The sequence below is a fragment of the Lynx canadensis genome, chromosome C2 (assembly GCF_007474595.2).
Source record: "Lynx canadensis isolate LIC74 chromosome C2, mLynCan4.pri.v2, whole genome shotgun sequence".
NCBI classification, from domain to species: domain Eukaryota; kingdom Metazoa; phylum Chordata; class Mammalia; order Carnivora; family Felidae; genus Lynx; species Lynx canadensis.
Genome location: NC_044311.2, coordinates 93,821,574 through 94,109,931, shown reverse-complemented (window position 1 = coordinate 94,109,931; position 288,358 = coordinate 93,821,574). Strand labels below are relative to the sequence as shown.

At 39.3% G+C, this 288,358-nt stretch overlaps 1 protein-coding gene across 3 annotated transcripts; it reads right to left on the bottom strand.

Moving 5' to 3' along the window:
- Nucleotides 1-127,708: 127,708 nt before the first annotated feature.
- On the bottom strand, nucleotides 127,709-256,361 carry IGSF11 (immunoglobulin superfamily member 11). 3 transcript variants are annotated; one of them, XM_030329937.1, is made up of 7 exons: nucleotides 256,289-256,361; nucleotides 153,279-153,442; nucleotides 151,662-151,869; nucleotides 148,813-148,968; nucleotides 133,832-133,954; nucleotides 132,855-133,005; nucleotides 127,709-131,005 (listed from the first exon to the last, which is right to left on the bottom strand). In XM_030329937.1, the coding sequence occupies exons 1-7, from the start codon at nucleotides 256,338-256,340 to the stop codon at nucleotides 130,576-130,578; spliced, it is 1,284 nt and encodes a 427-aa protein (XP_030185797.1). In that variant the 5' UTR covers nucleotides 256,341-256,361; the 3' UTR covers nucleotides 127,709-130,575. The 3 variants fall into 3 exon arrangements, with proteins under 3 accessions (XP_030185797.1, XP_030185798.1, XP_030185799.1); XM_030329938.1 differs by having other exon boundaries at nucleotides 132,855-132,921; XM_030329939.1 differs by lacking the exon at nucleotides 148,813-148,968.
- Between the last annotated feature and the right edge of the window lie 31,997 nt (nucleotides 256,362-288,358).

The window sequence follows — 288,358 nt, the reverse complement described above, 5'->3', positions numbered from 1 at the left end:
CTCTCTGTCTCTCAAAAATAAACATTAAAAAAAAAAAAAAGGCTCACAAAACAAACCCAATCCCACTGCTTGAGTAAGGTAGCATGGGTGAAAATAGAAAACCCTCAGTGATGTAAGCCACTGAGATTAGGGGTTGTTTGTTACTGCAATATAACCCAACCTATTCTCTGATTAATACAAGCCATATGGTATTGTATACAAGTATTGCACTGGGTTTAAAGAATCATTTTGGGGCAGCTGGCTGGCTCAGTTGGTAGAACATGTGACTCTGGATGTCAGGGTCATGAGTTCAAGCCCCACACAGGATGTATTAGGTTTACTTTAAAAAAACAAAACAAAACAAAACAAAATAAAATAAAACCATCTTCCACCACTTATTTGATTGGGGACTTTAGCCAAAATAGTTAACTTTCCTTGATCACAGCTACCTCATATGCAAAATGCGAATAAAGTTTGATTGTCTGAAGGTAGGAAAATACATATATACAGTAGCTCGGAAAAAGTGTGCTTGCAAGTGAAGTAGGTTCCAACAACTCCTCCAAAAAGAAGGAAATGAAGAGAGAAAGAAAGAAAGATGAGGAGAAGGAGGAAAGGAGGGAGAAAGATAAGTCTAAATTACTTTCCAGATCATACAGCTAACAGGTTCCTAGACTGAAATACCAACCCAAGCAGTTTCACTCCAAAACCAACTCCTCTTCTACTCTGCCAGGCTGATGAGGCCAGTGTGAATGAGCAGATGTTATTAATTTGAAGTCTCTTTTAGTTGGAAAGGGCTGACCCTAGTTCTAACCCTCATCTTTTATGACCATCCCTTCACTCGTCCTCAAACCCCCTTTCTTTCCACCTAGCTTCACTCATTCTTCACCCTTCCTAATCCCAGAAATCAGAGCAGGCGCCATGGCTTTGGCAAAAGAGCCAGAATGAGTAACACTATGAATTTTAACAGATGAAGGCAGATTTGACCATCCATGGAATGCCCCCTTCTCAGTTTGTATCTGAAAATTTTCCCTGTCTCCCAGAGGAAACAATCTATCATGCCTTCAGCTTATTACTTAACAAATTACTAAGTATTTGCCAGGGGCTTTCTCAGAGTCTACCACTGTGCTCACAGTTAGTTGCATGAACCAGGAATGGGAAGACATTAGCCAGCAAGGCTGATAATACTGGATGGGAAAACAGTGCACATGATGAAAACTTAGAAATGGAAAACAAAGCCCTAAGGATTTAAATACATAAAGAAAAGACTAAACTTAAAAAAATGAAAATTGTATATAAACTAAAACATCCTCATCTTAGGAAGAATTATTCCAAAGCACAGAAAGTCATTGGGAAAGAAAAACAGGCTGAAAGGGACGAGGGAGTGATAGGTAAGAATGAATGTTGGCGATAAATATAATAAGATATGAAATCTCAATGTACTATTCCAACAAAAAGGGCCATTGTTGTTTTGTTTTGTTTGATTACATAAGAAAAGGGACTGCATTCCAGAAAAAACAGATGATCATTTATCTTTAAAAAACCGATTAAACCTAGGATGCTACATACACACTGCATTTGTAGCAGCTTAGGAACTATTAATAAATAAGAGGATGAAAGCCGTTCTGACTAGGATGAGTTGAACAGCTAATGGGTAGGCAGGCAACTCAGAGTCAACTAACACTCAGTGCCCACTGTGGGCCCAGCTCTGTCTTGGGTCAAAGGTACAAAGAGTTTCCAATCCAGTTTGGTTTCAGTCCTGACTAGGACTGATCAAAGGAAAAGAGCATGCATCAACTTTGCTATTTTTACCCCTTGACAAAAGTGAAAAGCTTCCCAAGAAGCACAATCACATACATTTTTTCTAATTTACTTTTAATCTCAGGAGTTGGCTAACTCCAGCACACAAGCAGCATCTGTAATAGCGGCCTTCATCTCCACTGCCTCTGTCAAGAGGGCTGAGAAATATAAACCAAGTGATTAGAAAGAGAGCCCTTTACTGTTAGAATCAACAGTATGGTGTGTTTGGAAGGCAGCCTAACAGCACTTCCCTCAGTCTCTCTGCTGTGTTAGATTTGCTCTTTCAAATCAAAATGCTCCTCCACCAAGGCCCTGCCTCGTCTCCCTGAATGCTACAGGGAAAGGTAAAAAGTTTCATTATGCCTCTAACCAATAGCACAGTGCCATTTATAGTGGAAATTTTCCTCTTAGCCTTTACCCAAAGTGCAGCATGAGATATTAGCCATTACTATTCTCAATCTAAGACAATGAAGGGAGGTACCTGTCAGAGCCTAATGAAGTCTCCATACAAATAAGAGGATAGTGGTACCTCTGGGAATAAAAAGAGGGAGAAAAAACTTGCACAGATACAAGATGGAAAAGAAGTGGCTCCGTGTAGGACAAGTGGGAAAGACAGTCTAGGAAATCACCATGGATGACAACTGGACCAAGAAACAGCCACATGGCACTAGAGTTTAAACAGCTCTAGAGGACTAGGTCAGCTCTAAGCTTAACAATAAGTAAGAGTTAATGCAGCTAATATTTATTACACAGCACGTACTATTCATGTACTCTTTTGACCACAACCTGATTATCATCATTCCCATTTTAGAGATGAGGAAATGCAGCAGCGAGAGAGAGACAAGGTAGTGGAGGGTCACAGGGCCAGTACTTTGGCAGAAGTGAGATTTGAACCCAGGAAGTCTGAAGAGGAAGACTGTGGAGAAAATTACATCAAGTGGCTTATAGCATTTGGGAGCACAACATGGGGGCCAAAAAGTAGAGTCACAAAGATGAATGAAAGAAGTTTCTAAAGTAAGCATTACAAAGTTAATTTTAAGAAAGTCAGCTTATTTATGCTGGAAATAATTGGAGGTGTGCTCCCTGGAGGAGGAAGAGAAGGAAAAAGGAATGAGCTGCATTTTTATTCTCTGAAACCCTTGCATTCCAGCAATTTGCTTGAAACAGGCACATGGGTTTGGACACAATTGCTTGGGCAGTTAAATGAGTTGTTCCAACTGAAGGATTAACAATTCAAGATAGGCTTGTATTTATTTGCATATGTTTAGTGATTGTGAAAAAAAACAAATTCAGTTTTTCCTACACTGTTTTATGTTTTATAGCAAAAGTATGTATGGCAGGGAGGGGGAAAGGCTGGATATAATGTTGCAAAAATGAATAATGCCCCCAAAAAGAGAAGTCTAAATTGACGTACTTCTTGCTTTCATATTATTATCTTTCCTTTTTCTTAATGTATATCCACTTGCCCCCAGCCTGGATCAGAACCTCAACAGACATAGAAGAACTTACCATGTATCAGGTGTCATATAGGATGCTGAAGATGCATGATTCCTCCCCAAATAAGGCCACAGTCGACAGTAAAGGCAAATGTAGAAATAAGAGAAATATAAGGTAGAAATAATAAATTCCAAAGTGAGGGTAAGGAGAACTGACTGTATAAATTTAAAGGGTAGAAAGGCTATATGTGATTGAAGCATTCTGAAGAGATTTACGAGAGAAAACTGAAATTGGATTGAATCATAGGTAAGATTTTGAATGGGAAAAGGCACTCCAGGAAAGAGGGTTGGCATAAATGAAGGCTCAGTAGTGGAAAAAGACAATATATATTTGAGAAACACTAAGGGCCATAATTTGGCCAGAATATATACGATATACTTACATGGTAGAAGTGGCCGATACAGTTGAAAAAGTAAACTGAAGCCATATTGTAGAAGACCTTAAAATGTTAAGTTTTGACAGAGATAGCTATTAAGGTTCTCATGCAGAAAAGTGGCAAGGTCAGAGACAATATACTACAGAAAATCACTATGCTAGTGTAGTATGGAGACTGGATGAGGTAAGAAAGACACTTGGAGTAGGAACTGAGAAATCTTCACACCCAAGCTATGAGCTGCACCCTCCGCTACAACCACCATTTCAGAGGCCCGCTTTTGCCCATGGAAGGGATAAGACAAGAAACATGAATCAATCTGTCTGTCCCATGCTTGCAAGAAAAAAACAGGTCCATGTGAAGCACCATATGAAGATGGCTACCAGACTTCCAGCCTATGGGACAGTCTCTTCCATCTGTTCTTAAAATTGAAAGCTTCCTCCTCATCCTATAGTTACGTTCCTGGGATCAGAAAACCTCTTCAGAGTCTGCTTCTGACTCTCTGCTCTGTTTCACTACCTGATTGCTATCCAGTTTCCCCTCATTAAGTTTCTATCTCTGCCAACTGGTACTTTGTTTTGTTATAAACTGATACTTGGGTTGATCAGACTCCTAGACTCCTCATTCCAATGTTGCCCTGGAATTGGTGCTGCCAGATCTATCTTGGTTCCACACTCTGCAGTAAAGGGCCATTCCAGCCCCATCATTATCCAGGCTAGGATCTTAAACCTCTTAGGTCTGGAGCCCCATAGCCCACTTAGAGGAAAGATTAATGGACCATGTTACCTCAGAGAAGCACTCTCCAAGTGTCTCCGTTTCCCAGGCTCTCTGGAAAGAACTGAAATCATCGCAGAACTGAAATCATCCCAGTGACAATAGCCAGAGTCATGAGCTATAAAATACCAAACAAGAAGGGTCTTTGGAGGTCATCTAGACCTCCCTATCTTCCTCATTTTATCTAGAAAAAAAAGATATGTTAAGTGGCTTATTACTGGTCTTTTATTCTTAGTCTGAACTTCTTCTTCCACTTCTAAACCATTTTATGTTGAAAAATCTATAGCTGAATATGGTAATTTTTACAGAAATTTTTGACCAAATGGATTATTAATAAATATTAGCAACTAATCAAATTTACTATGATTACAATTGTATTCCACTTTTCATTCTTCATTTCACTGATTATTCAGTCACAGAAAGTGGCAACCAGAACTACCATCCCGACTCTCAATCCAGTAGGTGTTTGTTACCAATTAGAATGGATAAAGTGTTATATATATATATATATATATATATATATATATATATATATATATAAATTACATATGCAATCAAGACCACAGTAACTGCATAATTTTTATCCACATCTTATATCACTTTATTATATAACCCTGCATTGCTCACTAATTGTTTCATTCAATCATTTCGTCTTCCCAAATGGACTGAAATTCTTGGAGAGCAGGCACTAGATTGTCTTCTTGCATCCCTAGCTACCAGGCATGGTGCTAGACACAAGGCAGACGCCCAACAATTACCTAACGTGTTGGATGATTACAAAGAGGAGATGAATTTTTGCACCCTTTGTATTCAAATACATGATGTAGTATATCACCAGTGTTCTATTAGGAGGGTAAAATTATGAGCAAGTTTTTTACTCTTTTTTATTTTTTCAACGTTTTTTTTTTTTGTTTTTTTGTTTTTTTTTTTATTTTTGGGACAGAGAGAGACAGAGCATGAACGGGGGAGGGGCAGAAAGAGAGGGAGACACAGAATTGGAAACAGGCTCCAGCTCCGAGCCATCAGCCCAGAGCCCGACGCGGGGCTCGAACTCACGGACCGCGAGATCGTGACCTGGCTGAAGTCGGACGCTTAACCGACTGCGCCACCCAGGCGCCCCGTCTTTTTTAATGTTGATAATTTAGATATATTAATATTATGCTCTCAGTGAAGTAAATGAGAACTAATAGCCTCATCTACAACCAGCAATTAAGGAAACCTAGGGTGATTCCTTTATCTGCAGATGACAAACCAGCTACTGAGAAACAAAACCTAATCTTTTATTTAATACACATTACTTTGCTGAATTAAGCAAGGTGTCTTCCTTTTTATACTCCTTGCCATTCCTTACCTGTAACGAAACTGCAAGTGTAGAAGGAGTTCTTAATCTAGAATCTGGTATCTTGAACAAAGCATAAGTTGTTTTCCCTTTAATACTCACAAAATAGCAGCTTCAATGAGATTTCCCCAAAGTTGGGGAGAACATATGGAAGAAGTGTTCAATTTTGTAAAACCCATCATATGAATCAGGACACTGATGAGTAGTGGTCTGAACATCTTCATCCACTTCTAAACCATTGTATGTTGAAAAATCCTGTAGCTGAAGATAGTAACTTTTACAGAAATTTTGGAGCAAATGGATTATTAATAAATATTAGCCCTAATCATCATATTTACTACTAACACAATTGCATTGTTTTTCTACAAATTGCTCACAGGACACCTTGACGGTTAAATATAAAAAACAAATAAATGAACAAAAACATCCTAGCACCTCCGGCATTTGAAAGTAGATTTTTCTGGGCTGTAAAACCAGTGAGTTATTTGTCATGCAGCTTAATTCTGTCATAAAATGCTAATCAGCCTTTCTGTCACTTTGCTCTTGCCCCATATCTTTTTATGAGAACATTAACATGGTTATTACAGAACAGAGACTCTTATGGCTGCAAACATACTTACCATTTATGTATATTTTTGTCAAAAAAAAAAAAGCATTGCCACCCGAGAGCCCCCAACTCCCAATTAACCATAATCCTAGTTTCTGGTATGTAGGGTTTTAGCTAGCTATGCCATCTAGATGGTGGTATCAGGTAACCAGGCCAGGCTTAGCTTCCTCTTGTTCAGACCATCATGTGGAGGTCAAGCTGTGAGCCTTTCTTCCTATCTCACCATAGAGCAACTAAAGCATCCCCTGTAGAGTTGGTGAAACCCACACTGTACTTCTAGTGGTTCTTTTTTAACCACTGTACTTTTAGTGGTTCTTTTGTATTCCCTACAATGGAAATATGGACCCTGGAAGATAATTTCTCAAAGGGCTTCAGAGTTGGACTCTCTTCCCAGAAACTGAAGCAGTAAGAACCCCAGAAAGCCTCCTCTTACACATGTGCAATCAACATTCCAAAACAACTCACTAGTGAATGGCTCTAAGATTGGGTATTTCTTCCCAACACTGTGCCTTTACTAGAGCTGCCAGGCATCTCGGATCTCAGTAACTCGTCCTGAGTTACAGCAGCTAGTGTCCTGCAAAGACAGTTTATACCATAAAATACGTGCTTTGAACTTGTAAAGTTCTGAATTTGAATCTTGCCTCCATTACTTACTCTATCTGTAGCTCTTGTCAAATCACTTGTCTTTCTGAGCCTCTGGGTTGTTATCACTGCTGTTCATGAAGTTGTTGTAAAGATTAGAATAATGTCTAAAAACCCCTTGGTACAAAAAATGGCAACTATTACTGTTATCCTTATTACTACTGCTATTATTATTGGCTTTCCATCAGAGCCAAGGTGGGTGTTCAATTGCATTAACTGCATTCTAGTACAACACCTTTTGCCCTTCATCTAGATTTCTGAGCTCTCTTTATTTATCTATGATTTACCTCTCTTATTTTACATGTTTTAATTTAGGCTGCCTCAGGTTCTCACCAGAAGTAGAGTAGGCATTATACATAACTGTTTTCATTGACCTGTCCAAAAAGTAAAGCAAAGGGGGTCTCCAATATTCCTGATGGTTCAATCCCTGCTTTTATATTCTAACCAGAGAGTGTCAGGAAAATAAGTCTTTTGACTGTCTCCTTCTCCCCAGTTAGTCATGAGTCCAGCAAGCTGCATATAAATTCCACTTTGCATAACACCTGGACATGTGAATCAGTAATTCCCAAGTTTATTCATTAAACATGATAGCTCTAAACTTGGATGAAAATGGACAGAATGAAAAAGATTCACCAGCCATTCTTATGTTTAGTGACCTGCAAGCAAACTACCCTGGTGACTAAAAATATTTTTACTTTCTATCTGTATATCTTTGAAATTTTGCAGGCCCACCCTAAAGGGATGATGATGATGACGATGATGATAAACTAATATAGATGTGTTGGGAATTATCAGAATTGCCAAGCTCATCAGAGCAAGAGTCCACAACAGACAGGCCTGTCTCCTTTGTCATAATTCTCTTTTGCTGCCACCTGGGCCCTCATGGGAGCAGTTTAGGGGCATCATAGTGAGGAAAGCCTGAGAGGAATTGGAGAAACTCTGAGCTTCCCCTTGCAGGTGAGCACTCTGAGTGTTCCCTGTCTCTCCTGCTAGTGGCTGTGAGATGTCTAGGCAATCAGAAGTCAATTGTCATCAAGAAGAAAATTCCTGTCAAGAGTCACTTAAATTGTGTCATTCAGGAGGAAAAATCGATACCAACAATCTCACAGACACTACTGATTTAGAAGAGTCTCCTTCCCCATCTCCTCTTACTCACACTAAGTAGTTATGTTACTGAGCTCACATAGATGGTAAAAGAAAGCGGAAAATGCAGTCCCACCACTGAGCAAGTCATATCCTCACCCCAAAGCCTGCTGGCTCATCACTTATTCCCTGACACTCTCTCTAATCAGAAAGAGCAGCAAAGAAACACTTCAGCATGCAAGTCTAAATGAATTTTATAATTTTTTTAATTTAAGTCAACTCTCTTCTATCCTCTATTCCTATCTCACTCTCCAAATGCAAACTGAGTTCCCCTTCTTTGTCCGCTTTCTTTTCATGTATTAAGATGTATTAAGGGCTCACAAAAGGTGATGCCTTGCAGAAAGGAGCTGGTATTCTTGGAGAGCAGGCACTCCGTGTTCAGTAGAGAATAATAATAATAATAATAATAATAATAATAACAACACAGATGCAGGCTCCTTAGCACAGGAAGACTGGTAAGTATCTTAGTAAGCAGACCTAATCTGGGAGGAAGAGCTGTTAAACATGCTGCAAAGTCTGTTCTCATAAAGACCTCCTTCTTTTGTTTTTTGTTTTTGTTTTTGTTTTGTTTTGTTTTGTTTTTCCAATATATGAAGTTTATTGTCAAATTGGTTTCCATACAACACCCAGTGCTCATCCAAAAGATGCCCTCCTCAATACCCATCACCCACCCCCCTCTCCCTCCCACCCCCCATCAACCCTCAGTTTGTTCTCAGTTTTTAAGAGTCTCTTATGCTTTGGCTCTCTCCCACTCTAACCTCTTTTTTTTTTCCTTCCCCTCTCCCATGGGTTTCTGTTAAGTTCTCAGGATCCACATAAGAGTGAAAACATATGGTATCTGTCTTTCTCTGTATGGCTATTTCACTTAGCATCACACTCTCCAGTTCCATCCACGTTGCTACAAAGGGCCATATTTCGTTCTTTCTCATTGCAGTGTAGTACTCCATTGTGTATATAAACCACAATTTCTTTATCCATTCATTAGTTGATGGACATTTAGGCTCTTTCCATAATTTGGCTATTGTTGAGAGTGCTGCTATAAACATTGGTGTACAAGTGCCCCTATGCATCAGTACTCCTGTATCCCTGGGGCAAATTCCTAGCAGTGCTATTGCTGGGTCATAGGGTAGGTCTATTTTTAATTTTTTGAGGAACCTCCACACCGCTTTCCAGAGTGGCTGCACCAGTTTGCATTCCCACCAACAGTGCAAGAGGGTTCCCGTTTCTCTACATCCTCTCCAGCATCTATAGTCTCCTGATTTTGTCATTTTGGCCACTCTGACTGGCGTGAGGTGATATCTGAGTGTGGTTTTGATTTGTATTTCCCTGATGAGGAGCAACGTTGAGCATCTTTTCATGTGCCTGTTGGCCATCCGGATGTCTTCTTTAGAGAAGTGTCTATTCATGTTTTCTGCCCATTTCTTCACTGGGTTATTTATTTTTCGAGACCTCCTTCCTTTGTAGGTCAGTGTCTGCAGAACTTGCCCCTCCTCCAACCTTTTCACGGGAATAGAAGGTTGCGTTTTTGTTTTTAAGTTTTTTTTTTTTTTTTTTTTTTCAATGTTTATTTATTTTTGGGACAGAGAGAGACAGAGCATGAATGGGGGAGGGGCAGAGAGAGAAGGAGACACAGAATCGGAAACAGGCTCCAGGCTCTGAGCGATCAGCCCAGAGCCTGACGCGGGGCTCGAACTCCCGGACCGCGAGATCGTGACCTGGCTGAAGTCGGACGCTTAACGACTGCGCCACCCAGGCGCCCCTGTTTTTAAGTTTTTGATAGTAGCTCTACTGTCTGTGGACTAACTCTGAAAAGGTCCCAAATACATAATATATAATACCTTCCCCTTTACGTACGGAAGAAAAACAATCTGGAATGGTTGGCCATTCTGGTCAATTGTGGCACCCTGAATTCACATGAAAATGGGCAGAATGACGCAGGATTCAATAAAGGGAAATGATAATACATTTCATGGCTTGTAAAAGAAGCACCTAGAGTTTAGCTCAGTTCCTATTGAACTCACTGTCAACAGGCACAACAAACCAATGAAAAAATTTTCATACAAATTTTCATGGGAAAAATTCACTGACAAAATTTTTAAAAACAATTTTACCCAAGTCAAAGAAATCTGAGGCCATGGTGTCCTCTGGCTGGTTGCCCGACACTACACTAGGCTGGAGGAAGAAGAGATTGCAGGGCAACGGAGGAACGGGTAACCACTGAAGTCAGAATAAGACACTGAGTATCAACAGATATTGAACCTAAAAACATTATCTCTGTAAGCGATTTCAGAAATTATCGATCCAATCTCCTTCATTTTGCAGAAGAGGAAACTGGGTTCCAATTGCTTGAGATTTTGATCTGAGAATACCCACTTTAAGAGCAGAAATGTATAGTAGCAGATCAGAACTCAGGCAGCACGATCTCCATTCCAGGGCCTTCTCATTCTGTGGCACTCATATCAGAGGAACAGAGAAGCAGAAAAGGCAGGGAGGAAAGGAGAGATGGCTCACGATGCCTCGAGAGGCTGAGATCCACAATCAAATCCCTGTAATGCATGGTCAGCCAATGTCTTCTTTCCCAAGGGGAAATAGGACCAACCAGCACATGCCTATCCAGAAAGACGCTACCAGGAGCTACAAGTCAAAACAAGGACCCATATCAGCAAACAGAGCCTAGAAACTGAGCCTGAGCATCACTCTGTGCATGACTTTCTCTTATACTTACAGAAACGTCAGCAAATGGTATTTTCTTTACTGCATATCTTTATTAAACTAGTTGATTGTTTATTTTAATGGGTTTACTTATAAGACGGTTCTTAAATTTATTAGTCAATCATTTTGTTTTGACTTTTTGAATTTCTGAATTTATTTCTTAATTCCTTCTGTTTTACTTAGGAGTATTTACTAATTTCGTTCTTTCTGTAGTTTCACAGATGGCTAATGTTTGTCTTTTCGTTCTTTCCACTTTATCACTATGAATATTTAAAACCACACCTTTTTGGTAAGCTTAGTTTTAGTTATACTCCTCATGTTCTGATATGTAATGTCTTCATATTCTTCATTTTCTAGATATTTTCTGATTCCAGTCTTGATTTTACTTTTAACCTAAGAACAACTTAAGAAAGGGCTTAAGTGTACAAATGGTAGAAATATCTTGTTTTCTAGTTTAGTAATTAATCTTTCATGTTATTATATTGGATTCTGTGAATGTTGTCTATGGTTTTGAAAGTTTTTGGAATCCTTCTTTAGGACCTAACACAGGCGACTTCTGTAAATGTTCCACAGCACTTGTTAAGAAGGTACTTTCTGTTTTCAGAAAATGGTACACTATAGATTGATGTACTTATATTAGGTCTACCTTGTTAATTATGTTTTCTAGATCTTCTACATCTTTAATTACTTGTCTACTTAATTTGTCAATGGACTGGGGAAAAGTTATTAAAGTCTACTTGTACTAATGTGTTTTGGTCTGTTTCCCCTTGATAGTTTTTGCTCTATTTATTTGATGCTGTTATTTGATTGAATGACTATTAAAACTTCATTAAGAATAGTGCCTTCATGGGGCAACCTGGGTGGCTCAGTCAGTTGAGCATCCAACTTTGGCTCAGGTCATGATCTCATGGTTCCTGAGTTTGAGCCCCACATCAGGCCCGCTGCTGTCAGTGCGTAGGCCTCTTCAGATCTTCTGTTCCCACCTCTCTCTGCCCATCCCTCACTCTCTCTCTCTCTCAAAATAAATAATATTTTTTTTAAAATAGTGCCTTCATGACTTTAACATGTCCTATGCATGTTTACACTAACCTGAGGAGTTGAAGGCTGTTTCCATATAAATAAGACAAGGACAGTAGTTGGAAAATTGAGTAACATTAACAGAAAACTGAGCCCAAGTTAGTGCTGCCTGTATTATAAGCCATCCTCTAACTGGCTGGCCGAAGTGGCCTTCCCTTCCACTGAAACCTCTCTCATGGCTCTTAAAAGCCCTGCCTTATGATAGTTTAAGAGCAAGTTTAAAAACTTACTGTAAGGCTGAAAACTCCTTTATCTTCACAGTCCTCCTATATAGTACTTAGTACATTTCATTGCTTTGAATCTAACAGATGTTAAAAAGAACTGATTTGATTCATCAAATAATAGTTTCTATAGCCTGTAAACTATGTTCCCTCTCTACAGGGTTCTCCAGAGAAACAGAACCTATAGGAGATGATATAGATATAGATGGTTACAGGTTACTAGTTACTAGTATACAACTTACTACCCAAGAGAAGAGACTTATTATAAGGAATTGGCTCACACAATTACGTCAGCAAGCTGGAAACTTAGGAGAGTCAATGGTATAGTTCCAATCCAAATCTGAATTTGAAAGCAGATTATGTCCTAGCTCAAAGACAGGCAGAAAGAGCAAATTCTTTTCAGTCAGCCTTGTGTTCTATTCAGACCTTCAACAGATTGGATAAGGCTACATTGGGAAAGACAATCTCCTTTACTTAGTCTACCAATGGAAATATTAATTTTATCCAGAAACATCCTCACAGATATAACCACAATAATGTTTAACCAAATATCTGGGCACGATTTTATGTGTCAACTTGATACATAAAATTAACCATCATACTCCCTAATAATACCAATGAAAACCTAGGTTGATATTTTGTCTATTATGATACTAGATGCTATGACTACTTCCTTAACATCCCTCTTAATGCTTTATTCTCAAACACAGGAGAAAAGGGAAACTCAACCACATAGGTCTAGCTTCACTTTTGACTTGGAGTTCAAAAGCCTTGGAGAACTCATTTATGTGGTATGTATACCATCATGGTAGAGTGGAGACCCTGGTTCTTTCTGGACCTATCAACAATCTGAGCTTTTGAGAATCACAATTGACTGTAATTCTAGTGTTAGGTTCATAACAGTGCTTTTCTTAGATCTGGGCCTAATACCTCTTTACTCCCTTCCTCAGTTTTAAAGGACTTTTGGGCTTTTAAAATATTTGAAAATATCTTCGTAGAACTTGGATTAGTAAATTAAGCAATATCAGCCAAAGAATACACAGGAAGTCTACACTGAGGTCCGAGAAAATGCAGAATGCTATTCTCCAGAAGGGATGAAGGCAACAGTGTCCCTGTTCCCAAAGAGCTTATAAATTTGCCTCACAAATGACTAATTAGAAAATATGACAGAATGAAACAAATGCTAGCCTGAGGTACAAGGAATGTTTACAGAAGCCCCACAGAAGGACAACTCATTCTGCATGGAAGGAAGAGGGAAGGATTTAAGATGGATATAGTATAAAAACACTGACAGGAAAGAATAAAAGATAAGACTTTGCAGGTTGAAGGATGAATCTGAGCAAAGGCCTCAAATGTGAAGGTGTAAGGTACATGTAAATTATCTCTGGGATACAAGACACAGAGATATCTGGTGGGAAACAAAACTGGAAAGGCCATTTGAGGTGAGAACAAGGAGAGTACAGTCCAGTCCCTGAAGAGTCTGTAATTTCTTCTGTAGGGATTGAGGAGTTTATGAAAATTTTTGGGATAGGAAATAATATGAGTTGGTTATTCAGAGTCTCTATACGTGGTAGGAAGGAAAGTCTTGGGGTGGATAGGAAATGGAAGGGAAATAAGAGAGAAGAAATTAAGAACACTAATTAGAATGTGTGGTAGCTTTCTATGGTCATGAAACAAATTACCACAGCCTAACAGCTTGCATGGACACTCATTTATTATTTCAGTTTTTCTGGGTCAGGAGTCCAGATTCAGATGGGTCCTCTACATAGGGTCTAATTAATTAACCTATAAGCAAGGTGTCGTCAGGGATATGATATTATCTGAGGCTTGATGGGCGAAGGAGAATATGCTTCCAAGCTCGCCCAGGTTGTTGGCAGAATTCAGTTCTTTGTGATTATAGAGTTGAGGGCTTCAGTTTCTTGATGGCTGTTGCCTAGAGGCCATTTTCAGCCCCTGAGGATGCCTACAATTCTTTGACACATGTGGTTTCCCAACACAGCCAGCAGAGGAGAGAGACTCATCTATGTAATGTAATCACATACATCCTATCATGATTCTGTATTCTACTGGTTAGAGGAAGTCCCAAGTCCTGTCCACAAACAAGATGGATGCTTAGAAGCAAGAATCATGGGGACCGAAGGGTCTGTCTGCCAAATAATGCTACTGCAAGATTGTGGCCAACAGATGATGAGGACTGAAATTAGCCAGAGGCAATGTAAATTAATGATGACTAAGAGGAAGCATATGACTACAGAGTCTACGGGCAGAGTCTAGGACACAGGTCTAAGACATACAGAAGTTGCCCAACATGGACACACTGAAAAGATGAAGGTCAGTGGTTTATTGAGCTTAAGAATCCTGAGATGCTTGTTAAAGATGAAGATTCTCAGTAATCCTAAATTTTGATTCTATGAAGACCAAGGAATCTGTCTTTAAGTAAGCATTCTCACTGGCCTTGCATTTGAAAATGCCAATGTGTCTCTCTCTGCCCCTCCCCCGTTCATGCTCTGTCTCTCTCTGTCCCAAAAATCAATAAAAACGTTGAAAAAAAAATTTAAAAAAAAAAAAAGGGGGCACCTGGGTGGCACAGTCGGTTAAGCGTCCGACTTCAGCCAGGTCACGATCTCGGGGTCCGTGAGTTCGAGCCCTGCGTCAGGCTCTGGGCTGATGGCTCGGAGCCTGGAGCTTGTTTCCGATTCTGTGTCTCCCTCTCTCTCTGCCCCTCCCCCGTTCATGCTCTGTCTCTCTCTGTCCCAAAAATAAATAAAAACGTTGAAAAAAAAAATTTTTTAAAAAAAGAAAATGCCAATGTGCTGGAAAGATGGAAGAGAGAAGCTCATTTGAATTCAGTTCAACAAATATTCATTGATATGTGATAAGATACTGTAGAATCAAAGATGAAAACACAAATCTGCTTTGGGTAAATTCAAAGTCTAGTGGGAGAGACAGACACATGGCAGAACATTAAAAGGAAGAATAGAGCAATGTGGTAGCCCAGGAGGATCAATGAGCTCAGTTTTAGAGGGAAGGAAACAATGCCAAGTTTACCCATTAGAAAGGTTTCCTAAGAGTAAGAATAGCTAATATTTATTGGGCCCCTAATATCTATTAGTTTAGAAGAATTATCCCAACTTAACCCTTATAATAATCCCCATTAGGTAGGTACTATTATCTTTCCTTTTTATTGTTAAGTAAATGGAGACACAGGGAAGCTAAGTACAGTAATTTACACATGTCACTCAGCTAGTAAATGTGGGAACTTGATAAATACGAGTTCTTAATTACACTATACAACCTAAGGAGTGTCTTGGAAGGATCAGGAGAAATTTCCCAAGTAAATATGATAAAAGGGAGGGAACGAAGGAAATACAGATATGGCAAGTAAGGAAATTACACTATAAAAAAATTTTAAGAGCATTTTGAGTCTACTTGAAACTATTTAAGTTACTCTGTCAGCAAAATTTATAGATATTACATAACAAACGACTTTGTCAGGTATTGTTAGAAACTTAAAGAATGCTAAAGGATTACTGGAGACAAAGAAAGGAAAGAACTCTGATAGGAATGCTCAGTTTAAATCAAGTGTAGTTTTATTTTAACTAAGGAGACATTGTTACAGTTTGTTTCTCTTTAGTGGAAGAAGGACAAAATAGAAAATTGACCTGTAAAAACAATGACTGCTAAAAGGGCATCTTACCCCTTTGCTTTGATAAAGAAAAACAGCTAAAGGAAAGCCTATGGCAAAAAAAAAAAAAAAAAAAAAAAGCTTATTTTGTTAACTCCAAAAAAACACCAACCCTGACAGCCCAGAAAGGCCTCTTACTCTCTCTGGTAGTGAGGCCAGTGAGGCCACAGTCAAAGGTCATGTTCTGATCAATACCACAGCTAGAGAGAATATGCTGATCTATGTCTAAGATCTACAGTTTATTTAAAACTTGCTTCAAATTATATTTTCATGAAGGTGAGGAATAGGCAATCCATATATGTCCACATCTAGAAAGTTTTTAATATAGCATCATATTTTATATGCAGAATAATGACAAGTGAATTATAAACTTTAACCATTCTTGGGGCGCTTGGGTGGCTCAGTCGGTTGAGCGGCCGACTTCGGCTCAGGTCATGATCTCGTGGTCCGTGAGTTCGAGCCCCGCGTCAGGCTCTGTGCTAACAGCTCAGAGCCTGGAGCCTGTTTCAGAATCTGTGTCTCCCTCTCTCTGACCCTCCCCCATTCATGCTCTGTCTCTGTCTCAAAAATAAACGTAAAAAAATTTTTTTTAACTTAAACCATTCTCAACCAGCTGAGCTGGGAACTCTTGGTGTCTAGGTCAGTGTTCCAAGATCTTACATACATAGTGGCAGGTGCTGAAATCCCAAGTATAGCTTCCAGATAAAAATAACTAGTTTTTATAATAGTATATCTCAATATATCTGTGGTTATAGGCCACATATGGGATATGTGGCTCTGGTTCGTTTTTTCTTGTTTTTGTTTGTTTTTGACGTTCAGCCCTCTACAAGCCAGTATGTGGTCCTACTGCACATGATCAGTATGTTATCTTGAAGCGAATACAACTCACTATGGGTGTAACACACCTGAACTGGTTTCTAGACCCTGATATTCAGTAAGATGATGTCACTGATCATCTGCTTGGGTTTCACGGTAATGTCAAATTACTATAATATGTCTAAATGTTCTCAATTTCTATCCTTATCTCATCGTTTACATACTGGTCCTGCTCTGTGGATGTCTTTTTGGGAAGTACTATATAAGATGTGCCTTAACAGCCCAAATTATCTGCAGTGACCATCAATATGCCATGAGGTAAGACTAAAGGAGACCAATGAGTGGAGACAGAGCAAAGGTCCTCTGTAAGAGAGGAAATGATGGCTGAATCAATACTTTCTGTCAGCACAACCAAGCATAATGCCAGCTCTGTGAGAGGAAGGCCCCTCTCCCAGGCCTCCCTTAAGCAAACGCCGGTTCCAGCCTGCAGCAAACACATTCCAAGTGTCTGCAAACATAGGGACCATGACCAAAATCCATGAGGAACTCAAACATATGGGACATGATTTTAGGCTCACTGCCTTTTTCCCCAAGCTGGGCTGGCCTGCCCCCAAAAGGGAATCAGAAACTACTCAGCTGTAGTGATGGGTTTAAAAGTACCTCAGGAAAACCCTCCATCCTTCCCACCAAAGCTCTCTGAGGGCTTTAGAAGAAAACTATAAATTTAATCTTTAAAACAGTTTTTCCTACATTTTATCATTTCTGAAATTGGTATGCATATTAAAACCAATATGTATACTTAGTATAGCAGTGTTCCTTTTTTTGTCCCCCAATGTGTTTAAGTTTATATTTTACAGTTGATGACATTTTATTTATTTTTTTACTTTAAATTCATGTTAGTTACATATAGTGTAGTACATATTCAGAAGTAGAATTTCGTAATTCAATACTTACATATAACACCCAGTGCTCATCCCAGCAAGTGCCCTCCTTAATGCCTGTCACCCATTTAGCCCATCCCCTCATCCACCTCCCCTCTAGGAACCCTCAGTTTGTTCTTTATAGTTAAGAGTCTCTTATGGTTTGCCTCCCTCTCTGTTTTTATTTTCCCTTCCCTTCCCCTATGGTCATCTGCTTTGTTTCTGAAATTCCACATGAGTGAAATCATATGATACTTTTCTTTCTCTAATTGAGTTATTTCACTTAGCATAATAATTCTAGCTCCATCCACATTGTTGGAAATGGCAATATTTCATTCTTTTTGAGCACCAAGTAATATCCCATTGTGTGCATGTATGTATGTATGTATGCATATCTGTGTGTGTATGCACCTACATATACATATATACTACATATGCTTTATCCACTCATCAGCAGATGGAAATTTGGGCTCTTTCCATAATTCAGCCAATGCTATAAGCATTGGGGTATATGTGCCCTTTCGAATCAGAATTTTTGTATCTTTTGGATAAATACCTACTAGTGCAATTGCTAGGTCACAGGGTAGTTCTATTTTTAATTATTTTAGGAACCTCCATACTGGTTTCCAGAGTGGCTGCACCAGTCATTTTAGCCATTGTGACAGGTGTGAGATGGTATCTCATCATGGTTTTGATCTGTATTTCCCTAATGATGAATGATGCTGAGCATCTTTTCATGTGTCTGTTAGCCACTATTGCTAACATTTTAGAAATGGAGGAAATCAGATAAATAATTCCATTGTAAGTCAGAAGTTTATAATATTTTACTTCTCTCAGGCAGCCTAGTTTGGGGGAAGAACACATCAAGAAAATGGATGAGGGCACCAAGCTCATACAGCTAGGAAGTGCTGAAGGCAGCCAAGGTGCAAACAAATGTTGACTGCTGACTTCCTGATAAAACCACCTAATCAACTTGTTGATAAAGCAGAGTTGAAGTTCATTGCTTACTGCAGGAAGGAAGAATACACTCTTGACAGAGATTTACCTTCTAGGAAGGATATTTATGAGATTTGGGGTTCTGGTTTAAGGCAGGTATTTCAATGCAAGGGACTGATGTCATTGGGCCAACTTCCTGACATAGTTTAGGATTAGTTGAAACAGCAAGGAGAGGGTTCCAAGACAGTCTTACAGAGTAAACAGTGGTGGGAACCTGGGTGGCTCAGTCAGTTAAGCATCCAATTCTTGATTTCCACTCAGGTCATGATCTCATGGTTCCTGGGATTGGGCTCTGTACTGACAGCATGGAGCCTGCTTGGGATGCTCTCTCTCCCTCTCTCTCTCTCTCCCCCTCCCTGCTTGTGCTCTCCCTCTCAAAACAAATAAACATTTTTTTAAAAGAATAAACAGTGGTTGGGGCGCCTGGGTGGCGCAGTCGGTTAAGCGTCCGACTTCAGCCAGGTCACGATCTCGCGGTCCGTGAGTTCGAGCCCCGCGTCGGGCTCTGGGCTGATGGCTCAGATCCTGGAGCCTGTTTCCGATTCTGTGTCTCCCTCTCTCTCTGCCCCTCCCCCGTTCATGCTCTGTCTCTCTCTGTCCCAAAAATAAATAAACGTTGAAAAAAAAAAATTTAAAAAAAAAAAAAAAAAAAAAAAAAAAAAAAAAAAAAAGAATAAACAGTGGTTTGATGAGTCTGCTAAAGTAATGTATCGTCCTGATACATGGGGTTATCTACTCTAATGAGAGATTAGTTGAATAATCTTTTACTCAGATAAATGGATTTTCAGGAAGTTCCTTAACCAAATAATAATTATTTGTAACATTACATTCCTGAGCAAGAGATTCTTGGAATAAGGTTATTTTAATGCAGACCATGAGCTGTGTAGCTGCAGATGGTTTGTGTTCTCACCAGGTGGCTGCCATCTGGTATGGACTGAATTATGTCTCCCCCAAATCCTTATGTTGAAGCCCTAACCATCACTGTGAATGTATCTGGCAGTAAGGCCTTTAGGAGGTAATTAAGGTTAAATGAGGTCACATGGATGGGGTCCTAATCGGATAAGATTGGTGGCCTTATAAGAAAAGGAAAAGAAAGATATCTCGCTCTACCTTTCCCTCTCCCTCCCCCTGACTCCCCTCCCTCTCACTGTCCTGTCTCTCTTACCCCCTGTCCTTGACTCCCTCCCTTCCTCTTTCTCCATCACACAGACAGAAAGCAGCCATCTGCAAGCCAGGAAGACAAACCTCCCCCCACTATGCTGGCACCCTGATTTCTGACTTCTAGCCTCCAGAACTATGAGAACATAAAATTCTGTTGTTTAAGTGATACAGTCTATGGTAGTTTGTTATGGCTGCCCAAGCTAACACACCATCCATACTCAAACATTCATTTACACAGGCTCAGTCTCCCTTACTGAACGGCTACAAGAATTCAATGAAATCATGTATGTCAACATGCTTGGTTGTATGAATGTTAGCCGATAGCTCTGTTAATAGTAGTGGTCCCTGTGGTTCCTGACTCCTTAAAGGCTCACTATTTGGGCCAGAACTTAACAACACGGTTCGGTAAAGCAACTGAGCCTAAGCAGCTGAGGCAAGACTCACCTTGAGTCAATCAGAAAGGAAGCTTGGCAAAGGGACGGAAGAACAATTTGGCACCAGGAAAATCCACATTCTCGGCATTCCTGAGAAAGTGAACACCCAGCTGTGAATTTATTGACTCTCCCTTAAGAAGTTCTAATGGAATAAATTTTGCCTTCTTGGTGCCTGCTAATTAGACAATTATTTAACTCTGTTTCTTTTTTTAATGACTCTCTGCTGTTGTTTGAAGACTTCTGTCTATTATTTGTAATAAAAACCTCTGTCACATTTTTGCCTCATTATCTTTAACAAATAGTGCATTCCCCAGCCCCAAACCCTAGTTCCCTTGGTTCTCCCTCCCTCAGCCCCTCCCTGGTCTAGAGCTCCCAGAGTTTTAAAGACCAGCTGTTATCATTTTGTTGACTGAGAGATTTTTAGAAACTTCTATCACAGGCACAAGGCTCCATGGGGGGCTGTTGAATTAAATATCAGCTCTTCAACAGGAATTAGCTCAGAGAACAAAAGCAGCAGGAAAACAAGGGACAAATACAGGCAAGTGCTGCATTCCTCCCACCAGTGACTGGGAAACTGGCCTCCTCTCCCTTCCCTGGAACCCTTAGACTAGCCTTCCTAGGCCTGCTGCCACAACTGGCCATGGCAAGTCACATATATCTTCCTACGGCTGGAGACCAAGCCAAGCCCAACCCCGCCAATGATCACTCATTCTTTCACCAGAAGAGGAGTATGCTGACAGCAAATGATCATTTTCACTATCTCCTACAGTGATTCTGCCTCATTTAATCATCCCAAAGGTTTTTTTGAAGGTCTGCTGAACTGCTATTTCTTCAGAAGGGAGAAGTGAGGAAATAAGAAAGTCAAAGAATTCTTTGGTGAGCCCTACCATATGCCGTATCTGCCAGCCACGGAGATCCTACTTGCCTATCCTCTTATAGTAACACATAGAGGATAGTAGTATGGAGACTAGATCCCTGTAGCCAAAGTTCATGAGTAGGCTACCATGCAGGCTCCACATAGGACCCTTCATTCAGGATGGCCATACTTGGTTTAATGCTCTGCTATGTTAAGATTCTTAATTTTATCTTTCAACTTGTGTTTTGTAAATGGAACTGAATGGGATATGGATTTTTCTAACCTTTGCTTGACGCCCCCTTTGCAAATGGCACTTGTGATGCCCATAAGCACTGAATTCCAGTAGGCCCATGATGTGAGGGAGTTCAACAAGAGTCAAAGCAAGTACAACATAAGCATGTTAAGTCCATGAGTCAGCAAGTGAGAATGCTGGCAGCACCAAGAAACCACACTTTCCTTTCATATCAGAATTTGCTTTGAACACAGAAAGAAAGAAATAGCACTCTAAGAAACACAAACTACCAAGAAACCCTTTCATATCTTCTCTTACTCCCATCACGTCCCTGTGTTAGCCAGCCGGTTACGCTGAAAATACGGAGATAGAAGGAAAAGACAAGATAGGAGATAGGGCAACCATAATTCCTTTTTCTTCTTCCTTTTTCTTTCTTACTCATCAATAACTGGAAGGTAGAAAATGTTCTAGATCGTGAATGCCTCACAAAGTAAAATAACAACAGCTGAGTTAGGTTTGTGCAGGAGAATTCCAGTAAGGATGAAATGCGTATGCACTCGTAAGCAATGAAATATGAATTGTGTAATTTTGGTGATTCCACATACAAGTTAAATGCTTTTGTATTTGCATTTAAAAGTGACACTGTATAATTTAAAGATAAATCATGAATTTCATGCTAAGAATTTAAAATGCTAGTTTTTCTTTACTTAGTACTACATTAAATAACATACACCATGAAAGTGAGCCCACAGAAGCAAGGAAAAAACTTTACATTTCAGTACCTTTAAGAACTTTCTTCCTGCTTTTTACAATTTCTCTTAAAGTTTTATTTATTTATTTTGAGATAGAGAGAACACGCACATGAGCAGGGGAGGGGCAGAGAGAGAAGGAGAGAGAGAATCCCAAGCAGGCTCCACGATGTCAGCACACAAACCAACACGGGACTTGATTTCACACACTTGAGATCATGACCTGAGCTGAAATCAAGAGTCAGATGCTTAACCAACTGAGCCACCCAGGTGGCCCTCTACCTACTTTTTTAACAAAGGACCCACATTTTCACTGTGCACTGTCCTACAGTGTCCACCCCGCCTGCAGCATACATATGACCTGGAAAGTGGTTAGAGATGCAGAATCCCAGGCTCCTCAGATCTGCGTCTGAACACTCCCCACGTGTGCACATTAAAGTTTGAGAAACCCAGGATCAGAGAATCTGCTCAGTGATGCACCGGTGTCCAGTGGAGGAGCTGGAATCCAAACTCCAGCAGCCTGGCTCCAGAGTGAGGTGAGGAATGACTACATTCCACTGTGGGGCTATGAAGTCAGTGTCTGTTATCCCCCGCTTACAGGTGTCGAAACAGCCTAGAAAGGTTAATGGACTTAGCAAAGGTAGTAAGTTACCTACTAATAAGCAGTAAAACAGAAATTAACAGCAAATCTGTGTCATTCCAAATCTAAGCGGTTTTCATTTACACCAGTAGTTTGCAAATAAGTGTAAGCATCAGAAACAACTGGGGAGTTTTTCAAATGCATATCCCTGGACCCCACCCCAGACACACCAAATAAAAATTTCTTGGTTGAGGCTCCAAAGTCAGTATGTTTAAAACCAAATCTGCCTTCACAATAGCACTACCTGGAGAGGTTTTTTTAGAAATCCTACCAACGAGGCCATGCCACAGTTCAATTCAATCTGAATCTCTGAGGGTGCTGGCACTCAGTCATCAAAATTTCAAATCCATTGAGAACCACTGTTTTGAAAATAGTTCCAGGTGATCCTGATGTGCACCCAGGTTTGGGAAGCCTGTTCACCCCTGATTGTCTCCTGTTCACAAGACTTGTCGTTGGGTTCCTGGGCACAAAGATTAGGGAAAAGCTACTAATGAGCAAACAAAAAAAAAAAAAATGTGGGATTTCAGAAAATTAATTTTATTCCTAGAGCCAACCTAATCAACCAGCTCCATATGTGAACAAATGCAATTAGTACTCAGGATCACTGGTGTATATTTTGTTAATAAAACTCTAAAACTTACCAAAGAATCATTAGCAGCCAAAGCAAGAACTCTGTACTAAATATTTACATCTGTTTCTAAATCAACATTTTTATCTTCAGGTATAATGACATTCACCAGTCATTTTTCTGGTGTCCTGGTCAGATGCTCATATTAAAAGAGACGGGAGCCTTTACAACAAACTGTTGGCAGAGAATCTCAGAAGCTCTAGGTTAAAAGGTGCCTAGAGGTCAGGAATTCAAACCCTCATCCAAAACCTGACCCTGCGTACAGAACAGCATCTGGCCTGACACAAGTTTCTCAAAGCTTATCTGCATATGAGTCACCTGGGTACTTGCTTCAAATACAGCAACTTCTAAGCCTAGCTCAAACCTCCCATATTTCAACACCTGGGAATGTTGCCTTTTTAAAAACAAGTTTCCCACATGATTTGTATGCACATTAATGTTGAAAAACAGCTGTTCTGATAGTTCCATCAGATACTTCTATCCTAGTATCAGACACCGGCAAATCCACCAAGCCAAAGCCACCCTGGGGATGTTCTGGTTATTAACTAGCTACCTCTCCAACCTTGAACACCACGTGTATCTTCAAACCACTTCTCTTTTATTTACCGCGGAGTTAATGGAGATTGTTCTCATGTCCTAGAAGGTAAAATATGAGCCATGATAAGGGCCCTACACATTATATAACCAAATTTGCCCAATACAGGGTCACTTCCACATAAGTCAAATAGATCCAGCTGGCTTACTTAGTAAGCTTGCACTGGCACACAAAAGGTTCTTGGTATTGAACCAAAACCTACTCCCCTGACTACTGAACAAATGGTCCCATATCTGCCCTCAAGAGCTACCCAGAACAAATCTTCCCTCTTCCACAGAGTCTTGAAATACCTACAAATGTACACCACATCTCTCTCGAACATTTTGTTTTACAAGCTAAATCATCCCAAGTCCTTTAGTTTATTCTTTTTATTAAACTCCCTTAAAATTATGTTTGCATATGTCCTGACATCATATGTGAACAGAACTGTGTAATATCTCATTCTGTTTCTTGTTTTTTCATCAAATGTGAGGCTTTTAAGAACTATGTGTGTTGCTACATACACCTTTTAGTGTTTTTTTCTGACTCCGGTCTCTTCATAAACTCTCCCCACCTCTCAGCACCCTCAAGTCTTCCTGGTTTCCATTGTTCTACAGGTACTTCTCTTTATCCACCAACCCTTTAAATCAGGCACCCAGAACTGAACTTTATCTCACCTATTATAAACACACAGTCTCCTGCAGAATCTTTCTGAAGGGATGCATGATTCTAGATTCTCACAGCAGTCACTAGAGTCTTTAGCTGCAATGACAATACCTCATTTACCCTGGATGGTCATCTCCCTCCTTCTTAGGCAGAATAAGCCAATGACAAGGGAAATATTGTCTCCTAAAAAGACTAACTCTGCATTCTGTTTTCATGTGCTTTTTTGCTCACAGAAATGCATGTTATGTTGTTGGAAGAAACTCTGAACATTCAAAATAAACCTTAGAGATCATCCAGCATGAGGCTGCCTGAAGGACATGGTGGTAAACTCCAAACATTTTATGAAGGAGGAAACTGAGGTCCAGAGGTATTCAGCGACTTGCCCAGGAACACAGGCTAATTACAGCCCCAGAGCTGAGTCAGAAGCCCCAGGTGTCCCAATGCCCAGGCCAGCTTTTTCCAGCGCCCATGCGGGCCATGTTCCCTGCAGCACAGCAGGGGGCTGTGAGTTGGCGCCTACAGCTGCCTTTCCCTCCCCCTCCCTCCGATTCTCTGAAAGCAGAGCACACAGACCCAGTCTGTATCAGAGCTTCAGAGCTACAAAGCCTGCATTATTTAACACTGGCTTTAGCTATCTGGGATGGAGAATAAATAGCACTATAATAAAATCCATAAAATATACCAAATTGGATTTTTTTTCAGGGATGGCTCCAAGCACAAGTTGGTAATCAAAAGGTTTTCAGAGAGACTGGAAATAGTGTTTGCTGTGTTGAAATTTCCCAGAATCTTAAGAGCATCCCTGTTGCCCATAACCCACTAGCTGAATACTTGAGGCAGAGATGCATGTTACTCTAAGTCATGAGAAAGGAGGACATTTTCAAAAGGCCTGATAAAGAATGTTTTTCCTCAGGTCTTTAAGAGCCAACCTACCTTAGAGCATGAAGGTCCTTAGTCTTGTGGTTTCCTAATCCTCCCCAGGCAACAGCCCAAAGGGAAGAAGAGATGGTGGATGCCCTTGCCAGGAGGTGAGGAAGCTGTTGGCAACAGCGAGTGGTGATGATGTTTGCTATCCCCTGACGCATATTTGGGTTGGCAGAGCTACTAATAATGAAACCTCCTAATTGACCACAATTTGTGGTCTCTCTCAAACCTTAGGAGTCAGAAGAGCCCTGTGTCCCATCGGTGTGGTCAAGTGATGGGCAACAACAAGCACTGTGATTTTCATATTACTATAGTACTTTCCAGAGAAAACCTCCAGCTCAAGAAGGTTTCATGAGCATACCATATTACCCCTCTCCCAACCCAAGTTCCCAGTAAAATAACTAAAATGATATTGTTTGAAGAATGAAATCCTAACAGGGATAGCACATAAGAGAGCAATCAGAGAGGGTATCAGGAAGTTTGAGAAATTCCAGAATATAACCAGAGGTAAGGGATGAGGTAAGAGATGGTAAGAGATGTTATACCCAGGAAAAGCTGGAGACAAACCAAGCAACTTGGCGTCAACAAATGACAAAGGATAGGAATAGGCTCTGGAGGCATCAGATGAGCTAACTGGAGAACTCTTTTTAGATTAACTGAGTGCTAACTCCTTTCCCAGGTATACAAACCACAAATGGCAGAACCTCTGCCTGCTGGAATGAAGTTTTCAAACTACTCCCCAACACAAAAGGGCAAGTATCTGTAAGAGTCAATGTGTGGGTATTTGGGGCAGAGAGAAAAGGAAAATGGTTTCACACATTTCTGTACTCCACATCAGACCTTGAAGGAAAGGAGGAAGAGGAGGAGGAGAAGGAGAAAAAAGAAAAGGAGAATGGGAGGAGAAGGAAGAGAGAGCTCTCCAGAATGTCTTTCTCTGGAGAAAGCCCCTTCTAGCTTCAGCTGCTGTGGCAGCTACAGACCCCATGCCTGCTTCACCTCAACGTGCCTGCCCATGACCTACCCACTCACTGCCCTCCCATGAGAGGAGGTCCTGGTGACAGACACCAGCACAACTGTAAAGGTAACTATATCAGGAACACATCCTAATTAATCTAATTAACCAAACCCTTGTTCAAGTTTCTTAACGAGTACCCAGGACCCACTAGACATTTGAGTGAAACCTAGAGAGAATGAAGCTCCACCACAGTGACTAAACCAAATAATTGACTTGGTAAGAAACAGTTATAACAGGAAGCACTCGTGAACCTTAAAAAATCTAATCATCATGCTCTGAGATATGACTTCTCTATGTTGATCCAAAAGATGAAACAAAGGGATCAAGAAAGGGAAAACATGGTGGGAAAAGTTAAAGTGATATGGAGGACAACAGCCATTTAATAAAAAAAAAATCCCTAAGTATAAAACAGAGATAACGGATGTGAGCAAATAAAATATAATGAAACAAAAATCTCCCAAAGCTTGAGACAGTCAAGAATCTTCAGATTAAAAATTTCTGCCAAGTGCCAAGTAGGATTAGCAACACAGAATAATGAAATTTTAGAATTCCAAGGATAAAGAAAAAAAAATCCTAAAAGTTTGCAGAGAGTAAATAATCACTTATAAAAGAAAGATCAGACAGCATTTTCAGTGTTCTGTTAATCAACCACTTACATAACACATATTATATGCCAGGCCCTTTTCTGGGCACTTTAAAAAGAATAACTCACTGAGTGTGTTAAAGTATCACATTCCTTCTCATCAACAAGCCTGATTACTAGAACACAATCAAATAATATCTTCAAAGCTATAAGAAAAATTACTTTTAATCCCAGAATCCCATACATATTCAAACCATCAATCACATGTGGGGGCAAAATAAAGGCATTTTTTTTTAACATTTAGGAATCAAAAATTCACATGCCCCATGTGAAAAAAAAATACGCTAGAAGCTGTTCCAACAAATTAAAAAGAGATAAAAAGAGAGAGAGGGGACATAAGACATAAGAAGCTGTGGTAGCTGAATACGACCTAGAGAAAATGAAGAGAGTTAGAAAGAAATTAAACAATTATCCAGTGGACCCTGACGCTTAAGATACTCTCTTTGAGCATCGGTGATTTAGTGACACAGGTTGATAGTGCCTTCTCTGTGGCCAGGCACTAAACCCGGTGTGACAATAGAAAATCTATGCATAATCATAACCCTGCAAATGCTATTTAGGGGCTTAATTTTTGTAATAAACCTATAGTCAAAGCAAGAAAAAATGTCATTACAAAATAAAATGCAAATTCAAATGAAAAAATACTAATGTAATAAAAACTGAGGGGAGAAAAAGGGGAAAAGAGACTGGGAGAAAAAATAAGTGATATAATACCTCATCCTTCACGTCAGGGAATCAACAAATACAATCTAGCATTAATAAATCAAGAAAAGGAAGTATTAGTGATAATTTGAGGTTATAATAAGCATCACAACAACTAAAAATCAAACTTCAAAAAGGCAGTTACAAGGTGTTTACGGAAACTCTGTACTTTGTGCTCAATTTTTCTGTAAACCTAAAACTTCTCTTAAAAATAGCCTAAATAATCAAGAAAAAAAAGTAGTTACCTGTGTGGAGTAGGTTGGTGGTCTTTCTGCATGGTTTGAACATTTCCATTATGATTAATACGTTTAACCTCAGAGTAAGTATTAAATAACCCACTCAAGGGGCGCCTGGGTGGCTCAGTCGGTTAAGCATCCGACTTCGGCTCAGGTCATGATCTCGCGGTCCGTGAGTTCGAGCCCCGCATCAGGCTCTGTGCTGACAGCTCAGAGCCTGGAGCCTGCTTCACATTCTGTGTCTCCCTCTCTCTCTGACCCTCCCCCATTCATGCTGTCTCTCCCTGTCTCAAAAATAAATAAACGTTAAAAAAAAAAAATTTTAAATAACCTACTCAAACAGGATGGAGAGTTCTTGACAAGTATATTTGATCTATATCATGGTTATTTATATATTAAGCTTACCCCCATAAGCTCTTTGAAAGCTTATCTGTGTATTTCCTATAGTAATTAAGAGTACTTTTGTTCTTAAGTTCAATTAAAAAGGTTATTTGTAAAAAAAATAAATAAATCAATGCAAGTACTTAGGCACAATTATTGATGTTTCTTACCAATTTTTAACGTCCATCCATCACTTCATGTGTGCAATATCTAGTTGGAACAGATACTGGCTAGGAATCAAGGTCATCTTTGTGCCATCTGCTGCCTGTCTGGCCCTCCTTTGCCCATGGTTCCCTGGCTCTTGACTGCTTTCTTAAATTTGTAGCCCCGCCTGACAAAAGCTGCGTCCTTCCGCACATCTGACTTCCCACTGCTTGTTCTGAAGTATGATGGCTTTGCGTTGTCTGCTCTCCAAACAACCTTCCTTGCTACTAACAGACCAGCCATCCTACACTCCTCGTTCCCACAAACCTCAGAAGAATCTCAAAAGTACTTTCTGCCTTTCTTGGTTCTGGAGTCCTGTCACTGATGCCACGATCCCTTCCAAACCTGAGATGGAGCAAAGAACTGGAAATAAAAAGGTAGAGAGTTAGAAATGGGAAGAGTATTTTTCAAGAGTGATGTTATCAAGAATTTCTACCTCAGGTGGGGTGATGCCACCTCCTCACATCAGGCCAAGAGAAAAGAGCCTAAACTGAACCCCTCAGAGAGTTTAATGTGTTCTCTCTGCATTTTGGTGGGCACAGTTGTGGTGAATAACCCATGGCTGTTAAATCAAAAAGATAACTGAAGTTACGGCTGGTCTCTCATAACATGAGAACAAAGATTCTTAGCTGGAGGCAACCAGCACTCTCAGTATTTGTGAGGAAAACGCATGTATGAGTGTGCTCTGTGAGCCCGATGTCCGCTACTCCTGAGCCAGCAAGGAATTCTCACAGATCCTGAACAAGAGAGCCCCCTACCGGGGCAAGGGACCTCAGCCAAGAGAGGCTGGACAGGTGGACAGCTAGAGGTCAGGGGACAGAGTAGCATTGTAAGCTACAGCTGGAATACAAGTGCATTCAGATGTGTCAGGAAAACCTCAGGTGAAAGAACCCCTATGACGAAGGGGCAGGGAAGTGAATTGGGACATCACCAAAGAATCTATCAGGATGGCTAATGGAAAAGAGTCAGCTGCAAACCTTTGTCAACTTGAAAAAGCACTGATGCCAGCCCACAGCAATATTTATCAAATAGAAATTTTCTCCCCACCTGCAGTAGGCAGATTACTTAGACGGCTCCCATGATTCCTGGCCTCCACTATCCATACCTTTTTGTAATCCCCTTTCTTTGAGTGTAGGCATCACTGTACCTTGCTTCCAACAAAGAGAATATGGCAAAGACTTTTGTAAATGTGATTAAAGTTCCTAATCAGTTAACTTTAAGTTAATTAAAAGGGAGATCCTCCTGAGTTGACCTAATCTAATCAGGTGAGCCTTTAAGACTCTCTGTCCTACTGCCCTTGAAGAACAAGCCATATGAATTGTACAGGTGCAGTGAAATGAGTTCTTCCCATAACCACATGAGCTTGGAATAGCACCTCAAGTCTCAGGTAAGACAGCTAGATTGGGTCCACCCAGCCCAGCAGACAGCTAGACTGGGTCCACAGTGCAACTACAGCTAAGTGTCCTAGCCCAAGAGAAGAGAGTCATGGATACTGAGGGTTTCAAAGGGCCTAACTCCAGAGCAGACCTACAGTGTGACCGTTGGTCAGTAACAATGCACCATAGTATGAATGCAGACCCACTTCCTACTGCTGTAGCTGAAAAATCAGAGGAACTAGACAGCAATATCCATCAATCACTAAACCTAAATTTTAACTCTGAGAGGGTAGGGATCTTATCCTTCTGTTAACCACTGTATCCCCACACATAGAACAGTGCAGCATTTGGTTCATGTTCCATAAAGGCTCACCAAATGAACGAATGAGTGAGTAGTTAATTCCACCTAGCCCCATATTAGTTCCAAGATGGCAGTGAAAGTGTAGGGCTTTGCCTAACAAATGGGACACACCCTTAGCCCCATGCTCTCTCCTTTTGCCTCTCCCTTTCCGTCTGCCTTTTTCTTCTGCCTCAGTTTTGTTTGCCTCTATATCAATGGAGAGTCCCACACCTCTCTCTGCCCCTCATCTCTCTTGCTGACCTCTCTACTCCTACTCTCTGATTTCTTCTATCATTCCCTGTTATCTTTCTTCGTATTTTCTTTCTCCTTTGCGTACCCCTTCCTCCCACCACCTCACCACACATGCCCATCCATTTTCATCTGTCCCTCTCCCTATCACTTACCCAGCTATAATACTAGTTTGAAGTACATTTTATTTGTTATGTCTATTGATTAAAGTTTTATGTTCCCTGGTCTTAATTAACTTATTCATCCTGCTCCCATATATTGCTGTGGCATATTTCAAACAATAGATATATTGCTGATAAAGCTATTTGTAAATCAATGTTCTGTAAACTGAATCCTATTTCAAATGTACTGGAAGAATCTGTTAGATAAAGGAATCCTATGATGAAAAATTAAACAATTTCCAATAATGCATATTTTGTAAATCTCAAGTTTCAGGCAGTGGCCATGTAAAATGAACCCATCTTAATGCCACCTACCACCATCAATCTGCCCCAGCTTTGGTTGATTTCTTCAAGAAAGTTATTAGATCTCAAAAAAGTCTGTAGAAGGAACTAAGTAATTCCCATGGGAGGCTCTTCTTTATGAAAATGGAAGTGTTGGAAGATGAAAGATGAATGAGAACATGCTCAAAGTCTATAAACGTATAAAAGGGAAAAATATGAGGAGCATTCATTCATTATACATATGCATGTTTAGTTACTATGATATTCCAGGCACTCCGGTAGGTACTGAGGATAAGAACTTAATTAAGACATAGTGCTTGCCCTCAAGGACTCACAGTCTAATAGGGGACAGAAACACATAAATAAGTAATTTCAAAACAATGTATAAATATTATAAATAATTAGTAGCATGGACTTAAGAAAACAAAGGCTCAGCAGTGGCACCAAGTAGGGAAAGCTTCACAAGAGCAGAAACTGGGCCTGTTTTGTTTGCTGTTTTATCACCAGTGCCTAGCACGGAGCCCCACTTTGCTTAGATGCACAGTGAATATTTGTTGCTAAAATGCTGATCCACTCTGCTGTGGCGGGAATTGGAAGGGGCAAACCAATAAAGCCTTCAATGAGAAGATACAAGAACCAGACCTTCAAGGAGAATAAAGGCTCTGTAGTAAGACAAGGACGGAATCTGCACCATGGGTAGAAATAGCCTTGAGTTTAAGGTACAGAGCTAAGGGAGAGAACACTGCACATTCAAGAACTAAATTTCAAGCAAGCACCTGCCATTCACAAAGACTGTCTCATATTAACAGAGGAACGAGAAATTTAATTTCTTTTATGTGTAGTTCACTGTTTTTTTTCTCTTTATGACTTTCTTTTCTTACCAATGAGTTGTTTCCTGTCTCCCTTATGCCTCTTTGCCCTAATTGGTCCCTCAAGGGCCTCTCTAATTCTTCCAACTGCCAGCTCCCTCCCTTATATACTCCAAAGCAACTGTCTTATCACAACTGTTTGAGGTAGTTCCCTACCATTGAACGTTAGGGCAAAAATGTGCTACCCATTCTAAATATACACGTGGTTGCCCCTGTAGGACCAATTAGATATGGTATACTTACTATGTGGGTTTCCACAAGCAACAGAAACTTTCATCCAGAATTTTCCAAGACCATTTGTATTTCAAACACTCTCTCCTGTTCCCTAAACCTCCAAAGTCCCTGAAGTTTATATATTTCACCTCCTATCTATGTCTCCCAGTCTTATCACACAGCATGAAGCAGTACAAAATTCTCTTGTTAGACCACGTGTCACACAATTTTTATTTCAAAAAATCTGAAGACTAGATTCTTGGGTCTTGTCTCCTACTGTATATCCTAACATTTGCTACAACTTCCCTACTCCAAGGCTACTCTAAGAAGAAGAGCTACGGTGTTTATAAGGATTGTGAAGTATACTGGCTAAAAACTGAAGGTCATCAGCAATGCCCTCGGGAAGGGCAGCAGAGGTAAATAGAGGCATTTCTAAGGAGGTATACAGCACATGGGCTTTGCAGCCAAACAGGCCTAAATTCAAACCCCATCTCTACCACTTACTAATTATGTAACTGCATTCAGCTGGCCTCAGCCCATCTAAGTGTTCTTCCTCCTCCATCTAGAGATGAAACGGAGACAGGTCCTCTTCTAGCAGTTGGAATTTGTCGCCCAATAGTACCTACCACAGTAATAAAATAGGTGCCTTTGGCTTTTCCCACCCCAAGGGCTCTTTTTGCCAATAATCACGTGTGTTCCCATATCACCTTCATCTGGAAGCATGGCCCACACTCTAACCCGTGTCTCCTCTGATTAGTCTCCTATTGATTACTCTCCTTGCTCCAGGGTCTCCAAGCAATAATACCCTAAGGTGTAATTCTGACATGCACAGCCCCTGCAGCATGATCAGGAGTCCCTACCTGGGGTTCAACAGCTAGAGAGGGGCTCTTTGGAAACCTTAGATTTGCATTCTGGTTTCCCACCTTTCATGTCTCTTACCCGTCAGGATAACAACATTATGTAAGTTTGTCCTGCACAGATGTGCCCAGCCCAGGTGAGGAATGTACTCTTCTACAGCCACAGAACTGCAAGGGGAACTTTCCTAAATCACACAGACAGTGGACATGCCAGCAGCAGCCCTTCTCCCTACCAAGGAAATGCCCTCCAGACGGCTACCTACATACTACCCCTGTCACCTGCTCAGTCCCCCTTCTCTTTCCCTTGTTTGTCCTCCTCCACAATCCCCACTGTCCTTGTGCTTGTCTTCCTCTTCATTTAAACTTCTCTCCACTCTCCTTTCTTTCCTCTCACGTGTCTTGGTCATGTCATGGGAATATAAAGGCCATACATTTCACCTTGAGTTATACACCTCTTAATTCTGACTCCCAGTGACTTCAAAGCAGCCGTCTGAAGCCAAAGCACAGGAAGGACAGCACAGCAATGTGTGGGCAGTCACTTTTTAAGAGCTAAAATACACACCCAATTTACATGACTATTTGCATTTGTATATAAATTATACATCAATATGTATCCTCCCAAGACAGTGAGTTACTAAAATAATTTTGCTACTTTCAAACTTGTCATTGCTCAATTTTTCCTCTCTCCCCCTTGCAACAACACCCACACACATCCTTTCATTCCTTAGGAGACAGAGAGTGAAGAAAAAGAGAAGAAGGAAGAGAGAGAGAGAATAGGACAAGAATGAAGTAAAAAAGAAAATGGAACAAAAGAATGAATAAAGGTGAGATAAGGAAAATATCAACAAAATAACAAGCATTTTTGAGTTATCAAATAAAGAATACCACTATAATCAGTTTATAATGATGATTAAAACAATCTAATCCATGCCCAAAGACAAAAAAAATAAATAAATATAAAATCATATATATGCAACCTCTCTAAAATTTCCTGCTTCTTTCAAATAAAAATGTGTAGGGCTTAAATTCTACAGAAAGTTTCTTTAATAGGTTACTTTGGCACACATATATATAGAATTGCCTTTTAACAGTAAGTGAATGTCATAATATACTTCAACTACAAATATGCCCATATGATGTGGCATTGAAAAAGGATCGATCAAGACAAAGTGTATGGTAGACAATACTCGTCCTAAAAATTCATTTCACTGAGAATTTCTCTCCCTCACTCTTCCCATCCCACCCCAATTCAGGTCTCTAGGCAGCCATGTACTCACTGCAGGACTCCTACACTCCAGCCCAATCACCTATCTATTTCTCCTAGCTAACCTGACTGGGGGTTCAGAATGCTGGTAATTTGAGCTCTTCATTTGAACTCAGGAACTGAGCTTGCTCTTAGGAGATAGCTGACTTCAACTGGGCAGAAAGAAGCAGAACCAGCTGCAGTGAGAGAAATGGAAGGAGAAGGAGCTCTTGAGGTTTAAAATGTGGTTCTGCCTAGGTTCTGATGGGTTCCTAGCTCCAGGTTGTGGTCCCATTCTCTATCCTCGGGAACTCTGAGACACCTATGTGTCCTTATAATAAACTCCCTTTTCTGCTCCAACCAGTTTGGGTAAGTTTCCATTATTTGCACCAAAAGAACTCTAAGACTATTTAATCCAATTAACACAGAAGCATTTCTAATATAATTTTTCTAGTAATTTTTTAATGTATTTCAAGTGTTTTATGGCTTATAGGATATTTTTCTTTTTCTGTTAAATAAATTTGAACATTTTATGATGCAGTCAGTTTGTTTAAGAAAACTTTCTTCAACAGTGTTGTATTTTCAGCCATAAAAATATCAGATACTGTAGGGGTATGTATCACTCTGTGTTGCACAACAGATCATGACTTTGTGAATTACACATCTTGGAAAATAAAATACATTGAAGTTCAATGAAATTCTCACCCATGGGTCTCACTTCTTCATTTCTGCCGCCGAAATACCAATACCTCATTAAATGTGAACAAATATTGAAAATGTGCTAATTCAGTTAATAAATGCATAGAAGGAGCTAAGGCACAAATAATGAAAAAGTATCAAGAAGGAGGCAATAATAATAAAAAGGAATAAGTTTGATAAATTCTGCAGGGCAGGCTTGATAAGTAATTTATCACAGTAGGAAAGAAAGTGGAAAATGGCAGAACAGCAACAGAACCTAGAAGAGGAACCTGTGCAAGCCAGAACAGGGCCTGTTCTGTCAGCCATACTTGTGTGGAGCACTCAGAATTTAATATCAGAACCCCACTGTGTATTCTTTCTGTTGGTTAGGTAATTGTGGCCCAGAGCTAATGTATGATTAAATGCACATCCTTCTCAATGCACAATGTAGAATTGGTCATTCTCAACTAACCGTTTTATGTTTCAACAAAGAAATATACTGCAAGCTCATCCTAGTAACTTACATGATAATTCATGCAATATTTATCCTTAGCGTAGGCAAAGACTGAGAGCTACACATGAAAGACACAAGCCCTTCCTTTAGTAGATTTAGGTCTTAGCTGAGTCCTATATCCATGCCTTACTTTCTCCACTCACTGCTACCAATGTAACTAAAGTTGAATTGGAAAACACAGAATCATGATTATCGTTATTAATATTCAATATCTACTCTATGCCAAGGACTTTATTATGCTTTCTCTATATAACACACATCATTCTCTTTATAACTTTACAAAGTAGGTTCACTCTACCTATTTTACAGATAGGCAAATTGAGATTCTAAGAAATTAAGTAGTTTTGCCCCAATCACACAGTAAGTAGACAAGGGAGCCAGGACTGAGCCCCAGTCTCTCTTACTCCAGAGTCTATATATTTCTATTTCATCTGGACTCAACATAAACTCCACTAAACTCTCTGAAAAATGAAAAGAAAGGCATTCAATCTTAGTTGCTTATTCATTAATTTTTATTTTTTATTGAGTACCTACCATCATGTTACACAACTTCAGGGGATGCCACCCACAATGTATTCCACATAAATCTCTTTCCTGCCAGCACAACAATGTGACTGGTGCGCTGGAATTTCAAGACTTCCAGACTACGTCCTACCATTGGACATGGCATTCTAAATGTTAGCAACATAAGGAAGACAGTTTTCCATAAGGAAGAAGCTTATTATCCACTGCAGGGAGAAAGAAAATTCTCTTTAACCTGAAAACTCTTAAGAAAATAGAATAAAAACATAATAATGCCTGAGGAAATGTAAAAATACAGTGGACATTCCAGAGCAAGCATCCAATTTCCTAAAGGACTGCTTGAGGAGATTAATAAAGGAGCCCTTTAAATACCATGAGCAATTTGCTGACTGCACAGGTGGCCTGACATGGCCCACTGCTGCCAAACACATTCAAAGACACCACAAGAAAGCGAGACGAATGGGAAAAGGTTTTTGCATTTTTTAATCTTCTGTGTTGATTTATCTTCCTCTGTGCTATGAGTGGAAGCAAGTCATTCTCCCGCCTCCGCCCAGTTTCACCTCCTTCCCCATTTCAACACACACACACACAATTTAAATTTATAATTCATCTGTGCTCTTCATTCAGGTTTCAGTGACTCAATTTTAGGGAATGCAAATACATGTTCTCTTGCTACCTGCCGTAGTTCAATAATCACTTGTCAGTACACTGACTATAGATGAAATTAAAGGACATTTGAAAAGACCCATGTTTCTAAGAATAGACGTTAGAGAATATTAAAAAGTAATGAATCCATATTTGGACTCCAAGTAAACTTCCCTTCATGTTATTTCTTTGGCTCATGGATATCTGATAATGCACTATGCCTATAAAGTTAAACATATTAGGTCAGGGATCCAATTTTGATATTTTTTTCACATATCTAAACTGATCTACTGCTACAGTTCCATAAAAATATTAAATTGATGCTAATCACATATATATGTGAATACACACACACACACACACACACAAAGTCCTCCACCCAGAGATAAACTGCGTCTATTCTTCATTTCCCTCCTTCCAATAGTATCTAAGTTCTCACTGTTACCGAGGAAGGAAGATATTAATTTTTTGCTCTAGTAGTCAGAAGATTAGAAGCATTAAAACAGATGCACCACAGTCATGTTTATTTGAGATTTTTTTTTTATCTAAAGACCAAAAGGAAGCAAATCTAATTGACAGATACATGAAACAGGGCTGTATTCTCAAATAGATTATTTTCTTGCTGCTAAGTTTCCTCTCTTGATCTATCCAATACCTCATCTTTGCAAATATAGGGTTTGCTTTATAATGAATCTCAGGAAATCCTCCCTGTCACTCAGCCATCCAGGGAACAGTCCTCTATGGCATGGCACGTCCCTTCACAGGTGGCTATGCTTGCCGAGAAGACATCAGAGATTCCCCAGTGGGAAGAAAAACCACAAAACAGAAGGCTTTAAAGTCAAATAAAGATTTAAGTGTGAAAGGTTGTTTTAGTTAGGGGAGGAAGAAGATTGGGGAAGATATCCTAGAGAAGACAGAGACCAGCCCTGGAAAGTGACTGTCCTCTTCAATACAAAGTGGAATGCAGATAAGTGGTGCCTTACAGCAAACCAACCTGCCTGATCCTTAGAAATCTGATCTACATAAAATACAGATTCCTGGGTTCCACACCAAAATTGCTCAATCAAAACCTCTTGATACATTTTCAAAGTGCAACACATGACAGAGCTTATTCATGTTTGGAACCATGGCCTTATACAACACACCAATCCACATGTTTTGTCCTAGAAGAAGCCAGTCTCAGCATAGCTGACACAGATCCTGGGATGGGGACAAGTCACTGGAAGACCCTTGAGACCCTGTTTAAGGTAGGGAACTAAGGAGCAGGAGAATAACAGTTCTCAGTGAACAAACCCTAGGAGGAATGTGGCTATAATTCAGACATGAGTTCATAGCTCTGGAATTACCTATGTGGGAAAAACAGAAGTGGAAAGGAAAATACAGATGCAGAAGGAATTATACAGGAAAATTTAATGGAATGTGTTGCCTAGCTGAATACAAAGTGCATTCATATTCAAGCACAGGTTTGGATTTGTGTCCCATAGCCAGCATTTTCTCTTCATCTCCATAACTACTACCCCTGACCTTCTCTCCACTATTGCAATAGCCTCCAGACCAGTGGCCTTATGTCCATGTTTGCCCATTCCCTGCCAATCTATCCTATCCCCACAGACCACAATAATCTAAAAATACAAATGTGACTGTGTTATTCCCTTACTTAGTATGCTGTTAATAGTTCTTAGGATAAAGACTAAATCCTCAACACGGCCTCAAGGCCCTTCATAAACTGTCTCAGCTCATCCCTTGCCACTCTCCCTTCTATGTCATTTTCTATCTACACTGTTTTCTTTGTTGCTTTGACTTCCAGAGTTTCCTCCAACTGCCACACCCACTCCCAAAACCTTCAGGAATACTGGTTTTTATGCCTGGAATGTCCCCTTCCAGCCCTGACTCATGATCCAGGTCTTAAATCAAGCATCACTTCAGAGAAGACTTCCCTTCCTAGCCTAACTCAGGTCCCTCGTTCTACACTCTCATGGCTCCCTGCACTTTTCCTTTGTCACTCTTCCCATACATGTAGTAAGGTATATTTTTATGATTACATGATTAATGTCTAACTCTCTCACTGTGATGCTAACTCCAGTAAGGCAGGGACCATATGTTGTTTGTTTGGTTTTTTGTTGTTGTTTTAAATCTTTTAATGTTTATTTATTAATTTTGAGAGGGGAGGGGAGGGGGGGAGAGAGAAGGGGTGGGGAGAGAGAGAAGGAACAGGGAAGGGGCAGAAACAGAGAGGAAGAGAGAGAATCCCAAGCAGGCTCCATGCTGCCAGCACAGAGCCCAACATGGGGCTCAATCCTACAAACTGTGAAATCATGACCCAGAGCTGAAATCAAGAGTTGGATTCTTAACCAACTGAGCCACCCAGGCACACCCCAAGGACCATATGTTTTAGTCTATGACCAACCCAGCACCTTTAACAGTGTCTGAAATACAGTAGATACTTACATTTTCTAGAAAACAAAGCCAATATGCTTGGATGACTGGGGAAAATAGGAGAAACAGGGATACAAGAAAACAAAAAAATAAATAAAATTTTTGATTTCAAGTACTGCCTATAGTTGACAGCAGCAAATGCCAGTGGATTAATATAAAGATAATAATAAAATTATGACATTTGATTTTAGCAATGACATTGGATTTTAATAGGTAATTGATAATGTATATTGTCATCTAGGCATGAAAATAAAGACTTGGAAGATATAATAATTTAAGTGGTCTTTAAATCCTGAGAAATCCAAATGAAAAAGTGGACACAATATCAGAGAATGAAATACTAAGTCTCAAGGGAGGCCCATGGTTACAGGGTGAGAGGGCCAAGTGAGACAAACATGGATCAAAAGGACATGACCATCTAGAATGGTGCAGTGAAATGGAGAGCACTAGGGAGAGATTTTTTTTTTCAGATCTGAATTATCAATGAAGTCAAATGCTGCAGAAAAGATAAAAATGGTGAATATCAAACAGGCAACTGGCACTGGCACAAGTCTGCTCCTTGAAGAGCTGAGTAGTTGAAACTATCACGGAGGATGGGTAAGAGAAGTGGGCAGATGAGAAGAGTCTATCTTCAAACACCTCCCACATGTACATCTGTAAACATAACCCTAGCATCTTCACTAGGTCATCTGGTTCATACTGAAGAGATATTAAAGAAGGCACCAACAGTGAAGAAGCCTTGCCTAAATCTCCCCCAGATTAGAACCCAAATTGGTTAGAATCTGAACCAGTTATGTCATACATTCTCAATGAGTATTTAGTAATCCTGATGGTGATACTTCCATCCACTTTTATTTCAGCAGAGCAGAATATGTTGTGTTATAAATCTCTGTGAAACATTTCATTAAATGTGAATGCAAAAATTCAAATATATAGCAGCATTCCTTCTTGAGATGCTAATTGAGAAACGTAAAGAGTGGTTTGGGGCAAACACTGAAAATTTCAGTTGATGCAGGTTTTGACTGGACCAGAATAACCTGGAAACCCTAACGTATAAAAAAGATGAGTCAGACAAAGATCAGAGGTCACTCACTTAAGAGTTGCCATTAAATCATAAGGTAATATGCTCCACCACCTAGCTTAGATTACATTAATCATGTAATCACAAAAACTCCACAGGAAAAAAAGACAGCCAAAAAAAAAAAAAAAGAAAAAAAAAAAAAAAAAACCAGTTTGCATCCAGAAGACCACTAGAAAAGCTTCTTTCCTCCAGTATTGATTAGCAGATAGATGAAAATCTGGCTACAGGAAAGAGTTTCACAAAACAGTTGCTCCCTTTTAGGTCCAGTTCACTTGACAAATGTGCCCACCTCTGGGCAAGCCTAGCCATGGCCCTTGGGGACCAGTGACAGAGTGGTCCATTGTCAGAATGTTCACATGACCTTAAAGACCCATGACTAAGCCAGGGGAAAAGGTAGATAAGAGAGAGGGAAGTTAAACTCTTCCACCTCCTTGCTTTGATAGCATCAGCCTTGCCTTACCCTTACCCTCCTAGGCACCCAAGGGATAGATACGCTCATTACAAGTAGCCCTAGGTATATGAAGAAGCCCTAATGGTTTTAATGGTCTGTAACTTCATAATGAGCCAGCAGTGTATCATCTAGAAGTCCAAGGAAATAGATGGCAGTCTCTCACTCTCCTCAGTATATTCAGACCACATCTGACATCTGTAATGCAGCCCAGTAGCCAAATTTTATTAGAGATATAGATAACCTGAAGTAAGTTTAAACCTCAGTAGATGGCCTCAGCACAAGGCCTCAAAACAATGTCATCTGCAGACAAGTTCAAGGAATTGAGGATAATTCTGCTTACAGAAGAGTAAGATGGGGTGGAATATAGGATAGGAAGATGGGAGGATAACCATGCATTGTTTAGCTACACGTATGTCATTAGTTTTTCCATCTTCTCCACTAGATTGTGAGCATCATGAGTACAATGGCCATATTTTGTGTTGGGGACCCAGGGCAGGCCTGGGTCTATTATAGGTACTCAATAAATACTTGGTTATAAAGTGAATAAAAAAAATGATAACTGCCTTCAAATTTTGAAAGAACTACCATGTAGAAAGGTGAGATTTGTTCCTCGTGGCCCCAAATCACAGAATCAGGAATGACCAGTAGAAGGGTAAAAGGAGACAGCTTTAGGTCAATGTAACGAAGAATGTCCTATACAGCTCTTCTTCAGACATTCTTCCTTGGAGTAATCCTACAAAAACTAGGCAAGTTTGGGGCAGTGACAATGGTACAGAGGAGATTTAAGCATCAAGTAGGTTTACCTACACCATTGTTCTCAATCCTGGCAACACAGGAAATATCACTCAGGGCTCTATTTTTGTTTTTATTTTAATACAGATATGTAGGCACAATCCCCAGAAACTTGGTTTCAATTGGCCTAGGGGATCAGTATTTTAAGACACTCTCCAGATGGTTCTAATGTACAACTATAGCTGAGGATCACTAGATGAAACTTTAAGGTTCCTTCCAAACTTAAGATTCTGATTTTACACCTGAAAAAATGGGAGTTTCCATTCAAAATACTCCAATTTTGACTGACCGCCTATTTCATTAGATGCTCTCTAACACTGGTTAAAACTAAAGAACCATCTAAGGTAATGTTCCAAACAGAAGCATAAAAAACTGGAACAAGAGGAACAGAGCACATACCTTAATTTGTAGTTTACAAATTCTAAATAATTGAATTTTTACTTTATCAAAATCTTAGAAAGTCCAAAAATGCAAAGTCCTTCTCCTTAAGTTTCCTGATATGGAACCATCAGCAGCCGAATCACAAGTAGGTATGGATATAATCAAAAACCTCAGAATTCTCAAATCTCAAAATGCTGTTTGAGACCTTTCAGCCTGAGGACTGAAAATATCGAAAGTGAATGGGAGAGTACATATGGTTGTTAGAACACAAGTAGGTGACAATCAGATAATCTCATATGCTGCTTTTTTCTCCTGAACTATTTTGGTAAAAGTCTGCTCTTTGGTAAATGAATAATTCACTTATATTTCAAATGTATTTTAAATGTGTCACATTTGAAAGCAGGATAAGATATATTTAAATAATACGTTATCACTTTTTAATAGGTTGAGGGGTGGTTTGGGGTGTTTCTCTAGATAGAAGAAGCCAATCAGCTGCATGCCCAGAAAACAAAGAAGGGATGGGCACCGAACCCTCTCCTTCAATCCAGTAACTAGAGACAAATTCTACTCAATAGCTTGTATAGTTTCAGGTTTCCCTTTACATGCCTTCTGAGACTCTGACATTGCAGGCTAAGCCTGTTCAGTATTTAGTTGTCACTACCTGTGGCTCCCAGTGATTGAAGACTCAACTGATCTACATTTACATCCTTAGAAGAGATCATAATTTTGGAATAAACATATCATTAAAATACAAAGGTCATGAAAACACACAGACCAAACGGATTTAATTTCCAACAAAGGAAGTTGGAGGTGGAAAGGCACAATGCCATGTCCACAGTGAGAGCTGATAGATACTAGAATGCAATGACAGTGACAAAAGGTCAATTTTTCAAGCAGAGATTTTCCAGTGAAAGTCTCATGAGGCAGGAATGTAGCTAGACTATTGGAAGCCAGTGTGGTCACTGGCAACACATAGTGAGAATAAAGGAGATTATTAGGACTTAGAAACAGGTATGAAGAACCTTATAAGGAAGTTTTGTAAGGACTCTGGCTATTACTCTAAGCGGAATGTTCATCCATTCAAGGTTTGGAGCAGAAGAGTAACATAATCTGACTTTTTAAAGGATCACTCTGGCTGCTATGTTGGAACTCCACCACAGGGGGCCAAGGCAGAGAAGCAGGGAGATCATCAAGAAGGATATGGCAATAAACCAGGTGGCAGAGGATGGTACCTGGGACCAGGGTGATAGTTGGAGAGGTGATAAGATGTGGTCATATTCTGGATATTCAAGTACTTTGAAGATAAACCAATAAGCTACAATGATGTGTTGAAAGTAGAATATGAGATTAAAAAGATGAATTAAGATGACTTCAAGGGTTTGATAGCACACCACTGAAAGACAGGACTGCTCTTTACTAATAAAGAAGGACTAGGAAAACCATGTTGGGGAAGAACAGAAGTTCAGGAGACATATTAATTTTTCAACATACCTATTTCAAATTTAAGTGGAAAGCTGAATAAGCAATAACCATACATATTTCAAGTCCATGGATGGGTTTCAGGCCAGAGATAGAAATTTGAGAGTCTTTAGCAAACAGGCAGTATTTAAATTCATGAGTTTGGATGGGCATGAGTGTAGACACAATAGGGAAAACATCTTCAGGACTGAACCCTAGAGAACCCAAAATTTAGAGATCCAGAAAATCAGGATGCACAAACCAAAGGGACTAAGGTGGAGCAGCCTCCGAGCTATGAAGAAACCAGAATAGTAGGATATCCTGGAAACCAACGGAAGAAGCTGTTTCAGGTAAAAGAGGACAACCCAGCATGTCACGTGCTGTGATAATGCAATGAGAATCAGAGCTCAAAACTGTTTTTAGCAATGATGAGGGCATTGGTGGCCATTAGGAGAGTAGTTTGGTTGCAGCGGAGGAGGTAAAAAGCCTTAGTGGAGTGGATTCAAAACAGGAGAGAAAGTAGAAAGAGCAGGCACAGATAATCCAAGTAGCCATCACTGACTGACTACAGGAGATAATGAAGAACTAAACAGACATATTCCCTGATTTAAGCAATAGAATTCAGCACATAGGAAACAGGTCCAAATTCCTACTCTCAAAGGAAAGAAAGAGCTGTTTACCTCTTAGTAATAAGGTGAGACATTGTTTAACTTCTCATTTCATCAGCCTACCTGGCTTCTGAATCTCAAGCCACAGTGTTCCTGTTCAATTTGACAAACTCAGGTGGCAGGCTTGGATTTTAGCTCCAACCATTTCCATAGGCCATACTACAAATCCACACCCCAAATGCCTCAGGCCTCCACCCAATCAATAAATTGCAGTTAATGCCCTTAGGGAAAATGGTCTTTGATGAGACTCGTGTTAGCAGCCAATCCAAGCCCATTGACTTCCACATCTGGAAATAGGTGAGTAAGGAAAATGAGGCTGATGGCTTCAATTTAGTTCTCATTTATCAGCATCACAATAACTCAACTCAATGATATACAATTCAGGGTGATTGGATGAATTTGCTGAGTAGAGGTCTAAGATAGAAATAATAAAGAGGCTGAAGGTCAGGATCCAGGATTACTGGTAATTTTGAAGGACCAGGTTTAGAGTCAAGGAGCAAGAATAAAGGACACTGTATAAGATGCTCAGATGCCCAAACTCAGAAAAGCTACTGGGCTGAGGTAGCACAGTATCATTTGCCACTCCCCTATAACTTCTGACTTAAAAAATAATAATAATAATAATAATTTTTTTAAAAATATAACAACGGTGATTACAATAAACCTTACATTTCTAGAACTCAATCCTCTCCAAAATGTTTTATTGTCTGTTTTTTTCATGAGTCCCTTAGCAGGTAATAATAGTCTCCATTTCATAGATGGAAAAACTGAGCTTAGAGAGGGTGAAGTACACAGAACAGTAAATGCTGATGACCAGTAAAGATCATACTTTGCTTCAGTGAATAACCCACTCCCCTAATGAGGGAAAGAATTGGCTATTTGAGTTTAACCAATTGGAAGAGTATATGTAATGGGATGACAAATATTTTATCCGTTAACGCCAGAATTCTTCTTAAGGAGAAAATTAGGAAAACTTTAATAGTAGATCCTGGTTTGCCCAGCACAATCTCAATTTTTGCCCTTTGTTCTGGAGAAATTATTAATACTGCCAACTTTTGCTTTCAAAGGTATTCCAGTTCTTAGGATGTGGTCACCCTGTTAAGATATATATACCACATATAATATAAAATTACCTGAGACAAGACAGGTAGGGAGGGAAGCAGACTCCACCAGGAAGTAAGGATTAGCTAGAATGATGCAGCAAAGGGTTGGCTAAACTGTTCAGCATCTGACATGAACAGGAATGGAGAGAAGAGCCAGAAGAGAGAAGAGAAATGAGCAAAGTTAGCAGAAACTAGGCAAATGATGTGTGGTTGGGGAACTGTGTGGGATTAACAGCCAAATCCCCAACTGTAGGGTAACCTTAGGACTTTTAAGAACAAAGATAGCTGATCTGTAATTTGAAATTCTTTTCACTCCCAAAATGTAAAACTTTGTCCTGCCCTCCCTTCCCTTCACTTCAGTCAAGTCTATTATACATGTAAATCCTTTATGTAAGGTATTTTTTTTAATTGAAATTAAGGAAACTTGAGTTTCACAGCCAGAGCTAAGATACACAGAAAAGAACACATAAAGGAAAAGAGATGAAGCAAAAATGGAAATACAGAGAACTAGAAATTTAGAGCCAGAGGTGGCCAGGAACACATAAGCCCCCAGGAATTCTCAAAGTCCACAGGGCCAAGGACACAGCTTTGGGACAATGTCCAATTATTCCTACAGAGCATGAACACTGAGTTCACAAATGGGTTGCATAAACAGTGAATGCAGTAGGGACTGACAGTTGTTTGGTTAATTAGAAAAATCAGTTAAAATTCCTTAACCATTTTATTAAAATTTGAATCTATAAATATATATGTATTCACCAACATATTAACATAGTGCCAAGGCTCCATATTCTACCGTGAGTCTGCTGATTGGAGTTCTCTATTGTCTTTCTTGCACAAAGCACATCCATAATGCAGCATCTAATTTCTTTAGAGGAGACAAAGCAATCTAAATGCAGAATTCTCCTAGACTTCTATGATATTGTCCTAATCTCATGCAGATGTTTTGCCCATCCCTAATTTGATAACAATTCTTTTTAGCAATTTGTTTTATTAAATCTTTCCAAAGAAGCTTACCTTCCATAGAAACACTTTCTTTGCACATTAATGTCCTATCTACTTATGTAATATTTAATAAAATTATGTAATTATGATAACAAAAAGACAAATGGCATAAACAAGTTTGCAACAAATGCAGCCAAGTCTTGAGAAGTGGAGAAGTTATCTTTGGGAGCAGAAGTGGTTGGTGTATTAGAGAACACTTACTTTGCCATGACTTCAGACAATGTCCCATGTTTTACAGAGGAAAGAGAATGCTCTATTATTCTAAGGAACTTAGTAAAGAGAGGTCACTTTAAGAAGTTTCTATTGGGGGGGGCACCTGGGTGGCTCAGTTGGTTAAGTGACCAACTTCGATTCAGGTCATGACCTCACGGCTTGTGAGCTCAAGCCCCGTGTCAGGCTCTGTGCTGACAGCTCAGAGCCTGGAGCCTGCCTCGGATATTCTCTCTCTCTCTCTCTCTCTCTCTCTCTCTCTCTCTCTGCCTCCCTTGCTTGCTCTCTCTCTCTCTCAAAAATTAAACAATAAAAATATTTTTTAAAAAGTTTCTGTTAGGTTTTTATGTAATTTTCCTGAAGAGTTAAATATCTTGCCAATGCAAAGCACACTGAAACTATGGCCATGACCTGCTGTCCTCCAGTGGCTGCATCACTGTCAACGTCCAGACATTTATGTGGCACTACCACGATCTCCCTTTAGTGGGACAGATGTGACCCAGAGGCGAGAGGACCACTTCCCCTCATTGGAAAAAAATCATTCCCACTCCTAACCGAGTAATTGTATTATGTAGTGAGGTCTGACACAGGCTCAGTCTTCAGTGAAGCCCCTCAAAAGAAGCCAAGTTTACCAGGAGCCAGACAGAACAGCTCCAGGAGATTCTCAATGAGAAGTTGTAACATTTAGTGGTAATGACTAAACGCATGTATTCAGTGTAAATTAGAGGACTCTCTTCGGCTGGAAAGGGCAGAGAGTTAAATCTAAGGAAGCAGTCGGAGAAAGCAAATTTCCTCCTAATCAGAAAAGTACAATCATGGTGAAGTGGAGCAGGTAAATGGAGCTAGTGTGTATAATTAGGATCTTTTTTCCTTTTCCTACAAACTGCAAGAAAGGAAAGGTGGGCATCTGAGAAGGAAGTTAAAACTGCTAGACGAGAGGGGCACCTGGGTAGCTCAGTCAGTTAGGCGTCTGACTCTTGATAGCAGCAGAGGTCATGATTTCACAATCGTGAGATCAAGCCTCGCCTGGCGTCGGGCTCCACACTCAGTGTGGAGCCTGCTTGGGATTCTCTCTCCCTCCCTCTCAAAAAAAAAAAAAAACTGCTGGAAGAGAACTTCCTTGGTTAACTGAGGAGACAGGGTAAGCCTGATGATGGTCTTGGTAAGGAACTGAGGACTTCCGAAGCCTGAGGAAGTGTATGAATGTAAAGGGACTTCTGATGTCATTAATTCTAAAGTGATAGAATTTCTTCTTTAAAGTTATAGATTTTTTAAATGATATTAATGACTATACACAGTTAATAAGCAAAATCTCTAACTACACCTAGGTTTTGTGTTCCTTTAAATTTTACTCTACTTATATATTTTTCATTAATACAAGGTTTAATAAATATACCTCATGATAAATTTAGTACAAAATGCCGTTGTTTTTATAAGAAAGGCAAAATTGAGTAAAAGAAATGCACCATTATCTCTGGGACTCAACCTCACCCCACTGGGCCACCTGGAAACCCACACTTGAGGCAGTTTACTTAATGGGATATCTAGAACTGCAGGGGAACCAAACAGCAAACTGAAAACTATCAAGTACTGGCAACTGGCAGAAGATGGGGGATGGACAAAGTGACCAGCTAAGCTGGATATTTTATTTGTTTTTATAATTAAAAGACATAAAAAGAAGCAAAAAGATTTTTTTAAGTTTATTTATTTTGAGAAAGAGAGTGAGCAAGGGAGGGGCAGAGAGTGAAGGAGAGAGAGAGAATCCCAAGCAGGCTCTGGGCTGTCAGTGCAGAGTCCCCAGAAGGGCTCAAACTCATGAACCATGAGATCATGATGGGAGCTGAAATCAAGAGTCAGATGCTTAACCAACTGAGCCACCCAGGTTCCCCAAGAAGCAAAAAGATTAAATGGAAGTTGCTATTGGGAGCTGCAGGAACAAATACACAAATTTTGTTTTATCTGTTGCCAACACTGCTGAAGCAGACAGACTAGGTTCCAGCCTACCTCTTGTGTTTTGAAGTTGGGAGGCAGATATTAGTGGAGTCTCCACACTTCCCTTTTCTCTTGTTCTCCCCCAGCTCAAATTCATGGTGAGGAAGCCCAAGCTGAGGCCTCTGCGGGAAACCATGAACAGGAGCTCCTAATGATGGGAAACCTAATGACCTTTCAATGGGACGAGCAAAGCTAAGAGAGTTATGCAGATTATATTTGCAAAAGAAGAAGAAGAAACGACGTTCTAAACCAAAGCCAGAGCGACCAGGCTGGGCACATTTAAGCCGAGTGAAGAAAAAGCTGCACTCCGAGAGAAAAGACATTTATCATGCCCCTGCAGGCCTCCAGCGTGTCACAGCATCCATGGCAACCGTCAAACTTTAAGTGGGAGGAGACAACATTCACAGTGCACAGTGATGCTGCACAGGACACCTGTGTTAAACACCACGGTGGATACTTTTCTTAATTTGCATTTATGAAACAGTGTTAACCCACAGGAAAGAAAGTGTGGCTGAGTCCCCAATACCTAGGCTAACTCCAGCTGGAACAAAACATGTTGTCAGTCAAATTCAAATATGGCCACTGTAGCAAAAGAGCTTGGTTGTACATGTATTCCTAAGGCCCTAGGAATCACCTGGTTCAATCAAAGTAACCCAGATTCACCTTTAGAGCTTGAAGATTTCCATCCCATCCACTCTGGCAGTATTAATATCCATGAAAACTCTGGAACAATGGTTCTCAAAGTGTAATTCTCAGACCAGCAGCATCAACATCACCTATTAGAAATTCACATTCTCAAGCCCCACCTGAAACCTATTATTGGGAAAAATCCAGGGGTGAAGCCTGCAATGTCTTAACAAGCCTTCCAGGTGATTCTCATAACATGCTCAAGTTTGAGAACCACTGGTCTCTAACACTGGATCTCAAACTTGGCTTCAAGTTAGAAGCTCCCAGGAAACTTTAAGAAACAAAATGCTGATGCCTGGTTCTTGTATCCCCCCCCCCCACTTCCAGAAATTCTGCTTTAATTGTCGTCAGGTGCAGCCTAGGTATGCCCCAGGCGATTCCAATGCACAAGAAAGTTTGAAAAACACTAACACTCAGGAAATGAACACAAACAGACAACTTTTCATACCTGAGGCAAAAAGCACATACATAGTCAATAGGTATTCAGAGCCATCAATTGCAAAGAATAATAAGTAATCTACACTGATGGACTCAACAATGTTTTTCCTTGATCATATTTCAATAAAAAGAAAATAAGGGCGCCTGGGTAGCTTGGTTAAGCATCCAACTTCAGCTCAGGGCATGATCTCATGGTTCGTGAGTCCAAGCCCTGCATCCAGCTCTGTGTCGACAGCTGACAGCCTGGAACCTGCTTCGGATTCTGTGTCTTGCCCTCTCTCTGCCCCTCCCACACTCACACTCTGTCTCTCTCTCTCTCTCAAAAAATAAACATTAAAATTTTTTTAAAAGGAAAAAAAGAAAAGAAAAAGAAAAGAAAAGAAAAAAGGAAAAAAGAAAAAAGAAAAGAAAATCCCCCCAAAATCTTAGGTTTGATTTATTTAAATGTATATTTGAGATTTCCTGTTTTGTCCTTGCTGCCACGGAACTCAAAAGCTAGTTTTGTCCTTAGAAGTTTTATCTACCTCTTTTACTTTTTTTAAAGGTTCTATTTTCAAGTCATCTCTCCACCCAACATGGGGCTCGAACTCACAACCCCAAGATCAAGAGTCACATGCTCCACCAACTGAGCCAACCAGGCACCCCATCTACTCCTTTTAAAGTGCCTGACTCCTGATCCTTTATACATATTTGAAAGTCTTGTTGCTGTGCTTCTCACACTGGAATACATGTAACCCCAAAGGTGGCTCATATGTCTGGAAACTCCAATTTAATCAAAGTTAGGTTATTTTAAACGTCTTAATATAAATACAAACACAGATTTATTATGAATTGGAAGGCACAATTTGATCATTTTGGGTTCTTCCCCAAGCCTCCTGAGATCATAGTGCCCATTTAATCTCCGCTGCCCTTAGGACCACTTCACTGGGGAAATCTGAAAGGCACTGTATGTATAACCTTACTGAAAACTGCCCAAAATTATTTTGGAAGGGCATAACATAAACAAATAAATGAGGAAACCGCCCCTTGAGATCTTTTCTATGTATGTAAAACATTATTACCTCCAAACACTGTTTATTCTTTGGATTCCATCAGACACCAATATTCGATAAAGAGAAACAAGCTATTCCCATTTGATATGACTGACACATTATGGCAGACATCCAGAATACCTTTGAAATAATAATAGTTAATCCTTTAACTTTTTTTTTTTTTTTTTTTTTTAATGAGAATGGCATTCCAGGTGAGGACTCCTGTCGCCAGGAGGGCTGTGATGGGAGCAAGTCGGGACTTAGCAGTGGAGAAACAAGGGAAGGAGGCAGGAAGCAAAAAGGAGATAAGTTATTGAAATTGGAATTCAAGGCAGAAACTTGTAAAAACTTATAAGGAAAAAGGCTACGAAAATAGGGCATTCTCACTGTCTCCCAGAAGAATCAGAGAGAAGAGAGAGGCGAATGAATGACAAAACTCCAAATCAAGACTACAACCTCAAGGAGAAATTGTCAGCATTTTATATAGAATTCTTGTGCCATATTTATGCATTTATCACACCCAAAGGGTAAATCGCTTCGTCTTTCTACAATCCTCTAGGTGAAAAATAGAACTCTGTTCCTCAGAGCTTTTACAGAAAATGGCAATAAAATTCCCCATAGAGTTTGCCCTGTCTCCCAGCTTTTCCTTCTTCCTAACCAAGTCTGAGCTTTTAGAATTGGCACTTTGGGGTGTATTTCATATAACTTTTGCTTTAGGCACCCACACACTGTACTGCATTTTCAGGGCTTCTCACTCCTGCTATGCTCCATCCAGTACAGATGGCAGGCAGCACAGATAAGTGCAGCGTCCCTTGGGTTTGTCAATATTTTGGAGAAATGCAGCTCCTCTCTTTTTTGTCAGAAAAAAATTAAAATATCAAACTCCTAAGTACCCTTAGCACTAAATGTTCAAAGTAACAAAGTAAGTGTATCTATTTCCCAGAAAGTTGAGGACAGAAGCATCTCCCATTCCACAAGCACTGGATTTGGAGCCACAGCATACTAGAACCTTATTAGCAACCATCTAGTCCATACCCTGGCTCCGCCAATGAGGGAATCCGGACACGAAGACGAAGATGGCCTTTCGGGGAGACAAAGCCAATGAGACCAGAGTCCCAGTCTCCCAGCTGAGTTGAATTTTCCTCCCACTCTACCTTGCCACACCCCTGAGGGCTACTATCTAACAGTGAAGGAAGCAGAATGAAACCTAATGGGATGCAAATAAAGACCTGACACTTTATGTCAGGGGTGGAAAACTGATGTCCACACAGGAGGCAGCAAGCAGGCTTGCAGTAAGTCCCTGGTTTATAAGGAAGCAGTGGAGGCAAATCGCAACAACACAAACAGAGAGGTTGGGCAAGACTGCACAGGAAGCTCCAGAGGATGTCCTCAGAGTCTGGCCGAGGGCAGAGACCCTCTTGTTTCTCTCCTAGTTTGATGCTCCTGGGCTGGTACGAGGTACCCAGGGAGGTAGAAAGTACAACAGATAGTCTAGAAAACGGATTCTAACTTTTGGATCCTTATCTATAAAATAGGTTCATTACCCCTGCCCTGAAAAAAGTGAGACATGTGACCTTCTATGTAAATTATAAGGGAAGGTGAGAGGCACTATTACTTCTATCGTCACAATCTCTGCCGTCCCAGAGGCAAAAGCTCCTAGGCTTTTCAGGAATTTCTGACATACAGTCCTGAAATTTGAAGATGGAGAAACCATGTTGTGAAATGAGAATAAGCTTTGGAAACAGAGCTCAGTTTCCACAGCAAGTGGGCGGCCTTAGGCAAATTCCTTCATTTGTCCAAACCTGTTTCCTAACATGTATTAGCAAATTAGCAAACTGTAGTACTGAATGATAATAATAATAATAAGCAAACATGTTAATAAAGCTCTCCCTGAAAAGAAGTCAATTTCAAGGCCAACACAAAATCTTTCTAAATGTTCACTCACTCACCTAGTGTAAATCTAATTCCAGTTGGATATCCCTCTGTCCTGAAAAATTCTCCCTCTGTCCTTGATCGTCCAGGAGCAGAACACCAAACTTCAGTCACAGTTTAATGTTCAAATCAAGAAGAAAAATAAAATAATTAGAACAAAATGAAGAAGAGAGAGAAAGAAGATCTTGTCAAAACCATCAGTTTTGAAATCAACTAGCTAACCAGAGAATCAAATATTCTACATAATTTTGGAAAGTTCTTAATAATAACTGGAAATGACTGCCTTTAGTTGGCTTCTTTTTTATATATAAAAGACATTAAATCCTTCAGGAAGTGCAAGAAACTTACATATCTGGAAAACAGCAAAAGGTAGAGTGGGTAGAAATGACAGAAACCACAGTTACCCGATCTGGATCAAAAATATTAAACAAAGAAAAAATACTCATTATTCTGTCAGCTTTAAGACATTTTCAGCTTGCTCAAACTGGAACATGTCCCCCTGTGGTCTTGTAAAACTCACTGAATTGGAGTAAAGTAGTGTAAGCAGCAGCTTCATCTTCAAAGATGCCATGTAAAATATACATATTAACAAGCAGGGTTTTTCTTATTTTTATTCCTTCTCTGTTTCTCGGCTCTGTTCCAAGCATTGGCCATGATACCAACTAGGGTTCACATTTGCATGTACCCACCATCGCCCCCCAACCTTGAGGCCTCAGCCACGGCCTGAGAAGCCCTCCTGGGTTCCTCCAGCAGGCACTGAAATTCCTAAGCCAACAAATTTGATGTAAGTACTTACATCTCTTTCCTCTAAGACAATACCTAGTAAATAGTGCCCAGGTTAAACTACTTGTATTTGAAAAAGCAAATAAACCAAAAAGGCAAGTTTGTGGGTGTGTGTCCCAGTGCTTTGCTCTGTAAATGCCTCCTGAATAACCGATTAGACCAGGGATAAGCAGAGTCTTAGATCTGAAACAAGAGAAGATGTGTGAATTCAAACTCACAGTTCCAAATGCATCTTCAAAATTGGGAGTTCTGATATATCTTGCTATCTCCCTTTTGCAGAACATTGGGAGTTCCACAGACAAAATTAGGGATTAGTTTTCTCCTGACCCTATGCCATCCTTTGCAATGGGCAGGTGGATGGAGCCATGGAGCAGGACAACCGTGAACTGACAGAGAAGGTGATGATTTCATTGCTTTCTTCAGCAATTTGAGTTTTGACTTCCCTTTTCCTTCCCACCTAGGGGCCTTGAGGTATGTCTCTCTAAAGGTAGAGGAGCCATCCAGGAGAGTGTGACTGTTGTATTTAATTCTACACAATACAACTAAGAACACTTTTTGGAGACCCTCCTATAGGCCTAGAACATGCAAAACCCTCATCTCCAGCATCTACCACATGCCTCCTACATAGCAGACACTATGTAGATAAAGTTTGTTGAATGAATGAATACTATACCTAGATTATAAAACAGAAGTCAATGCCAGAATTTTCAATACAATTTCAAAAGTTAGGAAAAAAAGACAGGTTTTGATCCTATTGCCAAAAGAAATACAGTTCATGAGAGATGTAAAAATTACCTAAATAAATAAATAAATAAATAAGTCTAACATGATATGCAAAACAATGCCTGATGGGGAATAAAAAGGAGACATGATGAGAGAGGCAGGAAGGGCCAGACAACTGAAGGGAACCTGGGAAATGCCCCCAACCAACCCCCCAGAGTGAGGTAGGTGCTCCCTCAAGCTTCCAGAATTTGACCACAGAAGTACAGGCAGGTGGTGTGAGCGTCACAAGTAAAAACTGGGCACAGGCTACCAGCAGGCAGATAAGGGTCAGCCCTGGGAAAGTCCAGCCATGGCTGGAGACTGCCCCGTGCGTGGGGTCTAGGTTCACAGACACAACTCCGGAACTAAGTGCCCCACTATTCAGGCAGGAGCAGCAGCTCTTATCATACAGCTGCTGCAAGAAAGCTTGGTGTCCTTTAAATCTCCCTTGCCTAGAATCTCCCCAGTCTCAGTGGTGCTTAAAATGAGAAGGGAAGCTGAGCCCACAACAATACCAACGACAAACTCCAATGTGGTGCTCACCATGCTGGACACTGTGAGTACAGTCCCTCATTTAATACTCTCACCAACCTTATGAAGAAGGCACTACTGTTATCCTCTCCACTTTACAGATAAGGGAACTGAGGCACCGAGCACTTCAGTGCTTGTCCCAGGTCAGGCAGCTTGTAAGTGGCACAGCAGAGATCTGAACCTGGGCAGCCAGGCACCAAAATCCATGCTCTTAACACTGTATCTGCTGCTTAGTATGGCCCCTGGTTGTGAGACTCCCAGGGAGGTGGTCAGTGAGCTCAATGTTCTTTCTGAGCAGGAACAACAAAACCAATTACCCATGTGGAGATCCGCACTTCGAAATGTGCAGAATTAGAAAGCAGAGCACATAACCAAAGACTCATACACAGGATGGCAAGACCCTGTAAGAATAATTCAGCAAGGCAAAAGCCCCAAAGGGCCTGAGGCTTACTCACGCAGTGAATTAAAATTTACACACTATGACTCAGATGTGCAGAAATGGAGTTTAATTCCACATGCTCTTGAGCCCCCATTTCCATCTGCCTGCCCCTGCAAGGCTTCCAAGCAATCACCTGTGGCTTAACACAGTCTCTTTGGGGTGAATATTCAGTGTATTCAAGATATGCCCCTTTAAAGTCTACCCTCAGGGTGGGCTTACCAACTCCTCTAGCTCTGAAAAAGGGACTCTGGCTGAGGAGTTCTGTCCCACTTACTCCTGGGATGGGCCTCTTTGGCATGTGGCTATTTCCATTAAAACGGAATAAAATTAAATATTCGGTTCCTCAGTCACACTAGCCACATTTCAAGTGCTCCACGGCCACATGCAGCTAATGTCTACTGTAACTAGATGGTACAGACATAGATCATTTCCACCACAGGACAGTTTATTGGACAGCACTATATATATATATATATATATATATATATATATATATATATATGTTTTTATGTATATAAAACTATATATGTATATATGTATATATGTATATATATATGTCTTTATGTATGTTTACATATATGTTTATATATATAAACAACACACAGACGTATGTGTGTTTTCTCTATAGTTTACTTTCTTCAAAAACAAAATACACATACAGTAACATACATATATAACAAGAAATTCAAAAATCTAGTCAGAAGCTCCATGCTTTGTAGAACGAAGCTCTGTCAACAGGTGGCAGTGAGATCTCAAATAATTCATTTAACCTGAGCCTCAGTTTCTTTGTCAGTGAAATGGAGATAATAACATCAGTCCTACCATCTTCTCAAGTGGTTCTACAATCATGAGATAATGCATGTGGAAGTGCTTTCAAATTTTTAAAGACAACACTCAGATTTGGCTACTGTTATTCCTATTCTAATAAAGTGCTACACACTGAATCTTTTGTGTCCCACCAAAATTCATATATTGAAATCAAACCTCCAATCTGATGGTATTAGGAGGTGAGGCCTTTGGGAGGTGATTAGGTCATGGGAATGAAACCTTCCTGAATGGGATTAGTGCTCTTATAAAAGAGACACCATGTGGGGCGCCTGGGTGGCGCAGTCGGTTAAGCGTCCGACTTCAGCCAGGTCACGATCTCGTGGTCCGTGAGTTCGAGCCCCGCGTCGGGCTCTGGGCTGATGGCTCAGAGCCTGGAGCCTGTTTCCGATTCTGTGTCTCCCTCTCTCTCTGCCCCTCCCCCGTTCATGCTCTGTCTCTCTCTGTCCCAAAAATAAATAAACATTGAAAAAAAAAATTTTAAAAGAGACACCATGAAACTCCCTTCTGCCATGTGAGGACACAGCAAGAACACAGCCATCTATGAAGCTGGGAACAGACACCAAATCTACTGGCACCTTGATCTTGGACTTCCCAGCCTCCAGAACTGTGAGAAATAAATTTCTGTTATTTAAGCCACTACATCTATAGTATTCTGTTATAGCCGCACAAACTGACTAAGACAAATCATTACTTTATTTAAAAAAGAAAAAAACATGTAGCACAACCCAGGCTAATTATATCTCAGGTGCTAAGGGAATTTACATCTGTATCTCAGAGTTACTTACCCTATGTTAGCGAGATGAAATCCTGAAGAATAGACAATATATTAGAAGACTGCAGATGGAATAATTCTTGAGGTTTTAAAAGAAGGAAAAAGAATAGTTCCAGGAAACTGCAGACCAACACATTACTTACCAGTTCTTAGAAAATTTAGGACATACTTTGTAACCAAAGATTTTGAAATATTCTTCTTAGAATTGTTTACCAAGCCAAATAACTTTAGGGATATTGCAAACATAGTATGCCTTGATTTTAGCAAAATCTTTAATATTCCCCCAGTATGTCCCTGTGATTAAGATGGTGAAATGGATGTGATTTAGTACATCTGTGACTGTTTGAAAAACCACCCCCAGGTAGTGTTGATTCACAAAGAGGGATGTGGAGAATACTGTCCTTGGACCCATTCTGTTGCACCATTTCTAACAACGATGGGCGCTCTCAAAGGGAGTCTTTGCATATAACAACAACACGGAGCAATTCACCTAGACTTCAACAGAGAAGGCTTTGAAGGGGTACTCTCCAGAAGGGTGTGGCAGGCAAGTAACTTCAAGTCTTGGCAAGAACACACACACACACACACACACACACACACACACACGAGCGCGCGTGTGCGCACACTCACGCACACGTTATTACTGAACATTTTATTCTCTTTCCTTTTTTTAAGTTTATTTACTTATTTTTGAGAGAGACAGAGACAGTGCAAGTGAGGTAGAGACAGAGAGACAGGGAGTGAGAGAGAATCCCAAGCAGGCTCCGCACTGTCAGTGCAGAGCCTGATGTGAGAGTTGATCCCACAAACCACGAGAGCATGACCTAAGCTAAAACCAAGAGTCGATGCTTAACCAGCTGAGCCACCCAGGCCCCTGGCCACTGTATTCTGCTAAGCTAACCACAATCATGCAAAGACATATTATTAACCCAAGTTTAGAATTAAGGAAACAGAGCATCGGAGTGGTTACATTCATCAGTTAGGGCAGAAGAGACAGCCAACAGTACAGCTGAGATTCCAGCACTGATTTCCCTAACTCCCAAGCTTCCAGTCTTTCCTCTGCCTCACATGTGAATATATAGGTGATAACTGTCTCCACTCCCAACAATGTACAACCCCTTCTTTAACTTTTGTCTGCCCCCTCCTCTTTCTCTCTTTCCACCACCTTCCTTTTCTATGATCTTCCCTATGTTCTATGCCTATTCACATTGAGGCAGGTTTTATTACACTAAGCTTTGTAAGGAGAGGCCAGGGGCTGATCTCTGCTCTAGAAAATGATGTTCATGGTCTCCCAAAGGCAAAATTACTAGACATCCCAAACACAGTTGGGAGTGGCCCATATTTTACTGTTTGTTCCATTTTCAACTCCATTAGGACAAATAATTGTCCTATTTTAAACTAGAACTAGGGTGTCGGGGTGTATATATGTGTGTGAATGAGGTGGTGGGGGGGAGAGGAAGAGAATTTTATAGTTGAAAACTTCTAGGTCAATGATATTTTGTCCAATCAGCATCCCAAAACGATTACCTCTTTCACCCAACACACTCCTGCACCATCAGATACCTAATAACCTTCTATTTTTAATACTGACTTTTGGAACCCCAATATTATCATTCGCATCTTACATGTTCATTTTTACCTTCATAACAAACCTGTCTGATGGGAAGAAAAAATATTACCATTCCCATTTTAAGGAATCATCAAATTGGAGAATGTCAGTCATTACATTTATAAGGAATTATAATTCCAAGAAGTCCCCTGGCTTCCAGGCCAGCTCTCTCTAATCTCACAGGGCCCCCTGACAGCATTGCTAGGAAGAAAACTAGGTCTTCTGTCTTCTTATTCAGGTCTTTTTGCAAAAATGCAAATTCATATCCTAAGAGGGGTAGGGGCAGTTTAAAAGGAAATAATTTATTCTCCCTTTAAGTGAAAAGCAGAAAGAATTAGGAAAAGAAAAGGGATGAAACTTCCTAACATTTCAAATGCAATTATGATCCGCTTAATCATAGAGAAACAGTTATGTATAATCACAAAGAGTCAAGAATCTAAGAGCAGGGCCTATGGGGTATCCAGTCTAACCCCCCAGCCCATGCACAGACACTATGGCATCCTGGATGATGATGATGATGATAATTACTAAGGTTCAGTGAGCGCTCTCTAAGTCCCAAGCACTGTGCTTAGGAATTTTGACATGTTTTCTCTCATTTACTTAGTCTAAGAGGTAACTATTATCACCATCCCATTTCACAGATGAGAAAAAACTACATTATCATCCATCTTCAGTCTTCATAACAATCCCAAAGAGATTGTTGTTACTGCATTACCATTTTAGAGATGATAAACTGAGGCGCAGAAAGGTCAGATAACTTGCCAATGGGTCACACAGGTCTCCCAATGTACAACCCAAAACTCTTTCTACAGAGCAGTATCTCAGCAATACCGAAAATACCTCACACCCTCCTCCCATTTGACCATCCATCATAAAAATTTTAAATCAGAGCCTGACAGTAACACTCTGCAAAGAGGTCCAAGACTGGGCCTTCCTGTATCCCACGGGAGAAAGGCCAGCAATGGCCCCTGAGCAAAGCAAGAGTCAGTAATTCAAAGGGTAGACATGGATTTGTCACAAAAACAAACAACCTTCAAAAAAAAGAAAAGGAGTATACTTCATAAAAAGCGAATTTTTAAGAGAAACAGAGGATTGATGGCTTGAGAGAGGTAAAGTTATGGCAATGGGTTGTAAATCCTAATCATAAATTAAGGCTGAAACGAAGAGGATTTTGATTTAGTCCCTGAGTAAACTGTTTTACCGGATACACTAGCACCACCTTGTGGTGAAGAGAAGGAATTTATAAGGTTCTATCCGCTCTCTACTAATAAAAAATTCCTTTTCTATGGGGGTAAAACAATTTTGGATCTATACCACAAGCCTCCAGAACTTCGCTCACTAAGTGATGATAGCTATTTTTACCAAATATCCTGCTTTGAGGAAATCCGGTTTTATCCAGAGAGGACAAAATACAAAATGAGTCTAGTTCTGGTATCTTCAGTGCATATCACAATTATCTTTATGGGTGAATGCTGAAAACACAATGTTGAGATCATTCCTCACATTTGTGTGGCACTTTCACGCACATAATTTTTATTTTATTATCAAAACAACACTGTAAGTTAGGCAGACAATACATTTATCCCATTTTACAGATGAGGAAATTGAGGTTCATTTTTGTTACTGGTGAAATTAATTATGAAGTTATTTGTAACACTTGCAGAATAGCTAAGAAGTTAGTAAGACCGGGGGGTCTGGGTGGCTCAGTTGGTTAAGCATCCGACTTTGGCTTAGGTCATGATCTCACAGTTTGTGAGTTTGAGCCCCACATCAGGTTCTGTGCTGACAGCTTAGAGCCTGGAGCCTGCTTCAGATTCTGTGTCTCCCTCTCGCTCTGCCCCTCCCCTGCTTGCACTCTGTCTCTCTCTCCCTCAAAATAAATACAAATTAAAAAATTAAAAAAAAAAAAAGAAGTTAGTGAGGCCTTCACAGGAACTGAGGGTATTGTAAAGAAGATCATGCTTAAAAGGCCAAAGTAGGAGAGTCAACAGCCAGTCAAGTAAATGTCCCAGGGAGACACAATCCAAAGCAAATTCTAGGCTCTGAGCTGTCAGCACAGATCTCAGTGTGGGGCTCAAACTCACAAACTGTGAGATCATGACCTGAACTAAAGTCGGGACACTTAACCAACTGAGCCACCCAGGCTCAAATAACTTCTAAAGAGGTGATTTCTCTGCAAAGATGTACCTTCCACAAGTCTGAAAATAAATGCAATCATAGCAACAGATGCTGCCTCAGATAGGCAACCACAACTGACTCGACCACCAGGCAGCCCTATGCCACACCCATGTGTCCATCACTGAAGTCCTCCAGGGCCAACATGCTGACATAGAAGGCCACTTCTGCCCAGCTGAAATAAATACATCACCTTAACCAGGCCCATCCCCAACTTGTCTAAAGTTTGCTTGTTCTTCTTTGTCCATATAACATTAGAGAAATTATTTTCATCCTTCTTTCTGAGCCAAGTAACTTCATTTAGCGGAGAATAGTCCTGTATGCAATCTTCCTACTAGGACTGTGGCCCTATTCATAATGGGATGGCCTACATTTATCAATTTTTTGGACTATGCTTTTAGTGGAACTTGTGTCGGGGGTGGGGTGCTCATCTGCCCATCTCAGCAGGGGCTTACTTTATTTCTTATTTTTATGTGATGTTATGAGACATTTAGAGTCATATGTTCATTCAGCATTGATCTTATTGATCTCTAATGTCAATTCATCAAATCTATTAATATACTACAAAACGTGTGTACATTAATCTTTATCTGCATTTCTAATTATTTCTTATTGAATATTTTTTGACAAGAGAGGTGTAGAACTTAACAAAGTTATTCTACATTCCACTTGGAGAACTGTACCTTAAAAGAAGAATGAGGAACTCTCTCTTCAGGGTATTCTATAGTTATTTCCAGTATTTTTCCCGTTTTGTTGTTTGCCTTTTAATTTGATGCGGAGGGTATTTGATGTATATTGTAAGAATTGAAGAATTTTTGGCCATAGATCAGAACTCTTTTCTCCTTGGTTGGTCCCAAATTAATTAATAGATTCTTTTCTAATGGCAGTGAGTGAAAGGCCAAGATATCAATCAGACATTTTTTTTCAACACAGTCCCTTTATTTTCTACTCAAGATAACATTAAGAAATCATCAGATATCACTTCTCCTTGACCCATTTCAAGGCCTGAGCTAAGCTAGAGAAACACATACACACACATACACATACACACACACACACACACACACACACACACACACACACACGCCCCACATTCACTAGCTTTGGTGCAACCATAGTCAAGTTTCCAGAACATGACCTGGTCCCTCTATCTCTCCCTTGAGTGGTCACAGCTTCCTCTATTATAATCCAAACATTATCAACAGTACCGACTTCCCATCACAAGAGGCGGGCTTCCCATTCTTTAATAAGATATTACAAGGTAGCAAACATACAACATTTTACTGACATAGTACAATATAAAGCTAATGAACATTTTAAGCATTCATTCTCTCTTCCATTGTTATAACTCATATATATTTATATATTTAAGTCAAATCTATTTATCATATAGGACATATATTTATACGATAATGTAATATAAGTTATATAATACAAATGACTTAATTATATATAAATAATATAAATAATATTTATCATTTGCACACACACACACACACACAAATATATACAGATAAATCTCATGGGAATCACCTAGACCCCCACAATCCACAGATGAAGGCTGCATTTTCACTGGACAGGCTGAGAAACCTGTTGGCATGTGGTGACAGGTTTGCCTAAGGATCCTTGAGAATGCCAGGTCAAACAATATAAAAAACATTAAGAAATAAAATAAATCCAGGGGCGCCTGGGTGGCTCAGTTGCTTAAGCGTCCGACTTCAGCTCAGGTCATGATCTCACGGTCTGTGAGTTCGAGCCCTGCATTGGGCTCTGTGCTGACAACTCGGAGCCTGGAGCCTGCTTCAGATTCTGTGTCTCCCTCTCTCTCTGCCACTCCCCCCCCTCAAAAGTAAATAAATGTTAAAAAAAAATTAAGAAGAAAAAAACCTACTTACTGTCCTCTTCCATTGTGAAAACACTAAGACAACATGCACCAGAAGTCTTAAAGTTTTTATAGCTTTTGACCTAGTAATTTCAATTCTAGATAACTACCCTAAGGAAATAATCAGAAATGCAGGCAAATTCATGTGCAAATATGTTTATAATAGCATTATTTACTACAGTAATAAATGGAATCAATAAAAATGCCCAACAGTAGAGAGTGCTCAAATAAATTACAGGCCATCCAAATAAGCATATTGTGGACTGTTACACAGCCATTAAAAATTACATTCACAAGGAATTTTGAATGATATGGGAAAACACTGACAATGCACAAAGTGGGGGGGAGAAAGGATATAAAGCTATTTATATAGCACCTGAATTTTTTTAAGTGAGTTTGTCCACAGAGAAAAAACAAAAGCACCAAAACGTAAACAATGTGTAACATTATAAGTGGTTTTGATTTTGCTCTTTATAATACTTCTTTATTTTTTACCAAATTTTCCATAGTGAGCATGTATTATTTTAACAATTAGAGAACATATTTGTTGAAAGAACATTCCACAGCATGGTACTCAAGGCCTGGAAGGTCTCCACTCTATCTACTCCCTTCTGTCCCTGACTGCTTCCTTAAACACATCAGGCATGTCCACACCTCCCTGCTTTTCTTCTTCAAGTTCTTACTGCTTGGAAGTCCTTACAAGAATTGGAAAGTCAGTTCTTCTAATGTGACATTATCTGAAGACCCCAGTAAGAACTGGCTGTTCCCTCATCTTTGTTTTATATCCCCTTGAAACCTGGTGGTAGTATGCCATTTGCTAAATTAATTCTAGTCATTTATGTATCTATGCCCACTCCCCCACATACACACACCCTTGACTTTGAACTTTTCAAAGCCCCTATATCGTAGAAACCTTTACATTTCTAATACCTAGTGACGTGGACAACAAAGGCAAAAGGAAATTGTAGATAACATTAAATTTCCTTCTAACCTGTAGTCACTGGCAAATACTTGAGGCAGGCAGAATATGACACTCCTTCAGTAACTCCCAACTGTCTTAATGCTTTGCTGGAGGGAAAAACCACCTTGGCTTGACAATAGCAAGGTCTCCAGGATCCTGTGAGTCTTTTTTAACATATGAAAATCCTTTTGGAAACTTCTTTTGTCTTTACCTCCCCCAGCTCCAAAATACAGAACCAACTGCTCCTCACAATCCCAGGACAGCTCTTTCTGCCCAGGGGTCCTGTTCCCATGCTGTAATAAAACACCTTTTTGCACCAAAGACATCTCAAGAAATCTTTCTTGGCCATCTGCTCTGAACCCCAACGCTTCAAACCACATCACCTAGTACCGTTCCTGGCATGCCATAGATATTAAATACATGGATAAATGGATGATAAATGGAAGACTGAGTGAATGGATGAATGCAAACCTAGAGGTTTCCAAAGGGCGAAAAATCTAGAAACTAAGTTGCCTCCGAGGTGCTTCTTGTATTTGCACGTGCACACACTGCAGATGACACACAGGAAGCGCCACATCGAACACCGCAAAGACAAGCTGAACTATAATTAGCTTATAATAGAACTGAAATTTTTCTAGTTGAAACAACAAATCTGTTATTCTGCTTTACAGTAAATGGCTTCCTACAAAGGATACCCACATGCTATTTTATTATTAAAAACCATTCCAATAAAAGATATGCTGAAAATTATTGCAATTTCTACTAATTAAAAACTAATTAAGTCATTTGCTGAATAATACATGTACTCTACTTGCATTATCTATGAACATGCTCTTCACTTACAAATATTTGTCTCCATTTCATTGAAGTAATTAAACTGCTTCGAGTATGGTTATTTTTACAAGCATTTTATAGCCAGCTCTCAATTTTCCATACCAATGGAGAAGCATAATTGAAATATTTAAAACTGAATACAAGATAATACAGAACCTCCCTGCAGTTCCTCTCCTCCTCCAGTTTAACAAACAACAAAAACAACCAACTTGAGTTTAGCTCTGCTCCCTTCTCTGACTCCCACTCTAGTAGCCTGAACAGATGATAACTGCACACAAACGGTACGACTGTATTTATGCACATGTATGTCACCTCCTTCCCTCCCCCACCTCTCAATGCTCTCATTTTAATGTGTGTTAGGGCAAAACGGAGGGAAAAGTGAGCTTACTTTACAGGGAAGAGGGACCATCTCCAATCAATGACAAAATTAATTGCTCTATCTCTCCGACCACACAGCCCATGCTTTGTCCCTGGCAATTAGGACAATTCCTTAAGTTCCTACAGGAAAAAAAAGATGCTGCAGAAAGCAAAAACTTTTTACACTAAAAATTATAATGGAGATTCTGAGTGAAGGTGTCAGTGTGTGCATGACAGTGTAACTGGCTGCAGCTTTGTTCGCTATTTTGAAGTAAGGGGAATACGTGGAGGAAACTTCCTTTGCAGAATGGGAGGGAGCATAATTATAAAGGGGCAGAGAGTAAATATAAGTTGGATGCATCTAATTACACACATTGAGAAACGTGACAAGAATACATATATTGGAAACAGTTGACAATCCATTTTCCATAACAGGCACTTGTCGGGGATAAACAGAATAGAGCTCTTCTAACTCCCTAATGCCAGTTTTGACCTAATGCAAAAGCTGAGTGTGGGAGGAGAGGAATGGTACTGCACCTGGAGAGCACCACCCAGGGAGGCAGGAGTCCTGTGGAAGGGACAGCCCAGCCATGAGCAGACTGGAGGAAGGAGGAAGGGCATCAGAGTGCAGAATGGCTGGAAAGGATTGGCTCCAAGGGCTTGACAGCTGCAGTAATGCTACAAAATAGATGACAGGTAGATGATGAAAATGACTGGTAGGTAGGCAGGTAAGTAGACAGACAGATGGTTGCATGGACAGATACACAAACAGAAAGAACGAACCATATTTGGTACCCACACCTAGCATATAGGAACTTAATAATTGTACTAAAAACTCTGGAGGTCCTCATACACAATATTTGGTTCCTAAGGCTAAAGACACAACACAGGTTGTGTGGTAGGAGGCAGGGGGGAGGGAGCTTTTATTGTTGTTTTGTTTGTTAATTTTTTTTTTTCAACGTTTATTTATTTTTGGGACAGAGAGAGACAGAGCATGAACGGGGGAGGGGCAGAGAGAGAGGGAGACACACAGAATCGGAAACAGGCTCCAGGCTCTGAGCCATCAGCCCAGAGCCTGACGCGGGGCTCGAACTCACGGACCGCGAGATCGTGACCTGGCTGAAGTCGGACGCTTAACCGACTGCACCACCCAGGCGCCCCTGTTTGTTAATTTTTTTAATGTTTATTTATTTTGAGAGAGAGAGAGAGAGAGAGAGAGAGAGGAAACAGCGTGAGTGAGGGAGGGGCAAAGAGAGAGGGAGTCACAGAATCCAAAGCAAGCTCTAGGCTCCACACTGTCAGCACAGAGCCAAACGCGGGACTCAAACTCATCAACTATGACACCATGACCTGAGCCAAAGTCAGACACTTAACCAACTGAGCCACCCAGGCGCCCCTGTTTCCTTCTAATACAGGCCTCAGAGGTGGTCTCTAAAATGTGTTCAGAAGGCTTAAAGCAGAATTTCATTCAGACCTCGTGTGTTATGGGACATCTCCTTTATTCTGGACTTTCCCCTGTTTTAAATTTTATTGGATTTTAATCGGAGACCATCTGATGAAATGTTCTGAACCTAGATTAGAATGGAGCATGTACTACAGCTGAATGAGAGGGAGGACAGTGGAATCACATAATGGAATATAAAACAGATTTTAAAAGCAATAAAACTGTAGCAGGCAGGGGGTCTCCTCAGGGGCAGGGAGAAGCAGGGATCATGCAGGAACACATTACTACCCAGAGAAAGAGAACTGAATAAGTTCTTCTCCAGGCCAAGGATGGGCCCTCAGCCAGAGCCACTCACCTTGGGCCAGGATGTGCCCAGTCCTGCCCAGGGCACAGAAGAAAGGAGAGGCCAAGTCTGAGCTGGTTTATGTGGAAAACTGAATAAAGTTTTAAAAAAAGAAGAACCAAAGCCCCAAAGGACCTGAGGCAGGCCCCTGACTTCTCCAAAATCCATCATGAGAGACAAGTGAGGTCAGTTTTGCTATACCATCTACAGCAGGGCGTCTCTGAACCTTACATGCACCTGAAAACAGGGGATCTTAGTAAAATGCAGATTATGATTTAGAAGGTCCATGGTGAGCCTGAGAATCCACATTTCTAACCAGCTCCCAAGGATGCTGATGGTTTGTTCCACGGACTGCACTTTGAGTAGCATGGAGGTAAAGCAGTATTTTTCTCATCTGCATCAGCATCATTTAATGCGAAGTGAGAGCTCAGATGCCTGGACCCCACCCACAACCGCAGCCCTAGGGATGGCAACTAGTAATCTGCAGTGCATCAAGCTTCCCGGATGATCTTCTATGCCTACTCTTCTACATGACAAATTATCCATCATTTATTACATGGAGCTCTCTACACAAAACAATTATAAGACAGGAAGGTGAGCTACAAGCTGAAACGCAGAACTGAGGGTGATGTGAGGAGGTTGTGAGTGGCTCCCATTGAGGAGCAATGAGTCTGTGAACAGAAAACCATGCTGGAAACCCTCTCTGTGAAGCCCCAGTGTGTGCTTTAGGGCAGGCACACCTACCTAAGGGCTACGTCTCCCTGAACACATTTTTGTTTGTTTTTATTAGAGTTGACACACATGTTGCATTAGTTTCAGGTGTGCAACACAGTGATTTGACAACTCTGTACATTACTGAGCAGCTGTTTTTAAATAAACCCCCATTACAGCGCCCTACTAAATGGAATCTCTTCAGGGGCCATCTTGAACTCTGCACTTTCTCTCACAGCCGTCTGCCCGCTGTTTGCTGAGCCACTGAAACCCTTCCTGCTACCCAGCCCTTCCTCTCCACTTCCGCAGCTACTACATCCTAGTCCTCTGTCTTCTCTCACCTGGACCAGAGCAGGTCTCCGAGCTGGTGTTCCACCCGGACTACTGTCTTGCTCCTAATATTCATTCTCCATTCCACAGCTAGCCTAGAATTCCTTCGAAAGCCTCCCACTGCATTCAGAATAAATCTTCGCTGAAGCTTGAAATGTCCCACATGGTCTTACTGCTTCATCTCTCTTGAACCTCCTCTTCTCTCTCTGTGCTCCAGCTGCTCTGGCCACCTTTGTGTTTCTTAAATACATCAGCTCTTCCCCACCTCACAATCTATGCACATGCTCATTTTTTGCTGAACACGCTTTGCCAGACCTCACTAGACCCCAGTCTTCCATTAGGCCTAGGCATAAATATCACCTTCTCTGAGTGAACTTCCCTGCCCACCTCCCCTTAAGTAAATCCTTTCCGGCCCCTTGTCCCTTATAGCATGTACTATGACTGGCAATTGTTTCACTCATTTTATTCAGGTACTTTTCTCTTCCATTATGCCACTGCTTTTCAAAGTGTGGTGCCTGGAAAAACCACACCACATCACCTGAGAAATTCAGAAGGTTGGGCTCAGATTCTGTTTTAGCAAGGCATCCTTGTGAACTGGTGCATGCTGAAGTTTGGGAACCACAGCACTGGACTCTAACCACCATAGGAGTAAGACTAAATCTGTCTTGTCTGCCACTGTATGCCCAGCATCTGGAAATAGTGCATACAGTAAACATTTGGTAAAGTTTTTTTTTTTAATATAAAATTTATTGTCAAATTGGTTCCATACAACACCCAGTGCTCATCCCAAAAGGTGCCCTCCTCAATACCCATCACCCACCCTCCCCTCCTCCCATCCCCCATCAACCCTCAGTTTGTTCTCAGTTTTTAAGAGTGTCTTATGTTTTGGCTCCCTCCCTCTCTAAGGTAAAGTTTTTTTTGTTTTTTGTTTTTTTTAATGAGTAGATAAATAAGTCCTATAAGGCCAAACAATTTCCATGTCCCAGCCAGTAATCCCTTCTTGAGACATTAGTATGCTTGCAAAAGTGCTATTTGAAAGAGAAATCTTGTAAATTTTGTTTCCAATGAAGAAGTTCTAAGCTGGCTTCAGAGTAGCAAATGGATTTTAAGGAGCAAGACAAGAAGTTGGGATGCCAACTAGGAGACTGTTGCAGTGTCCCGCTGACAGATGATGATGGCAGGAACCAGGGTGATGGTAGGGGAAATGAAAAGGAGGTGATAAACTGAAGGATAGATCTCAAAGACTGAACCAACACAACCTGATGACTGGTCATAGATGACAGAGCATGAGGGAAAATGAGGGGCTGGGAAATGCATAAGAGGGATGTGGGGTAAAAATCGGGTTCACAAGTATACTGAGTTCCAAGGGAAAAATACAGGACAATAAGAGATAATAAGCAGACTGCTTTTGCCTAGTAATGGTCACACTGGGCCCTTTCCTTCCTCTTTAACCCCCTTTCAACCCTCCATCTCCCAGAAAGGACACATGCAAAAAACAGGGATTCTAATAAACCCAGAGGTGGAATGGGCACATTCGAAAGACCTCATTTAGTGGCCCCATAACCTCATTATGTGGCTGATAATGCTGCAGCCCATACAAGGAAGTGGCTTTTTGCTCAGGTCACATGGCTGCTGGTGGCCCTCAGGATCAAGCCCCAGTCCCCCTCCTCCCAGCCTACTGAGATACTTGATTCAGTGGGTGCTCTGTGGGATAAAAGGAAAAATTCCAGGGTCTAGCATGATTGGAAATGTTGCAAGCAACATTCTCTCCAGCGAGTTTTAATTCACGTATTAGGGCTGTGCAAAGTCTTCCGCTGGAGAAAGTTGTTTAATCAGCATGTCTCAAACATAGCTGACCACGAGTCCCTCTTCCCATGCAGTTTAATGACATCTGTTAGCATCTCAGACCATACTTACTAGGCATGAGCTACGGGAGAGACAGGGATAGATTAATCCCAATCCAAAGGTTACATCTGAATTGTTCATATACTCATAGAAGTCTTGGTGCCTTTGTTAGTGTTTATCCACATAAACCTTTTTAAATGGCTGTCCAAGCGCTAGCTGAGCTCACTTTGAAGGCATTTAGCTATCCCCAAGGGAAAAATAACAACAGATGCCCTGCTGGGTGATCCTCACTTTAGCTATTCCTTCACACGTGGGACATGGAGCTTCCCAGGCATGATCCCTGCATCTGAACTCCTGCACGCCCATCACCAGGAGATGACTGGTGAACAGAGGTGATCAGGCCTAGGAATGACCAACCACGGCTTGCCCATCAGGAAGAAGAGGGAAAGGCCAGTGCTTGTGAGTCCCTTACTTAGGGGTGATGGGGACTTGGGCAGGCAGGCCTTGAGGTGAAATTCAGGAACCTGGGAAAGGAGATCTCTTGGATTGTAATTAGGAGGGGTGCACAGGCATAAAGCCTCCCTAATGGGGAAGGGCCCTGGACAGGACATTGGGAACTTGACTGAGCTATAGCTGTGCTATCCAGCTGGGAGACAGGTAACAGCGGAGAAGAAGGCCGATGCTCTGGAATTCATACACACCAAAGTCCAAATGAGTAAGCTTCTCATGTTTTAGCTGCATGACATTGGACAAATGACTTAATTCTCTGAGTCTTGGTATCTGCATATATAAAAGAGACACAGTAATGTCTGCCTCCCAGAAGGCTGGGTGGTTTAAATCAGATAGTGAGTGTGAAAAACAGTGACAGATAACAGAAGTGCAACCAAATTATAGGTATGATTGTAATTACAGGTGTTTACTGAGCATTTACAATGTGCCAGGGCACTGGGTTAAGTCCCTCATAGACATTAGGTTGTCTATGTCTTCTAGGAGCTCTTTGAGGGAGATAATAGTACAGCCTCAATTTACAGCTGAAGAAACTAAAGCCCAGAAAAAACTAATTTGCTTGCCCAGAGGCACACAGACAGAAGGCAGTAAAGCCAACATCTGAACGCAGAAGTCAGTACAGAAGATCTTTCCCAGTCTACAGACACTCATGCAGAAAAGTGGGAGAGAGGCAGAGAGGGCACGTTAATAGGCAGCTAGCAAAACTCACTGGGAGGGTGGGCTATGAGCACTGTGACAGTGAACTGCCCCTCCTTGGGTCAGTGTTGACAAGCATAATCCTTTGATTCAATCTGCAGACTCTGCCTGAGACAGAGTAAGAACGAAAAAATCCTGTCAAGGGATCCAGTGGGGATGGCAGAAGAGCCAAGCTGGGGTAACAGTGGCCAGTGGGATGGATGCCAGCCAGCACCAGGGATGGCCGTGGTGTGCTCTGCTGATGTCCAGGATAAGAACCTCCCTCCAGACCCTCTGCCAGCCCTACCTTACAGGGACAGGGAGGCACAGTGCATGCAAGACCAGCAGTGGGAATTCTGGCCTCAGCCTCATCAGGAAGATGACTGGTCATGAAGCCCATCTAGCCTGGGTGGCACCAACAGCCCGTGGCAATCCAGAGCGCACAATAGCTTCCTAGTGGAAATTCAATCATGTGAAAGAGATGTCCCCAGTTAGAATCTCAATGGACAAACCCTGGCCAGCCATGAGGTAGTCTCTGAAGAAGTCAGGGGAGTTAGGGTCGTTAGAGGACGTGAGCTTCCAAGTATGGTAGGAAGAGATAGGAATTCAGTAGCGCGAGAGGAGGAAAGATTAGGGCCTGAGGTCCCTGGGTGGGGAAAACTCAGGGAAAAAAAACCCTGAGTTTTGGAAACAACGCTGGGAGTGGTCTGACCACAGCAACGCCCCTTCAGGCATTAAGGTTCCTCTTAACGGAATGTAACAGACCCCCACCTACCCCCCCTCAGGTTTCCCTTCTGGAATTTGACAAAAGACCTAAGTGTGGCCATAGACCACCTTCACACAATGGAAACAAGCCAATCAGGAATGGACACCCAGCACCTAGAACTGATCAAGCCAATAAGGGTAGAACCTAAGAACGAACAAGGGAGAAGGATAAGGGAAGGGCTGACCCAGAACCTTATAAAACAAGGACCCTTGCCTACAGTCCTCATGGCATTCACTTCAAATCTCCAGTCTCTATAAAGAGAGCTTTCCTTCTATTCTTCCTTCCTAATCTTATATTCTGATAAACTTTTGCCTGCTACTATTTTGTGTCCACCTCTTCATTCTTCAAAGCGGCAAGACAATGAATTCAGGGTATCATGGTAAAAACAAATCCTGCCACACAAGGAATGAGGTGGAAACAACCTTTACATCACCTGCCTGCACCTGGTCATAGCATGCAGTCCTGATTTTACTGAACCAATGCTCCAGTAAAGAACAGCCAATCCTTAAGGTTCCAGTATTCTGTGCCAGGACAGCTGGGAAAGGAGTTCCAGAAGAGCTTAATATGAACCCCAGAGATGAACTACAGTCTGGGATGAAGCCAAAGGGATGGGGTTGGGGGCTGTAAGTGGACTTGAGGGTATAGTGCAATCTCATCGGGGTCAGAAATACAGGATAGAATAGCTGATCTCATGAGCAAAATTACATGTTAGCCAATAACCTACAGAGCAGATCCTAAAACCAAGCAATTTTGGCTGAGAAGGACCAAAATCTATCTTACAGCCCTTGAAGAGGAAGGAAGCGGAGGAGAAGAAAAGAAGAACGGGAAGGGGAAGAAAGGATGATGGGAAAGTGGGAGGAAAGGAGACAGAGGAGGGAGGGAAGAGACAGGAGTTTCTAAATTAAGGTCAAATACTAGATGAAGAAATATTATATCCAAAGCCGGCCCACAGATGATAGGACAATTTTATTCTATTGCTTAGGATTTGAATAAAATCTATTGTTTTAAAACAATGCTGTCAGATTTGGGGGCAAGTCTGCTTCTTCATTGTAGCTTTAACGCTTGTAATAAAGGGGAAAAAAAAGAGTTAAAATTAAACATAAATGATTAAAAACCTCAAATTTCAAGTCAAATTTCATTAACTGATAAAGGTTCTACCAGGCGCTCTGGGCAAGGTCAGTGGAAGGGATGGTTTATTTGTAAGATTAAAGTCGTTTGTGAATAATTGAGGCCACATTAGTGGGAGAGGCTGTAGTCCTGAATGGCATTCCAAGGTCAAAAGACTGAAGAGCTAAGGAGCCCTTATCCAAAAACACCAAGTTAACCTTTCAGCCAGGGAAAATTCAAGCTACTGTGGCCTTGAACTTCCAATGACTGATAAACAAGAAACAGACAATATTAAATTGGTAATCTACCTGTTTATACATAGATTTATCTTTCCTTTGGCTAAGGAATTTGACCAGTGGAGTCTTGAATATTTTAAGGTGTTCTTTATAAGGTAATGTGTTATCTTGACAGTTATTAGCAACAAAGTCAAGAAGGTCTAAAACTGAAGACTTCTTCTATAATTTATTTCTACTCTGCTTACATCTAATAAAAGGTGTCTCTTGCAACAGTAAACAGAAACCAATCTGCATTTGCAGGTGCAAAAAAGATGCTTTCAAATATAGTATAGGCAGAGAATGACATAAGCTTGTTGGGGATCAGCATTACTCAATATTTTTTTTGGACCTAGGCAAGATACAAAATGATCTGTTTCTTCTCTTGGCTGAACAGATAGTGAATAGCAAAGTCCATGGGACATAAAACTAAGCCAATTAATACAGCGGTAGTTTGTTATTTTTGTTATTATTCGTAACACTGATACCATTATACAGGGCTTATTGGGTTCTACTATTTTCTCATAATTAAGGGGTCAGAGCCACTTTGGTTGAAGTGTGTGTTAGGGGCAGGATTGGGGCTGAGTGTCTTGTCCCTCCTTCCCTCACACCCCTCAGAGGTGGCCCTCGAGGGCTCAATGGGACACATAATTTGAATAACCCCCAGCCTGACATTAAATTGCCTGATTTATCCTCAATGTTCCTATTACAGATATTGCAGTAGCTACCCCAACCTCCATACCCCCTTCTCTTGGTAGCTGCCAAGATTTCCATTCTGGAATCCACACTCTATCTGCTGTAGCCCACACGCTTTGGCAGAAAGTCATGCCACACCTGGTTCTAGATGTGGGGCATATAGGAAAACAAGTATTATCCCAGCTCCAGACCTCAGCTTCTGGTTTAAAAGTAGGAATATGACACAACGTGGGCCAATGAGACTGTACACTGGAGTTTTCTAGGGTTCTGCAAGAAAGAAGCATCATCTCTCTTCCAAAAGATTTCCAGAGTATCCCCATATATACACACTCTAAATGTGGACAAGGAAACATATGGTTCTCCAGTTGTGATAGCAATGGGTATTTATTCTCAGGATGAAGCTGGCACCAGGAAAGACAAAAAAGGACAGAGATGAAAAGAGACATGATTCTTGATAACATCGTCGCTGAATCACACCAATCCTGAAGCCTATCTAATTCTAGACTTCCGATTACATAAGCTAATATAGTTTCTCTATTACATAAGCTGATTTGATTTGAATTTTCTGTTACTTACAGCTGATCTCACCCTAACTCACACGGTACTGTGAGGTGATTTAGTCAGGTGTTAGAAATAAGGATGCCAATGTTCTGAGATCTTATATGACACCGAGCTCACAGCTAATAGGTGATGAGACCAAGTTTCAAGTCCTCTGACTCTAAGTCCAATGTATTGTCACATAACATTTCTACAAGGTGGTTCCAGAAAGCCTCTTTTTCAGAGGCTTCCACTAAGTTTCAATGTAAATATTCTGACCTTATACAGTTACAAATTTGAGTGCTGGTTCAAACTATTTTTGTCTATTAAAGAGTAGCAGTGGTTTTTTGTTGTTGTTGTTGTTGTTGTTGTTGTTGTTGTTTTTTAATAGCAAGGAGCCACCACCACCCATTTGTAGACCTGGCAGTAAATCCATCAAACAGCTCTATTTATATCACCATCAACAATATCAGGCATAAGGACAGGCTGGCAAAAGTAAGTGTGGATGGCTACATACAATGTTCTTATTGGACATACATTAAAACAGAAGCCCTAGGTCAGTTATTTAACACCAATTAACAACACTGGTTAGGCAGTATGGAGTCATAAACAGAGTTTCTGCCTTCCAGGAATGTGTTATCTACTGGGGGAAGAGAGGATGGTGACCCTTACTCCCTCTGCTACTTCTTCCCCCAACTACACCCCTCTCCCACTGCCATGATGTGAGATTAATTCTATTCATGTGTGTGCTAAATAACTTGTGGGCGAGTTGAAAATCCTCCTATGGTCACAGAGGAAAGCACCCAGCTTAGTTTAAAAATCAATCAATTATATGAAAGCAGATCCAGGCGGGGGGCGGGGGGGGGGGACAGAGAAAGAAGAGTTAGAAAAAAGAAAAGTGATTTGTTCTCTAAAGGGATATCTTGGGTTACCAAAAAGTAAACACAAATAAACCAAAGACAGAAAAGGTCAAACTGCCTAGAGGTAAAACACATATCAATTATTTCAAATTAACATTATTTTTACTAAAATTAATCTCAGACTGGCAGGGAGGAATGGGAACTAGGCAGTTAGAGCCAAAGAAGGGCTTATGGTCTTCTTCCCACTTGGGATATTGACTTCTCACCTATCAACATTTCTGCATAATGAGAAGGTCAAGAATAGTACTTAGGAGTGTTAGTTTCAAGACAGACCTGGATCCAAGGCCCATTCCCAGTATTTACTAACCACTTGACTGTATGACTGAGTAAATTACTGAACCTATTTTAAACTATTTCCTCATTTACAAAATGGGTGGTTGTGAGGATTAAGTACGATTATAGATGTCAAGTGTTTAAGATACAGTGTTCAATAAAGTGAAGATACTATTATTAGCCATACGCCAATCATCCTTCAAAATTTTGCCCAGATTCCTAATTGTAGACCAGCCTTCCCTGGCTTCCCGTAAACCCTGATAATTTGACTTATGGCAGCTACTACAGCAGCATTGTCATAAGTCTCTCCTACACGTTCTGGCCACAGACTCCAGAGAGTTCTACAACATTAACTCTTCCTTTTCCAGGACTCCTTGGCTGGCTTTGCAGACTCTCAGTAGGGCCAAGGATCATGCCTCTACATCACTGCCTTGTTTCCTGGGTGCCTAGGCACTCTTGGCTTAGTCTCCCCCAGAAGAATGTAACTTCTGGTGCCCCAAACAGCATTATGGGGAAGAGGTGGCTCTCAATTAGAACCACTGTATAAGGTAGGATCCAAGTGATCTATTTTCACAGAAGGCCCAGAGAAGTGAGAAAGTAAGAACATTCATGCCTCTTCCTATTTTCTGCAAAGACTGTCTCAAGAGCTCCCATGTGGCATGGACTGAAAATCCACACTACAGTTCCAGATACAAACTCAGATAAGGTCTTACTTACATCAGTTGGAGCATTCAGGAGACCGAAAACACAGATGAAATTGGAATAGAAAGAATTTTAATATAAAGAATTATATAAAGTTATTAATCAGAAAGTTGAAAGTATAAAAGAACATTAAGGTATCATGGTTGCAGCAAGTGTAAGAAACAGCCATCATCCCTAGAACCAGAGGAACAAATGTAAGAGTTTGTAATTATTTAAACGCAGAAACAATGAAAAAAACCTACAGGAGGGTTATAGTCTTCAGAGAAGGGAGTGCCAGTAGACTGGGGCTCGGGGTAGGGAGGGGAGGGAGTACAATGAGACTGATTCTCCAAGTGTTGGAAAAACTGCAAATGAATTCAGTTGCTGCTATAGGAAAGAACTGCTGCTGTCAGAGTGAAGAAGCTTTACTGTGTGATACTCAAAGGAACAAAAAGCAGAGAGAAAGGAGTAAACCCCACCTTTTTCCTCTAGCCTTGCAGTCTCCCTCTTAGTGTCCCTTACTGGCAAATCCTAGCAGGAACCAGCTAACAAAGCATAAATGTGACAGACAACTATCACAAAGTAAAGTACAGAAGGGTATCTTTGGAGGTGAGAGACAACAGCTTAATGACTAGCACAAGGTTCCTATCCTCTCCTTTGACCAGAGATTTCCCACACTGGGAAATCACTGGAGCTTTCAGAATATACACTGTGTTTTTTTCTACTCAAAGGAACCCCAGGCCGTCAGTCCCAATAGTCCCTGAGCAAGGCAGGATTTCTCAAGGATATGAAAGGCTTAGAAAAACTCCTAAAAAGCTGCCCACACTGTATCTACCTCAGATGGGTCAAAACAGGACATTAAGTTGACCCCAAGGAGATATTTTGTATAAGACTAAGGTCATTCCTTATTTAATGACCACATTTTGCAGCCTACATCACTAGAATTCATTAATCAATGAGCACTAGGTAAAAGTCCATTTAATAAAACACTAGCAATATGAAATGTCCCAAACTCTTCACCATCCTCTAAGATGAATGTCTTCCTTTGCTCTCATGGGTAAATTAACATCTGACATGTATACACACATTTTCTTTCCATTTGTTTTGCTTAAAATCCTATTCCCATTTCCCTTACTATTTTTATGCAGAAGCAGCTTAGGTTTCTTACACTTCCACAAGAAGGGGCAGTCTAGAATAAAGGTAACTGGTACAAGTCTCCCCTCTCCTCCTAAATTCACATGATCTGTTGTTCCTACCCCCAGTTAACTGCTGGGGCTGATGGGCAGCTAAATGCCAGAGAGATGTTGGGCCCCAATTTGTGTCTAATGGGGACAGCGCATGGGAGCCTGAAACCACAAAGAGTTGGGGTAATGATTGGATACCTTGAAGGAGCTCCATCCCCATAGATTTTCACCCCCTAAGAGTAACGTAAAGATTGCCCTTTTGTCTGAGGTCTCACAAGTCCCCAGGAAGCTGAGATACGCTGAACTATGGAACTGAAGTTCCCCTGCCCTTCAGGCAACAAGAATGTATGAGGTGTGGGGAGAACGCAACTTTCTCCAGAGATCCCAGACTGCTGTTTCCACTTCACCACTCCATGAGGTAGAGATCATATTACCTTTTACTAGTATCAGGACTGCTGCTGCTTGGGATACCCCAGATGTAAGTCCCATTGTCACACAAAAGGAGAGAATAACACATCAAATGGTTCCAGAGAAGACAAGACCAAACAAAATGGGCACCTGGCAAAGTGGTGCTTCTTCCATAGCAGGAAGAGGACAACTGACCAAAAGTATATCAAAAGTACCTCATGAAATTCAAGTACAGCTCACTAGCACACACACAAAAAATCTTCTAGAACTGAAAACCTTAATTTTCAAACTATCCCAGTAAATTAATTGACACAGAAGTGGTAAACACTGAGACCCAAATTAGTGCCCTGGAACTGTTATTAGAAGAACCATCTAAAAGTATAGAAAAGTAAATTGTGAGGGAAAAGATCAAAGTCTTGGAGGCCAGATGGAGGAGAACTAAGATGTCAGTAATAGGAGTTCCAGAAATGACACCAATGGAATATTGTGACAAGAATAAGTAACATAACCAAATAATAAAAGAACTTTCTTGAGGTGTGGGAAAGTCCAAGTTTTCAGATTAAATGTGTACACGAAGTGTACCCTAAGCAAATTTGACTGAAAAAGATATACTCCTGATATAATATACACACCATGTTAAAACTCCTGAAGTCCAACAATAACAAAATAATTATGAGTTTCTAACAGAAACAATAATTTACTACAAAGTGGTAAAGAAATTTTTATTCATCATATTGAAAGCTAGAAGATTTTGGAGGACATCTTTCTTATGGAGACAAAACGAATGCAACCCAAGAATTCTATATCCAATTGTCAGGAGGAAAAAATTATTTGCATATACTTACGTCACCTGTATCTCATCAGATGGACTCTATCCAAGCAACTAATGAAACAGAACCAAGAATTCCATGTGTAACTAACTTAAAGGAGAGGAAACAGTGGTGAGCATCAAGCTTTGCAGTGTGTGTGTGTGTGTGTGTGTGTGTGTGTGTAAGAGAGAAAGAGAGAACTATAAATGAGCACTAAAAATTATGGGAATGAGTGATGTATTCACTAAATAAGAATTATTAAAATAGAAGGGATAAACTTCATTGAAAATTTTAACAATACTAAACTATTTCAGCAAAACTGAGAGGTTACAGATAGAGAAGAGAAAGAAGTCTTCCAAAAGTTTCATCTGGGTTGGGGCTGAGAGTTTTAGAAATGGGGAAAGTGAAAGTATTCTTAAAGTCTTATTTTATTGGAAGTAATCATCAGGAAAATAGAGAGAAGATACAGGGTCTTAATGGAGGACATAAATAGTAGAGAAATATGTATATGTGTGTGAGCAACAGAAAAATGAATAGGAAAAGTACAGATCTTCCAAATTAACTAGGAGGAAACAAATGAAATGAATATCAACTCTAACAAATCAGCAAAAACAATGAAAAGGAAGAGTACTCATTTGAATTATTTAAATATTTTTAGTATTCCATTTTATCTATTGGATTTTTGGCTATGTATCTTTTGCTCTGACCTGTTTTTAGTGGTTGCTATAGAGATGACAATATAAACATCTAACCTTACCTTCTCAATGTAATTATAGCTAATTTTGTTTCACTTCATATAAAAGGTAGAAGACTTGCAACCACGTATGTCCTTCCATTGACCTTTAATTGTTGTATGTATAGCTTCTTCATATATTGAAAATCCCGTAAGTTTTCGCTTTTTTCAGTCATACACTGAAAACCTTAAGAGAAAAAACCTTAAGAGAAAACCTTAAGAGAAAAAAACCTTAAGAGAAAAAATAATCTTTTCTGTTCACCCAGAGATTTGCATTTCCTGTTGCTCTCCCTTTATTCCTGAAGACCCTTTCATCCTGAACATTTTCGCTGGCATTTCTTAAGGAGCATTTCTTATTCCTGCTGCTGAATTCTCCTAGCTTTCCTTTACCTGAGAAAAATACATTTATTTGGCCATCATTCCTGATTGATATTTTCACTGGACATAGAATCTGGGGCTGATGGTTCATTTTTTTCAGCACTTAAAGTTCTTTTACTCTCTTCAGGCCTCCATGGTTTTTGATGAGAAATCCAGTGTCTTTCTAATCATTGCTTCCTTGGATGTAATGCGTCACTTTTCTCCAGTCACCTTGAAGACTTTATCTTTAGTTTCATCAGTATGACTCTGATGTAGCTAGATTCACCTTTCTTTGAGTGAGTCCTGTTTAAGATTCACTGAGTTTCTTAAATCTGTAAACTTATGGGTTTATTTTCCCCATGTTTGAGAAGTTTAGCCATTATTTCTTAAAATATGTTTTCTGCCTCAATATCTTTCTCGTCTTATTCTAGGATTGCCATGACACATATATTAGACTTTTTGATATTGTTCCACAGGTCTCTGAGGCTCTATTAACATTTTCAATCTTTCATTTCTTTGTTTCTCAGATGATATTATCTTCAAATTCACTGACTTTGTTCCTCTGTCTTCTCTACTATGCTACTGAGTTCATACAGTAAACTTTTCTATTTAGGATATTGTACTTTTTAGTTCTGAAATTTCCATTTGGCTCTTTTTCATAGTTTTTATTTCTCTGCAGGAAATTCTTATTTTTCCATTCAAGTATGCTATGCCTTGACCTCATGAAGCATAGTTAATAATATATGCTTAAAGATTCTGTCTGATAATTCCAACGTCTGGACAACTTCAGAGTTAGCATCTACTTATGGTCTTTTCCCTTGAGAACTGGTCACATTTTCCTGGTTCCTTACATGTCAAGTAATGGGATATTGAGAATATTATGTCATGCAGACTCTGGGTCCTATTATAATCTCTGTGTTGATGAGGATGCAGAACAATTGAAAATCTCGTATACTGCTGTCAGAATATAAAATCGTAACCACTTTGGAAAATAGTTTGTAGTGTCGTAGAGTTAAATATACACCTACCATAGAACCCAGCCATTTTACTCCTACATATTTACCCAAAAGAAATGAAAGTATATGTCCATACAAAGACTTCTACATGAATGCTCATAGAAGCTTTCTTCATAAACTCCAAAAACTGGAAACAACTCAAATATTAATCAACAGGTCACCGGATAAACAAATTGTGGCATATCCATGCAATGGAATATGAAAGAAACAAACTACTGCTATACACACAAAGTAGATGACTCTCAAAATCACTCTGCCATTTGAAAGAATGGCAAAAAAGAATATATCCTCTATGATTCCATTCATATAAAATTCTAAAAGATTCAAATTAATTTATATTACCAAAAGCAGAAGTGCTTTTCTAAAGCCACAGGTGAAAAGAGGGACAGATTACAAACAAACATGAGGAAATTTTGCAAGTGACCGGAATGCATGTTATATTGATTGAAGACATGATTTCACAAATGTATACATATATCAAGTATATCAAAAACTGATCAATAGTACATTTTAAGTATGTTCATTTAGGGTGCCTCAATTATATCTCAGTAAGCCATATAAATAAAAAGAAGACTAAACTGTGTAAATGAATACAAAACAAAGCAAAAGAGATGGAACAATATCAAGAGTGCCTGTCTTTGAACTGTGCACGACTGAATTCTCCCTTTAAAAGCCAAAAGACAATCAGTTTTGTCTAACAACAACAATAAAAAATTTAAGCTTACAAGAAATACTTAAAGTGATAATGAAAGGTTGAAAAAAAGAAACAGACAAAGAGATCTGGGAAAATATAAACAGAAGGAAAACTGAATGGAGCATTTTAAAAATCAGACAAGTTATAAAAACATCAGAGATGTCTTAGAAATATTGTGCAATAATAAGGACGCACTACTTATAAAGAAGATGCCACAGTCACCAAATAACACAGCAGATAAATATGTAATGCAAAAAGTACTGGAAATGCAAACAGAATTTAAGAAATAAATGAACCTAACAAACATACTAATAAGATTCAATATACTTCTTTCAAAAATAGGAGGACATAGCAGACAAACAATAAGCAAACACCTAGAGGAACTAATGCAATCAATAAACTGAATAATAGAAGCAATCAATGTATTAAACATGAAGAATCATATGGCTCCAAACAGAAAATACATATTTTTGTCTTATGTCCATGATACAATCACAAAAACATTAGTCCTGTATTTTGCTAAAATAAAAATATATTCAAGAAAATCATTTACAGACCACATTTTCTGTTCATGATAAATTAGAAACAAAACACACAAGCGGCTTATTGAAGGAACTGTCAGGACCTTTCTGAGACCGAAATACCACCTGACATTGATCCTGATACCGGCTAAACCTCAAGGAAGAAAATCTGGGATCAAATGCCATGCCCGCCACTGACTGTGTGACACTGGGAGGTTACACAACTGCACTAAGATTCCAACTCCTACAAATAGCAGTGATTCTACTCACCCTACATGTTTCAAAGTTGTTGCTCATGAAAAGGTTGTAAATTACCATCCAAATGTAGGCTTCCTGTGAGAAAATACGTCTACATAGCAATCAACTTTGAGGGAAAGAAGGAATTAGAAACATGTCTTTCTATATCAGGTTCTACCTTGTACATGTATGCAAAGATCTTTTTAAAGAAATCTAGAGAGGATACCCATACCTGGGTAGTAGAATCTATAGCAACTAACAATGATAACGTGTTACTAACTTACAACTAATGAGGAGGAAAAGTCCCTGAGACAGGAGCTACTTAAATATTTGATGACTAATAAATTAAATGTTAATTAAATACTCCAGCAATTTTCTTCCCTGACCAGCATATAATTAACATTTAATTTGTTATAAAATATTTAAAGTTATGAAATATCCTATAGCATCCTAAATGTCTCCATTGTCAAACCATCTTGGGACAATGTGTCAAGGGTATAAGAGGTTAGACTGGCATTTAAACCTCAGAAGACAGAACATAAAAAGTACCTTTTGTGACTTTCTCACATGAAGAAATTGAGAATGAAATAAGGATAATTTCATTTTCCAACTGAATTTAGCCAAAGAATTTATAACTAAGTGTTACTAGGAAAATGATGAAATAGGAATGAGGCACTCTTCCTAATCTAAAACTACAATGTATTTGCAACTACCTCAACAGTAAGTGGAAAACATGATTAAAAGTTGATTGGGGTGCGCCTGGGTGGCTCAGTCGGTTAAGTGTCCGACTCTTGATTTTGGCTCAGGTCATCATCTCACGGTTAGTGAGTATGAGCCTTGAGTCAGGCTCTACACTGACAGCGCTGAGCCTGCTTGGGATTCTCTCTCCTCCCCCTCTCTTTTTGCCCCTCCCCCACTCATGCATGCATTCTCTCTCTCTCTCCACATAAATAAATAAACTTTAAAAAAAAATGTTGGTTAGGAAGAAAGCACCATTCACTTTGGCCTCTTTGAACTTGAAATACATCTGGAAGAATGAGCATAAGGAAGAGGAAGACTGGAAAGAACACTTATCTAGTAAGACTAGGGGTGCCATAAAAGGGGTTCCTGTTCCCTTCCCCTTCCCTGACAAGGCTGTCTGGAAGTTTCAGACAAAAATGCATTTCCCCACTGTTTTGAAGCTGACCTTGGAAAGCACATGAGCCTAGGCTTACAGCAAGGAACACAGGGGCTAGAAGGGCAGAGAGTGCTGTGGCAAGACATCTAGCTAGTAAGGAGAAAGGAATTTGGGAATGAGCATCCACATTGTTAGTCTTCAAACCAAGACTACACAGATGAGTCACTGGACCAAGACAAACTTCTCTTGTGGATCATCAGTAGAGCTATACAATGAAACAGGCTAAGGCCAGTATCCTAAAAGAAGGCTCCCCTGACACACACCTATAACACTGAAGGGAACACATGGGCTCTGCTCCTAAAGATCATGACTTGGGGATGTAGCCCTTCATTACCCTTCTTGCATGCATGGTCTTCAGAAAAACTACAGTTCAGTGACTAACAGAGCAACATGTACTCTATCAGAAGTGAGGTTAAGTGTGTCACGTACACCAGACACTAGACTTTGGCCTTCACCAGGACTGACTGCAAGAGCTCCCCAAACTGTCTTAACTCTGTTCTAACAGACCTTGATGGTGGCCTACCCAAACTCTTACCTATCCACCCTCTTCTAGCTAGTTTAAAAAGAGAGTCTAGCTCCAATGCCAGCCCCCCAGCCTCAAGGAATACATTCTGCTCAGCACAAAAGATCCTACCCATGGAAGTCTCATTCTGCTTATCAGTGATTGAGGAATAAACAGGATCCGAGTTCTTGCCAAAGAGTTATGAGGAGAGGTCTACCAGAACCTCTCTATGAAGGAGTACCTGAAAGAGACAACTCTCATGACCTTGTTTGTAGCTGTGTCCGTATGCAACTGTGGGACAGCAACAGCCATCTCATCACCATGAGAGGTCAAGCCTGAGGAAAAAGCATCCTGCTGAGGACGGAGATCAGGAAGAATGAAAGAAGCTGGCCACTAGAAGACATTAGTGGGTGACTGAATTAATATAATGCCCCTCCTCTGGATTTCTCATACTGTGTCCTTACTGTGATAGCCTCTCTCCCAACACACAGCCTTCCTTTTATTGCTGTGTTCAATTGTCTCAACATCTCTGCCCTTTATAACTCATATCGATTCTCTGCTACCCAACTCACACACCCAAGGCTTCCACTAGGACAAACCCCAGCCTGCTCGCACTTTGCCCAGCTCAGTAGAACAAACATTAGCATGTGTTTAGTGCCAGCCTTTGTGCTAGTAGTAAAGTTAATACCAGTTCCATATAAATGTTTCTAAAGTCTATATTGCAATATGGTTGGTGCTCTCCCTCTCAGACAGCAGTCCTCCTGGGTCATCCAATAATTTTGAAGACATCCTATAATCCATAGTGTCTACATCAGGAACTGACTTTCTTTGTGCTCTCTATCTCTACTCCATCATCCACTCTAGCAAGCTACTTCACTCACCTCTCCCTGCAGGTCCAGAAGCAGTGACCTCAGGGAACAGGTGTGACCTCAGCAAGAAGCATCTATAAACATCAGGGACTGACGATGGCTTCAGCAAGCAGCCTGATTCTGCAGCTGTTCTTATAATCCTCAGTTTTCTTGTCTGCTTTTCTCTACCTCTCCAGCTTCTATAAAACTACAAGTCCTATCCCTTCCTGTGGAAGGTAGACCACCTGCACTGCTTTGCTTTCCAGGAAATTGTGGCCCCAGGTCTGGTATGCTGGCCTGGTTCCCTACCTCATTTGGGGCGTTGTTCTTACTCATGGCACTAGCCTCCATATCCCACCTTAATCACTGACTTGCCACACAAGAAGAGCTGCTGTCCATACCCCCATGTATCAGACTTAGCCAGAGCTCTAAGAAATACTAAAGAGAGGGAGGGAAATGCTTGCATAATATTGTGGAAGACAGTGCTCTGTGAATATATCCAGGGAAAAGTGATATATATCCAATATATCCACTGGGAAGGTGATAAAATAAATGCATTCATAGCTTTGATATACACAAAATTATAAAAGACTAGATTGTATAATGGTCAACAGAGTAAAACGCTGAGAAAAAAATGAGGTTTGGGAAACATGTGATTTATAATTCCAGAATTCATATTAACCAAGTCAGAATGGGGAGGGTCCTACATTAGAACTCATTTCGGAGGAGAAACTCTCATTTCTGTTACATTTAACGTGTCTACAGGTGACTCCATAGGAAAGCTGAGAACACTGCATAAGGCTCTCTGACATCAGCCAGCCACTCCATACGTGAATGGAGTATTACTGCTCTCATCCATCAACGATTACATGAACCTCACGTGAGGTTATGCAGCAACGTCAGGTTTAGTGATGGCTAAAACTTTGCTTACAATGTCAGATGTTTTCTTGGTGGAATAGCTTCCCACCATGCCATTTAACTCTCTGATGAGTCCACCACATTGATAAAGCTCTTCATATCCCCAGACTGGCAGGGAACATCAGCGTCACACCTAATTATCAACCTCAGAGAAAAGAGTCCATTAATGATCTGGGCTGAAACCAGGCCTGAATACTAATGAAAGGTGGCCTTCTAGGATATTAATTAGGGGTGACACTTTCAGGGCAAGCTTGACTTTTCTTCCTGGGATTCCAGTCGAGACCATGCATTGGATGTGAGCAAACTGTAGATTAGGAGAAGAAGAAACAATGGAGAATTTAAAAAAAAACAAAACAAAAAACAAAAAACAAAAAACAAAACAAAAAAAAAAAACAGGAAAAGAGATCATGAAAAGCAAATCAGGAAAGATTCGAAAATTTGACCCTAAAACCCAAAAGCCCAAAAACTCAGAAAGTAATTCAAATGCCTGTAACTCCAGTGTCAGCTGCCCTCTGCGATTTAATAAAACTGATTCCATCCTTTTTTCCAGTATTTGGTGGGTACTCTAATACTCTGCCCTAAGACATCTGAGGATCTCTAGGGTTTATGTTCTCAAAGTTTTTCTAAGTTTCTCAATTCACTGAATGTGACAGTTCACCTGTATTTCTAGCCTATGGTTCCACTGCCTCTCTCCCCAACATTCAAAATGTGATCTTGAAACCAGTGATATTGGTAACATCCAGATGCTTATTCGTAAGGCAGAATATTAGACCCTACCCTAGACCTACTGGATCAAAATCTGCAAGTTTACAAGATCCCCAGTGATCTGCATGTATATTAAAGTTTCAGAAACTCTGCCATATTCAATTTAGACAACACAGAGGCAGAACTCAGTGGCTCCATGATTTCCCCCAAAAGCATGGTGAGCAAACAGACGTTATTACAGATTTGGATCAATTGGAATTTGGGACAATTTGGAGCATGGAAGCAATACCTATAGCTTGTATTTGATTATTAGCTAATCTGTACTTAAATCTTCAACCACCTCGACCTGTTGCTTAACTACCTGCTCCCCTCAAATCTCATATTTCAATCCCCCTCATTTTATCATGGAGAGGAATTTAGTTCTCCACTCTAATCTAGCTCTATGCTCACTTTTGCACGCATTAAAAAAAAATCACTTATGTCCTTTGACAAAACAATGGGTATCTCCACCTTTGGTACCCCTAAAACCTGACAGAGACTTTAAAGTTTCATGCTTTTCAGGGGCGCCTGGGTGGCGCAGTCAGTTAAGCATCCGACTTCAGCCAGGTCACGATCTCGCGGTCCGTGAGTTCGAGCCCCGCGTCAGGCTCTGGGCTGATGGCTCAGAGCCTGGAGCCTGTTTCCGATTCTGTGTCTCCCTCTCTCTCTGCCCCCCCCGTTCATGCTCTGTCTCTCTCTGTCCCAAAATAAATAAACGTTGAAAAAAAAAAATTTAAAAAAAAATAAATAAATAAAGTTTCATGCTTTCCTTTCTTTCTCCCCTTCTGGCCTCCATGAATAGGAGGAAGTAGTACAGATGTAGATTTTTCCTCTGATATGAAATATGTCACCCTACCCACTTGAAAGGCAGAAATTGCTATAGACACTTTGGATTTTTGAAACATTTTTTTTTTCATCCTGCAGTGCTCAAACCTCAATTATTCATTGTAAAGCAAGATAAGAATAGCTTAGGTCATTCAAATCCACAGCGTGTAAACACCATATGTGAACCACTACTTTCAAGTGTTTTACCAGAATTACAGGCAAAGAATAAGAATTATTCTAAGTTCTAATCGGTTTCTCTTATTTGATCAGTTTCTTTTGTCAAGATCAGCTCCTACTGCAGACTCCAGAAAGGTGAGTGGTGACTTTGGCCAGAGCAACTGTTAACATCTTCACCTGGATCATCGGCTTTACTTGTAGGCCTTGAGGCAATGTATCGCTGGGATTGGCTATGGTCCCTAACAGGATTCTACTAAGGAATTCTTGGCTAAGGTAGGTGTTGTGTCCATCTTAAAATCTTATTTTTGGTGCCTTATGATCAGATGACCAGGAACATGGGGTGTCATCAGACTTACTGAGAGTAGGGAGAACGGAAAGAGACGCACCTGCCTTCATGTGAGGTAGAAAAGAGGATGTTTCAGACATGGAAGACTGGAAGCACAGGCTGGGTAGGTAGACTGTATGATTGATAAAACATCAGTTTAATTTGTTTTATAATGTAGATGGGCAGCAGCTATTGATTGAAATGGACTAATTTGTCAATCAATAAAGAGATGATAAAAATAGCCTAGAGTTCAATTGAGCGTGACAAACAACAAACATTTTTTAACACCTACTAGTGCCAGGCATTGTGCAAAGCCCTGGGAAAGCACAAATAATTGCAAAATAGTCCCTGCCTTCAAAGAGTACAGTCACATTCCAAAGTTAATTTGAATATAATATGGTAAATCCTAGAAGAGATAGAAGTACAGGGGTCCTATGTAAGCACAGAAGATTTCTTCACCTGTCTTGGGCAATTAAGAAAGGTTTCAGGAGGGGTCACCTGAGAAGAGATTTTCTATTCTAGTATGGTAGAGACTGATGTCCTAGTTTTATCACACCTTTCACCACAAATATGCTTATGTTAGGCTTTCAAACATAATTATCAACAAACTCTCCAGGACGGTTTATAATAGAATTGTTAAAAAACCACCAGGCTGCAACGCAAAGGTGGATATCTATGGGAACTTGACATTAGTTAATTTGTCATAAGACAATTTGGACAGTGATAACAAGACAACAGTTCAAGGTGGAAATTTACTGTCCAAACTAAGACACTTCTAAGAATGAAAGAGGGACACTAATAATAATTTCTAATGAATGTAAGACCTGAAACCATAAAACCATAAAACTTCTAGAAAAAAACATAGGTGGTAGGTACCCTGATATTGGTCCTGGCAATGATTTTTTTGATTTGACACCAAGAATAAAGGTAACAAAAGCAAAAATAAATAAGGGGTAACTACATTAAACCAAAAAGCTTCTGCACAGGAAAGGAAACCATCAATAATATGAAAATACAGTCTTTGGAATGGGAGAAAATAGATGCAAATCATATATCAGGTAAGGGATTAATATCCAGAAATATATAAAGAGCTCCCACAACTCAATAGTGAAAAAGAACCAAATAACTTGATTAAAAAATAGGCAGGGGCGCCTGGGTGGCGCAGTCGGTTAAGCGTCCGACTTCAGCCAGGTCACGATCTCGTGGTCCGTGAGTTTGAGCCCCGCGTCGGGCTCTGGGCTGATGGCTCAGAGCCTGGAGCCTGTTTCCGATTCTGTGTCTCCCTCTCTCTCTGCCCCTCCCCTGTTCATGCTCTGTCTCTCTCTGTCCCAAAAATAAATAAAACGTTGAAAAAAAAATTAAAAAATAGGCAGAGGAGCTGAACATTTTTCAAAAAAAGGACATAAAGATGGCCAATAGGTACATTAAAAGGTGATCAGCATCACTAATCATCAGGGAAATAAATATCAAAACCACAATGAGGGGCGTATGGGTGGCTCAGTCAGTTAAGCACCCAGCTTCGGCTCAGGTGATGAGCTCACAGTTCGTGAGTTCGAGCTCCACGCTGGGCTCTGTGCTGACAGCTCAGAGACTAGAGCCTGCTTCAGATTGTGTCTCCCTTTTTCTGCCCCTTCCCCCCTTGCACTCTGTCTCTTGCTCAAAAATAAATAAGCATTAAAAAAATTAATAAAAACTTTAAAAAAAACACAATGAGATATCACCTCACAACTGTTAGCCTGGAAATTATCAAAAAGACAAGAAACAAGTGTTGGCAAGGATGTTGAGAAAAGAGAATCCTTGAGCATTGTTGGTAGGAATGTAAATTGGTCCAGCCAGTATGGAAAAGAGTATGGAGGCTGCTCAAAAGATTAAAACAGAACTACCATACAATCCAGCGATTCCACTTCTGGGTATTTATCTCAAAAAAATCAAAACACTAACTTGAAAAGATATCTGCACCCCCATGTTCACTGCAGCATTATTTCCAATATCTGAGACATGGAAACAACCTGTGTTCATCGATGGATGGATAAAGATACACTGGTAAATATATATAATGGAACATTATTCAGCCATTAAAAGGAAGGAAATTCTGCCATTTGCAACAACATGGATGGACTTGTTGGCATTATGCTAAGTGAAATAAGTAAGACAGAAAGAAAAATATTGTATAATGTCACTGACACATGAAATCTAAAAACAAACTCATAAATGGAGAATAGATTAGTAGGGGTGGGCAAAATGGGTGAAAAGTAGTCTAAAGGTATAAACTTGTAGTTATTCAATAAGTAAGTCCTGGGAATGTAATATACAGCATGGTGACTATCATTTAAAATACTATTTTGTGTACCTGAAAATTGCCAAGAGAGAAGATCTTAAAAGTTCTCATCACAAGAAAAAGAATTTGTAACTATGTGTGCTGATGGATATTAACTAGATTTATATGCACAGATCCAATCATTAGGTTGTATACCTGAAATTAATTAATGTTACATATCAATTACATCTCAATAAAAAAATAATTCCTAGTATCACAATATAAACTGAGACTAATCTAGATAAACGGGTAATAGGGTCATTCTAGTGTGCAAGGGCACATTTCCAGTTATCTTATATTTTAGTCTATTCAGGATGCTATGACAAAAATACCATAGACTGAGTGGCTTGCAAACAATAGAAATTTATTTCTCATAGTTCTAGAGTCTGGGAAGTCTAAGATCAAGGTGCTGACAAGTGTCATGTCTGGTGAGAACCCATGTCCTGTTGATAGACAGTCATATTTTCATTGCAACCTCACATGGTAGAAGAGGCAAAGGAGCTCTCTGGGCTCTCTTTTACAAGGGCACTAATACCTTACATACACCTTTATAAAGGACCTAATCGCCTCCCAAAGGCCTCACCTCCAACTACCACCACTTTGAGGTTTAGGTTTCAATATATGGATTTTGGAGGAACACACACATTCAGCCTGGTAAATGGTAATTTGCCCTAGTACCATACTTTGTCATCACTATTGGTCTTCCTACATTTATTTCCTTCTGAAACTTGAGACTTTTGGCCTTGAAAATAGACAACTTCTTAATAGTAAGAGTAGAATCCCATCTGAATGGATTATTACTTAAAACGGGATGTGACAGAAAAGGGGCCAGGAGGACACTTGGGCCAGCTATAGGGAACAGACACTGAGGAGGTGACTCAGCTGCAAATGCCAATAGGGCTTCCTGGTCTATAGCATTCTCCAATCTCAGCCTGTGTAAATACTCACTTGTGGCTGGGGAGAGAGGAAGAGAAGGAGGACAAAGCTAAAACTGGAGGCTATCTTAACTGGTAGCAAAGACCACTGAGAGGATAGGTGAAACTCAGTAAGTCAGAGCACGGATACAGTACCTCAGTGGTCCACTGAAAGGTGTTAAAGTCAGTCACAGCCCTGAGTTCATTCAGGTTCTTCCTGGAAAGACCAAAACCACAAATCCAGTTAATGGTACTGAGGCACTAGAGAGACAGTGTTAAATACAATGCTGATTTGATTTTAAAATGTGTTACTTATAACAAGTCTTTTCAAATAATAGTGACAGTAACTAACATTCACCCACTGTGCAAAGTGCTTTGTATTCATCAAATCACTGTATTTTCACAAAAACCTTAAATGCTGGATACTGTTATAAATCTTCATTTTGCACCTGAGAAACTGAGGTACTGAGATAGGAGCTGTGAAGTCCTGGAGGATACGGGAAGCAGTGCATCCGCCATTTTTGCAGCCCTGCCTCATTAGAGGTAGATCTGAGCCATTCTTTAAATGCAATGTTGCTTACTTAAGAAACACATGAGGAAGAATTTGAGATTACCCTAGAATTTGAGATTACCCTAGAGAGTGTCTCAAGGGTTATAAAGAAAATTCTTTCAGAAATGGTGAGAATTTTAAAGGCCTGTTCATTAACATGGTGTTGAGCTTGGTGCATTATTCAAACTGCACACCTAATTAATACCACAGCACAATGCAGTTCACCTAGAACTAATGGATGAGGGAGGAAGCAAGCTGGCTCCTATTTCTCAGAGGTGTGGGAAGAAAGAGAAGTTGGGGGAAACTTTCTAATAGAAAATCAGCTCTTGTGAGAAAAGCTCACAGCTTCAGAGAAAACCATATTGCTGAGAACCAAGAGCAAATTCAGAGAGGGTCACTGGGCCCTGGGACCCTGAAAAGATATCTAACACCCAGTGACTCAGATTGTAATTTAGATAACCTGCTTCTGAAAAAAATCAGATTATTGTTAAAGCACATTCCAATAAACTAGAGTTCCTATTTGCCTCAGGATGAATGTTTTTAATTTTGAATGCTACTCTGAATTGTTTATCATGAAAATGTTTAATAATGTAATGTGGCTGCAATATAGGAATGCACCATAGAGAGGGGCAGAGGCTGAATAATTGCCTGGGAAAAGCCTCTCAGCTAAAACCCAGCAGGAGCACGCTAGCCAGTAAAGGAAACGCTGTAGTAGGAGAGTGGAAGAAAATAGCCAGAGGAAGACAAGAAGAATCAAAGACAGTGTCACACAGAGAAGAGGAACTGCAGTTCCTTTCTCTTTTAAGTCCCTTATAGAAGGCCATGTGATGTATGCAGTAGGTTTCTGTACTACCCAGGAGTCCAAACAACAACTAAAGATGTGCTTTTGGCAGTATAGTTGGAGGAAAGAGTAGGTTCCAGAAGGGACTTGGATGATACCCTTCACTGAGGCCCAGGAAACACCCCAAAATTTCAGTCACAGAGGAGATAAAGAACATCACACTGGCAAGACAAGATATTTGAGCTTCGATATGAAATTAATACTTATTTTGCGTTGTTTCCAAATTAAGTCTCTGATTAATTCTTTGACAAGAAATCTCCTTAATTCTTAGAATGCTGAAAGAGAAGAAAAAAGCAACATCCATAGTCAAGAAAATAAGTTTCATAAGAATTTTTTATAAAAAAAGGCTCTGAATCAAGTCACAACATATTCATGTTAAGTGATGTATTGGATATTTCCAGAAAATGTCCTAAGTGGGGCCTAGATTTCCTGGCACCACCATATAGGGGCTTTTCCACCTCACAAAGCTAAACAAAACTCATAGACTATAATCATTATTTATTAAAAAGGTGTGGCAGGGTCTCTATGTGCCCTTTCCAGAGACTGTATATCTGCAATGAGGAAGGAAAGCAGGCACATCTGCAGATTCTTGCTAAGAGCCATATTATATAAAAATTTCCTTTATTCTCTCCTTTGATATGTTGGTTTCTATAAATAAAATGGGAGAAGCTAAGCCTTCTGTAAGTCAAAGAAGACAAATAAAATTGTGACTGGATGTCATATTAGCCCACAGTTTCAGCCCAGGATAAGTAATAAAGGAGTCAGCATCCCTACACCGTTTTGTTAGAATAGTTGTACTTTTTCACCATGCTGCCTGGTAGAGGAGAAGGCAAGGCTAGGAATGGGGATGCTGTCTTTCTAAAAACCCTCTGGAAAGAACGTCTCAGCATGACAGTGAGAAACCATGTTGGCTCTCTATGGGAATTAAGCAGCTGCACTGTATGAATCTATAATTGCAGGGAAAGTGACAGCCTCATAGCCCACAAAGGGTATAAGCGTTAGAGGCAAAGTCACTATTAATCCCTCTGAGGTTTGCAGCAAAGGGTGTGCTGTCAGTAGCAACAACCCCAGGGGCTGCTGGCTTGAATTCTCAGGCCATGCCCACATGAACTGGAGGTCTTTGTACTCTATAGTGACTCTAGAGACTGGTGATGCTTATTTCTCTCATCCTATTCTGTGAAGAACTGAATCCTGCCTGAGCTGATAGTATACCCAAACACAAGGACTAGGCAAGGGCACAGCTGTGGCATGAAATTTAAGGTTAGGACCTAAACATACAGAGTGAGCTCAGGCCAGGATAGAGTCCCACAGAGTTGAGGGTCAACATAGTGACAAGCTCAGAGGCAAATGCAACAAAGTGCCAAAACTCAAAGGCAAAATGTGGTTGTTAAATGATTTAGAGAGTTGCTATAGAGATAAGAAACATATTTATAGTCAACCCCTGGATGAAGATTTCAGAATCCTACAAAATAAAGGAAATAGGATAAGTTTGCTGCGTATTAATCTACAAAATTTTCCTCCTGAACATCATGCCAAAGAATAAGGACTGAAAAAAAAAAAGGAAAAAAACATAATAACCATACTTTTTCTTCTGACCATGACAGTAACTTATACCAAACTAATATTCTCATAGTATACAACTGTAAAATTGGACAAATCTATGAGGGAAATGTTTTCAGATGTTGGACAATAAGCAGTATATAAAAGAAGAAAAGTAAATGAGATCAATCCTATGATCTCCCTGGCCTTCTGTATGAAAGAAATTGCTGGGCCACAATTCAAGGAGATAAGTTCATGCAGAGCATAATGGATTTATCACCTAAAGAGACAGAGATTGGAGATCAGGGCCTTTAGGGGATGGAATCTGTGAAGCCTTGTACTAAAGAAGAAAGAAGGTTCACAGAGAGATAGAGCAAGAAATCTGCATATAGATCTTAACATTTTGAACAAAGATTAAATTTCACATGGATGGAATCTGTAGATGAGGTAAAACAGCTAACAGCTACTGGTGCTAAGATCTGTGCATTGAGTGGAGACTACAGAGGTCATAGGTGTACACAAATACATGGGTGTTCCAACCAGGCAATGTGAAGAAACCTCACTAAACACTTCAAGAACTCAACTGAGACCTCAGAAAATTTCTAAAAATGAGTTGCCTTATTCTAGCCATAGAGGTAAAGCCTACTATAGGTCTATCCTAAGATATTTTAAAAATATGCCTGGAAATCATCAAACTGATCCTCCATTAAATTAATTGCCTGACAGAACAAACCCAACATCCTTAAGAAAAAGACAACAAAATCCACGGGTTTTTAATGCAGCATATACAATGTCTAGCACAACTATCAAAATTACCAGACACAAATGAACTTGGATGTAAAATTCTCAACAAGATACTAGCAAATGAAATCCAATAGCATATTAAAAGAATTATTCACCACAATCAAGTGGGATTTATTCCTGGGCTGCAGGGATGGTTTAGTATCTGCAAATCAATCACACAATACACCACATTAATAAAAGAAAGGATAATAAATATGATCCTTTCCACAGATGCAGAAAAAGTATTTGGCAAAACACAGCATCCTTTAATAAAACCCTCACAAAGGAGGGATAGAAGGAACATACTTCAACACCATAAAGGCCATGTACAAAAGACCGACAACTAATATCATCCTCAATGGGGAAAAACTGAGAGCCCTTCCCTACAATGAGGAGCAAGACAGAGATGTCCACTCCTACCACTGTTGTTCAACACAGCACTGGAAGTCCTAGCCTTAAAAAATCAGATAACAAAAAGAAATAAAAGACATTCAAAATGTCAAGGAAGAAGTCAAATTTCCACTCTTTGCAGGCTACGCAGAAAATCTAAAAGACTCCAACAAAACACTGTTAGAACTAATACATAAATTCAGCAAAGTCAGAGAATATAAAATCAACGTGCAGATATTTGTTGCTTTTCAACAAACAAAAGAGAAATCAAGGAATCAATCCCATTTACAACTGCACCAAAAACAGTAAGATACCTAAGAATAAACCTAACCAAAGAGGTAAGAGATATGTACTCTGAAAACTATAGAACACATATGAAAGAAATTGAAGAAGACACAAAGAAAAGGAAAAGCATTCCATGCTCATGGATCAGAAGAACAAACATTGTTAAAATGCCAATCCTACCCAAAGCAATCTACACATTTACTGCAATCCCTATCAAAATACCACCAGCATTTTTCACAGAGCTAAAACAATCCGAAAATTTGTATGGAACCACAAAAGACCCCAAGTAGCCAAAGCACTCTTGAAAAAGAAAAGCTTATAAATATTCATTAAAGATACTAAAGTACATATGAACAAATGAAAAGATACAGCACATACTTAAACAAGAACACACAATATCATAAAAAATGTTAATTCTGAGTTCATAAATTTATTGCACCCCTAACAAAAATATCAAGAGAATCATTTTCTACAGCCAGACATCTTAATTATAAAGTTAATTTGGAAGAAGAAAGAAGAAAAAAAACATTGAGAAAAATCCTGATAAAAGAAGAGCAAAGGAGAAGAGGCTACCCTATAAGATATTAAGGCATATTATAATCTTTTAAAATTAAAACAGTATAATATCAACCTATGAGTAGACAGAATAGAAAGTCAAGAAATATACCCAGGTGTATATGATAATTTGATATATGAAAAAATTGCATCTCAAATATAGAAAAAATGACTTTTTAATGCTAAGATAGAACTAGATACAACTAGATAACTAGATACAACTAGATAGTTGTAGTATCTTGGAAAACAAAATAAAATTGAATCCTTCTCACACTACCCACAAAGATAATTTCCAAATTGATTAGACAATTAAATATAAAAAGAAATCATATAAGAAAAATGGGTATATTCTTTTCAACTTGGAAAGAAGGAAAATCTTCTTACATGACTTAAGTTTCAGAAACAAAAAGATAAGGACTGCTCTATTTGACTATATAAAACATAAAGAAAAAAGAAAAAAACTTTTACATTAAAAAAATAAAAACTATCACTCATTTTCCCACCCCACCCGCCCCACTCCCATCAACCCTAAGTTTGCTCTCTGTATTTAAGAGTCTCCCCTCAGTTTGTTATCTGTTTCAGATTCTCTCTCTCTCTCTCTCTCTCTCCCTCTGCCCCTCCCCCTGCTCACACTCTCTTCCTTTCTCTCAAAAGTAAATAAACATTAAAAAAAATTTTTTTTTAAAGAGTCTCTTATGGTTTGCTTCCCTCTGTTTGTAACTATCTTTTTCCTTCCCTTTCCCCATGGTCTTCTGTTAAGTTTCTCAAGTTCCTCATATAAGTGAAAACATACAATATCTGATGGGCACTGAGGAGGGCACTTGTTGGGACGAGCACTGGGTGTTGCATGTAGGTGATGAATCATGGGCACCTACTCCTGAAGTGAAGACTCCACTATATACTGTATGCTAGCTGACTTGAGAATAAATTATATTTTTAAAAAGGGTGAAACAAAAAAGATAAAAACTGAATACTGGGTTAATGAAAATGATATCAAGAAAAATGTCACTGACACTGCCACATTTGCATCCAATGGGAAAGAGGAATTTTCATAATCACTGGTGGAGTCTAAAGTGGTATGACTTCTATGGTTGGCAATATTTATCAAAAATAAAAATGTACAACCTACAACTATGTGGTCAATTAATCTTTGACAAAGCAGGAAAGAATATCCAATGGGAAAAAGATAGTCTCTTTAATAAATGGTATTGGGAAAACTGGACAGCAACATGCAGAAGAATGAAACTGGACTACTTTCTTACACCATATACAAAAATAAATTCAAAATGGATGAAAGATCTAAATGTGAGACCTGAGATCATTAAAATCCTAAAGGAAAATCCAGGCAGTAACCTCTTTGACACTAGCCAAGGCACCTTCTTACTAGATGTGTCTCCTGAGGCAAGGGAAACAAAAGCAAAAATAAACTATTGGGACTTGATCAAAATAAAAAGCTTCTGTACAGTGAAGTTAACGATCAACAAATCTAAAAGGCAAATTATGGAATGGAAGAAGATATTTGCAAATGACATATCTGATAAAGAGTTAGAACTTAAAGAACTTATATATATATATATATATATATATGTTATATATATATAAAGATATATAGATAGATATAGATAGAAAGTATATAAATAACCTATAAAACTCAACACCCAAAAAATGAATAATCCAATTAAAAATTGGGCAGAAGACATGAGTAGACATTTTTCCAAAGAAGACACATGAAAAGATATTCAACATACCTCAGCGTCAGGGAAACGCAAATGAAAACTACTATGAGATACCACCTCACACCTGTCAAAATGGCTAAAATCAACATTATAGGAAACAACAGGTATTGGTGAGGATGTGGCGAAAACAACCCTTCTACAGTGTTGGTGGGAATACAAACTGGTGCAGCTACTCTGGCAAACAGTATGGAGGAACGTTCCTCCAAAAGTTAAAAACAGAAATACCCCACAATTCAGCAACTACACTGCTAGGTATTTACCCAAAGAATACAAAAATACTAATTCAAAGGGAGACACGCATCTCAATGTTTATACCAGCATTATCTACAACAGCCAAATTATGGAAACAGCCCAAGTGTCCATCAATTGATGAATGAATAAAGAAGATGTGGTATATATATAAATGAAATATAACTCACCCATAAAAAAGAATGAAACCTTGCCATTTGCAATAATGTGGATGGAGCTAGAGAGTATCATGCTAAGCGAAACAAGTCAGTCCAGAGAAAACAAATACCATATGATGTCACTCATATGTGAAATTTAAGAAACATAACAAATGGTCATAGGGGCAAGAGAGAGAGAGAGAGAGAGAGAGAGAGAGAGAGAGAAGGGGGGGTGGTAAACCAAGAAACACACTCTTAACTACAGAGAACTGGTGGTTACCAGAGAAGGGGATGGGTTAAAAAGTGATGGGGATTAAGGACTGCACTTGTTGTGATGAGCACTGGGTATTGTATGTAAGTGTTGAATCACTAAATTGTACACCTGAAACTAATATCACACTGTATGTTTACTTGGAATGAAATTAAAAAAACTTTTTTAAAAAATAAGAAAAACTAAAATACAATGAGCACACTTGGGAAAATGCAACTTATATCAAAAAAAAAAAAGATTACTTCCCATAAGTACCTACGGGCTATTTAAAAAAATTCGAGCAAAAAAGATCAATAACCCAATAAAATAAAGAGCAACAGACACCAACCAATAAATTCACAGATAAGGAAATGTATCAAGGGATATGAAAAGATGCTTACCTCCCTCCTAATAGGAGAAACACAAGGTTAAAACAACATTGAATATACTATTTGCACCTATTTGACAGCAAAACCCATGAGTCTAATCATGACCCTTTGATGAGGCTACGGGAAAACATTTTTCTTTTTTTTATTATTTTTTAATGTTTATTTATTCTTGAGAGAAAGAGAGACAGAGCGCAAGGGAGGGTTAGGAGAGAGAGAGCAGAACACAGAATCTGAAGCAGACTCCAGCTCTGAGCTGTCAGGACAGAGCCTGACGCAGGGCTCGAACTCACAAGCAGTGAGATCATGACCTGAGCCGAAGTCGGACGCCCAACCGACTGAGCCACCCAGGCGCCCCCATTTTTCTTAATCTTAGTTAGCAAGTAGGCAAAATTACAACCTCTAGTAAAATTACATTTGCATTTATCCAACCTACATTCTTTAACTTTAGTTAGTGATATCCTGAATTCTATTTTTATGTGGAAACACTTTAGAGACTCCTTTTTAATTAGGGACCATTGGATTGTTCCATCATCCCGGATTTGCTAGGTAGATGTGATAGAATCTTGGTATTTAACTTGTCTTTTGATACACAGAACAATGGAGAGGAACACTTAGAACTCTGTTCGGTATAAACATCAAACACAAAGCAGAATCAGACCTGTACATATAGAGAACTGATGATTGCCACAGGGGGGGGGGATGAGCAAAATCAATGAAGGGGGAGTATAGATGCAGTTTCCAGTTATGGCATAAGTAAGTCATGGGAATGAAAGGTATGGCACAGGGAATACAGTCAACAATATTGTAATAGCATTGCATGGTGACAGATGGTAGCTATACTTGTGAGCATAACAAACAGAGAACTGAATCACTATATTGTGCACCTGAAGATAATGTAACATTGTGTATCAACTATACTCAAATTTTAAAAAAAAAATTTTTTTCTTAAGAACTCTGTTCAGAAACTCATGCCCTGAAAGGGTTTTCAAATGCCAATTGATCAGGGATATATGCTTGAGCTTATCAAGGGCCAAGATCCCAAAGAAAAGCATCAAAACAAATACCTTGAATTTTCAAGACCCTCCCATCGCTCCTACTAACTATGCAGTATAGCTTATTCTGGGGGTGGCAAGAGTTTCAGAGGGGAGAAGATTATAAAAATTATTTTATATCAGGGGCAACAAACTATGGCCTGTGGGCCAAATCTAGCCAGCAGCCGGCCCTCTGTTTTTGTAAAAAGAGTTTTATTAGAATGCAGCCCTGCTCATTCATTTCTGTATCATATGTGGTGGCTTTTATGCTACAATGGCCCAGTTGAGTGGTTGCAATCAAAACTGGCCCACAAAGCCTAAAACATTTACTATATGGCCCTTTATAGAAAAAGTGTGCCAACCTCTGCCCTAAAGTAAAAAAGGATTTGAACTTTGCAAAATTCTGAGACAGTTTACTTTTGTGAGCAAGTACCAGAAGCACTGCGTCCATGTTACCTCAGAGTTGGATCTCTGAGGTTGCTGTGGTCACGAATTAAAAGCAGAGCCGTGTGACCTGCAGCATCCCAGAAAGCAAGTGTCTCACAAGCACTGGCCACCATTCAGAGACCCAACCCTGGCTTCTACTCTCCTAAAAAGTTGTGGCACATAGAGTAGGATCCTGGGGAATTTCAACCTTGGATCTCTGAACACGGCAATAGTTATCTCACTGACCCCTACAATTAATTAGAATAAACCTTGCAAAGAATTACCCTTCTCTCTAAAGTATTGGGCTTCCAGGGGCACCTGGGTGGCTCAGTCAGTTAAGCATCTGACTTCAGCTCAGGTCATGATCTCACAGTTCATGGGTTCGAGCCCCGTGTCGGCCTCTGGGGTGACAGCTCAGAGCCCAGAGCCTGCTTTGGACTCTGTGTCTGCCTCTCTCTGCCCTGGTTTTCTCTCTCTCTCTCTCTCTCTCTCTCTCTCTCTCTCAAAAATAAAGAAACATTAAAAAAAATTTAAATAATAAAATATGGGGCTTCCAACTCTATGCCAGAAAGAGTAAATAACAAGAAGTACAATAACAAATATAAATATGGGACTTGGGGAATGTGAGAACTCAGAGAAGTAGGTGACCCAGGATGAGGGAGCTGGAGCTTTTTTTTCTGAGCTCACTGATTAAGGCAGAAAGGTCTTATTTACTTATTTTCTCCATGTCACACCTTCCTCTGACACACATTCACACCCCTCCCCGCTCCCACCCCAGGCACCAAGGATTTCCTCCATTTTTTTTCACACAAATCTTTAAACACTGGTCTTTTCTACACGCTGGCCTAGCTTTCCAATGGTTTTCTATCCCCTGGACACAAAGCCCTCACAGAAGAAATGTCCTCCTTTGGTCCTTCTGCTGCTAAACACGCTTTGCTTACATTCTAGCTCATGAGTCTGCACCTGAGGGAGGGAAGAGATGATGAGTTACTTTGCCAGGAAGTGCATGGGCGCTTGTGCCCACTGATGTGCTACACCCCTAAAGACTTCCCGCTGCCTCTTTTCCTATCCTGGCCTCTGCTAAAGGGGCTCTGTATACCCACTACAGGCAGTTGCTGCTCTGGAGATACCGACCACTGTGAAATTGGCCCAGCTTGCTAAATGGCTTAAGCAAGACCTTCAAGGTATTTAAACTTAAATGGCAATTTGATTTTCATTAGTACTCAGCCCTTTTGTTGTCTCTCTTTTACCAACTGCAAAAAGGCCCAGCTCTTCTGCATATGAGCTTCTAGTCACTTCCTGCTTCTCTCTTCTAATAACCCTAACTGATGTGTAAACACGCTGATTATGATTCTATTCCATTACATTCTTCGCTGGCTTAAAGAGAGGCCGGTCACCGGGGGCACTTGGAACTATACTTCTCAAAGTGCATCTGCATATGAGGACACAGCAGGAGGAGCGCTTCCGCTGGCTTTCTGCCAGCTCCACTACAACGGACAGTGCATGCAAAGGAACCCCGGATCCGCACACCAGATCCCAGCCCTTGGTTCAAAGCTGTCCATCTCCGGGGCAGGAGCCAAGAGTCACACTTGTGACTAGGAGTCCGCATCTGTGACCGGGAACACAGCGTTTAGCATTAAGGTCTTTAACAGTAATAAACCAGAAGGCAGATAATAAGGGTTTTCCACTACAGGAGGCACCCACAGGCTTCTTAGTATACCTGGAGCTCATCTGTATGTGGGGTTCTCGCTCTCTCTTTCACTCCTCTCGACCAGTCCTCCCATGTCCATCAGCCCATGTCACCTGCTGTCTCCCTCCGTACCAGTTTCCTTATGTCTCCAACGTGTCACAAGCCTGAGGAAGGTGTGGGCAATTTAAAAAAGGAAACAAAGCACCTGCCAGTGAAAACACTAGAACCCAGTTCTGCCGGAACACATCGCTTTTCCTGACAGAGTTCTTGAGTGGGTCATCATAAGTTCACTTTTATGGCCGCAGAGCTAACTTCATCTCTGATCCCCTCAGAGCTACTGTTTCCCTCCTATCTCTGTTACGTGGCAGATGGCAGATGACAAGAGGAACTGCTCAGCACGAATGCAGGCAAGTCTCGTCCCCCTGGACATTTCTCCCCACCCCATCATTGTCACATTGCCAAGACCCTCCACCCCTGGTGCCTCACTCCCCTTTCCCACACCTACCACACTGCTGAGGTGGGAGAGAGCTTTCTCACCTCAGATATCCCAACATTCCAACTTGATCCTTGTTATTGACTGAACTGTGTCACTACTGTGTCACTGTAGTCAAAAATGGGGCTTCTAGGGGCGCCTGGGTGGCTCAGTCGGTTAAGCGTCCGACTTCAGCTCAGGTCATGATCTCATGGTCCGTGAGTTCAAGCCCCGCGTCGGGCTCTGTGCTGACGGCTCAGAGCCTGGAGCCTGTTTCAGATTCTGTGTCTCCCTCTCTCTCTGACCCTCCCCCATTCATGCTCTGTCTCTCTCTGTCTAAAAAATAAATAAACGTTAAAAAAAAATTTTTTTAAATGGGGCTTCTAGGAGATAACTTCATTTAAATGAGGTCATAAGAGTGGGTCCTAATTCGTTAAGACTGGTGTCCCTAAAAGAAGAGGAAGTGATATCAGAACTTTCTCTCCCTCTGCCAGGTGAGGACAGTGAGAAGGCAGCTGTTTACAAGCAGGAAAAGAAGTCTTAGAAGAACGAACCACGCTGGCACTTTGATCTTGGACTTCTGGTCTCCAAAACTGTGATAAAAGCAATTTCTGTTGTTTAAGACACCTCATTATGTTACAACCCCTTCCACAGGAAGTTGAGAGGTGCCCCCACTTGAGGCTAAGTCTCAGGCATTATAGAGAAACATCCAATGTTATACCTGAAAATTCTCCACCCCACCCTGCCCACCCAACCTTGTCCAGAGTCTTAGCTGTTAGTTCCCTGATGCCTCCTACCTATTCTCCCCAGAAGACCCATGTAATCACCACCCCAGAGGGTGCCTGTCCTTGATCTGACCTGCTAGGAATCCTTCTTGAGAAGACAGCTTAGGAATCTGAAGAACCCTCATTCCACAGTGATTACTTTTCTCATTTAAAGGTCTCTTTCCCCATGTGTCTCCGTGTTTCTCAATCTTTCCTTATCTCTTCATTTTTAAAATACCCATTTATTATTCTCTCCTTGCCTCATGCCTGAGGTCTGTCTTTATCTCTTATTCCTAAACATTCCTTTTTCTGCCCCTTTCCTTTCTTCCACCTTTAATACTGAGGTACACTTTTTAAATTATTTTTAACTCCATGAATAAGGTTTGTTCTCCAATATTAATTTGACAAAATAAATGGGTCTACTGCCATATGCCTCTTCTTGCATAAAAATAAGCAAATGAAACAAAATCAGTATAACTTCTCTAATCCTCGACTATTCACTTTTATCGGATGCACAACTAATCACCATTTGTTGGTACCATAGGTGTCAGTTCAACCAAGCAGATCATTTAACCTGAGCAATTACAGTGTCAGGAGTCAGAGGAGGGGGCCAGTGGCTTTCTACCGGAGAAAGGTAGGGCCAGAGTGCAGCAACTGTTTGTTTCTGTCATCTGGGAAGAGCCATGACAGGCCAAGAGCATGGAGAACGACAACTCAATCAGTTTTCATATCTATGAACTGAGTTTGCACCCAACGAGAGGATCTTAAAAATCCATCCCGGCTCAAAAGTCTGTTTTGTTGAAAATCAAGAAGGAGGGGAGGTCGCTGAGATTAAGAATGACTTCAAATCTTTGATACGCAACCAGAAGGACCTGGCGATTTCATTACAAACATGTTGACTTTGTGATAGGGACTGGCCAAAAAGAAATGTCTAACTGACATTTGTAAACTTGTGCCTAGTGCTCAGAAAAGAAACAGGAAAAGGACGTTATTGGGAAATCAAAGAACCACACACGGAGGGCTTAATGTCTTATGGTCTCCATCCTGATGATTTATGCAAAACTCTGCTTGGTGCTCCTGTGTATTCCCAACCCCCCAAGCTGGGATCTAATATGTGCCTATCCTAACTCTTTCATTTGCAAGTGACAATTCAAATTAGACTCATTAAAAAAGGGAAGTTACTGGCTACTGTACCTGAACAGTGAACAGAAATATAATGTGAGATACATACATATTTAAAAATTGTTCATAGATACATTTAAAAAGTTAAAAGATCTTGGTGCAATCAATTTTAATAATACATTTAATTAATCCAATATATCCAAAATCAATCTACTTTCAACATGTAATCAGAATGTCAAAACCATCAATGAGACATCTTTCTTTCTTTTTTTACACACTAAATCTTCAAACTCTGATGTATATTTTACATTTCCAGGACATTTCAGTTTAGACTAGCCATATTTCAACTGCCCAAGAGTCACACAGGCTAGTAGCTACTATATTAGACAACACAGGCTGGAGCTACACCTTCATGTATGACTGTATCTAGAAACTCAAATAGAGTGGTTTGAGCTCTCTCAGTTTTGCTTTTATTTGCATATTGAGCTCATCCTCTCTAAAAAGAGAGATACCTTCATTTGGCTGGGCAAGATGGCTCACAAGTTAGCTCAATTTATATCGTACTTGTCGGTCAAAGTCACAGAGAAAAAGATACCATTCTGATAGCTTTGATCGGTCCAGCTGATATAATATATTCATCCATGAGCCAATCACTGAGGCCAGAGAAATGCAGCCAACTCCAACCTAAACTGTCCTCAACAGTCTGACAAACAAAGCTCTGATTGCCCAAGTCTGGTGGCATGCTCCCCTCTGGACCTAGGGATACAGTGAAGGAGCTGGTGTTCCCCACGTGAACCACACAGAATCAAGGAAGATGGGCCCCCAAAGGAAGGGATGTAGCACAAATCACATATATCCATATATCACATATCTATATATATGCTTGTGGACTTAAGCCACCCTAGACCCTGCACTCGGTGCCAAGGCAAGGGGATTTAGGAAGGTGGGTATTAAAAGCTGATTTGGGGGTACCTGGGTGGCTCAGCTGGTTAAGCATCTGACTCTTGATATCAGCTCATGTCATGATCCCAGGGTAGTAGAATGGATCCCTGCAAGAGCCTCTGAGCTGGGGGCAGAGAATCCCAGCTTGGGATTCTCTCTCTCCCTTTCTCTCTGCCCCTCCCCTACTTGTGCTCTCATGCAAGCTCTCTCTCAAAATAAATAAATGTTCTCTTAGAAAAAGGTAATTTGACTACCCATTCCTCTTCTTTGGCTCAGGCCACAATCATTGCGTCAGGGAGCTAAATTCCTACTGGATTCCCACTCCTGATCTGCAGCTCTTTTTAACCAGTTTTTCCATGCCCATGGCTAGATCTCTCCCATGCTAACCTGTGTGGGATTTTTCAAAGAACCTAACCAACCCAGTTCTTCTATTCAGCCTGGGACCTCGGACTTAATTTTGACTGCTTGCCTGTCCTTTCTTCCTTGCCAACTGGTACCCTAGTCCGGAGCTTACATCTGTTCTGATGCTCAGGACCAGTACTCTCAGGGTCAGCTTTTCCATCCAAACCTCACTGCCCCTGAGAGGCAACTTCAGTCCTCATGGCTCTCTCCTGACCACTGAACTCCAACAACAACAGCAATTAAAATAATAATCAGGATAGACTTTATGGTGTGGAGAATAACAGCACAGATTCTGAAGCCGAACTAAAGCTGGGATTCAAATCCCAGCTCTGTGCCTTAGTGGCTCTGTGATGCTGAACAAGTTATTTAACCTTGCAATGCATCTATTTCCTCATCTTCAACATGCAGAAAAAAACGGACCTATTCACCAAGCTTGTGTTGTAAATTAGATATATAAATATATGTGAAATGCTTAGAAAAGTCTTCATGACCATGTATCACGGAGGGTTGCATCAGGGAACAAGAACCACTATGACTGACATGGAATAAGGGTTTTATCATAGGGATTAGACCCTACACGATTGTGGGGGAAAATGGGTAAGTAAAAGTGAGCAAGGGGAAAGATGGAGGATCAGAGGAAATTTTCTAATCAGGAGCCACAAAGGGTTGCTGATAAAGAAGACTATTGCCGAGGATGTAGTCTCTGCATCTGCTGGTGGCCTGAAGTGCCAGGTCAGAAGAGCAGGCAGCTGGGGAAGAAACTCTGGACCAAAGCAAGGGAAACGATCCCATTGACTCTCACCACATTTAACCCACATACTACTGGTGACCCTGTAAAGGGGGTGGCCCTCCTCGAAGCTGCACAAATGCCTTACCCGAACTTGGAGATCTGGTGGGAGCAGGAGGAGCCCCGGGCCCAGGCGCTGCTCCACTCCGATAACGTCAAAGCAGAAGAGCCACGACAGCGCCCCGCCACTGACCCCGCGACCGCAGTCTGGCACCAACTTTCGCGGCTCTTGGGCCGCTGGGTCACGTGCAACTTGCAAATCTCGCGTGAATCTCCCCCGTGGCCTACCCCAACCCAGAGCCGCGCCAGGAGGGATTCCAGGAGGTAACCTACCACATTAGCTAAGGTATGTAAAACCGTAAAGGGTTAGCTAGTGTTGTTACTACTGCTACCAATACTGTGCATGGGTCTTGTATTATTTATTTCCTGCATTACACTCGGCGAGTGTAAGGTCCCTGAGGATGTGTTAGCATAACCACTTTACACAGTTTGCAAGAGTTGTCGCCTTGTTATTTAAACCACATAACAGTCCACCTGACCCACAGAAAGTTTCCAGAGCTAATAGGTTGCAGGGGACAACTCTGCCAACTGCAGGTCGCCTGATTCCAAGTCCAGGATACCCCGCTACGCCCCATTGCGTGTTACGCCACATGGTGGCAGCACAGTGTGGGCGCTCAACGATATGTATTAACTCGCTTGTAATTTCCATGTGTACATCAGTTAAACAAGAATGCGGTATTCTGTGAGACGGTGAATCTGGTTTTCATGGGAGGTTTTCCAGATCAGTGTCCACACTGGCCGGTCGCGTCTAATACGCCTGCGGAAACCCAAATGTTGAATTTTTAAGAGATGCACTTCCTACAATTTGCAGCAGGTGTCACCCTAGAGCTACTGAACAATCAATTCCTGATCTCTAAAAGCATCAAGAACCAGTGTAATGCACATCACGTAATGCAGGATAGGGCCTACATTTTAACCTGGGCAAAACAATACAAAACAAAAAGAAGAAAGAAAAACTATTGCACCATTTCATGTTACATTGTTACATTTTTAGCAGAGTATCTCTTCCCACCCTACTCCACTTAACTATCAATCAGGAAGTGTCTTTAGGACAACAGCTATGTGCTAAGTGCTGGGGAATAGCAGAATGTCAAAGTCGATTTTTCAAAAGCAGTTCTTGTTCTGTTATGTTTTGGTGTCCCCAAGTCCTTATATTTATCACTCAGAGTTGGGGTCCTCTCTCTGCAATGTTATCGCTAAGAGCACACAGTCCTCTCCCTGCCTTCTTTGCTCTTTTGCAGAATCAAGTCATGATGAACTTGGCTGTCCTTAGGTCTGAACAAACCCTTTTAGGCCCTCATAATATCATGGAAGATAATAACTTTATATTGATTTTAATCCTTTTACTTTTCAAAGTATTTTTCATATCTGGAATCTCACTGAAGTTTATAACTACCTGGTGCAGTGAGTAGGCAGATGGTATCGTATTCATTTTAGAAAAGTAGAACTAGGCTGAAGAGTCTAAGTCAGTTGGTCAAGTTTCCACAGCTGGTCAGCCAAGTATACTATCTCTCAAATCCAAGTCCAGAACACACTCTGCTCTCGTTGTAGAGGAACCAGAGTCTTATTTATGTACATATTAGTATAACTTATGTACGTTCCATCATAGGTAGATTTTTGACTGAAAGAAGAATCACCTTCAAAGATCCCAATAGCCATAAAACCATAATCTCCAGTTTATCTAAACTCTAAAATGATAAAGGATGGAATTTTCTGGTTAATAGGGAGTGCCACACATATCTATAATTTGATACTGCTGGGTGGTTTTCCTAATCCTGATTTATGCTACAATTTGTGGAATGTAAGTCTCTTTGAGGGATGGATAAACTTCATTTTGTTTACTGCTGCATCGCCAGCACCTAGAAGAATCCCTGGCACAGAGTACATGCTTAATAAATATTTGTTGACAAAAAAAAATGATGATGAATGAAACCTTGGAAAAAGCAAAAGGGGAAGGGACATAAGTTAAAATGTGTACACTATGCCTTTTAGGTTTCCTCAGTCACTTAATGTATGGAGGTAAATATCTTCCATTTTATATCTTAGTCTGTTCAATAAACAGAACTACAAAACATGAAAATGAGACTTTTAGCAGTAGGCAATACTGCCTTTTCTCTGAACTCTAGCATTCATAAGTACTATATTCAAATATCAAAGTTGTTCCCTAGCATTCATAAGTACTATATTCAAATATCAAAGTTGTTCATGATCCTTCTCCAAATCAGAATCTTGTATCCCAGATCAAAGCTGTCACCCTGCAAAGGTATTGATTTACAAGTTTTGTCCAACACAAATGGCTTCCAGAGTTTTTGAGAAGGATGTAGTATGGTTAAAAAAAAAAAAAAAAAAAAAAGCTTCTCAATGGCCCTACACTTGGATTGTATTCCATGCCATCATCAAATTGTTCCAGAATGACAGCCAAACCCAGGCCATAAAGAGGTTTAAACCAGTCCATTGGGCCCATGGGACAACTCAGGTAGGTTGTCCAATAATTTCTCCATTTAGAAGCAAGAGAGTTCCATGACATCTGCCTGGCAGATTAGGGTATTCCTATTATCAAGAACTCTCCTCAACCAAACTCGGTCTACATTTCTGTTACTATTTATAAGTTATCTAACCATAAACCCCCAAGCCATCTTATTGTGTGTAAGAGGCATCTCTCAAAGTAGGATCCTCTTTTCTATCCCCACTTTCCAGACTCTAGTTCAGTTGCTTAGCATTTCTTACCTGAATCATTGAAATAGCATCCTAACTGGTTTCTGAAGCTTAATTTCTCCTCCATTTTGTCTTTCTGTGATATGGGTCTCATCTCATCACTTCACTTCCTGCTTTCAAACCTCATGGTACTCCAGTTCCGAAAGAATAAGACCAAAAACATAGCAAGCCACGTAAAATCCTTGATCTTAGGATCCTAAAATCCTAAAATCTTGCTCTTTTTCAATAACCACCCATGCACAACACTACCTACTACCTACTATTCTTCAATATTAATAGGCATTTCCAGCACCCCAGCCCAATTCCTTTGATTATTCCACTTTCTCTACCTGGTATGTGCTGTTCTCCCTCATTGGATGGCTGGGGATGATCATTACTCAGAGCCCAGTTCTAAAACATCACCTGAGAATACAATATGTTGTTGCTGGTATTGTAGCTTGCCATAATCTTTCCAGATAATAATTTGGCAAAAGATGTCAAGAGGCTATATATTCATATTCTTCAACCCAATTATTTGCCATATCTATCTTTTCTAGAGAAATAAACTCAAGAAATTGTTCATGGAGAAATCCATCACAGTATTATTTATAATAGTAAAAAATGTAAGTTAATCTAAATGTCCTGCTGTTGGAGAATGCTTAAAACAGGAGCTTTTCAACTTTTTTGACTATTGTATATATATTTACACACCAAAAACACATTTGCATGTGTGTGTGTGTGTGTATGTGTGTATGTGGTATATATAGTCTGAAATAAAAGCTTCATGTGACAATACATATATTTACTACATATAATACATCTAATTTTATTTTTTAGTTAATTTATTTTTTAATTAATTAATGTTTTAATTTATATCCAAGTTATTAACATATAGTGCAACAACGATTTCAGGAGTAGATTTCAATTTTATTTTTTAAAGTGTTGATTAAAACTCATTAAACCTACATATTAATGGGTGATGGATGAGTATAGTTTGGAAAATACAGATTAAAATATGGTAATCATGCAATAGAATATTATTTAGCTACATAAACATTTCTTAAAATAACACTTAATAAGAATATATTAAAATAACATTTAATGATAAAAGCAAGATACCAATTACCTATAGAGTCTGATTTTAGTATTTTTTAAGCATGTGTGCATTGAGATGGTTCTTTGGGGCCATAGTAAAGGGATTGGGTACTTCAGTTTATTTATAATTTGCTTTTATTTATTTATTTATTGCTTCTTTCTTTCCTCCTTTCTTTCTTGAGATAGCGAGTGAGCAAGAGTAGGGGAGGAGCAGAGGAAGAGGGAAAGTATGAATCTTAAGCAGTCTCCATGCCCAGCACAGAACCCCATCTCACAACTGTGGAATCATGACCTGAGCCAAAATCAAAAATCAGATGCTTAATGGAAAGAGTCACCCAGATGCCCCTAAGTTGCCTAATGTTTCTATGTCATAGTTTCTTACAGAGGACAGAAGAGAAGGGCATGGAATTTAGACAATCCTGGAGTCCTGTGTACTCTGGCTTACCTATAAATATATTCATTTTATTCAATAAACATTTATTAGCCATAATCATTATGTGCTTAGTACTCAAAATGCAAAGTGCTTCAACTCTATCATGGGAAGGCAGACATTTAAACTAATGAATGCACTGATGTTTCAAATGAACATCAGATGTACACTGGGGGCCCGAAAGAGAAAGAGTCCTCATTTCTATTGGGAGGTGATTCCTGAGCTGAGATTTAAGAGGGTTTCTCCCCAAAAAAAGTCAAGGAAAAAAGAGCATCCCAGATAGAAGGATGAAGCAGTGGAGTGCAGGGACAAGGAAGGTTGAAGCTTCAGGGTGAATGGGGGGTGTCAGGCATATTAGTATGACTGGAGCACCAGGTCAGGTAGGGATAGGGTGGGAAGTGACGCTGAGCACAGCGAGATCATGGAGGGCCTGGTGTGCAGAGACGAGGGGCCTGGATGTTCTGGGCTGCTGATTCTTAACAAGGATGCACATTATCATTACCTGTGCAGCTCTACAAACTACAGGTGCCAGCTCACCCCCAGTAATGCTGATTACTTGGCCCTCAATAAGATCTACCATTTTTAAATTTTCACTCACCCTCTGTCTGTAGGCAATAGGGGCTATTTAAGGTGGGCAATAAACAGAGCTTTAACATCACGTCTCCAATCAGCAACAGTGTAGAAATTGGACTGGAAGTAGAGATGGAAGGCAGGAAGCTCAGCTAAAGAGAACATCATGACAGGCCAAATAAATGAAGGGGAAAAAACACAGGGTGAAGGAAAGGTGGTTGGGAAGGAGATGAGGAAAGGATATTGAAATGTCAAATCTAGTGGGAGCTGGAGTGCTCAGTTGGTTGAGCATCAGACTCTTCATTTCTGCTCAGTTCATGATCCCAGGCTCGTGGGATTGAGCCCCACTTCGGGCTCTGCCCTGGGGAAAAAAAGAAAATGTCAAGTCTATAGCTTGCTCTCCTGTGGAGGTATGGTGGTGGCAATGGCTGGTTGGAGTGCTGGGAGGTTTAGCTTTCCCATAATCTCCTGCAGTGCTCCTAAATAAATAGTAAAATAGAAACATTTGCTATGATAACAGAAATTACAGGAAAAATCCTCTGCTTTCCCTTCTCCTCCTTATTCGCTTTCCAAGAGATTGCCACCTCTAAGCAGCTCCTCTTTCTGAAGCCACAACCAGTGTCTGGGGGCAGAGGAGGGGGACATGGAGGTGGAGAGGAATTAAGAATGACTGTTTTTTTCCAACACATCAGGGAAAATAATACTTACCTCATGAATTTGAAGTGAGAATAAATAAGATAATGTATGGACTGTGTCTGGCACATGGTGGGCTTTAGATAAATCATTTCCTTTTCCTGTATGGGATGACTAAGACCCAGGCCTCTCCCTGTCTAACCAAAAATTTCTGCCCAGTTCTGTTTTTCTCTGTTAAACATATTTATAAGTTTTCTAGTGCAAGACTAAAATGACAAGTTTTCACTTTCTTTTTCAGACAAGACAGGGGAATTTTTTTTCATCATATGGAATAATTAAAATAAGAGCTAGGTGAAAGATTTTCCCCCCTTTTGGCTGTGTTTCATCAACTGAGAAGAAATTCTCTTTCCTGATAATCCTCCCCAAAAAATAACATTCTTTTCACCCTTGTACTCAATGAAAAAAAAAAAGTGCTAGCAGCAACACATCTGATGATTCCTTGTACCCATCTACAAGTTAATTCCTCTGCAGGGCTTTGCAAGTAACCGAAAACACTACACTTAAAAAAAAAAAAAAAAAGGCTGTAGAAGCCTCTAATAAAGCTGTTCTTTTTATAAAAGTGCAGTCACAAATCAATGCATTGTTAATGAAGAGTTTTCCTCTATAGGCTTCTAGAGTTATGTAGACTCAAGACTTGCTCATGACTTCTTGCTGAGGGGGAGGGGATAGGCTGGGAGTTTACACAATGGGGGTTTTCAGCTCCATTTACTCCAGAAACACCTAGCAGAAGAAATGAGATGCCAGACCAGCCTCTCTTCCCCCCCTTTCCATGTTAAGCCCAGATTGTTAGGAGAATTGGGGAGAGGGGTGTACTAATCTAAATCCACCAATCTTCCTCTTAATTTAAAAATGATCAATAATGCACCTCCTCTTCTTCTTATGGGAGCACATATATCAGAAAACTCTATGTGGCAATGAAGAGCCAGGTTGCCTACATTTGAATACTCATCGTAGCTCCGCTGGGACTGCTTAATTGCTTGTGCCTCATTTCCTCCTCTGTAAAATAGGACAGTAATAGTACCTGCCTCACTGAGTTGTCAGGATTAAAATGAGTTAATGGAAAGTGTATAGAAAAGAAGAGTGCCTGGCACGTACTTTCTGGACACCAGATACTGTTTAACAGAGGAGGTGGATCAACACACGTTGCTGCTAGAAATTAGGTCTGTCCTAGAACAGAGACTGTGGGTACTAGACCACAGGTCAACCAAGGCCCACAGACAGGCATAGTTAACTTGAACAGGGTTCAGCTTTTAGGAAAATTCATTGTCATCATCCACAATTCAGTAGATACTCAAATCTGCATTTCTGACTTCTCTTGAATGTTCAAGAGATCTGACCATCCTGAGCCCTCTTGACAACTCTTGGTGGTCATTGAGTAGCTGCTGAACTCTGGGCCTGGCACTGAAAGGGCTGGGGCTCAGAAAATCACAGCTTCCCCTTACATCGTAATAAAAGAGGGGCTCTGTGACGTTGGAAAGGTGAACACAGCCTTGACTTCTTGACGATTGGGAAAAGGGAAGTGAAGAAGAGGGAGGATGTTGAGCTGGTTGTATATGAGACTCAGATCTTCTGTAGTCTTCCCATTGGAATGTTTTTTCCCTTCCTTATAAAATTCAAATAAAGCACTTACAAAGCCAAACAACACAGGCTGCAATTTACCCAGAACTATGCCATTTTACACACATTACCTCATTGAATCCTCAGAACTCTGATGTAGGAATTACAATCCTCATTTACAGGGGAAGAAAATGAGGCTCAGAGAGACTAAACAAGTTGCCTTAAGTCATCAGGAAATGGTGGAGCTGGACAGACACGCAAGGGTCCAGGGTAGTGCAGCACATCCGGTGAGCAGCTTCCTCCAGTCACCGGGTGCCTTCAGGAACCTCTTGTTCCTCTCAAAACTTCTCACCTCAGAGACTTCCCTGCACTTCACCCTCCTCTCACAATACCTCTGACTGCTGCAGCTATAGGTGGTGAGGGAACTTGTCCTTTATGCAAACAGCTAATGCCCTAGGAAACCAACGAGAAAAAAGGAAAAGGCTGTGAGACTCCCTAATGTGTAGGAATTCAAAAGGAAGATTTGAAAGCTGTGACTGTGTGGAGAAAATTATTCTAATAATCTAGAAGGTCAGAGATGAAAGCTTCCTTCAATTGGTTAAAAAAAAAAAAACACTTGGACAAAGAATGACTAGAAGGAATTAATAGTTCTATCTATGCCGTGCCAAACTGGAGACACTGCCAAGACTTTTCACATGGCTTTTAACATAGCAGTCTATGGCAATACTCTTGGCTCTAAAACTTAACCAGCTTTGTGGCCTACAGCAAATTACTGACGCTATGTAAGCCTCAGTTTCCTCCTCTATAAAATTAGCATGATACTACTAACTTGGAAGTGTATTGTGAGGATTGAATGGGATACGTACAAAGTGATTAGCATGCTGTTTGGCATACAGTAGGTACTCCGTAAACCTTGATGTTTCCCACCTTTTTAATTCTCCTCGGTGATTTAAAATTGATGGTAATCAGAACCTAGAGGTGCTATTTTGGAATAAATGTGGGAAAACAGCAAACAAGGGACTATCTGAGCAGATAATTATTACCCAGTATTATTCTTTTTCTTAAACAAAAAGAGTCCCAAAGTACTATTTGAGATGTTGCAGGACCTCCAGCAAAAAGAACTGGAATACTGGGTAAGTATAAATGACTTAACTAAAAATTTAAGTTTCTGAACTACGAATAATGGCTAATATTGAGTGTTTACTATGGCCAGACATAGTGCTATTCACTCTATGTGCATGATTTCATGTAGCCCTCAAAGATAGCTACTGTTATCTTCATTTTGATAGATGAATTGGAGCCTTCAAGAATTTTATAATTTGTCCAATATAGTGGACAATTGCAGCTTATCCATATCCATATGCATGGTCATATAATCTTGTCCAAGCCCCAAATGCAAAACTGCTGTAAATCTGATGAACTTGGGGTGGAGATCAATTGATGGATGGCACAGAAATGTGGCTTCAACATGAATTATTTTAGGCTAAACTGTCTAATGTAATTATCCAACCTGCCAAAATTAATCAGCTATCGTCTGAACTCACAGTGTTAAATACACAGCAGGCGTTTACGCTTACTGCTTTGTCCAAAATTCTGTCTCTATCATTAATGTCTTATGATTAAGTCAGAATGTTGTGCCCTGCCTTCACCTAAAATAGGGCAATAATACCTTACTCACACGGGAGCTGTGAGGAAAAGCTGTAAATAACTACGTCCACACAGAATTCACAAGTCACTTTTCTCTAGGTTGCATTTATCTTCTCAATATTTTTCTGTAAAGTTATTATTTCGCCAAACATAAGTTGGACGACTTGTCCAAAAGAGGGTTGTTAGAAAACAAAACAGCAAAGACCCCAGAGCTCTCATCCAGACATTTCGGACATTCAGACAGGAGCACCTGCTGAGAAAAGCAATTGGCTGATATGCACTAGTTTGGCCAATTGCTTAAGCACTCTTAGACTCAGTTTCTGGACTTGTAAAATATGAGAACTCTCTTCCACATAGGACTGTGATGAGGTTAAATGAATGAATGCTAAATGCATTTTTATAAGTGTCTGCCTTATAGTAAGCACAAAACAACAGCTATTATTTTTACGTAAAATACTTCATACCTACTTACCATGGGATTCTTTCCAATCACTGCATTTTAGTATACCATCTCTAGCTTTTCCAAAGAACCCATCCCAAGGAACTGGGATGCCCTTTGAGTAAATAAATCTGATTCATTGTTGCTTTGGCAATTTTCTGATATCTGACTGCTACTTTTAAGATTAAGAGACCAATTGGCTATTTTCATCAATTTAACACATCCTTTGAGCACTTTCTCTGAGTAGAGCAATGTGCTGTGTTGTGACCACAACTAAGGTATAAAAGATACCGTCCTACCTGCCTGAACTCATATGAACATCCACTTGTATACTTATAATATTAACTGCAATAATTGGTTTACAGGTCTGTACTCCTGTCATCTGAGCTCCTTGAGGATAGCCATTGTGGCTTTCTTCTGTTTTTATCTCCAAAACCTAGAACAATGTTTAGCACATAGCACTGAATAAAAAATGATTGCAGAATAATTGAATTCAGTGGGGGAGATCAATCATGTATAGAAATACAGGAATGTAGTATAGACCATGACAATTCCCTTACATATAGTAAATGCTATAGCTTATGAGAAGCTGCAGTCACTTCTGACTAGACAGAAAAAGAAAGCTTAGAACAGAATATTTGGGTTAGACTTTGATACAGAAAGATTTGGGTAGAGACAGGTAGAAGGTATAGAAGAAAAAAAGAAAAAAAAAAAGTTAGTTTGAGGGAAGGTGAACAGACCTGAAGCAGTTTTCACATAGAGAAGCAGTATTAAGTTGAGAATGGAAAGATAATAGACCATTTGTGGAAGGGACTGAATGAATCCAGTGAAGGAATAAGAATTTTATTTTAATACACAATTGAGAATCCTCCAAATATTAAGAGTACTCTAAGATATAACTCATCGTTTCTTAAAATAATGTCCCAGGATTTCTGATTCCAGTCAAGATGGGGTAGCCCCATTATAATTCCCACTGTAAGAGAAGTCTTCCCTCTAACAATGGTAAAAATAAACACTAAAACAAAACCTGGACATAACACAACAAACAAGTATAGAAATACTCTGAACAGTGGAAAGAAGCTGGATTTCTATGAGACGTTGGTACTGCCCCAGTGCGGGGAGCCGAGCCTGCTCTCACACCCAATATTAACAAGGTGTAAAGAAGGGGTTCAAAGCAGTGTAGCTGACACTCCATTTTCTCTTTCCCCTGGTCTCAGCAGGCCAATGGGGAGGTACCTCCCATCAAGGAAGCAGGATAATGTGGCACTCTACCTACCTCCCTCCTTCCCCTCCACTGCTGTCAGCTGGGCAGCATGGAAGTGAGTTTCTACTCCCACCCTGTAGCAACAGTGGTGCATGTAAGCATGCTTCTTCTTCCCTTCTGGGTCTCAGCAAGGCCTAGCCAAGAGCTGAGTTTATACCCCCGACTTGAAGGCAAGAACATGGTGCGGATTGGTGCCCCACTTACACCAAAAATGGTTTAAGCAGAGCCAACGGGGAGCTATATTTCTACCCCACCCATCAGCAAAGAGATGGTGTAAACACTCCACTTTTGCTGAGATGCTATCAGTGGTGTCCACCAGGAAACTAAACATATATAAGCACTTGGCTCTTGTGCTATACCTCAATAAGGGGAAAATCTGCTAAAATAAATGGATATTAAAAAGAGTTCCAGAACCTCATAATATAATTCTAAAATGTCCATGAGAAAATTAAAAAGTCACTCAGCATCCCAAGAACCAGGAAAATCACAACACGAGTGATAAAAGACCATCAATAGATATCTGCATTAAAATGAATAAGATGTTGGAATTATCTGACAAGACTGTTAAGTCAGCGCTAATAGAAATGCTTCAATCAGCAATTATGAATTCTCTTGAAATTGAAAAACTAGAAAGTCTCAGTAAAGAAATAGGAATAAAGCAAAAATACAACTATAACTTGGATGAATCTAAGAAAACGTTATGCTAAGTGAAATCTGGCAGTCCACACACACACACACATACACACACACACACACCTATTGTATAATACCATTTATATGAAATGTCTAGAGTAGACATCTCTATAGGCAGAAAGCAGATTAGTGATTGCCTGAGTTGAAGGTGGTGTGGTATAAGGAATGACTGTTAATGGGTACAGGTTTCTTTGGGGCTGATGAAAATGTTCTAAAATTAGATTATAGTGATATTTGTGCAACTCCATAAACATACTGAAAACTACTGAATTATACACTTCATATGAGTGAACTTTATGGTAAATAACTTATATCTCAATGTAATGGAACATAAAATTTAAATTAATGATTAAATTTTGTTTTAAAAAGAATCAAATGTAAGTTGCCAAACTATAAAATACAGTGACTGAAATAAAAATCTTGCTGGATGATCTCACTACGCCGAGTGGAAACAACAGAAGACAGAAATTAGTAAGCCTGAGGATAGGTCAATAAAATTTATCCTGAATGACAGAGAGAAAACAGATTGAAAAAATGAAGAGAGTCTGGAACCTGTAGGACAATAACAAAAGATCCATCATCAGAGTCGCAGAAAGATATGAGAAAGAGAGGGAGGCTGAAAGAGTGTTTTAAGAAGTACTTGTGGAACATTTCCCAAATTTTTCAAGTGCTTCAAGAAAAGAACTGTCAACCATGAAAACTACACCCAGTGAGGAATGAAGGGGAAATAAAGACATTCTCAAAAGAAAACTGATCGACTTTGCTCCTAGCAGACCTACCATTACAAATTGGCTAATGGGAGTTCTTCAAACAAAAAGGAAATAAGAAAAGAAGGAATCCTGGACCATCCAAAAGCAAGAAAGAAGCAGCAGAAATATGATGCATATAATGGATTCCTCATCATAAGCTTTATAAATCCTATTTGATAATTGAAAAAAATTGTACACCATATTGCAATCAAGAAAAAGATATTTTAAAGTGCAGAAAGAAAAGAGATATATATGGAAGTAAGTTTTCACACTTCATTTTAAGTGGTAAGATGTTAATATAAGTAGACTGTGATATGTTCTGTATATTTATTGTAATAGTTAGAATAAACACTAAAAAAAAACTACAAAGTGAGGGGCACCTGCATGGCTCAGTCGGTTAAGTGTCTGACTCTTGATTTTGGCTCAGGTTATGGGATACAAGCCATGTTAGGCTCTGTACTAACAGCATGGAGCCTGCTTGGGATTCTCTCTCTCCCTCTCTCTCTGCCCCTCCTTTGCTCACATGTGCTCGTTCTCTCAGTCTCTCATTCTCTCTCTGTCTCCAAATAAATAACTATAAAATGATATACTCAAAAACACTATAAATAAATCAAGAAGGAATCCTAAAAATTATTCAAGTAACCCACAAGAACGAAGAGAAATATATAATTTAAAAGGGGGGAGAAACAGAAAACAAAAAAATAAAATAGATTTTAGCCCTAAACATATCAATAATTATCTTAAATGTAAACGGTCTAAATATACCAATTAAAAGACAGATTTTGCAGAGTGGATACAAAAATACAATCCAGGGGCTCCTGGGTGGCTCAGTCAGTTAAGTGTCCAACTTCAGCTCAGGTCATGATCTCATGGTTCATGGGCTGGAGCCCTGTGTCAGGCTCTGTGCTGGCTGACAGTGTGGAACCTGGAACCTGCTTTGGATTCTGTGTCTCCCTCTCTCTGCCTCTCTCTCTCTCTCTCTCTCTCTCTCTCTCTCTCTCAAAAATAAACATTAAAAAAAATTTAATATATGATCCAAAAATATTCTATTGACAAGAAACTCACTTCAAATACTATGACATTGTTGTAAAAGACTGAAAAAGATATCCCATGCAAACAGTAACTTAGAAATGCAGGAGTGGTAAATTAATGCCAGATAAAATAGACTTCAGATAAAAGAAAATAACTAGAGACAAAGAGGGACATTACATAATGATAAAAGGATCAATCAGCCAGGAAGATATGATGATTCTAATTATACATGTACCAGAAAGAAAGCCTCAAAAATACATAATACAAAAATTGATAAACTGAAAGGAGAAATAGACAAATCTACAATTATAGTTGGGGATTTCAACACTTCAGTTTCAGAAACTCATTGCTAGTGGGTGATGGGTATTGAGGAGGGCACCTCTTGGGATGAGCACTGGGTGTTGTATGGAAACCAATTTGTCAATAAATTTCATAAAAAAAAAAAAAAGAAACTCATTGCTAGGTAAAAAAAATCAACAAGGATATAAAACCAACACAATCATCCAACAGGATCTAATTGACATGTATGGAACATTCTACCCAACAATAGCAGAATAAACATTTTTTAAGAGCCCACAGAACATGTACCAACAGAGAGTTCAACAAATTTAAAAGAATTCAAATAATAGATTTTTTATACTTTAAATAATACAGATTTATTTTTCTTACTTCAACCTAAAAATCGTTAACAGAAAAACAATCAGAAAATCTCCAAAAACTTGAAAATTAGCACATTTCTGAATAATCCATGGATAAAGAGGAATTCTCACAGGAAATATAAAAACACATAGAATTCAATGAAAATGAAAATGCATGTCAAAATAGGTGGATGCGGCTAAGGAAGTACTGAGGGAGAATTTACAGCCCTAAAAAAAAAAAAAAGCTTACATTAAAAAGGAGGAGGAGTTTGAAATCATTGTTCCCACCTCAGAAAACTAGAAAAATAAGCAGGAGGGAGTTAAGATGGTAGAGGAGGAGGGAAACCCTAAGCTTGTTTCATCCACTGAACACAGCTAGATAGTAATCAAATCATTGTGAACTCCCAAGAAATCAATCAGAGTCTGAAAGCACAAAAACTGCAAGTCTACAAGTAGAAAAGTGACCACCCTCTAGAAGGTAGGAGGTGCTGAGAGTTGACTTGAGGGAGACATAGCTGTGGGTGTGGTGGCAGGGAGGGAGCATGCTTGTGGAGGCTACTGCCAAGTGTTATAAGGAGCAGAGCACAAAATCTGAACTTCTGGAAGTGTGCCACAGTGGGGGATGTGCCTGGCTTACAGGTGCTCAGGTGGCGAAGTGGGGCAGAATCCCAGGAGTGACAGCTTGGTCTGATGATCCCCTTGGTTGCAAGGACAAATGGCACCAACGTGCTGTAGTGCTGTGCTGTTTCCAGTCATAGGAGCAGGGACTCTGGCTGACGGCAGCAAACAGGGGAGCTGGTTTCTGCTCTGCTTTGACATAAATTCTGAACTGCCGAGCAGTTGTGCAACTGCTTTCCTCCCACAGGCGGACAAAAGCAGGGTGAGACTCTTCCCCAGAGGAACAGAGCAGGTCAGCACCACGAAAGTCCCTAAAACTTGGAATTTTCAAAGTCGCACGCCTGAGATAAAAAAGCTTGGACACGGGCAGGGTAAACGCAGGGTTCTGATGGAAATCAAGGACACAAGAGGGGTGATTGATCACTCTTTTGTGAGGGTTCCCTGAAGAGTAGGGGGTGCAATCTGTCAGCTCCAGGAGGAGAGAGCAGGGCACAGCCATATTCATCCAGCCCATGAGCACTGAAAGCCTTCAGGAAGCAAAACAGCTGGCCACCTAGTTGAGGCCTGAGCAGCTTACACCAAGCTTTCCCCCCCCCCGCCCCCCGAAGCTGGAGAGCCATTTCCACTAAAACAAGTCAGACTGAGAATCAGCGCAGCAGCACCCCCACCCAGAAGACCAGCACAAACAACTCTTGCACCAAGTCTGCTAATCATAGGGTGCTACAAAGCTTCAGTTCTAAGGGAAATAGGATCTAGCTTCCTATTTACTTTTATTTATTTTTGTATTGTTATTTTTTTTATTTTATTTTTTATTTTGAATTTTTATATATTTTTATATTATTTTTGTTTTATTTTATTTTAATTTTTGGATCTAGATTATTTTAACAAGCAAACCAAAACACACCCAGGATCCACAGGTTTTTTTTTTGTTTTTTGCTTTCTTCTGTTTTTTTATTTGTTTTGGGGGTTCTTTTTCTTTCTTTACTTTTCTGGACAAAATGACAAGACAGAGAAATTCACCCCAAAAAGAAACAATAGGAAGTAGAACTCACAGAGATTTAATCAATGCAGTTATAAGTAAGATGTCTGAACTGGAATTTAAAACAACGATTTAAGGGTATTAGCTGTGCTTGACAAAAGCATAGAAGATACCAGAGAATCCCTTTCTGCAGAGATAAAAGAATTAAAATCTAGTCAGGCTGAAATTAAAAATGCTATAACTGAGATGCAAACCTAAATGGAGGCCAGGACAGTGAAGATGGACAAGACAGAGGAGTGAATTAGTGATACAGAAGACAAAATTATGGAAAATAATGAAGCTGAAAAGAAGAGGGAGCCAAAGGTCATGGATCACGAAGGCAGACTTAGGGAACTGAACAAATTATTAAAACATAGTAACATTTGTATTAAAAGAGTGCCAGAAAATGAAGAGAGGGTAAAGGGGGAAAAAGGCTTACTGAAACAAATTATAGCTTAAAAATTCCCTAATCTGGGGAAGAACACTTCTATCAAAATCCAAGAAGCACAGAGAACTCCCATTAAATTCAACAAAAGCCAACGATAGTCAAGTTCACAAAATACACAGACAAGGAAAGAATCCTGAAAGCAACAAAGGAAAAAGTCCTTAACCTACAAGGTAAGACAGATCAGCTTCACAGCAGATCTGTCCACAGAAACTTGGCAGGCTAAGAAAGAGTGGCAGGATAGTCAACGTGCTGAATAGGAAAAATATACAGCCAAGAATTCTTTATCCAGCAAGGCTGTCATTCAGAATAGAAGGAGAGATAAAGAGTTTCCTAGACATGGGATGCCTGGGTGGCTCTGTCAGTTAAGCATCTGACTTCGGGTCAGGTCATGATCTCATGGTTCATAGGTTCGAGCCCCACATCGAGCTCTGTGCTGACAGTCCAGAGCCTGGAGCCTGCTTTAAGATCCTGTGTCTCCCTTTCACTCTGTTTCTCCCCCACTTATGCTCTGTCTCTACCTGTCTCTCAAAAATAAATAAACATTAAACAAATTTTTTTTAAGTTTCCCAGACAAACAAAAACTAAAGGACTCTGTGACCACTAAACCAGCCCTGCAAGAAATATTAAGGAGGACTCTTTGAATGGAGGAAAAAAAAAAAAAGACCAAAAGCAACAAAGACTAAAAAGGACCAATCAGCAACACCAGAAACACCAACTCTACAGGTAACACAGTAACACTAAATTCATTATCTTTCAGTAATCAGTCTGAATGTAAATGGACTAAATGTTCCAATCAAAAGACACAGGGTATCAGAATGGATGAAAAAATAAACAAGTAAGATCCATCTATATGCTGCCTACAAGAGACTCATTTTAGACCTAAAGACAGAAAGTGCAGATTGAAAGTGAGGGGATGGAGAGCCATGTGTCACGCTAATGGATGTCAAAAGAAAGCCGGAATAACCATACCTACATCATACAAACTAGATTTTAAACCAAAGACTGTAACAAGAGATGAAGAAAGGCATTATATCATAATTAAGGAGTCTATCCATCAAGAAGATCTAACAATTTTAAATATTTATGCCCCCAACTTGGAAATACCCACATATATAAATCAATTAATAACAAAGAAACTAATTGATAGGGGCACCTGGGTGGCTCAGTCAGTTAAGCATCCAACTTCAGCTCAGGTCATGATATCATGGTTCTCGGATTCAAGCCCCATGTCAGGCTCTGTGCTGACAGCTCGGAGCCTGGAGCCTGCTTCAGAATCTGTGTCTCCCTCTCTCTCTCTGCCCCTCCCCTGCTCGTGCTTTCTCTCTCTCTCTCTCTCTCTCTCTCTCTCTCTCTCTCTCTGTCTCTCTCTATCTAAAATAAACATTAAAAAAAATTTTAAAGAAACTCTTTGATAATAATACAATAATAGGAGATTTTAGCACCACACTACAACAATGGACAGATCACCTAAGCAGAAAATCAACGAGGAAAAAATGGCTTTGAATGACACACTGGACCAGACAGACTTAACAGATATATTCAGAACATTTCACCCTAAAGTACCAGAATACACATTCTTTTCAAGTGCACATGGAACATTCTCCAGAATAGACCACATATTGGGTCAAAAATCAGCCCTCAACAAGAACAAAAAGATCAAGATCATACCATGCATATTTTCAGACCACAACATTATGAAACTTGAAGTCAACCACAAGAAATTTAGAAAGCCCTCAAATACATGGAGGTTAAAGAACATTCTACTAAAGAATGAATGGATTAACTAAGAAATTAAGAAATAAAAAAAATACATTGAAGCAATGAAAATTAAAACACGACAGTCCAAAACCTTTGGGATCCAGCAAAGGCAGTCCTAAGAGGAAAGTGTATTGTAATTCAGGCCTATTTCAAGAAGCAAGAAGGTCCCAAATACACAACCTAATCTTATACCTAAAGGAACTAGAAAAGGAACAGTAAGTAAAGCCTAAAGCCAGCAGAAAAAGGAAATAATAAAAAAATTAGAGCAGAAATAAATGATATAGAAGCAAACAAACAAAAACCAGTAGAACCAATCAATGAAACTAGGAGCTGGTTCTTTGAAACACTTAACAAAATTGATAAACCCCGAGCCAGACTTCTCAAAAAGAAAAAAGGACCCAAATTTATAAAAATCATAAATGAAAGAGGACAGATCACAACCCACAACTCAGAAATACAAACATTATAAGAGAATATTATGAAAAATTATATGCCAACAAACTGGGCAATCTGGAAGAAATGGACGAATTCCTAGAAACTCACAAACTGCCAAAATGAAACAGGGATAAATAGAAAATTTTAACAGACCCATAACCAGCAAAGAAACTGAATCAGTAATCAAAAATCTCCCAGCAAACAAGAGTCCTGGCCAGATGGCTTCCCAGGGGAATTCTACCAGACATTTAAAGAAGAGTTAATACCTATTCTTCTCAAACTGTTCCAAAAAATAGAAATGGAAGGAAAACTTCCAAACTTATTCTATGAAAGCAGCATTACCTTGATTCTAAAACCAGACAAAGACCCCACTTAAAAAGGAGAATTACAGGCCAATATCCCTGATGAACAGAGATGCAAAATTTCTCAGTAAAACACTAGCAAATCAAATTCAACAACATATTAAAATGATTATTCACCATGATTAAGTGGGATTTATTCCTGGGCTACAGGGCTGGTTCAATATTCACAAATCAATCAACATGATATACCACATTGATAAAAGAAAGGATAGGAAACATATGACCCTGCATCAATAGATGCAGAAAAAGCATTTGACAAAATACAGCATCTTTCTTGATAAATACCCTCAAAAAAGTAGAGATAGAAGGAATATACCTCAACATCATAAAGGCCATATACAAAAGACCCAAACTAATATCATCTTCCGTGGGAAAAAACTGAGAGCCCTATGGCCAGGAACAAGACAAGGATGTCCACTCTCACCATTACTATTTAACATAGTACTGGAAGTCTTAGTCTCAGCAATCAAACAACAACAAGAAATAAAAGGCATCCAAACTGGCAAGGAAGAAGTCAAACCTTTACTATTTGCAGAGGACATACTCTATGTAGAAAACTCAAAAGACTCTACCAAAAAGTTGAACTGATACATAATAGAACTCATACATGAAATCCGCAAAGTCACAGGATATAAAATCAACATGTAGAAACCTGTTGCATTTCTATATACCAATAATGAAGCAGCAGAAAAAGAAATCAGTGAATCAGTACCATTTGCAATTGCACCAAAAACAATAAGATACCTAGGAATAAACCTAACCAAAGAGGGAAAAGATTTGTACTCTGAAAACTATAGAACACATATGAAAGAAATTGAAGAGGACACAAAGAAATGGAAAAGTAATCCATGCTCATGGATTAGAAGAACAAATACTGTTAAAATGTCAATACTACCCAAAGCAATCTACACATTAATGCAACCCCTATCAAAATACCACCAGCATTTTTCACAGAGCAAGAACAAACAATCCTAAAATTTGTATGAAATCACAAAAGACCCCGAAGAGCCAGAAAAGAGCTTCTTTTCTGAAAAAGAAAAACAAAACTGACATGATGATTCTGGATTTCAAGTCATAATTACAAAGCTGTAGTGATCAAGACAGTATGGTACTGGCCCAAAAATAGACAATACAGTCAATTAACCTTCAACAAAGCAGGAAAGAATATCCAAGAAGAAAGACAGTCTCTCCAATAAATGTTTTTGGGAAAACTGGACAGCGAAATGCAGAAGAATGAAATTGGACCACTTTTTTACACGATACACAAAAATAAATTCAAAATGGATGAAACACCTAAATGTGAGACAGGAAACCATCAAAATCTTAGAAGGGAGCACAGGTAGCAACCTCTTTGACCTCTACCAGAGCAAATTCTTACTAGACAGGTCTCCAAAGGTAAGGAAAACAAAAGCAAACATGAACTATTGAGACTTTATCAAGATAAAAAGCTTCTGCACAGTGAAGAAAACAATCAACAAAACTAAAAGGCAGCCTACAAAATGGGAGAAGGTATTTGCAAATGACATATCTGACAAAGTTAGTATCCAAAATCTATAAAGAACTTACCAAACTCAACACACAAAAAAAACCAAAACCCAGTTAAGAAATGGGCAGAAGACATGAGTAGACACCTTTCCAAAGAAAACATACAGATGGCTCACAGACACATGAAAAGATGCTCAACATCACTCATCATCAGGGAAAAATCAAAACGACAATGAGATACCACCTCCCCTCCTGTCAGAATGGCTAAATGCTGGAGAGGATGTGGAGAAACAGGAACCCTCTTGCACTGTTGGTGGGAATGCAAACTGGGCAGCCACTCTGGAAAACAGGATGGAGGCTCCTCAAAAAACTAAAAATAGAACTACCCTATGATCCAGCAATTGCACTATTGCGTATTTACCCAAAGGAGACAAAAATACAGATTTGAAGGGGGACATGCACCCCAATGTTTATAGCAGCACTATCAACAACAGCCAAACCACGGAGAGCACCCAAATGTCCATCAACTGATGAATGGGTAAAGAAGATGTGGTATATATATATATATATATATATATATATATATATATATATATATTGGAATATTACTGAACCATCAAAAAGAATGAAATCTTGACATTTGCAATGACATGAATGGAGCGAGAGAGCGTATTATGCTAAGCTAAATAAGTCAATCAGGGAAAGACAAATACCATATGATTTCACTTATGTGGAATTTAAGAAACAAAACAGATGAACATGTAGGCGGGAAGGGGGAGAAAAGAGAGGGAAACAAACTACAAGATTCGTAATGATAGAGAACAAACAGGGTTGAGGGAAGGGGGTGGGTAGGAGATGGGCTAGATAGGTGATGGGTACTAAGGAGGCCACTTGTGATGAGCACTGGGTGTTGTACGTAAGTGATGAATCACTGAATTCTACTCCTGAAACTAGTATTGCCATTAACTAATGAATTTAATTAAGTAAAAAGAAAGAAAACTAGAACAATGAGAGAAAAAAAACCCATAGCAAGCTGAAGGGATGTAATTAATAGAACTGAAAAGAGAAAAACAGAAAAAAAAAAAAAACAAAAGCTGTTTCTTTTTTTAAAAATCAATAAAATTGACAAACTTCAGGCAAGATTGATAAAAATAAATAAGATAGAAGACAATGATCAGCAATGTCAGGAATAAGACATCAATACAGATTCCAGCTTCTGTAAGAAAGATAATAAGGAGAAAATATAAACAACTTTACATCCGTAAAGCTGACAAGCTAGAAGAGATGGATCAATTCCTTAAACTCAGGAACTACTGAAAATCAAGATGAAATAGAAAACCTGAATAATCCTATAACCATAATCCAATTAAATAAATTGAATTGGTAATTTAAAAGCTGAAAAGGAAGTCTCCAGCCACAGATGATTTTACTAGAAAATTCTATGCACTTTTATACACAAAAAAAATCCTCATCAAAATATTAGCAAATAAAATCAAGCAGGGTTTAAAAAATTATACACCATGACCAAATGCAATTTATTCCAGGTATGCAAGATTGATTCAGCATTTGAAAATCAGTCAGTAATCCAGCATAATCAATAGACTAAAGCAAAAAACAAAACAGAACAAAAAAGTATGATTGTACCAATTGATTCAGAAGACATCATTTGACAAAATCCAACACCCATAGACGACAGATATTCTCAGCAAACTCAGAGTAAAATTTCCTTATCTGATAAAGGCACTGACAAAAACTTATAGCTAACATCATACTAAATGGTTAAAATAATGAAATCTTTCCCCCTACAATGGGAATAAGGAAAGCATATCACACTAACCACTTTTATTTAACATAATGCTATGAAAAAGAAAAGGTACACATATTGAAGAGAAAGAAATAAAACTGTCCCTATTTGCAGATGACGTGATTATGTATATAGAAAATCCCAAGGAATCTATGAGAAAACAAAACACAAAACAAATAACCAGATCCTGAAGAAGTGAGTTTCAGCAAAGTTACAGAATACAAAATCAAGACAAAAAAAAAACTCGATTACATTTCTATTTAAGAAGAACAAACACACAGAAACCAAAATTTAAAACACAGTAACATTTATAATCGCTTCAGAGATAATTAAATACTTAGGGACAAATCCAACAAAACATTAACAGGATCTGTATCCTGAGAATTAAAAATTGCTGATAAAATAAAGAAGGCCTAAATAAATGGAGAAACATTCCATATCCATAGTTTGGAAGACACAAATAGTAAAGGTGCCAGGCCTTCCCAAATTGGTCATAGGTTTAATGTAATTCCAATTACAACAGCCAAGAGTTTCATAGAAATAAACCACCTTATTCTAAAATTTATATCAAAAGGCACTGGGACTGCAATAGTTAAAACAATTTCAAAAAAAGAATGTAAAGTGGGAGAAACCACTCTAAAAGATGTTAAAGCTTATTAAATAGCTAGTGGTCACCATTGCATTGGTGGAAGAACAGACACAAAGATCAGTGGAACAGCTAAGGAACTCAGGAGACCCACACAAATTTGACTAAATGATTTTTTCAAAGATGCAAAAACAACTCACTGGAGGAAGGACAGCCTTTTCAACAAATGGTGATGGAGCAACTGAACTCTCAGGCATTTATCTCAGAGAAATAAAAACTTATGTTCACATAAAAGCTTGCAAAAATGCTCACAGCAGTTTTATTTGTAATAGCCAAAAATGGAAACAACTCAAATATCCTTCATACCCTTCAATAGGTAAATAATTTAACATACTGATATTATCTGTACCATGGAATACTACTCAGCAATAAAAAGGAATGAACCATTGATACATGCAACAGCTTGGATGGATCTCAAGAGTTATGCTGAGCAATAAAAAGCTAATTCTCAAATGTTACATACTACATTATTCCATTTATATATCATTCTTGAAGAAAACTATAGACATGGGTAACAAATCAGAGATTAGGGACTTGGGGAGGAGGGAGGTGGCCAAGACTATAAAAGGGTAACACAAGGGATCCTCTATCTTGATTGTGGTGGCGGTCACATAAATCTACACATGTGATAAAACTGCAGGTAACTAAACGCATGCGCCACACATACATGAGTGCATGTACAACTGTTGAAATATGAAAAAGGTTGATCGACTGTATCCATGTCAATTTGTGATACTGTATAACAGTTATGCAAGATGTCACCATTTGGAAAAATTAGATGAAGGGTATATTAGGAGTCTCTATTATTTCTTGTAACAGCATGTAAATATATAAATGATCTCAAAATAAAAAGTTACAACAAAGGAATGATCCAGTATACATGGAGATCATAACTTTCTGAACTGAAACTTGACAACTTCAGTTTACAAGCCATCAGTCATTTATCTACACAATACCTATTATTAGGCACTGTGCTAGGTGACAGAGATTTCGAGTGAAAAAAGCAGTCATGGACCTTGTCTTCATGAACTTCAGACTGGGAAATAGAAAAATAGTGCAATGTATGAAAGGGGCATTGCATTTTCAGTCATACACGGGAGAACTGGACTCAAATCTCTAATAAGTAAGGTAAAGTAATTTCTAGAGTACTGTATGCTCATTAAAATTATTATGAACACTACTGAACAGAATAGAAAATTCTTGTAAAGAACACTACATATAAGATCATATATTCATTAATGTGTGATAATTAATGACAACTTGTTTTTATATGAATAAACTTTTATTGAATTTTAGATCATTAGAAAGAATAAAGAAATGCAAGATAAATGCTTTCTAAACAACATCTGATAGTACCTTTTCTGTCATGGTATTTTCACTCTTCTTTAGAAAAAGTATAGACATTCATTTATTTAATTTTTTACAAAGTCAAGAACCATCACATGGAGAAAATAAGTAATGCTAATGTAAATTCAGCATTTCATCAATATTGAAATGGCTACAATGGTTAGGTTCTGAGTGTAGCCCTCCCAGAAAACAGTGTGTGCAGCAGTGGCTGGCTTCCATTTCTCCAAGTAGGTCTGAAAATCAGGAAGCCACTCCCTGTGACAACTCTGCTGCAGGAAAAGAGGGCAAAAGGCATAGTGCAAAGAGGGAGTGCGAGACAACATTGGGAAAGAAATGATGCTCTTATGGAACCACGAGGTCGGCCTCATAAATAATTCAGAGAACGATTCTCGAACAAATCATTTCTGTGTTGCTTAAAGTGTGATTAAGGCAAGATAGTCCCCGATACAAGTACGCCCAGATCCACACAGCGAAAAACAGTGGGGAGTCTGTAAATTATCTGGTGAACTCCAAGGCCAGCCAAGCCAGGTAATTAATCACAGAAGGAGTCTCTTTACAGTGGTATAAAACGCATTTGGGCAAAACTACAACCCTGAGCTGTGACAAATATAGGGCAGACCCTCCCAGGAGCATACCTGAAGGCATCCCTTTTGTCTCAATCTTATCTCTTTTTCAAAAATAATTATTTTGAAAACAACAACAACAGAACAACTCCTGACCTCCCTGTACAAACCTACTAACCTCGACTTGTCAAACAAGGAGAACATTATCTACCTCGATGCAAAAGGCATCAGGTGCTGCCCTCATTAAGAGTAACCTAGTGTGAAAGCAGGGAACCCTGGACAGCCCTGCTCTGAGCCTGCCAGGGATGCTCAAGTCCCTCGGACACAGCCCAGCTCGCTCTCCCTTGTGAGGGGCCTCCTGAAACTCTCAACAAACCTAATCACTGAATGTGCTATAAACAGTAGTCTTTTCTTTCCTAGCCCTATGCCTCTCATGTCTCTTAAAAAAAATAGTTTTCTTTTAAAAAAATACTCTTCCAGGAAATAATGAACAGTAATTGTCATGGACCTGGAACAGACCCTAGAAAAACAGACAGGCAACAATCTGTCAATACAGCAATATTCCAAATATGAAATTCATGGTTCAGGAAGGGATAAATAAATAAATATGAAGGGGCTTCTCAGAGAAGTTGCTTTTGTTTTCCCCCTTTTCTTACTGAATTTTGTGTCAAAAGCTTTTATTCTATGATACAAGAGCCAGCCCTGTTGGGACCAGTATTAACTATTTGTGCCATTAAGCCCTCTAGATAAAGAGGGAATGGTAACGATATCAGGGTTGCTCATTATTTTTTCTAAAGACAACTATATTTTTAAATAATTTCATCATTTAAACTTCAGCTGGCACTTTAGTCTCTTGAAAAATTATTAAGTTAGGCATGAATTAAAGGACAAGCCCATCTGGACTGCAGTTTGGGTTTTAAGGGCTATTCTGCTCTTATAACTTTTTCCTTGGCTTGGCACATCTTTGAGATCCAGTTTTTTGGACAGAATCCTAGGACATCTGTGGTGGGGAAACAAGTCTTCAAGATGGAGAATCCCAGTTCATTCCACAAAACTCACTGGCCAGGTAACGGCATTGCCTTTTCCTTTGTGCTTTTTACTAGTATCCTTACAAGGAAAAGTGTTTCTTTCCCAGAACTTGCTCACCCCACCCTCCCCCTGCTTGGGGCATTCCACTGGTTCTTTTCTGAATACTTTATCCACTCAGGTCCTATACCAGGGACCCGGCCCGACTCTGGGCTGGCACCATGACAGGGACGGCACCAATTCGCTCCAGTGTTGCTTGGCTGATGGTGTACGAGTGTGTGTGTTGAGGCCGAGGTTTCCTGCTGACTGAGCCGTTGCTCCTGGACACAACCTGTGGGGATGACCCTCTGTTGGCTGTCACTACTAGAGTCTTATGTGGAGCTGGGAGTAGGTGGTTCCCATTAGCATAGATGGACGGTATATTGGCATTGCCTGAGTGGAGCAAGTCACTGAAGTGGTTGAGTGACTCGGTGTTTCTGTGAACTTTTGGGTTGTTGCTCCAGTATCGACTGTTGTACGTATTGGAAGAGGTCAATGTGTTGTTCTCCGAGGAGGATATCTCGGTGTGAAATGCTTTGGCAGAAGAAGAACATTTAGGTGGAAGATCATCCTCTCTGGAAAAGAACAAAAATAAAGTTGTCATTAGGATTTACTTGAGTTTTACCCTACCCTCCTGCCAGGACTCTTTCTTCTTATGGTAAGACCAGTATGTCTGTGAAGTACAAATTCTCAGGACAAACCATACTATCATGAAAGCAAACACATTAGTCCTGGTGGCCTCAGCTTTGGCATTCATTCCCTTTGAAACAATCCTCAAGAAAAATTTGAGGTTTCTCAATCTCCAAGGGTAGAAAGGTAATGTCAAATATCTCAAAGACTGTATTTTCCAATATAACTGAAAAAAGTGTGTGTGTATGTGTATGTGTGTGTGCGCGCACATCTGCGAATGTATAAATTTTTTTTTTTGCTCTAAATGGGAAAATAGTCCGTGAAGAAATCCACTGAGCTTGTTGCTGTAAAATGTTAGCAAACCAAGCTATGGGTGTGTGGAGTTTCAAAAAATGGTTAGAGTTGGCCTGATTTTATTGCACTTTGGAGTTTGAGAAATCACTGTAGTATGCTGATAAGTGATTTTCCTCAGTGATCTTACGCTGGGATGAAATCTATCCTTGCATACAATCTAAACCTGTAAGAATTGTAAGAGGCTAAGAGAAGTTACTAATTTAACTTAAGATGTTAACTAATTCATTTAACATTTATTGAATACCAGGCATTCTACTAGATGTTTCATGTAAAGAAAAAAAAAATACACAGCTCTATACCCCAGAAGCCTATGACAAAATGGGAGTGACAATCAATGCAAGAACACCTTCAAGTCTGAAACACTGGACAAGGGACTAAAGTAAACGTCTGTGAGGAGGTGATGCCTTGACTAATCTTGAATCAGATCAAAGAATTTACCAGAGAGATGGATGAAAAGGAAAGGAGTATGGTCCAGGAAGAGGGTGGAGGCTTGAGCAATGACGCTGAGGCATGAGAGAATACAGAACAGACTGGAACACCAAGGATCACAGAAGTGGTGAGAGAGGACCAGGGAAGCAGGGGAGGGTCAGGTCCTGAAGGGCTGTGTGTGTCACACTAAGTAAGCTAGCGTCATTAAAGCATTCTCAACTAGGATATGATGTGATGCAATGTGAGACCGAGTTTGTACTCCCATATCCCTACAAAACAGTAGATCCAAGAGTCACTTTTCTTTAAAGATGATTTTCACATTGTTTTCTGAAGTTATTCATATCCTTGACTGAACTGTCTCCTCACACCAAGCCATATTGCTTTGGCCTCGCTGTGTACACACGGACAGGTATAGTCTTGTGGTGTTCCTTCTAGCTTCTATTATAAATGCCAATGTCAAACACATTTTTTTTTCATGTTTATTTATCTATTTTGAGAGGCAGAGACAGAGAGAGAGAGTGAGAGAGAGTGCACAAGCAGGGGAGGGGCAGGGAGAGAGGGAGAAACAGAGTCCCAAGCAGGCTCCGCACTTTCAGCTTAGAGCCTGACATGGGGCTCAGTCTCATGAACCATGAGATCATGACCTGAGCTGAAATCAAGAATCTGGACTGAGCCACCCGGGTGCCCCTTAAACACATTTTCTAAAGTAACTTTTCTACTGTCACAGCCACCTACCCCTTCCTATCTTGGAGATACAGGAGGTGAGGGAGGTCTAACATGTGCCCTCCTGGTTGGGCACATGTTAGACCCTCTTCCTCTCTCAAGATGCAGTAAGAAACTGAATAGCATCATGAGGAAAACTGATGTAACATACAAGGAAAAAATATTACTTGGCCATGTTAACTGTCTTGGCCATCACGGTCATTGGATTAGCAAAGAAATCTTAGCTGCCAAAAATTGATACACATTACAGACACTGGCCATGAAGGACAAATTATCTGACAAACAAACCTTATTTCATTAGGAATTTCTTCTTCCTCCTCCTCTTTGTTTTTGCTTCTCCAGTAAAAGAATGCCCCTAAAATTAGTGCAATGCAAAAAATGATAATAACTGCACCAGTGCCAATGGCTCCAGCTATTAGTCCAATGCTCCTGGGCTGGGCTGCAAAATATATTTAAGGCAGATTTAAAGAACAAAAAAAGAGAGAAAGAGAGAGAGAGAAATAGCATATACTCATGCAACTTTATAAACATAAAAGTTTACTACAGAACCTTCTTAAAATGAACAAAACTGCCTAAAGTATTACATCCGTATAAACCTCAGTTAACTTTCTGTGTCCTGGGTGGCTAGAACTAACTGACACATGGTCGGCTCACAAACACTTTCTGAATAAATGAACATCACAGGACTTACCACTTTGGCAGAGCAACTCCTAGAAACTCCTAGAGCAGAACAGGCAACCGATGTTCACCTGCTTGATCTGCCCAAAGGAACCCTGGCAGTCAGCAGGCTCACTGTCACCCCAGCCCAACCCCATCACTACATTTTGTAACTGGAATTCAAATAACCCAGAATTCTCATCTAAAGACAACATTTCTGCACCACTTATTTGTGACCTGGCCACCTAACAGTTAAGCAGATGTAAAAGGATTAGGAGAAAATACAAAAAGGTCTTGTCGTGGCCATAAGATCACTGTTATGTTTTTATAATGTCTACAGCACTATGCAATCACTTGAAGACAAGTGACTGACTTGATTCTCACGACCGACCCGGAGGAGAAAGGCATTCTGTTGTAAAGAAGATGTCACCTTGCTGAGGCAGAAAAGTATACTAATACATTTATAAACTACTTTAATAATAAAACCAGAAGAATTTATATTTAATCTTCAAACCACCTAAAAACAATTAAGAGAAACTCTTCATTTCTGGTTTAACAAAGATCTTGGTGTTCCAGATAGAGGAGACATCAGAATTTTATGTACTTACGTGAAATAACCTGGAGATCCAAAAGGCAGGTGCTGGTTCCAATGGCATTAGAAGCCACGCACTGGTACAAGCCTGAAGACAGAGCACTGATGTTCCGGATGGTGACTGTCCCCTGGACCTGGTCTGTCACAAATATCATAATCAAGTGAGCAGTTAGGGAAAAAAAAAATAAGAAAACCAAAGAAATCAGCAGAAGACTATAAAAATAAACACTGAAGAGCTATCATAGCCTTTTCTGAAGAGATTTTTTTTTCGTTCATGAAAATACTAAAATCACATCACGTTAAAGACCGGAGATATGGAGGACTGTCCTAAATAAGGGCAATCTTACAACTTAATGTGTAGATTGGTATGAGGTCCTAAATGTGAGCAGTCTTCCCTGAGGAAACAGTAGCTAATGCCATCCTAGAGAACTTCTGGTCAGTAACACCAAATTTTAATTCTGAGGAAATGCAATAACATAAAGAAGGAGTTAAACTCATTGCATTAATATTCACTTTATACGTGATGGAGAAAATATGCACTCTGTGCTCACGGGTGTAGACTGTGACTTCTAACAACTATTATAAGTGTGTAAGTCCAGCTCCTCCACAAAGCAGACACACAGAGACAAGCCAAAGGTTTAGTGGAAGAAATTCTGGTAAAGGAAATGGAGAGGCAGCTGGAGAAGGTGGGAGAGCCTCACACTGCAATGCAGGTCTGGCCTCTGTGAAGAGGAGAGAGAACGGAGGTCCAAGTGAGGGGCATCTCAGATCGCAGCACAGTGTTTCGGAAGTTTCGATCAGGCTGACGGGGAGGCCCTGAGCTAAAGTAACTGTTAAAGGAGTCCCACACCTTGCAGGAAGAGCCCTGCGTTAGCAGGCCCACTGTGTCCAGTTACTGCCTGGGAGCAGCCCGGGCAAAACGTGGTCTGAGTGCAAAGCTGGTGGGTTCTGGAGGAAGTGCTTGGAGCTGTTAAGTCAATTGTGTCCCCACTCCAGGAGATAAGCAGTGCATTTTCAAGACCATCACACTGATATCACCAAGAAAGTTTTCAGTAGTCCACATTTTAGTAATTCATCAACATTAGCATAGATTATGTATTCCTTGTAAATAAAATGTAAATTACAGTAATAATAAAAACTATAATTAATAGTTGTCATTACTACGTGTCAACCATTTGTTAAACTTTTATATGTACTACCTTAATCTTCACAAGGACCCTATGAGGTATTATTGTTAATCCCATTGAACAGGTAAGGAGACTGAGGCTTTAAGTGAGTAATAAGATTACTCAGCTAGTCACACAGAATTCGAATTAGATGCGAGGCTGTCTTACATCTAAGCTCTACGCTTCACTGACTCCTTTAAGCAGAACCTAACACATCCAGTAATCTCCACCCCTCAAAATAGCTGCAAATTTAGGAATAAGTAGAAAGCATCCCAATGGCACATTTCTGGCACAAAGTCCGTATATTCCTAGGGCAACACTTGGAGCTACCTCTACCCTGGGCTATTTTTACATGAAACTCAACATTCTCTTGTTTCTGCTGGCAATCCTCATTTCTATCTAGATCAAAGGCAGAAGCAGAGAAGAGGGATCAGCAAAAGCAGACCTAACCACAGCACACATGCATTTATTGGTTAAATCATTTAAGAAAAATATTTACTAAGTGCCTTTCTGGAATTAACTTAAAAAAATAAGCAAAGGAAAGGACTCTTTTTAGGGTTTTTTGTTTTTTAATGGGAACTTTTAAAGAGTCAAATCCACATTATACAGATACCTTACTTATGAAGAATCTGGACATTTGAATTGTATTACACACACCAAGTCAATATATTTGGTGGTTACCTGGTTTGCACTTGTGTATTATTTCCTTTTCTTTAAAACAAATAAACAAACGACTCTGAGGGCTACCAATGTATAAGAGCCTGTCAGTGAATTCACTCAATACTTGGGCCAGTCAGGGAGGAAACTGCTTTCTCCTCCTGTGTTTTCTACTTGATTTCCCAAGCCTTCATTAAATGCCCCCCTCATATGTGCTCTTCAGCACCGTGTGTTCTCTAGTGCTGGCGCTTAACCTCATTTGTTGTCACATCTTGCCTATTTGTCTCTTTTTTTTTAATTTAAAAACAAAATTTTTTTTAACATTTATTTATTTTCAAGAGACAGAGAGAGACAGTGAGAGGGGGGAGGTGCACAGAGAGAGGGAGACACAGAATCCAAAGTAGGCTCCAGGCTCTGAGCTGTGAGCGCAGAGCCCGACGCAGGGCTCGAACCCACCAACAGTGAGATCGTGACCTGAGATGAAGTCAGAAGCTCAACCGACAGAGCCAGCCAGGTGCCCTGGAGCCTATTTGTCTCATTAAAAGAAGGGGCTGGGTTTGTCTTGTTCATAATTGCATCATCATCCTTAGAAATTACCCAGCATGCAAGAAGGTGTTCAGTAAATAAAGGAGCTACCTTCTCTTCAGTGTCCACTGTGTACCATATGCGGGGTACTAAGAGTTTTACATATGTATTACTGAATTGTCTAAATCCTAGATTTTATACAAAGAACAAAATGATGGTTACCTGAGGGGAGATGGGTGGGGGGATGAGTGAAATAGGTGAAGGGGGGTAAGAATACACTTATCACGTTGAGAGCACTGAGTAATGTATGAAATTGTTGAATCACCATATTGAACACCTGAAACTAATATATAAAACTGTATGTTAACTATACTGGAAATCAAATAAAAAACTAAAAAAAAATCCTAGGTTTTATATTCCCTACTTTTCAAAGACAAAAAGCTCAGAGAAGCTATGCAATGTGCCCAAGATTACACAGTACAGAAGTAGCAGCAATCTATAAAATCAGGTCTACCCATGCCCAAAGCACACAGGCACCATACATATACTTGGTTTTCTAGTAAGACATTTTAAACCACTATGGGGTGCAGCTATAACATATTTCCTGACAACGCAATGTTCCATTGCTGCTAGTATTAAACTAAGCCATCTGCCTAACTCCACCTTCAATACATTACCAGATGTCCCCATGCAAGAAAACCATAATCTCTGGACAACTAGTCCCACAATTCCACACACTGTGGTGCTGTTTTCGTAAGCCCTAAAATTCTAGGAATTTGATCAGTTCACACAAAACCACTAATTTTGTTGACATTTTCATAGAGATAATTTGGGAAACTTTTCACAGCTGCTCTAAGCAGCATTCTGGCATGTAGAAAGAGGTAAACTTTAAAGATTCTTGCTTTACAAGGTTATTTTTAAGAGGTGAAGTCACTGTTCTTCCTTTTATCTCTATAAACACAGACACCAAGAGCAGACTGATAGAAGAAAGTATTCCTAACTGAGGCTGACGTGCCATGCTAGAGCTAACTCAGGATGTAATCAGGGAAGGAGGCACATTGATAAGAGGGGATTAGCCAGAAGTAGGACAGGGCTGTTTGCGCAGTCAAGGCAAAGAGGAGACAGGAGCCCCTCCTCAGCAAGCATCAGGCTACTTCCAGCCACGAGCACAGGGCTCTTTCTCAAGTGAAAAGGACTAATTCCTCAATTCAACTTGTCACTTCGCTTGGCCTGCTCTGGTTCAGAAGTAATTTGTAGAACTGAAGTTAGGAAACAAATGTTCTTATGATCTTTCTTTCACAAATAGGTAAAGTTCCACTGTGTGGAACCACAGTTTGGAAAGCACACATGACATCCCAGCCCACTATCAGTTCGCAGCCCACACCAGATCCCACACAAACTACGCAGCTGGACTAGGGTGCCCAATAGACATGTGTCCGTCTCCACGTCCATCCTTTCTCCTTAGGCTCAGAACCATTTCTGTTACTGCCCGGGAGATGATGCATTGGCTAAGTGCATGTGTTCTAAGCTTAGACAGCCTGGGCTGGGATCTGCCCTACCACCTACTAATTTCATCACGTGTGACATGGAGCTACTAACACACCTCCATCCCAGGGGTTACTGTGAGGACGAAATGAGGTCATGCATGCAACAGGCATAGTATAGTGCCTGGTAATGCTTCCATGGGGGGAATTCTGTCCTGGCACTGCGTGGGAAATACATATTTTTCTGAATCATAAGAAAAATCGGTCAAGAAATTGGGAAAATGTCAGATGTCTCCAAATTCCCAACAGATGTTAAATACTCAGGATTTGAGGTTGAGAGACAGAGATTCCTAATCATGAATTAGTCTATATTTTTATATGATGTATGTACTTTGGAACAATAATGAGTGACCATAATAACAATCATTTCTCATAAACATTTCAGAAGTATCCCATAAAAAAATAATAATAATAAATGCATGACTTCTTATTTGAACCAAAATTATATTTCTCAATAATATGTAAAAATTATCTCAATCTGATACATCTGATAACAAAAAACAGTAAAAAAGGGAGAAATATCACAAAATAAATGAAAAATTGAAATCTACTTACAAATTCAAAGATAATATCACATATACTTCATATTTAAACTGGCATTTTAAAAGAAAATTTTAAAACACTATGAAGGGGTGCCTGGGTGGCTCGGTTGGTTAGGCATCCAACTTCGGCTCAGGTCATGATCTCGCGGTTTGTGAGTTCGAGCCCCACGTCGGGCTCTGTGCTGACAGCTCGGAGCCTGGAGCCTGCTTCCGATTCTCTGTCTCCCTCTCTCTTTGCCCCCCCCCCCCCATGCTCATGCTCCGTCTCTCTCTGTCTCTCAATAATAAACGTTTAAAATTTTTTTTTAAATAAATAAATAAATAAAACACTATGAAGCCTTAAGCGTCCTATCTGATAATCTCAATTTTTGTTTCATGTCAAATTTTCCAGACATAGAAAATTTTATTTTTGTGTTGATGTTGGTTGAATTAAGGTGTAGATGGAAAAGGAACAGAGAAAGAATCTGTCCCAAATAAGAAAATATCCAAAGTACCTTCAAGGCACACATTAGGATACATGCTGCTTCATATTAGCTCATTTTTTAACTTAACAATGAAAATATTTTGTGTCTGCTCTACTTTGCCTTTGTGATTGAAACAGATACTGCTTTTGCCAATTCAGATCTTAAATTCATTTCTGATTTCATGTCCATGTATTTCCACACCAACATTTCTATGTTCTTTTCTTTGCATTTCCATTATTGAAGTATTTACAAAGAACTGTAGTTTACAGAAAATATTCAAACACTGGGAAACAATGATGACTATTACTGGGCAATATACAAATAATGCAATATTTGGAAACCCCCAGTATTATAACATTGCATAGAATCACACATCAAAATTACCAAGCTAAGGATTTCTTTTGCTTTTAAAACTTGTTGTTTCCCAGAATACCACTCACACAGCATTTGTATAAAATATACTATGTATATAAACCTACTAATATTTATTTGCAAGAATGATTCACCATTAGCAACAGACTGGGGCATGAACACAGTTATAATGTGGCAACTGCTACAAGCAAGATGAGTTAGATCGTGACTGCTTCTCTCCTACACACTTCTGTCCAAGTTCCCAGAAATGTTGACTCTGAGTGTTCTTGTTTTTAAGTGGATATCAGTGGATTCTTTTGAACCAATGTCTCTGTGTTGACTGTTAAACTTTAATTCTCAAAGGAGAACGGTACTGATAATGTTACCTGTTAACATTATTTCAGTCCCAGGTCTCAGAGGATTATTAACTCACTCAGCACCTTCCTTAAACAAATTTCCTTAAGTATTCCTTCTCTGAGTTAATACAGTTGTTATTCATTCAATGGGCCTAAGACATAAATCTAAGTAAACTCTGACTCTTCTCCCGAGTCCCATGCCTTACTTATTTTTGTCTTCTTTCTTGAACCCCACTCTCCCTCCATTCCTGCTCCATCCCCATCATGAGGGTCTTAGTTCTGGCTCTCTCTGTATTTTTTTAATGGGGGATGATGGGGGGAGAGACAGAGAGAGTAGAAGAAAGAGAATCCCAAGCAGGCTCTGTGCTATCAGCATGGAGCCCCATATGGGGCTCAATCCCAAGAACCATGAGATCATGACCTGAGATGAAATCAAGAGTTGGATGCTTAACTGACTGGAGTCACCCAGACGCCCTCTTCATTTCTTGATGGAGCTATTCTCAAAGTCTCCCACCTACAACTAGGCTATCAAATTCACATCCTGACTGCTGAAGTTGTTTCTAAAATGCAGATCTGGGGTGCCTGGGTGTTAGTCGTGGGTGCCTGGGTGGCTCAGTCAGTTGGGCGTCCGACTTTTGATTTTGGCACACATTGTCTCACCCTGCATCAGGTTTGGTGCTGAGCATGGAACCTGCTTGGGATTCTTTCTCTCTCCCTCTCTTGGCCCTTCCCCCACTTGTGGGTGTGCGCACCCCTTCTCTCTCTAAATAAAATCAACACTTTTTTAAATTTACATTTATTTATTTTTGAGAGACAGAATGAGACAGAGCATGAGTGGAGGAGGGGCAGAGAGAGGAGGTACAGAATCCGAAGCAGGCACCAAGCTCTGAGCAACCATTCAGCACAGAGCCCGATGTGGGTCTCGAACCCACAAACCGTGAGATCATGACCTGAGCCGAAATCAGATGCTTAACTGACTGAGCCACCCAGGTGCTCCAATAAAATAAACATTTTAAAAAATAAAATAAAATGCAGATCTGGATATCCTCTCTTGCTTTATAAATGCCTGGGAGTACCCACAGTCTCAAAAACAACATCCAAACTCCTTGAATGTTATACAATACCCTGCACAATCTGGAGCTGAACTTTCCAACCTCCTCTCTCACCAAACCCTCATGAATCTTTATGTCAGCTTCACAGCTTTTCTCATTTAAGAGCATCAAAATTTTACGCTTGCAAGATTTTACATGCATGGCTCCCTCTATTAATATTTTCCCCTTTTACCTGGTAAAACTTCTACTGAGCCTTTAAGATCCTTTTCTTTTTGGAAAACTCTTTCCCTATAAAGTTCTTCCTAGACTCTTCAGGGAGAATAAGTGTGAACAGGAAACTTTTTTATAGCATTCAACATGCACTACTACAATTACCTCTCTAGATCTGTCTTCCCCTTAGACAGTGAACCCTAGAATAAAGACACATCTCTATGTTTTTATTTCTCTACTTTCCCAAGTATCCCCTGAAGTAGCTGCACAAATAAGGGTTGTGACAGTGTGTGCGCGCACGCACGCACACACACACACACACACACACACACATATTTTAAAAACGGGTGAACAACTGTATAAACAAATGAATACAGTTGTGACAATTGCTGGTATTTAATTTTTAAAGAAGAGGATGTACTGAACATTTCACAGAACTTGCTTCTTTATGTCAGAGGGCAAAAAGAAAGAGGAAAGCTTTGCCTTAAGTCAGAATAACAGCATGAAAAAGAAGAAATAAGCACCTATTTATTCAGCAACTGAAGTGGTTAGAAACTTTTCTACTCCCCATGAAATAATTATGGAAACACTCACTGGGAAGGGAATTGGCAGTGGCAATTCAAGGAGAATCAAGATTCCTGAGGCTTCAAACGTGGCAAAAGAATGGGAGTGCTTTCTATTTGGACTTTGGGCAAACCTGGCATCCTCTGGGTGCCTGGTAACATGACAGTGTTGGACTACAGTGATGTTTAAGACACTCTCCTGCTCCATCTATGACCTCCATACTAAGTTCTGCAGAGTTCTCAAGCAAGCAGCACACAGAAGACTTAATCACCTCTTTTCACTGTATTAAATTATGAATGGATGAGGACAACAGAGGATTCCTTAGGAACAATAAAGGAAAAATGCATGATTTATTAAAAAAAACTGAAAAAAACCTCACAACACTGAAATAATCAGTAGAAGTTATGGAGAAAGGGTATAAGAAAAAGTTTGGTCAATAAAAATCATAAAATATTAGAAATTATTCTAACCATATCCATTATCACAATTAATGTAAATGAATTCAATCAATCAAAGAAGAAAGCTCTCAGATTGCGGATTGAAAACTGAATTAAATCTAGACATATGCTACTTACAAATAATACACCTAAAACATAAAACATGGAAACCTGAAAGTAAACGAACCATAAAATAGAAACATACCAGCAAGAATTAATCAAAGAAAGCTACTGTAGGGATTTCAATAATAACCAAAGTAAGGCAAAAATGCATATTGGGGCACCTGGATGGCCCAGTCAATTAAGCATCCGACTCCTGATTTCAGCTCAGGTCATGATCTCACAGTCTGTAAATTCAAGCCCTGTATCGGGCTCTGTGCTGATGTTACAGAGCCTGCTTCATACTCTCTCTCTCTCTCTCCCTTTCTCTCTGCTCACACACTCTCTCAAAATAAATAAACTTAAAAAAAATTAAATTCATATTATAAATAGAAACTCAGTGAGATAGAAAACCCTCTGTAAGTACCTAATTGATACAGGCTGAGGATAGGTTAAAAAAAATTGGCATAATTGCAAGAACAAATTGAGAAATCCACAACCCTACTCTGTGATTTTTAAACACATCTCTCTCATAAAATAACTGAAACAGATAAGATGTTGGTAAAGATATGTAACATTTGAATCAAGTTTCATATTATATATACAGCCATAACTTGTTTTGTTGTATTTCACAGATACTGCCTTTATGAATTGGTGGTCTGTGGAAACCTTGGGTTGAACAAGCCTATCAGAACCATTCTTCAAGAGCATCTGCTCACTTTGTGTCTCTGTGTCACATTTTGGTAATTCTCACGATATTTCAAACCTTTTCATTATTATTTCATTGGTCATGGTTACCTTTGATGTTATTGTAATTGTTTAGTGGTGCCACGAAGTGCACCCAGATAAGACAGCAAACTTACTGGATAAATGTATGTGTGTGTCGACTGCTCCAATGACTGGCAATTCTCCCCTCTCACTCCCTCACCCCAGGTCTCCCTATTCCCTGAGACACAACAATACTGAAATCAGGTTAACTAGTAGCCCTTTAAGTGTTGGCCTCTAAGTGTTCAAGTGAAAGGAAGAGTCACATGTCTCTCCCTGAATCAAAAGCTAGAAATGATTACGTTAGGTAAGGGAGGCATGTTGAAAGCCTAGACAGGTCAAAAGTTAGGCCTCTTGCACCAAACAGTTAGGCAAGCTGTGAGTGAAAGGGAAAACTCCTAAGGGAAGTTAAAAGTGCTACTCCAGTGAACACATGAATCATAAGAAAGCAAAACAGGGTTACTGCTGATACAGAGAATGTCTGAGTGGTCTGGACAGAAGATCAAACCAGCCACAACATTCCCTTAAGCAAAGCCTGATCCAGAGCAAGGCCCTAACTCTCTTCAGTTCTGTGAAGGCTGAGGAAGTGAGGAAGCCGCCGAAGAAAAGTTGGAAGCTGGCAGAGGTTGGCTCATAAGGTTTAAGGAAAGAAGCCGTCTCCATAACATAAAAGTGCAAGATGACGCAGCAATGCTGATGTAGAAGCTACAGCAAGTTATCCGGAAGATCGAGCTAAGATAATTAATAAGTGTGGCTATACTAAACAACAGATTTTCAGTGTAGTCAAAATGGCCTTCCAATGGAAGAAGATGCTATCTAAGACTTTCATAACTAGAGAGAACTCAATGCCTGGCTTCAAAGCTTCAAAGAACAGGTTGACCCTCTTATTAGGGGCAAAGCGGCTGATGGTTTTAAGCTGAAGCCAATGCTCATTTACCATTCTGAGAATCCTAGGGCCCTTAGGAATTATGCTATATCTATCCTGCCTGTGCTCTGTAAATGAAACAACAACGCCTGGATGACAGCACATCTGTTTACAACACGGTTTACTGAATATTTTAAGCCCACTGCTGAGACCTACTGCTCAGAAAAAAAGATTCAAGATATCACTGCTCACTGACAACGTGCCTGGTCACCCAAGAGCTCTGATGAACAGCATGGTTAATGTTGTTTTCGTGTCTGCTAACACAATACCCATTCTGCTGCCCATGGATCAAGTAATCATTTTGACTTTCAAGTCTTATTATTTAAGAAATACATTTCATAAGGCTACTGCTGCCCTTGGTAAACCTTCATCAGTCAGCAGCCATCAACATCGAGCCAATATCTTCTACCAGCAAAAAGACTGTAACTCACTGAGAGCTCAGATGATGGTTAGCCTGTTTTAGAAATAACATACTTTTATCTTATTTATTTTTAAAATATAATTTATTCTCAAATTAGCTAACACACAGTGGATACAGTGTGCTCTTGGCTTCGGGAGATAAAGTACTTTTAAATTAAGGCATGTAAGGGGCACCTGGGTGGCTCAGTCGGTTGAGCGTCTGACTTCACCTCAGGTCATGATCTCACAGTCCGTGAGCTCGAGCCCCAGGTCGGGCTCTGTGTTGACAGCTCAGAGCCTGGACCTGTGCTTCAGATTCTGTGTCTCCCTCTCTCTGCCTCTCCCCCTATTCACAATCTCTCTCAAAAGTAAATAAACACTGAAAAAAATTTTTAAGAAAATTAAGGCACGTAACTTTGTTTTTTTAAGACATAATGCTATTGCACACTTGACAGACTGCAGTGTAAACATAAATTTTACATGCACTAGGAAACCAAAAAATTCACTTGACTTGCTTTACTGTGCTAATCACTTTATTGTGGTGGTCTGCAACTACAACCACAATATGTGTGAGGTGTGCCTGTGTCTCCACCCCAGCACCTGTAACTGGGCACCATAGCTCTTAACCATTCTCTGCCTTGTTTGCTCTACTCCAAACATGCTGGCCTCTTTGCTGTTGATCCCAAACACCAGGCATCCCAGCCTCAGGGCCTTCAGATGGCTGTTCCCTCTGCCTGGAATGCTCTCCAGCACCCATATTCACATAGCTCGTTCCTTCACCACTTTTACATTCTTAGAATATCATCCTCTCAGTGAGCTTACACTAAGCACTTTATTCAACACTGCAGCTCCTTATGCCCCAACAAATCCATTTTACCCTCATTTATGTTTTCCCCATGGAAGATATCACCTGGTAATAAACTGCAATTTGCTGATTTGTTATATTCAATCTCCACCCACTAGAAAGTAAATTCTATCAAGGGAAGAAGCATTTCTGTTCTGTTCTCTGCTATTATCTCCAGCACCTAGAACAGTGTCTAGAACCTAGTAGGTACCCAACATATATTTGTTGAATGAAGAAATGAAGAACAGAAATTATCATCAATATACAGAAGAACAGATAAAAGCAAAAGCTTGGTTTAACAAGATTGATCCAAAAATAAAAGATGAAAAGCATTAACAATTAATAATGACGGGGAATATAATAGTTTTTAAACACACAAGAGAATAATAAAACTAATGGTATTATAAACACTAGTATTTATTAAGTGCATATTCATGCCAGATGCTGTTCTAAAAGTTTTACATGTTTCATTTAATTTTTATTCCACGCCTGTGAGGCAATTACTATTATTCTGCCCATTTTACATGTAAGAAAACTAAGGCACAAGGTCACATAACCAGCCATCCCTGCAGCCAGGATTCCAACCCACATCCTCTGACTCCAGAACCTGTATTCTATTTTCATATAGAGATACTATGACTAATTTAGTATGTATAATCTCAGACCAAAAAAAAGATGTTTCCTAGAAAAATAGAGAAGATACAGAAAATCTAAAACTTACACCATTAGAAAAACTGAATCAGGAGTCAAAAATCTACCAACAAGACAGCAGGGCAAAGCTTTTCTGGGAAATTCTACAAAATCATCAAATGATCTCCAATTTATTCATACTATTTCAGAGAATTGAAAAAGAGGGAAAACTGCCTAACTCATTTTATGAGACCCTTATATAATCTGATACTAAAATTGAACGAGGGCAATGGAAAACAGAAAAAAAAAATCATAGACAATTCTCACTTATGATCACAAATGCAAAAATTCTATTAACATGTTAGCATACCAAACGGAGCAATTTATTTAAAATAATCACAATCAGGGGCGCCTGGGTGGCTCAGTCAGTTAAGCATCCAACTTCAGCTCAGGTCATGATCTCATGATTCATAGGTTTGAGCCCCACATCATGCATCAGGCTCTGTGCTGACAACTCAGAGCCTGGAGCCTGTTTCAGATTCTGTGTCTGTCTGTCTGTCTCTCTCTCTCTCTCTCTCCACCCCCCTCCTCTGCTCACTCTCTGTCTCTCTCTTTCAAAAATAAATGTTAAAAAAGTTTTAAAAAAAAAAAATCACAATCATATAGACTTTATTCCAGAAATGCAAGGATATTTAACATTAGGAAATATATTAATGTAACTGACTCACTGACATTTGGGGCCAGATAGTTCTTTACTGCAGGGGCTATTCCTGTGCATTATAGGATGTTTACCAGCATCCCTAGCCTCTACCCATGAGCTGCCAGTAGCACCATCCTATCAGCTGTGACAACCAAAAAAATGTCAACTGAAAATGTCCCAGTTGAGAACCACCAATGCAGGGGCTGGTGAACTGGGACCAGACCCAGACACTTAATGGAACATGGGCCATTTGTACAGACCTCAGAAGCACAGACCAAACTAAGTACTTCATATTTCCTAAATACATTTCATTTCATTCAACGGGTTATATATTTATTTTAATGTTCAAACTGTCCAAGATGTGACCAGAAGGAGCTCCTTCAAACTAGCCCCTACACACAAGGACAATTCTAATCCCCAAATATTATGACCCTGTCACTAACTGACTTCTGGAGTACCCTCCCTTGGTGTCAAATATTCTTTTCACAGAGAATACATCTTGAGTTTATATTAAGCAACTGCAAACATATTAATAAAGTGTTTTTAAAATCTAAGTTATTTGGTGGCTGGGTAGCTCAGTCGATTAAGCATCCAACTTCGCCACAGATCACGATCTCACAGTTCATGAGTTCAAGTCCCACATCAGACTGTCAGTGCAGAGCCCACTTCGGATCCTCTGTCTCCTTTTCTCTCTGCCCCTCCCCTGCTCATACTCTCTCTCAAAAATAAATAAATGTAAAAAGTTATCTTTAAAAAATCTAAGTTATTTGGGGATTATATGCTATTTTGAGATCTATTTTATTAATATCAGTACCAAGAGGCAAATCTAAAAAAAATTTTTTTTAATGTTTATTTATTTTTGAGAGAGAGAGAGAATGCGAGTGGGTTGGGGCAGAGAGAGAGGGAGGCACAGAATCCGAAGCAGGCTCCAGGCTCTGAGCTGTCAGCACAGAGCCTGACGCGGGGCTTGAACTCATGGACTGTGAGATCATGACCTGAGCCGAAGTCAGATGCTCAACCGACTGAGCCACCCAGGCGCCCCCCAAGAGGCAAATTTAAATAAAAAATCTGACTCACTTAGTGAGCATTATTGTGATAAATGAAGTTATTCAAACTAATTCTGATAATGAATCCTGAGTTTGGATTACAAAAGATAAACATTTTCATCAATAACATTCAAGATCACTTTCATATAGTACTAAAAAATATTTAAATTACACAGAAGACACCAAAAAAATTGACTAATACACACTTATTCAAAGACAAAGAGGTGTGGAAGGTTCTTTCTATAGGTATTTCTCAACTTACATACAAGTAACCACTTTTTGCATTTATTTGTAATTCCAAACTCAACCCAGTATTTCACCAAAATGTTTTAAATATAAATCATAGAACTCTCACGCTGATACAAAGAATCTTGGAAACGACATTGTTTAATCCCCATTAAAAAAAAAAAAAAAAAAAAAAAAAAAAAAGGCAACACCAGCCCAGAGAGGTAAACTGTCACTGAAATAGTTACTAGGAAATCTGGAATTTAAATATGGTTTTCAGGATTTCAACACAAGAGCTAGATTAAACATGTCTCTTACATGTAAATAGAGAGATTAACACTTTAGTCCACCAGAAAAGCTATTCAGCCCACAGTGTGGCTGAAACATTTAGCAATTCAGCAATCCGCAGGGAACAACGGTATTGCAGTAATCATTATCAGAGTAACCCAAAAGTTATTACGTGCTGTCACTGAGAAGTTTTTTTACATAATAGATTTTGGCTAGGTAAGTTAAAAGATGATAGGAAGGTCCATGAATAGTTCTGTCAGGATTCTCACAGGCTCTGACAGAGCTGGTAGGCCTGGTGCTTTACCATGCCTAACTTTACCATACAAGTTAAGACTTTCCATCTCCATGACAGCCATATGCTATCAATGGGGGCATATTTCAGGCACAATTCAGGTTGTCTGGAGCCTCTTCATTAACTGCCAACTCTTTTAACATAAGATTTGTATACTTGCCCTGAGAATGCTACAAGAGTATACAGGCTACAGGCCCTGAGTATACAAGAAAAATACTGTTACAGATGATGCAACATTCAAGGCTGCTAACTTTTATTTTCTTGAAATAGAAGATCTTAGATAAAACTCTGTAATCTTCCCTCATTTTATAAGTTCTCCTCAAATTTTCAAGAGTGTTTCCTTTGTTATCAAATTTAAATAGCTGGATTTACGTGTAGAAAATCATCGATGAGACTCATGCTTCCTCCATCTTTACCCGTCTGGTGTGATCAACTCCTGGTTCTCCCATGATCTGAGGCCTTTTCCTGTTCTCTTTCCCATCTTCTCCCTCTACTTAGACTTGAGGCTGAAAACAGGATGATTGACCCTCTCATGATCGTGCTGATGTTTCTCATACTAAAATAGTCAGTTGTGCCTCAAGAAGGAAGTGGATTCTCAGTTATAAACTTCAAGGATCATCTTACAGTTAACACTATAAAGAAGCTACCAAGTAGAGATTTTAAATCCTCATTGTAATGGAACAGAATTTCCATAGATAGTAACCACTGGATGAGATACATAACGGCAGCATATGAGAAAGGATATGTTTTTTTCTCTTTAAAGTTGAAAACGCAAAATGATCCAGATAGCTTTTCAGCAGTTACAGATACAGCGTGTTATTTTTCAAACTCTATTAAAGTTAATTATTTCATTGAGTCTTAGAATTGGAATTTTCCATGGTAACTAATGAAATGGGTAAAGCAACACCGTACATACCCTGAGTGGCTGTTGGAGGTAGTTTGAGGGTATTGTCTAACTTCTCCCAAAGGTAAGTTGGCCGAGGGATGCCTTCCTCTGAGCTACAGAGCAGGATGACATCGCTGCCGATATCCTGGGATCCTTGGATTTGGCAGTGTGGGGCAGAAGGGGGAACTACAACAGGAAGAGTAAGGAATAGAGTATGTATTTACTATGAGCCACCTGATGATGGAGGAGACATCAACATTCAGTGCACTGGAACCTCAGATAACAATGTTTATAGAACACATAACCAGAAGACTACCTCGTGAGTGATGCCAGTGACTAGTCAGGGCCCACAACTTCAGCTGGCAGGGGGCAAACATGGAAAAGGGGCTGCATCCTTTCATTATACTTTGAAGGAATCTTATGCTCTTCGTTTTGCATTCCTTCCTCTGAAGAAGAATGCTGAAGGTCCTTCCTGCCCACACACTGCCTTTAGAAACATGACTGAGCATACCCATGTTCACAGCAGCATTATTCATTACAGCTGAAGGACGGAAACAGCCAGGTATCCATGGATGGATGAATGGATAAACAAAATGTGGTACACACATACTAGGAAATATTATTCGGCCTTGAAAGGGAAGGGAATTCTGAAATGTGCTATAGCATGGATGAGCCTTGAGAACATTATGCTAAGTGAAATAAGCCAGTCATAAAAAGACAAACAATAAATAATTCTACTTATATGAGGCACCTCGAGTAGTCAAATTCATACAAACAGAAAATAGGAAAGTGGTTACCAATGGCCGGGAGGAGAAGGAAATGTTGTTTAATGAGCACAGAGTTTTAGTTTCATAAGATAAAAAGGGTTCTGGAGAGTGGCTGCACAGCAGTGTGAATGTACTTATCCCTACAGGTCTATACACTTACACACTGGCTCAGATGGTAAGTTTTATGTCATGTGTATTTTACCACAATTAAATTTTTTCATTACTGAAAGAAGCCACTTTTAGAAAAGATATTTCAAGGAAGAGCAACCACTGACCCTGCCAGCAACTCTCTGGGTAAGACGACCCTGACAAGATTCTTTGTTACTTTACAAACAAAAACCTGACAGACCTACTTTATGCTAAATTCTGCTTTATGGTGGGGGAAGTTAGAGTCAAGTTCAAGTGTGTCTACTACTTGATCATAATGCAGTGGACATTTTATAATCATTAAGACAAATAAGCACATAAAAGACACAAAATTTAAAAATTATGAAAGAAGAACACTAATGGAAGAAGGCGGTGCTTTGTAGCAAGAATGCAAGCAAATAAAAATATCAGCTAACCCCAAGGCTTGGAGTCTCATGTTGGGGGATGGAGGAAGTAAAGTCTGAATCCAGTGATGGTATACTTGTAATGCTAACGACTTTTCGAGAAATACATTCAACCTTTCAAAAAGGAATGAACAAATGCATAAAAGGTAAGTGCAGTAGACAGAGAAACCAGGAAAGGAAGGGGTGGGGGAGAGAGAACCATAAAAGGGTATTAGGTAGGAAAAGTAAAAAATCTCAGAGAATCCTACTTGTTGTGATGGGGTAAACCAGTCCCCTCAATTACTGCCTTCGACACTGCCACCATGATGCTATAAAGGAAGCCCAAGATAATTCTTTGAAGGTAGCATCAACTATAAAAAAAATTAAAGGATTTTTTTCTTCTTTTAAAAATTGAAAAAATTAACTTAGATAATGTGGGAAGACAGTCACCTAATTTGCAGGTATAAACATCAGAAAAACACTGAAACTCCATTAGTGCTCTATATTCGGTACTTGAGTATTTTTAAATCTCTGTATTTAGTAAAAACCTCTGCATAATTAAAAATTACACAATTCTGAATATACTACAGTGTTTCTAAGATAGAAATCTCCAATCTGGTCCTTAGTCTTCTTACTTTGTTTGAAGACTAGGAAAACAAGGCACCATGGCTATCGCATAGTCTCACCCAAAGAAGGAAAATGGTATCCTCAAGTACCTCAACAACGGAAGGGAAAAGAAAGGGCAAGAATTTGCCAAGGAATAAGGGAGGAGATTCTGAGCCAAAAACAGGATGAAGGACAATCAAGAGTATCAGCCTTCTCTAACTACCTCCTAGGTCTCCCCCAATGAACTGAGCTTAACTGCATTTAGGAGGCAGTGTTTTATTTTAGAGGCAGCAGAAGTGAGAAACAAAACGTGTTTAGAATGGACTTAATTTAGTATGACGTATTCTAAATATACTGTATAATAGAAAAAGTGCCTGTGTGAGACAAGACATTGTCTATGCCACCTTTAAAAAGGCCCTAAAACTATACAGTCTCTTAATACAGTATTGAGACCAAATTGGTCATATGATTTATCATTCAAAAAGGATGCTTTTGAGGACAAAAGGATGTTTTACTGAAATTATGCCAGGACATGAGGGGTAAGCCGAGAACTGCGGTGAGTCTCCTCAGTCTATGTGGACATGAAGCAGTCATTTTTTCTCACGTGTGCTGAAACTTCTGCTTTGTACAGAAAATAAGTGATTCTTGACTTAACTTGCTCTCAATGATAAGTCCTATCCTGTAAACACTGAAGAAAAGTGAGAAGCCACTTGTGATTGTGTTTTTTACCACCTTTCTCCACTTTCAGGACAAATCATTTAAGAAGCTTTAAGGAGCCACCAGAAGTGGCGAAAGGGATGGGAAGACTATGCGTAAAAAGCACAGAGACGCAGAGTCCAGGCAGGGCAGATAGGAGAGGAATCAAGAAAAGGATGCTAGCAGACTGAAAGTGTAGAAGGATGGTCAAAAGTAAGTATGCTCGAGTACAGTCACAGCATAAGGAAAGCCAAGATGCCTGCAACATCCTGCCACTCACCTAAAACTGTGAGACCGGTGACCCCAATGTTTCTGCCCCCTCTATCTGGAAGGTTGTTGACCAAACACTGGTAGGTGCCTGTATCTGACAGCTGAGTGTTATTAATGAAGATAGAGACGTTGGTGGCCGGCATAGTGCCTGTAAATCCTACCCTACCATGGAACCGGGGGGCACCATCGAACATCTGTCCACCCTGGTACAGAATGACCTGGAAAAGAAAGTAAAATAAATAAACTGGCCACTACATTCCCTTCTAGACACATAACACATAGCAGTAACTATCTGGTAGATCGTAGACTGCATCAAACATTGAAAAACTTTCTTATCTTAAACTTGTCCCCAACCCTTTACTACAGCATCAGTGCACAGGCGTATATGGGGATTCTAAATTCTCAGATACCAAATTAAAATAACACTGTTTCCTTGTCTAACTCATCAGAATATAGAAAATGTCTTTAGTGCAATCTTACTATCAGCCCATAAATATTTTTATTCAAATAATTCCAAAATAAAAAGTTTAAAAAATTAGCACTGCCATTCTCATGCTTACCAGGTCACAAGATGACAGATCATGGCTACAACCTGAACATAACTAGTCAGGAGAGAGAAGAAGCATTGCAGATCCCTGATTGCTATTCTTATGTCCGTTTCTATTATCAAAATTAACTATTCAGGGGAGAGGACTCAGAACACTGCTGCCAAAAGCCTTGTGGGCTGAGAATGAGAAACTTGCTTCTATTTCAGTTCTATCTGTAAATATTTGGGCAACTACACTCAAGTCTTTCTTTGCCTCCTAAAATGATAAGGTTGAACAAAATGATCTCAGAGGCTCAGTCTAATTAATTATAAAAATTCCATGGTCTAAAGAAATGAAAGAAGCTTCTAAATATACATATTTGAATTCATATCATAAAATTTAGCTTATCGAGTATTTTTAGGTAGTAATAACCTCACTGAAGCAGAAAAGCTTCGTAACAGTAATAAATTATCTTTGGGAATAAATGCGTAACTGTGGTTACAATTCATTAATTTTCTGAGCATTATTTTCTACAACAGTTAATACCAATTATGGGTCTTTTACCTGTAATTGACAGTTTACTAGGTAGTAGCTTCTATTTTTGTGTACCTTAATTTATTTGAGACTCTTTGAGGCTGGCTCGTATGCCTGGCTGTGTTTATTTTAAAAACACTTGTGAAATTAGACAAATAAACCAAGTACTACTATCTAATGTTACTTCCTTAATATTATCACTGTCTCTAAAACATACTCTCATCCATCTGTGTTACTGACAGTCCCTTCCTGTCAAAGCATATGTTACTTTTTCTATCTTGCTTTTTCCTATCAGCAACACCTTTTGGTAAAATTCCAGGTTCCTACGTAAAATTTTCAGAAGGATTCCCCTGACATATGTTAAAACAAGAAAGTCTCTTAAAAAGAGGATAATCTCTTCTGATGGTTGACTAATAACACAGGAGTAGGATTTAAAACAGCATAGGCACACGGAACGTGCCATCTTGTCCTACCTAGAAATCAAATATATACTCAGGATGCTTTCCTACCCATCTCTTCTGAAAAAATTAATATTTGAGAGGCAGCATGAAGTGGAAAAGAACTACCTGCTCAGGCTGATTAGCATTGGAGAGAGGAATGACCATCCAAATGACATTGAGGTTAATGAGGGCAGCGCTGGTAGTAAAAGTACAGGGCAGGACTGCCGTCTGGCCCCGGGCCACTTGGATACTCCCAGGGCTCTCAGAGACTTCCAGGGAAGCTGCAACACCTGCAAAGCAGAGAACAGGGAGGTTATGTGCTCACCCTTTCCTGACAGACCAAACCTCTTCAGAAAACGCTTGTGTGTTTTACATTATCAGTAATGTAAACAGACTGACATAATAATCTTACTAAACAACTTCTAACCAGTCATTGACTTGAAATAATAAAAACAGTTACCTTTATCTCTTAGAAACCACAAATGAAAAACATTAGCAGGTACTTACTTTATTTTGTAAGACAATATCCGATATTTGTCCAGATTCAAATACATGGGAGAAGTTAACTGATAGGGTTTGAACAAAACTTGCAATGGACAGGGAGCCTGGGTGGCTCAGTTGGTTAAGCGGCCGACTTTGGCTCAGGTCATGATCTCAAGGTTTGTGAGTTTGAGCCCCATGTTGGGCTCTGTGCTGACAGCTCAGAGCCTGGAGCCTGCTTTGGATTCTGTGTCTCCCTCTCTCCCTGCCCTTCCCATGCTCATGCTCTATCTCTGTCTCTCAATAATAAACAAACATTAAAAAAAAAAAAAACTTGAAACGGTGAGGACAGATGAGAAATAAAATGATTTTTTTAAAGGCATCAATAATAGCACACTTAAAATTAAATGCTTACATATTAATCTAACAAAATATGTGCAAGATCTAAACACTAATAACTGGGGGCGCCTGGGTGGCTCAGTCGGTTGAGTGGCCGACCTCCGCTCAGGTCATGATCTCGTGGTCCATGAGTTCGAGCCCCGCATAGGGTCTGTTATGACAGCTAGAGCCTGGAGCCTGTTTCAGATTCTGTGTCTCCCTCTCTCTGACCCTCCCCCGTTCATGCTCTGTCTCTCCCTGTCTCAAAAATAAATAAACGTTAAAAAAATTTTTTTAAATAAACACTAATAACTGTAAGACACTAATGAAGGAAATCAAATAAGCACAAAAATGGACAGATATGCAATGTTCATGGATTAGAAGATTCCATTCTCCCTAAACTGACCTATAGATTCAGAGCAATCCCAATTCAAATCCCTGTAGGCTTTTTGTAGCTACTGAAAAACTAATTCTAGCAGACATGGAAAGGCAAAAAACGAGAATAGCCAAAATAATATTGAAAAATAAGAACAAATGTGCAGAATTCACACTATCTGATTTCAAAACTTGCTATAGAGTTATAGTAATCAAGACACTGTGGTACTAGCATAAGGACAGAACACCAGATAAATGGCACAGGATTTAGAGTTCTGAAATAAACATTTATACATATATTTTTTAATATGAAATTTATTGTCAAATTGGTTTCCATACAACACTCAGTGCTCATCCCAACAGGTGCCCTCCTCAATGCCCATCACCCATCTCCCTTCCCTCCCACCCCCTATCAACCCTCAGTTTATTCTCAGTTTTTAAGAATCTCTTATGGTTTGGCTCCCTCCCTAACTTTTTTTTTCCTTCCCTTCCCCCATGGTCTTCTGTTTATATTTATAGTAAAATGCTTTCAACAAAGGTATAAGACAATTAAATGGGGGAAAATAGTCTTTTCAATAAACGGTGTTGGAACAATTAGACATTAATATGCAAAAAATTAACTCAGACCCTTACCTCACAGGATACACAAAAATCAACTCAAAGTGTATCACAGACCTAAACATAACAGCTAAAACTATAAAACTTCTGGAAATAAACATAGAAGAAAATCTTTGTGACTGTGGGTTAGTCAAAGAGGTCTTAGATATGTCATGAGTACCATAAATCATAAAAGAAAACAATTAAAAAGTTGGATTTTGTTAAAATTTTAAAAACTATTGTACTTCAAAACATTTAATTAGGAAAATAAAAAGCCAAGGTGCAGACTGGGAAAAAAAAATCTGTAATTCACATATCTGATAAAGAACTCCAATATATAATATATATGGAACTATTACAACTCAATAATGAAAAGACAAACAACCTAATATTAAAATGCATAAAATACTTTAATAAACATTTATTTCAAAAAGTAATAAGCACATGGAAAGATGCTCAACATTATTACTCATTAGGAAACTGCATATTAAAACCACTGGAATGGCTATCATCAAGACAAAACCAAGAGCTTACAAGAATGTAGAGAAACTACAATCCTCATTCATTGCTGGTGGGAATGTAACATAGAACAGTCACTTGGGAAAATAGTTTCAGTTTCTTAAAATGTTTACCATAAACTTACCATACAACCCAGCAATTCCACCCCAGTAATCTACCCAAGTGAAAACATATGTCACACAAAGACCATGTATGTTCATGGTAGCATTACTAATATCACATCGCCAAATATCTTATCAACTGATTGGTGGACAAAATGTGGTATATCCATACAATGAAATACTACTCACAAGTTACTGACACACCACGGATGAGCTTCTCAAACACATTTTGCTAAGTGGAAGAAGCCATATGCAAAACACTAATATACTGTATGATTCTATTTACATGAAATGTCCAGAAAAGGCAAATCTATAAGGACAAGAAGCAAATCAGTTGTTGCATGGGGCTAGAGAGGAGGGATGAGGGATTGATGCAAATAGGTTACATGCAACTTTCTAGAGTGATGTAAAACTTCCAAAACTGGATTGTTATGACGGTTGTACAACTCTATAAATTTCCAAAAAATAAATGAATTTTATATTTCAAATGTGTGAATTTTGTGGAATATATATTCTCTCTCAATAACTGTTAAAATTAGGGGCGCCTGGGTGGCTCAGTCGGTTGGGCGGCCGACTTCGGCTCAGGTCATGATCTCACGGTCCGTGAGTTCGAGCCCCGCGTCAGGCTCTGTGCTGACAGCTCAGAGCCTGGAGCCTGTTTCAGATTCTGTGTCTCCCTCTCTCTGACCCTCCCCCGTTCATGCTCTGTCTTTCTCTGTCTCAAAAATAAATAAACGTTAAAAAAATTAAAAAAAAAATAACTGTTAAAATTAAAAGAAGAAAATAGTGATCTATCAGAATCAAATCCAGGGAAGTGAAAATCAAATTTTATCTCTTCTAAAAAGAATGCCTGTCCCCCTGGGACTATAGAACAGTACAGGGCTAACAGGAGATTAAAACAGGCCAGGGAGACCCAAGAGAGAAGCTATTCTAATCACAAAAAAATACATTAAGACCATGGCAGTATCTCAAACTGTTTTACTTTGAAGTGATATTATCTCAATTCTCCAAAAAAAGTAACACAATAACATATCGCTATGATTACAAATCATTTAAAAAAAATAAATCTACATAACACCTTCCTTCTATAGAACTTCATGTTCTTCACATAGAGTCTGATGATGTTCTCAGGAGTTAAACTTGCAGGATAAAATGTTTCAAAAAATAAGCCATCTGTGATAGGATACAAAGCAGTTTATAACATCAGGAAAAGCCTCTAAGTAAAATATTAGGGAAAGTCTCTCAGTTTTGAAAAGGAAAACTGAAAGAAACTCAAGTGTTAAGTGTCAAGGCCAACAAGGAAGGTTGATCATGGAACAGCAATGAACAGGGGAATAAGCTACCTTCTAAGGTAGAAGCAGGTTAAGGCAATATAGTTGTTACATGGGTTTAGAGTAAGTGTAGAAGCCAAACTAGCAACAAAACCTTCATCCTTTCCTTCCCCAGGTAATCCTCCAAGAAGTGAAGGGAATGTGTCCCCTTTAAACAATACAGGATAACGTGTACCTTCCACTCTCAATTCATGAATTCCAAGGTGAACTCACACAATCTTTCATACACATTTTAAAAAGAAAAAAAATGGCCAACATAAACTAAGAATGAAAGATTAAGGTGTTGACGGAGGAAACTACCAAAATAGGTTAGGAGCTGAGTAAAGGAAGAGTAAATCCATAGGACAGGATGGGAGCTGAGGGGACGGGAGCAGTTCCACTAGCAGAGACAAGCCGCTGGGTTGGTAGAAGTTATGGAAGACTGACTTCATCTACTTCCCATTTTATAGAAGATTAACTCTGAAATCTCAAGTACAGACACGGCTATAGAAGAAATAAGAGATAAGAGAGAAGAAAAGTATGAGTTTGAAGGTGCAGAGATCTAGTTTGAAATATGGCAATTTCATCTGCTTAGCTGTGTGGCCCCATGTAAATCACTTCATCTCTGATTCAGTTGCTTCCTCTGAAAAATAGGGCTAAATGTTACCATCACATCCTCATCAAAAGGGTATGACAATAAGGGCAGTAACAGAGGCTGACAGCTGATGACGACAACCATGACTACTACTACTGCTATTAACATATACTACATACAACACAGACCATAAGCCAAGCCCACATTTAGCACTATTTACAAACACATGTGCATGTGCACACACATGCACACTCATTTAATCCACACCTCAATCCTTTACTTAGTAACCTCCTACTCATCCTTCCTATTAGCTCATGTGTTACTTTTCACAAAAGAGCCTTTCCTGACCCCCCAGTCAAGGTCAGGCTGTCATACAGCAATGTTCCTTTCATTCTGAACACTATCCAAACTTGTGATCACACTTTCATTAGTATTCATACTTATTACTTAAAATATCTTCACCAGTATACTGGAGGTCCACTGAGAACTCCATTACTTTAAGCACATAATTAAGAACTCAATAAATACATGTTACTGTATGGATCTAATTTAATTCCTTCAGTTTCCACGCAAGAGACCACAGTAGGGTCCAAAGAGACAGACTTGCCAAAGGTCTTAAGACTAGGACCTGTGTCTTCTGACTTCCCACAGTATGATGTCTGCTATACCAAACTCTCCCACAGATCACATCTCAGAAAACAAATGATAATGTTATCGCTTGTATTAAGATGAGACTGAAGAGATACTTCCTTACCAATAAAATTGATAACTGAGTGACAGAAACTCAATTTATTTGTAATTATATCTCTTCTACTCTCAGTGTCTTACAGATAGGAACATTTAACATAAAAAGGCTGTTATGCTCTCTAGCTACCAGAATTCTCTATGGAACAGAAAGTCACCCAAGACCATAAAACATCGTATATTAAGATACCAGATACCAGAGCAAGTTTTAAGATAAACTATCCTAAAGGACTTACACAAAGAAAATGGCTGAAAACAGGCTACCTAACTTTTACAACTACACAAAGAATAAACGGGTCAGAAGTGAACATCTGTAAAGAGACTCTGAGAGACTTCCTTGTTAGAGCTTGGTGCACTTCAGTCCCATCCCATGCCCACTCAACAACAGGGCCTAAATTCCTGGAATGTGTCAGGGCCAAGGACATCTGAGAGTTTCCAATGGATCAGAGGTGAACACACAAAGAACTGGTGCAGGGTGATCTTGGATTCTGTCCTAGCGGGCTGAGGAGACTTCACCACAACGAAGCTGGGGGTAGACTTCTGACTTCCTAAAGGGCGGATCACCAGCATTCTAGAAACTACGCATAGATTTCTGTATATAAATTGACTTTTCTGGTTTTGCTTTATTTCTAAACTCAGAGTGATCAGAAAAAAACTGTGTCACCTGCTTATGTTTTCATGTAGGAAAAGAAGAACTGGATCTTGAATAAATATAAAGAGATCGGGATGATAAAGTTACTTTGGAACGGTCTCAGAATTCCTACTTAACATACGGACTAAACTGAGTACAACCTAAAATTTCTTAGAAAGAGTAAAAATAAGAAGGAGGGAAATGGGTATTTTTTCACATTTTAAATGATTAACTTTTTTCTATCTTATTAAAAAAACAACTAAAAACCCCATTTCCTTTTAGAGTGTATTTCCATGTTTGAAATTCTAGGCAGGAATTTAAACTTTAATGCTAACTATTAGATTAAAAATTCATTTAAAATACCTTACAACTTGCAATATTTACATGAGAAATGTATAATTTAAGAGCTGTTTTGGCAGCATTTTGCAGGCTTGGATCTTTTCTTAGTACTTTCACCCAAGAAAAATTAAGTCAACTCATGAATTCTGAATGACTCTAAGCAATTAAATAAGAAAGACATAAAGCACATGGCCCCGTTTCCTCTGAGGAGTTGAAATCATAAATAACAGTTGTCTATACCCTTTCTTTAGGCCCCTCTCAAGATTTAAAACCGAGAGAAATGCACATTTCTCTCAGACCAAGAATTACACATTAGAGGAAAAGAAACTGGCAGCAAAAAATCCTCAGAAGTCTTAAGAGGGATCATCCACACCACATAGCAGCCAAGGGATAGACAAAGGATATTTCACAGTGATCTGCAGACTCCAAGAACATGAAACGTCACCTGCAACACCCATCAGAGCCAGAACACCTGAAGTTCAGGAGGAGGACTGGCCAGAGCAATCCTACTGAGATTTCAAAACAGAGTATTCACTGATATCTGGGGAGCATGTACGCATGTTTCAGGATCAGCCCAAAGGCCAGAACACTTCCCCCTGGGAATAAAGCATCAAAAGGATCAACAAAGCATCAACGAAGGTCAACAAAGCATCGAAAGGATCAGATGGTATTTGGGAGGACTGTGTTGTCCAGTCACCCAAAATATTAATATCAGCAGTCACAAAGTGCTAATTGTGACTTATATGATTCCCCTACAATTCATAAGTGCTGTTTCTTACTTTTAAAAAAACGTAATATAAAATTCATTTAACCTATGCAAATTCAGTTCTGTCATTCCATGAGACTGAAGTAAATTTCAAAAAAAAATAAAAATTCCATATTCTATGTTTTCTGAAGGAAACGTTGGAATAGCATAAGTCCCTAATATTGTAGTGGTTTTTAAAACAAATCACTTTTGGGGCGCCTGGGTGGCGCAGTCGGTTAAGCATCCGACTTCAGCCAGGTCACGATCTCGCGGTCCATGAGTTCGAGCCCCGCATCGGGCTCTGGGCTGATGGCTCAGAGCCTGGAGCCTGTTTCCGATTCTGTGTCTCCCTCTCTCTCTGCCCCTCTCCCGTTCATGCTCTGTCTCTCTCTGTCCCAAAAATAAATAAACGTTGAAAAAAAATTTAAAAAAAATAAAATAAAATAAAAAAATAAAACAAATCACTTTCTCCTCATACTGTATCCAAATTTTCATTAATCTGCCATTATAATTATTATTATATGATTTTTAAACTGTCATCTGAACTAAAAAAAATAATGTTTATATTAGTTGACATTAAATTATATTTTGGCCATCAACACAGTACTAAACTAAATGAAGAATAAATATCTGGTTAATTTGATCAATGTAGATGGCTTCATTATGCACTGGTCATCTATATTAATAAATCTATAGGATCACTGGCAAATCTCTACTTCATTTGACGCCATATCAAACAATATACTTTACTGTTGGTACACAAAGGCAAGCTACTATAAACTCACATATCCTCATCTTCTGGCTAAAGCACTGAATACTCCTACAGAGTCCATGACTCATAGTATTACCGTATTGTATTTCTATGGTTTTACGGTTCCCTTCAGGTACTATTACAGTGCCTTGTCATTACCGTCTCCTTTTCAACCACAAACATTCCTTGGGGACCATACTAAGGGCAGATAGCATGCCAGGAGATCTGGGTATTGAAATGATTTCCTCAGAGCAGACCCAGAGATGAGACAGAGGGAGCCCAAAACCCTGTACTGAACCAATGCTCATGGTCTACACTATCACTCTTAAAATAATCAAAAAGTATATACATCTGCATATTTGGCCCTTTCATGCCATGCCATATCTATTAGGTGAGTGACATTTCCTCAACAAGAGCTCCTAACACTTGATCAGAATCCTCTACAGCAAGTCTCCCACTATTATTGCCCTCTCCTGACTTTATATATGGCTTTGGGAATAGGTATCCTATTCCACTAGCAATTCTCTTTACAGGGATGACCACAGCCCAGCAAGGTGACAGACCATTTACATACATATTTTGTTTGGCCTATATTATATGACTCCAAGTTTTTAAATACTTTGAATCACTTACAATTAAATAACACAAAACTCTATATTACCAACTTACCTTGAAAAACTGTAAAAGTCAGTAACATTGGGCCTGCAATTTCACACAACAATTGATCACTGCTGCCTGTTAGACAAAGCATGAGCTCTCCACATTGTCACAATCCCCATCACCCTTATTACTCTACAATATGACCCACTTTACTCAGTCAGGATACCTGCCTGACTCTTGTGGGCATTTGTGTCTGCAATCCTTTCTGTAAAACTAAGTGAGTAATGTGATTATAACTAACTGTTTACAGAAGCAAGCCATAAAAGCAGAACCAGGTTTTGCAATGTTATGATGGGACAAGATGCTATGACAGCTACCATAGCCACAATTCCTTTCAGGGAAAGCAGAATGAGACAATTCCTTACACACAGGTTACCATGGTTTGTGACACAGGATCTCATTCACATCCTGACGACAAGTGATTGTACCAGGAATGGGCACCTGACCAAAACAGTCACCTATAGACTGGACAGTTGTTTGTGAGGTAACTGTCATGAGATCCTGTCCAAAGATACTGCCAAACACAATGGTGCCTGGCAAATCAAGGAGGACCTTCCTTCTTGGTGGAGAGCTTGAAAAAGTAGCAGTATGTGAAGAGAGAAGAGCTAGGTCACTGAAGTAGGAATAAAAGGGACACTAAATAATGATGAAGGCATCAATTCATCGAGGACATAATAGTCCTGTGTATGTACCTAACAACAGGGCTTCAGAGTACATGAAGCAAAAACCGATAGAACTGAAAGGAGAAAAATAATACCAATCATAGTTGAGAGATTGGAACACTCTTCTGTCATTAACAATAACATAGAAGAAATTCATAGAATAGATAAAAATCAGTAAAATACAGAAGACCTAAACAATACCACCAATGAATTTATCATAACTGAGTTTTTTAAGACACTCTACTCAACATCATAGAATACACATTATTTTCTAGCACACGTGGAACATCCACCGAGACAGACAATAGTCTGAGCTACAAAATAAATTTTAACAAGTTTTAAAGAATTAAAATCATACAAAGAATGTGAATAAACTTAGAATTCAATAAAAACTTAGAAAATAATCAAAGATTCATGAAAACCTACTTCTAATACTTCACTTCAAAGGTGAAATTACAAGGAAAATAAGAAAATATTTTCAATTGCATGAAAATGAACATAGAACATTTCAAAATGTATGAGAAACAAAGACCACTTAGAGAAAAATTAATAGCATCTAAATGCTCATATAAAAAGAAGGCTTATAATCAATAACTTAAGCATTCACCTTAAGAAAGTAAAAAGCAAATTAAACTAAACCAAAAGCAAGTTAAAAGAAGAAAAGTACAAAGAGCAGAATTCAATGAAAATGATAATAGAGTAAATCAATGAAATCAAAAGGTAGTTCTCTGAGAAGGTCAATAAAATTGATAAATCTCCAACCAAACTGCTCAAGAATGAGAAAGAGAAGAAACAGCTATGAAAGAGGGGACACAGCCACAGATTCTAGAGACAGTAGAAGAATCATAAAGGGATATTATAAATAACTTAATACTAACATGTTTGATAACACAGATGAAATTAACAAATTTCTGAAAGGGACAAAGTACCAAAGCTCACGCTAACAGACAGAGACAGCATGAAGAGCCCTTTGACCGTTAAAGAAAATTAATTTCATTTGCATTTCAAAGTCCTCCCACCAAGATATCACCAGACCCAAATAGCTTCATTGGTGAACTCTGCCAAACATTTAATGAAAAAATTATGCCAATTCTATCTATAAACTCTTCCAGAAAAAAAAAATTCAGTTTATGAAGCTGGCTAACATTAATTACGCTGATACCAAAATCCAACAAAGACAATACATGCAGAGAAAATTACAGACTAACATCCCTTCTAAACATAGACATAAAAGTCCTTAAAATATTAGCAAATTGAATCCAGCAATATACAGAAAGAATAATTAATCATGACAAAAGTGATGTTTACCCCAGGAACACAAAGTTCACGCAATATTTGAAATCAGTATAACTTACCATGTCAATATACTAAAAAAGAAAACTATATAATTTTTTGATAGGTACAGAAAAAGGTGACAAAAGTCAGTGTCTATGCATTATAAAATATTCATTATAAAAACTCTCTTCAAACAAGGAATAAAAGGAACTTCCACAAACTGGTAAAAAGTATCTACAAAAAAAAACAAACCAAAACAAAACAGCTAACATCATATTAATGATTTAAAAAAAAACAACTTTTATAAATGGCTAAAGTTGTTTTCTTCTTAAGATCAGAAACAAGATAAGAATGTCTGATCTCGCCAGGTCTGTTCAACACAGAGGTCCTAGCTATTGCACTAAGGCAAGGATAGGGAGAAAAAGGCATATAGATTGGAAAGAAACAATGTAAAATTGTATTTATGTGTAGATAACACAATCATCTACATTAAAAATTCTAATAAATCTACAAAAAAGCAACAAATTTTAATTAATTAGTTTAACAAGGTTGCAAAAACCAAGGTTGATATACAAATACCAACTACATTTTTAGACAGTAGCAATGAAATTTTGGAAATTAAAATTGTAAAAATAATACCACTTGTAATAGCATCAAAAAGATAAAACCCTTGCGGATAACTTTAATGAAATATCTGTAAGATCTATACAATGAAAATAACAAAGCTTTGCTGAGAGAAATTAAAGGACCTAAATAAATGAAGAGATAAACCACGGCCATTAATCAAACCTTATACCTCTGTCAAGTCTCCCTGAAGTCATCTACTAATGTAATAAAATTCTAATCAATATTCAAGTAAGCTATTTTGTAGAAAGTGTCAAACTGTTTCTAAAATATACATGTAAAAGCAAAGATCAAAATAGCCAAATTTTGAAAAGGAAAAAAAAGTTTGAGGACTTGCTGTACCTGATTTTAAAACATTCAATAAAGCTAAGGTGATCAAGATAGCGTTGGGTGTCGTAAGGACAGACTTATAGAGAGTCCAGAAATAGAACCACATGTATGTGGCCATTTTATTTCCAACAAAGATGTCAAGTGGGAAAGAATACGCTTTTCAAAATATAGTGCTAGAAAACTGGACTTCCAGATACAAAAATATTAGATTTACCTTTACCTTACACCTTTATAAGGTTAACCCGAAATGGATTGAAGAGTTAAATATAAGAGTAAAAACATAAAATTTCTGGAAGGAAACATGAAAGAAAGTCTTAATGACTCTGAATTAGGAAAATACTTCTTTGGATACAAAATGCATGAATTATTAACCTATCAAACTCAACACCCAAAAAACAAATAATCCAGTGAAGAAATGGGCAAAAGACATGAATAGACACTTCTCCAAAGAAGACATCCAGATGGCCAACCGACACATGAGAAAATGCTCAACATCACTCATCATCAGGGAAATACAAATCAAAACCACAATGAGATACCACCTCACACCTGTCAGAATGGCTAACATTAACAACTCAGGCAACAAGAGATGTTGGTAAGGATGTGGATAAAGAGGATCTCTTTTGCATTGTTGGTGGCAATGCAAGCTGGTACAGCCACTCTGGAAAACAGTATGGAGGTTCCTCAAAAAACTAAAAATAGAACTACCCTACGACCCAGCAATTGCACTACTAGGCATTTATCCAAGGGACACAGATGTGCTGTTTCGAAGGGATACATGCACCCCCATGTTTATAGCAGCACTAACAACAATAGCCAAAGTACGGAAAGAGCCCAAATGTCCATCGATGGATGAATGGATAAAGAAGATGTGGTATACGCACGCGCGCGCGCACACACACACACACACACACAATGGAGTATTACTCAGCAATCAAAAAGAATGAAATCTTGCCATTTGCAACTACATGGAAGAACTGGAGGGTATTATGCTAAGTGAAATTAGTCAGAGAAAGACTAACATACGACTCCACTCATATGAGGACTTTAAGAGACAAAACAGATGAACATAATGGAAGAGAAACAAAAATAAAAACAGGGAGGGGGACAAAACAGAAGAGACTCATAAATATGGAGAACTGAGGGTTATGGAGGGGTTGTGGGAGGGGGGATGGGCTAAATGGGTAAGGGGTACTAAGGAATCTATTCCTGAAATCATTGTTGCACTATATACTAATTTGGATGTAAATTTAAAAAAATAAAAAATAAAACAAGTTAATAAAAATAATAAATTAGACTTTCAAAGTTAATAATTTCTTGTTTTCAAAAAACATTATTAAAAAATAAAAATACCAGCCATATTTTGGTAGAAATTACTTTCAAAACACATCAAAGACTTGTATTTATAATACAGAAACAGATCTTACCATTCAATAAGAGCCCAATTTTTTAAATGCACCAGAGAAAACATACAAATGGGTAATAACATGAAACAAATTTCAACTTCATTAGTCAACAGGGAAATTAAAATCACAAGGCGGTATCTCTACAATGAGTTAAACTGACTGACAATACCAAGCGTGGACAAGAATGCAGAGTAACTCGAACTTTCATACCTTTCTGGAGGACTGCAAAGTGGTACATATATTTGGGGATATTTTCACAGTTTCTAACAAAGTTAAATATGCACTTAACCATACTATCCAACAATTCCAGTCCTAAGTATTCATCTAAGAGATGCAAAAACACCGAAACACCTATGTGCAAAATTTTCACAGCATCTTTATCCACAAGGCAAAAAACTGGAAACTCAAATGTCCATCAACTTACAGATGGATAAAAAACTTGTGAGAGGGGCGCCTGGGTGGCGCAGTCAGTTAAGCATCCGACTTCAGCCAGGTCACGATCTCGCGGTCCGTGAGTTCGAGCCCCGTGTCAGGCTCTGGGCTGATGGCTCAGAGCCCGGAGCCTGTTTCCGATTCTGTGTCTCCCTCTCTCTCTGCCCCTCCCCCGTTCATGCTTTGTCTCTCTCTGTCCCAAAAATAAATAAACGTTGAAAAAAAAAAATTTAAAAAAAAAAAAAAACTTGTGAGAAACAAGAGAACATGCTACTGATGCATGCAATATAAATATCAGAGCCATTATGCTAAGTAAAAGAACCCAGAAACAAAAGACTATATATAATATGTACCCATTTTTTTAAAAATTCTGTATAATGGAAAAGATAAAAGTATAGGAGCAGAACACACCAGTGGTTGCCTGGGGCTAGAGCTAAGGCGGAGAGGGGAAAGGGCATGGAGAATGACCGCACGGGGCATGAATGGACACTTTGAGGGTGACAGAAATTTTCTACATCACAATTGTGCTGGCTATTAGAAGACTGCAAACACTGGTCAAAACTCAATAAACTGTGCACCTAAAAGGGGGGGATTTTGTTGTATGTAAATTGTACCCCAATCAATCTTCTTTAATTAAAAAAAAAGAGGATTGTTGGGGAGCTCTCAGAACCACCGAAATGGCTAAAGAAACAAGCTCAAGGATTAAACTTCTAGGAAAATATCCAAAACTGTGCTGTACAACTGGCTTGAGAAAACACTGCTACAGCTGTCCCTGTCACCAACCCTAAATGCCAGGACCCTACTGCAATGACTAATGGTATCAGTTCTCTGGCACTCCACCCGACAACACTATGGACCACCAAAGCCATCCTCTTCTGCAGTTATCCATGCTCAGCACAGAGGTCGTTTCTCACTCTGCTCTCTTTCAAATCGTGGTCTCATCCATGTGCATCTGACTGGAGAGCCAAAGGCCAAGCTACACAAGAAGCTGGAAATTTGAGTTCACACGTCTAACAGTGGGAAGTGGACTCATAATGTGGGAATTTCTCCAAATACAGAAATACTATTCAAAATAGGATGGCCAGACGTTAACAGGACAAATGTTGACTACAGCAAGCAGCAAGTGGAAACATTAAAAGCTGTTTCATTCCTTCTTCTCCCCTTCCCCTTCTAAGCCTGTCTTTGTCAAGTCCTCTCTAGTTCCTAACTTCACAGCCTTGTGCAAGGTGGAAAGCTGAAACTACTGAAGACAACAGGCTTCCTGTCTCTGTAGTGAAAGCCTGTGCTCACTGAGGAAACTATCCTGAGGGAGAGGAGCTGGGAGGGCCCCGCTTTGAGCTTGCGAAAGGAGAAGAAGGGCTCCTGGGAAGGGCATGGAAGCTGGCCAAGTTCCTGCAGAAGAGGGGACCCCTGCTCTACTTTCCTCAGAGGCCAAGGGAAATAGTAGTGCTTCAAAGGGGATGGCTGCTCTGGACACTGGGGCCCTGTCATTCCAAGACTCCTTCTGCTCCGTGAGGCAGGGAAGCCGCAGAGCAAGACTTCAAAGGACCCTGCAGGTTCAAACGTGGGGAATGCGGTAGTTACTCCATGGAAGACCAGAGGGGTCCCCCAGTGTTTGGGTTCTGTAAGAGATCTACCTGTGGGGAGCCCCAGTAGTAACTGATACTAAATTTCCCGCTACAGGGGTAAAAAGAGACTCTCAGATTTGTATTCAACTCGATTTAAAGAAAACAGATGAACAGACATACTTTGTAAACCTTTGTGGGTCCTAGGAACGAGAAGTATAATTTTAAAATGAATATCAATGCCCCAAAGGTTATATGAAGGACTTAAAAAAAAATCTCTGGGCTTTCGAATTCCAGAAATCCCTGTTTAGAGACAGGGCAAGGCATGGGGACAGAAAATGGACAGTCTATGAGCTATTTTTTCAGTGTTTCAGGGTTGCCTTTTATTACAGGAATAACCCTCTGGCCAAATTTGAACTTGCCAGTGACTAGCTGCTTTCAGAAGGAAAAAAAATCAAAATTCCTTGCTGTTTAGTTTTCTAAAGAACTTCTGAACATCTAGGTTTTAAACCTGGACAATGACTAGGGTAGGAAGAACGTACTTTTCTTCCCGGGCTTAGTTTTGCTTTGTTTTCTAAAGAAATTACAGCGTAATTTAGTTTATATTTTGGTAGGCCTTTCTCACATCATGACACTGTAGCTGAGTGCCAGTATCTGTCTGGTTAGCAGACTGAAGATTTATATTGGGAAATACTAACTAGAGTTTCCAGATGGCAAAAGGCCAAATAAATGGCCTTTACTGTTAAATACAGCCATGTACTCTCAACTTCACCACCTGGTTGAACACAGCCCCACTCGGCTCTAATGAGCAAGCGCCAGTTGTTTAATGAAGCATTCATGTGATAAAAGAGGCTAAATCAACAAGTAGAGTTATTTATGAATAAATAAAGCCATCTGAAACCACCAGGAAGGATGTTATATTCCGAAACTAATTAAATTCTTTTTTTTAAAAATGGCTCCACTGAAATATGTTATTCTCATTCGCCAGTAATACTGCCTCCTTCCAAACTAAACACCATTTTTTTAAATTTTCTTGATCTAGTGGATTTGTTTGTGTTAGTACCAGTTTAACTTTTAACAGTTTAAAGCACTGAAATATGTAAATAGGATCAAAAGAATGAAAAGACAACTTCCTGAATGGGAGAAAATATTTGTAAATCATGTAATTGATAAGGGGCTAACATCCAAAATACATAATGAACTCATACTACTCACCAGCAAAAGCACAAACAATCCAATTAAAAAATGGGCATAAGATCTGAATAGACATTTTTCAAAAGAAGACATACAGAAGACCAATAGGTACCTGAAAAGATACTCAACATCACTCATACCGGGAAATGCAAATCAAAACTACAATGAGGTATCACCTCACATCTGTTAGAATGACTATCATCAAAAAGGCAAATAATAAGTGTTGGCAAAGATGGGGGGGGGAAACCCTTGTGCACTGCTAGTGGGAATGTAAACTGCTTCAGCCACTATGGAAACCAGTAAGGACGTTCCTCAAAAAATTAGAAATGATCCAGCAATTTCATTTCTGGGTATCTACCCAAAGAAAATGAAAACACTAATTTGAAACGATACATATACCACTCCCGCCATGTTCACAGCAGCATTATTTGTAAGCGCCAAGACATGAAAACAATCTAAATGTCCATAGATGGATGAATGAATGGATAAAGAAAAAGCGGTGTGGGGTGTGTGTGTGTGTGTGTGTGTGTGTGTGTGTGTGTAATATTATTTGGCCATAAAAAATGAAATCTTGCCCTTTGGACAACATGGATGGACCCTGAGAGCATTATGCTAAGTAAAATCAGTCAGAGAGAAAAAGATAAATACCATATGAGCTCAGCTATGGAATATAAAAACAAACAAATTGAGCCCATGGGTATAAAGAACAGCCTGGTGGTTGCCTGAGGCAGTAGGGGTAAGAGGGGAGTACGTAGGCAAAATGGGTGAAGGGAGGGCAGAAGGTTCAAATTTCCAGTTACAAAATGAATGTCATGTGGATGTCGTGTACAGCATGGAGACTATAGTTAATGATATTGGACTGTATATTTGAAACCAGGAGAGTGAATCTGGAAAGTTCTCATCATCTGAAAAAAAATTTTATAACTATATGTGGTGAGAGATGTTCACTGGATTTACCATGGTGATCATTTCACAATATACAAATATCCAACCATTACCTTGTACACCTGAAACTAACATAATGTGATGTCGACTACACGTCAATTTTAAAAAATGTGGAAATAGGGAGTTTATTATCTATTCTGTTAGAAGCTCGTACTAATCTGAGAATGCAGAGAGAGGTAATACGGCCTCATAATTATTCACTGACACAATGCATCTGAGTACTTTTCATGACCTTCCTTGCAGGCTCTGCTTACTCTGGCCTCTGCCTCTCTCTCCAGTCAGTCTTAACAGTACTTCCTCTCACAGTGGACTTTTCTCAGGTCCAGGAATACACTAGGCTCTCCTGGATTGGTATGGTCTATTTCCCTAGCTTGAAACAGTCTCGTCTGTTTGTCTGTCTGTCTCTCTCCCTGCCCCCACCCTCAATCTCTCTCTCTCTCTCTCTCTCTCTCACACACACACACACACACACACACACACACACACACACACACCTTTCTAATTCCTACCTATCCATCAGATTTCAAAATTTCTCTCATCCAGAACAGGTTACATTTCTCTTTTAAGTGCCTTCACAGCACCATATACTTCCTTTAAACTTCAAGAAGTCTTTCTCAGTACCAGATTCTAAGTAGAAGCTATATGCCCAGGTCCTAGTACACAATGACCATAATACAGTAAATGTCCAATATGTATTTGATAATAGTCATCAATAATTGATCAAAAATCAAGAATGTGCCAAATACACTTCTAAGCACTTTTATTTTTGCTAGGTAACAAACATGACTGGAAGGTGATATGATTATTAATCATATTTTATACATAAGGACACCAAGGCCCAGAGGTGTTAAAAAATTTTTTTCCCACATAAAGTTGAGATTCAAACCTGTGTCCAGCAGGACTCCATGGCAATCCTAACCTCTATACCATACATCCTCCTAATAATACTGGAAAGGGCACAGGATCTAGAATCCAGGGGCCACTACTTACTAGATGTGTAACCTTGGTCACATTACTTAAACTCTTGGATCCTTAGTATTTTTGCATTTTTCTAAAAATTATAAAAACATTTACCACCCAAGATAACTATGAAGAAGCGTACATTAAAGTGCCTGGCAAAAATAAAAAAGTTTTTAATAAAGAGTAATTGAATCTGATCTCAGGGAAATAACCCAAAGTAGTAAAAAAATAGGAAAGAGAGAAGAAAGAAAGCAGTTAGTATGTATTCACCTACATTCTTAAAATTGTCCCAGTGGCATGAAACTTCTCAAGAAAATTATGGTCACGTGCTTATTGTGACATATACCTACAGTTCCGATTTTTTTTTTTTTAGTTACTAAGAGCTACATGGAGTTATTTAAGCACACGTTTAAGTTAAGAGAAAACTTCATTTGGTATGTGGGTTAGTACATACCTATATCCTCCACACCCCCACCGTGTAAAAGGCCAAAAGACTGAACACTTTCCTATGACAAAGCAGGAGTAAAATTTAAAAATGAAATGTGAAGTAAAAATATAAAAGAAACATTAGAAAACAAATAACTGGTAGGAAATGAAAAGATAAATCTAAATGAAACCAAAGATAGTACAGGAAGAATTAAGCAAGAAAAGAATGGGAAAGATAATGGGGATAGAAAACCCTGTATTGTTGACAGCATCTGATCTGCCGATTAATGTTATTTCTAAGCAGATTAACCAAATCCCAACTGTTCTACATCAGGTCCTTTCTCTAAGCTTTTCCTCCCTCCTATCAGCAAATAAAGAATAAATACAAATTTTAAACATGCAAATAAAACAGAAGGAAAAAACCCACCCCCTACAAACCAGAAATGTTTTGAGTGGACAATTCACCCAAATATGTCTGTTCTTTCCTTCTATTCTGTGCCCATACTAAAGTGATAAAGCGGAAAAGTGAAAAAAGAGGAGAATTCACTCCTCTGTAAGATGGGATTTTTTTAAATTTTTTTTTAACGTTTATTTATTTTTGAGACAGAGAGAGACAGAGAGAGGGAGACACAGAATCCGAAACAGGCTCCAGGCTCTGAGCTGTCAGCACAGAGCCCGACGCGGGGCTCGAACTCACGGACCGCGAGATCATGACCTGAGCCGAAGTCAGCCGCTCAACCGACTGAGCCACCCAGGCACCCCTGTAAGATGTTTTAAATAGCGCCTCAAGCCAGCCCCCCTTCAGCATTGGCAGTGCCATACTGGAGGCCAGCACGTGAAGGGGAGGGCGTAAAGAGATGCTGGCTGGGCTGTTATTTCTGTCCCAGATGCAGAAAGAACTTTTAACCTTCTGATGCTTTTCCTTACCACAGCCTTCTCCATAGCAACCATTGAACTGCAACGGCAAGAAACAGGAAGGAAGATAAAAAATACACACACATGTGATACATACATTTACATATATAAATCCAGCAAAACTGCTGGATCCAGTAATGGTTTTATAAAAATCACATATTCCTCTGAAATATTATATTGCTGTGCAGGACTAACCCCTAAAAACCAGAATTAAGCAAGCATAGTGTACTTGGGTTTTTTTCCATAGCACTTACATCTGCTAATATATTTATACACTTTACAATAGATTTAATGTCTAAGATGAGCCTATTTTACTCAAAAACAAAAACTACAAAACTTTAAAGGCCTAACAGATTTCCAAGTGTTCAATCCAGAAGAATGGACTTCACATCACCTACTATTCCTGAATAACTAAGACTGTTACAACAATAGTGTTACAAGATTGCAACTTTGTACCCATTGTACATTATACTTCTGGTGGAAAGTTTAAAACTAGGAAAACTAGAAAGGGTCATCCCCACTGACAAGAACTTTTCTGCCAGGTAAAAGTAGCAAGAAAGGGCTATGGTCTCTTTTCAGATACTACTTGCCCTAGTTTTTTGTCACTGTTCCCCTATTTTAGCTTAACTTTGATGTTCAACTACAGGACCAACAAATATGCATAAAATATACACTTCAGCATGAAGAGGTTCTGCAACCAGGCAGGTATGAGGAAGCATGATTCCATCAGGCAAGCACAGCACCTTCACTTCACAGAAAGGAACAACACCCCTTAGGGTAGAGATGACAATGACAACATTAGTTGAATGAGTGTTCCCCTTCAAGACTTGCTCTTTTGAGGGAACAACTATTATAGATCTCATAGTTTCCATTTCTAACCTCTGGGTGCTCAGACACCATCTCCGAAGGTGCTAAACACCTGTGACAAACCTACACTAGAATCCAGAAGGCCTCCCTAATGGGGGATTTTGAGATGTTCACTGCTGAATTATTTATTACACATTTTGGTAGCCTCGGTTCTTTCACTAAATGGTGAAGTGTTATTATGGGCTGAGCTCATACATTTACAACCAGTAATTTGAAGTCACAGGAAGATACATTTTATGGCTCCCTTTATTAAAATTCGGGGAAAGAAGAGGCCATAAAGGATATGGATACAATGGGCTAAGTGGAGAAGAAATGGGGAGAAAATATTTTGATGACAGATGTATTGCTAATAAGTTAAAGAAGGACGTATTTCTTTTCAGGAGTGGGAAGGGAAGTGAGGCCAGAACACTGGTGTGTGTGTGGTGGGCCAGGGGAGGAAGGCTGGGAGGAAATCAGGAGTCAACGGCCGGGGGCTGGGCTGGGCTGGGCTGGGCTGGCAGCACCGAGAATCCCACTCTATGCTTCCACCTTGGGCACAGGTTCATTTGTACCAGGCCTACTGAATCTCACATTCATGAATCCAGGCAACAAAACAAATGCCAGGCACTGGTAACAGTGGCAAACATAACTGACAAAGTTTCTACCCTCACGGAACCAAGAATCTAGTGGAAACTTAGCTGTTAATTGATTAAACACAATGGCAATAAACTTTACACAGAAGGTACGCAGTTTTAGTTCTCTTTTCTCAGGATGAGGTACTTTTGATTGTGAGGGTTGGTTTTAATTTGGAAGGCCTTTCTCTAATAAATGTGGCAATTTCTAGAACCACCAGCTTGTCAACAGACAGCTGAGTCCTTCTCAGGTCTCAGGAAAAGTAACACAGAGCCAAGGTTAGCTAGTGGTCTGTGACTGACCCACAGGGCTCAGTGGGTGAATGGAGGAGGCCACTCTCCCCAGAGCCCTAGGACTCTGTGATCTGAAGGGGTGGGGGGTCCGTGTGCTCCCACTCCGGCTACCAGTCCATCAGGGCCGTCTCGGTTCACAGAGGATTTCAGTTGAATTTTGATCAAACTGATGTTCAGAAGAAGCCCAGACAGGCTGGTGGAGGGATGTTTTCTTTGGCACAAGAAAAAATCGTAGTAAACTGAAGACACCAGGCAGTGAAGACAGAAGTTTCCGCACAGCTGCCACTTCTGTGCAAAACTTTAGCAGCTCCCTGCGAGATTCTGGCTGATGGTTTGAGAGTGAAACTTACCTGGCCCCACTCTAGCCACAATGAAAAAAGCTGTATACAATACATTACGGGTTTCCAGCAACTTCTGACTAAAAGAGCTTTGAAAAGTACAAAGCTCCATCAGATTTAAAACATCTACTTATACAATATCCATAATCCCTTCTTCCTTCCACATGATTTTTAAAATTCTCCCCTTTTCTCCTCTCCCCAAATACCTTCCAACCAGAGACTAGAAGCAGCAGGTGCCCTAGACTCTGACTAGTTTTCTTCGAACAATGCACACATCTTAAGTCCTGATCCCAAGGCCACTTCCCCAGCACCCTTTGAACCACAGAGAGAATCTTATAATATTCTGATTTAATCCTTTCAGACAATTAATTCCATAGCTCTTCAGAGCTTCTGCGGTTTTGAGATCCGGTGAGAGGAAAAGAGACTACCAGGTGCAAAATGGTTCGCAACAAATAAACTAACCACTGCAGAGGCGGCCAACAAACATATGTGTGTACAATCTGGGAATCCGGAGACAAAACCAGCTACCCACACTGAACACCAACAAAAGAACAGCATTATTAGGGGCACCTGGGTGGCTCAGTCAGTCAAGCGTCTGTCTCTTGATTTCGGCTCAGGTCATGACCTCACCGCTGTGAGATGGAGCCTTGCCTCCGGCTTTGCGCTGGGTGTGGAGCCTGCTTGGGATTCTCTCTCTCCCTCCCCTTCAGCCCCTCCCCGCCTCTCTCTCTCAAAATAATTAAAGAAACATTAAAAAAAGAACATCATTAATAAAGTTTCATGAAAAAAGCAGCTACTGAGCAGAGGACTATGAGAGCAGTTAAGATGACCACATTACCCACAATTTTCAGAGTTAATTTTTTTTTCGTATTTTCAGGGGGTTTTTCCCAAAAAAAAGGCAAGAAGGAGAAATCAGAGGTCACAGGTATGTCTTTTTTGGCCCAGTTTCCTAAAGAAAATATCTCCAAAGTAACCATGTGCTTCTCTCCCCTCCCCTTTTCCCTTGAAGTTGGCCTCCAGTCAGGACACCACCTCATCTTCTACAGAAGTGATCAATAAAGAGGAAGATGACATGGAAGCCAGAGGCTCAAACAACCCACAAGTGGAGTCATGCACTCCTCAACTGTGAGGACTCCCCTCTGGTATTTATGACCATCGTAACACTACATTTCAAGGTGTGCACGTGTGTGCGTACAATGCACAGAAATGACTGAAGATGAGAGTTGTATCAGACAAGCAGTTCAACTTAAAATTCATTAGTTGTTCTACTTAAAACAATTATTTTCTATTTTTTTGTTAGGAACTGACAGGAATAGCCTTCTCCAGATGCCCACATACCAGTATCTAATGGCAAGTACTATTAGACAACATTGTATCTCTTCTAGCCCCAGAACTGAGATGGGAGTATGAACTGAACACACACACACACTTACAATTCAGTAAATATCTATGAGTTTTAACAAAAACTAAAGTGACACCATCTATCGAATCCAGTAGTCAAGTGGTGCACCTAGTGAGTTAGTGGTTACCTCCAAATAAAATAGTGGTTTACAACTAGTTTCTCTATTTTATAAATTGAAGCTTTTTTTTGGGGGGGGGGAGAGCATGTGAACTGTATAGATTGCTTCAATCTTACCGTATTTACTAGCTTTCATTTCCAAATTGTATTTGGCTTAGGGTACCACCTTGCAATCAGTATTTCTACCCACAGTGAGTTTTCTATTCCTGAGTGTATCAGTTACCCAAACTGCATTCAGAAATCAAGTCAATGACCAGAAGACATTTGCCATAATTGCTCTCTTGTTCTGCTTTCCTTAAATATCTATATGAAAGTATTTATTTTGGATGGTTTTATGTGTCACCCTGAAGATTTCCACAGTAACCAGGTGAAAAAAAAAAGGTTATTGTCCCATAACCATAAATAGGTGAACATTTTGAAGAAAAACTTACAAAACTAACCACAAAAAATACTACTTAACAGCTTACAAATTCTTTCACTTTCCTATAATAATATAGGTTTAGGGTAAATTTTAGATATTAGATATCATTTTAATGTTTTCTTATTTGAAGGCTTTCAGAATGTTAAATGAGTGGAAAGTGACTTTAAATATCATCTAATCTAATCCCCCCCCCTTTTTTTAATGAAAAGAACTTCCCCCTGCAACAGGGAAATCACTGGTCTGAAACCACAGTTAGTGTCAGTCCTTAATTCCCAGCCGAGTGTTATTTTCACTGTATCAGGTTTGTTGTACAAAGGATAGAAACTCAAATACCCAGGGATAAATCTCTAGTATTTATGAATAGGTAGCCTGAAATTTCTGCTTATCTTTTCCACTGTTATTTATCCCATTATTCATTTAAACACTTACCAAATGATGGATGATACAGAAAAAGAAAATGACTGAAATCAATCTACTCTAATAATTTCTGGAAGACTTAGTTCTTTTAAATTTTTTGGATGAAAAGAGGTTGAAATTATAGAAGTGAAATTGCAACTGGTGATTTAAATAATTTGAATTATCTATGTTTTAGGTCTTCCTACCTTTAATATTTTAGGCCATAATCGCCATGAAAACTCAATAAATATTCTCTAAATTAGAAAATCAAACATTGGTGCTAATGTTTCTGCGTAAGTTCAAACTAAACTCAAGAGCTTTAAAAACTTACTCTATCATAGGGAAAATGCTTAAAAGATATTTGGCTACAATTATTGCCAGGATGTCCTCTTTGTGATAATTTGATGCACTATATAAAAAATGTAAATATATTTTTCAAGTGAGTGAAATATGGAGAGTTAAATTAGATAAAAAAGTTTAAAGCATAAAATATCTAAATCATGTACCACAGTTATGTACAGTTAAAGCTGATAACATTAAGTATAAGTTCTACAGAAAACCTACAGGTAATTTAACAGCTATTTAAGAATTAGAAATAAAGGTATTATCATAGTGAAAACATCATCTGGTCATTATATAAGTGAAGCATAATGCACTGTTAAAATAATGTACCATTAAATAAGGCTGAAGGCATAGCTGAATCGATTAGGATAAGAAAGCTGACTGCAAAGGTGGTTCAGTATTCGCACATCAATCAACGTGATACACCACACTAATAAAAGAAAGGATAAGAACCATAGGATCCTCTCAATAGATGCAGAAATAGCATTTGACAAATATAACATCAATTCCGATAAAAACCCTCAACAGAGTAGGATGACAGGGAACATACTCAACATAATAAAGGCCATATATGAAAAACCCACAGCTAATATCATCCTCCATGGGGAAAAACTGAGAACTTTTCCTCTAAGGATCTAGAACAAGCAGGGATGTTCACTCTCACCACTGTAGTTCAACACAGTACTGGAAGTCCTAGCCTCAGCATTCAGACAACAAAAAGAAATAAAAGGCATCCAAACTGACAAGGAAGAAGGTCAAACTTTCACCATTTGCAGATGATATGATAATCTCTATGGAAAACCCAAAAGACTCCACCAAAAAATTGCTACAACAGATACATACATGAATTCAGCAAAGTCGCAGGATATAAAATCAGCATACAAAAATCTGTTGCATTTCCATACACTAATAATGAAGCAGCAGAAAGAGAAATCAAGGAATCAATCCCTTTTATAATTGCACCAAAATGCTAAGATACCTAGGAATAAACCTAACCAAAGAGGTAAAGTTCTGTACTCTGAAAACTAGAGAACACTGATGAAAAATACTGAAGAGGAAACAAAGAAATGGAAAGACATTCCATGCTCATGGATTAGAAGAACAAATATTGTTAAAAATGTCTAGACTACCCAAAGCAATCACACATTTAATACAATCCCTATCAAAATACCACCAACATTTTTTGCAAAGGTAGAACAAACAATCCTAAAATTGTGTGGAACCACAAAAGATCCCAAATAGCCAAACCAACCTTGAAAAAAGAAAAGCAAAGTTGGAAGGCATCACAACTCTTGACTTGAAGTTATATTACGAAGCTGTAGTGATCAAGACAATATGGTACGGGCACGTAGATCAATATAACAGAATAGAAAACCCAGAAATGAACCCACCACTACATGGTCAATTAATCTTTGACAAAGCAGGAGAGAATACCCAATGAGAAAAGACAGTCTCTTCAACAAATGGTGTTGGAAAAACTGGACAGCAACATGCAAAAGAATGAAACTGGACCACTTTCTTACACCATACACAAAAATAAATTCAAAATGGATTAAAGACCTGAATGTGAGACAGGAAACCATTAAAATCCTAGAGAAGAACACAGGCAGTAACCTCTTTGACATTGGTCGTAGCAACTTCTTACTAGATATGTCTCCTGAGGCAAGGGAAACAAAAGCAAAAATAAACTAATTGGACTTCATCAAGATAAAAAGCTTCTGCACAGTTAAGGGAACAATCAACAAAACTAAAAGGCAACCTATAGAATGGGAGAAGATATTTACAAATGACATGAAAAGGCTTAGTATTCAAAATATATAAAGAACTTATCAAACTCAACACCCAAAAAACAAGTAATCTGGTTAAAAAGTGGGCAGAAGACATGAATAGATATCTTTCTACAGAAGACATACCCAGTGGCCAACAGACACATGAAAAGATGCTCAACATCACCTATCATCAGAGAAATGCAAATCAAAACTGCAATGAGATATCACCTCACATCAGTCAGAATGGCTAAAATTAACAATACAGGAGGGCTGCCTGGATGGCTCAGGCAGTTAAGCATCTGGCTTTGGCTCAGGTCATGATCTCACAATTCATGAGTTCAAGCTCCGCGTCAGGGTCTGTGCTAACAGCTCAGAGCCTGGAGCGTGCTTCAGATTCTGTGTCTCCCTCTCCTTCTGCCCCTCCCCCACTCAAGCTCTGTCTTTCTCTCTCTCTCTCTCTCTCTCTCTCTCTCTCAAAAATACATAAACATTAAAAAAATTTTTTTTTAAATACAGGAAACAACAGGTGTTGGTGAGGATGAGGAGAAAAGGGAATACTCTTATACTGTTGGTGGGAATGCAAACTGGTGCAGCCACTCTGGAAAACAATGTGGAGCTTCCTCAAAAAGGTAAAAATAAAACTACCCTATGACTGGGCACGTGTACCCCAATGTTTAGAGCAGCGCTTTCAACAATAGCCAAATTATGGAAAGAGCTTAAATGTCCATCAACTGATGAATGGATAAAGAAGATGTGGTTTATATACACAATGGAATACTACTTGGCAATGAGAAAGAATGAAATCCGGCCATTTGTAGCAAAATGGATGGGACTGGAGAGTATTATGCTAAGTGCAATAAGTCAGGCAGAGAAAGATACCATATGTTTTCACTCATATGTGGATCTTGAGAAACTTAACAGAAGATCATAGGGGGAAGGAAGGGGAAAAAAGTTACAGAGAGGGAAGGAGGCAAACCATAAGAGACTCTCAAAAACAGAGAACAAACTGAGGGTTGATGGGGGGTGAGGGAGAGGGGAAAGTGGGTGATGGGCATTGAGGAGGGCACTTGGGATGAGCACTGGGTGTTGTATGGAAGCCAATTTGACAATAAACTATATTTTTAAAAATAAAGTAAAATTTCCTAAGTAAAAAACAAAACAAAACAAAAAACCCTACCCTATGACCTAGCAATTGCACTACTAGGTATTTACCCAAAGGATACAAAAATACTGATTCAAAGGGACACATGTACCCCATGTTTATAGCAGCACTGTTAACAATAGCTAAACTAGGGAGAGAGCCCAAACGTCCATCGACTGATGGATAAAGAAGGTGTGTGTGTGTGTGTGTGTGTGTGTGTGTGTGTGTGTGTGTAATGGGATATTACTCAGCCATGAAAATGAATGGTAAGAATGAAATCTTGCCATTTACAATGACATAGATGGAGCTAGAGAGTATTATGCTAAGTGAAATAAGTCAGAGAAAGGCAAATACCACATGATTTCACTAGTATGTAGAATTTAAGAAACAAAACAAATGAACATGGGGAGAAAAAAGAGATAAGGGCAAACCAAGAAACATCCTCTTAACTTAGAGAACAAACTGTCAGTTACCAGAGGGGAGGTGGGCAGGGGGATGGGTGAAATAGGTGATGGGGATTAAGGAGTGCACTTGTTGTGATGAGTACCAGGTGATGTATGGAAGTGCTGAATCACTAAATTGTCACTCTACTAGCAAACAGAGTGATTCTCAGGAAGGAGATGATTATATCAAAAGTCTATGGACAAACTGTGGTCATTATGGGTGTTCCAGAGATTGGGGAGCATGAGACGAGCTGCTAAAGGGAAAGAATCCTAGGGTGAGAAGAGGGGCACTAGTGAAAGGTCCATTGTATTGAATTTGGGCAGATTTTAGAGCCTTTTATTGTTCGGAGTCCCATTCAAGTAGCAGCATAAACTGAAGCAACATTAATGTAAACTATGTTGTCTCCCAAAGCCAAAAATACCTAAAAGATGTTGAGCCCATTTTAACATTTGTGGATGTCCTTGACATTGGGGATGGAGTTGCCAAACAATTTTCAGTAATTTAACAAAGGTAACACTGCACTATATGTGGGGCAACGGCTCATGTCCTTTGTGAATATTAGTATGTTTTGAGGGAATTTGTCAAGTGAATCTCCCTGGAGGAGAAGTCATCAGTGTGATGTCCTCTTGTGCTTCTGGAGAAAGCTGGATATGGTTAAGATCTTGCTAGAAAGACTGTATGCAATAATAGGGCTATTGTATCCCTTGGACAGCTGGGTAGAGGTGTTTTGTGTCCCTTCAAAGATGCAGGCAAGCTGCTGCTGAAAGGGTGGAAACAGGCTCTGAACAGAACATATTAGCCAATATGACTGCAAAGTATTACCCGTTGCTGATTACATGGTGTCAGCAATTTCAATAATATTGGGAAGGATGCTTTAATGGGTAAGATTATTGCATGAAAGTTACAGTAACCGACTCTTAGGCACTATTCTTTCTTTCCAAGTTTAAGAACAGGTCAAATTGTGCTGTTAAGTGAAGAAAGAGTAGGAATAATTACCCCTTCTCTATAAAGGTCTTATTTATGGGTTTTAATTCTTTAAGACTCTATTTCAATTTACATTGGGCAATATTAACTATTTTAATCATGGAGTAGGGAGGAGGTCAAGGAAGTCCCATGTTTCCAAGCCTTTTCTAAGTGCCAAAGATGTAGTTTAATTTCATTTATTACACATTGGGTCAGAACATCCATGCTGACTATGGGATATTTTAGAGCAACAAATGCTATGAACATGGGAAATTTAAGCAGATAATAGTTCAAATGGTTAAAGTATGGCATTCCTTTTTGTTCTCTGTTTTACATTTTGTAATTCCCTGTTGACTGTAGGTGTATCTTATTAAAATGTTGTAGGACCCCATGTACATACAGGGTTACCTTGTTTAAATTTATTGGGATCCTCAGGTATAAGTATAATTTGACCCCAGCATCAATTAAGGCCACAAAAATGCATTTCAGCAGATGTTAAAGTTAATTCAGAACCTATGTAGTAAAAGTGCAAAAGTCAATCGGTGTCTTCTTATCTTTTTGTTACATAAATTCTTTTAGTACAGTTTGGCTTTCCAATTGAGTCAAACTGTAGACTTCTGATTCAGTACTGTTACCTCTCCATATACCCAAGTACTTCTTTGTTGGGAGTTTTTTTGGAGGTTACTACATATACCTCATGGAGATCCTGTCTACCCTGCTTATATTTATAAATGTCTTCCTCCAAAGGGCCTCAAATAAGTATTATCAAGACTAGGAGCCTGTGGCAATGGTGGCTTAATTTAGTCAGCTTTGAATTAACCCCTTGGTTTTGCCACAAAGTGCCATGGGTGTTTTTCTCTATAATCTTGAAGTATTTGGGATGCGCCTAAACTATTGGGATGCTTAAAGAGACATTTATAGCTCTAACTGCTTGCTACTGCTATCACCAGAAACAAAATTAAAGAATAATAAATGTTCTTTAAATTGACGGATTAGCAAGAAAGACTATTTAAGTACCAAAAGTAAATACGTCTAACTCTTGTAAATAAGATGAGCTATAACTTCATATTTTGATGTAAAATTCATGAAGTATAACACATACAGAAAAACGTTCACGTCTCAGGTACACGTCTTTGTGGACTTCACTTCTGGAGAAGGGATGCATTCATTTTGTATTTCATCAATTAATCTGAAATTAATTTACCACTAAGAGTTTATTGTAATCCTCAAATTCAAGGCTTGAAATAAATTACATTAGGTTAGGGAGGTGAGTGGATAGTTACCAATGCAAAATCTTAGGAAACAGAGAAAATATAAAGAACTAATCCTATATTTATTGAGTCAGGAATGGAAATACAGATCTGTTCAGAGAAAATAGGTAATCCCCCATGACACATATAATATTTGACACTACAAACTCTTCCTAAAGAAACCATAGCACATACACACACTCCCACCGTGCTCTATGCTTTCTCTGTCTAAGGAGAAACACAGGAGTTCTACGTAGCATAAATGGCAAAGAGATATAATACCATTCACTGAGGTAAACAGCTCTAAGGGATTTGATCTGTTCTATCAACCCACCACCATCTTGAGCTTCCTCCAGTTAAGTTTTAACATAGTGAAAATTCTTCAAATCACCATTTGATTAAAAGTGTGATATTTCCCCTTACACATGGTAAAGCAGTACTAGCAATAGCAGGTTTTCATCGCCACCATGAGATACAGTACCATTAGGACACAGCTTAAAAACTTCTACGGCAATACATAGTTTACATATTTAATAAAGAATATATGAAGGTTAAAGTTTCACAGTGATGTACTTTTCGTAGTGGGGGGAAAATACACACATACACACATATATACTCCAACTCAACTTTCTCCATCATCCCTAGAAAGGCACTAATAATGTGTCCTTTAAAGTTTGGGAATGGGGGGGAACCATCCTTATTATTCCCCTACAAAACTTTCTCCTCAAACTGGAGATTCACCTAGCGTCAGAAGCCTAGAGTCACCGAAGAGCTTTTAAAAAAGTTCTTCAAAAACAAACTTATAAGCTACTGCTAGAGAGTAGATTAACAGCTGCAGATCAAGCAGGGAAACAGCTCCACCCAACCCCACACTACTATGCACTACTAGTCTACTGCCTATGGCTCGGCCATTTCTTGCCAAGGTACACATAAGCTTGTAGAGAGCAATGAGTGAATATTTTTATAAGCCATCAGATCAGCTCTATCTGATGTAACTTTGTGTAATAATGAAATGTTGTATATCTGCACTATCCAATATGGTAGCCACTAGCCACATTTGGTATTAAGCACCTAAACTGTAGGCTGCAGAAGCAAAAAAAATGGAATTTTAATCTTAATTAACTTAAAAGCAAATATCCAGGGGCGCCTGGGTGGCGCAGTCGGTTAAGCGTCCGACTTCAGCCAGGTCACGATCTCGCGGTCCGTGAGTTCGAGCCCTGCATCAGGCTCTGGGCTGATGGCTCAGAGCCTGGAGCCTGTTTCCGATTCTGTGTCTCCCTCTCTCTGCCCCTCCCCTGTTCATGCTCTGTCTCTCTCTGTCCCAAAAATAAATAAACGTTGGAAAAAAAAAAAGCAAATATCCGCATGAGGCTAATGGCCAACATACTGGATAGCACAGTTTTCCATTCTTCATCTTTTTATGGAGCTAAACTACTTATCATGCATGTATTCCTCACACCAGGAACTGCAAACTGGTGATAGATGGACCAAACTTGGCTGTCAAATGAGTTTGGTTTGGTGATCAGGGCATTTTTTACTTTTAATGTAAATTAAATACTTTTAGACAGGGTACTCATCAGTTGACTATTATATCTAACATTTCTTGTTCTAAAGGTTTCACATGTATTAGCTCAACCTTTACAACCTTTATGTAAGTACTATTATAACACACTATTTTCCCTAGCCTGCAAATAAGAAAAATGATAAACAGGGATTAAAAGATTTGCCAACTTACTTCTAATAAATGATAGAACCAAATTTTGAATACAGAAAGTCTGGTTCCATGGTCCATGCATGCTCTTAATCACCAGGCTCTCCACTCCTTGCAGGTTAGCTTTTTTCTTCCAATCACTTTTAACCTCACAAGCAACATATTTCAAACATAATTTCTTCAAAGTAATTACTAGTCTCCACTTCACCCTTGTTTTAAGGAGTGAAGGTAACTTCTACTTTGAACCAACCGCCAACTACTAGCAAAGGTTACAGTGGAAAATGCCCTGTCTACAGGCAGAAAAAAAGAAGACGGCTGGTTTTGTTACGGATGTGAGTAGGGGGTCAAGTAACCAGCATTCCTTTCTTTAACTCCAAGAAAGGACATCACCCTCTAAATTTTTTTATCCTTCCTACTCTCTCTGGGCTACTGAACCTCTTCCAGGTTTCTACTTTGACTAGGAAGACATTAGCAAAATGATCTAGGTTTACAGCAGCTGTGCACCCCTCCTCTTAAATTCAAAGGTGCTAAAATCCAAAAGTAGAAATTCAGAAGAAAAGGAAATCCTAAACTTAACACTGCTTAGTCTACAATCACTTGCAAATCACCTCTTTTCTTATATTTCTTGAAATCACAGACATTGCTGCAATGTTCTCTGTAGTATTTCACAGGAAACCTTTAAAAAATTCAAAGTCTCACTAAAGGAAGGGTTAAAGTTCACAATTAACATTGCCAATAATGAATGCCATTGTTGTTCCTTTATAAAGGAAAAAGAGAAATAAATCAAAGTTGACAAATGTGGCAGTGAACCAGAATCCAGAAACGATAATTACCATCACTGTGGCCACTGAATGGTGGTGCTTTAGAAGGAAACACAAGGGGTTATGTCGGCCTATTTTGTGACTAAATTTGGTAATTTAATCTCTCCTTTTTCTTACTTTATCACAATGTACTCAGAGATGACTTATATGAGGACCGTGGCCAGGAATCTTCTAGTCATGCATTTCATTCGTCTCCAACTTTCCCTAGTCGTTGGAAAAAAGCAAGAATGAAGTTATAAGCAGCAACATAAAGAAAATCATTACAAAGGGATACATGCAAATTCACTACAGTATCATCAAGAAATCTAAACATTTGGTAGTTATGACTGTTTCTGCCACTGGAATGAATTTAAAAAATGAAGAACACTAGATTTAATTGCAGTGAGTAAAAAGCTGAGATTATGACAACTTTAGCCAGGGACCTGAAGGATTAATAAGTATATTTTATAATAGATGTTCTTCAATACATTACCACCATGAAAGGAATTATTATTATAATAAAATAAAACAGAAATGCAGATGAACAGAGAAGAGGTATTTACTAAGGGCAAATTCTGTCCTTAGCACTGAGTCAAGCACTGTGAGGAACACAAATACAGCAAATGAGACTCTCCCCATTAACAGAAGTCATCATCCCATTTCATACATTCCAAGAACTAACTCCTCTCTTGGTTCCTAGCAATTTTATTTCTGCTGGATGCTATGGACTACAGAGGCACCTGCAAAATATGTGTGGGGGAGACAAGGTCGCCTTACCAATAAATAAAGTTGGTCATACCAGATTTCACTGGATGTTAAAGAATGCACTTTGGAGGTATTACCTGGATTAGGCATGGAGTACAAATAGACAACAGCCCTCCAACAGGTATAGATTGTTCTTTAAACAGGGACCCAATTTTGATGTTCTCTACCATGAGTTGCAGGCCACAGGTCTCTGCTTAGAGAGGACCTAAGCCACTAAGAAAGATTTCTGATTTAGATTACATATGCTGCTGGTTGTGAGAAAAGGACAAGGCTGATATGGCTGAACTCAAAAGGGAAAGACTGGATAGTCTGAGTCATGAGTGAAACCTGAACAGGAAGAAGAATGATCAAACAGCAAGGAGGGAGAACCATACTCCAGACAGAGGAAAGAGTGATGAATTCCTCAGAGAAACATGCCAAGAATTACTCCTCATGGAACAACAGGTAAGTAGTAACATCCCAGGATAATGTGACCCCATCAAAGAAGTTACTGCCATGGCCATTTTAGGTGTTTGTCCTTGTTGAATACATAGGAAAGCAACTCCTATGAATAGTGAAAGGTGTCTCCTCAAAGTGAAAAAATAGACAATAGGTGTACAGAATTTTTAGGACAGTAAGGTCAATGAAGTCTTGATAGATAAAACAGGGCTGTGTGTGTGTGTGTGTGTGTGTGTGTGAGTTTTAATTGTTGCTGTCATTATTAATAACAACGGAATGGAATGGAGTGGAATGAAAAGGTGATATACAGGTAATGCCATTCAGTCCTTTATCAAGGCTCCCAAGAGATCACGGAAATTAAAACTGTCTAAATATCTGAGGTGCCTGGGTGGCTCAGTCTGACTCTTGAATTCAGCTCAGGTCATGGTCCCAGGGTCATGGGATCAAGCCCCGTGTCAGGCTTCATGCTGAGAGTGGAGCCTGTTTGGGATTCTCTATCTCTCTCTCTCTCTCTCTCTCTCTCTCTCTCTCTCTCTCTGCCCCTCCCCACCCCATTTGCACATGGGTGTACACTCTCTATAAAAAAAAATAAACTGTCTAATGCACTTGGAAAATGTTCCTATTATTAGGACCGGTAATATCATTTTAAGGAATCTACCCATCCCAAGGAAACAATCAAGAATGCAAAGGTTTACAAGAGACAATCTTTGAAGCATTAGTCCACTGTCTTCCCAGGGCTGGCCTCACTAATATCATTCCTCTCTTAATCTACCAACCCTTGTCTCTCTGCGTTTGGATTTTGCCAGTGGTGAGAGGCCAAACCTAGTTGTGTGGAACCCCAGGAGCCAGGTGCTCTTGCACCCCTGCACACCAGCTACACCAGGATTCAAGTCAGGCCAGTATCATGTGAAGAGCCTGGTCCTGAGTTATAAGAGCTTCGTTTAAGCCCTGGGAGCTCTGTACAAGTCCTCGAACCTCCATGGACCTCGTTTTCTTACCTGTAAGACGTAAGACAGGAGCTGCCTCAAAACTCACAGACTCCTTTCTCAAAAACTCAACTCTGCAGTGATTCGGGCCTTCTTCTGAAGAGAACAGCCTCTTAATGAGTGATGAAGAACCACCACCAGACACTTTATTTAGAGGACGAGACCTATGTGATCCAAAGACATCTGGTACAAATTTCAAGGGGGCTGTTGTCAAAAGGAGTTGTTCAGATGTTCTGTGCCCCATAATCTTCATACTGTTCACTGCTGGCTGCATTCCTTTAGGACCTGTGGCCTGGGAAGATGGCAACCCCAGGAAAGTGGCCTATCCTACAGACAGCAGGGGCCAGTTTTAAGGCCAGAAGGGCACCCTCAATGAGAATAAGACCATTTTGTTTTACTTTAACTTATTCAGCTGTACCAGCCAGTCCATGGTGGTAAAACTACAGGGCCCTACCACACAGATCTGTGTCTTCAAGTGCCCAGAAAAATTTTTAACCTACATGGAAATACAATTTATATACAGAACACACAAAAACTATTGAATATACCACAGCCAATTCTGCGAGTCCACTTTTAAGCCTGCAAAGACTCTCACACAAGTTTACTGAATCATGATTGTCCAACAGCGATCTTCCCAAGCAAACCATTTCTCCAGAGACTCCCTGACTGCTCTACTAAAAATGGCACTCTGACAGTAGGAAATAAGACAACATTTGAAGATGGGAGTAGAAGGACAAGAAATGCTATAGAACTCCAAGCAGATGCAAATTGTATCAATAAAATCCTGATACAAGGGCAATTGGAATGAAAATATCTGAAGACTGTGCAGCAAGTTGGTATTGGATTCTCACTGGCCTATCACCATGTTTCTTGGGTGGATGTTTGTGATACTCCTGAGGTTCATAGCTGGATTCCTCATCTGGGTCTTCATGGTGGGTGCGAATGGAATTATAGGCTTTGGAATATGGCACTGTTACCAGGAATACAGCAAACTTCAGGGACAGCCAAATTCTCACTTAACTATATATGACGTCAGGATTCAGACTGATTTAAGCATGTACATTCAACTGAAACAATCACGGTTCATATTTAGTAAGTGGGTTTTAAAAACCAATTTTATTAAAGTTATAATAATGAAAGAGAATCTTTTTGTCTAAAGGAAATCTTGGGTTCAGGTAATCTGTTAAATACATATATCACTGATATCATTAAAGTAAATGTGTCTATGAGCTTATGGGCTACAGTAAATGGAAAAGTCATTAGGGGAATTTATTATATAATCTAAAAAAATATTACTTTATAATGATCTCATGCTTTTTCCCTTCAACTCAAAATGGTTTGGATGTGGATATTTATAGCCATTAACTTGACATCCAAGAAAGCTGTTTTAAAAGGAAAAAAAAAGTTTCATTTTTCAAACTTATTTTAAAAACACATGAAAAAACTCAGTTTTTGGGGGGGGGGGACCTGGGTGGCCCAATCAGTTAAGCATCTGACTTTGGCTCAGGTCATGATCTCATGGTGAGTTCAAGCCCCACATCTGGCTCTGTGCTGACAGTCAGAGCCTGGAGCCTGCTTCAGATTCTGTGTCTCCCTCTCTCTCTGCCGCTTCCCCACTCATACTCTGTCTCTCTCTCTCAAAAGCAAATAAACATTAAAAAAAAAACTCAATTTTTTCATAGTTAGGACTTTTAAACCATTATAGTAATTGGAATAAGTGACAAAATAAATTTACATTTTAAAAAAAATGATGCAAAGATTTACTAATTATGTATATTACAGGATTACTTAAAATAGTGACATTTTTAAAACAACCTAGATGTTCAGTGGTAGAGAAATGATTCATAAACATACTATTTACAGCTGTATTTTAAATGCTTTTAAGAACAGAGGGTATAAAGAGGAAATGGTCATGTTATAATATCAGGTGGTAAAAAGAAAAATATAAAATTCTATAAAAAGTACTGTATCAAATACTTACATGTAAAATGTATACCATAAGGCTGTGTCATAATGCATAAACATCCAATAAAGAAGTTATTCGTTTTTGCCAGTTGATTAATTTCTATTTTTAATAGCACCTGCTTCTCCTAGCCATAAATCATATAATTTATTTCAGGCAATTTGGGGGGAAAACCATAAAAGCAGAAAATGAAAATAAAAATCACCTGTAAAGTCACTACTCAGAGATGAAGACTGTTGGTGTACATTATTTCTAATCTTTTCCCCATGCATTTATTACATTAATCTTATTGTCACATAGTGAGGTTACAAATCTATTTTTGGCAGGGCTTATTTTTTGTGGTAAAATAATACTAATTTATTTTTGAAACATTAAGTTGGACAAAGGAAATGCAGCTTCTTTTATTTCTATAGCTGATCTAATCACCCTTAGGAGCCCCATCAGCAATCTTTCCATCTCTTCCAGTGTAAACAAAGCTTCAGCTTAAATATTTACCTATTCAAAATCTGACCTGCCAAAATTGCTGATTTATTACATGGTCCCCTTTGGAAAACTGAGTATTGTTAGGACAGTCCCTGGGGGCTCTCTGCCACCCAGTTCCTGCCTCATTCAGGAAGAGCAAAGGAGACAATACACGATGAGGCTCACAAGATTCTTCTGACCCAGTGTCTCCTGGATATCGCGGCTGTTGTCAGCTCCAGTATGGCTCTCTTCCTTGGACTGGTTCCCACTGAGATGTGACTGGTCCTAGGCTCTGTGGGGATGGCCTGCTGGCACTCATCCTGGTGCCTGTGGTCTCAGACAGCTGGCTCTGGCCATAAAGCCCTACACAGAGACTTCTTGACTCCAAGGCTGGGCTTCTGCAAGTCTTGCACACTCCCACACCATTCTCATTTCTCAAAACTCTCTGTACTGTATGCTAAATAGTCAAGTTTACTATATATAATTACAGCTCAAAAAAACAAAAAATCAAAGCTGTTATTTAAAGCAGTAAAGGCAAATTTGCCAAAAATGTTCACTTTGGCAAAAAGTCTCCAAAATAATTAACAATCATGAAGAAGTCAGAAAAAGAATAACAAAATAAACTCCAAAAACAAAAGAAAAGGAATTTTTAAGTGATTCTAAGGTTTCCAGCTTGAGGGAAATATGTGAATGGCAGGACCCAGTGGTGTAGGAAGGAAGGGTATAGGAGTGACTCTGACAACACGGGGTGTGCTGTTTACATCATCAATATAAAAATAATAATAAAGTTGGGAGTGCCTGGGTGGCTCAGTAAGTTAAGGATCCAACTTGGGCTCAGGTCATGATCTCGCGGTTCGTGAGTTTGAGCCCTGCGTCAGGCTCTGTGCTGACAGCTATGAGCCTGGAGCCTATCTCTTCGGATTCTGTCTTTCTTTCTCTCTCTCTGCCCCTCCCCTGTCTCCACTCTGTCTCTCTCTCTCTCTCAAAAATAAACATTAAAAACTTTTTTAATAATAATAATAAAGGTAACTAAAATCCAGTTTGCTTCTCCTCGTCACCATGAAACCAACAATTCTAAACAATGTCACTGATAAATTTTTCTCTGAAAAAAAATGTGTTGCTCTAAGTTCAAAACAGGTGCTACGGTTGCTGTTAAGTTTTCGTAATAGATATCACCTCACGCCAGTCAGAGTGGTCAAAATGAACAAATCAGGAGACTATAGATGCTGGAGAGGATGTGGAGAAATGGGAACCCTCTTGCACTGTTGGTGGGAATGCAAACTGGTGCAGTCGCTCTGGAAAACAGTGTGGAGGTTCCTCAAAAAATTAAAAATAGACCTACCCTATGACCCAGCAATAGCACTGCTAGGAATTTACCCCAGGGATACAGGAGTACTGATGCATAGGGGCACTTGTACCCCAATGTTTACAGCAGCACTCTCAACAATAGCCAAATTGTGGAAAAAGCCTAAATGTCCATCAACTGATGAATGGATAAAGCAATTGTGGTTTATATACACAATGGAGTACTACATTGCAATGAGAAAGAACGAAATATGGCCCTTTGTAGCAACGTGGATGGAACTGGAGAGTGTGATGCTAAGTGAAATAAGCCATACAGAGAAAGACAGATACCATATGGTTTCACTCTTATGTGGATCCTGAGAAACTTAACAGAAACCCATGGGGGAGGGGAAGGAAAAAAAAAAGAGGTTAGAGTGGAAGAGAGCCAAAGCATAAGAGACTCTTAAAAACTGAGAACAAACTGAGGGTTGATGGGGGGTAGGAGGGAGGGGAGGGTGGGGGATGGGTATTGAGGAGGGCACCTTTTGGGATGAGCACTGGGTGCTGTATGGAAACCAATTTGACAATAAACTTCATATATTGAAAAAAAAAGTTCTAGTAATATTATATGTAAACTTTGAGTTGGCACATTTTTATTCCACTGTATTCTCCCTGGGAGTTATTTCACAGAAATCACTGATTATAAGGGATTTACATTTACATAACCTACAGGCTGGCCTCCCATTCATGTTCCTTTAAAAGGACTGGAGCTGGCTTCTGGTGCAGTTCTGTCTCCAACTACACAGTCCTGTGTTTGGACAGTAGATGCTCCATAAAAATGATGCCTGTAGTGATTGTAACAGAAGAAACGCACTTGAATAATTGCAACTCTGTCCTTCTACCTTCAAATCATTCTCTGAACCTTGCAGAGTTCACTCTTGGAAGTGCTTCTTCACAAGCTTTCTCTCCTTTTCCCAATTATTACATCCCCTCAATTACATTACTATAAGTTACAAGTTTTCCTTTTTGTATTATAATATTTATTTCTTTTGTTAGTGGTTTGATTATATGTAAGTTTCAGTAAGAAAAATTTATTTTCTTTTTTTTTTTTTTTTTAACGTTTATTTATTTTTGGGACGGAGAGAGACAGAGCATGAACGGGGGAGGGGCAGAGAGAGAGGGAGACACAGAATTGGAAACAGGCTCCAGGCTCTGAGCCATCAGCCCAGAGCCTGACGCGGGGCTCGAACTCACGGACCGCGAGATCGTGACCTGGCTGAAGTCGGACGCTTAACCGACTGCGCCACCCAGGCGCCCCAGAAAAATTTATTTTCTGATCATTACTACTATTTCTTTCATTTCATGATTATTACTGAAAACAGTTTTCTCATACAGGAAAGGGGGGTGTTACTCTGGTTCTCTAGTACTGTCAGTAAGCCACTGGTGGGACCGTTTACTAAAACAGGAAATACAGGTAGAAGAAGTGTCTGGGGGAAAATTATTTGGGCTCAATTTTAGACTCTGAGTTTGAAGATTCTGAGTGGCAAGCAGATAAACACGCCCAGAAGGTAGCCACAATTACAGGTAAAGAGCAATCTCTAGAAGTCTGAAACAGGTGAGCCAGTGAAATCATGCACTGAACAAAAGATCAGTCAAATAAATGACAAAAATTAAAAGCCAGAACTTCATGGTATAGCCACATTTAGGGGTAGGCAAAGGAAAGGGCACTGGGGAAAGGAGAAGAATGAATGAGTGCAGGGGTAAGACTAGTACCTGGAGTAGAGAAAAATAAGGGAAGAGTAAGTAAGCATAGGCAGAAAAAACTATAAAATCAAGTTGTATGTTTAAGTCAATTTATTATGAAACCCAAAACCCAACAACATTGGACTTGGCAAACAGGAGGTGTTCCGTGATCTTTATAAAGGCAGTTCCCAAAGGATGGTAGGTCTGGCCACTTTGATGAAACATAAATCTGCATAATTAGAATGCCACATTCCCAACCCTAGGTGGACTTCAGTGAGCTACATAAGGAGGTCCCTGAACCACATACCTCAGGATTATTTGAGGCCACTTGTTTAAAAATGCAAATCCAGGGGCACCTGGTTGGCTCAGTTGGTTGAGTGCCTGACTCTTGGTTTCAGCTCAGGTCATGATCTTGTGGCTTCGTGGATTTGCACCCCACATAGCTGGCAGCACAGAGCCTGCTTGGGATTATCTCTCTCTCCCTCTCTCTGCCCCTCCCCCACTCACTCTGTCTCTCTCTCTCTCTCTCTCTCTCTCTCTCTCAAAAGAAATAAATAAACTTAAAATATACATATAAGTAAATAAAATAAAATTGCTGATTCAAAGACCATACTCCAAACATTCAAATCAGAATCTCAGGAGGTAAAAACTCAAGACTAGCTGTCTTTTAATAAGTCCCCCAGATAATTCTTATGCATGCTTAAATTTTTATAAACCTTTTTTCTTTTAATGTTTATTTTGAGAGAGAGAGACAGAGCATGAGTGGGGGAGGGGCAGAGACAGAGGGAGACACAGAATCCAAAGCAGGCTCCAGGCTCTGAGCTGTCAGCGGGCTTTAACTCCAGAACCATGAGATCATGACCTGAGCCGAAGTTGGACACTTAATGGACTGAGCCACCCAGGCACCCCTGCATGTTTCACTTTGAGGACCACTGGTCTAAATGCTCTTCATGATCCATTCTACCCCTGACATTCTGCAATTCAAAAGTTTTCTCTCTCTGAAAACAGGATGCTAAGGCAATGACCACTACAATCCACCCAGAAGTAAGAAATTACCTGATAAACATACAATAACCAGAAGTACTCAGGGCAGAAATAATATTTTTGCTTTTCATGTACGTCAATCTGTTTTGATTACGTAGTACCACCATCGTGATGATCATTCTGCTGAGGAAGTGTTACAGCCATGCAGGAGAGCCACCTTCATATGTAGCTAGGAGACCCACAGAGATGGGGATTGTGGATGGGGAAACTTTGTGAAACAAGAATGAAAGAGAAAAAGTTCTTTTTTTTTTTGAAATGTTTTATTTATTTCTGAGAGAGCTTGAGCGGAGGAGGGGCAGAGGGAGAGGGCAAGAGGGCAACAAAGGATCCGAAGCTGGCTCTGTGCTGACAGTAGTGAGACTGATATGGGGCTCGAACTCACAAACCATGAGACCATGCCATGACCTGAAGTTGCACACTCAGCCAACTGAGTCACCCAGGTGCCCCAAAAGAGAAAAAGTTCTGCTTGGTGGACTGAGGTGCTAAAAAGAAGTCATGCAACCTAAAAGCACTACATTACTGTTATTAGATACCTTCAAAAGAAATTGTTATTGACTTTCTTTTGGTTTGGGGAAAAGAAAGCTATATTTCTTCTATTCATCTATATATAGAAATAGTCCATTTTTTATCATATATAGAGGCAGAGAATCAATGTTTTTCCCCTTCGGGAGGCTACAACTTTAATTAATATTCCCTAATTGACATTGACTTTAATTGACTGATGCCAGTCTCATGATGGGTGTCTCTGCCAAGCTTCCTGGGCCAGGAGCATACCGCGCTCCATTATACACAGAAACCTTTTGTTTTCAGTGCTCTCTGATGAGGGCAACACTCTTTAGGTCTCAGAATACTGGAGCCAGAAAGATCTGGAGAAGCCATCTAGTTCAGACTTCCATATACGGTTTTCTAAAATCATTCCAACACTTCCCCAGCCCCCACACAAATATAGGATCTGCTCACTTGCTGCTCACTTGCGTCCTTCCGGTTATTTTCTCTTGACTCATTTGTAGCATTCTATACATTAGATTACCTTGGGAAAGACAGTCTTCAGGTATCATTACATTATATTCTTGGTTACATGTTTATTTTGCAGATTTCTTTTTCTTTCTTTCCTTTCCTTTTTTTTTTTTTTTTTTTGTAATGAGAGAAAACATGAGCGAGGGAGAGGAGCAGAGGGAGACAGAATCTCAAGCAGGCTCCATGCTCAGTGTGGAGGCCAACACAGGGCTCAATCCCATGACCCTGGGATCATGACCCAAGCCGAAATCAAGAGTCAGACGTTCAACTGACTGAGCCATCCAGTGCCTCTGCTTTGCAGATTTCTAAATAAATCAGCAAGAAAGTGGAAGAGAAGTTAAAAAGTTAGATGCATTCGGGCACCTGGTTGGCTCAGTCAGTTAAGCATCTGACTTCAGCTCAGGTCATGATCTCACAGTCCATGAGTTCAAGCCCCATGTCAGGCTCTGTGCTGACAGCTCAGAGCCTGGAGCCTGCTTAGGATCCTGTGTCTCCCTCTCTCTCTGCCCCTCCCCCACTTGCACTCTGTCTCTCTCACAAAAATAAACAGTAAAAAAAAATTTTTTTTAAGTTAGATGCATTAGATATGTGATTGTGTATTAACCAGAGCATTCCATAAACAGTAAACATACACATAGAAAATGGGTAGAGCAAAGGAGGAAAGGAAGGAGGCCCGGGTCCACCAGCATGTCACAGGCTGAAAAGCCCCTTTGAAAACACCACCTTACGGTACATATACACATTAGAGCAAATACACAGATTTCTTAGAGGAAGAAACGCAGGGCAAGGGGAAGAGGTGCTAATGCAAAGAAGGGAAGACATTTTATACTTTTGACTAGCTATTACGGTTTTTGTTTTGTTTTGTTTTTGTAGACTTTCAGCATATGGGCTCTTTCATAGGTAATGCAACATATTTTAATTCCAAATAAGATCACTTTTAAACCATCTCACACAAATGAAATTTTTATCCATTTTATGAGGGCTTACAGAAGATTATACAAAAACTCTTTCTTGTGTTTGAAATTCTTCATAAAAAATGTTTCCTTACAGTATCTATTTGTTACCCAAATCCCACAGCTCACAGCTAGAATACAGTAACAACAGTTTATGTGGTTCAGATTGACAGTAAACCATCCCTTAACTTTTTTCTGACCCTAAACTCAATTTGTCATAAATTTATTTAATTTATTTTTTTACAATTTCCATGTACTCTGTGCACAAGTAATTTCTCTTCTTTTAAGAAAGGTTATGCGCCTTGTCCAGAGCTGACTAGACACAATCAGATCTTAGATTTAAATCTTGAATCTGTTTCCTGGTGACAGAATCATTTGAAAAGCTGATGAAACTCAGGGACCAATTCTCTTCCCAGAAAGGCCCACATGTAAATATACTTTGGCATACAATTTTAGAGGATGTAGATACCCCTACGGCAGGAGCCTCTCATTTAGATGAATCGGTACGTCTTCTAAGGAGCCACACTGAAGTTCTAACTTGCGTCCCACAAAGCACCCCAGAGTTCTACTGGGGTTCCATTCCTTAGATAAATTCATAAGAAAATAAAAAGAAGGGGGTTCCTGGGTGGCTCAGTCAGTTAAGTATCCGTCTTTGGCTCAGGTCATGGTCTCGTGGTTCAGGAGTTCAAGCCCCGTGTCGGGCTCTGTGCTGACAGCTGAGAGCCTGGAGCCTGCTTCAGATTCTGTGTCTCCCTCTCTCTCTGCCTCTCCCCCGCTTGCGCTCTGTCTCGGCCTCTCAAAAATAAATAAATATATATTTTTTAATTTCTTAAAAAGAGGGGCGCCTGGGTGGCTCAGTCGGTTGGGTGTCTGACTTCGGCTCAGGTCATGATCTCGCGGTCCGTGAGTTCGAGCCCCACGTCGGGCTCTGTGCTGACTGCTCAGAGCCTGGAGCCTGTTTCAGATTCTGTGTCTCCCTCTCTCTCTGACCCTCCCCCGTTCTGTCTCTCTCTGTCTCAAAAATATATAAACGTTAAAAAAAAATTTTTTTTTAATTTCTTAAAAAGAAAAAGGGAAAAGGTAAGAGAAAAGAGAAAGAAAATGAACTATTTGTTGAACATCTAATATGTGTCATAAATTATAAATGGAAGAGCTCTTCTCTTGATTTCTACTTCCAATTCTTTTTTGGCTCAAAAATGAGCCAAGGTTAGTGTTCATAGTAATCTTACACAAGATGTGTTTAAAAAAAACACACCCACTTTCCTATAGAAGTGACTGTGATTCTTGGAGAGAAATAGTCCCAAATTATCAGAGATCATACATAAATATGTCAGTGTTATTTTCTAAATGTAGAAAGTCTATGTGAGTTGCACTGAAAATCCAACTGTTTACCAAATAATTTTTTAAGAGACAGAGAGAATAGGCCAAAACTTTTAACAGATGGGACCTCTAGGTGCTAAAGTATGGTGGGTAATTTTAATTTTCTCCTTTATACTATCCTATATCTACTAAAATTCCCCCAAAATAGTGTAGTTTATGTTTTGAATTAAGGAAGCACCTAAGAATATGTTTATTGCATAGCAACAGAAGCACCATTTTAGAGAGATGGAAGAAAGGTGAGGAAAGGCCAACGTGCCTTATGCTCAGCAGCTGAGTTCTCAGGGTGGAAAAGGTCACAGCCTTCCAAAAAGACCAGACCAGGAGATTAAGAAAGGGGAAGAAAAAGGGCACAGAAAGGAGAATAAGAGAGAAAAGTGAGAAGAATTTTGTGGACAGAACTGCAGTAGTGCCAATCAATGAAACTCGTGTGATACAAATACAATCAGAATCCGTTTCACTGCACACAAAATCGGTCTCCTTTTGTGTATGAAATGCAGAATACAAAACCAGCATCAGGTGCCTCCCCTCTTACTAGATTTTACCTTGCCAGCCGCCCTTCAGAGCCCATCACAGTTTTCAGCAAACAATGTCCACAGGCTGAGTGGCTGCTGTGTGGCTCTACAGGCTCTCTTCGGCCCAACCCGATGCCGGTGGACTAACCCCCACGTCACCCACCTGGGAAGCAGCTAAACCAGGACAATTCCTGCACTCCCTGATCACGTGTGGTCCCGCAGCGTGGCCATACAGTGAGCTTCCTGTCACGTGGTCCACTGCCTGACGAGGGACCCTGCGAATGACCACCGGTCTGGCCACTGGCTCAAAGCATAGTGCGGAAACGACACTGCTGGGGCTTTTCGAACAACAAATGGGGCAACTACGAGGGAGTTGGTCCCCAAACTAGTGAACTGTAAACTGCGCAGGGATAGGGACCAGGGCTATCTTACCAGCATATTTAACCTTGCAAACATATGTGCTGAACAATTATTTAATTAAGTTCACGTGAAGGTTAGGGAGCATGAACCACTATGCTGGGCACTTTCACACGTATCATGCTCACAAAGGACCTTAACCAGGCAGGTATTGTTATCTCCATTTCACAGGTGAGGAAACATCTCAGACTAAGTATTCAGTCCAAAATCACCTAGCTCATTTGTGGCAGAGAGCAAGGGTGTTAAAAGGCCCCTGACTCCACACTGCTTTCCCTATGCCACGGCTTCTTTAGACTGAGTTATTTGGTTTATCCTAATTATATTCTATACCAGCTAAAAATCGGAAATGATTTGGTAAGTCTACCAAAAGACATCTGGCGCTCCTGATTTGTTTCCCCTTTCTTTATCAAGCATCTGACAATGTGCTTACTAGGGAATTTAAAAGGCAACTTTCACCTCCGTAGCATGATTCTCCCATGATGTACATATAAGGATTTCCAGACTCAGGTTAGTACAAAGGCAGCATTAGGACAATATATCAAAGATTATATATTTACACAAATCAAAAGCAGCCAGATTACATGAATAAGGACCAGATTTACATTTAAGACAGTCAAGTGATAAAGTATGTGCCACTTCCTAGTCATTATCATCCAATTTACCTCTTCATAAACTGTATATCCACTGCTTAGCCACGCCAGCCCAGTACTCCTCTCTCTTTGACTTCCATTCCCAGGACATCTCTGAATGTACAGGGCTCTGCCTGCACAGGAGGTGGTAACACGGCACCATGTGTAGAAGAGGCAACTGCTCCCACCTACCTACCTCTGTAATTCTACCCAACAGATAAGCTGAGAAAGGGAAAGGAAAACAAAACAAAACAAAACAAAACAACAACAAAAAGAGTACACTCCAAAGTTAACTCAGGGCCAAAGGAGGGCTCTAACTCAGCCATACTGTTGTATTCTCAGTGAGAGAACATGAATTCTAAAGGTTACTAAAAATATGGGAATGCCAAATAGACTGAGTTTCAAGAATTAATGCCTAATCATCTAACTAAAACACAAAATATATATAAATATGAAACCTGTCAAGTAAATGCCTAGGTATTCCACTCATTATTTGGCAGTAAAAGAGGAACAAGTTTTTAAAAGCCACTGAGCATAGTATGATCTGTGTCACATCTCTCCTCTGGCCTTCCTCTACATTCTCTATTAGGAGACATGACTTCATAGGATCTGAGGCCTCAACAAATTGACTACGTAAAACAAAGGATCTCACTTTCCACAGCTATATGTCAAACATGAACACAAAAATTATCTTTTCAAAATTAAATATAAGCATCTCTAAAGGAAGCTGCCTCCACCTCCTGCCTCCCTTACCCTCAGATGCCATGCTGCACGCCCAGCAGTGCCCAGCCTCCTCACCTCCACTGTCTGCCTCCTACTTAATTTCCAGGTCTCAGCTCAGACATCACTTCTTTAAAGACCCCTCTCAGAAGGCTTCCTAGGCATTCTGTTTCAGGCACCGGGTGCTTTTTCTCCTCAGCACTTATTGAAACATGTGAAATAAGTAAGTGAATGAATAAGCAAGTAAATAAATCTAGTTGTACCGTTTTTTCTTTGTAGAAGTTTTCTATTTATTTTTTTTATTATGCACTGGCAAGCAGCACCACTGAGTGAGGGAAGGATTCCCCCCAAAGTTAATGCATGTTCTTTCTTGTTATTCTCACAATAAGGACACACTCTCCAAGAACCTTACCGTGACAGACTATTACCAAGGTCATTACCAGTAGGAAAATGTGTGTGTGCACGTCCACGAGTATAATTTTTTGAGCACTTCTTAATAAAAAAAAAAAAAAAGTATCTCAAATAAGATTGCCTTAGAGTATTACAAAGCTCAAATTACTTGTAAGGGATCATTTCAAGTTAAAAAATATTAGATGTACTGTATGTTTTTATATATGAAGAAGGACACATGTTTTATAGGTAATCCCCAAAGAGGGACATATGACCTCCTTCTGAAAAATGGGTTTTGTGCTCTCCAATGGGACAGGGGAAAACCAATGCATTGTTGGGGGAGGGGAGGGCAGGGAAACAGGATAGCATCTCTGTGTGCCTGAAGCCTCTCAGGTTTCTGCTCCTTCCTTCCCTGGGTCTTCTGCCTGTCCTGGGCCTTCAGGGAATCATTACAGCCAGGGAAGTGATATGGAGAAAGAAGATCCAGCCTCTCTAACATCTAACACAGGAGGACCTTCTATGAAAAGGCTCCTAACATTGAATAAAAAAGAAAGTACAGAACAGAGCAGGAAAATACCTTAGTTTCTTTTAAGCAAACGTGTGAAACCCAGAACTAAAATCTGTGATGAATTTTCTTTTTAGTAGGCTCCAGGCCCAGCGTGGAGCCCAGTGCAGGGCTTGAACTCACAGCCCTGAGATCAAGACCTGAGCTGAGATCAAGAGTCAGACGCCTAACTGACTGAGCCACCCAGGCAACCCACAAAATTATTCTTTGAAGTTGTGTCAAAAAGGGACCTTAATTAATGTCAGATAAGTCTTCATAATTAAAAAAGTTAAGATGGAGCATTAGCTTTCTTTACCCTTCAATAACTTGGAGCGAGCATGAACTCAAGATGTTAAATCTGCGATGCCTATACTCCAAAGGCCTTTGTGCCTAAGTACACCACTGCACTAGAAATACTCAGAGTGCTTATTTAGCTACCCATTTTTAAGTGACTCTTGAAAAATGAGCACCATCAAGCTTTCTAAAAATAGAGCAAATCAGCTTTGTTTTACTTTTCAGAGACATGCACAGTACATCCACCCACTGCTTGTTTCTTTAATTTAACTACCAGAGTGGTAGAGATATAGAAATATATAAAGAATAAAACAGATAAAAGATAAAATTCATCTCATGCACAATGTAAGCAACAATGCTTTCTATCCTATTAATTAATGAATAATTTTTCACTATCTACTCTATGTTCACCATGTGCTAACATTCAAGAGAATGCAAGAAAAATATGGTTGCATGGTCCATATTCCTAAGAAGCTTATCATCTAGTTGGATGTTAAAAAAACAAAACAAAACAAAAACCGAATGGCTATAGAACAAAAATCAAGGAACAAATAATATGTAACTAGGTGCTGAGTGGTATTGTAAATTTTTTGTTTAAACCAACACCATTGTGAATATGAAGATAAAGGCTTTTAAGAGGTAGCATAATCTGGGCTGAACCTTGAAAAGGGATAGGATTTAGACCAGCAAACAAAGAGAAGGGAAGGGGACCACACCTGTCTGAATGTAAGTAAGGAAGAGAAATATAAGCAAAGAAAAAAAGGCTGTGTAGGAAGCTAAGAAGTCATGTGTCAGACTGAGGCTAATGAGGAGACTGGCCTTCCTACAGTCTGAGCTGGAGACCATCGGGAAACAATGGGGTAGAACCAGATTACAAAGAATCTGGATATCCAGGCCATGTATCACAAACTGCCATGGTAGACTCCTCTACTAAAAGCAGCACGGTTACAGAGGCAGTCCTGGAAAGGAACTCATATAACAGATACTCCTGCAAAACACAAACAGATGAAATCATAGTTTCATAAACAGATGAAATCATAGTTTATGTCTGTATAGGTAAGCTTCATTTTCCATTTTAAGGCCCCCATTCCACTTAACAGCAAAAACTCAATTTCAGTCAATTCAAGATGATCTCAATTTCTGGTCTCCTCTTTCTCAAGGGTTACATCTAAATTGCAGAGGATTACAAAATGCTAGACCTGGGAGTTGTGGGGACAGGACAGGTGGAGGTCATTTACCCCTGCAAACATCTGAAGCTCTTCCACCAGCAGGTCTACCCAGATCCTTCCTTCCTCGGTGCCCCTAAGTCATCCTTGCCATAGAAACTGGCAAAGCTGTCTCAGGTCCAACCAAGCAGACAGCTCTCATGGCCATCTCTCCTGTTCTCTAATCATGCTGGGCACAGGAGGTCTCCAGGCCACCATTCCAAGCCTGGCTCTTCTGAGGAAGGAAAGAACTGATTTGGAATCCTCCAGACCAATTCCCTCTATGCCTGGGACTCGACTTCTAAAATTCACAAGTCAAGAATTGGACTCTTTGGTGGTGTGTTTATCTTTTTCTTAAAAAATAATTCAGGGGCGCCTGGGTGGCGCAGTCGGTTAAGCGTCCGACTTCAGCCAGGTCACGATCTCGCGGTCCGTGAGTTCGAGCCCCGCGTCCGGCTCTGGGCTGATGGCTCAGAGCCTGGAGCCTGTTTCCGATTCTGTGTCTCCCTCTCTCTCTGCCCCTCCCCTGTTCATGCTCTGTCTCTCTCTGTCCCAAAAATAAATAAAAATGTTAAAAAAAAAAAAAAAAAAAGATTAAAAAAAAAATAATTCAGACTGCCAAATTAGACAAAGTGTATGTTTAATAGGAAACAATTGGAAGAGGCACTGGTTAATACCTCAAACGTTATCACATCAAACTAGGCAGGAAGTAAAGAGGACCTGAACCAGGGTATCTTTGGGAATAGAGAATTAATAGGTGAGCTTAGAGACACTAAAAGAATAAACTGTCAGGAATGTTTGACAGAAACAGAGGATACTGAATAAAAAAGGAAATGAAAGCAACCCAGGATTTCCAGCCTTTGAGATTAGACAATAAATGCATTATCAAAACAGAAGCCAGTGTAGAATGGAAAGGTTCTAAATTTGGTTTGGAATTATATTCACACAGGTTTTTCTAGTTCAAGGTGATGATTTTAAACACCAGCATCAAGCATGCACCCTCGTTCGTGGCTCAGGTCTTGATCTCAGGGTCATGAGTTCAGACCCACACCAAGCATGGAGGCTACTTAAGAATAATAAAATACCAGCAAAAAAGGCCTCAAGACTTATTCTAAGAGTTGGTACTGTAGGTACTGAGGTATTTCTCAGTAATACATTCACTACTATGGCTTTCAAATACTATCGGATTTCAAATACCTTATGAAAGAGAAAGCACAACTAATCTTTTAAATAAGTATTTAAAATTTCAAACACTAAAATACGCCCTTCCATTCACAGTTCTCCATTATGTGGTCCCTTCTTAAGTAAGAACAGGTCCATAGATTATTTTCTCTTTGAAAAATAACAGTTAGCTGGAAAATAGACTGAGAATATTGCTGTGCTATCTCTGCAGCATTTGGGCCGTTAGAAGCAGAATGGGCAACAATAATGCTGACAATAACAAACACTGGTCCCAGATTTACACACCCTCCCAAAGCCTAAGGCGAGTCCTGGTGAGCCTTGGAACTGACAGATGTACCTACTGCTACCTCATTAACTCTGCCCAGCTGATAACTGGAAGAAATACAGGTAAGAGTCAATTAAAGCACGGGAATGACTGAAGTACACCAGAGGCACTTAAGGCATGCTATGTTGTTAGGGGCAGAGAGACATTTTTCACATTATAAATTATTAGGTCAGCGTCAGTCAGATTAGCAAACTTCAGGGAGTAAAAATTCAGGAAATAAAGACCCAAAGGAAAACATCTTAGGTTTATGCATGCACATGAAAAACAGAACATCAAAAATCCAGAATTATGTCAGGCCATGTTGTTTGATCTTAATTCTGAGATGTGTTTCCTCATTTCAATAACACTGATTATCCTAAAAAGAAGTGACTGGAAGAATAAAGTAAAATAGAAGACTTGAAAGTATAGTTAGGGGATAAAGGAAATTTACCCTTTCTCCACTCACCACCTTTTTAAGCCTTCCCTGGCAAGTGAACATTTTCATGTATAAATAAAAATTGAAGAATGACATGTTTAAATTAACATGCTCCCCAAATAACATACAAACCGTAAGAAATTCTTAAATACTGAGGGTTACTGGAGGGGTGTTGGGTGGGGCGATGGGCTAAATGGGTGATGAGCGTTAAGGAGGTCACTTGTTGGGATGAGCACTGGGTGTTATACGTAAGTGATGAATCACTAAATCTTACTCCTGAAATTATTACACTATATTACACTGGAGCTTCTTTACACTAAATTTTGGGTTAGATTACAGATTTTTCAGTTTGTTCCTATCCTTCTCTCCAGCACCAAATGGCCAGGACTAAATGGTCAATTATATACCTCTAAGATCTACAAACAAGAATCTAAATGCCTGACACCTCATGGTCCTCTAATCTAAAAACACAGGAAAAGCCACAATCTCTTCAAATTATATTTGTTTCAATATAAGGTTTAAATGTATTCAAACTGAAATATTAAACGATCATCCCGTTCACATATTTTCAAGTCACTCCCTTACCATTCTCTGCTTTTTCTGTTCCCCAACGTATGTATCACCTCCTAACATACTACACATTTGATTTGTTATGTTCAATGTTTATTGTCTGTCTCTCCCTGCTAAAATGGAGGCTCCATGAAGGCAAGAATCTTCACATTTTTTAGATGAGAATACTATTCAATAAATAGTTGTTAAATGAGAGGATTTCATCATCTGTGCAAATCCTGACACTCTATAAATCTGACATTTGGAAGAAACATAGTCCATGTGCCTGAAACATAAAGTATGGGCACAAGGCTGGACAGCTATGTCCTGGTCACTTTGGGCAGATGCCATCACTGAATTTATAAAAGCTATAGCTAAATGCTCGGGGAAGGTGGGGGCGGGTAATTCAAGGACAAATGGAACAGTTTCAGATATGCAGACCATGGTCTCACTGTCATAAACTAAAGGCAAATTAAAGAGTTCAGGAGCCCCTGGAGAACTAAATAAATTCTTTAGTAAAGAATTAACACTTTCCTCAAGTAGGGTTGGGATAAGGCATAAGTCATGCCACAGTGAAATACTGAAGCCAGAAGCCTCCAGGTGTTGCTAGGACCTAGGTAAAGGTACATTACAGTGTGAAAGACATCACAAGCCTGGTCTACTCTAGCCATTTATACCAGTAACCCTCTATTGTCAACACCTCCTTTTCTTTCTGCTCCTACGCTCATTCTCAGTCCCTCGTTCCCAGTGTTTTGTTCTTTCTGCTGCTCTCTCCCGCAAGATCTCTCACCCAGGCATATGCTCCACCCCACAGCAGCAGAACTTGTCATATGCAGAGAGGCAAGCAGGCCTCTCCTGCCCACCACCATGTGCCAAGCTCAGCGGTGGCCTGGCACACATAAAATGAGTCCTGGTCTAAATAGAGTAGAGCATGGACAGCCCCTAGAACTAATTGTTCCATGCATACAGCACTGGGCACACACCCAGAAGCTAACCACACTCAACGCATCCGGGATGAATCCCCTCAAAACTGGAAAAAAATGGCTTTCTCTGTCAACTGCGTGAGCATGGTACACTTCAATAATACCAGGACTCTGACAGCAGATTTTAAAAAGAAATGAAATAAAGACCCAACTCATTTCTTTAGGCTGACTTCACTACCTGAGTTCCCAAAGACCTAGTCCTACCACTACTCGAAATTCAAAACAAGATGGGTCATCTTGATCTCTAAAGTTTCTTCCACTTCTAAAGTTCTATGGTTTAATCACCACCAGCTTTTCTGCATCCACTACATCACAAACAACTATTCTGAGCACCGTGAAGACTATACAAGAGCAAATAGTGGTAGAAAATAATTAAAATAGTGGAGTACTACGTTAGACCTTAGAGAAACAACGGGGTTTTCAGACAAGACCAACGGCATGAGCAGAGAAGCAACAGCAGAGATGAACATGAAACATTTTTAAGGCATGGAAGATGCTAGACTAGCTGGAAATAGGATACAAGCAGGTGAGCTGAGGGTGATAATGTGGGTCAGGCTCCCTTCAGGGTACCCTGAATGGCAGGATAAGAAGTCTGGTATTTGGGGCAATACAGAACCTTCATAAAAAGAATCAAAGATGAAGTAATACTTCATAAAAATGTATTTGGTGGCCAAAAGTAGGTTGAATTGGAGTAAAGACTCGAGAAATATAAGTGGGAAAAACAATGCAATAGTTGACTTATTGGGAATGTGTTATTAATAATGCTATTAATTATTAATTATTACTAATGTCAATTGCAATGAAGACAAAGAAGGCAGAGAAGGAAACAGAGCAGGAAGAAAGAACTGTCAGCCCGTACAAGAAGCCCCTTCTAAGGGCACCTGGGTGGCTTAGTTGGTTAAGCATCCAACTCTTGATTTCAGCTCAGGTCATGGTCTTATGATTCCTGGGACCGAGCCCCATGTCGGACTCTGCACTGACAGCACAGAGCCTGTTTGGAATTCTCTCCCTCCCTCTCTCTCTCTCTGCCCCTCCCTTGCTCTCCCTCTCTCTCTCTCAAAATGAATAAATTAACATTGAAAAGAAGAAGAAGCCCCTTCCAGGATATGGAATGCATATTAATCCTAGGTAGGTGTGTGAAACAGCACTGCCATCCTATCCAAAGGATCCCTTAGTTTATGGTGGTTATGGTTCCTAATCCCCTTGCCCTTCTTCAGTGTTCAAATCACATTCATGTGACAGGCTTCCCAAAAGGGTTTTGCACATCTCTGATTAACACTGCCTCTTTTCATTCCCCTTGCTCCTTTTCTCCATCCCCTCCTTCCACCCAGTTCAACGTCAAAAATCTGGAGAGAGCTTTCCACCATAATCCCCAGACCACAGGGCCCATATCCTCTCTTTCTTCTACAATCTTCTTTTCCATCATCTTTTGAGTTAATCTTATTAAAAATTTACTTGTCGAGGGGCACCTGGATGGCTCAGTCGATTGAGCATCTGACTCTTGGTTTCAGGTCAGGTCATGATCTCATGGTTTCGTGGGTTCAAGCCCCATGCTGGGCTCCATGCTGATGGTGCTTGAGATTCTCTGTCTCTCCTTTCTCTCTTCCCCTCCCCTACTCGTGCTGTCTCTGTCCTTCTCAAAATAAATAAATAAGCTTAATTTTTTTTTTAAATTTACTTGTCGAGATAGCTAGTTACCATGGTGATAAGAAGGCAACATTACAGATAATGCCCTTATTCTCTTACTAGCTTAAACACTTTCCAGTTTCCATCAGTTTACCTAAAAGATTAGGTCATTAATCTCCAGTCTTTCAAAATAAGCCTGCAAATAGCTCAACCCTCATTCCAAGACCAATATATAGTGCAAGCTTCATCCTAATTGCTCTAATTACATGAAGAACATAATGAGATACAGCAGCAGATGGCTACAGATTAAATGTGACAGAGAAGAAATGCTCCTCTCTCTCCTATTGAAGGAAGTTTGCCGTGAAAAAAATTATTTTGTTCACAAAGCCAAATCTATGTTTTAAAAATTGTTATCCCACTTTTCTATTTTCGTCAACAGTACCTTTCCTTAAAAACAAAATTTACTCATTTCATGTTGGTTTCTCTTACTATATTTAACAGAGATAAATTTGTACCCCTACTGAACAAAAGAAGATGTGCTCATAAAAAGTTTTTTGTCAGAGTTTATATAATAAATCAGACGCGTCTACAAACCTGCTCTATAATCTGAAAGATGTATTCTATCAAACAGAGAATGGGGTGGGAGTGTCTTTAATTGGGGCCTAACAACAAATGGTGTATGTAAATCACTGTTAGCCCCAGCTAACAGTGTCAAACTTCCAGCCACTGTGTTAATCACTCATCACTTCAAACTCAATGTCCAAAAATAAAGTCAATATTTTGCCCTTAAAAATAAGTTTCTTTTCCCAACTTCTGTCTTCTGGCTAATGGTAATAACGGGCTCAAACCTTGGTGCTATCCTTTCAAACCCCTCATGCTATTGCTGGAACTATCAAATAGGGTCCTGTACACAGGAAATCCCTAAGTCATGACCCCTGAAATCACCAGCATCATTGAACTGCCAGGGCTCTCTGCACCTACCCCCCCCCCCCAGTACGTCCGAGGAGCATCTACCACTGCTGCTACGATCAGGGGGCTCCAACAAAGTCCCCATGCCACGACAGAAACTGAGTGAAAGAAAAAGGAATAAGAGTCCTGCCACTAGTGAAACAAGAGGGAGAGTCAAACTTTTCATCGCCGCCTGAAGACGGAGGGGATTCAGAACACTGGATCTATCTAGGCCACTCCATTCCCCAAAGTGATAAGCCTCTTACTTCATTCCTAATATCACCTCTCTCCAGATTATTAGTGTGTATCAATGTTCCTACTGTCATGACACTCCACAGTGGACCAGGAGAGATAAAAAAATCAAAAATTGTAGGAGGGTCTACGCTTCCCCCCCACACACAATGTAAAACTCCAATGTCGTATCAGAAAATATTCTCTGTAGAAAAGAATAGTCACTGAATTTTATCAGCTGCTCCAACGCAGCACTGCACAATCTTTTTGTTGTTGTTAAAAAAATTTAGGAAACATCTGTTTGCATGTTCTTATGTTCTCAAAGGCAGACATTAGGGTAATACAATATATATGTGACCACTGATCCAGTAATGCTATGGGTCAAATATTTTTTCACACATCAATTTCCATTAATAAATGAAGTTGTTCTGCTTAGACCTCTAAGGAAGTCGCCTCTAAATACTTGGCCTGTATTTTTTTTCTTACACTTTATTCTAGTATTTCTTAGCCCATCTTCGTTATGAGTTAATCTGAGAAATACATGAAGGATTGATAACTGAAAAGAGGAAAATGATACAGAAATCATTTTGAGAAGCCCTAGTTATTGGTGGCAAGTGTTTGAAGATACTTGAAAACTTGTCCCAAAAACCAAATCCATTTACCATTTTGTGTGTCATGCCAGGGAAGCAGAGAAACTACCAGAACAACGGTTGGCAACACTTTGCCACTGGGCAGGTTTCACCTCAAGGGTCACTTCACCATGTTTATGGATGGCCCATGTTTTATCCCCAGCCTTCATGTAATTCATTCACTAATAAAATTATTAATCACTATTCCAGAATATACCTGCTTTAAGTTTAACAAGATAGATGAAGGTTTTTTAAAAAATTTTTCTATTGTAAGATACGGGGCAAGAAAAAGAAAGGTAATGAATTGTATCACCCAGACATGAGTTTATATGAAATCCCTTCCAAAAAGAAAAATTAATATCCCTGCCCCGACCCTGTTTGTTTCCTTAATAAAATCCTCTCTTCTCTCCTCCTTAATAATCTTCATTAAAAAGACCTCTGCTAAACTGACCACTCAACAGTTTCTTCCATTTGGTGTTGGTGTTCGTCTCATCAATAATAATAGCCATATTACATTAACCCATACAGGCTAAATTATGCCTTGGCAGCAAATCAACTCTGAAATCTCAGCAGCTTTATACAAAGTCTATTTCATGTTCACACAATATCCTCTACAGAACTGGAAGCTCTCTTCCAAACAGTGACTCAGGATTTGGTCACGTATCATCTTGTGATTCGCTCATCTCAACATGTGGGTCTCCACAATCCATCACTCTCACTTACAGTCTACCAGTTAGAACACATATGTGGCTCCAACCTAACTGCAAAGAATGCAGGAAAATGAAGCTTCAATCTGGCTCAGAGAAACTCAGAGAAATTAAGTAGCCTGGCTAGGATATTGGCAGAGCCAGGACTGAAACCCACATCAAACTGGCTTCCAAACCTAAGCAATCTTCCACTGTATTCAATACTCCATAGAGACAGTAGATACAATCTCAGTCTACAAATCACATGGTCAAGAAATGTAACTGTTTTTTAAATTTTTTTTCTGTGACTAAACTTTATTTCATTTGTGACCCCCATTTAACTGAGGCAGAAACCTGATCTTTGCACTTCTGCTCTGATGTCTCAGGGAGAAGTCAACATACCTCTAGAATTCATCAAACCTTCCTAAATGTTTCTTGCAAGCACAATGCCAACACCTACACTCTCTCAACTGACTCTCCTTCCTCAAGTAGTCTACAAAATTGTTTTTCCTGACTTTTCCAAATTGTTTTATACACACACCCAGACTTTGTAATTTTTGAAATTCAAAAACTAGACACTCGCCTCTTCTCTGCATTCTGCTGAGGTGTCTCTTTCCTCCCCTGATAACCAGAAAAAGTAAAACTGTCAGAGGGCAGCAGGAAATACCAGGAACAGAAAGCATGTTGGTTAACATATCACAATATCACCCTGTTACATAAAGGAGGCCTTTTGATAATTAAATAAGCTGTATGAGACAGTGAACTTCCCTGTACAAAAATTATTTAAGGAAAGGGTGGTCAGTCATGTGGCTAGAATAATATAGGAGTTTAGCATGTATATTCTGGGTGGGTGGGGGGAGTGTTGTGCTTGGACCTAGAATATTTTTTACCTTAAAGGAGGGAAGGAGGAAAGTAGGAAGGGAGGGAGGGATGGAAAAACAAAACAAAAAAAAGACACACATAATTTCGAGGAAGCCAGAAAAGAATCAGTGATTTTCTATGTATAGTCAAAGGGAAGAGGTACGAAGGGACCGATTACCATAAAGCACAATACTGACGTGAGAATAATTGAGGAAAATATGTACAGACCACAAAGGAACAGAATGAGAATATCCAAGAATGTGATTTCCTAAGATCTTCTGAAATAAGATGAAGTCTGTCCTCCTAGCTGAGAAAAGGTAAAGGAATGGTAAGGGGAAAGGTGATGGTGTGGAAGATTATCTAAAGAAATTCGAAGCTGCAAGAACTTTATCTGAATACTGTCACTCAAGTAACACCTTGATTCTAATCTAAACCTGCAGAGCCTCCAGGAGAAGGCAGGCTGTGCCAAGGGAAAAGACAAAAAGCCACTGTGGCTGAGACATTTACATTTCTCCGGTTATAGCCTAGGGAATACATCCTGATTTTTCTAATAATTTTCTCTAAACTTTTGTCTGAGAGCTAATAATAATAATAATAATAATAATAACAATAAATTACTTTGAACTCCCAGAGGCATCGGAAGATATGCCGTGCCACATTAAAATGCAGCTAGGAGTCATGTAAAGTATCACATTAAAATGTAAGACCCTTCAAAATTCAATCTTATTTAATTTCAAAGCAGTATTTCAAACCAAAAGGCACTATGGGAATTGAGAGAGAATAAGGAGATAACAGTATTCTATCTCAATTTAGGAAAGAATTGAGATAGAAAGGGAGGTGGTAATCTCCCAGGCATTTTTAACGACAGATCCATTTGTGATATATTATAAATTTCTGTCCCTCTGTCACAATGCAAGGACAAAGGGACCATTTTACTTTTTGCTTCCTGTGTAACTATTAACAATTAAGTTTAACATGAAAAGCTACACTGCTGGTGCTGACCTCCTTTAAGCCCTAGACCCATATATTGAATTGCTTACTGGTCTTCTTCCCCTTGGACCACGTTCCTCAAGCAGAACAAATTCAATTTGTCCAAAACTGGATTGATCATCTTCTCCCAAAGTTGGATCTTCTTCCTTTATTCTCCATTCCAATGCATCCAAGAACATAGACATTCACCCAGGACATGTTTAGCATCCTTTAAAACAAGGAAAGTTTACCTCCTACATTGCTTACCCCCTAAATTGGTGGTCTCCTCTTTATCTCTTCTGCCATTTGTTCCTTCTGTTCTGGCCCCTCATCAATTCTCCTCTGAACCCTTGCACCGGCCTCTTAGTATACCTGCCCCTGTGTCACCTTGTCTTCCGCCAGTACATTCTGTGCACCACCAGTCCCAGAGGGCACTTCCAACATGCAAATGTGCTTATACTCCACCCTAGAATAGATCCTTGGGATGAATGGACCTCACTCTCCCGTAAGGGATAAACCAAGTTTCTCAGCAGGACTCAAAGGCCTTCCATGAGCCACCATTCATAGCTTCCCCTTCCACTACCAGCAGGTCACACACACAACTGCTACAATGAAGCACACCTGAGCACCCAGCTGCACTCCCTGTGCCACTTTATGCTTTTTTGTCTTTCTTTGTGCAGTTCTCTCTTCAACAAGCCATAGTTCAAAAACCCATTCCCTAAGGGACTCCTCCCTGACTCTTCCCCTCCTCTCACTTCTGGACAAAGTGTCTTCCCCCTGTATTTACACAGCAAAGCAGCCCTGACTCCACAGCACCTACCACACCCTACTGACTGTCCGCTTGCCTCAGACTACCAGTAGCTCAAGGAAGCGGTATTCACCTCCACTCACAGTGCCTAGTACACAAGAAATGTTCACTGAACTAACTTCTTTTTTCATCAAGTGACTCGATTTTTACTTGATTCTATTTATAACATTTTCTTCCTGTTTTCAATACAGTACAAGTGAGAGATTTACAGTAAGTAATATTTTGTATGCTCAACTTAACAGGAAAACAGAAAGGAACCTTTGCTAAAGCTTTCCCCATGTCAGTAGTATACCATGCCGAGTATACACTTTCACATGATACTCAATGTTTAAAGTTGCTATGTAAGTTAAGCAGAGGCAGTATCTTGTTTTTACAGAGGAGAGGATAATAAACTTTCACAAGGTTACATACAGCTCAAAAGTGGAGGGGTCAATATTGGAATACAGGTTTTATGCCAACTTAATAGTGCTCCTCCCGTTGAGAGAGAACAGAAGGATTCAACAGAAAGAAAAGAAATCCAAAAACTGAAAAAGGAGAAAATGTTCTAAGTTCTCCTCCAGTCTCACAGTTTTGTCTTTTCTCCACATGTCTCAATAGGATGGGTGACTCTGGGTAATGGGGGTCATTGTAAGACCATGGCTATCACTTAGAACACCGTGTTAGGGAATGCCAGGGTCAGCAGTTCAATAAACTTATGCATTAATTAGTTTCGTTCCACGAGACATCCAGCCACTAAACTTCTAACCCTTGCAAACCATCTCGCAATCACATGGACTAGGAAAACGTGTAAGCGGCTCAGTTTTTTGTTTTTTTTTTTTTTAATTTTTTTTTTTTCAACGTTTATTTATTTTTGGGACAGAGAGAGACAGACCATGAACGGGGGAGGGGCAGAGAGAGAGGGAGACACAGAATCGGAAACAGGCTCCAGGCTCCGAGCCATCAGCCCAGAGCCTGACGCGGGGCTTGAACTCACGGACCGCGAGATGGTGACCCGGGCTGAAGTCGGACGCTTAACCGACTGCGCCACCCAGGCGCCCCAAGCGGCTCAGTTTTAATCCACCACCACCATTACAAATACAGTTCAAAGTACCAACCTCCCTAATGGTGCCTGCACACTGGTACATGAAAGCTATCACAGAGGCTCGAAGCTCAGCTCTGCAAACAGAATGCACGATGGAATGCCTGACTAGAAAAGCTAAGTGGGGGGGTGGGGGGTAGCATTTCATATTTCATATTTCATTCCAGGCGGTGAGGACTTCCCTCCTTCAGCAAATGGGTGAGGACGAGCTGCCTCTCACACTGTGCCCACACCACGCACACCCTAGCCTGGGGACATTCTGGGGCAGACTATGGATACTAAGGAATGTGAGCTTAATGTAGAAGTTACGGCTCCAAGCAAAGACTACAACAAGACCACTGCCCCCACTTCTGCAAGTCCTGCCTGGTAGCATGGTGTCATAAAATATACTTGGCCTACTCAGCAGAGGTAATACAGCCCCAGTAAAGATTGCAACTGCTACTAAACAATGTCTGTAGTGGGGAGAACCAAAAAAGCTACAATCCAAGGACACCAGGCAGAGATCCCAACAACAAGAGCCTTGAAAAAGACAAGGAAGAAAAAATGTAGCAGCAACTTGCTGGGCATGTGACTTAAGACTCTTGGCAGGCTGCCTTGCTGGGCTGGACAGAATGTGGGCAGAGAATTCACATCTTTCTCCCCGCTGCCAGAGGCCAAGAAGGCCCAGACAGAGGAATACCAAGTCAGATCCTTCATCAAGCTAATAATCAATGAGAACTTCCTGAGGAAAACAATGAATGAATAACCACAACTCTCATGTTTTACACATGCATGTGACTAATCTGCATTACTCTAATGGGTTTAGGACTTCCACAACTTGAAACAGTTCTGTAATATATTAATTAGGTATCAAATATACAACCAATGCAAGGGTTCACACCTGGCAAGCAGATTGCTGCACAAAGCTCTGAAGCAAAAACAAAGAACAGAGTTCAGCTTAACATGTCACCCACCAACATTAATAGGGCATGAATTGAGACACTGGGCCAAGATCAGCTAATACAAAGACAAATAGGATGTCTTTGAGGAAGCTACAGTATTCTAGGGGACGTGGGAGGAAAAAGCAAAGAGAATGTCAATAAAATAAGGCAACTGCTGGCACAGGATGTATAGGGTAGTATATGAAGACCACCACTCAAGAGTTAAAAGACCAAAAGCGAAGCAAGCAAACATCAACCCCCACAAGGACCAAAGGGAAGAGTTACAAAAAAAAAAAAAAAAAAAAAAAAAAAAAAACCCTAGAAATAATCTAATCTGGATTTTCAAATGAGGACCCAAGTTACAAAAGGTGTATGACTTGTCCAGCGTCATGTGGTCAAGAGCAAAGCCTAGGCTGGAACTCAGGTTTCCAGTGCTTTCTACCACAGCAGGTGGGGAGGGGAGTTCCAGGCTTCTAAAGCTAGATGAATACAACTTCAAAAATGCAGATTCTAGGGGTACCTGGGTGGCTCAGTTGGTTAGGCATCCAACTCTTAACTTTGGCTCAAGTCATGATCTCACGGTTCATGAGTCAAGCCCCACACTGGGCTCTGTGCTGACAACGCACATTCATATTCTCTCTCTCTCTCTCTCTCTCTCTCTCTCTCTCCCTCCCTCCCTCCCTCCCTCTTTCTGCCCCTCTCCCACTTGTGTTCTCTCTCTCTCTCTCTCAAAAATAAAAAAGAAGCATCTTTTAAAATGTAGATTCTAAAGACAACTTGACTAAAGCACTGTGAATAAGAATGAAGGGAGGGATGTGAGGGCTGGATCTCCTCAGAGAGGGGAGACCTGGAAGACAAGGGCATCTGCATGTGGTATGTCAGTAAAACCAGAAAAATTAAAAGCATTTCATTTTTAACTGGCCATAAACATTCTCCTCAAAGCAACTATCTGCTAACAGGCTGCTTCAGTGGTGTTACTAGTTTAATCCTCCCCTATTGCAGACAGTATTTTATCACTTATGCTGAGACTACAGGGATGTTTTGCGCACAAGATTTCTTAGAGACTGTGTATCAAACACAACTGCATCTACTTGAGAGTCCGCAAGCCTTTTCCTCAGCAGAACTTCTCTATGACATCATGAAGTTCAAAGCAATACCCGCATAAGCTAATATAAAGCTCTACCCAAGTTACTCTGCAAACCAAAATGCAAGCCAGTTGTCATTACAAGGTAAAGAGATCAATGCTACACTTAATTTATTCAGCAAAATTTACTGATTAACTCTGTGCCATGCACACTAATTTTAAAACCTTATAATCTTAAAGGTTATAAGGTGGGGAGGTTAGGAGACAAAGGATAAGAAGGCATACAAAGGAAAATACAAGAAAATTAAGATAAATAAGACACAGTCCCTGTCTAGTGAGAAAAGTAAATGTCATACATGCAAAAACTATACAACAGTTTGATAAATGTTATAAAGCAATGCTATTCAAAATGTGGCCTGTGGACACATGCCAACCCCTGAATTGTTTGTTGTCAGTCTACAAGAAAATAGCAAGTTCAGAAACGGAGAGTAAACATTTAGAAAACTTTATAGCAATTTTTTTCTTTTTTTTTTTTTTTAAATTTAAATTCAATACAGTGTAGTATTGGTTTGAGGAGTAGAATTTAGTGATTTGTCATTTCCATACAACATGGATGGACATTTGAGCTCTTTCCATAATTTGGCTATTGTTTTTTTTGGGGGGGCAGATTTAAAATCCTCATTTTTTTTTTTATTTTTTTAATATAATTATTGTCAAATTGGTTTCCAAACAACACCCAGTGCTCATCCCAACAGGTGCACTCCTCAATACCTATCACCCACTTTCCTCTCTCCCCCACCCCCTATCAACACTCTCAGTTTGTTCTCAGCATTTAAGAGTCTCTTATGGTTTGCCTCCTTCCCTCTGTAACTTTTTTCACCCCCTTCACCTCTCCCACCCCTGCCATCTTCTGTCGAGTTTCTCAGGATCCACATATGAGTGAAACATATGGTATCTTTCTCTGCTTGACTTATTTCACTTAGCATAACACTCTCCACTTCCATCCATGTTGCTATAAATGGTCAGATTTCATTCCTTCTCATTGCCAAATAGTATTCCATTGTGTATATAAACCACATCTTCTTTATCCATTCGTCCGTTGATGGACATTTAGGCTCTTTCCATAATTTGGCTATTGTTGAAAGTGCTGCTATAAAACCTTTATAGCAATTTACCAGTAATTTTAGGTCTGTTGAATCTAGTCATTTATAAATGAGGCTTCTATTTTGTATGTCTTTTTTACATTTCATGTTTCTTGTATTTCATTTTTATTACACTTTTTACAAAATGTCAGCCCACAAATAGTTTGAGAAGTAATGCAATAAAGTGACATACCGCTAGCACTACATGCTGTCCTACACATATGATATGAGCACATATGAGGAGAAAAACTTGTGAGATTTAACAGTGGCTCCAGAGAGGAGATAACCTTTAAGCTATAAGGGGTAAGTGGGGGTTAGACAGTGAGAAGGGAAATGCATTCTAGGTGAAGGAAGAGCATCTGAAAAAGCTTGGGGGTCATAAAAGTGGATGGCATGTTTGGAGCATAAACTTTGAGGCATAGTAATAAACAGTGTTAAGTGCAGGAAGTTAAGCTACAAAGAAATTGCAAGAGACTTGCATGACTTTAACGTTTAGGCTTTGGGCTTTTTACCTAAAACACAAGAGGGAACCACTGAACATTTTTATTACCCAGAGAAGGCTGTATTTGTATCTTCATTCAAGTAATTCTGGCAGCAGTATGGTAGATAGATTTGAAGGGAGACAGAACAGAAGGAGGGGCAGATACCAGTTATGAACATACTGGAATAATCTAGGTGGGAAGTAAAGAGAAGCTGCATTATATCAAGGAAAACAGGCAAGAAAGAATGGCTTAGAGAAACGTTTCAAAGGTAGGAATGTATAGTATTCCTCGCTTACCAATAGGTATCAAAATCTACAATTAGACAGTTGTTCATTTAATTCAATAGGTGGTCTGATTATACAAGAGGGAGAGCAGTAGGAACAAGGATGAGTGGGTTACTGAAAGGAGAGAAATCAGGATGAAATGGGAAATTCTAGAATGAAAATGTGAAAGTTCACTAAATACAAGTATGAGGTGTGTGCTGCTGAGAAACGGGAGGTATCTGGGGTGAAATGTGAAATTCTAGAATGATATTGGGCCTTGATAACACACACACACACACACACAGAGAGAGAGAGAGAGAGAGAGAGAGAGAGAGAGAGAGAGAGAACAAGGAAAGAGGTATAGCCAACACATTTGTTTTGCACACTCCATGTAGAAAGCAGTATTTTAGACACCATGAAAGATAAAAAGAGAATAGAGAGATAAAAAAATACAAACAGTTCTTTCACTACTGACCCCAGAACAACTCTACGGTCTCCTGAAACCCCCTAGTTAGTTCTGGACCACAGCTGACCTGAGGTACTTAACTCAGTAAGTATCAAACCAAGACTCATCTTCAATCCAGAGAATCCTATGGGTTCAGGGAATCTCTAAAGGGAGGTGGGGGGAGGCAGTATAAGACAAGTGTGTGTGGTGCTGCCCGGCAGGGAAGGAGGTTTCTTGCCTGGAAGAAATTAATATGCCGTGAAATGTCACTAGGGAAAATGTGAGTCCCTCAAATGAAAACTGTTGAGTCAGCCAGAGCCTCTGGAGCTCCCAATCTTCAGAGACCCAGAGATAAGCTTCTCCCTAGAATAGCTTCTCCTTCTCACAGATTTAGTGAGTCCCTGAAACTCAGTGACTCTTGAGAGAAAGCAACAGTGGAAGGGAGTGTGGCGCAAGCATATACCATTTTTCATGGAATATTGGGAAAAAAGTAAGCCTGTGGTTAGATGTAGTCAGAAACAAATCAAATACTGTTCTATCATGGGTATTTATACCCCTGTTTGCCACAATTAACACACATGGGGATTACCACTTATCATAACACTGTCGTCCTCTTGTTGTGGGACAGGCCCAGTCTCCATGTTATGGTGGTCCGATTGTGTTTTATCAGGCTCTATAATAAGTGCCTGCTATATTTCAGGGCACATGATTTTACCAAAGGATACAATAGACTTAGCTTTATATCAACTTCTACTTCATTCTTGTCATGAACTAGGACAAAGAGCCCCTTGTGTATCTTTACAGCTGTATCTATACAAGTGAAATTCAGCAATTAACCTGTGAATTTAATCTAATTATTCAACAAGTATACAAGATTAAACAGTTTAATTTACCTAAAGAGTAATAAGCTTTTAATCTACGATCATCAGCTGCCACTTCATTTTAGTTTATAAAACATAATGTTGCCCGTGTCTTTGTAAAGTGGCATTGGATATAAGACAAATGTTCACATATAAGAGAACATAAAACTATCTCCAAACAGCATTAATTGCCATCTTGTTATCAGAAATGAACAAATTCTCAATCAGTGCTTACCCATCTGCAAGACACTTTTGGGAATCAACAGAAAACAAAAAGATCTAATTATCCACAAGGTCTGGAAAAGACAGAAAACAGAATCACTTAATACCAACAGTGTATGGAGGTAAGCAAAGGAGAAGCTCTCCATTCAAAATGTCCAGGATCCTCTGCAAGCCCTGTACAATGCACCAGCATGGAGACTGATGAATAAGCTTCATTGATAATAGTGACTACGTCACGGCTGGCTGAACATTCAGTCCACAAACAGAAGGCTTCTTGTATTTGCTCAAATCAACCATAGGAAAGTTTTAGCCAAAAGACTGTTATATTCAAATGGAAATCAGTACTTTCCAGCAAGAAAGGACAATTAGCAATTCCTTAAACTGGCACTCAGAGGAAGAGCAGGGAAATGTACCAAAAACAATCACAAACAACCTATATTCCAAAATGTGAAATAAGTAAGAAAGACTACCACAGTTAGCATTTTGAAAACTGCACACAGCAGACCTAAGTCTGTATATTACAGGTCTCAAATCATCAATCCACTGGTAAACTTCACCCAAATACTACCCTTTTGTAAAGTGCTTGTTCCATACAAGTTAAAACCATAGTCTGAGATTCCAGGGCATAGTTAATTTAAATGGTGTTCCCTGAACATTAAGTAAAAAAGCACAAAACCTGTTTGTACATTCGAAAAGCCTTTACTCACCAGATTAACAGATTCTAGCAAATACCTTTCCAAGACTGTCAGGGCAAATAGCCACCATCCTCATCCCCATTTCCAAGCACACATCAGTTTTGGCCTATTTGACCTATGGATGGGGTGTTGTGAGTCTGATCCTGGGGGCTATTACAAGTCCACAGGCTCCCAAACAAGTTACGATTGAACTTTAAAAAATTCAGGGGAAAAAGACAGGCTCAAGAAATTGCACCAGAGTTAATCAATGATTTTTTTAAACATGATACCAAAAGCACAAACAACAAGAGAAAAAAACTGATAAATTAAACTGGGTCAAAATTAAAACCTTTGTGCTTCAAATGATACCATCAAGAAAGTGAAAAGACAACCAACAGAATGAGAGAAAATTGTAAATCATATGTCTGATGAGAGGTACAAATCTTTAATTTTAATAATAAAAAGACAACCCAATTAAAAATGGATAAAGGGCAGGGTGCCTGGGTGGCTCAGCTGGTTAAGCATGAGACTCAGTTTTGGCTCAAGTCACAATGTCACAATTTTGTGAGTTCAAGCACTTCATTGGGCTCTGTGCTACAGTGCTTGGGATTCTCTCTTCCTCTCTCTCTGCCCCTCCCCCATTCATACTGTCTCTCTCTCAAAATAAATAAACTTAAAAAAACTTTTTAATGGACAAAGGGTTTATGAATAAGACATTTCTCCTAAGAAAATATATGAATGGCCAATAAACATATGAAATGATATTCACCATTATTAGTTATTAGGAAAATGCAAATCTACAATGAGATATCACTTCAAACTGGCTAAAATGGCAAAATAAAAAGACAATAACAAGTGCTGGGGAGAACGTAGAGAAATGGTGTGGCCACTTTGGAAAATAGTTTGGCAGTTAAACAGAGGACTACAAGATCCAGCAATTCCATTCCTAGGTATATATCCAAGAAAAATTAAAACACATCCACTCAGAAACTTGTACATAAATGTTCATAGCAGTATTCATGACAGCCAAAAAATAGAAAATCCAAAGGTCCATCAACTGACAAATGGATAAACAGAAATTTGTACATCCATGCATGTAATATTATTCAATGATAAAAAAAAATGCTAAAACATGGATGAATTTCAGAAACATGCTAAGTTAAAGAAGCCAGTCACAAAAGACTACATATTATATGATTCCATTGATAAGAGATGTCCAGAACAGGAAACTCTATAGAGGTTGCCAACATTCTGAAGGGATGGGAGAGACTGGAGAGTGACCAAATGGGTACAAGTTTTCTTTCTAGAGGGATAAAAACATTCTAAAGTTAGATTATAGTGAAGGATATACAAATCTGTATACTGAAAACCATCAAATTACACACTTTAAATGGGTAGATTTTATGGTATGTAAATTATATCTCAATAAAGCTGGTATTTTTTAATCGTGCCAAACTGCAAACCTTTATGCACTCCTAAAGGCTGTCCTTCAAGCTACCTGATACCAAATTGGTCAAAGTATACCTGAAGTAAAGCAATTATACTCACATCAATCTGTGTTTATAACCCAAGCACTGTCTAGAATTGGACTGGCTCTGAGAGCAACACAGAACCCAATATATACATTTCAAACACTTTGAATTTCTATTAATTACCAAAGCCTCGCAACACTTGCTACCAACTTTGGCTCCATTTACTTCAGTAAACAATGACTGAAGCCCACCACAGGCCAACGATTATGTTTAGAATACAAAGACAAAAGATATAGTAGGCCCAACCCCCAAGGAGTTCATAACCTGTTAAGTCTAAGACAGAGAAGTAGGCACATGATTCAAGTTCAGGGCTCTATGTACAAATTACGGGGATGAGCATGGGGCAGAGAAATAGAACAGAGAAGACAGTGGTTTCATCTGGAGATGACACACAAATGATTCACACGAACAGTGACACCTGAGCAGGGCTTCAGAGGCTAGGTAAACAGGAAGAGAATGGCGTGGGGAAGGGGATGGAAGGAAAGCAAACCACACTGAAGGCAATGCAAAGAAAAGATGTATGAAATAACAAAGCAGCTTGAAGGACTGAAAGAAATTAGGAAAAAAAAGAGTGAGACAAGTCATGATGAGACATGTCAGATGATGGCCAGGGTGAAGAGGACACTGACAAAAGGAAATGTAAAAGGGATACCTGACTTTCCTAAAGATAGTTCAAACATGAACTCTTGCCCCTCTGCCCCAGACCTGTTCCCCAGTGTCCAGTTCTATCATCTCCGACTAATGCTGGTGCTTGAGCCAGAAACCTGGGAATCACCTTTGACATCTGCTCCCCCAAGCCCCCCACATTTAACCTATCAATCACCAGTGCCACTGATTCTAATTCCAAAATCTGTTCCATTCATCCACCACTCCCTCCCTATTCACCAGCACTGACTTGATTTCTCCAACAGCCTCTTCATCAGTCTCCCTGCCACCATCCTTAATTCACTCGAATTCATTCTACACACAGAGATGATCTTTTCAAAGTGTCAAACCTTCATTAAATCCCCACTGCACTAAGTCTAAAGATGGGGAACATACCTTGTTTTATTCACTTTGGGATACTCAGTGCCTAGTACATTGAAAGAATGAAAGAGAGAGGATCAGGTCTGGGGCAAGATGATGAGTACAGGCCTACTCGGTTTGAGCTGTCTAGGAATGTCCAAGTAGTTACCTTGCTGGCAACTGGCAATATGTGCCTGGATCCCAAATGACATTTGGCTTCACTATTTCAAGACTAACATAGGCAGAATTACCTAGTAAACAGGACTAAGACTATTTTAGATAATCATGAACTAAGTTAATAAAGCTTGAAGCAAGCTCAGCTTCTTAGGAAAGATTAAAGTATCTCTCTAATCTGAAATTCCGCAGTTCTGGGTCAGGTGTAGGTTAGCATTTCAAGGACAACAGAAAACACAGATCTGGCACTAGATTAATGGTGGGATTTTTACAAGGAACAATCTGGTAGCAAAGCCTATGATTTGGCCACTTCCTTCAAACTATTTACCCAATGTTTCTGCCCCCCTGTTCCCTGTGTCCTCACCAATTCCCAAATGGCTTCTCTGTCATTCATTATAAATAATTCCTGACTCTCAGACAGTACACCTGGGGTGGTACCCAGAAGTACATATTCTGATAACGACACCAGGCAATGTCTCAGTCTGGGGATGCCACTAAGTTAACAGCTTAGAGAACAGATACAAAGCTTATCTTCCTTCCTCTCTCCCACTGACCCTGGAGAGCTACCTTTGAATGTGGGTGCTGTAAGGATTTTCAGAAATAATTAAATTATAATTTACTGTGGTGGGATTCCCATGGCACTGTGCAAAGCATTTAATATAAAGTACTGTACATGACAAATAAATGCAAAGAGCTTCCAGAGAGTTTCTAATAAGTAACAATTGCTTTTCCAAATGCAGATATAGAATACACTGATTACAGCCTCCAATATCCTTTTTTTCTCCTTAACTTTCCCCAATATCAGTGTTTGTTAACTACTATATACAAACCTTTCAAGTTCAATGAGATCATGATAGCATCTATCTCTACATCACTTTTTAAATCAATATATTAAATAATTATTCAATTGTCTTAACTTTTAAAATAGAACATTTTGAGGGGCACCCAGGTGGTTCAGTCAGTTAAGCGTCTGACTCTTGGTTTTGACTCAGGTCATGATCTCACAGTTCTTCCTGAGTCAGAGCCCTGCATCGGGCTTGTGCTAACAGCACAAAGCTTGCTTGGGATTCTGTCTCTCCCTCTCTGCCCCTCCTCTCTCTCGCTCTCAAAATAAATAAAACATTTAAAAAATAAGTAGTAAAACAGCACATTTTGAGAACTTCTGTCTATATATCCAAGGAGCATGTACAACAGTTAGTAATGTAAAATTAGTCAGCTTGTGATCGTGTCAGTTGTTTTCTATTCAGGTGATCACAGGCAACAGCCTGGTGGATTTGGTAGTCTTAGGTTTTAAACTCCTTTATGTTTAGTCATATGTCATTTACTTTGTATCTGTAAAGGACCACTGGTTAAAACCAGAATATAAGAGTTATTGAAATATGGAATATTGAGATATTGAAATATAAGTAAAGAACACAAACATTAAATCCTACAACTTTAACTAATGACAATTTTTACCAGCTCTGGATATTGCATCACCTGATCAAATTTCTTACATCTTACAAAAAAAAAGTCTCCAATACTTTAAAATCCAATGGGAAAAAAAGGGGAAAATATGGAAAATATAACATCACAACTGGCTTTTCTTTTACAGGGAATAAGATTGCCTCCATTATGTGTTATTTGCCAGAAAAGTACTTATGAATAGCAATTTGAAAATTTTTATCTATTAGTGTATTTTAGAAGAAAACCTCAAAATACATTTTTAAAAATAAGAGCGAATACCAGACTTGCAACCACTGAGTGATAAACTAAGGTTATTATTTATTTTTGATGTCTTGACACAACCTTAAATTTCAATATGCACTTTACTATATTCATTCCCAAAAGGACATCATCTTAAAATCTGACAGTGGGGTTTTATTTTATGTGACTAATTTAAACTAAATTAAGCAACCTTGTTATACATGCAAATGATATATGCATAAATTTACTCATTTTAGCATTGTTTAAAATAGTATAAAATACTGGAAACCACCTAAGTATCCACCAGTGGGGGAACAAGTTATGGCACGTCAATACAATGAGATGTTACACAGACATAAAAGAATAAGAAAGCATACAGTAAAGTGTGCTACTGCTTGTGTAGGAAAATGGGGTGGGTTATAAATGTATTTGATTGTCCATGCTTAAAATAACTCCAGAATGATACTTTTTTAAAAAACTAACAACACTGGTTACCTGTGGAGGGGAAACTTGGAGGACTGGAGACAAGAGAAACTTTTCAAGGAGTATTATTTTATATTTTTTTGAAATTTGATCCATGAGAATATATAATCTATTCCAAGACAGTAATGTTTAAAATAAGTATTTTTAAAAGTAAGCCAATACTCTTATAGAGTATTTTAAAAGAAATGAATACTTTCAAAAATGTAATACTCAATAACTAGTTTATATATAATCACATAGACAAAAATATTTTGTAGAAGAACAATCGCAATCTGTAATCTTAAAACTGCTCAATACATGCCCTCTTGAATCACATGGAACACAGTAATCTTAGAGTTAATTCCATCTCCAACCCTCTTCATGTGCCATCTATGGTTGAAATAGCAGCTACAATGGGTTCCTTCATTTTCTCAGGGCTACAAGGAAAAAGCAGTACAAAATATGAGCTTCTTGACAAATCCCCATAAGAAGTGACTGAGAAAAAAATTTTTGAAAATATTCAATTTTTCTAATCACACTGTACACCACTTGTTAAATGGAAAAGTCAAATGTCTTTTCATTCATAATGCTGCATTAAATCATATATTAAATATAAAATTTATAACAATACTTAATAATAGAATATCCATTTAGGACTAATTTTATCTTAATCACATCATCTTTTATTGCCCCAAAAGACAAAATGCCTTTTAAAACTTAATTCAATAGGAGCTTCTTGAGAAATAGGGTCTCAGGTTCAAAAAAAGGTGAGAACAAAGCAATCTACAGTACTATAGATGTCTACAGTACCAATGACCAACTGACAGCCAGAGTTACCAGGGAGCAAAAATCATAAGTCTAAAAATATAAAACAAAACTAACAACTAAGGTTGGCTGTTGTATTCACCATCCAACCTCAAACTGGTATTCCCATTCTTCATCTCTCACTGAGTTCACAGCCAGTCTTCTAAAGGTTCACCTTTCTTGAGCTCCTTCTCCTATCCTAACCTTCTAACTCTTGACAAACACCTCACTTTTCACCTGCACCTAGAAGAAAGTGAAGGAATTCTCTCGCTGTCAACCAGAGCATCTGTACTTTTACCTGCCCTTTCACCTTCCTCTCCCATCCACAGGAGACAGGATAACTCCTTCCCTGCCTTAGAACATCTTCCACCTCCATCAGGACCTCATCTGAGCCATCATCCCACCACTTCATATTTCAACTGCTCCCTTTTCTTTGGCTCCTTCCCTTATGCTTTCAAAACAGCAAAGACCTTTCGTTATTTTGAAATTTTTCTCTTGATCCTGCTCTGTCCTCTAACTATTGTCCTATTTCTGTCCTTTTTCTGGTCAAACTGCCCAAATATGGAATCCACATCCATTACTGCCTCCTTCTTCCCTCAGAAAAGATATGCTTAACTTTCAAATCCTCTACTAAAATAGCCTTATCAAAGTTCCCTAATGTCTGCATAATCACTGAATCAAAAGTGAAAGTGACCTTCAAGCTTATCTACTCTATTTAACTTATTATATGGGTAAGGAAGCCAAGAATCATGAGAGGTTAAGTTGACCAACATTATACATGCATCAATGTGGGCTGACATCTTGACAACCTTCCATCCAGAAGAATATACATTCCTTGGTTTAAAAAAAAGAAAGAAAACAAAACAAAATCACTAACTAAAAAAGGCAGGATGAAACCTACTCAAGATGATTTCAGACCAGCATCACATGGACCCACGCCCTTCCTCTGGAGTAGAACCTCTCCACGCTGTGTCTCAAGTTTCCTCAAAAAATTAAAAGTAGAACTACCCTACGACCCAGCAATTGCACTACTAGGTATTTATCCAAAGGTTACAAAAATGCTGATTTGAAGGGGTGCATGCACCCCAATGTTTACAGTAGTGCTATCAATAATAACCAAATTATGAAAAGAGCCCAAATGTCCTTTGGCTGAAGACTAGATAAATATATACACTGTGTGCGCACACACACACACACACTATATACAATGGAATATTACTCAACCATCAAAAAGAATGAAATCTCGCCATTTACAACGTGGGTAGAAGTACAGTGTATTATACTAAGCGAAATAGTCAGAGAAAGACATCATATGACTTCACTCATATGTGGAATTTAAGACACAAAACAGGGGAAGGGAAGGAAAAAATATGATAAAAACAGAAAAGGAGGCAAACCATAAGAGACCCTTAAATACAGAGAACAAACTGAGGGTTGCTGGAGGGTGGTGTGATGGATTAAACGGGTGATGGGCATTAAGGAGGGAACTTGCTGGGATGAGCACTAGGTGTTGTATATAAGTGATGAATCACTGGGTTCTACTCCTGAAAGCAATACTATACTATATGTTAACTAACTTCAAATTAAATAATTTTTTTAAAAAAGATCATTTCAGGTTTCTCCACAAAAGAAAAAAGAGGAGTCACAACTGTAATCTGAAATGAAAGTCAATACAAATATAGCAACAGATAATTCAAAGTCCATTTCAATTGACTTTAGAATGTCATGAATTGCACTTCATGAATTCCTAAGCATCTAAACCAAATAATAAAGTTCCACTGTGGAATCTTTTCAGGAAGGAGTCTATTCCTCTTCCTTTACTCCTCCCTTTGCCATGAACATGCCTACAGGACACAATCTAAATCTGGGTGTCGAAAGACCCTGCATAGAAACTGAAAAAGCCATCAGAGAAGGAGAAAGAAACAGAGAAATAAAAAGAAGTTTCCAGAAAGTGGAAGTGGTCAACAGAGCCAAATGCTAATACTGCACATTCTTTCCCTGACAGACCACTTTTTGTACACTCTTAGTCATTCTAAATAAGTCTCTGAAGTTTTCCTGAATTAGGGCTTAACGTCTTTTACAAATAAACATGCCCAGCTGAGCATGAAGAGTATAGATTCCTCAATCTACTTGTGTTCAGTCTCCCTGACTGTACATTTTAGAGGCCAACCTACAGTCTTAGAGTAAAATATTTGAGATTCTACTACCCAAGCTTTTTCCCCACCCAACACTTCTTCCATAACACTCCTTGAAACATCCATATAACTACCAAAAATATATAATACATGAGGACTTTAAACAAAGAACCAACAGAAATTAATAGATAAAAAATTATCTTGCCTATACTCCTAGCTTCTCCAGATATTTCCATTCCCAAATAATTGGGAGGCTTCATAGACTTACTTGCTTCACTCTTTACTGTTCTATCACACTACTGTCAGCTACCCCACAAACTTAGGAAGGCAAGGTACTACAAGAGACATCTGCCTAGAAATATACAATACTTAGATTTCAAATTAAACAATTTAAACAGTAAAATAATATATTACTGGTAAGGAAACATGAAGACACTATTTCATCATGATTTGGGATGTTAATTTAATAATTAATAAGCAGAATGGGGAGAGGAGGGAGAAGAGTGATGAGCAAAGCAGGGGAAGGGTATGATGGAAGGATGAGAGATGAAGGGGAAACAGAAAAAGCTTTGAGAAGAAGAGTCATCCTACAGGCCACCCTCTGAGGTTCTGTGTGGCATCTGCTTGTTCTCCCTTCCTTCAGACTCCTATTTCAGAGCCAGCTAGATCAGAGTCAGGGGCCACCCCTGCACAGTGCATAAAGTGTACCCAAGAATAGGGAGGGCTTCTTCTGGCATGAGGTCACATAGATTCAACTGGGATTCCCCAGCAGCCTTGTTTACAGGGAATAAATAAGATAATACAACAGGAAACAAGCTCACTGTGGCCATAGCACCTGGAAACTAAAACTCCAATAGAAAAACTCACCAGCTTTTTGGCAGAAGGATGGGAGCCATTCCTAGATTAGCAAACACCAAGTCACTTTTGTTAATAACTCAATACTCAAGCACAGAATCCAAAAACAGGCCATCTAGTTACCTTAAAAATAATTTTAAACTCAAGGGATCGTACTGGTTAAAAGTGAGCTAAAAGGTCATTCAACCTAACCTCCCTTCTTAGAAGTTACTGAGATAAAGATACTTGGGGAAAAATCATTGCAAGATCTACCCCTGTCATGGAAGAGTAAGCTTCTAATGAACTAAAATTCCCACAAATAACAACTAACACTCTGGACAATATAAAAAACCACCACCTGACGGCTCTGGTAAGTGAAGAGAAGCCAACATGCTTGGAAGGGAAGTCTAAACTTGGAAGAAGTGACCAGCATGGGACGGGGTGCAAGTCTGCAGCTTTGCCCTAAGAACAGCCACAGTCATGGTGCTAAACAGCTAAACTCCCATTTTAAAACAACCCAACCTCTTAATGATCAGAAGAACCTGGGAAAGTAGCTCAGGGAAACCAGAGCCACCAGACGGTGAGGGAAAAGCCTGGAAAGAAGAGAGTCAGAGAAAGTGAACATCAAATTCTGTGTAGAAATTCTGCCCAAACCTCTGGCAGACACTTAAAGCATCTAGATGCACGGGACAGACCAAAATTAATCTAAACTGTGATATGAGCCACGCTCACTGTGGCCACAGCACCTGGAAACTAAAACTCCAATAGAAAATTCACCAGCTTTTTGGCAGAAGAAATCAGAGCCCAAAGCAACAAAGGCTACCAGGGAATGAGGGAGAAACCCTGCAAAAAACGAGAAGCAAAGACCCCTAACTTTTGCATAAATACTGTCTAGCTCTCTGGCTGACACCCGAACCACACATGTGCAGGGCAGGCCTGAGACAGCCTGAAGTAAGATCTGAGCCACCACCACCACAGGATGACAGAGCTTCCTCTTTGAGTCTATCCAGTGTAAATACCGGCTTACGTACTTCAGAGCAAGATAACAGAAACAGAATCGCCACGACATAACATTCCAGAAATATAACCTAAAATTTCTCCACGTAAAAAAGGCTAAGAAAATGTGGTCCATTCTCAAAGGAAAAGACAATCAACAGATATTAACCTCAATACAAAGCAGATCCTGGAATTATCAGGCAAAAATTTTAAGCTAGCTATAATACCTATGCTCATCAATAACAAAAAAAGAACATACACTTGTAATAAATGAAAATACAGGAAGTCTCAGTTTAAAAAAATAGAAAAAACAAAAGAAAAAATTTAGTATTGTAAAAAAAATCTGAAATTTAAAAATTCATTTGGGGGCGCCTGGGTGGCCCAGTCAGTTAAGCGGCCGACTTCGGCTCAGGTCATGATCTTGCAGTCCATGAGTTCAAGTCCCCCATCAGGCTCTGTGCTGACAGCTCAGAGCCTGGAGCCTGTTTCAGATTCTGTGTCTCCCTCTCTCTGACCCTCCCCCATTCATGCTCTGTCTCTCTCTGTCTCAAAAATAAATAAAAGTTAAAAAAAAATCTTTTTTTTTAATTCATGAGGTAAACTTAAAGGCAGGAAAGTGGGGGGGGTGAAGAAGAGGGGAAAAATCAGTGAACCTGAGGCAAGAATAATATAAATCAGCCAAACTGAAGAGAGAAATAAAAGCTTTAAATATGAACAGATTCTAAGGAATATGTGTGCCAATTTCAAAGTGTTAGCATACTGCGAATGTACTTCAAGAAAGAAAAAACAAATGGAGCAATGAAAACTGACAATAAATATCCACAAACCCCCAAATCTGGTGAACGACATAAATTTACAGATTTAAGAAACTCAGCGACACCCAAACAGGGTAACTTCAAAGTAAAGTAACCTAGGAAAAATCACAGCCAAATGTTTTTTAAACCTAGAGAAAATCTTAAGAGCAGACCGAGAAAAAATAAACATTACATAGACAGGAAAAATGATTCCAATAACCCCAAACTTCTTATCCAAAGCCACAGAAGCTGAAGCCAGTTGAACAGTATCTTGAAAGTAACAAAAGAAAAAAAAAAAAACTTCCAACCTAGAAATCCTATATTCAGCAAAAATACTCTTGTAGCGTGAAAGAGAAACAAAGATATTTTCAGGTAAAGGAATGTAAGAAAATTTGTCTGAGCAGACCTGCACAGTAAAAATTGCTAAAGAAAGTTCTTTAGGCTGAAGGCAAATGATGCCAGAGGACAACATACATTTTCATGAATGAATGAACGGCATCATAAATAGTTATTATCTAGGTAAATATAAAATATTTCTCTCTTAATTTAAAATTAACCATTTAACACATAAACTGCCTTTTGGGTTTATAATACATGCAGATATAAGACATATGACAATAATCACATAAAGGACAGTGGAAGTTACAATAAATGTACTTCTATGTTTGCAAAGTTTGCATTGGTATATACCATGACAAGTTAAGGATGTACATTATAATCTCTAGAGCAATAACCAAAAAATAATAATGTAAAGAGGAATAGCTTACAAGTCAACAGATAATTAACAGACTATATTAAAAACCAAGAGGTGAATATATGCTACCTATAAAATATGTATGTTAAATATAAAGACACAGATTGAAAAAAATGAATGGGAAAAGATATACCATACAAATGATAAGTATAAGAAGTATGAGTTATATTAATATCATATAAACAAACTTAAAGACAAAGAGTACACCCAAAGATAAAGAGGGACAATTCATAATGATGAAAGAGGTAATTCACCAAAAAGTCATAATAATCATAAATGTGTATGAGCCTAATAATAGACCTTCAAAGCACATGAACCAAAAATTGGCAGAACCAAAGGGAAACAACTAATTCCACAATCACAGAACATTTCAATACCCACTCTGACCAACTGATAGGAACCCTGGAAAAAAATTAATAATGAAATAAAGAGAGTCAGAATAACACTGTCAACCACTTTGACCTCCAATATCTGAAGAATACACATTATTTTTAAGTGCACATGGTACATTCACCCAGAGACAGCATGTGCTTTCCATTAAAATGAGTTCCAATCAATTTTAAAAGAATGACAAGAGGGGCACCGGGGTGACTCAGTTGGTTAAGCATCCCACCCTTGATTTCAGCTCAGGTCACAATCTCACGGTTAGTGGGTTCGAGCCCTTCATTGGGTCTCTGCACTGGCAGTGTGGAGCCTGCTTCGGATTCTTTCTCTCCCTCTCTCTCTGCCCCTTCCCTGCTCGCTCTCTCTCTCTCTCTCTCTCTCAAAATAAATAAACATTTAAAAAAAAAAGAATGACAGCATATGAAGAATGTTCTCTGATCAAAAAGGAATTAAATTGGAAATGAATGACAAAAATATATCTAGGAAAACTCTCAAGTGATTGGAAATTAAATAAGACACCTTTAAGAAATCTATTGGGTCAAAGAAGAAATCGCAATGGAAATTAGAAAACATTTTGAACTAAATTTAATGAAAACTACAACATATAAAAATATGTAGGATGCAAGAAAAACAGTGTTTACAGGGAAAGGTATAGCAGTACCTGCTTATGTTGGGTGTAAAAAGGTCTAAAATCAGTGACTTAAGTTTCTACCAAAAGAAGCTAGAAAAAGAAGATCAAAGACAAATAGAGGGAAAGAAATAAAGATAAAAGGCAATTCAATGGGGAAAAGAACATCTTTTAAACAAAAAGTATTGGAACAACTAGATATTTGCATTTTGAAAAAACAAACATCTACCTTACCTCACAACATAAGTTAATTCAAAATTAATTTAAAATGTACAGAAAAAAATTAATTCAAAATGTACTGCAGACCTAAATGTAAAAGCTCAAACTATAAATCTTCTGAGTGGGAAGCTATAGTTAAGCACATTCTGCTTAACTATATGTGCTTCTGCTGCGGAGGGACCCTAGGGTAGCAGGTGGAATGAAGAGAGGACAGTGGTACGGCCCTCCACTCCAGGAGGGTGGGAGAGGATCCATTTCCAGGAAGTGAAAGACACAACATAAGTAGAATCTCTGAAAAGAACCTTGAGGCCAAGAGATTGTCAGAGATTCCTGGAGACCTCTGAGAAATATGGAGAAACTGGCAAACTATCAGGGGTTAGTCTCTCAAGGAAAATTCACCAAAAGGGAAACGGCAAAGGTCTGCCATGCTTAGAATTATTAATTACGACATTTCTCAAACCTTTATGAAATTCCCAAATAAGTGCTACACCATGATTTTACATGCTTTATTAAATGTATTCATAATTTATATCCTCCCCCAGAGGCAGCTTGGTTTAGTCTGTGCTCAGATGAGTACCATTTAAGTGAAATGGAAATTTCTTCTTTTACCATGTTAGCTAGATTTCCAAGATAATCAACACCAGAACTAGCAAACAGACACAAATGGCTAGATTTCAATCTCAATACAACACTATTCACCTTTCAATTATTCACATTTATCCATATATTAATAAAACAACCACAAATTTAATGTTTATTTTTCCTTTTTATATTTCCCTCATTCTGAGAAGAAAATACCCTCTTTACAAGTCTTTACCTTTTGGGGTGGGGGTTTTCGATAAAGCAAATAAAAGATTCATTGAGAATATGTCTCTCTCCTTGGACCTAATTTATCAACATTTATGATGATTCTCACATGATCTTGAACTAGCACAACAGCCTCTTAAGTGATCTCCCTGTCCCCCACCTCCTGGTCCACTTCCAATCCATCCTCCTCCTGCTACTAAAGTCAAATTGCTTAAAAGAGCCAAATTGCTTAAAAGAGCCAGTGAGCAAGTTATTTCTCTTTAAAACCCTTAGGCAGCTTCACACTGCTCACAAGATAAAGTCCAGATCTCTGGTGCTTGCCTATCCTTCCAGCAAGAGGCTAGCCTCTTCTCCCCTTGAACTCTACCCTTCAGTCATGCAGAACTCTACACAGCTCCCAGACTATTTTATGCCCCTGTAACTCTGCTAGTCTACTCTTTTTGCCCACAAAAGCTAGCTCTCACAAACCCTCTCTCTGTCACATTAACCCCTTACTTCCTGAACTCTTACTTATCCCCAAAGATGAAGCTTCTGGATTTGCTTCTTCTACAAACTTGATCATTCCACTTCCTTTGGTGTGGACTTACAGATCATTTTCTGCTTTCCCTCCTGTGACTTTGGAATAAAGGTGGTTCTACCAACATATTCAGTTATATAAAATGTGATTCTCCATACAACTCATACTCCAATGAGAGGTGATATGTATATACAAACTTCCTCACTTGTCTGGATTTTGCTTTTTTATGTCCTTGGATCATTGTTGATCTCAACTTAACTATAAGATACCAGAGAGAAATAGTATATTCTAATAGGGGCAGGGTGGCCATAAAAGACTTAGTTCCTAAACAATTTGCCTAATCAATCATGTAAATTGAAAACATAAGATCATATGATTCTTTTGTCAATGTTTATTAAACATCTACTTATATGCCAAGCACTGTGCTAGGTTCTAGGGACACAACATTACACAAAATAAATTCTAGATAATTTACAGAAACAAAGAACTTTAAAACTCAAAGGTACATAGAGACCATTGAGTCTAGTCTACCCATTTGATGGTAGAGGAAGTGTCTTACCCAAATTCATTCAGCTAGTTAGTTGCAAAGGCAAGATACAAGAGACTTCGCAGCTAATATCTCTTTCTTATTTTTTTTTCTACAGTTTGAAGGAATTTTGAGTAATAAGACAGATTAAACACTATTTTGGTTTAAGATATTATATAAATCTCAATATTTTAAAATAATATTAATCTATATGTGAAAAGAGGCTTGAAAGCGGTGACATAAAACAAATCTAAAGGGAATGAAATAACAGAGACCCAGAAGTGGGAGCTGAGATTCATCTAAGTCAGCAGATGACATCTATTTGCACTCGTTAGCACTGCCTGGCATGTGCTACACCACCCCCTCGGGTAATTTACATTTTTTTAAAGCATGTATTTCTAAATTTAGGAAGTTAGGATAATCAGGGTGGAAAAGCCCATCTGTTTGACGTTCACTCCAGCTGCTGCAGATTCTGAAATGAAATTTGAGTATTTTCTTGTCTGTTTCATCTTACCCAGTCTGGAATCTGAGGACATTCCAGAAGCATAAAAGTCGCTAAGGGCAGGGTATCCAATATGTTTTCGTGGTATTTTTGTTGTTGCTGTTGTTGTTGTTGTTGTTGTTGTTGTTGTTGTTGTTGTTGTTTTGGTACACACACACCTCCATTGTGCTTAACTAACCTTACCACAATCACAAAGCACACCCACTATTTATACACATCTGTGTAGGCTCATAGTATATTTACATTTTCTAGTGTAACATTTTGTTGGGCTGGTGAGGTGACAGGGACTGAAAGACAGTAGGAAGAGACCCTAATGCAGTTAAAATTAATTTGCACAAGACAGAAAAAGTAACTCAAGTATTGCTTGGCTATATTACTTACAAAGAGCTTTAACTTTGATTCTGATCCAAACTTTGCCACTTAAAAGCTGTGTAGTTTCAAAAAGATTACTTTACCTCTCTGGGTTTCTTATATAACATGCAAGAAGAGAGGCAGGAGGGGAAGGAAGAAAGAGCTGAGCAGAGAAGAGAAACCAGGAGACTGAAAGTCTGTATGACAGCTGCATGAATTTTCACAGGAAAGCCTCTATTAAGTGTAAAAAACTTTCCCCTTCTGGTTTGAAATTAACATTAAACCCAGAAGCAAATCAATAAATACTAATTTATACACCTTTTTATGTATCAATAAAGTGTATGAGTCAAGTGTATCAGAAGCTAAATAAATATTTAGTAAATACTAAAGCAACTTGGAAGTATTTTTAAAATAAATACAATTCAAACAATTTTGCATTTTTAAAGTAGAGAAATGTAAGAAAAAGAGAAGCAAACATTATCTAGGGTGATGTTTATTACTGGTGATAAACATTAAATGTAATTGTTAATAAAGCCTCAAAAAGAGAAGTGTAAAAGCCGATCTAGAGAAATAAACATTTCCTGTATCCATAAACCTTTCTTTCCTGAATACATTCACCGTGTAAGGTACTGGGGTATAAACAACACGGGATCAACAGGAAGTAAAACCCGTCCTGGTGACAGGAATCAGTTCCGATTTCTTACAGAAGATCTACCTCACCCAAAGCAACGAACAAACTGCAAGCCTTTTCGAGACAGAGACCCAGTTCAGGCTGCAGCCAACACAACCTGTGACTTCACTTAGGAAACTGCTATATACCTGGAAAACACAACAACAATCATAAGGATGTAAAAGCTTTAAAAAGCTTGTTTACCTGACTTCAGGAGATTTAGGATCTTAATATAAGTTTTTTGTGTCAGTTACATTATTCTCAACCTACCAGTATTTTATAGGTGAACAAACACTTCCCTTCAAGACGAAGTAGGGACCTGAAGAAGAAACTTTAGTGCTAGATCATCTTTTCTGCCCTAGATGTCGTTATTCTTGCCTCTGCTATCGCCCCCCCACCAAACTTACAACAGTGCCTACCGCAAAGCAGGCCCTCGATGAATACTGAGTGAATAAATAACAAGTGTTTTTGAAAGTAGTTTGATCATATCAAGGGCTGAGGGGAGACAGACTCTTGCCGCATACGTACCAGGCGTTCAGGACATCTCTTCATCCAGTCCAGCCACTCGTTGCGGAGGGATGTAGGCCTCTCTTTCCAGATGAAGAAAAAGATTCCAAGGTTAAACAACACACTGACCAAAGAGAAGAAAACACGGAACCTAGTCTACCTAAGTGAGCTGGGGTACAGGTGCTCAACTTCTCTGAGAGAGACAGGAGGACATAAAAGACAGCTATCTGAGACCAGGCAGAAAGGTCAGGCCAGGAAGGTTCCCAACAGGATGAGCAGAAGCAGGGGGAAGAGCAGACATAAACACAGAGGTGTAGGTGGCTGGACCAGAGTCAGGCAGGAGGCACAGAGTGTCCCACGGGACTGCAGAAGTCCGAGAAAGAGGCGGGAGGGTCAGGACCTCATAGCAGTGATGGATAGGGGCCCTCAGGCCAGAGAGATCAGGGAAACCAGGGTGCTATGTGTCATGGGTTCAAAGCTTCTCAAAGTAAAAGCTGCTTAGAAATATGTTAGTATAAGCAAATAATGGCATGAACGTTAGGAACAAAGATTGATGGCCATTTATGGTAATTTATTAGTAAAGCTGTCATTCCTAATTCTTTTTAAAATCATCTTCAGAAATCTAAAGGGAATAGCCAATTTTCACCAGAAGGAAGAGAACATTACAAATATAGAATTATTGACTATGCAGGAAAATGTTTAGAACGCTGAAGCACATAGTTCAATGTGTACAGATTACATGCATAATAGAGCTTCAAATGAGTTACCATAGCTACAAAAAGATAATTAATTTTGAAAAAACAAAAGAAAAGAGATATCATTAGGGGCAGTTTTCAAAGAGCTGAAATAATAAACATGGCATCCAAATTTAACTCACATTACTTCCCAGCAGCAGCTAGCAACGCTCCTTTCCAAACGGCCACTTCTGCTGTGGTTCTGCACCCCACCCCTTCCCCCACAGCCCAGCAAGCCAGGCCTCTGCTGTGCCAGTCTAAATCCTATCCAGATGCTGGGAGACTCTGTGACTTCCTACCTGTTCCATAAAGTCTCTCTGAACTCCAGGTGTCCTTGTAGCCTGAACTGTAAAATTGTCACCTACTATTTATGAAACAAACACATATTAGGCACTGGCTGTGTCCCAGGCATAGTGCAAGGGATAAGGAAGGAAGAGCAGGATTAAGCAAGAGGTGAGTGTATAGGTCACAGTAAACAGGTGTGGGCTCAAGTCTGAACAATGTTCTATGGAGACAGGAGAGGAAGAAGCCAACTTGGGGAGACCGTGTGGGAGGTGACATCCAACCTGCATCCAAAAGCATAAGCATTATTTCCCAGGCTCAGAAAAAAGAGGAGGAAGGAGGATTTCAAGGTGAAACAACAGTATTTTCTTGTTCTCCTTTTCCTGAAGCAGGGAGAATGTCGATTTTAGAAACCAAAGGACATGAGCTGTAACCTTATTTCACGTTTCTGAACACCAGTTTCCTTGTTTATAAAATGGAAACAATGGACCGCTGTGGTAAATATTAATTATATAATGTATGTTGAAGGACTAGTACTAGACAAGAAGAAGGTGGCGGAGGAAGAGAGAGAAGGGGTAAACATTTTTAAGACTGGCTGATATTTTGGATGGCTCAGTCAGTTGGGCATCTGACTTCAGTTCAGGTCATGTTCTCACAGTTCACGGGTTTGAGTCCCACACTGCACTCTGTGCTGACAGCTCAGAGCCTGGAGTCTACTTCAGATTCTGTGCCTCCCTCTCTCTCTGCTCCTCCCCTGCTTGTGCTCTGTCTCTCTCTGTAAGTAAATAAACATTTTAAAATTAAAAAAAAAGACTGATATTTGATATTTCAGAACAAAGACTAAAGTGGTCCTCTTAAAGGGAAAAACAGTTGTGCTGGACTCGCTTACTCTTACTTTATAGTTTAGTGTCCCATTCTGAGTTTCACAGGAGGGGGCACCATGATCTTTCCATGCTTAGGGTTCCAAAGATCTTTTCAAGCCCTGCTCACAGATCATATACATGCTTCCCAAAGTCTTCTCCAATCAGGTGCTAGAATGGAGACAAAAATCATCACAAAGTCAAACGGAGCTTAAAGGAAAAACTGTAATCCACTTACTGACTGTCTGAGCCTGGCACAGTAGTAGGCACTTTACATATTGCCTTAATCTTCCAGGCACTTAACTCAAGGTACTGAAATTCATTCTATTCTACAACTGCACAATTTCCTTACTTGGAAATAGGGAGAATACTCATCGATCTCACAGGCTTGTCTTAGAATTGATGAGTAAATATAATAAAGCACTCAGGTAATGAATGGCACACGGGTGGGTACCCAACAATGGCAGATACAATCTTAATGGAAATTTGACATCCAGACTGGAAACTTGTGACAGCTTCAAATCAGAAGAAATGTGTGTGCCTGAAAGAGGGATCCAGAAGTGGCAGTGACAGCAGAACTGAAGCTCATCAGAGCTGATGTTGGCTTACCACACTGTGGCACGTGTGCCCAGAGCCTGTTCAACCCCCGTGTTCCAAGCTGTTTAACCACATTCAGTTCACTGCGGGCACCTCAATACCGAAATGCCTGCCAAAATCCAAGTATTTAAAAAAAGCACTCTAAGTGATCAAGTGAATAAAGAGGCTTTTCTTAAGAGAAAAGATCATTTATCGAGATTCAATAAACCACAGTAGTACGGTTCTTGCAATTGCTTACACATTTGCTGCCATGTTGGTACATGAGCTTAAGTTAAAAACTAGGACAGAGCTCAAGACTGGCACATCTGGCCAGATGAGGACCCCAGATTCTGCAGGACTGGCCATGTATCTAAACCAAATGTTAGCAAGAGGATAGCAATAAGTAAATTTACATTCCTTTGTGAACAAAGAAGCATGTGCATAAAAGCAAAGTCTATTTTCTTTCAAGCTGATACGCTCTTCTTACTACTTCCTACCCCACCAACCCACCCCAAAACTAGATGGGTGGCAGGGGTTGGGGAACAATAATAAATAATATTTTTTTAATGTTTATTTATTTATTTTGACAGAGAAACAACACAAGTAGGGGAGAGGCAGACAGAGAAGGAGACAGCGAATCCCAAGCAGACTTCCATGCTGTCAGCGCAGAGCCCCACACAGGGCTCGATCTCACGAACCACGATATTATGACCTGAGCCAAAATTAAGAGTTGGATGCCACCCAGGTGCCCCAAACAGCCTTTTTAAGTAATATTATAGAGATGTCTCTTTTGGATAGCTCAGATAAATGCTCAGTCTTTTAGGTTTCTTTCCCCCGTCCTGATTTTCTTCCAGATGGTATCTGACTGCCTGAAGGATAGAATCCTCCAACTATCCCAAGGCAGAGAAGAAGAGAGGTGGCCCTCATATCTACACAAAGTTTCCGGGGTCTTCCCTGGATTCAGATCTAGGGGGACTGAGGACTCCCAGAGTGGTAACCAGTAAGTTACAACCAGTCCTGGGCGGGAGTGTTCTTTCTGGTGGTAGTTGTAGCAGTGGTGCTGAATGGAACAGTGGTAGGTATGTGCCAGCTCCCATCTTTATACAATGGTCCTCTCATCTTGAAATTCCTGTACTCATAGACTTCCTCAGACCTCTATAGGTCCCCTTACCAGGATACACATACACTGCTAGGTCTCTTACACACTTCATGAAGGCCCTGAGGACCCAGGAGCATTGCCACAGACTCCACCTGCTTCTGCCACTGCCTCCGTGCCATCACTCTAGCACATGTTCAAAGTGGCCAGCTACAGAACCTGCAGACCCCGAGAACCAAACCACCCAGGAAAATGGCACAGATCGGTCAATATAACAATGACAATTGAACGGGAGGCTATACTTCATTCATACCCTAAAGAAACACATTACATCATAATGAGCTGAATCACGTTTGTCTTTTAGACTAAACCATGGAGTCTTGAGGACTGGACCCTACTACGCTTTTTCATCTTTCTACCCAAGATTCCTGGAACATAATAGACCCTTCATTTTTTTTGTCATTTTATTTTGCTTTTCCTTTAAAACTGTTTAATATAGAAGAAACAGAGGTGATTTGCCTCATCAGCTGGGATAAAGACCAGACAGGCAGTGCACAAAGCCATTAACTATCTGAATATCATATCTTCTTCCTCCTGACATTTCAACTATCACATAGCTGCACTTCTATTTCCTCACACAATTCTGACAAGGGTTCCACTATTATTCCTTTTCTGATTCATATAAATCTCCAAATTATAAGTGTGCTTACAACTCTAATTACACATGTATTAAGCTCCTCAAGACCAGGTACCATATTGGGGTGATGGCTGGCTCAGTCAATTAAGCATCTGACCTTTGATTTCAGCTCAGGTCATGATTTCATGGTCATGGGATCGAGCCCCATATCAGGCTCTGCACTGAGCATGGAGACTGCTTAAGATTCCCCTCTCCCTCTCTCTCTGCTCCTCCCGCCGCTCACAATCTTTCTCTCAATCTCCTTCTCTCAAAAACAAATAGAAAATAAATAAGTTGAGATATTCTCCCCCCAGAAAAAAAAAAGACCAAATGCATACAACACTAAATTTTGCATAAAATTTCTATGCCTTCTCTGGAAACCGTTTTTGGACCATAAGTTCAAATTCCTTGTACAAACCAAATGTAAGGTGATGCTATTATGATGTAAGATACTCAATAATAGGAAAGACAATTATACAATTAAAATTATTATTTTTATTTTTTTTAAAAAATTTTTTTTCAACGTTTATTTATTTTTGGGACAGAGAGAGACAGAGCATGAACGGGGGAGGGGCAGAGAGAGAGGGAGACACAGAATCGGAAACAGGCTCCAGGCTCTGAGCCATCAGCCCAGAGCCCGACGCGGGGCTCGAACTCACGGACCGCGAGATCGTGACCTGGCTGAAGTCGGACGCTTAACCGACTGCGCCACCCAGGCGCCCCTAAAATTATTATTTTTAAAGGAAATTACGATACAGTGGTAAAATGAAGATCATGAGATTTAGAACATAACCTCAGCTCTGGATGATGAAGATGACATTAATGAAGCAGGAGATGATGATGATAAAGATGGCAGAGAAAACAGAAGAAGAAGAGATAGCAGACCAAAACCAAAACAAAAGGAGAGAAGAAAATGATTCTGTAAAGAGGAAATGAATCCTATTTACAAAAAAATGAGTATTATTTACAGATACCATTTACAAATAAAAACAAATTTCACAGTATTCTGTTTGGGTCCCTTGTGCCTTTTGGGAAATGAGTGTTTATGGCTCAACCATTGTTAGCAAGAATTTACTGATCACTTACTATGTACAAGGCATTGTACTAGACCCTGAAGGTAAGATGAAACATAAGACCATATCAAAGAACTTACCTAACCAAAAAGACTGGATCAATCAATCTGAGTAAATCAGTCTGGGTAAATCACCACCAAAAATTAAGTTTCAGTCCCTAACTCCCAACTCTCATCACACACCCAAAACATCAATTCCAGGAGGGCTATCAGTCAAAATATAAAAGGTAAACAGTATGGCTTATAGAAGAAAACAGAGAATATCTTTATGACACTGGGATAGGTAACAAATTCTCAGCCAAGACCCAGAAAGTAGTAGTCAAAAAGGAAAAACTGTTAACACTACTAATTAAAATTAAGAACTGTTCTTTAAAAGATATCAAAATAAGTGAAAAGGCAAGTCACAGAGTAAAAGAAGATTTTGCAACACATGTAACCAATAAAATTCCAAGAAACATTTTAAAACCCATACAAATCAGGGAGAAAAAAGACACATGGACTCTCTAATTTTAAAAACTCACAAAAACCCAAGGGTTCATCAACAGATAAATGGATAAACAAAATGTAGCATATATAAACACTGAAATATTATTCAGCCATGAAAAGGAATGAAGTGTTATCATACATGCTATCACATAGATGAACCTTGAAAATGTTATGCTAAATGAAATAAGCCCGTCACAAAAAGACAAATACTGTATGATTCCACCTACATGAAGTAGATAGAATAGGCAAATTCACAGAAATATAAATAGATTTGATATTTCCAGTGGCTGGGGGAACTGGAAAACAGGGAGTAACTGTTATTCACTGTTTATAAAGTTTCTGTTTGAAATGATGAAAAAGTTTTGGAAATAGTGGTAATAGTTGCACAAAATTGTGAATGTGCTTAATGCCACTGATTTGTACACTTAAAAACAGTTAAAATAACAACTTTTATGTTGTGTTTTACCACAATTCTTAAAAATTAATGACACATTATACCAAAACCACTGAGTTGTAAAATTAATAATGTAATATACCAAAAACCACTGGATTGTACACTTTAAATGGGTTAAATTATACAGTAGGTGACTTACATCTGAATAAAGCTGTTATTAAAAAAAAAAAAAAAAGAAAACTGGCAAGGGGCACCCAGGTGGCTCAGTCAGTTAAGCAGCCAACTCTTGATTTTGGTTCATGGTTCGTGGGATCAAGCCCCACACTGGGCTCTGTGCTGAGCATGGAGCCTCCTTAGAACTCTCTCTCTCCCTCTCTCTCTGCCTCTCTCCTACTTGTACTCACACACACTCTTTCTCAAAATAAATAAATAAACATTTTTAGGGGCGCCTGGGTGGCGCAGTCGGTTAAGCGTCCGACTTCAGCCAGGTCACGATCTCGCGGTCCGTGAGTTCAAGCCCCGAGTCAGGCTCTGGGCTGATGGCTCAGAGCCTGGAGCCTGTTTCCGATTCTGTGTCTCCCTCTCTCTCTGCCCCTCCCCCGTTCATGCTCTGTCTCTCTCTGTCCCAAAAATAAATAAACGTTGGAAAAAAAAAATTTAAAAAAAAAATAAATAAATAAACATTTCTAAAAACTGGGAAGACCTGGGGCGCCTGGGTGGCTCAGTCGGTTGAGCGTCCAACTTCAGCTCAGGTCACGATCTCGCGGTCCGTAGGTTCGAGCCCCGCATCGGGCTCTGGGCTGATGGCTCAGAGCCTGGAGCCTGCTTCCGATTCTGTGTCCCCCTCTCTCTCTGCCCCTCCCCCATTCATGCTCTGTCTCTCTCTGCCCCCAAAATAAATAAACGTGTTAAAAAAATTTAAAAAAAAAAAAACTGGGAAGACCTGAGCAGACAATTTACATAGGAAGATACTTAAATGGTCAGTAAAAGGGGAAATGGCGAGCAACCTCATTAGTAATCAGGGAAGTGCAGAACCTTACAAACACACACACACAATGCGATACCATTATTCCTCCATCATAATGGTTAAAGTTAAATAGATAATAGTGTTCATAAGCATGTAGAGGAAACAAAACTTCCAAACACTGCTAGCAGGTGTAAACATCAACACAACCACTTCGCGAAAATGGCAGTACCTACTAACGCTGAATATACTCAATTTGTTTCTTAGGTGTATACTTAACAGAAATGCACTCTGGTTCACATCAAAACACATGTATAAGAATGTTCACAGCAGCATTATTCACTGTAGACCCAAAATGGAAAGAACCCAATGTCTATCAGCAGTAGGACGGATGTCAATATCATGGTATATTCATACAATGAAGTGCTCTACTGTAATGAAGGTGAAGAAACTACAGCTATACCTAATGTGGATAAAGTGCATAAATAATGTTGAATTTTAAGAGCCAGAAACAAAAGAGTGCAGAATGAATATGGATGATTCTATTTATAAACACATATGTGCATTTACCTAATTAGCTAGTATATACGAAGCAGAAGGGCAAGGAAAGGTTTTGTGAAGACTAATCTAGATGTGGAAAAGCTGAATCCGTTCCCCTGTCACACTTGGGATTACTGCACAGGAGTAGGGGGAAAGGGTTCCACTATCCTCTACTCCAGTCAAAGAGAAAGCTGGCATGCCAACTTCCACTATGTCAAGACAATCCAAGTTGCGAATTCAGAGGAAGTGCTCGAGACTGCAAATTATTTTTGTGTTTGTGGTCTTCATCATCATCAGTTTATAGAATATTTGTTAGACACTGAAGGAGTAAGCAGATTTGATTTATTTTAATGCAGGCAGATGGCTTGGTTGTGGAAATTGTGAAGAGATTACTGAGCGGCTTCCTCAGATCAAGGACATTATGGAATTAAAGGCCCTAAGAGACCTTGCTGGGCCAGGTCCACGTGACTCACAACCTTACATGTTCTTATTAATGAGAAAGACAACTCAACCCCTTGAACTCCAAATAACAGCTGGGGGGGGGGGGCAGGCAACAATTAATTTGTCCAAAGAAGTACAGATCTTAAGACAGAAACCAGGAATATAGATTGATCAAAGGGCAACTAAAACATGTCATGCTCTGAGGACACTGAAATCACAAACTAGTTAGAATTAAAATTTACAATTTCAGAAAATATATTCATGAAAATGAGCCACGTTTAAGTTTCTAAAACTGAAGTGGCTGGTATGCAAAACTCAAGAACCTTCTCTACTCACATACTTTGGTTTCAGGAAAAATTTAATGACCTGCAAACAAACTATACTTACCAAGATAACTTAGTAGGCAGCAGGTTGCCTGGATGGCTTAGACAGTTAAGTGACCAACTCTTGATTCTGGCTCAGGTCATAATCTCACAGTTCATGAGTTTGAGACCCGCATTGGGTTTTGGATCCTCAGTCTCCTTCTCTCTGTTCCTCCCCTGCTCTCCCTCTCTCAAAAATAAATAAATGTTAAAAAAAAATTTTTTTAAGATAACTTAGTAGGCAGTGAGTTTATGAATCTCAGGATTATTTTGAAATTTCTGCCAAAGTGACTAACTCTATCATCCACTTTGGAGACCACCTGGCTTTGTATAAAAATGTCCTTTCATAAAATGCAAAGAGAACAGGTGGGAAACACCATCAATCACATATAACCTAGAGTCAGAATCCAGAGGTGCCCTGGTTAACCACACCCCTCCGAAGCTTTCCATTTAAGTATCACTACCCTCCCTGACTAAAACTCCCTGGTTGTTATTTTTTAAAAGCTCACAGGCTTTTCACTTTTCATCAACAACAGCATTAGAAAACATCTGTATTTGTCATATAACCCCACACAGATAAAATTTAGACACCTATGCCTGGCTTACACAAAGAAAAGAGAAAAGCAGAGAAAAGTCACAGAAATCAAGCCAAAGGGTCAGAATACAATGACTGTGGTAAAAAGATTTCTGTCATATATATAGTCTGCTTACCACTGACCGTCTCTTGACACACACAAGATCTGCCTATGATAGAAAGGATTTAGGAGAATAGTTACGTACAGAGTTTGAACCAAAGTGAAAAAAAAATCAATTTTAAAATAAAATTTAAAAATAAGATTCTTTATATTTGAAACCACTTTTCATAATCTTTCCACAACAGATGAGGATGGGTTTTTTTTTAAGATTTTTTTTAAAGTTTATTTATTTTTGAGAGACAGAGCACTAGGAGGGGAGGGGCAGAGAGAGAGAAGGTGAGAGAGACACAGAATCCGAAGCAGACTCCAGGCTCTGAGCTGTCAGCACCGAGCCCGACGTGGGGCTCGAACTCACGTGCCACGAGATCATGACCTGAGAGTCAAAGTCAGACACCTAACCAACTGAGCCACCCAGGTGCCCCCAGATGAGAATGGTTTTTTGTTTTTTTTTTTTTCAATGTTTATTTATTTTTGGGACAGAGAGAGACAGAGCATGAACGGGGGAGGGGCAGAGTGAGAGGGAGACACAGAATCGGAAACAGGCTCCAGGCTCCGAGCCATCAGCCCGGAGCCTGACGCGGGGCTCGAACTCACGGACCACGAGATCGTGACCTGGCTGAAGTCGGACGCTTAACCGACTGCGCCACCCAGGCGCCCCGAGAATGGTTTTAATTAAAGAAAAGTCTCGTTACATTTATGGAGAAGAAGGAATAGAAAGTCAATTAGCTATTTTAGGGCAAGGCTTGTAAATATGTTAAAACTAGCCATATATTCTCTCCAATTTATTTTATTGCCAATATTCTTAATAGTTGTGAGATTACAGAGCCAGAAAAGAACAAGATATTACCTCACCCAACTCCTTTATTTTGTAAATGAAAGCAAGCCTCGGGGAATTGAATTGTAGGATGCTCCCAAGTCACACCTCCCACTGGTACTCCCTGGATAGACTCATCTCTGACTCAAGTTAGAGCTCATGAATCCACAATCCTTACAACAATAATTGTCACTAACCAAGCAGTTTTCTTTAAAAAAAAAAAAAAAAGTTTATTTATTTATCTTGAGGGAGAGAGAGTGCACAAGTGAGTGAGGGGCAGAGAGACAGGGAGAAGAGAGAATCCCATGACCTGAGCTGAAATCTAGAGTTGTACAGTTAACCAACTGAGCCACCCAGGCACCCCCAAGCATTTCTTAATGCCAAGCTCTATGCTAGACCCTTTAGAGATGTGTCATTTTATTTAACTTAGTACTTAATGAAGGCCATCTCCACTGTACAAGGTAATCAAACTCAAGCTCAAAACATTAAAACATTCCCAAAGTCATAGCACAAATAAATGATAACTCAGGAATTTAAACCCAATATGTCTGACTAAACTAAAGCCCACACAATACTATTATCTCCCCCCAAATGCTAAATAATTATATCCAAACAATTCTACTTTGGGCAAGACAGACTGAAGAAATACCTACACAAACTTACAGGTTATACATACAAAGATGTTCACTACAACATCATTAATATCAAAAAATCAGAAAAACATAAATGTCCAACAATGGGGAAATAGTTAAACTATGGCATATATATGCTATGATATACTAAACAGTCACTAAAAAGAATGAGGTAGATCCATGTAACAGATGTGGAAGAAGACCCATATTAAATTGTTATATTTTATAAGTAAGTTGTAAAACAATATTTATGACATTATTTGTTTTTTTAAAAATATGAGAAATGAGTAAATTGGGTTTAGTTTAAATAAGTTGAATTTCAAATTTTAAAAATTATGTAGAAAAAAAATAATTTAATATACAGATAGTATCTGAGATACTAAATAGAAGATATGAAACGTAGAAATATCCAGAAATAGGGGCGCCTGGGTGGCTCCGTTGGTTAAGCACTGACTTCGGCTCAGGTCATGATCTCACGGTTTGTGAGTTCAAGCCCCGCGTCGGGCTCTATGCTGACAGCTCAAAGCCTGGAGGCTGCTTCGGATTCTGGGTCTCCCCCTCTCTCTGCCCCTCTACTGGCCCTGCTTGTGCTCTCTTTCTGTCTTTCAAAAATAAATAAACATTAAAACAAATAATTTAAAAAAAAGAAATATCCAGAAATACAATATAGGAAAACAGATCTGAAATGCAGGAAGATGTGAGTAGGCAGACTGAAAAGATATAATATATATCTTTATATATAGATAGATATAATATCTCAGAAAAAACTGATAAAAAACAAGCACATCAAGATAAATTATGGTTAACCTATTGAACTATAAAAATATAGAAAAGCTTTTTGACATCCAGGTACAAAAAGTAAATCACTCTCAAGAGAGAAAAATTAAATCTAGACTGATCTCAGACTTCACAGCAACAGTCAATGCCAGAAGATATGGAATAATTTCTAACAAATTGTAGGAAAGACGTTTTGACTCAATAACACATGTATACAAATTCTCTTTCAATTTGGACAGAAACAGGCAAACATTGAAAACATGAACTAACTCAGAGAACAAAGTAAGCACTGAAACAATTCTAAATGACAGACATCTATCTGTTTATCAAGAAATAAATCATAATTATCAATGTTAAAATGGACATATCTGGGTGGTCTGGTTTAGAATGGTATGTTGAAATATTGTTTTCTCTTGCTTTATACTGTTTGAACTAACTTAAAATGAACATGGATCCTTTTAATACAAAACCTGAGGTCTGTACTTTTCAAGCACAAATAGTATTCCATTTAAGTAAATTAAAACAGTCAGAATTGATATATACTTACAGAAACAAATCGACATTTGACTGGATCTGAGAGTGGGAGAGTTAACTGCAAAGGCCCATGGGGGAACTTTTCAGTGGTGGAAAGTTCTACATTTGACTCTTACACAGGTGCATAAATTTATCAAAACTACATAATATTATACTGAAAACAGGAGCACGTTACTGTAATTAAATTATACTTCAATAAAACTGACTTAAAAGGCAATATGAGTAACTCACGAAAAATTATCTGGTGGCAAAGTGGTTGTCAGTCACATATAAAACACACACACACACACACACCTACCTAGGGGCTATGATTACTTTCCTACCAAATGCAATCAAACAGTGATTTTTGAACAATTAACTTTGAACCTAGATTTTAGGTAGAGGGTAAACAAGATCTCCAAAAAATGTAAATGACTGGTCCTCTATACAATCTACAAAGATCCTCAAAAAAGACAAAAAAAAAAAAAGTACATGGACATGCAGATTTTGTTTGTCATTAGAAAAATGTCTAGAACAATGCACAAGAAAACCAGAGAATTCGGTGGGTGGAGGTAGGGTATGAGTCAATTCTTAAACACTTCTGCATTGTTTGAATTTTTATGCCTAGGATATGTTACTTCTGTGATTAAAAACGTATGTAAAATACAAAAATAAAGGATTTTAAATAAGTTTATTATTTTTAAATAATATACGCATACTCTATTTAATGCCATCCTACAGAATATGCAATAACTGTTGGCTATTTGTCTCAAAAACAATGTTCAAAAAATAAAAATAAAAATAATCTAACATTCCATTACAGTACACCAGAGTTTCAAGTACAGTCAGTATGGACTCAATGGGTTCTCCAAGATCCTTCCAGAAAATCTGTGAGGTAAAACTTATTTTCTTAATAATGGTAAACTGTTATTTGCCTTTTGCCTGTGTTGACATTTGCACTGACAGCGCAAAGTAGTGGGTGAAACACTGGTGCCTTACCACACTCAAGGTACTGACACTAAACCATACTCAGTCATTGTAGTGGGTCTTCACCATCATGTGCTCACAGTGAACAAAGAAAATCCAGTTTCACTGAAGAATGTCTTCGGAGAAACAATAACAGTAATTTTATTAAATCTTGACCTGTTTATAATTTCCTGTATGACAAAATGGGCAGTACGAAACATACATCATTTTTGCAGCAGACCAAAGCAAAATGGCTGTCCCAAGGAAAAACACTGGTGCAACTCCTTGAGAGCAAAGCTGAATGAGCTAGTCGCTGTTTTCATGGATCAGCATTTTTATTCAAAAGAACAATTCACAAAATGCAATTACTCAGACTTAGGTATGAGGCACACATTTTTGCAAAACTGAAGAAAATAGGACTCTCACTTCAAGGGAAATAACTGGCAGGTGTTCTTTTCCAATAATAAAATTTGGGGAAATATTACAATTTTGAAAACTTGTATCTGCCATTGTAGCTTAACAGCTTCCCAATACTTAGAAACTGTTTTGATGAGATCAATGGTGATATTAACAAGTGTGATCTGTTAGGTAATTTAATGTCTGTCAATATTTGTAAAATCTTTATCAAAGAAGCAATATTTCCCAAATTATCAATGTATAATGTACCAAAAAGTCATGCAAGAATAAAAGATCCATTCAAAGTGCAAGATAAACCAATGGATTTCAGAAAACAGAGAAAGAAATGGTTACTGATATGGTTTCAATTCTGCATAGTAACCAACTTTTAAAAAACTAGTTCTTATTGAATTCTGGTAAATACCAAAGAATATCCAAAATTATTTGAAAATGCTGTCAAAATATCCCTTCTTTTTCCAACTACATATCTGTGTAAGGCAGATATTCTTCATATATTTTAACCAAACCAACATATCATAATAATTGAATGCAGAAGGAGATTGGGGAATCCAGCTGTCTTCTAATGAGTCAGATATTGAAGATATTTCCAAAAATGTGGAACAATACCACTCTTCTTGCTAGTATTTTTTGGTTTGGGCAAAAATTCTTACTTGTCACAAAAATATTTTATGTCAATATACAATGGATTTATTATTGTTTTTAAATTGATTAATAAATATTCTTAAATGTCCTTACTTTTAATTTCTAATATGGTAAATATCAACAGATATAATCCACATAAACAAAAGCTCAATAATCTTTAAGGCCCCAATAATCTTCAAGGCCAAAAGGTTGAAAGTCTTTGTAGTACAGCATTAACATATTTTTCACATGTCCTGCATATTGTTTTAAGTCCTGGCTAACAAATGCTAGCATGGCAGTCTGTATTTACACATGAGTAATATGCATAAGTGAAATGTACTACAAGCTTTCTTAACCAATGAAAGCCTAAGATGCTAGCCTGATTGGAATGTGTTCTGCAACAAGTGACGTTTCCGACACTTGGGCCTCTCTTTTTGCCATGTATTTTGTGTTCTGGCAAACAATCCTGACAGATGGGGCTGACAGAAGTTGCATAACAGGTAATGATAGACCTGGTCCAAGGAAACAAAGATGAAGTGTTATAACAGATATGGATGTTACTTAAGGCATCTTTGAGTACATGATCAAGGATGTCCCTATGAGTAGAAGACTTACGAGATAAACATCAGCAGACTGATTGGGTAGTCCACACAGAATGAGCCCCAGCTGGGAGAAACTACGTGTGGAAAAGAAAAAGGGAAAGGAATGGAAGGGAGGACACTGGGCAGTCTCCCTTGGGCGCAGGTTATGATGCCTCCACATGGGGCTCATCTAGTTAATGCTCTTATTTCTAAAAGAACTTCTCCAGTACTTTGTACACATGGCGTGGGGAGGGGGAGATTGAGCTTAGACTACACAGGTGTTATTGTTTTTAATTACCTCTGTTCTTGGGAGACTAGTTTTAACATACAGGCCCTAAGGACAAAGAATACCAGGCATGGCAATGGGAAACTTGACGGTTCTAAACAAATGCCCAAAAGTCCAAGGTCATTCTTTCTTACATGGAGCAAGATCTTCAGAAACTCCTTAGGGGAATATATTTCAAATATCAACAACTTCAAAGCTTTGTGATTAAAAATAAGCTAAAAATAAATTTTGAAAGATCTGTATTACCTTTTTATTTTTTTAATATGAAATTTATTGTCAAATTGTTTTCCATACAACACCCAGTGCTCATCCCAACAGGTGCCCTCCTCTGTGCCCATCACCCACTTCCCCCTCCCTCCCACCCCCCATCAACCCTCAGTTTATTCTCAGTTTTTAAGGGTCTCTTATGGGGTGCATTACCTTTTTAAATTAACTTCCAACTCATAGAATCCGGAAAGTCTATGAAAATAGATCTGTATCACCTCTGTTCCACAAAATACATACTAAGGTTTAAAGATGAACTAAAGCTGACACAGTCACACCAAATCCCTAAAAAATGTTTAACAAAAATTATTTTTCATTAAAAGAGAGAGCGAGAACATTCTTTTCAGGTACTCCAAGCACACAGAATTACCAATTATATGAACAACGACTCAGTCAGTCTCAAGTATCTACTGAGCACTTACTATATGCCAGGTATGGTACTATCTTTTAGGGAAAATATAAATATAAATATAAATACACACTGAATTATATCATGAAATTAACTTCATGAACAAGGGGAAAATACTTGCATGGAATAATGTCCACCTTCTCACTCACCACTGCCCAACTTCTAAAGTGATTACTGGCTCGGGCTGCTTGGCTCCAGGGTTGATATATCCTCAAAATAGGTAGAGCTAAATCATTGGAAGGAACCATAAATGGCTAGATGCTAAAAGAACAATAAAAGAACCTGATGGTAACAGAACAATACAACATCCTCCAAAATGTTAGGAGACCATGAGGAGGAAAGAGGACAGAAAAGAACCAACATTAATGAGAATGTGGGAGTGAGAGAAAACATATTTTTACATGAGCAACTGCTGTCAACAGGGAGAGACTCTGGACAAAGGAGGGTAAAGGGGCTCTCTAAATTAGGACATGATCTTCAACAGACTTCAGAAAAAATTTAAACCTCTTTCCAATTTTTAAAACTACTGGATTAGTCTTTTAAGACTGGCCTACAAGTGACCCCATGACACTAGAGTTACATTCACAATGTCACGTTGTGTTATTACATAGTTATGACTCTTGGTAAAAAAAAACAGCACTGAATTTCCAAACCTATTCTACTTTAACCATCAATTCCAACCTTAAATTCCAATCCACCATCATTCATACCGCTGATATTAACCTAATTCTCTGAAGATTTCTCCAAAGAACTCTACGTGGTACAAGGATTTCCTGAACTCTGTGCTTCTAGCATCTCAACTTCTTTACTGGAAAGGCTTTTCTAAAATAAATTGTACGTCTAATACTGCCAGTTTGTTACCTCTCTCAAGATCAAAATGCTAAATGAAGAAAAACCAGTAAATAGACTTCTATGAATATTTTTTATTGAACACTTTTTTTCACATTGGAAACTTGTATTTATTTAATCCTATTCTACAAACATAATAATTTTAGTGACATGTTAAAATATGATCTTCCAAGCATACATAAGTGAGGCAGAGGCACACAATATAGGAACTACGGAGTATCCAATAATGGTAGCAGATCAATGGCTGAGTCTATCACTTGTGAAATTAGTAAACAGATTTTATTTCTTTGATTTCATGGGGTTTTTTTACGTTTATTTATTTTGAGAGCGCGCGCATGAACGTACACAAGTAGGGGAGGGGCAGAGAGAGCCAGAAAGAGAGAATCCCAAGCTGGCTCCACACTCTCAGCACAGAGCCCGACATGGGCTTAAACTCACAAACTATGAGATCATGACCTGAGCTGATATCAAGAGTCAGGCACTGAACTGACTGAGCCAGCCAGGCGCCCCATGACTTCATGTTTTTTTTAATCATCACAAATGTAAACTATTCTGTCTTATGTGGTAGGAAACCAGGTACAGAGGAAATCAACTACTCAAACTTTAATAGAAAGGAAAAAAATCCTTTCACACTTTAGTAAGATCAGCTTAACTAATGAGTAACTAATTAACTTTCCACTTTTAAGACCAAATTCAGCTCAAATCATATGGCGTTTTGAATACCACCCAAGAACTGACACCCCCTCTGAAACCAGTTATTCTCAATTATGATCAAAGGGGGATTTCAGAGCCTCCAGATGGTATGAGAGCTGCCCTCAAAATCCAAGGGTGAGATATATGAGTGCCAGACAGCCCTTATCAAACAAAGGAGGGGGGACTTGCAGTGACTCGACTCCAGAAACCCAGCAATCCTACCTCCAATTGCCTAAAACATCTTTAGTGTGGATAACTATAAATTTAGGATCCCTATTCTAAACAAACTAACACAGATGAGAATTTCAGGGGGAGTGCCACAATTTTCCCACCTCGGCTAGCATTTCCAGTCCCTTTTTCTGTATAACCCACTGCAACTGAAGAATCTTGTGTGCCGGCACATCACCTTGTTTGGCACTAAATCACATGGCTTAACTATGAAGATCCAAACGAGACTTTTCATTATAAATGCTTCCACCATCAAAGTGTGAAAACACATTTGAAAATGTGTCACATACTGTTACTGGGGGGAAAAGTCTTTCCCCCCGCTGCATCATTACCTTGAGTCTGACAACAGTTCTAAGCAGAACATTTTAGAAGCACTTCGTGATTCTATGTTTAAATTGCTTCCTGAGTAGTCCATATGGAATATACAGTGTATTAAGCTTAATTTCTCTAAAATTTTCATCCAGTGGCTGTCACCTTTCATGTAGGACAAACTACAGATTTTTTACAAAAAAGTGAATCCTTCTGGTGTGCCTGGATGGCTCCGTCAGTTAAGCGTCCAACTTCACCTCAGGTCATGATCTTGTGGTTCATGAGCTCGAGCCCCACATCGGGCTCTGTGCTGACAGCTCAGAGCCTGGAGCCTGCTTTGGATTCTTTGTCTCCCTTTCTCTCTGTCCCTCCTCCACTTGCACTCAGTCTCTCTCTCAAAAATAAACATTAAAAAAAAATTTTAAGTGAATCCTTCCAAAGCAGCTACCCAGTTAAAGTTACAGCTAACAAACTGAAGTTCACAATAAAATTTTCAGAATGCTAATATTTAGCATAATAATTCTTTTCATTTTCATTTCATTTTACATGATCCTTTCTTTTTATAGATTTTCTCAGATTCTGGAAAGTTATCTGCTATTGCAAGTAATCCCAAATATTAAAAAAAAAAACTTCAGATAAATCTAACCTATTGGTAGAACTATACAGAAGTCAACTTTTCAGATTCCCTCTGAATACTCCACAGAAATTCTTTTTTTTTTTTGAACACTGTGAATGTATTTAATGTCACAGGACTGTACACTTAAAACTGGTTGAAATAATACATTTTTTTGTTATATATATTTTACCACAATTTACAAAAGGGAAAAAAACACAAGTGGGGACTGAGCCCAGATCATAACACTGCTGGGAAAAGACAGCCAGGTGATTCAGTTCTCAGCCCTAAAGAGAAGGATGTGTGTGTGTGTGTGTGTGTGTGTGTGTGTGTGTGTGTCTGTGTGTGTGTGCACACACGTGTGCACACATGCTTAGAAATTCAAACAGAAATAAAAACAGAAATTTCTTGACATTTCTTTCAAAAGTTTAAGAGACTCTGTATTTCTACCTTTAGTGCATCATGTCTTTGTAGTAACCAATGCTCAAATGGTTATCTATTTAGCATCCAGAAGCAACTTTGTTCATTCTAAGTCCCAAGGATGGGCCCTAATTCATTCAAAACAACTCTGCCTTTGACTTCAAGAACTTAATGGCAGTCAGGTCAGGATATGGTATTCTCCTGGAGACTGTTATGCTAGGCGCAAGTAAGCACACAATAATAGCTGTTCACCCTCTTCCCCTCCCCATCTTCAAGAAACTGAATGACAGTGGCCTTTCCATGGCCTACGGAATAAAACCAAATTCAGCATTCAAGGCTCTCTACTATCCTTTTACTATCTTTGTAGCCCTTTCTCCTTTTACACACATCTCTTGCTCTAGCAGCTAGACACTTGGCCTTTCAAGAATATGCTCCTGAACTTTCCACTTCATATCCTTTGATCCAGGCTGTTCCTTTGCCCTGGGAAAGGAGACCCGACTGCTCTCATCTCAGCCAATTCAAATCCTACTCAAAGTCCAGATCAAAAGTAAACTTTTCTATGAAGTCTTCCTTGATAGCGCCACTGATAAATGGCACTCATATTTTCCTTGTATCATTAACCATTTGTGCATGCTTACAGCCTGTTGCAAAACTGCAAACTCCTTAAGGGCTGCAGACAAACTCTTGTACTCTGTCTTCCACCATCTCTCCCCATCAGACACCCAAATTCAGAGTTGTAGCTCCGCAAATATTTGTTGAACAAATGAACACAACTGTTCATTTCTGAGGGTGAAAAGTGTCTGTACATAATAGATTGTCATGAAGGCTGAACTGTCCTTGGAAGTCTTTAAACATTCTAGGATAGCTTGAGAATAGTTCTGAAGGAAAGGAAACCAATCAGATGACCTTGTAAGGCTACTTCTGCAAATTACATCAACTCTTTAAAAGTACTGCCTAATAACTCAAAAACAAACTACACACAAATGCGATTTACAAAAAGGGAGCATAATTTATTGTAGTAGATGAAGGTTAAGAACAGATTATTTTTACCAAAATTTCATCTGCTCTTATAGTAATATTTATAATATTTTCAGTTACGTCCAAGACACTGTATAAAAAGCTCATTTACGCTAATTATTACACACTTGAAATGCAGGACAGAAAAATGTTGGCCCCTTCAAACTGGTAACCAGACAAAATTAATTTGGAAGCACATACTCACATCACTTAATTATTGTCTACACATCATCACCAAAAATGTATATACTGAACTCCAGGAAAGTTATCTGTAATTTTGACGATTTCCTTCACTGGCATCTATGAAAAAAGTATTCAAAATTTTGTATTCCTTTCTCTCCTACTAAATAAATTTGAACAATTTAAGTCGACTAAAACGAAATCCCTTCAAGATCCATGCATACATTATCAGTTCAAATAAGGCCACAAAACTATGGGAAACATACTGATATCTCCAGAAACAAACAAGGTTAACCACAATATTCCATAAATCACTGAACCTGCTCTTTAAATGAAACCCTTCAGAATAAATCTCAATACATCTCTTCAATTAAATGGGACAGAAAACGCTTCCAAGGCAGTGCACTCACAAAAGAAAAGGGCAAAGATGAAAATCAGAGTTTAAATATGATGGCTATTCATCGAAAATAAAATGTTAAGAAAGATTAGAGTAGAAAATTTAAATGTAAATAGCTTTAAAAAAACATTAAGAAAATTAAATACACGTTTAGTCTTTCTGTTCTAATATTGTTACCTTTTATGTATTTCAGTAAGCCAATTTAAATGCTTTGGGGGAGAAGCTGGAGTACAAAAAAATTATTGTTTTCGAACACAGTGTAGCACGCTGTAGAGTTATTTTTAAAGCAAAGATCACATTTTCAGTCAAACCTGCATATGCTTGTTAAAGGTTATGGTAAAGCTGCAATTTAAAGTTTTCTCAATTACTTTAAAGGCATCTCTATTTTTCCTGGAGCCGCCGGGTAATGGAAATACTGTTTCTCACTGGACCCAGTAAGTGAGGGAGTGATTACCTAAAAAGAGCACGGCGGGGTCAGAGGCAAGTCCGCGATCAGAGGGAAACGAGCAGCGGGTGCAGTCACCTCTTGGATCTGGGACACCTGAGCCGCGCGCGCGGCGAGGACTGGGGGCACCCGCGGGATAGCAGCCGTGAGAGTGGGCGCGTGAGCCCCGGCCGATAGCAACGAATACGGCCCCTGGGAAAGTTGGGCTCCCGGGACCTGGCAAAGGTCCCCCCGGGCCCGCCGGCCCAGGCTGGCCCCGCCGGGAGCGGAGGGCTCGGGCTACTCACCGTGCAGAGAAAGAAGCAGGAGAGGCGCCAGAGGGGAGCCCGGAGAAGTCATCCCGGGGCCGCGGGGAGCGCGCCCGCCGCCCGCCCGACTCCTAGTCGCGCTCTTGGGGCAGCCGGGTCCGCCCGGCGGGGCCGGGACCGTGAGACGCTCAGACCAGGCAAGTGCAGCTCTGCCCTTCCGCTCCGCGGACGCTGAGCTGCGACCAGGCGCGTCCCGGGCTCGCCGGCCTAGCCCCGCAGCGCCGCGGATATCTCGCGCTGCCCCAGGACCCGCCGGCACTGCCGCGCCGCCGGGGGAGCCACTCCCCCCCAACTCTCGCCGGGCTAGTAGGGCAGCAGCCCGGCTCCGGCTCCGCTCCGCGCCGCCCACTCGCCCCGTTCGGTCTCCCAGGCAACCGCGGCTCCAGCGCGACGCCTGGCGGCCCACCCGCGGAGCGAGCGCGGCGCGCAGCTGGCGCTGCCTGGGCCACCTGTGTGCGGTGCCACCCCCTCCCCCGCACGCCGGGGCGAGCGCCGCTGGGGACCCACCGGAGAACGCCCTCCTGGCCTTCTGTCAAGGCCCACCCCGGCCCTGAATCACTCTCCAAACAGTGGGTGTCAGTCTTGATCCCCAGAGTCCTCTAGGAAGGACTTTCCACAACCTTCATCCAGCTAGATTCTTTTCTGTTGTACTTTTCAGATGATTTCTGTCCATTCCTCTCTTCTGTAGCCTACATAATCTGAAAGAACCTACCTAATTCCAGCAAAATTAAGAATTGATGAGGTTAATTCTATTCCATAGCTTTTTTTTTCTTTTTTCCTGACTACCCTTTTTTCCTTAAAAGAGCATAAGGGCTTCATGCTCCTCGCTCCCCGATTCTATCTTCTCTTGCCCTTTCAGCAAAACTTATCTCAACTTCTAATATTTAAAATTTGCCGTTTTAGGGGCCCCTGGCTGGCTGAGTCGGTTAAGTGTCTGACTTTGGCTCAGGTCACCGTCTGGCGGTTTGTGATTTGGAGGCCGGAACAGGGCTCTATGCTGACATTTCAGAGCCTGGAGCCTGCTTGGGATTCTGTGTCTCCCAATCTCTCTCTGCCCCTCCCCCACTTGCGCACGCGCTCTCTCAAATAAACAAACAAATTTTAAGTTGTAGTTTTAAATGTTTTCTTTAACTATTTGTTCACTAGTGAGAGGGTGATTGTATTATGGTGGTTGTTACTTTGGGTTATTTTTTGTTTCCTGTTTGTTTTGGTTGGGTGGGAAGAGAGACATTCTTGGCATCTGAAATTATTTTACTTAAATATCTACCTACCTCTCTCCTTATAAAAACTAATCTTCATTTCTTATCCATTGTATCACTGGTGTCTTAAAAGCTCCATAGTCACTTTCTGCTTCAGCCTCTTAATGGGAAACTTCTAAATTCTTTGGACATACCTGCCTGGGGAATGTCAGACTATTCCGTTAATTTCTACAGCAACATAGATTAGGATTCTTGGGGCCATTAGGAAATTTTGAGCCCCCATCTGGCAGATATAATCCTCACATGGCAACTCAGAATGAAAATAGTATGCACAGGAGAAAGGCAAATATGTAAAACATCTATACATTTGGACAAAGATTGGAAGATACATGTAAAAATAACAGTATCAAGATGGTGGAATTATGGATGCACTTTTTCTTTTTTGAAAATTTTGATGCTATAGTTTTTAAGTAAGGAAAGTAAGAAATGCCAATCACCTTTAATACCAATACCCTGAAAAGATATAGTCTGATTATGAATTGAAGATGCTTAAACTTTGCTCACTACCTCCAATTTGTTAGAATCCCTTACCAGATCTCTAATGGCAAGAAGATGATAATATGACAGTACAGATTATTTGATACTAACAACAGAAACTTTATATTTCAACTATGATTTCATCACTGGGATCATTCTCATTCTTTTAAACTCCACAGCAAGAGCTAGATTTTTTTTCTACATTCAATCCAATTCCTTATCTTGTCCTGCACACATTTCCACATTCAAGCCCCATGCCAAACAGGGTATAAGAGTAATATAAAGAGAAAAACAAGGAAGCTGTCAAATGGCAGGTGCTACTCAGAACAGGTCTTCACTTTACTATAATCCCAGATTTCAATATAGAGATAGAATATTCATTTTTTAATTAAATAAATAACCTAATAATCTAGATGAAAAGCCCTGATAAAGCAAGTTACCTGATACATTTCTTAGCACATCAATTCAGCAAGCATTTACAAAATACCTACCTTGTGTAAGACACTGGGTTAAAGGTCAAATATATATATGATATGACCCCCACCCTTTAAAAAACTTAACAATTGTACATGGGATATATCCACAAGGTTATGAATCAGAGAAAGAGAGCTCGCTCTCCTGCCTCTATGTCACCATAGTGTACTTCTACCTCACCCAACAGGAGCTGGTGAGTTATTAAGAGAACAGAGTGCTTACAGTTAGGTGGAGCAGCCCTTTTAATAGAAAAAGAAGTGTGGGTTCTGAAGGGGGAGTGGGAATGATCCGATTTCAGACAGCAATCTGTCTGCCCAGAAGCTCGGGTGCAGATGGTAGATGGTGGACTCAAAGGAAGCAGATCGGCAGCACTAGAAACTCTAAGGGCTGTTCACAGAGGCTTCAAAAAGGACACTCTCACAGGAAACAGGGGGAAAAAAAAGTGCTTTTCAATTCACAGAGTTAATACCACTGGCATGTATTTTGAGTAAGTTTGTTACTAGTAGTGATGAGTTTCACCAACACTTTCATCCTAATCTGCTTTATGACCACAGTAGGATTTCTTTAAATCTCTTAAGTATTCTGAGTGCTAAAGCAACAGACATCTTACATCTGTATAATACTTTATAAACTTCAAAATGCTTTCACATATGTTATCTGCTTGGATTTTCACAGCAACCCGAGGAGTATGTAAGGCAGGTATTATTGCCCCCTCTCCACATCGTAAGACACTGAGTCTCAAAAAGATCAAGGGACGCTTTGGGGATTGCAAATACCAAGGCAGAACTGCAACCAAGGTCTTCTGACATTCATCCTATGGTTGTTTCCTACCACACCAGTGTTTTTCTTTTAGCTCTTTATAGACCAACATCGGAAGAATTTCATATAAACCATAGGTTAGTGTCTTAAAGCTGTCTGTGGGAACACTGCAGTTGCTGCCCCAACATACATCAGACCCCACCCCCACCACTTCCACCCACTCCCATAGGAATAGCCCATAAAATTTCCGCTACATAACGTAATAATAATCTTGGGCTCAAAACACTGATGACATGAGAATATAGTCAACGTCTAAATATCTAAATATGAATTATCCCAATTCAAATTGTAATCCTAGACCAGCTTCTATCCTCCACCCATGAAAATGCTGGATGATCTTTCTACAATGTTACTCTGCTTTCAAGAATGGAAAATTAGTTTTAATGTTAGCTTAAGAGAAAAACAATTAAGAAAGAAAAACGATGGAGGGAATTATAAGGCTTTCCAAAGCCAAGTATAAACTATTTTTAATTAGCTACTTTTAAATTATTAATAGCACCTATCCCTCTCCATTTATGTATATAATTAAAGATTAATTGCATTTAAGTTTTTGAGAATGTCTATGGAATGTTTTATAAGAATATCATTCATTTTTTTAAGTAAAGTTTATTTCTTTATTGGGGGAGGTGGGCAGAGAGAGAGGGGGAGAGACAATCCCAAACAGGCTCCCGTGCTGTCAGCCTGGACCCCGACTTAGGGCTCAATCCCATGAACCAGGAGATCATGACCTGAGCCGAAATCAAGAGTTGATGCTTAACTGACTGAGCCACTTGGGCATCCCAAGAATATCATTCTTAAAGCTCGAAAATACCTTTTGATCCTTGTTTGAGCCAGTAATTCATCCTGTAACTATTTAAACGAGGTTGCCTAGGACCATGTATAATCTAGAGTAGAGCTTGGTCCTTTTAGAAGTAAAATTTGAAAGGAATTCTTCCCCCTTCCCCTTTTGTGAAAAGACAACTAAGGCTCTGGGATAATAATAAAGAGTGGAAAAGATAATAATGGAATTGTTAGAATAATTAACAAGCCAATAAGTGTTTATTCTATGTTAAATATAAATAAACTATTTAATATTTGAAAGATTTATTATTTCAAAATTTCCATCACAAATTTTGGATCAATTTACAACCTAGATATATTGACAGCTTAGTCTTTCTGATACGTTTCTTATATTAGTTTCTGCCCACTTCTCTAGGATAGCTGTGCTAGATAGGAGTCACACAAAGGTAAACAGCATTTCCATCCCCCTCACCGTAGCCTAATCCCTATCACCACTGTGAATATTGCTGAAGCAAAGTTTCACATCTTCATCCATTTGGGGAAAAGTTGGCTCTTTTCCTTGAAATCCTTCTGTTATGAACACATTTATTTTCAGGCAAAGTTACTCTCTGAAGCGGGGCCCATTGTGACAAAATGCTACTGAATTCATTCTAACAGCAAATTGAAAATGGCGCCAATACATTTTTTAGGATTTGAAAAGGGCAATAGCGTAAGAAACATTTTATGTCACCTCACATTTTTTTGTATTCTCTTTCTTATAATGTAAGGAAAATAATTTTCAAATATTCTTCAAAGTCTCTTTACCAGTATTCAGTAATCTAAACTAATCTCCTTCAACCTCTCACTTGATTTATATATTGTAGTATTGGCAATCACTTATTTCAGTTGGTTCAAATTCTGAGTTTTCCATAGAAGTTTAATGTAAAGTGCAGTTCAGACTTCTATTTCTGGCAACAAAACAGACTAGAGACCTTGACTTAGAAAAGAAATGAGAAATTATTTTTTTTAATCTTAAATGAATTGATGAGATCTCAGTAAAATATGGGAGTCAGGCTGAAAGCTAGATGAAGGAAGGAATTCCTCAACAGTCTATTCTCAACACAGCATCCAGAGTGTTCCTATTAAATCAGATCAGATTACTGCTCTGCCCAGTGACTTTCTGACTCACAGTGAAAGTAGAAGTCTTTATTATAAATTATAAGGTTTGTATCAGATTTCTATTGCTGCTGTAACAGATTACTGCAAACTTAGTAGTATAAAACAACACAAATTTATTATAGTTCAGAGGTCAGAAGTCCAAAATGGGTCTCATTGGGCTAAAATCAAGATGGCTGCAGGGTTGTGCTCCTTTCTGGAGAATCCTTTTCCTTTCCTTTTACAGTTTCTAGAGTTCACCTACTTTCCTTGGCTTATGGCCCCCTTCCTCCATTTTCAAAGCCAGCAACATCAGGCCAAGTCCTTTCCACATTGCTGTCTCTCTGACTCTGTCTCCTGCTTCCACATTTAAGGATCCTTGTGATAACAGTGGGCCCGCTTGTTAATCCAAGATAACCTCCTAATCTCCAAATCAGTTGAAGGGCAGCCTTAATTCCATTTACAATCTTAATTCCCTTTTTCCAAGTGAGGGAACATATTCTTAGGTTCCAGGGATTAAGTGGATATCTTGAGATGGGGAATGGGGAGGGCACTATTCTGCTTAAGAAGTCCCAACTTAATCTAGTCCCTCCTTATCTCTCAAATTGCTTCTTCTAGTTTCTTCTCATTCACTCAGCTCTCACTACAATGACCTCCTCAATTTTCCTTGAACAAATAGAAACTCATTTGCCTCGTTTGCCTCGGGACCTACAAAATTGTTCTTTCCCTAGATCTTGCATAGTTATGCTTTCACTTCCTGTGGGTCTTTCTCACATGTCACCTGAAGTGAGGCCTTTGCTGACCATCTTATCTAAAATATAAAACTTGAAAAGATATTTTAAAATCCCTCTCCCTATTGTATTTTTTTCTTAGCATTACATCACTAACATACTCTATATTTTATATAATAATCATTTATTTTCAGACACATCCAATAAGACAAACAAGAATAGGGATTTTGATCTGTTTTATTCATTGTTGAATTCTCAGTGTCTTCAACATTGCTTGGCACATAGTAGACACTGAATAAACATTTAAAAAAAAAATGAATCAGTGAATGAAACAAGTCTCAAGAAACTTCACAGGACTGGAATCAATCAGAACACATTCTCTGACCATAATGTTACTAAGCTAAATATCAATACCAGTATGAATACATATATACTCATACACTTAAATATTAAGAAAGTCACTTTTAAATAATTCAAAATCAAAGAGGATACCATAAAAAAACTAAAAAAGTATTTAGAAGAAAACAGTAATGAAAATATTTTCTGTTACAACCTGTGCAAAGCAACTAGCATACTTGGAGGAAAACTTTAAGGCTTCAAATGTGTATGTTAGAAAAGATGAAAGCTTAAACATAAATGAATTATGATAAAGTTTATGAAGTCTGACAAAGAAAATAAAATAGGTCCAAGGAGAGTAGAAGGAAGAAGCTAATAAAGAGGCAAAATTAATGAAATATTAAAACATATAATATGGAGATCAACACAGCCAAGAGTTGGTACCTTGAAAAGTTTAATAAATTAACAAAACTGGTGACGCTAAACAAAATTTAAAATGAGAGAGAAATAATATCATATTTTAATTATCAAATAATAGCGTAATTTAAGAAGGAGACATCACCAAAGATGCTATGGAGATTAAAAAGATTGGGAGAATAATGAACAATTTTATGCTAATAAATTTGAAAACTTACAAGAAAGGGACAAATTCCTAGAGAAATATGACTTACCAATACTTGCTCAAAAATAAACAGAAAATATGAGTAATCCCATATAATTAAGGTAATTAAAGCAATAGTGTAAAATCTTCCTATAAATAAAACTATAGATCCAGACAATTTTATCAGCAAGTTTCACCAAATGTTCAGGGAACAAAAAACTCCAATCTTTTACAAACTATTCAACAATACAGAAAGAAAAGGAAATCCTCTTTAACTCATTTTGTGGTGCTAGCATTATATTGATTACCAAATATGGACAAAGATAATGCAAGAAAGGAAGATAGGTTAATTTTCATTATGTAGAGATTTATATCATGCAAATGAGTATTAGCAAATCGAGTTCAGTGATATATAAAAAGAAGAATTCATCACACCAATTGAATTTATTTTGGGAATGTAAGATTGGTTTAACATGTGAAAATTAATGTTATTTGCTATGTTAAAAGATTAAGAAAAAAAATCATACGATCATTTCATTAAGTGCACACTGGAGGCAAAGCTTTGAGAAACCTGGGTGCCACTCTCAGAGAACAGTAAAAGCAGCGTGATGAACTGTAGGATAGCTGAATACTTGTAATGTTACCACATTGCTTAAATAAAGAAAATAACATACTTAAATCTCCAAATTCTGGACTCAAGTTCTGGACTGAAACTCAAGTACTTTCTAAGAATGTGCTAAAAGAATGCTATCTCTTAAAGATGCAGAGTTGAAATAGGTATGGCCTAATAATTTGTTTCAGAAATAATGTCTGTAGCCTCTGTCTCTATCTTGTTCCTTGCTCTGTCATTTACATATTTACACTATTAACTAACTTTCTGTTTCTTTCCTCTTCTTGTTTTATTTAGGGTGTGATAGCAGCAGATAATTTTATAGTCAGTCCACAGACAGAGGAATATCAAGACAGAAGAACAACCCAAAAAGAAGAACAGATATCACCACTGGACTTAAGTATGGAACCATAAATAATAACAAGAGTTTGCAATTGTCTCCTAGTGTGGAATTGAGTGATTTAACAGTTGTGAGAAGGTACATGCATTATGTATTTTTTAATAAAAATATAAGGGAGGAAAGTATTGGTAGATGTTGGGCATTCAAAGGAGTAGACTGTGGGGAATTGTTTTGATTGCTAAGTATTTTTTGACTGCTAAGCATCAAGACTCTCTTCCAATGTTCAGAGAATTCCCCAGTTTAGTTCTCAGTGGGAACCAAAGTCTACCTTCCAATGCAGACTCCAAAAATGACTTCCTAGCATCTATACTGTGCTCACATAATATAAGGTTGAGCCAACAGGAGAAGTTCATCTCTGGACTATAAATCGTGAGCAGGTGTCACAAAAATTCGGGGATAAGAAAGGGATAAGGGATACGAATAAGGAAGGGGTAAAGGACTCACTTCACTGTCCACTGAACAAAGACATTTGTGGCAATGATGCCAGGTGTGGCATCCAGTACCTGTGCCATCATCAATGGTTGTCACTGGACTATTCCTATAGTGTCATTTCAGCAACCTAGCCTTCTTTGGTTTCTGCTTGTTTTCTGACCCTTTAGACTTCCCATTTTTTCTAGGAGCTTTCCTGCTCCTGGACCTTTCCTGCTTTAATTAACCATCATCAATTTCTGTTGCCTGCCACCAAGAACACTGTCTTTAGAGTTAAAGTGTTCTGAAGGTCTTGTCTCTCTAGAGGGAGGTTAGAGATATTTATGAACTTATACTTCCAAAGAGGTGAGAATCTTATGTGGATCCTGAGAAACTTAACAGAAACCCATAGGGGAGGGGAAGGAAAAAAAAAAAGAGGTTAGAGTGGGAGAGAGCCAAAGCATAAGAGACTCTTAAAAACTGAGAACAAACTGAGGGTTGATGGGGGTGGAAGGGAGGGGAGGGTGGGTGATGGGTATTGAGAAGGGCACCTTTTGGGATAAGCACTGGGTGTTGTATGGAAACCAATTTGACAATAAATTTCATATATTGAAAAAAAAAAAAAAAGAGGTGAGAAAGGTCCTACTTGATTAGAGCCAGAAATTATCTTCCTAAAGCAGGAACATCTCAGCTAGTGGTCAAGAAATAGGAAGAAACAAGCCATGAAGAGAACTAGGAATGGTCAAAAGATGGCCTCCAGTCTGATCATATATGATCATATATGATCAGCATGTGGATCAGAGTCAGTGTTGCGTGTGCATTTCCGGTTTAAATTCAGTCCATATTTCTGCATACTTGCTATGTGCCAGGCACCATGCTATATGCTTTAACAAACATAGTCTCATTTAAATCCTGACAACAACTCTGTGAGATAGTGGTTTTCCGCTCATTTTTCCAGATGAATAAAACCAAGATTTAGAGAAACTTTAAACTGCTTCATCAAAAACATAGAATTCTTAAGTAATAAAACCCAAAGAGTAAAACCCAACCTTTCTAACTGTAAGGGCAGTATTCTTTCCACTATACCCTAATACCTCTATTTGAATAGCAACCTGACTGGCAATTTGGAATTGGTACTATTTCTGCTACTTTTTAATACTAAAGAATTGTTTGTTCAGATTTTAGCCTGCCTTCTGAATCTGTTGTTAATGAACACTCTTCCTTAAAAGACACTTATACAATTCAATGCATACCACCACCCCTTAAAAATTAATATAAAATTTTATAGTTAGCGAGCTTAAAAGATTAAATAATACCTTGATTTTATGTGCTATTAATAATAAAATCAGTAATAACTCATAAAAATTGGAACTCAAATTAAAAACAGTGAGCCATGCTGTGTTTCTATGGTAACACAATGAAGAAAATATTAGATGGCCTAAAAGATATTTAATTCCAATAAGTCGGTTCACAGCTTTAAAATTATTTCAGAAAATCCATATGTATCTAATCATTATTACCAGAATCCACACACTAATACCCTATTTTCCTAAAGGAAGAGTATGAGACCCTTCTTGTGTATTTCAGATCTTCTCAGCCCCACCTCTTGTTCCGGCTTCTGCTGCAGGTTCAGATCAACTTCTCACAGGTATAACCTGACAGCAACTTGCTTCATTGTGGCCTACAGCAAGTATCTCTCCCTGCTCAGGACAATGCTGCCTGGGACACGGGCAGGAATCAGGTGGGACAAACATGTGTAACCTAGAAGCTCAGGGATGTCAACACTGATGGGGCCAGTCTTGACCAGTGTGGGATGGGAGCCAATGGATCAACCTACCGCCTTGCATTCTCCAGGGGAGTGGAGGAGGGGCAGTTCTTAGTTCCTCAAGCTCCTCAGAAAGCCCTGGCATGACCAATAGTAACCAACAGTAACCAACAAATGAATACATCCTTGATCAGCTTTTCCTCCCTCTCTTTTTCAATCCTTCACCAATTAACCCTGCTCCCTGAAATTACTTCCTGAATAAACTAACTCTACATAAACTTTTGTCTCAGGTAAACTTGCAGGGAAACCTAGGCTAAGAGACCTACCCTTACATGGGTTTTATATGCCTGTCTATATGGTTCTTACCAAGATTCTATTATAGCTTTTCAATAGCCTGCTGTTTCCAAATTACATATCAAAACTATGGAATAGTACATTTCTTCTTGTCATAGAGATTTTGGAAGGTCTCTACAATGTATTTTTCATGAAATCTAGTAACAAATAAGGCAAATACAAAACACAGCTTTTGTATTTGAAGTTCTAAATGATAAAAGATTTGTTCAATGCCATATATATTTTTAAATGGCTTTTGTAAAGTCACTTAACCGGTTTAGACCTCAACTATAAACTTTATAAAAATGGGATATAATTCTTACCTCGCAAGTTGTTATAAGAATTCAATGAGGTAATACAGTAAAACCTTGGTTTGCGAGCATAATTCATTCCAGAAACATGCTTGTAATCCAAAGTACTCATATATCAAAGCAAGTTTCAAGAACCATTGGCTCAGTTGTGGTCATGTGACATTCAGCATCACGTACTACTCATATTGTAATACATCATTCATTTATCAAGTTGGAATTTGTTAGAAATGTTTGCTTATCTTGCAGAACACTCACAGAACAAGTTACTCACAATTCAAGGTTTTACTGCATAAATGAAAATGCCCATTACAACCTTTCACAGATAATCGGCCTGGCTAGTAATGTTAGCTGCTGTTATTATTACCATTATTATTATAATATTGGTTTTATATTTGAAAGCCTACCTTCATGGTAATAAAATATCCATTTTGTGGACTTGATATACCACCAAAAACTTTTCATTGCATTGTATTTTGCAGTCATAAGCAAATATTTGAATTCATTTAATTCTCAGAACAAACTGAAAAGCCCTCTGAATAGATCTTTGAAATGAGAGACTTCACTGCTTTGCTACTTTAACAGACACCTTTGCCTCACAGCCAACCCTACCTACCCTGTCCTTCCACCTTTAATGAGGTCTCATGCAGTCCTTCATCAATTCAACAAGTACAGAAAAATGACCATATGATGTGTTAAGTGGCAATGAAGCAATTAGATCATGTAAAATGCATGCTTGGATTATAAGGTTAATAAAATGACTGGGCTAATAAATTGGCTAGCTGGTCAGGAATTCCAGAGGTCCTATGGCTGGATCCAGATCTATTCCTGTCTTAGCTGTAGTTTAGCGCCACCTGGTGGCACTTCATACTACAGCTTGGCTTTTGATGGAACTGTTTCTAAGTTGAGTCCTGTGTTACCCGTACTTCACAGCAGCATCAGTGATCCCAGTAATAGTGAGTTGGCACTTGTTTCATTAGCTTGATATAAGAATACTCAACCACAATATACATAATATACATTCCCTATGCTTCCTGGGACATATCTGCCTGCCATTTAACCTTCTAACATCACCCCACCATATCCTCCCTTAGACAGTAAGCCCTTTAGCCTCCATCCCATCCCCACACTCCCAATATGCAAAAGAACTAAACATAGGACAAGAATTAATTGCCATTTTTATTATATGTTAATTCTAATTACTTTTGAGGGGTAGTATAATGTGGTTTTACTGTATTTACATATCCCAGGCCCTGTTAAGACACTGGTGATACATCAAGTAGAGGTCTCTGCTCTTATGAAACCTCCAGTTTAGTGGAAAATGCAGAAATTTATCCAATACTACACTACCTTAATTACTATAGATATATAGTAGTCTTGATATCTGGTAGTATAAATCCTTCAGCTTTGTGTTTCTTAAGACTGCCTTGGCTATTTTTGGTCCTTTGCATTTCCAAGTGAATTTTAGAACCAGGACCTAAATTTCCCCAATAAAATCTCCTGGGATTTTGATTGGGATTATGTTGAAACTATAGATTAATTTAGGAAAATTGGTATCTTTACATAATATTCATTCTTCAAATCCAAGAATATGCCAGATCAAGCAATTCAGTTAGGGTTCTTTCATTTCTCACGATCATATTTAGTATGCACATTTTTGGTTAAATTTATTCCCACTTAAATTTATTCCTAAATTTGGTTGACTTCAATCCTTTGATGCTTTTGTAAATGGTACCATTTTTCAAATTTCATTTTCTATTTGTCTCTTCCTGGCACATAGAAAAAAATTTAACTGTTGTGTATCTTATTTCCAACACTCTTACAAAACTCACTTATTGATTCTAAATTTTTTTGAATGGTCTATATACCTAATTACATCATCTAAAAATAATAAGTTTATTTCTTCCTTTTTAATCCTTATTTGCTTCTTTTTTCTTACCCTATCGCACTGCCTAGGACCTCCAGAAAATGTTGAATGGAAGTGTTCAACAAGTAGGCCTCCTTGTCTCACATCCAGTATCAGAGGAAAAGTTGTGAATATTTCATCATTTAATATGATGCCTCATATAGGTTTTTTAATAAATATATTTATCAAGTTAAGAAATTCTGTTTTATTCCATGTTTGCCAAGATTTTTAAAAATCATTAATCTCGGGGCGCCTGGGTGGCTCAGTGGGTTAAGCGTCCGACTTCAGCTCAGGTCATGATCTCGCAGTCCGTGAGTTCAAGCCCCGCATCGGGCTCTGTGCTGACAGCTCAGAGCCTGGAGCCTGTTTCAGATTCTGTGTCTCCCTCTCTCTTTGACCCTCCCCCGTTCATGCTCTGTCTCTCTCTGTCTCAAAAATAAATAAATGTTAAAAAAATTTAAAAAAATCATTAATCTCTTAAAATTTCTGAAATGCTTTCTTTATATTTGTTGCAATGAGCATGACCTTTCTTTTTTTTTTTCTTAATAATGTGTGAGTTACCTTAACTGAGTTGTGGTTACTAAGCGACAATTAATTGCATCTGTGAAATAAATTCCACTGGCATTTGCTTTTATCCTTTTTACATACAGCTGGATTTTTTAAAGTGCTTTTTAAGAATTTTTGCATCTACATTCATGAGAAAGACTGATAATTTTCTTACAATATCCTTTTAGTTTTAGAATAAAGTTTATACTGGCCTCATATAAAGTAGGAAGGTACTCCTCTGTCTCTATTTTAAAACAGAATTTGTGAAATACTTGTTTTGTTTCTTACATAAATGTTTGTGAGAATTTACTTGTGTATCCATCAAACCTGGGTTTTCACTATGTAAAGTTGTTTCTTCATGGGCAATCTTTTTAATTAATGTCACACTATTCAGGTTTTCTATTTATTCTCTGGCAGCTTTGGTTAGTTGTTATTTTTCAAAAATCTATCCATTTTATCCAAATTTATTGGCTCCAAATTCATAATAGTCTCTTAATGTATATTTGATGTCTATAAAATCCATAGTAATATCATCTTAAAAAATTTTTTTAATGTTTATTTATTTTGAGAGACAAAAGAGCACACATGCCCAAGAAGGGGAGGGGGAGAGAGAGAGGAGGACAGAGGATCTGAAGCAGGCTCTGAGCTGACAGCAGAGAGCCCAATGTGGGGCTTGAACTCAAGAACCATGAGATCACGACCTGAGCCGAAGTTGGACACTTAACCATCTGAGCCACCCAGGCACCAGCATAGTAATACCATCTTTTTAATGACTGATGCAAGTAATTGGTATTTACCGTTTTGTTACAATGGTGAAAAAATAACAAGATAATAGTTAGGGTCCACTAGAATTAAATAATCCAGGATGATGTGCTCATTTCAAAATCCTAATTTAATTACATCTGTGAAAACCCTTTTTCCAAACAAGACAACACTCAGAGGTTTTGAGAATTATGACGTGGATAGATCACTTTGGGCATCACTATCCAGCCTATTACATCTTCGTTTGCAACAGTTTTACAGTGAGGTGCAGTATTCTTTATGTAGTATTCTTTGTATTTATCATGCTTGTAGTGGGCTGAGTTCTTTAATCCACAGCTTGATTTACCTTAAAAGCTTTGGATATTCTCAGCTATAATCTCTTCAAAGGTTGCTTCTATCCCATTCTATTCTTTTTCTGTGTTCCTAACATATTTTAGAGCTTCTGAGTGTGATTCATATGAAGAGTGCAGTACAACTAGCTTTTACCAGCTTGCAAAGTCAATTTTTAAATATTCAGGTATTTTGTGATATGGCTATTGTGATAATAGTTGCTTGAAATCAGCCATAGTGACAGCATTTATATCATGGTAGTAAGTTATACCATTACAAATCAAGACTTTCTGTTTTCAGAGAGCTAAATTACAATACACATTTTTTACACTGTTTTGTTCTCTCCATTCTTGTGTCTCTCTGTGCTTCAACTTGGATATTTTCTCTTGAATTGTCTTCCAGTTTACTAAGCCTGTGTTCAGCTGTGTCTAATATCACAAAATCTATTTATTGAGTTATTAATTTCAGATACTGTATTTTTTTACTTATATATGTCCATTTTAATTTTTATGTATAACAAATATCTAGTGAGATTTTCCATCATTTCATCACTTTGGCCATGTTTTCCTTTATTTTCTTAAACATATTAATCACAGTTATTACAACTCTTTGTCTGCAAACTTCAATGTGGCCCTACTCAACTGTCTTCTTTTTCTCTTAATTATAGGCCCTATTTGTCTTGCCTCATTATATGCCTAGCAGTTTTTTTTATGGTATGCCAAATTCTGTGTATTTAAAGAAACACAAATGCTCCAAATAATGTTATTCTTCACCAAAAAGGGTTTTTCTGTCCTTTACTAGTATATAGGAGGAGAGAGTGATTACCTCAATCCAACCAAGTACTGACTGGGTTGGGACTAGTTTCAGTTTTAATAAAACTCAGGTCTGTCTCTGGTTCTCCTCTTTTCCTCAGCCTTTCCTGAACTGTTTATTGAGTACCTGATGAGTTTCCAACTCTTCAGACAAACTGTGGAAGATCCAGCTCTACTTTTCCCAAGTTCTCAGCCCAGCTCTTCAGTCTCCTGACCCTACATTGTAAAATCTAGCAAATGTCTTGAAGGGAAACCAGCTGTGCATTTGAGGCATATCCCCACCTTTGGCAAGTCTTTGTTGCCTAAGTTTCATGAGACTACAGAAGATTTCACTCTGCCTTTCAGAAGCTTTCAGCTTAGCTCCTCAGCTACCTGTGCAGAACCAAAATTTGACTAATGTCCTGTGAGAAAAACCAGATGTGCATTTAATGTGCTTCAGGTTTCTTTTTTTTCACTCCTGCCCTGCCTGACCACTAAAAGCTTTCTACATTTCTCTTTCTATTAGCAGAGTCTTCTACATTTACCAGAGCTGGCAAATGACCCCAGGAAGAGAAGTGGCTATTGATCATCCACCTACAAGGAGAATAGTTCTTCCCTCTCTGGAAATTTAGTATCATAAACTTGCTTTTACAGCTCTCTGATACCTTTAGAAATATATTTGTAATTTATATGACTTTTGCAATAGACTCTTGCAACAGAAACCCTGGCCTGCCACTATCTACTACATCATACCTATGAGTAGAAGCGCCAACACTTAGTTTTTAGAATATCCTCAGGCAATTCTAACAAGCAGCCAATCTAAAGCAACAATGACTTCATCAAAGGAACTATTATAAGAATGAGGTCTGAGTTGATAAATAGACCCACATCCATTATGCATTTCATGTTTCAGTGGGGGGAAAAAAAGGAAACAGTCCATAGAGCAGCAAAGGCATACTAACATGGGTTACTCACATTTAAGAAATATTCCCAGAAGTTCTAACCTTAAACTACCTTTGTACATCATTGAACTGAACTGTATTACTTGTCCACTTCTACTTATAAGGGAGGCATGGAAATGTAATATTTGTTAACCTGAATACAATATTGCCCCCAAGAAAACTGGGCTTCCCTTACTAAAGAAAAATGAGAGAATGGATATTGGGTGAGCAGCTAACAATCTCTGCTTAAAGTTTCATTCTTAGCACTTTTAGCTTCTTTCTTATCTAATTCATTCCTCTCTATAATTGCACATGAGAAAAATTATTTTCTGTCCCAAAAACCTTATCAAAAGCTCAGAGAATTCTTCCATTTCATATCTGCATGCAAGAAGCATGACTTCCATATGTGTGCTAATCCTTTATCAATGAGACAGAAATAATTTTACTGACAACATGTTTCTATGTCATTTAGCTCTTTTCTCAAATAAGAAAATTTCAAATTAAGAAATTAATTTTCAAATAAAAACAATCCCATTCACAATTGCATCAAAAAGAATAAAATATCTAGAAATAAATTTAACCAGGGAGGTGAAAGACCTGTACTCTGAAAACTATAAGAAATTAATGAAAGAAATAGAAGGTGACACACATAAATGGAAAGATATTCCATGCTCATGTATTGGAAGAATTATTATTTTTAAAATATCCATACTATCCCAAATAATCTAAAGATCCAGTGCAATCCATATCAAAATTCTAGTGGCATTTTCAAAGAACTAGGACAAATAATTTTAAAATTTATATGGAACCACAAAAAATACAGAATAGCCAAGACAATCTTGAGAAAGAACAAAGCCAGAAGTACCACACTGCTTCATTTCAAACCGTACCACAAAACATTAGTAATCAAAACAGTATGGTATTGGAACAAAAACAGACACATAGATTAATGGAACTGAATGGAGAGAAATAAACCCATATGTGGTCAATTAATTTTTGACAAAAGAGGCAAGAACACACAATGGGGAAAGAACAGTCTCTTCGATAAATGGTGCTAGGAAAACTGGACAGCTACATGTAAAAGAATAAAATTGGACACTATCTCATACCATATACAAAAACTAACTCAAAGTCTGGGTGGCTCAGTCCAACTTTGGCTCAGGTCATGATCTCATGGTTCATGAGTTCAAGCCCCACATCAGGCTCGCTGCTGTCAGCCTGTCAGTGCAGAGACCACTTCAGATCCTCTGTCCCTCTCTCTCTGCCTCTTCCCTTCTTGTGCTCTCCAAAAAATAAATAAATATTTTAAAAAATGGATTAAAGCCTTAAATGTAAGGCTTGAAGCCATAAAACTCTTAGAAGAAAACATAAGCAGTAAGCTCCTTGACATCAGTCTTAGTGATATTCCTTTGGATCTGACTCCAAAGGGAAGGAAAACAAAAGTAAAAATAAACAAACAAATATACCAAACTAAAAAGCTCTGAAAAGTGAAAGAAACCATAAACAAAGCAAAAAGTCAATGTACTGAATGAGAGAAGATATTTACAAATTATATATCTGATGAAAGCTTAATATCCAAAGTACATAAAGAACTTATACAACTCAATGACAAAAAATAAACAATTCAATTAAAAAATGGGCAGAAGATCTTAACAGACATTTTTCCAAAGAAGACATATAGATGGCCAACAGGCACATAAAATGATGCTCAACATCACTAATCTTCAGGGAAAAGCAAACAAAAACCACAATGAAATAACATCTTTAGCTGTTAAAGTGGCTATTATTTATCAAAAAGACAAGAAATAACAAATGTTAGTGAGGATATGGAAAAAAGTGAACCTTGTGTATTGTTGATGGGAATGTAAATTGGTGCAGCTACTATAGAAAATAGTATGGAAGTTCTTCAACAAAATTAAAAATAGAACTACCATATGATCCCAGAATTCCACTACTGGTTATTTATCCAAAGAAAACAAAAACTCTATCCTGAAAAGATCTTTTCATAGCAGCATTATTTACAAGCCAAGATATGGAAACAACCTAAGTGTTCATCAATGGATGAATAGGTAAGGAAGATGTGTGTGGGGTGTGTGTGGGTGTGTATGTATGTGTATGGATAATATATAATTTATATATAATGGAATACTATTCAGCCATTAAAAGGAATGAAATCTTGCCACTTGCAACAATATGGATATGACCTTGAGGGTATTATTCTAAGTGAAATAAGTCAGGTAGAGAAAGACAAATATTTTATGATTTTATTTATATGTGAAATTTTAAAAACAAAACAAGTAAAACAACAACAAAAAACCCCCAGACTCATACAGAGAATAGATTGGTGGTTGACAGAGAGAAAGACTTAGGGGGCAGCAGGTGGGAAAGGGTGAAGGGGATCAAGAAAAACAAATGTCCAGTTATAAAATAAATATGTCATGGGAATATAATGTACAGCATGGGGGATATAGTCAATAATATTGTATTAACATTGTATGGTGACAGACAATATTTAACCTTGTGGTAATCATTTTGCAATATATAGAAATGTCAAGTCACTATGTTATACCCCTGAAACTAATATATTATATGTCAATTATAACTCAATGAAAAATATTTTTCATTAAAGGACTTCTTTACTGGTCTTTGAAGCCTGACCTTTGTTACAGATCTCTGACACACTGCCTTTTTTTTTTTTTTTTTTTCTTGAGAGAGAGAGAGAGAGCGTGAGTGAGGAGAGAGGCAGAGGGAGAGAGAGAGAATCCCAAGGAGTTTCCATGCTCGGGCAGAGTCTGACATGGGGCTCCATCTCACGACCCTGGGATCATGACCTAAACTGAAATCTATAGTCAATGTTTAACTGACTGATCCACCCAGGTGCCCCTGCCACACTGCTTTTAAGGAATCAGCTTTTCCAAACAACTTTTTAAGTACGTTTTTTATTTATTTATTTTTAATGTTTATTCATTTTTGAGAGACACAGAGAGACAGAGCGTGAACAGGGTAGGGGCAGAGAGCGAGGGAAACACAGAATCCGAAGCAGGCTCCAGGCTCTTAGCTGTCAGCACAGAGCCAGACGTGGGGCTCGAACTCACGAACTGTGAGATCATGACCTGAGCCGAGGTCAGATGCTTAACCAACAGAGCCACCCAGGTGCCCCTAAAAGTATGTTTTAATGGAACACATTGTTTTAAAATAACTTTGTACTCTATCACGTGACAAAAAGTTAACTCATAAAGAAAGGATCATAACTTGGGATCTTTCTTAGAGCAAACAAAACTATATTAATAACAATGATTAGCTATTTTCCATATCTTTGGTAAGAGAGAGGAGAGGTTTAAGTTTTACTAGGTAGGGTTGGTTATTAAGACCACAAAAACTATGAAGGAGTGAAATATATTACCATGGGAATTAACTGAGTCAACTTTAGGCATGTCAAAACAAAAAGGGGAAAAATTCCTTTTGGAAATGATTCTATTTGGAGAGTGAAAGAAAGACTGAATGGCCACTGTAACTTTTTGAGATTTTATGAATAATACATAAGTATAGCTTACAGGCATCTGACAAATACAGCTGTTGATTACAAAAAGATCTAATTTTAGATTATAATAAAATCCCAGGTACCTTCCATGATATTCTGCAGGCAGCAATTAGAAGGCAGGTGATATGAAAGCACTAGATATCATTGTTAATATTTTCACAGTAAGTAGAATATCAATCGCTAACTTCTCCTTTTGGTCCACTCAGAGTAAACAAATAGGATTAGGCAAACTAGTTGAAGCAGAGGGGGAAAGAGAAGGAACAAAATCACGTATTTGCCACCAATTAAAAAGGTGCTACTTTGTTAACAGTTGCTCCTGTTTAGGGAGGAAATTTTTCACTGCTCTGATTCTGTCGTCATGGCAATGAAAATTGAGATCTATTTCTTCCCAGCTCTGAAATTCCATATAGCTATGATTCACTGAAGTCTGAGACAACTCTGGAAGAAAAGGCACTGTGTAGGAGGAAGTAACAACTGTTGAACCTCTAGGTACCAGGCACTTTACATTATTTCATTTAACCCTGACATGGATACTGGGAAGTATCTCCAATTTTCAAAGGGGTAAACTGAAATCCATAAAGCATCATGACCAAGAATATGTAAGTGAGGTTGGAATTCAGGCATTTCAGACTTCAGAGTTCATGCTGTCTCATTGTTCTTCCAGACCAAAAAAGGCAGACTATAACTTTTAACCCTAGGCCTCGGCATGAATTTCAAATGTATTTTTCTTATTCGTTTGAAAATTGAAAGCAAAAATAGACTGGTCTCCAACAGAAAGAGCTTACCTCTTTTCCTGGGACTCAGCCTATAGGATTGCAGAAATAATGCGTTGCGATATTGTCCTAGATATAAAACTAGTACACATTTGGAACACTTAGCATACCCAAATAACAACTGATTGACATTTTGTGCAGACTTTAATAAGATTTAATAATTAAAAGTGTTTTTAAAAATTGTACCAGGGTACCTTCCTGGACAGCTAAGAACTGGATTGTCTTAAGTATAAGTAAGCATCCAAGTATCTATCTTCAGAGTGTATGTGCCTTTTGCGGGGCAGGGCTTGGGGTTTTTTCTGCCTTTGTTTCCTTTTTGTTTGTTTTGGTTTGGGTTTTTTTGTTTGTTTGTTTTAATTGCTGTTGAGAGGAGATAGAAAGGCATAGATGCAGCTGTGGAATAAAGACAAGAGAAAATCGGGGAAAGTGATGGGAATGCTATGCCATTTTTCTTGTTTCCCATTTCTCATCAGTACGTGTCTGTACTGATGGATGAGTTCAAGTTCCTCTGAGAGCAGTAGTAGGGCAAAAGGCCAAAGGAAGTATGTTTATGAAAGACTGCAGGAGGCTCTGAACTCCACAGAGCCACCTTTTGTCTAGGTGACCAAATGCATACAGAATCAGAGAGACTATGCTCCCTTTCCCCAACCCCCACCAGGAAACACAGCCTTGGCATATAGCAGGTCGAGGGCAGCAGTGCCCAGCAGAGAAGCATCCTCAAAAAAAGCTCTTTGACAGGGGAAGGTACCTCTCTCTTGTGGTTTGTAGTCACGGGGTTACACAAGAGTGGAAGGGCACAGACATAATTATTTATGAGCATATGTGAAATATAACCATTGTGGAGGTTGCTTGAAACAAATGGGGGAGAATTTTTGAGAGGGAGATGAGGTCCTACGAGAACAAGAAGACCTAAGAAACAGGCTGGGCACAAATGTCACAGGGTCACAGTCATACATTTTGGCAAAGCCTTGGATGTCTGGGTTATTACATGTTTTCCAGACAGAAAAATATTTACACTAAGGAGGGGCACCTGGCTGGCTCAGACAGTGGAGCATTTGATCTTTTTTTTTTCTAATTTAATTTAATTTTAAAAATTTACATCCAAGTTAGTTAGCATACAGTGCAACAATGGTTTCAAGGGTAGATTCCTAAATGCCCCTTACCCATTTAGCCCATCCCCCCTCCCACAACCCCTCCAGTAACCCTCTGTTTGTTCTCCATATTTAAGAGTCTCTTATGTTTTGTCCCCCTCCCTTTTTTTATACTCTTTTTGCTTCCCTTCTCTGTGTTCATCTGTTCTGTGTCTTAAAGTCCTCCTATGAGTGAAGTCATATGATATTTGTCTTTCTCTGACTGGCTAATTTCGCTTAGCATAATACCCTCTAGTTCCATACACGTAGTTGCAAATGGCAAGATTTCATTATTTTTGATTGCCAAGTAATACTCTATTATATATATATATATATATATATATATACATATATATACACACACACACACACACACACACCACACCTTCTTTATCCATTCATCCATCAATGGACATTTGGGTTCCTTCCATACTTTGGCTATTGTTGATAGTGCTGCTATAAGCATTGGGGTGCTTGTGCCCCTTCAAAGCAGCACACCTGTATCCCTTGGATAAATACCTAGTAGTGCAATTGTTGGGTCATAGGGTAGTTCTATTTTTAATTTTTTGAAGAACCTCCATACTGCTTTCCAGAGTGGCTGCACCAGTTTGCATTCCCACCAGGAGCGCAAAAGAGATCCTCTTTCTCAGCATCCTCACCAACGTCTGTTGTTGCCTGAGTTGTTAATGTTAGCCATTCTGACAGGTGTGAGGTGGTATCTCATTGTGGTTTTGATTTGTATTTCCCTGATGATGAGTGATGTTGAGCATTTTTGTCATGTGTTGGTTGGCCATCTGGATGTCTTCTTTGGAGAAGTGTCTATTCGTGTCTTTTGCCCATTTTTTCACTGGATTATTCGTTTTTTGGGTGTTGAGTTTGATAAGTTCTTTATAGATTTTGAATACTAACCTTTTATGTGATATGTCATTTGCAAATATCTTCTCCTATTCCATCGGTTGCCATTTAGTTTTGCTGACTGTTTCCTTCACTGTGCAGAAGTTTTTTTATGCGGTCCCAGCAGTTCATTTTTGCTTTTGTTTCCCTTGCCTCTTGAGACGTGTTGAGTAAGAAGTTGCTGCAGCCGAGATCAAAGAGGTATTTGCCTGCTCTCTCCTTGAGGATTCTGATGGCTTCCTGTCTTACATTGAGGTCTTTCATCCATTTTGAGTTTATTTTTGTGTATGGTGTAAGAAAGTGGTCCAGGTTCATTCTTTTGCATGTTGCTGTCTAGTTTTCCCAGCACCACTTGCTGAAGACACTGTCTTTATTCCATTGGATATTCTTTCCTGCTTTGTCAAAGATTAGTTGGCTATACGTTTGTAGGTCCATTTCTGGGTTCTCTATTCTGTTCCATTGATCTGAGTGTCTGTTCTTGTGCCAGTACCATACTGTCTTGATGATTACAGCTTTGTAGTATAGCTTGAAGTCTGGGATTGTAATGCCTCCTGCTTTGGTTTTCAATATTGCCTTGGCTATTTAGGGTCTTTTCTGGTTCCGTACAAATTTTAGGATTGTTTGTTCTAGCTCTGTGAAGAATGCTAGTGCTATTTTGATAGGGATTGCATTGAATATGTAGATTACTTTGAGTAGTATCGACATTTTAACAATATTTGTTCTTCCTATCCAGGAGCATAGAATCTTTTTCCATTTTTGTGTGTATTCTTCAATTTTTTTCATCAGCTCTCTATACTTTTCAGTGTATACATGTTTCACCTCTTTGATTAGATTTATTCCTAGGCATTTTATGTGTTTTGGTGCAATTGTAAATGGGATCGATTCCTTGATTTCTCTTTCTGTCACTTTATTGTTGGTGTATAGGAATGCAACTGATTTCTGTGCATTGATTTTGTATCCTGCAACTTTGCTGAATTCATGGATCAGTTCTAGCAGGTTTTTGGTGGAATCTTTTGGGTTTTCCATAGAGTATCATGTCATCTGCAAAGAGTGAAAGTTTGACCTCCTCCTGGCCAATTTGGATGCCTTTTATTTCTTTGTGTTGTCTGATTGCCAAAGCTAAGACTTCCAATACTATGTTGAATAACAGTGGTGAGAGTGGACATCCCTGTATTGTTCCTGACCTTAGGGGGAAAGCCCTCGGTTTTTCTCCATTGAGGATGATATTAGCTTTGGGTCTTACATATATGGCTTTTATGATCTCGAGGTATGATCCTTCTATCCCTTTCTTGAGGGTTTTTATCAAGAAAGGATGCTGTATTTTGTCAAATGTTCACTCTGCATCTGTTGAGAGGATCATGTGGTTCTTGTCCTTTCTTTTATTGATGTGATGAATCACACTGATTGTTTTGCAGATATTGAACCAGTCCTGCATCCCAGGTATAAATTCCACTTGGTCGTGGTGAATAATTTTTTTAATGTATTGTTGGATCCGGTTGGCTAATATCTTGTTGAGGATTTTTGCATCCATGTTCATCAAGGAAATTGGTCTATAGTTCTCCCTTTTAGTGGGGTCCTGTCTGATTTTGGAATCAAGGTAATGATGGCTTCATAGAAAGAGTTTGGAAGGTTTCCTTCCATTTCTATTCTTTGAAACATCTTCAAGAGAATAGGTGTTAACTCTTCCTTAAATGTTTGGTAGAATTCCCCTGGAAAGCCATATGGCCCTGGACTCTTGTTTTTTGGGAGCATTTGATCTTGATCCTGGGATTGTGAGTTCAAGCCCCACATTGGGTGCAGAGATTGCTTAAAAATAAAATCATAAAAAAATAAATATTTACAATAAGGAAAAAACTCCTTCAAGGAAATAGTGACATATCATGTATCATAGCAGTTGCAATCTTCACATTATTTGTGATCACTGCTTTTGACAAAATGTGATCCTTCGATGGTTAAAAGAAAAAGAGGCTCATAAATGAGGATCCTCATTTGACTGAGGGAGTATGGTATATACACTATGTATCTTACCAATGGGATGTTTATGTCTGGAAATGTAAACCCAATTATTTGACACAACTATCAATGTACAGGTAGTGACACTGATTTATTTCATTTACTGTTGAAGTTGAGGCATTTGAGTTTTATTTCTTGTTTTTTTAATTTTTTTAAATGTTTATTTATCTTTGAGAGAGAGAGACAGAGCAGGAGTGGGGGAGGGGCAAAGAGAAAGGGAGACACAGAATCCGAAGCAGGCTCCAGGCTCTGAGCTGCCAGCACAGAACCTGATGTGGGGCTCAAACCCACGAACTGTGAGATCATGACCTGAGCCAAAGTTGGATGCTTAACCGACTGAGCCACACAGGTGCCACCATGGCCACTTTTTTCATGAGTCCATTGGGCAATGACAGGAATGGCTGGGAAAAGAGGCTGACTGGTATTCACAGAATATGTCATTGTATCTACTTGATTATTTAAAGACTCTTCTGCCAAGATCACCTTTTGGTGATAATTTACATGGGACACAAATATCTTCACACTTTTTTTCCCATTCTCATTCCTCTTTCCCAGAATTCCTTGCTCCACTTTTCTAACCATTTTCCTCTTAAGTCCCTGACCATCCAGCCAAACCACTGGCCACAGCCCATGTCAGTGTATAATCACACACCTGGCCATTTCTCCTTCCAAGCAAAATAAACAACCAGATGCACTGCTTGCAGTTTAACTCACTTGGAGGATTTCCCTTCACCTCTTTCTTTCAGTGTATGTCACAGAGAGGGGCTATATATACAGTGTGGCAGTTGTCCTCTTGGGTTTGTTGCCTGCACATCACACAAAAACATCTGTAAAGCCAGGCTTGAGTTTTTTCTTACTCAGTCAACTGTCATAGAGAACTCCTCATGAGGCTGTAAAAACATGAGAAAGAGAAGGTAATAAAGGAAGAGAAGGGACTGTGGGCATTTGAACCACTTCCTCATGCAATGTACTTGTGCCTTCAAGGCCTATTTCATACTTACTGGGCTCAAGCCCAATCTCACACATACCACTAACCTTCTCAGGCAGGAGTGGAAAGTTTGCTTCTACTGGCCAAAAAAAAGAGTCTCTATTGAATTTAGCGGTCCAAGTTCCCTATCTTCACCGGAATTTACCCACATGTTCTTGATCCCATTCCATCCCAGTAAAGATCCAATTTTAACAGAATAGATACTGCAGGGTTGGGAATTCAATTTGTGTTATAATTCAGCCACTTGCAAAATGAAACTCTGAGTTTAGTTTTAAGAAATTTTGGTCTTGCAGCTAAAGGAAATAAGAGTTTCTTTCCGGAAAGCTATAGAACCTTTCAGGTCATAATGTGTAACTCGAGATGGGAATTTGAAGCCCTGAGCTCATCATTTTTTTCCTCTGTTTTTCCTGGTGCAGTTGAAAATAACCAATCAATCCCACTAAATTCCTTATTTTGACTAAAATGTACTGAGGTTGCTAATACTTGGTGACCCAGAGCTTTGCCTTCTGTAGCTGATTACAGGTATCCAAATGTGATCATTTTATTAACATTTTTGCCACTTCATGCCTCTGGAAATAGTCAGCCATTAGTACCTTTAAATTTCATCAGAGAACCAATTCCATAAAACACAAAATCAATTCAGAGAACTCACCCCGAAGATTCTGTTTCTCCAGAACCACAACTTCTGGTACCAACTTCTGTATTGGTCACTGTTCAACTGGAGCAGGACCAGTAGGCTCTACACACACACACACTGTTCAACTGGAGCAGGACCAGTAGGCTCTACACACACACACACACACACACACACACACACACACATATCTAGGTCTAGATATGGGTCTATATGTAGATACAGATATAGATACATACATAGAAGGATTTATTACATGGAACTGACTTACCCAATAGTGGAGACTGGCTAAGCAATTCTGAAGTCCACAAGGCAAACACAATGGAAGGGAAGGTCATAAGCAGGTTGGAGCTCCATGGGCACAAGGTAAAGTTTGTCATTCATGGTTAGTCATTTCTGTACTCAGAGAAGTCCTAACCCTCTTTTAAAAGCCTTCCAATGATTAAGTCAGACCTACCCAGCATAATCTCCCTGATTAATTTAACATCAATTTATTAGGGGACTTTAATCATATCTGCCAGGTCTCTTCTCAGCAGTACCTACATTAGCGTCTGTTTGAATTTGGAGAAGGTGTATGTTGCTATCATCCTCCAACTCTCACAGCCTAACCAGTGACATACTAGAAATGAAATTACAGGGACTTTAGCTCAGCCTAGCCAAGTTGAGATGTCAAAAGCTACCACAGGAAGCTACTGGAGGAATTTAAGCAGGGGAGGAACACATTTGGTTATTCTTTAAAAGAATACTCCAGAAGCAGCATAGAAAATTTATTTGCGGTTGGGCAGGAAGGCAGGAATTTTAGTTAGGTATGATAGTAATCCAGGCTAGAACTGATAAAGGCCCAAACCAAGGCAGTGACGATGGAAAGGAGAGATGGTGATGGAGTCAGCAGAGAGACTCTAGAGAAATTAAAGATTCATTGTGAGAAGTGATAGAGGATTTACCTGGCAACTGGGTGAATGTTAATACCAATCACAGAGATAGCAGAGAATAAAAATCAGATGTGGGGAAAATATAAATACATTTGGTTTTATTCCTGTTTAATGTGTCTATGAGATACTCAAGTGAAATAAAGATTGTGTACAAATCTGTAGCTCAGAGATATGACAGCTATACAGAGGGAGGCAGGAATATGTTTGGATGGACGTCATGGTGAGAATAAGATTGTCCAGAGCAAGTATAGTGAATGAGAAGCTGAGGAGAGGGCTTGAGTCACAACCCTGTTGTGGCTGAGGTCACAGCCCAGTTTTCTACTGCTGCTGCACAAAAACTACCACACTTTTGGTGACTTAACCAATACAAATCTATTATCCTACAGTTCTAGAGGCCAGAAGCCCAAAATACGTCTTCCTGAGCTAGAATCCAGGTGGTGGCAGGGGGCTTCTCCAGGTCCTAGAGGCTGGAGGCTGTCTGCACTCCTTGGTTTGTGGCCCTCTTCCTCTGCCTTCGACAGCAGGTTGAGTCATTCTTATGTCGGCATCCCTCTTCTGCCTCCCTCTTCCACTTTTATGAGGACTCTTGTGATTACATTGGGCCTATCTACATAATCCAGGATGATCTTCCTATTTTAAGGTCAGTGGCTTAGCAACTTTGATTCCATGGGCAACCTTAATTCCCCTTGGCCATGTTACCCAACATAGTCACAGGTTCTGAAGATTAGGACTCAGATGTGCTGGGAGGGCCATTATTCTGCCTACCACATCTTCCCAGCTCGCTTATCTCATGTGCCTCCTACCTTCTTAGCCATTTCTATTTCCTTTGCTGACTCCTCCTCCACTCACCTTTAAATGTTAAATATTCTCTTTTCCATCTCTAAGTGATTTTTGTTTATTCTCATAGCTTTAAATGCCATTTAAATGCATTTCTTCTGCTAGAATGTTCTTCTGCTCTTCACACTATTGGTTTCTCCTTCAAGATGCTTTCCCTGCTCACACTATCTATAGTAGGTCCCCCATCATTCACTCGATATTCCTTTATGGGACTCATCATAATTTGTAACTGTTTATGTATTTGTTTACCAAAGATTTCCCCAATTAGAATAAGCTCCAGGAAGGCAAAGGCCTTGTCAATGCTATATTCCATTGAAGTTACCCCAATTTTTAGTACAGAGCCTAGCGCACCGCAGGCACTCAAAAAACTGTGTAGAATGAATCAATCAACAAATGAAAGAATGAGCAGCTAAGAGAGAAAAGAGCCTTTAAAGGAGGCTATGATACAAAGTAGAAAACCAGGAGAGAAAAATGGCCCGGAAACTACATCTGAAGGAGTAACTTGTCAAAAGATTAAATGAATTAAGGGGTTATGAAAGATCAGAAGAAAAAAAAGTCCCATTGAATCCTAGTCACGTTAGCAAGAAATTCCAATATAGTAGAGACAAGCCAGATTGGAGAATATGGGAAATGAAAAAGAAAAGAAACATAAGCTCTTCTTTCACATTTTTTGACTATGAAGGAAAGTAAAGGAGGAACACCCTTCCTGTGGAGACAGGAAGCCAGAAGCGAAAGAAGTATATAATTTGCAGGTGTTGGAAGAGGAAATTGAGGAGGAAGCTGAGGAAGTTCCAACCTGATGTTGATTTTCTCAGTTAAAAAAAAAAAAAGACAAGGTTAAATTCTTGGAGTGGGAGATGAGATGCTAGGTATGGTTTGAGAAAAGAAGTAAAAGCTTACAACAGCTGTTAAAGATATAATAGAAGCAGAACAAACCAACAGTACGAAGGCCCAAATCAGGATGAAAATGCTTTGCTTTCCCTCAGTGCTTTAATCATAGCAAAGCTCAGCCCTGTGCATAGAGGAAATGCCAACAATTCACAATCTCTGTGGGAGAAAAGGATACGGCCTTTAGTTTCTGATCTCTGCAAATCCTAGCACCGTATGAAAGAGGTTAGGCCTAAGTCACAAGGAAAATGGCCAATGCTAATACTCTTCTGGTAATGCATTTAAACCATGAGAACAGTGCTACCACAGAGCCTCAGACACTAAGGAAGCACAGAGGGCAAACTACAATTACATTGTCAAGAACATGGAGAGAGTCTGAAAGCTACAGAGAGGAGGTAACAATGTGAGCTGGGCCTTAAGGAATAAGTTCCCCAGACAGGTGAGTTTAGATTCAAATTACCATTCAGTGAGATATTCCTTCTTTGTGCTAGGCACTGTATGGTTTTGTACATACAATCTACTAAGAAGTAGATTTCCACAACCTACCAGGAAGAATTATGTTCATTGCACAAAGGTTAAGTGACATATACAAGGGACACAATTTACACTTGTAGAAATAGTGAGGGATTGATACAAGTTCCATCTGACTAAAAATGCAGTGCTCTTTCCACTCTTCCGTACTGCCTATTGTAACATGAAGTGGTTATAACATGCAGTCTGAAAGCAGTCTATTAGAAATAAACTATGTATATAACAGATGCAGAAGCACTAATACTGCCTATATTTTTCTACCGTACAAGTAATTAATATCATCTGGTACTGACTCCGGAAGCTACTAAGCAACTTTGTATACTCTGAGAAATTATGCAGGATTCAGAGATACATCTGTATCCTGCCTGCCAAAGCGATTGGTGCCCATGTGTGCTGTTCCCTATCACCGATGGGGCCAATCTAGTTTACACGATCCAAGGATACGAGAAAACCGGTATCAAAAATTTCCACACTTCTGAGAAAGACTTATTTTGTATAATCAGAAGTCCTTGAGGTGACCTACCTCCTTGAGGTGGTACCTCCATCGGGAGGCTACTACCTACCAATGGCCACTCTCTCAGAGGAAAAAAAAACATGAATGCTGAGTGACACTTATGGTCAGCACAATGCCACACTGAGAAATCTGGTTAAGACTGAGGCCATAAATCAACCCATATCTGAAAAATCACACTCACATGGCAAAAGTTTTATTAGAAATCCTGGGGGTACCTGGGTGACTCAGTCGGTTAAGCATCTGACACTTGATTTCAGCTCAGGTCATGATCTTACGGTTCGAGCCCCACATCAGGCTCTGCACTTCATAGCGCAGAGTCTGCTTGGGATTCTCTCTCTCTCTCTCTCTCTCTCTCTCTCTCTCTCTGCCCCTACCTCACTTGTACATGTGCACACATGCTCTCTCTCTCTCTCTCTCAAAATAAATAAGCATTAAAAAAAAAGTTGTATTAGAAATCCAGAATACCAAATTCAACTATATAAAGTGAATAGCTCACCCCCTATCAAAAATTCAAAACGAAGAATACAGAATTTATAAACAAGTTGTCATGGGACGATTTGTTCCTTGCCATAGATTTGACTTACCTGCATCAAAGAGGAAAGACAGGTGTAGCCAGTCCCATGTTTTAGAGAGGCACTTGGTGTCCACCAAGGAAACCATTTAGCATGAATTTGAACTGATGCAGCTGGAGGGACTTGCTCTGGTTCACAGGAAAGCCCACAACAGTACAGGCCTCAGCTGCACCAGGGTTTGGGGGACACTTGAGGGGTTCACAACCACTGAGAGTCACTCAGGGATTTGAGTTTGTCACCATGTTCTTTTAGAGTCATCTGGAGAGAAAACTGTTCCAGGCCCGTTAGATGTGGGAAAGGATGACCCTAATACCTCGCCAAGCCCAAAGTGTCCGGAGGATTTTTAAGAGCCTAGAACATAGGTTTATCAGGATGGATCCAAGACCCTAGTAACATAGACTGCTGCCAGACTGCACAAAGTACTCCACATCCCTGGCCTTTCTGGGCAACCATGACATAAAGAATTGCAACAGGTGAAATATCTAATAATGATCATTTCAATCTGACAAGAAGTAAAAGCTAAAACAAAATGGTAAAACGATAAAGGGGAACCTAGTTAGATACCTTTCTTGGTGCTTTACATATTATCTCATTGAATCCTCACACTTTTGAGGTGTGTGTGTGTGTGTGTGTGTGCATGTGTGTGCATATACACGTATTAGAGATAAGCATCATTTCCTCTCACGTTCCCATTTTTGAGAAGCTATGGCCCAGTTTGGGTGTGTGTATGTGTGTGTGTGTGTGTGTGTGTCTGTGTGTGTGTACACGTATTGGAGATAAGCATCAGTTCCTCTCACGTTCCCATTTTTGAGAAGCTATGGCCCACTTTGGGTGTGTGTATGTGTGTGTGTGTGTGTGTGTGTGTGTGTCTGTGTGTGTGTACACGTATTGGAGATAAGCATCAGTTCCTCTCACGTTCCCATTTTTGAGAAGCTATGGCCCACTTTGGGTGTGTGTGTGTGTGTGTGTGTGTGTGTATACACATATTGGAGATAAGCATCAGTTCCTCTCACGTTCCCATTTTTGAGAAACTATGGCCCAGTTTGGAGACTTGAGAGACTTGAGTGTTACATCCCTCTTCCCTCCCCCAATAAGTAAGACAGAGTCACCATAAGTCAGAAAATATGGATCATTTTAAAAAACAGCTTTATTGAGACATAATTCACCTGTCATACAATTTGTCCATTTGAAGTGAATAATTCAATGGTTTTTAGAAAGTCACAGTCATATAACTGTCAGCACAAAAAATTTTAGTGCATTTTCATCGCTCCAAAAAAAAAACCCCAAAAACCATGCTTATTAACAGTCACTTCCATCTCCTACCCCCAACCCCTCCCCATCTCAAGGCAACCACTAATCTACCTTCTGTCTCTCAGTATTTTCCTATTCTGGACATTTCGTATATATGGAATCATACAATCTTTTGTGGCTGCTTTCTTTCACTTAGTATAATTTTTTCAAGGTTCGTCCATGTTGTAATATGCATCAGAACTTCATTTCTTTTATGGCTAGTAGTATTCCATAATATGGATGGACCCTATTTTCTTTATCCATTCATCAGTTGATGGAATGTGGTCAGTTTCCACCTTCAACTATTATGAATAATGCTGCTATTGAATATTCATATACAAGTTTTTGTGTGAACATATATTTTCATTTCTTTTTGATATATATCTGGTAGTAGAATTTCTGGGTCATATAGCTGGGTCTATATTTATTTAACCTTTGGAGGAACTACCAGACTATTTCTAAAGTGGCTGTCTCATTTACACTCCCCGTAGCAGTGTCTGAAGGTTCCAGTTTCTCCACATACTAACCAACACTTACTACCTCTCTTTCATTATAGCTAATTCTGGTATTTATGAAGTGGTATTTCATTGCAGGTTTAACTTTCATTTCCCTGATTCCTAATAATATTGAGCATCTTTTCATGTGCTTATTGGCTATTTGTGTATGTTCTCTGGAGAAATGTCTATTCTAGTCCTTTGCCCATTTTTAAATGGGGCTGTTTATTTGAGACTTTCTGTCTTACTGAGTTATAGGAGTCCTCTATATCTTCTGGATATTAGACTCTTATAGATAGATTATTTA

What these genes read in the sequence shown, in the direction of transcription:
- IGSF11 (XM_030329937.1), bottom strand. Translation starts at nt 256,340, where the DNA reads ATGACTTCTCCGGGCTCCCCTCTGGCGCCTCTCCTGCTTCTTTCTCTG. An exon ending in CACCGGTCTCACAGTTTTAG is followed by an intron (nt 148,969 to 151,661) that starts GTGAGTGGCAGG and finishes TTCCTGTTGTAG; the next exon opens with TTCCCCCTTCTGCCCCACAC. An exon ending in GAAATTCCTAATGAAATAAG is followed by an intron (nt 131,006 to 132,854) that starts GTTTGTTTGTCA and finishes GTTCTTTTCCAG; the next exon opens with AGAGGATGATCTTCCACCTA.